This window comes from Myxocyprinus asiaticus, chromosome 12 (genome assembly GCF_019703515.2).
Source record: "Myxocyprinus asiaticus isolate MX2 ecotype Aquarium Trade chromosome 12, UBuf_Myxa_2, whole genome shotgun sequence".
Taxonomy (NCBI): domain Eukaryota; kingdom Metazoa; phylum Chordata; class Actinopteri; order Cypriniformes; family Catostomidae; genus Myxocyprinus; species Myxocyprinus asiaticus.
Window position 1 is genome coordinate 7,471,227 of NC_059355.1, and position 254,161 is coordinate 7,725,387.

At 40.0% G+C, this 254,161-nt stretch overlaps 4 protein-coding genes and 1 pseudogene across 5 annotated transcripts; 2 read left to right on the forward strand and 3 right to left on the reverse strand.

Annotated features, from left to right (window-relative positions):
- Positions 1-1,707: 1,707 nt before the first annotated feature.
- LOC127449076 (ATP-binding cassette sub-family C member 4-like) lies at positions 1,708-113,154 on the reverse strand. The gene is made up of 30 exons (XM_051712224.1): positions 113,067-113,154; positions 97,160-97,267; positions 76,699-76,819; positions 73,984-74,208; positions 70,923-71,012; positions 70,054-70,217; positions 66,056-66,181; positions 64,769-65,018; positions 60,007-60,120; positions 59,776-59,865; positions 59,459-59,650; positions 57,799-57,893; positions 57,532-57,618; positions 57,179-57,275; positions 56,877-57,086; positions 56,019-56,156; positions 55,888-55,925; positions 51,027-51,142; positions 50,793-50,939; positions 42,235-42,314; positions 27,529-27,679; positions 27,115-27,234; positions 26,912-27,022; positions 26,639-26,739; positions 19,721-19,912; positions 19,198-19,443; positions 14,440-14,612; positions 14,203-14,308; positions 6,657-6,791; positions 1,708-4,476 (listed from the first exon to the last, which is right to left on the reverse strand). The coding sequence occupies exons 1-30, from the start codon at positions 113,138-113,140 to the stop codon at positions 4,387-4,389; spliced, it is 3,987 nt and encodes a 1,328-aa protein (XP_051568184.1). The 5' UTR covers positions 113,141-113,154; the 3' UTR covers positions 1,708-4,386.
- Positions 113,155-124,997: 11,843 nt separating this feature from the next.
- LOC127449095 (claudin-10-like) lies at positions 124,998-131,977 on the forward strand. Its single transcript, XM_051712258.1, has 5 exons — positions 124,998-125,473; positions 128,468-128,629; positions 128,721-128,802; positions 128,904-129,017; positions 129,553-131,977. Exons 1-5 carry the CDS (start codon positions 125,242-125,244, stop codon positions 129,896-129,898), a joined length of 936 nt encoding a protein of 311 aa, XP_051568218.1. The 5' UTR covers positions 124,998-125,241; the 3' UTR covers positions 129,899-131,977.
- Positions 131,978-134,090: 2,113 nt separating this feature from the next.
- On the forward strand, positions 134,091-144,294 carry LOC127449538 (claudin-10-like; annotated as a pseudogene).
- Positions 144,295-146,338: 2,044 nt separating this feature from the next.
- LOC127449384 (cilium assembly protein DZIP1-like) lies at positions 146,339-187,047 on the reverse strand. 2 transcript variants are annotated; one of them, XM_051712751.1, is made up of 19 exons: positions 186,870-187,047; positions 184,808-184,927; positions 183,681-184,310; positions 172,311-172,395; positions 172,096-172,226; positions 171,155-171,313; positions 169,884-170,012; positions 168,804-168,866; positions 168,597-168,725; positions 167,765-167,813; positions 167,513-167,560; positions 166,906-166,965; positions 158,366-158,514; positions 158,069-158,255; positions 155,752-155,905; positions 150,370-150,680; positions 149,236-149,372; positions 148,307-148,469; positions 146,339-147,030 (listed from the first exon to the last, which is right to left on the reverse strand). In XM_051712751.1, exons 2-19 carry the CDS (start codon positions 184,808-184,810, stop codon positions 146,957-146,959), a joined length of 2,661 nt encoding a protein of 886 aa, XP_051568711.1. In that variant the 5' UTR covers positions 184,811-184,927; positions 186,870-187,047; the 3' UTR covers positions 146,339-146,956. The 2 variants fall into 2 exon arrangements, with proteins under 2 accessions (XP_051568711.1, XP_051568712.1); XM_051712752.1 differs by lacking the exon at positions 166,906-166,965 and having other exon boundaries at positions 146,342-147,030.
- A 1,291-nt stretch (positions 187,048-188,338) lies between these two features.
- LOC127449198 (claudin-10-like) lies at positions 188,339-205,187 on the reverse strand. Its single transcript, XM_051712459.1, has 5 exons — positions 204,879-205,187; positions 189,611-189,772; positions 189,452-189,533; positions 189,215-189,322; positions 188,339-189,053 (listed from the first exon to the last, which is right to left on the reverse strand). Exons 1-5 carry the CDS (start codon positions 205,108-205,110, stop codon positions 188,825-188,827), a joined length of 813 nt encoding a protein of 270 aa, XP_051568419.1. The 5' UTR covers positions 205,111-205,187; the 3' UTR covers positions 188,339-188,824.
- Positions 205,188-254,161: the final 48,974 nt, after the last annotated feature.

The window sequence follows — 254,161 nt, forward strand, 5'->3', positions numbered from 1 at the left end:
GGTTGGGAGGGTTACTTTTGAAATGTATTCCACTACAGATTACAGAACACATGCTGTAAAATGTAATTAGTAATGTATTCTAAATACTTTGGATTACTTCTTCAGCACTGGTAGATTTTTTTCACTTGTTTTGACTATAAAAACTCTGCCAGTGCAGTAAGACAAAATACACATGTTAAAAATACATTCTCTGAAAAACCTAAATATCTTATGCAGTGTTGTTTCTAAAACAAGATAAATCAAACTGATCTTGTTTTAAGGATTTTTTGATATTTTTACAGGAAAACAATACAAAAATTATCAAGAATAGGATTTTTGCCCTAATATCAAAGGTCTTACTAGAAAAAAAGAAATTATGATCCAATGTGAATTTTCTTGATAAAATATGATCGTGCCTGGTAACGTGCATGTAAAATGGCTAGAAATAGCATTTTATCTTAGCGTAAAGCTGACAATTTACACAAGGTTTATTTCTATTTCTTCTGCTCCAAACTTACTTCAAACTTACTTCTCTGTCTGCTCGTATGAATGTAACACATCATAAGAAAGTGTTTCACCGCTGTTCAAATGCACTTTGGATCACATAATTTATATGTAGAAATGTTTTCCATCTGAAAGGACTAAATATTAAATGAAACAAATGACAATAAAATGCAAAGTAATCTCTTCAGTAATCAAATTACTTTTTGAATGTAACTATTCTAATTACCAATTATTTAAATTGTAACTGTAGTGGAATACAGTTACTTATATTTTGTATTTTAAATACGTAATCCCGTTACATGTATTCCGCTACTCCCCAACACTGGGAGTATGTGAAAGGGAAAGTTGATATACAGTATATAGTAAAAAGGACTTTAATATTGATCTGTTTTTCACCAACACCTATTATATCACTTCTGAAGACATGAATTAAACCACTGGAGACTTATGGATTACTTTTATATAATTGTATGTACTTTATGGAGCTTCAAAGTTCTGGCCACCATTCACTTGCATTGTATGGACCCATAGAGCTGAGATATTCTCATTTGTGTTCTGCAGAAAACAGAAAGACATACACATCTGGGATGGCCTGAGGGTTAGTAAATGATGAGAATTTTCATTTTTGGGTGAACTATTGCTTTAAGGCTTTAGAAAGGGGTTCATTAATGACTAAGAAGTAATTTGAAATCTCATTATAAGTCATAGATATGCAGTTATAACAACATGCATAACTACATGCATAAACAGGGTGACTTTCATGCAATACCTGCACAATAGTGAGCCATTTTACATCACATGTTGTAATGCTTAATAGCACTTATTCAACATTAGTAAACTATGTACATGAAGTTCAGAATGGCTTAATGGTCTTCAATGAGCATGAAGACCTGGACTAGGTAAGTTGGGACAGCACTCAGAAAAGTGCCATTGTTTTGATTAAGGTGACAAGGAAAGTGACACATTTGAGTGATTACAGTAATTAATAAAAATACAAAACAGACTGTGGCAAATTCCCTAATTTTAATCTTAATATAATAATTTTTGCCACATTTTAACATAAATCATTGTACCATATGTTAATTAGGGCCTTTAAAAATAAAAAAAAATTAAAAATAATATATATATATATATATACATACACACACACACACAGTATATATAGTACAAAGTGCATTTATTAAGCTTTTATAACACATGTTAAAATATTCACTATTTGGCAAGTATTATGTGAAAGTTTCCATTTGTATTCCATTGTACATTACATATTAGTGATTAAGGAAACCCTTTATAAACACCTAAAAAAAGATTACATGAATGTAAAGTGTTACCCTTAAATGCTTGAAATTAATTTTGCAGATATATTGTAAATTGTGCCTACTTATTCAGCCATAAGTTTTTAAGTGTGGCTTATGTGTCCAAAAATATTTTGGGGCCACTGTACATAATAAGATATTGTAAATTCTTCTAATGTAAAACAAGGACAGACATAAGAATCATCAGTTTAATACACAAAAGTTAAGTAATTCTGGCCTACTTATCACCAAGTTTGAGTGTTTTGTTTTGGTATGATCATTGCTGCAAGGAAAGCATACCACATATCTCTCATTATAATGGATCTGGCTATCCTTTCATATCTCCTCTCAATTTTATGTGCATTACCAGAGTGTATTGAAAGTGCTTTTTCAATGGAAAAGCAAAGGCAAGCATTCCTTCTTGTGCACACCTTTGAACCGAACACAATGGGATCCTCTACTGGAAAGATCTCATACTTTTGTTTGTCCATCCAGGAGAAGAAAGGCCTACAGTATCACTTACACTCCAGAGATGATGGTTACGATTACAGACAAAGCCACAAATGGCGAGGACAAGAGGCTGCGATTCGATGCCTGCTTGCCTAACACATTGTCTCTTGTTCTCGGTCAATCCAGGATTTTGCCTTCAGGTTAATTCCTTTACGCCCTGACATAATGGTCTCAAAACACCATGGGACACAGATGACAGACTGTAAACAAATACCTGCCATCTCCCCCGGCACCAAACCTTTAAACCATTATGAAAGATGTAAAGTGACAAAGTTCAATGCCGGAGGTTGTTCTTCTCCAGATTATTTGAATACAGGGGGTTTCCCAGCAATACTCAACCTACATGAAAATACAATGGGCACAAGAAGCATTTCAAATGTGTGCCATTAAGTGAATTTAGTTCTGAGAAATGTTCTAGCACATTTGTTTGCAGATGTCACTTGGTTTTATGTTTTGTTTTCTAGTACAATGACATTTCTACATTTTTAAAGGCAATTTAAGTGTCTAAACACTTTGTTGGGGACAAAAACATGGTTAGGATAACATTCTCTAAACTGTGAGATAATCATATAATTATCTTATTAATAATACACATTTTTAAAAACAAACAAAACAAAAACCATACTAAGGACAAATTTTGTTTTTCACTCATTTATGAATATAGTGTACCTAAGAGCCATTAAGACATAAATCGGATTAACAGTAGAAAGAAACTCTACTGCATTCATTAACCATCCCTTTCTTCCCACATTTCCAAATTAGCAAACAAATTATGATAATAAAATCTTTTTTAAAAAAGCATTACATGTAGAGGTTACATTAAACACAAATATAATGCCCAATATTGTTTGTACTGCACAAGAACTGCATGTCAAGACGAGGTATAAGTTTCCACATTCAATATAATGCAGCATTAACACAATGCAGTCAGCAAATGTTTTTCAGCAAATATGCTTCTATACACTCTCTCTAAAGTGATTGTGATTATTTCAATAATTAAGGCAAATGTCAGAGTATAAAAAATAATAAAAATCAGAAAGAGATCTTCCTTATTACCATGATTTGTCTTAAGGCAGTCGTAACGTTTATAAGGCCTTGTGTTGCTGTCAGAATCCAGCTGCGTGTATGTAGAGTGTGAAACCACAAATTATAAAGTAAAGGCACCTGTGTAACTAAATACAAGTGTAGCTAATAGCATAGTGTTTAGTTTGAGCAACTTCTTTGGCCCAAAAAGACTATGTATATCTATCAGTCCTGGTACTACACTTTATATTAAGGCACGTATTAAAAAAAAAAAAGTTATATACAGTATCCAATCAAGTAATTATTTAATAAGTTTTTATTTTATCCCCTTTTCTCCCCAATTTGGCATGCCCAATTCCCACTGCTTACTAGATCCTCGTGGTGGCGCGGTTACTCTCCTCAATCCAGGTGGTGGAGGACAAGTCTCAGTTGCCTACGCTTCTGAGACAGTCAATCCATGCATCTTATCACGTGGCTCGTTGTGCATGACACCGCATAGACTCCCAGCATGTGGAGGCTCATGCTACTCTCCGCGATCCACGCACAACTTACCACGCGCCCCACTGAGAGCAAGAACCACTAATCACGACCACAAGGAGGTTACCCAATGTGACTCTACCCTCCCTAGCAACCGGGCCAATTTGGTTGCTTAGGAGACCTGGCTGGAGTCACTCAGCACACCCTGGATTCGAACTCCCGACTCCAGGGGTGGTAGTCAGCGTCAATACTCGCTGAGCTACCCAAGCCCCCCAATCAAGTAATCTTAATAGTTACCTAGTCTTTCACTATTTTACTGGAGAAATCAGAATGTGGGTGTATTAAGTTTGTGCATAATTGGTGCCTCCTCTTGTGATTGTAGCTATCACCCTTTGCTCTCTGGATTTGTTGGTGTAAATGTTCAGCCTTAGCACATGTCTACGAAGTGTACAAGTCTCCAGATCCACTCAGTTTGACCAAGCAGAGATCTCGCAATTGTGTCTGGGTGGAGGTAGGCAGAACTTCTGTCCTATTGCCCTGCGCAGAAGGAAAGCAACTGTGCCCCATGTAGATCAGGCACTTGGTGGCCACATGGCTGTTATAGAGCCGTCTCAAAGATCACCAGACTGCCATCTTCCGCGGTGGCAAAGCTGTTGGGCAGGTGGGATTGACTGCGGTTCATGTATGCCTGCAAACAAAAGAGAGAAGTTACAGTATGTGTTAAAAGGAGTGCAGTTAGTGTGATGCATTTCAGTGGTTCTCAACTGGTGGGTCACGAAACAAGAATGGGTCACACAAGTCGGTTCTTACAGGTACTTGTATCATGGACAGCAGGGAAAAAACAACGGTGAATGCAAATAATATTTAAACTAACCATATAATGATGCATAATTAGGATTGCAAAATAAACAGGATAATCAACTTTTAAAATAGGGAGAAAAAGCTTCCAATATTATTTATTAAGGATGTCAAAAGTTGTGTCAGATCAAAATGTACGTTCTTCTGACGCACATTCATCTGTCACTTGGTAGATGGCAGTCAAATTAGAAAGATGGGTCTTTGACAAATAAGCTTGTTTGAGGTGATAAATTATAATTATTTTTTAAAATCTAGTTTTACACATGTGTCAAGTTTTTTAGAAATGTCATCTTTGTGTTCATGTTGGTTTGATAAATAAAAAAAATAAAAAAAAAACATTTTCAACCAAAATGAATAATTTGACTAAACAAATGGTGTACCCATCAAGATAAAAGGTATCAAAATAGTCTCCTTGCACCTTAAACTTAATCATTAATTTCAAGCAAGTTTTCAAACATATTTTTCAAGGTAAAGATACTTTTTTACAAATATAAAGATTTTTTTGAGTCACAAAAATAAAGAAGTTTCTCTAGGGTAAAAAAAAAAAAAAAAAAGAAAGCCTAACACTTTAAAATAAGGTTCCAAAAGTTGTATATGTTAACATTAGTTAATGCACTATGAACTAACATGGACAATGGTATTTTTATTAAATAGCATTAACAGAGAATAATACTGTAAAAAATATACTTTATTGTTCATTGTTATTTCATGATCCCTAATGTTTTTACAAATTTTAAGAAATGTAGCCTTATTATAAAGTGCAACCAAAATGACTTTTCACAAAAATGTCAAAATATCTGATAATTTATTTTTAAAAACTTCACACAGTCATGAGTGTGTACTAATATAATGATGATAAAAATATTTGTTTAATATATTAATATTTTTTTAATTGTTTCACTGCTTATTTTTTTTTAAAGAAATAATATCAAGTTTGTTCCGAACTACTTAAACCAACGAATCTTTTTTTATTTTATTTTTTTAAAGAATTTCAGATGTTAATGAGACTTTATTTTTTACTGTCTCCAGACAGTTACACCACTTAGATATTTTTAAGTCCCAGAAAGAAAAAAAACATCAAAAATGACTTGGAACTCAGAAATGTAAAACATGTTCAAAGTAGAGGTGCATTAAATAATTGTTTTGTTTGAATTGCACTTTTTATGTATTTTTTAATAACTTAATAGACCTGGAAAAAAAAAAAGTGTCACTTCGTTTACCCAGATGCCAACAATGACAGATTGCATTTTCATCCTCGAAAACAATAAATAAAACAAATAAAATCTGGATTCTAGAGCAAAACCAGCTGAAAACCACTGATGTACATGTGACCCTTTAATGAGACCTGGAAAGGGATGACAGGCGTAATGGTTTTCCCAAACCTTCCCCAACAATGCTTTTCAAAACACAGGGGATGGAACACAGACGGCTGAATGGAAGTAAAAATCCCCTCTTATTTAATATCATTATAATGCAGTAATCAAAACCTCTTATTGTATTTTAAAGCACCCACGGCAAACAATGAGTGCAAAGACAAAAGAAGAAAAAGCACCTGGTGTTCACCGCTCCCACCCCCCCGCAGATAGATGAAGAAAAGTCCCAACAGCACAAAGCATGGCCAACAAACAGTTGGACACACTATCAGATATACTCTCGATTGAGCCAGTATTCAAAGTGCACAAAGGCAGAGTGGTCTAATATCAGGTAGATGTGTCCTTGAAGGCCCCAGTGGCCATCTCCAGAGGGGCTGGCTCGCAGAATGGGCTCACCGATTGAAGGAGGCGGAGAGGAACATGATCCGATGGCAGAACAACATGCCGCTGAGGAGGGGGAAACTAATACTGACTGACAGCACAAAGGCTTGGGCTCTTTCAAACATTATGTATTGTGGCTATCTGGCACAGGTACATGTGGCATGTATTCAGTGATCAGACTGAATGACATGGATGGGAGATTCACATCAGCATTACGCTAAAGCAGGGGGTCAATACATTCAAGTACTTTGCTCACCAGTTTGGCGGTCTGGACCAACGAGGCTGCTTCTGCTTTTCCGGTCTGCTGGACCATTTTATAAAAGATCCCATTCTGGTTCTGTAGGAGAACATGGGGATTATCGTACTCGTGGATGCGACCTGCATCAAGAACCTGCAGTAAAAAGTGGTAATACACCAATGAGTCCAAAAGATGTGTGAGAGATGTAAAAGAATGGGCAAGGGGTGCTTATTTAACCATATCAAGTATTACCATCATTATAATCACAATTATCACATGTCCTGTAATAAATTAAAGGTGAAGGTGAGGACATCATAATGCAACATGGGTGTGTTTGAGTATGTGTGTTTATTAGTGTGTATCAGTTGAGCAGATGAGCAATAAGACAGTAAGTTAAACATTCAAAAGTACATTCAAATAATCAAATACGATTGCTGCTTAGAACGTGATCATCTTTGTTACCAGCTTGAATATTATGTTATTTTTCCCAAAATGTAAAACCAAAAACATAAAAAAATATAATAAAAAAAAAAAAAAAAAAAAAAAAAAAACATGGTTTTATTATGATACCATGCACAAAAAGTTTGGTGCTTTTTAAGATTGATGGCAGCAGTGTCGTTTTTGTTTAAAAAAGGGCTGTCAATCGATTAACATTTTTAATCGAATTCATTACATGATATTGATTAATAAAATGAATGAATCACAATTAATCGCATATTTCAATAACTGCAGAGCAAGGACACCCAAATATAAATAAATCAATACATAATGATTAAATAATTATAAATAATTATATTTAAATAATTTTAAATACAGTATAAAATAATACATTACATAACTGCGGGAGACGAGTAAAGCATTGACTATGCATTACAAAAAGTGTCTTTACAAGTCAACATATTATTTATTTCCATATAATTAAACATAAGCCTATCATTGGTCTACAGTCCACATCAATTTATTTAGCAATTGAATTAGTAAATCAGTCAGAGATAGACTTATTATAAAGGCTTTTCTAAGGACGCGTGTATGTACACATGCAAGAGATGAACGATTTTGGAGTATCTCACTTTGGTTGCGTCATAATCAATGTTTTTAGGGTGCCGTGTCAAGTCACCAAACGTAGTTAAAAAACAGAGAAAAAACACACATTGAGAACCCTGCATTCGGAGTGGTGCTCCATCCAGCTGTTTGAACACAATAAAAGTTCATCAAGCTTGAACTCTGGTATGCAGCATTGTAAGAAATTTCTTCACATGAGCTTACGTTTCCGCTCTGCTGCATTCAGATGCATTTGAATGGGAGTGAAAGGAGAGCGAAGTGTAGTGTGTTCACTATACTGAACCGTGAACAAGAGGACGCGTGATCAATATAAGACTGAAACGTCACCAAAGAAATTTAATAACTTGCTTCGCCTTTGAAATGACTTTCCTTATCGGATGACATCAGAATTTCCTCTTACTTTTTAACCCTTCCCCTCCAATCACCTAGCTCCATTCTGGAAAGCAATGCCCACTTTTGAATGTCCAATCAATTCTTGATTAATAAATTCAAGCCCCACCCTACATTTAAAATGGGTTGCAGGAGTTGCGTGGCACCATGCAAGGTTCGGATGTGTGAATGGTGAGCTCTGCGCACTTTGCTAGTTTTAATACTTTTTGTGTCATAAACCAGTGAGATTCGATACACCCTGATTCTTAACTGTTCTAGGAAGACAATATGTCAATGAATTCAAAATTCTCGGGCTCTGGAGACATTAAAAGACACTTACGTGCTGAAGCCCCTGAGCAGCAGGCCGAAAGCCCGGAAGTAAATTTGGCCAGTGAGGTGAAGGAAATTCGGCGACAATTGATGAACGTGTCAGCAATGCTGATGAAAGTCGTTGCGGACTTGGAGGAGCTTGCTGTCATACGTCGATCGATCACTGCCATGGAGACAAAATTCACTGAGGTGGTTAGAAGAGTGGCGGGAGAAACTGATCGATTATCTGGCGACCAAGGCAGACTTGGAATGCGTTTAGGAAAAGTTGGAAGATTTGGAGAATCGTAACCAACGGAACAAGGTCTGAATTGTTGGAATTCCTAAATGAGCAGAGGGTCAGAATATGGTGGAATTTCTGGATGGACTCTTTCCGAGTCTGCTTGTCATAACAGGCCATAAGCTGGAAATCGAGTGAGCTCACAGGGTTCTGGCTTGGCGATCCGCTAAGCGAGACAGGCCCCGATCAATTCTGGCCAAATTTCTGAGATCATCCAATAAAGATCTTGTATTACCTGAGGCGAGGAGTAAAGGAAGGCTTTCTTGGAAGAACCATAACATTTTCTTATTCCCAGACTTTGCGAATTCGACAAGAGAGAAACGTGAAAGAAACTCTTACATCAACGGAAGGTCGCTTTTGCACTGTTGTTCCCGGCCAAATTGAGAATAGATGCTAAGGATGGCCGCAAAGTATTTACATGTCCCCAACAAGCATTGTCCTTCATGAAGTCAGTGGAGTGAGTGGGTCATTGTGTGATTCTCACATTGCAGTCGAGTGGGCCTGACTCACTGAACATTCACTTGACCGTCCGAGGAAGCTGGGCACCTTTTTTGTTTCTTTTTGTGCTGGTTCCGCCAAGCGGCTGGAGTTTGTTTTGTATGGTAACACTCCTTCAAGAAACTCTTGCATTGACGGAGGGTCGCTTTTGCGCTGATGTTCCCGGCCATGTTGAGAATAGATGCTAAGGATGGCCACAAAGTATTTACATGTCCCCAACGGGCAATGTCCTTCATGGAGTCAGTGGAGTGAGTGGGTCATTGTGTGGTGCTCGCGTTGCAGCCAAGTGGGCCTGACTCACTGAACATTCACTTGACCGTCTGAGGAAACTGGACACCTTTTTTGTTTCCTTTTGTGCTGGTTCCACCTAGCGGCTGGAGTTTGTTTTGTGTAGTAACACTCCTTTGGGTCAGTGTTGTGGATAAATATGCACCTTCTTTGTGCTTATGCCTCCTATTGGCTGAAGTTTGTTTTGTGGAGTATTTTTTGCAGGACATTGGAGTAATTAGGTAATTTGCTGCACTCATGTAACAGCCGGCTCACTGAACATTCGTTTGACTGCCTGAGGAAACTTTTTTTTTTTTTTGGTGCTGGTACCGCTAGCGGCAGAAGCTTGTTTTGTGGAGGAACACACCTTCGGGACAGTTATGTGGATGAATCTACACATTTGTGTTTATTCTGCCTATTGGCTGGAGTTTGTTTTATAGATTTTCTTCTGTTTCGGTCTCACAAAATTTGTATAGAAACACCGGATTTGAGCAATCCGATAGCAAAGTTGTCACGGGGGCTCTCGTAGGCGTACATGGACTGTTTGAGTTTAGAGGGATGGATGCCAGTTGGTGCTGTCGTGTGCAGGGTTAATGCGCACATTTTTCTTTTTTCTGTTTGTTTGGTTCTGGGGTTTGACTGTTGCACTAGTGTTGGAATGTGGTGTTCATAATTTTGTTTTTGACACAATATCAATTTTTTCTAATATGTCAGAATGTCCAATGTTAATATGAGTTGATTGTCTCTCTCCACGTGGAATATGAATGGGTGGGGCACCCCCTAAAAAGAAGGAAGGTAATTTTTTTTTCCTTAAACGTAAGAAATACGATATAGTGTTTCTTCAAGAAATGCATCTTTCCCTGCAGGAACCTGAAAAATTTGGTAAGTTATGGGGTGGGCATGTTTTCTTTAGTGCTGGCTCATGTAAGAGCTGGGGAGTCATTACATTGATAAGTAAACATCTACAATTCAAAGGTCTCAAACAAAGTAAAGATAAATTAGGAAGAGTCATCATTGTTTTAGCTGAAATTCAGGGGCAAAAGTTGATTTTGGCTAATATTGACGCACCTAGCACTGATGATTAGGGCTTTTTTATAGATCTTGTTGCAAGCCGCTGGCACCCCTCATGATATAATATTGGGAGGAGACATTAATCAGTTGATGGACTCAGTTCTTGATCATAGTGAAGCAAAAGTGTGTAAGTCCCCTAGAGCAACATTGATGCTTCACAGGATCATACAAATCTTGGTCTTACAGATATTTGGAGACTTTTGAACCCATCTGGTAGGGACTATACATTCTTTTCATCCGTCCATAAGATTTATTCTAGAATAGATTTTATTTTTATATCTAAGTCCCTCATTTCATCTGTTGTTGACTGCTCAATTGGAAACATCTTAGTCTCAGATCACGCCCTGGTGAGTTTAGAGATGTTGCCACATACAGAGAAAAATAAATCATATAGTTGGCGCTTTAATGTATCCCTTTTGCAAAATCCTGAATTCCAACAAATGTTAAAGGCTGAAATCAATGTTTATATGGAGACCAACTGGTCCTCAGTATCCTCTTTGGGCGTGGCTTGGGAGGCACTTAAGGCGTTTCTTAGGGGTCGGATCATACAGTATGCCTCATTCATCAAAAAATCCAAAGCACGAGAACTCGTGGAGTTAGAAGAAAATATTAAAAGTGCCAAGGCAGAGCTGAAGCGCCGAATGTCGTCTGTAGCCTCAGAGAACTGACCGATTGAAATACAGATATAATACTATTTTGTTGCAGAAGGTGGTGTTTTGGCTATTCAGGGCAAGACAGTCATACTTTGAGTTGGGGGACAAAGCAAGGAAGCTTTTGGTTAGACATATAAAGCAGAGAGAGTCTTTTTCTACCATTCCCTCAGTGAAATCTGCTGGTGGTGAAATTTTTACCTCAGCCATTGATATTATTAATGCTTTTAAAGAATTCTATCTTGATCTCTACACTTCCACATCTTCGTCTACTGATGAAGATATTAGAAACTTTGTGGAACCATTAGAACTCCCTAAACTGTCGAATGAGCAAAAAAAAATCTCTTGATTCTGAGATAACCTTGGAGGAGTTTGGCGAGGTAATTAAGGCCTTGCCAACAGGCAAGGCTCCAGGGCCAGATAGTTTTTAGTCTTTTAGATCTTATGCTACAGAATTGGCTCCACATTTGCTAGAAGTTTATACGGAATCATTAAAGAATGGAAGGCTTCCGCTAACCATGATGCAAGCCAGAATCAGTCTGATTCTTAAAAAGGACAAAGATCCAAGTGAGTGTAAGAGTTACCGTCCAATTTCCCTGATCCAGCTAGATGTTAAAATATTGTCAAAACTTTTGGCTAACCGATTAAGTTATGACATCTCTTATACATATAGATCAGGTGGGGTTTATTCGGGGCCGCAGCTCTTCTAATAACATTAGGCGTTTCATCGATATCATGTGGTCAGTGGCGAATGAAAAGACTCCGGTTGCTGCCATCTCACTTAATGCCGAAAAGGCATTTGATATGGTAGAATGGGATTATCTTTTAAAGATTTTGGAAATGTACGGGTTTGGGAGTACGTTTATTGGATGGATTAAGTTATTTTATAGACACCTGGTAGTGGCGGTACAAACAAATGGATTAATTTCAGATTACTTCACTCTGGATAGGGGCACACGGCAGGGTTGCCCTCTATCCCCATTATTGTTCTGTCTTGCTCTGGAACCATTAGCAGCCACGATATGAGAGGAGGATGATTTTCCAGGGGTGATGGTGGGAGGTGTGGCACATAATCTTCTGCTTTAAGCAGATGATATTTTATTATTCGTCTCCGACCCTTCTAGATCTATGCCTTGCCTCCACAGAATTATTAATTCCTTTTCTAAGTTCTCGGGATACAGAGTTAATTGGTCTAAATCCAAAGCTTTGGCTCTGACAGTGTACTGCCCGATAACGGCCTTTCAGCTGGGAGCCTTTCAGTGGCCCAAACAGGGCATTAAGTATTTGGGTATTTTATTCCCAGCAAATTTGTGTGATTTAGTTAATTTTGACCCTTTAATAAAAAAGGTTTTCGAGCGATGTGGGCAGGTGGGCTTCATTAGATTTATTACGATTGGGAAGGTTACTGTTATTAAAATGAATTGTATTCCAAAATTCAACTACCTGCTACGTTCTCTCCCTACAGATGTCCCCCTATCTTATTTCAAGCAATTTGATAGCATAGCGAAGTCCTTCATTTGGAATGGTAAATATCCCAGATTACATTTCAGTAAATTGCATAGGCCGATTGACAAAGGTGGGCTAGGCCTACCCAAGATTTTGTTTTATTATTATGCGCTTGGTCAGACATTTGGCTCATTGGTTGCTTCCACCTGAGAGAGCCCCTCCCTGGTTTTGTATTGAACAGGAAGTTCTTGCCCCTATTTCGCCATTGCAAAGCCTTTCTATCAAACTATTTGGAGAAGTTAAATTACACCCCGTTATCTCGAATTTGCACTCGGTATGGACAAAAGTGTCCAGAGTGTTTAATTCGGACATTTATTTAAATGTTGCCCCGAGCTTATGGCTGAACCCAAATGTATTAATTATGTATTAATAAGTCCCCTTTCTGCTGGTCAGAGTGGATTGTGAGGGGGGTTACTACACTTGGTGACCTATATGAGAGCGGAGTGTTGAGATCCTTTGAAAATTTCGTTCAACATTTTGGGATTCCCAGATCTCAGTTCTTTAGGTATTTACAGCTGCGCCACCTGCTCTGTACTATTTTTGGGAGTAGCACACACCCTCCTAGAGCGGCAGACACTCTGGGAGGGGTGATTTCTGCTTTTGGAAAAGGTCAAGAGGCATCAGTGTAATTACTCCCTGCTAATTCAGAGTCTGGGGGATGGAGCTTTAATTTCTGTCAAGAGATTATGGGAGAAAGATTTAAAGTTGGTATTGGAGGAGGGAGAGTGGGCTAGGATTCTATAAAAAATCAAGTCTGCAACTAGAGATGCAAGAGTGCACCTTATGCAATTCAAGATTTTACATCGATTCTATTGGACCCCCTCTAGATTGTATAGGCTTTGTCTTAAAGACACACCCACCTGTTGGCGATGCCAATCAGAGGATGGAGACATAACCCATGTCTTTTGGGGGTGTGGTAAGATCCAGGAGTTTTGGTTGAAGTTTCAGAGTTTTGTGTGTAATGTATTGGGCATTCGGGTTTCATTTTGCACCAGACTCTGTATTTTGGGCAATGGGGTGGTCATCGATGTAGAGAATAGACACATAAATAGTTGGGTCCTAACTAGTGTCATGATCACCAGACAGATATTTTTAATGGGATGGAGGTCGGCTGGAGCGCCCTAATTTCAGGAGTGGTGCTCAGAGATGGGGAGGGTGGCGGCCTTTGAAGAAGGGTCATTTAGAAGTCTGGGGAAATTGAACTTGTTTGTGGGGAAATGGGGCAGATATCTGGCATTTCTGGATATGTGATTATTATTATTATTTTGTGTGTGTGTGTATGTGTGTCTATAATCATGTATGACCACTGAGATGTTGTTGGGGGCCGGGGTTGGGATTGGGAGGGATAATAGTGGGGTTTAATTGTTGATCCTGTGTATATATGTTTTGTTTTTCTGTGTTCAATATGTGAATCAATAAAAATTGTTAATCAGAAAAAAAATGGGTTGCAGATGCAAATGATGTTTAACGTTGACTTTAATGGCTTCCATATTTTATGTTACAGGTGTTCTTCTGTGATGTCACTGGCACTCACCAGGATACGGTCACTGTTTACGATAGTGTTGAGTCGGTGTGCAATGGTGAGGACGGTGCACTCCTTAAACTTCTCACGGATGGTCTTCTGGATCAGCTCGTCTGTCCTGTAAAATTTGTTTAATTTCATAATGATTTTGTTTTGTAGCACTCAGTAGAATTTCAGTTTAATATTAACAAATCTCAGAGGCAGGGCAAAAGTAACTGGTAAAATAATAATAATAAAAAAATGTATCACCGAGGATCCACATTTGCCGTGGCCTCATCAATGATGAGAATGCGGTTCTTTCTCAGAATGGCTCTAGCCAGACAGACGAGTTGCCGTTGACCCACACTGAAGTTAGATCCAGATTCAGCCAGTTCTGTTTCGAGTTTACTTGGCAGCTCCTCCACAACAGTCTTCAGCTGGACCTTTGAGCAAACGGGCATGTGAAACACAATCAATCTATTAGCTGAAGCTTGAGCCCAAATTTTAATGACCTGCATCAATAATCGTAATCCAAGTCAAGTGTGGTTAAGGTTCACATCTCAAAAGGTATCTGTAGCCTAGTTTATACCTGGCATTAACAATCGTTCCAGGTTATCAGATCATAAGTGGATTACACTCAATACAGGTGCAATTGCATTGCAAAATTTTTTTGTGATCAAATTGCTCAAACCACATTCGAAGTTGGTCAGAAACTTATGTGACCACAATACATTGTAGTGTAAATGCAAACCATACACTTAAGAAAATGTGGAAAAATCTGTATGGACCATGGATCAGAATTAGAAATAAGCACTTCACAGATTTTTCACAGATACATCTCAAAAAACAAAGTACAATATACAGTCCTGCTCGTGAATATCTAGTTAACTTGCTACCAAGTGCTTCAAACAAAACTTTGAATATCTAACTTTTGCAGATGAAATAATCACTGGATTTGCCAAAGCACTCGTATCAACCTGGTACCTTGTAAATATAACATTGTTTCTAAGCAGACTGACAAAAAAACCTGTGTATCCTTACTCTGGAGGGGCATAAAATCAGCCAATCACATTAGCACTTGCTAGGTCAAGAAAGTGCTTTTCAGTTTTGTGAGGTGCATCAGGTGGTCCATGGGAATTAGGAATGGGAAACATGAGAAATTTAACGATTCCCATTAGTTCACCCAAAAATGAAAATTTCCTCACCCTCATGATATCCCAGGTGTGTGTGACTTTCTTCAGCAGAACACATTTGAAGAAAACTAAAAAAATCTTGGCTTAGTAGGTCCTTAAAATGTAAGTGGATGGTTATCCAACTTTTGAAGATCCAAAAAGAACAGACAGTCAGCATAAACAGCATTCATATGATTCCAGCAGTTAAATTATTGTCTTCTAAAGCGATACGATCACTTCTGGTGTGAAAAAGATCAATATTTAAGTACTTTTCAACTCTAAATCATTGCTTTCGGTCAGCAGCAGTATGCGCGTGTGATGCAATTATGTTGGCATGTGAGACGCAAAAAGAACTGATGCATGTGAGACACACCTGGAAAAGCAGCGCTGTTCACAACTAAGAAGGATGAATGCTGTACAGAAGTGTAAAGGGGTTCATTGTAGGGTAAAAGTATGAAACGGGAACATGGGGCTTCAACTCAAAAGGTACGTTTTAATCAGGTAACACACAAAAATAGCTCTGGTGGTTGAAGCGTAACTCTCTCTCCTCGCCTCTGGCATGGTTCCTCCATATATTGCTCTCCCCAGTGCTTACTGCAATCAGAAACAGGTGTTAGACATTATAGCGCTCATGTGTATGCACCCTTACCGCGATCTCTCTCCGGACGAATGCTCGACCACGCCCCCGCCGCCACAAGAAGCTTGGTTTTGGTTTAGATCCGTATTTATATTTGTTAGATTATTCAAAATCAGGGTTCCCACTCTTTTCAAGGAACAAATTTCCAGGACATTTTATGCGTCCAACAAGTGTAATATTTAAGCAAAAACAAGTGTCCACTTAAATCTAGCTTTTATTTTGGCGTTTCTGTGTGTTTTTGATAGTAGTTTCTCACCTCCACATAAGCAGTTTGCTTCATGACCCAGTGTGATTATAAATACCAATAAACCTGTGATTTAATTAAATTCATACTGTACACCGATCAACCACAACATTAAAACCACCTGCCTAATATTTTGTAGGTCCTCCTCGTGCCACCAAAACAGTGCCAACCCGCATCTCAGAATAGCATTATGAGATATTCTTATCACCACAACTGTACAGAGCGGTTATCTGAGTTACCGTAGACTTTGTCAGTTCGAACCAGTCTTGCCATTCTCTGTTTACCTCTCTCATCAACAAGGCATTTCCATCCACAGAACTGACCCTCATTGGATGTTTTTTGTTTTTGGCACCATTCTGAGTAAATTCTAGAAACTGTTGTGCGTGAAAATCCCAGGAGATCAGCAGTTACAGAAATACTCAAACCAGCCCATCTGGCTTCAACAATCATGCCACGGTACAAATCACTGAGATCACATTTTTCCCCATTCTGATGGTTGATGTGAACATTAACTGAAGCTCCTGACCCATATCTGCATGATTTTATGCACTGCACTGCTGCCACACAATTGGCTGATTAGATAATCGCATAGATGATTGTTGGTGATAGAGGGTCGAAAAAGTTGAGACAATCGCTGATCCATGGACGAGTTTTCCGGCTATTTTAATGATTCAAGTATAGAAAATTATCTGCACAATTGTGCAGATTAGCTGCAAAAATAAAGGGTATTTTGGTGTGGGCTTGCTTCTGTTTCACAAATTTGTTCAGTTTCATTAATTGACTAGTTTAGTGACCACTTCTTGAGATGCCACTAGGCTGTGACAAACGAGTGTCTTATGTGATATGGGCAAGTCATTGAATCATTTTGAGATGTTCACAATCGAAATCTGCCAAGAGACTTTATAGTATAAGCATTATAACAAAGAAGATCTATAATTTCCGTTCAGTTAGTGAACTGCCGAGCATGACTTTTCATCCAAAAAGACAACAATAATAGTCTAATAATAATAATAATAATGAGTATTAATAACGTCCTTACTTTCTCCTTTATTAAAATTTGCATGTGAAATCTACCAACTTCAGTAGAATATTTATGCTGTACTGTATCATTTTCCTACAGTATTTAAACTACTGAGCATGACTTTTATCAGAAATGACAACAATAATAGCCTAAAAATAATAATTTTGAGTTTTTAAGAATGTCCTTTTGTCCTTGTAAAGTGCATTTCACATGAGTTGAGTCGAGGCGTCAAAGTTTTGCTCAACGCCAGCGTCAAGCGGCGCTTTGCCCTCCACATGACAAGTGTTGAAGAAAGTATCATGGAGGGGTGAATTTACAAGCTTGCCATGCAAGAAAGCAGTAGGTGTGCACATTAAACATTGAAAACATTTATTTGGAAGATAAATTTTTTTTTAAATTGCTTTGATTGCAGAAAGAAAAAAAGAGGACTTGTTTATGTTTAGGCCTTAGCTTTTTATTTTTTATTTTTTTGGTGAAAGTAATTACTGTAGTTCAATAGCTGGGGTCTTTGGATATTCGGAAATGATAAGGTAATAATTCATTCAAATAATTATGAGATTCAATATCTCTTCATAAATTTGGATAGTCTTAAACTATTTCTTGTAGCTTTGTACTCCTAAAGACACCATTTGTGTGAGGCAAAAACGTGTGCGAAAAACACTTTGGTGTGAAGTTAGAGCCGAGGTTGCTCTGACGCGTCAATTCATACACTTCAATGTATTCGGCAGGGCTGGTGCGAGTCATGTGAAAGCCCATCAATGTGTATAAACATCAGTCACTTTTATGCATTAATGGCTCTTCCACCATTTTCTCTCCGTGATGAATAAGCCAGACTCGCATGCCGATGATGAAGTAAACAAACAACATGCCCCTCTCATTCAGTCGGTCGGTCCATGTACCAGGTCTTTCAGTTTGTTTATGAATGAGAAGTTTCACGAATGCTGCTTCTCACTGTGCAGGTGCTGTTGTAGCCAAGCACGCGATTGGCCACTGCTGTAATAAATCTCGAGGGTGTAAGCGCCCTTAACCATTGACATTGTTTCACAATGCACAGCTGGCAGTGACAAAATAATACGAATTTGTAAATTTGACTCCTATTCCGAGTCCCGATCCTTACCATGTTTTTGTACATGTAACGAAAACCTTGCTAGCAACACAAACCATTTTATCATACCTAAATATTTTTCAGGACAAATAATGATTTTCCAGTACATTTAGTTATTTTTCAAATTTTCCATGACTGGAAAATTGCATTGCAAAATTCCAGTTTTCCAGGACGTGTAGAAACCCTGACAATGGTGCTTTTGTGTGTTTATCCTGGATGTCTCAACTGAGAACTTGAGATTACGGCCGTAACATGCCAACACGAATACATCAGACCACGTAAACTCAGCGCTCTCACCAGAAGCGATGGGATATAGTTAGTTAATTAATGATTGATCTTTTTCGCACCAAAAGTGACGGTATTGCTTTAGAAGCCATTAATTTAACCACTAGAGTCGTATGGATGATGTTTATGCTGACTGTCTGTGATTTTTGGAACTTCAAAGGTCTGATCACCATCCACTTTAAGGATCTACTGAGCTAAGATATTTTTCTTTCTTCAAATGTGTTCTGCTGAAGAAAGAACATCATACAATAATTGATTTTTAATCAAATCTAAACAAACAAGAAATTTGATGACACATTTAATTTATTCTTTTATAAAATCCCATTTATTACAAATGACAAAATTTGTGTATCTTTAATTACACATTGTCATATTAAACACCATTCAGTAACTGCACTGCTTGATTGAAGTCTCACAGGTCTCACAAAATCAGAGACATTCCCCTCAGATTTTGAGGCTGACCACATATTGACCACAGATCACCTGAGAAGGATGCTAATATCAGGTGTAAACTGGGCCTATATAAACCTATTTGTATTACAGTGAGTGTGTGCACATGTGTACCTCCTCCAGAGCGCTCCACAGGTCCTGGTCTGAGTGCTGGCTGAAGGGGTCCAGGTTCTTCCTCATGGTTCCAGTGAACAGAACTGGATCCTGCGGGATGATGGACATCTTCTGACGGAGGTCATGAAGGCCAATCTCAGAGGTCAACACACCATCTATGAAGATCTTCCCTTCTGGCTCCGTCAGACGGAACAGCGCTGATATCAGGGAACTTTTCCCTGCACCAGTGCGTCCTACAATTCCGACCTGCTCAATGCAAAAGACAAAATGTCTAATTTAATTTCAATCAAGAAGCACGTGATTGATTTCTATGAATTTTTATGGAAATTTTGAAATTTTGAGATATTGAGGAGCAATTTCTAACCTATGAAATATTTTAGAGCTGAGCATAACTAGAAAAAACAATTTTCACTCTAGGAATGTTCTTTGAATTTTAAGGATTTTATTAATTTCCAGGCCATAAATTCACAAATTTAAAATTGCCTGATACTTTCAGGTTTTCACCATGTTGTGCTGGACTCACTTTCTCTCTGGATCTGAACATTGCTGTGAGGTTCTTGAGGACTACAGGTCCATTGGCACTGTAGGACAAGTTGACCCGATCGAAGGTTATCAGGCCCTGATTTGGCCAGTCGGGAGGAGGTCGTTTTTGGGTTTCCCAAGGTGCTTCACTCTCTAGCTCTGTGTACTCCACCACTCTCTCCACTGAAGTCATCTGGAGAAACACCAAAACAGAAACCAATTACCTGTAAAGGTAAATCACTTAATGAAACAAAATCAAATAGAACCATGAAGAGGCTGTCTCTTTGGGTGAATTTAAAAGTACTAAGGAAGAAGAGTCTAGAAGAATTTCAAATTTAGTAGGAGGGTCTAAATTGTGTCCCTGAAACCACTAAGGTGAAGTGTGTAAATTCTGTGCCATTAGTAGAACCATACATGATATAAAATTATCTAGATTTTAAACGTTTTATGAAGAAAGCGTGAGTAAAGCTTGCCTGTGCAGAAGTTGCCGCCATAGGGTGTTGTGGTTGGTTGCCAGGGAATTGCTATGTGGTTGCTAAGGTGTACTGAATGGTTTTCAACCTATTATTACATTTTTTTTGGTGTTTAAGTGTTGCTAGGTAATTGCTTACTAGGCCAATATCAAGTCTATGGTATTCTGACCTCTAGATATGGCTTGGGTTTCTCCTCCAATGCAAGTCTAAGGAGCCGCTCACATCAAACGTGTTTAACATCCATCTGCACTGTTTTTAGATTGTTTTTCAAAGTAAACATGCCCTAGATGCACATTTTTGTCAGTTCTGCTGCATCTCACAGTGGGTTTTTTTTAGAGTCTTGTGCAGGAATACCACATTTTTTGACACCGTTTCAAGTTAAAAGAACTGCATACTGTTCACCTGTAATCTGTTTCATTTGTTGTGCTGCGTCAAACTTTTTTTAACATAAGAATGCATTCATTCTGAACGGCCCCTTAGGGATTTTTGACCATTTTAGCATACACCAGGTGTATTGAGGTCTGCGAAGGACTGTTTTTTCCATCACGCACCAACCCGCTCCTATTGAATTTGACTCCATTTTCACCCGCTCTCTGCCCACAGTGACTTTTTCCCCAACCGCTCCCGTTACCACAACCCTGCATTCGTTTTCTAAATTGGGCAAAAGCCATACAAATAGACAACAAGTGTACACAAAGCATGTTTTATTTTTCTGTTACTGCCATTATCGGATGTCGCGTGACAATGCCAATCTGATTTGCCTGAGGTTGATATATTAACACTAAATTGACAATTTTCTAGCCCGAGTTTCACATCCTTTGATGACACTTTGCTCTGCCATTCTTCTTCTTCTTCTTCTTTTTTTTTTTTTTTTTTTTTTTTTTAATTTGGAATGCCCAATTCCCAATGTGCTTTTTAAGTCCTCGTGGTCGTGTAGTGATTTGCCTCAGTCAGGGTGGCGGAGGACGAATCCCAGTTGCCGGTCCATGGCGATGGTAGTTCCGGAGAGGGCGGAGCTCGGGCCGGAGGTGAAGTTCAAAGTCGGTCCATTCACCCCGGTCCCTTGTGGAGACCACCTCTCACCATCCCAGCTCACGGAGGTGGCCAGGTTGCAAAAAGAATTTGTGGACGTGTTCTCTCCTCTTCCCGGTCGTACTAACCTCATACAACACCATACTGAGACCCCACCGGGAGTGGTTGTGCGTGGTCGGCCATACCGTGTACCCGAGCACAAGAAAAAGGTGATTCGGGACGAATTAGAGGCAATGCTCGAAATGGGGGTAATAAAAGAATCACACAGCGATTGGGCCAGCCCAGTTGTCCTTGTACCTAAGAGTGATGGGTCAGTCCAGTTCTGTGACTTTCCTGTAATCAACAATGCGGTGTCTTAATTTGACGTGTACCCAATGCCCCGAATCGGTTGGGTGTTGCTCAATTTTATTCAACACTGGATTTAACTAAGGGATATTGGCAGATCCCCTTAACTCCATTATCCCGAGACAAAACTGCCTTTTCCACACCGTTCGGATTACACCAATTCGTCACTCTTCCATTCGGTTTGTTCAGGGCTCACGCCACGTTCCAGTACCTCATGGATAAGATTTTCCGGCCACACGCTGCCGCCTATTTAGACAACATCATTATAAACAGTAATGATTGGCAGAGGCATATGCAGCATCTGAGAGCCATCCTGAGGTCGCTGAGGCGGGTGGGGCTCACAGCAAACCCGAAAAAGTGTGCAATTGGACGGGTGGAAGTACGGTATCTGGGCTTCCACTTGGGTCATTGGCAGGTACAACCCCAAATTGATAAGACCGCAGCGATAGCGGCCTGCCCACGTCCCAAGACCAAAAATGAGGTGAGACTATACAATCTAGAAGGGGTCCAATAGAATACATGTAAAATGTTGAATTGCATAAGGTGCACCCTTGTATCTCTAGATGCGGACTTGACATTTTTTAGAATCCTAGCCCACACTCCCTCCTCCATTACCAAGTTTAAATCTTTCACTCATAATCTCTTGATAGAAGTTAAAGCTCCATCCCCCAGACTCTGAATTAGCAGGGAGTAATACATTGATGCCTCTTGTCCTTTTCCAAAAGCAGTAATCACCGTTCCCAGAGTATCTGCCACTTTAGGGGGGTGTATGCTACTCCCAAATATAGTATAGAGCAGGTTGCGCAGCTGTAAATAACTAAAAAACTGAGAACTGGGAATCCCAAAATTCTGAACCAAATTTTCAAAAGATCAACACTCCACTCTCATATAGGTCACCGAGTGAATTAACTTCCCTCACAATCCACTCTGACCAGCAGAAAGGGGACTTATTAATACATAACTTTGGGTTCAGCCATATGCTCGAGGCAACATTTAAATAAATGTCCATACCAAGTGCAAATGCGAGATAACGGGTTGTAACTTAACTTCTCCGGTTAGTTCAATAGAAAGGCTTTGCAATGCCGAAATGGGGCAATAACTTCCTGTTTAATAGAAAACCAGGGAGGGGCTCTCTCAGGTGGAAGCGACCAATAAGCCAAATGTCTGACACCGAATGCATAATAATAAAACAAAATCTTGGGTAGGCCAAGCCCACACTTTGTCAATCAGCCTATGCAATTTACTGAAATGTAATCTGGGATGTTTCCATTCCAAATGAAGGACTTCGCTATGCTATCAAATTGCTTGAAATAAGAAAGGGGGACATCAATAGGGAGAGACTGTAGCAGGTAGTTGAATTTTGATTAATTTTAATAACATTAACCTTTCCAATTATAGTTAAATGTAAGCCCACCTTCCCACATTGCTTGAAAACCTTTTTATTAAAGGGTCAAAATTAACTAACTAAAATCACACAAATTTGTTGGGAATAAAATACCCAAATACTTAATGCCCTGTCTGGGCCACTGGAAGATGCCCGGCTGAAAAACGTTGCTGGGCGGTACGCTGTTAGAGCCAAAGCTTCGGGTTTAGACCAATTAACTCTGAATCCTGAGAATTTAGAAAAGGAATTAATCATTCTGTGGAGGCAAGGCATAGATCTAGTAGGGTCAGAGACGAATAATAAAATATCATCTGTGCAAAGCAAAAGCTTATGCGCCACACCTCCCGCCACCACCCCTGGAAAATCATCCTCCTTTCTTATCACAGCTGCTAATGGTTCCAGGGCAAGACAAAACAATAATGGGGAAAGAGGGCAACCCTGCCGGGTGCCCCTATCCAGAGTAAAATAATCTGAAATTAATCCATTCATTTGTACCGCCTCTACCGGTTGTCTATAAAGTAACTTAATCCAACCAATAAAAGTATTCCCAAACCCGTACATTTCCAAAATCTTAAAAAGATAATCCCATTCTATCATATCAAATGCCTTTTCGGCATCAAGTGAGATGGCAGCGACCAGAGTCTGATCATTCACCACTGACCACATGATATTGATGAAACGCCTAATGTTATCAGAAGAGCTATGGCCCCAAATAAACCCCACCTGGTCTATATGTATAAGAGATATCATAACCTTACTTAATCGGTTAGCCAATATTTTTGACAATTTTTTAACATCTGGATCAGGGAAATTGGATGGTAACTATTACACTCGCTTGGATCTTTGCCCTTTTTAAGAATCAGACTGATCCAGGCTTGTGTCATGGTTGGCAGAAGCTTTCCATTCTTTAATGATTCCTTATAAACTTCTAGCAAAAGTGGAGCCAATTCTGTAGCATAACATCTAAAAATCTCAGCGGCAATGCCATCTGGCCCCTGAGGCTAGGAAAAGGCTTTAGTTTCCTTCCAAGCCATGCCCACAGAGGATACTGAGGACCAGTTGGTCTCCATATAAACACTGATTTCAGCCTTTAACATTTGTTGGAATTCAGAATTTTGCAAAAGGGATACATTAAAGCATCAACTATATGATTTCCTTTTCTCCATATGTGGCAGCACCTCTAAACTCAACAGGGCGTGATCTAAATGTAAAAAAAAAGTGAGACTAAAATGTTTCCAGTTGAGCAAACACGTGAGCAAACAACAACAGATGAAATGAGGTTCTTCTAGAATAAATATTATGGACTGATGAAAAAAAATTATAGTCCCCACCAGATGGGTTAAAAAGTCTCCAAATATCTGTCAGACCCGGGAATCGAACTTGGGTCTCTGGCACAAGAGTTTTAATTTCTACCACTAAGCCACAGAAGGGAGTTGAACCCAATAGTCAGACGCGCTCTTAAAAGAACTCAGAAGAGTTTATTAACAAAAATAGCAAAAGAGTACAAAAGCAATTTCTTAGTGACAATCACAAAAAACAGAAAAATCTTTAGTCCAGAAAAGGATCCGAAAGGAGGAAAAAATAATCTCCAAAAAACTCAGGAAAAAAACATCAAAAAATAAACACGGGGAAAGAACAAACCAAAAGGCTTACAAAGTTTGGTACTTGGAACTAGAGCAGACTTACGGCAGTAACTGGCTAGGAACATCAATAACCAAGCAAAGAAACAAAGGGAGTGATCAACTTAAATACACAGTCCAGAACGAGGCACAGGTGAAAACAATAGCACATGATAAAATGGCGGGAAACTGAAATGAAACACAATAAGGGCCTCTAGTGGCCAAAATAAAACATTAAACAAAAAACTCTGACAATATCTGTAAGACCATGATATTTACACATCCTGTGAAGCGTCAATGTTGCTCTAGGGGGCTTGCACATTTTTGCTTCACTATGATCAAGGACTGAGTCCATCAAAAGATTAAAGTCTCCTCCCAATATTATATCATGAGGTTTACCAGCGGCTTGCAACATCCCTTCCAGAGCTATAAAAAAGCCCTGATCATCAACGTTAGCCATGTTAAGACTCTGCCCCTGAATTTCTGCTAAAACAATAATGACTCTTCCTAATTTATCTTTCAATAGTTTGAGACATTGGAAATGTAGATGCTTACTTATCAGTGTAATGACTCCCCTGCTCTTACTTGAGCCAGCACTAAAGAAAACATGTCCACCCTATATCTTCCCAAAATTTTCAGCTTCCTGCAGGGAAAGATGCGTTTCCTGAAGAAACACTATATCATATTTCTTACGCTTAAGAGAAATAACCTTACTTCTTTTTATGTGGTGCCCCAACCCATTCACATTCCATGGGGAGAGAGACAATCTGCTCGTATAAACATTTCACATTTTGACATATGAGAAAAAATAGATTGTGTGTCAAAAACAAAATTATAAAGACCACATTCCAACATTAGTGCAACAATCAAACTTCCCCCAGAACCAAACAAACAGAAAAAAGAAAAACGTGCGCATTAACCCTGCGCACAACAGCGGCAACTGGCGTCCATTCCTCTAAACTCAAACAATCCATGTACGCCTACAAGAGCCCCCGCAACAACTTTGCCATCGGACTGCTCAAGTCTGGTGTTTCCTCGGACAGTCAAACGAATGTTCAGTGAGCTGGCTCATTCGGCTGCTACATGGGTACAATAAATGACCTAATCACTCCAATATCTTGCAAGAAATACTCCACAAAACAAACTCCAGCTAATAGGAGGCATAAGCACAAAGAACATGCAGATTCATCCAATCAACAGTCCCAAAGGAGTATTACTACACAAACTCCAGCCGCTAGGTGGAACCAGCACAAAAAGAAACAAAAATGGCGATCATTTCGAGCCTTCCTTTACTCCTCGCCTCACGCAATACGAGATCTTTATTGGATGATCTCAGAAATGGGGCCTGTCTCCCTCAGCGGATCGCCGAACCGGAACCCTGTGAGCTCGCTCGATTTCCAGCTTATGGCCTGTTATGTCAAGCAGATTCTGAAAAAGCCTGTCCAGGAATTTCACCATATCCTGACCCTCTTCAGCTTCAGGAATTCAGACGATTCAGATGTTATTCCAACAGGTTGCGGTTCTCCATGTCACCCAATTTCTCCCAGATGCGCTCCAAATCCACCTTGGTCGCTAGCGGATTAGCAGCTAGTTCCCTCTCCTTTGACTCCAGATAATCGATCCGGTACTTGACATCCCCCACTCTTATGACCACCTCAGTGAATTTTGTCTCCATGGCAGTGATTGATCGATGTATTACAGCAAGATCCTCCAAGTCAGCAATGACCTTCGTCAGCATTGCTGACACGTTCAACAATTCTCACCGAATTTCCCTCACTTCTCCGGCCAAATCACTTGGGCCTCAGGGGCGTCAGCTTGAGCACGTAAGTGTCTTTTAATGTCTCCAGAGTCAGAGGATTTTGAATTCTTTGACAAATTGTCTTCCTAGAACAGTTATGGAACAGGGTGTATCGAATCTCACCGGTTTATGACATAAAAAGTATTAAAACCAGCAAAGTGCACAGAGCTCACCGTTCATACATCCGAACCTCGCATGGCGTCACGTGACTCCACAAATTTGAACCTTTTTAAGCTTTGGGGTTTGTTCAAGATTATGTTATTCTTACCAAGTTCTCCACCTCGGCACTCTGTCTAACGCCCCATTGGAACATTCCCATCAGCGTGACTGCATAGCACAAGGCCAAACCCACAGCACCTGCCTCCATACCTGCAAGAAACAGACACATTCAGAACATTATTCACACACTACTGATCTCAGAAAAAGAGATTCAACAAGTCTAGTTGGGAAATCTACAAAACATTGATTAAAACAGTGATTAGCCCATAATCACTACCAATGTGTTTTCATGTGTAGTATGATGTTTGAGGTGGATTCTTACTGTCTTTTAGTAGAAGACATCCAAAGGCTGTGATGGTCACAAAAATTGAACACATTCCATCCAAACGCACAGCCAACCAGCGTGAAGTGGTCAGGAACAGGAACCAGGCCTCTGTATGAGTACACATAACATTTAAAACTACTGTATGTTTATACAATCAACAGCAAATCTGAGTCCTTTAATTGGATGACTCCTTTGCTGACCTGAGTGCAGATCCTGATGGGCATCAAACATTTGCTGAAACCGCTCCTGTGCTTTAAAGGCACGAATGGTCCACAGTCCTTGCAATGAAGATGACAGATGGGAAAACACAGGACTTCGAGCTATAGGACCACAAATACAGACATTTATCAACACCAGAAAAGCTAAACATATGGGCCACACAAAAGGGAAGGGTCTCATTCACTTATAATTCTGGAGTCTGGGATTTTTTTCATACGTGTGGTATAAGTTGTTTCAAAATGTTTTCCTTAAGAAAAAAATAAGTGCAAACTTGAAGAATCATGATTTCTGCATTGTTCACAGGTTTTGCGCACTAATATATGCATACACACTGTAACTGAATGAGAGACAATATTATATTCAGACTCGAAGTGTGGAAAATTGGAGACACGTGCTGGTGGATTCAAGGCGCTTGATGTCTCGCGAGGTCCGGAGGAAGTAGCGTCGCAGGAAGAGGAAGCCTATCAACAGGGGCAGCACAGGAATCAGAATCCAAGGTATTACTGACACTGCCACAGCGATGACCCCAAAGATCTGCAGAAACACCTATGAAAGACGACGGATGAAAGACATGTGATTATTGGTCATTTCGGAATGGAATGCCAGCTTACTACTTATATTAAAAATATTACAGAAACAGAACGCATTAGGCAACCATGAATATTTAGTTAATAAGCTACTTTGTTGTCACATGACCACATCATGTTGCATGTTTAATTCAATGAGTTGCATCCAATTATCTTAAAAACAGTTATATTCCATGTAAATCCAATTTTGTGTAAAAAATGCCTGAACTCTTGGCACTCCGATCAAATGTTGAAAAGTACGGCTGAACAAAAAGCAAAATCGCATATTGTCAGAGTATGTACTGTATTTGATTAAGGACACACGTCTCAGCCAGTAAAACAGTACGTTCTTTAGGTATGCATGTGAGTAGTATGAATAGATTCCGGACATACAGTACTGACCCGTGACCCGAATATTTGACGTAAGAACAACAACCGTGAAAATAATGTTTTGTTAAACAAGCACCATTTAAGCACAAGGAACATCTTTCTTGGTATATATCAATTCAAGTCAACCTTTATTTATATAGCACATTTAAAAACAACAGAAGTTGACCCAAAGTACTTTACAAATCAATACAAAATATACAATGACAGAATTATATACATACAAAAAAAGAAATAATAAAAAAAAAGAATACGATTAAAAAATGCATAAAGTATTTACTTAATTTAACATATTAAAAAGTCCTATTCAAATGCTTAAGAATATAAATACATTTTTAAGGAGGATTTAAAAATGGCTATTGAAGAAGCTGACCTCACATGGTAAGGGAGACTATTCCAGAGTTTAGGACCTACCACAGAGAAAGCAGGTTCACCCTTAGATGTATAGCGACAACAAAGAACATTCAAAAGAAGTTGATGAGAAGACCTGAGTGCTCTGGTGGGGAAGTAAGGGATGAGAAGATCATTAATGTATTTGGGCACGAGACCAGATAATGCCTTGTAAACAAAAAGCAGAATTTAATGGGAAGCCAGTGTAGAGACGCTAATATAGGGGTAATATGATCCCTCTTTCTTGACCCTGTCAAAAGCCTAGCTGCTGCATTTTGAACCAGCTGCAGGCAGGATAACGCAGTTTGAGGGAGGCCAATGTACAATGCGTTACAATAACCTTGATTATATTAGTGAGTGAATCACAATTTCCAGGTCTTTGCTGTAAAGAAGATGTTTGACTTTAGCGATCGATGTCAGGTGGAAAAAGCTACCTTTGACAATGGCACTAATTTGTTCATTAAAAATTAATTATGAATCTAAAATCTCTCCAAGACTTCTTACATGACCTTGTACATTCGATGACAGAAGACGTAACTGGGCGGCCAGGCCAGGTAAGAAGGACATGGGGGGACCTAAAATCAAAACTTCAGTTTTGCTTTCGTTTAATTGTAAAAAATTGTTTGCCAGCCAATGTTTAATATCTTCGAAGGAATTTTGGATGTTATCATATGAACACTTTTTGTCTAAGCTCACTGGTAAGTAAAATTGGGAATCATCAGCATAATCATGATAGGATATGCTGTACTTCTGGAAAATAGAGCTCAGAGGAAGCATATACAAGGAAAATAATAAGGGTCCTAAAATTGACCCTTGAGGGACACCACATGATAAATGAGCCGATGTAGAAGAGAAATTTCCTATATTTACAGAACACGTCTTATCTTTTAGATAGGAGGCAAACCACTGGAGGGCCATACCCTGGATGCAAACCCCACACTCAAGACGATTGAGAATAATTTTATGGTTGATAGTGCCGAACGCGGCACTAAGATCTAATTAAGACTAACACAACGTGCAAGCCTGAATCCATGGAGAGAAAAATATAATTAGTAACCTTGAGCAATGCAGATTCAGTGCTGTGCAAGGGTCTGATGCCAGACTGAAATGTGCCTAAAATGTCAAATGTATTTAGATAGGAGTAATGCTGCGAATAGACAACTCTCTCCAAGATCTTGGAAATGAAAGGCAATTTAGAGATTGGCCTATAATTATTGTGTATTGCTGGATCCAATGAAGGCTTTTTTAACAAAGGATGTAGAATTGCATGCTTAAAACTGCTTGGAACAACTCCATTAGCTAAGGAGCTGTTAACTATCACTGTCACACTGGAACTAATAGCTGTAAAAATGTTTTTAAAAAGGCACGGAGATAGAATATCCAGCTTGTAACTGGAACACTTCATCTCGGAGACTTCATCTGCTAAATGTTCTGAAGAAACTGGTTCAAAGTGAGTCAGGAAGCTGGACGGGGAAGGTATTAGTGGTTGATCCAATTATGAAGGTACAATATGCTTGATTTTGTGACTAAAAATGCTTAAAAATTCGGTCACAGGTCTCTTGAGTAGCGTCATAGGGTTTAAGACAGAATGGATAGTATTAAACAATACTTTTGGTCGATTTGAATTATCAGAGATTACTTTAGAGAAAAACTTAACCTTTGCTTCTTTCACTGCTCTGTAAAGACACATTTAACATGTCAAAAGAGACCTGAAGCTTATATCTTTTCCACTTATGCTCCGCTTTTCTACACTCTTGTCTGAAAGCATGGGTGACGTCATTTAGCCAAGGCTGTGAAACACTCTTAACTCTCCTTGGCTTGAGTGGAGTGACATTATCAAGAGTGAAAGTACAAGATTTATTGAAAGCTTCAACCAGTGATTCAGTATTGACTTTATCTGAGACATCATCGGTAAAATGCGATAAATACAATTCTGAAAAAAGATTGGCAGAAGATGAGTGAATGGACCGGGAGTGACGTAAAGACAGAGAAGTGGTGAGTAGAGACAGACTCAAACATTATTGAAGTTAGATACAGAGATACCATAAGATAATTCCAGATCTAATGTATGACCCATGTTATGGGTAGAACCAGTGACATGTTGAACAAAAATGTAAAGACTCAGTGAGGGAGAGAAATTCATTTACCAGCAGTTTCGATGGACAGCATACGTTAATATTAAAATCCCCAAGATTTAGGAGTCTATCACCGCGTAACACCAGTCCAGAGAGAAAGTCTCTATTAAATCTGGGAGGTCTGTACACAAGTGGACATAAGGCAGGACCCAGGGCTTCAAACTTTTATAGTTGGACCTCAAAACTGGAATACATGTCCATAGGTAGCATTCTGCATTTAAAAGAGTTTCTAAAAACAGTGGCAACACCACCTCTTCACCCTGAAGTCCATGGGGAATTTAAAAGGTCCCAGCCTGGTGGTGTTAGATCCACCAGGGCCATTTGTTCACCAGGACTGGACATGAATAAACAGTCCAATGTTTGTGATATAAAAAAGTCATTCAGAATAAAAGACTTGTTCGATGTTAATCGTGCATTTATGAGGGCCATCTTAATGGTGGCGACATCTGCATTTTTTGCTGGAGTAAAAGATGTGTGTTTTAGCCTGCTGAAATTATCGAAAATGACCCCCCGCTTCAAATCCCTTGCACCAGTCGGAGGACGACGTCGTGAAAACCAAATGGCCAGTATGTGGTGGTTGTCAGAGGTCATTTATTACCTGAAAAGAGCCGTCCGACTAACGGTTCACCGCTCTTCTTTTAAATCCAGCATTTTGAACATGACGTCTCCTCTGTTCCTGAGGGATTAGGGGACGGTGAAGTGTCCAGCCCATTTGTACTTCAGAATCTCACCAGAAATAGTAGGTAATTCGGTTATTTCTCACTTATTATTTGTGTTGATTAGCATACTGTTTTTGGCATACTATATAGTAGGGAAGTATGGATATTTGGATGCAACGCATGAGATGCACAAAGTGGGTTTTTGACCGGAAGTGAGCCATAGAAGCACTGCGTCGATCGTTGGGTCGTTAAAGCACTTTGTGGTTTTGGTTGCTCGTTCAAACCACAAGCATTTATCAAAGAGCAGAGAAGAAAAACAGTAGGGCTGCATGACAGCATGACTTGCCACTTTCTGAGTGAGATCTCATTCAAATTACCCATGATCCCCTCCTCTTCTCTGTAACCATATTAACATCTGTAGGTTACTGTGGGAATGACCACAGAATTTGGTGGACCACAAATTGACCAAACATTTAAGTTACGATAATCCCTGTTGAAAACCTAAAATAACAGTCACTGCTTTTGCTTCCAACATCAGACAACAGGATGGTTATGATAAGAATGGAATACTACTATAATAGTTACTGTGCAGTATACACTGTATACTTATTCAGTGTTTAATAGGACAATTTCAGATTTTGTTATTTCTTTTTTAATTCACGACAACATTTTTTGCACTGGTGTATAATTGCATTAGGTGTGTAATTGATGGTTTATTTAAACATCTTATCATTTTGGTGCTGTCACAGGCTTGAATGACAAAACTAAATTTCCATCATTCCCTGTCACCTCATAGAACGGCTAAATGAGAAGTATTTTCTGACAAGCTTGATGGTTATTCTTCATCAATACTAGTAATGGACAGATATACCTGACAGGTAATAAAACTGGCCGATATTTTGGCCAATTTGAGATTACCGGCATCAGATGATTACTCTGTCCACTTGTCCAACAGCAGTGTTTTTTTCAGTTATATTGTTTTTTGAGAGGTTGACCGATAGTGGATTTTGGAGATACCGATAAATTAATAGGTAGAAAAGGCTGATTACAATTTAATCGGCTGATATTATTTTAATATTTATGTATAAAACATTTAAATATTTTCTTAATTTTCCTTTCTATGATGAGCGCAGACATAGAAGCTACAAAAGTCTAAAATTAATCAAATTCCCAGATGCAGGTTATTGTGCAACCAAAATCCCAATAAAAACCAAAAGAATTCAGATATGGTGCATAACGGGGGACATGACTATAAACAAGCCAGAAATTCAACGGGGACTCTAATTTTGAAATAATGGTGATTTTCTTCTGTTATAAAGCTCAATATTTAAGTATTTACAAAATTAAGCTTTTTATAGCCTATATATTCACCAGATGAAGGATTTAGTATATACATATTTCACCAGATGAGTTTTTTTTATTATTATACACAAGATATGAAGTTGGAGACATGATGTATGTGCTGATGGGACACGTTTCCATATAATCGTATTTTTCTTTACATGCCCTCACTTCAATTTAGAACACATTATTATCTAATAAAAAAACAAAATATGCATTGAAGTGAAGATAAAAATACGGCTGCATATTGTCAAAAAGATGTAGATACAGAAAATCCTCACGAGGTGTCAGTGATTGTTTTTATTTCACCTCTAAACGCCGCTTTAATACTGTTGAACCAAGCTGTTTTAACTGTAGAATCCTCCAGGGCTGGCCACAGAGAAACACTAAAAATACAAACACACACACACACACACACACACACACACACACACACACACACACACACACACACACACACACACACATATATATATATATACTATATATACACACAGCTGAAGTCAGAAGATTACATACACCTTAGCCAAAAACATTTAAACTCAGTTTTTCACATTTCCTGACATTTAATCGTAGAAAACTTTGCCTGTCTTAGGTCAGTAAGGATCACTACTTTATTTTAAGAATGTGAAATATCAGGATAATTGTAGAGAGAATGAATTATTTCAGCTTTTATTTCTTTCAAACATTCCCAGTGGGTAAGAAGTTTACATACACTTTCTTAGTATTTGGTAGCATTTAACTTGGGTCAAACATTTTGGGTAGACTTCCACAAGCTTCTCACAATAAGTTGCTGGAATTTTGGCCCATTCCTCCAGACAGAACTGGTGTAACTGAATCAGGTTTGTAGGCCTCCTTGCTCGCACACGCTTTTTCAGTTCTGCCCACAATTTTCTATCATATTGAGGTCAGGGCTTTGTGATGGCCACTCCAATAGCTTGACTTTGTTGTCCTTAAGCCATTTTGTCACAACTTTGGAGGTATGCTTGGGGTCATTGTCCATTTGGAAGACCCATTTGCGACCAAGCTTTAACTTCTGGCTGATGTCTTGAGATGTTGCTTCAATATATCCACATAATTTTCCTTCCTCATGATGCCATCTGTTTTGTGAAATGCACCAGTCCCTCCTGCAGCAAAGCACCCCCACAACATGATGCTGCCACCCCCATGCTTCACGGTTGGGATGGTGTCATTCGGCTTGCAAGCCTCACCCTTTTTCCTCCAAACATAACGATGGTCATTATGGCCAAACAGTTACATTTTTGTTTCATTAGACCAGCGGACATTTCTCCAAAAAATAAGATGTTTGTCCCCATGTGCACTTGTAAACTGTAGTCTGGCTTTTTTATGGCTGTTTTGGAGCAGTGTTTTCTTCCTTGCTGAGCAGCCTTTCAGGCCATGTTGATATATGACTGGTTTTACTGAGAATATAGATACTTGCCTAACTGTTTCCTCCAGCATCTTCACAAGGTCCTTTGCTGTTGTTCTGGGATTGGTTTGCACTTTCGCACCAAACAACGTTCATCTCTAGGAGACAGAATGTGTCTCCTTCCTGAGCGGTATGATGGCTGTGTGGTCCCATGGTGTTTATACTTGCATACTATTGTTTGTACAGATGAACGTGCTACCTTCAGGCATTTGGAAATTGCTCCTAAGGATGAACCAAACTTGTGGAGGTCCACAGTTTTTTCTGAGGTCTTGGCTGATTTCTTTTGATTTTTCCATGATGTCAAGCAAAGAGGCACTGAAACTGAAGGTAGACCTTAAATTACATCCACAGGTACACCTCCAATTCAGTACACCTCCTATCAGAAGCTAATTGTCTAAAGGCTTGACATCATTTTCTGAAATTTTCCAAACTGCTTAAAGGCACAGTTAACTTAGTGTATGTAAACTTCTGACCCACTGGAATTGTGATATAGTCAATTAAAAGTGAAACAATCTGTCTGTAAACAATTGTTGGAAAAATTACTTGTGTCATGCACAAAGTAGATGTCCTAAACAACTTGCCAAAACTATAGTTTGCTAATATTAAATCTGTGGAGTGGTTAAAAAATTAGCTTTAATGACTTCAACCTAAGTGTATGTAAACTTCTGACTTCAACTGTATATATGTGTGTGTATATACATTATATATATATATATATATATATATATATATATATATAAAATGTATTTATTTATTAATTTTTTATTTTAGTTACAGAAATACTCAATCCAGCTCATTATATATATATATATATATATATATATATATTGGGAGTTGGCAACTGCCCTTTTGAGGTCCATCTCAAGGCCCAGTAAACCCTTGCGTAGGTCCAAATCAAGGATATTAGGGATGCCCAGAGAATCCTACAGGAGAGAGTCAGCTTCCAATTTTAACAACCAATGCTGAACAAGAACCTATGCTGCAGGTTAAAATTGGGGGAAAAACCACACTCATGCTAGTAGACACAGGAGCGGTTTATACGTGTGTAAATTCAAATTATGTCTCACATCTCCCCTTGTCTGGAAAATTTGCAAAGACAGTAGGATTCTTGGGACAAATGCAGCTAATTCCTATGACCGCTCCAGTGTGTCTACAAACTAAAAACAAAAGTGCAACCATACCTATCCTGGTATCAAATCAGACTCCTATTAATTTGTTAGGGAGAGATGCATTATGTAAACTGGGGCTTCAAATTTGGTGTTCTCTGGAGCGAGTGTATATAGATTTACATGGAATAAGAACTCAAATGATGATTTCTGAGCCAAGAGCAAATGTGTACTGGTTAGGACAGATATAAAATCATGTGAGACAGACAATTAATAAATGGGGAAAGTATATTGAAGCACAGATTCCTGAAGCACAGTTGCCAAAATCAGAATTTCACTGTACGATGATATAAGAAAAATAGAAAAGAAATGGCAGGAATAAACTGAAGGACAAAAAATCTAAATGACCTCGCAATACATCATAATAGGTAAACAAGGAGCAGCTTTGAATGTAACAGAGTGAATTTGTAAAAAAAATTGTTTAATGTAACAGATTCTGCTCCACATGTATCCTTATATTTAGGGAAAAATTGGAAAGCAAAAGATTTAGGGCCAATGATAAAAAAGGCTAAACAGTGCCAATGGGAACCAACAGTAAATCCATTGATTTTTCATTCTGCTGAAAAAATTACATAAAACTTTTGTGTGGGACTATATTGATGGGTACTCAGGAAGTAGTAATTAATAAAAAAAATACAAACGCAGATGATAACAACACACAAATTGGTAGAGACTATTGATGTTGAACTGTTTAAGGAAGTAGAGCGTCAGGTACCTACTGAGTTATGGTCTCAGCATGACACAGATGTAGGACTGGTAAATTCAGCCAGCCCAATAAGAATACTTAAGCAAGGTGCACACCTGCCAAGAAAATCGTAGTACCCTTTGCGACCTGAGGCTGAAACAGGCATAAAAGACACTATTGAAGGCCTAGTGAAAGCAGGAGTATTAATGGAAACAAACAGTTACTGTAATACTCCAATTTTGCCTGTGATCAAAGCAAACAAATCTAAATGGCGCCTCGTTCATGACCTACGAGCAATCAATGATATAGTAGAGGATTGGCCAGCTGATGTTCTAAACCCACACACGCTGCAGACAAATGTCCCTCCTGATGCCAAATACTTTACTGTGATTGATTTATGCTCCGCCTTTTTCAGTGTTCCAGTGGCAGAGGAAAGTAGACACTTGTTTGCATTCACATATGCTGGTAAACAGTATACCTATACCAGAATGCCGCAGGGATTTAAACACTCATATATTCAATCAGGTTCTCAAGGCAGATTTAGAGGACCTAATGACAGACAGCACTCTGCTGCAGTATGTAGATGATTTCATGATTTGTTCCACATCATTGGAACAATGTTATAGAGATTCTATTAAAGTACTTACTAAATTAGCTCAAGGAGATCACAAGGCATCCAAAACAAAACTACAGTATTGCCAGCTGCAGGTTGAATATTTAGGAAGATTGATCTCATATAGCACAAAAGCTATAGCGCCAAATCAATCAGAAGGCATAAGTAAAACACCATTGCCACAAACAGTAGGACAGATGATGACTTTCCTTTGAATGACTGGCTTCAATTCTGATTGGTTAGAGGAATATGCAGTAATAACAGCTCCACTGAGAGAAATCATGAAACAAGCAGGACTGCAAAATTTAAGCATTCCACTAAGATGGAATACAGATGCGTTGCTAGCATTTGAGTCTATAAAGAAAGAACTACAAAGGGCATCTGCCCTCTGTAATCCCGAATACACTATACCGTTTCACCTGTATGTGGCAAACAGAGCTGATGGTTATGCATCAGCTGTATTGATTTAAGAGACCTGCAGTGGTAGGAAAAAACAACCCATAGCTTACTATAGCACTAAGCTGGATAACATAGCGCAAGGTTACCCACCATGTTACCAACAAGGCCTTGCAGCAGTATATTACGCATATGAGAAAGCATCTACATTAACCATGGGATACCCAGTAACCATTTATATGCATCACAAAATTGTGGAGTTACTAGAACAAGGAAAATTTGTTCTGACTCAAGCCCGCATTCTAGTATATTCATCATTACTTACATATCCAGATGTTACCATTAAGCGATGTAATACAGTTAATCCAGCTGAATTGATTCCTTTGTCTTATGAAGGTGAGCCACATGATTATGTATCTAATTCACTGGCATTCACTAGGCTATGGCCAGATCTTGAGTCTACGCCAATCTCTGAGGCAGAAGTCACTTACTTTGTGGATGGTTCTAGTTTTAGAGATTATTTGGGAAATCATAAAGGATATTCAGTAGTAAAGACAGACATGGAGGAATTTGTACCTGTAATATCCCAACATTGTGTACAGCCTTGCTCTGCTCATTTAGCAGAATTAAAAGCTCTCATGACTGCGTGTCAATTAGCAAAGGGACAAACAGGAAATATTTTCACTGATTCAGCTTATGCTCATAATGTATGTCATCTGTTTGGAGCAGCGTGGAAACAGAGAGGCTACAAAAAGAGTGATGGAACTCCCATTCAACATGCTGAACAGATAGGTCAACTAATTTCTGCTATGATGCTACCAAAACAATTAGCAGTCATCAAATGTCAGGCTTATAAAAAAGGAAATGACTATGTCATTAAGGGTAACAACAAAGCAGATTTAGAAGCTAAAAAAGCATCAGGATGTCAGGTAGCAATATTAGCTCCAGTAGTTCTTATAGAACCACAACCTCAGTTGGATGATATTATTCGAATTCAGCAACAAGCAGGTCCTTATGAACATTCCATGTGGCACCAAAGAGGAGCCACGAAAGACACACAAGATATTAGGTGCTCACATGAAGGACAGATCATTGCACCAACCTCACTTTTAAACATTCTCATTCCAGATGCGCATGGTTTTGATTATTGTGCGAGGGGGGAAGTGATAAGCAAAATTAAACAGCAGGGATACTGGTCTCCATACTTACATGCAATGATAGACGATTTTCTGTCCACATATGAAGTTTGTGCCAAAAACAATGTTAGGAAAGGAACAGCGACACCAATAGGCCACATACCAATACCAGAAGGACCATTCAAGCACCCGGTGATGAATTATATGGACATGATAAAGCGAGTACAAGGCAAAAGGTATATGCTTGTGGTAATAGACAGATTTAGCAGATGGGTAGAAGCGATACCATCAGCAGATGAGGGGGCAGGAACAGTAATTCAATTTCTAACAAGAGAAGTAATCCCTAGATTTGGAATACCATCAGAAATAAGTTCAGATAATGGATCAGCATTCATTCAAAAAACTGTAAAACAAGTATTGTAGCAATTGAGAATAAAACAGAGACTAGGGTGTGTTTATCACCCACAATCACAAGGGATGGTAGAAAGGGTAAATGGTACCCTCAAGGCCAAACATAACAAAATATGTGAAAGTACTAAACTTAACTGGATTGATGCTTTACCTCTTGCACTAATGAGCTATCGCATGCAAACTAACAGAAGCACGCACTTAACACCGCATGAGATGCTTACGGGTCGACCCATGCCTGTGCCATATTGCAGAGGTCCCTACAAAGGACCCCCTCTAGAGCAATTGCAAATGGAACTGAGGTTGTATATGAAAAAACTAACTACAATACATAAAGCTATCTATTTACAGGAAAAGAGAAAGGAGCCCAAAGAGGAGACAGAGACATCTTGTCCAGTAGTCCCAGGTGACCAAGTATATTTGAGGGTATTCAGGAGAAAGTGGAATGAGCCCAGGAGAGAGGGACCCTACAAAGTGGTAACAGCTACTCCAACAGCAGTCCAAGTGGAAGAAAGCACCACCTGGTATCATCTAAACCACTGCACAAAAGTTCCCAGAGTAAGGAAGGAAAGAGAAGGAGAGAGACTTGAAACAGACGATATGGAAGAAAGTGAGGAGGGACCAGAGACACAGGATGAAAGAGAGCAGAATGTCAAAAGCTCAGAAAGAGATGCACAAGGAGCCGAGCAAAGCAGAGAGAATCAAGAGAGTGGAAGGAATGAGTCCAATAGCAAATCTGATGATCATCACATACCTACTGCATCTGATACTACAATCAATAGTAATGAGAAAATTAACAAATTAGATGGGAAACAAAATAATGAATGGTACAAATGGGCAACATTTACAGCAAGAGAGACAGGTATGGAAAATTGCCTACTGTGCTCCAAATCACCCTTAAACAAGGTAATAGTAGTTCCAAATCCAAATGACTATCGAAAATGTGCTGAATTTAATAGAAACTTTTGTCATCTGTAAAACCATTTTAGACCCTATTGCTCAGCTGAGTGTTTGGCTTTTTCAGGTAATTCTATCCTTGAAACATCTGTTCCCCAACGAGAGTTCACCAAAACACAAACCCTACGGAGTAACTCCGTTGTCTGGAACAGTAGCATCCAGCCAAATTTCAGTGAAGGCTAAAGCAGTTCCTGATGTCCCGTTGGAACTTAATCTGAGCTTTAAGTTCGTCCATTTTGTTGACCAGCAACTGGACATTTGAGAGTAGAATACTCGGAAGAGGGGGATTGAAGCACCTTTTCCGAGTTCTGCACAGAACATCTTGCGGCGCACCAGTGAGCTGTAAGGAGACATAATTACAATCCAATAATAGATCCTAACTATATTTTAAATAAACAAATCTAAACCAACAAGAAATGTGATGTCATATTTCATTAATTAATTTATTCTTTCATAAAATTCCACTTATTACAACAAAACTTGTGTATCTTAAATTATATATTGTCATATGAACAACCAGTCTGTAACTGCACTGCTTGATTTAATAGTGACACAGGTCATCATTAAATAAACAGCAACAGTTCCAGATACAGTTTAGACTGTGTTTTTTAGCCTTATGTTGTATTTCAGGCTTGTGATAATTCAACAGTTCTTATTTAATTTCGAGTTGGCCATTCATAACTTGCACATCAGTATAAGATTACTTGTATACCAGACTATACTGTTATGCGCTGTATGTTTCACGCTGTTGATTCAAAAGAACAGGCTCATTAGAATGGTTCTTTCGGTAATTGGACTATACCGGAAGTGGCGTATGTTTTACGCTGTAGATTTGAAAGAATCGGCTCCTTTAATTATTTTGGGAATTGAACTTTAGTGGAAGCACATATGTTTCACTCTGTAGATTAAAAAAAGCTGGCTCGAGACTCGTCCTTCACAAAGACGAATCTGCCTGATTCCAGCCTTGCTGAAGCACCCCCATATCATCACCGATCCACCTGGTCATCTAATGGTTAGACGGAGAACTGGAGAGGCCTTCAAGCCACAGTATCTCGCACCCACTGTGAAATTTGTTGGAGGATCGTGATGATCTGGGGGTGCTTTAGCAAGGCTTTGTGAAGGACTCATGAATCAAGCTTACAAGGATGTCCTGGAAGAAAATTCTTCTCTGACAATGTTCCCCAACTATGTAGACTGGTTTTTCCAGCAGGACAATACTCCATGCCACACAGCCAAGTCAATCAAGGTGTGGATGGAGGACCACTGGATCAAGACCCTGTCATGGCCAGCCCAATCTCCAGACCTGAACCCCATTGAAAACCTCTGGAATGTGATCAAGAGGAAGATAGATGGCCACAAGCCATCAAACAAAGCCGAGCTGCTTGTATTTTTGTGCCAGGAGTGGCATAAAGTCACCCAACAGCAATGTGAAAGACCGGTAGAGAGCATGCCAAGATGCATGAAAGCTGTGATTGAAAATCAGGGTTATTCCACCAAATATTGATTTCTGAACTCTTCCTAAGTTAAAACATTAGTATTGTGTTTAAAAATTAATATGAACTTGTTTTCTTTGCATTATTCTAGGTCTGAAAACAATGCATCTTTTTTGTTATTTTGACCAGTTGTCATTTTCTGCAAATAAATGTTGTAAATGACAATATTTTTATTTGGAATTTGGGAGAAATGTTGTCAGTACTTTATAGAATAAAACAAAAATGTTCATTTTATTCAAACACATACCTATTAAATAGTAAAGCCAGAGAAACTAATAATTTTGCAGTGATCTCTTTTTTCAGAGCTGTATACTGTATATATCAGTCTACCTCAAGTATTTTCCAATTATATCTACCAATACACCTATTTCAGCCTTTTGTCAGTGGACAAAATATATATTTACAAATTTTAGACTTTGAATTTTTTTAATTGAACAGAACAATTAGACTGAATAGAGCAATTAGAGTAAAACAAAATCTTTATTTCACTTTTGTGTGCATCTCATGAGTTATCAATAACTTTTGTGTATATTGACATGTTTATTGGCTATCCTGCTCTCTACATGTTAGCAAAATTGGCAATTGTAGAAGTCATATTGGTCAACAACTTTATCATAACAAAAAATACATAGAATCTATGTTGTACAGTCAACATTCACAATTACAACTTATTTATATGACTAACAACAGTTAGCTTCCCCCATGATTCTTTAACTGGCACGCCACCAACTCGGAAAGTCAGGGCTTAAAGAAAATTCCAAGTTTCCCGCTGGTAATTACAACATTGTGGTGGTGATCACATTAGTTTATCTTGTAAATACAATCATTCCAACGTGACTCGAAGGCAACAATACTGCAGAAATAGTACAATTAGCAAAGTGGTATACTATTCTGAACACAGTCTGAATCTTCACGAAACCTTCTAAAATATGTACAGGTCTTTGTCCTCAGAGCAAAAGAAGCCCATTTTGAGAGAAGACTGTGGTAAAAATGAGTAACCACAGATTTAAGTTTTCACATTCTGAGTGAGAGAACAAGGACGATCCTTCAGCCCTACACAATGAAAAGCTCCTTCAATGAAAGACTATTGTACGTCTATTCAGTCTGTCAAGTTTCAAACAATAGCACTTTGAGCACTTAAAGTGATGCCTGTCACCCACGTATTGACCACATTGTAATTTGTCAGAGGAAAAGCCAAAATATGCTGTTGGTCTACAACACTTGGCTGACCAGAGCGAATAATGTCTATTCCCACTAGTGATGGGTATTTTAGTATAACCAAGTCAGCAATGTACTGTACATATTAAATGATGTTTCAGACACTGAACTACAAAACTTACCTGGATGAAATCCACAAACACCCAAGGAAGTAAAGAATCGAGTTGGCCAATGTCTTTGGAGAACCGGTTGAGAATTCTTCCTGAAATCAGAAGGAAAAAAGCCATTAATTAAATAAATCTGTATCCAGAGCTTTCTACTACGCAAATGCAACTGAACTGATATTCGCTCTCTTTAGAGAAAGACTAAAACTCTTTAGATTTAAAGGGAACGTTACAGGTTAAATACTGTATCATAAAATACAGATCTATTGATCAGCATCTGTGACAAACCATCAATTACCACAAAAATAATATAGACTGGTCCTAAAGTTTGTAAAAATTCTAAAAAAACAAAAAACACTGGAAAATACATGTAAAGTACTGATCTAACAATGGAAGCCCATGGGGCTAGGCATTCCAGAAGGTTTAAAAGCAGAAAATGTGCTGTATTTACGAGCTATATTTTGTTAAAGCCAAAAAAAAAAAAAAAAAAAACAATGTCTAAGGTAATCTAAAAGGTCTAAGTTTTAAGTGGGACAACTTTTTATGTGGCTGAACTTCTGGATTTGTATTACCCACATTATTACCAGTTGCTATCGCAAAATAAACCCCTACAGGGTGAGCAGGTCTTGTATCAGCCTGAAGGGATTTATTTTGTGATAACTGGCTGACTGTACAATATCCCATTTATTACATGGCTACTAACCAAATAAATAAATACATGGACATAAAATATTGATTTGAGTTTAAATTATGTAATTTTGTGAGAATAAATAGCTGAAATCAGCCTCTGGTTTGCATCATTCTGTTGGTGTTTATTTTGTAATTAAAGATTGTCTGACTGCTCATTATCCAGCTCATTACAAGACTACTTGCCAAATAAATAAATATATGCAGATGAAACATTTATTTCAACTCAGAATTAATGTATTAACTTACTTGTAGGCAGAGGTGGGTAATAACATTTACTACATTTACTCCGTTACATTTATTTGAGTAACTTTTTTGTAAAAAATGTACTTTTATGATTATGTTTTATGGTGGGTACTCTTCACTCTTATTCAAGTAAATTTCTGATGAAATGTTTTTACTTTTACTTTGTTACAATGGGTAGCATTCCTGTTGTTACCTTACTGGTTTTAATTTATTAAGTGTTAATAAATGCATAATTTGAAATTTTTGAATGGGACTCTTACGACAGCGGAACTTCACAGCTGCACGCTGTCACTCGAGTCGTGTTCAACACAACAGCAGCAAGCGCGCAAAACAAACATTTCTTCACTCCACACAATGCCTTCATTTTACACCAAGACAAGGACATACTTCAAGATTAAAATTGCAGCTCCAACTTAAGAAAACACAGTGAGGTAAGTTTTAGAGATTGTGACAATGTGGGCTTGTCTGTGTCATGGTGATACTCATTCACTTTCAGCGTGAATCTGTAACTGTGGGCTCTTATGACCTCAGTTTCTAAGTTTGCAATTTTATATCAGCGCTGCAACATATCCATGCCTACTGTATAAATCCTTGTAAACATCCGCGTTAAGTGCAAATGTTTTGTCCTGTATATCGCGATTGTGAGCATTTCTGCACATGCAAGGTTGGCGTGTGAACAGTGTTTGACAGATGCGGGCGGCTTTGTCTTATGGAAAACAAGCTTCCAAACACAGAGAAAAGGTGCAATTTACCCTTAGTGTACAGAACTAATCATCTAAATTCTTTTGACACTGGCAATGCTGGACCGTCACTGAACTAAATTCACACAGGACGTAAAAAGCTGTGAAATAACAACAAAAGGCATGAATAAAGCATGATCTTGCTTCAGTGTATAATTAAACATTATATATAACTTGGGACTGTGTGACATTGTTCACGTTTTTAACTGTAATAATTACTAGAAAAAGGTTTCCAAACTTCTCTTCTAATTGACAAATTTGTCCAAATCTGAGAAGCATCCTTAATGTGATAGTTCATCCTTTAATTAATATTATATCATAATTTCCCTGCCCTCATGTTCTTCCAACACCGTGAAACTTTCTGTATTCTATGGAACCCAAAAGATGTTAGACAGAATGTTAGGGACTGACAGTCTCAGTCACCATTCCCTTTCAAAATATGGAGGGGGGGGGGGGGGGGAATGCAGTGAAAGCAAATGATGATTAAGGTTAGCATTCTGTCTAACATCTCCTTATAGGTATAATTTTGAAGATTTTTAGAAGAATATCTCAGCTCTGTTAGTTTACACTAGAATGCAATTGAATGGGTACCAAAACTTTGAAGCTCAGAAAGCACATAAAGGCAGCATTAAAGGAATTCAAATGAGACTGGTTCAATCAATGTCTGGATATGACAAATGTGGGTGAGAAACAGATTAATATTTAAATCCTTTTTTACTAATAAATCTACACTTTCACATCCTTCTTCTTGTGTTTTTGTGATTCAATTATTTATGCTTATCGCCACCTACTGGGCAGAGAGGAGAATTAATAGTAAAAAAAGGACTTTATATATTATAAAGTTATATATATTTATCTGTTTCTCACCCACACCTATCATATTGCTTCTGAAAATCACTGGAGTTGTATGAATTACTTTTATGCTGCCTCTATGTGCTTTTTGGAGCTTCAAAGTTCTGGTCATCATTCACTTGCATCGTATGAACCAACAGAGCTGAGATATTCTTCTAAAAATCTTCATTTGTGTTCTGCAGAAGAAAGTCATACACATCTTGGATGGCATGAGGGTGAGAAAATGAGAGCATTTCAATTTTTTGGTGAACTATCCCTTTAATTTGATGCATGGAAGAAAGAAGTCATATGGGTTTGGACAACATGGTGGTGAAAAATGACAACTGCCATTATTAACAATAATATTAATAGCATTATTATTATTAATTATTCTGTAATGCATGTTAAATGTGTATCATGTACTGGAATATAGGAGAGTAAACATCCATTATGTTATATGTGAAAGTAACTAGTTACTCACTACTTGAGTATTCTTTTTATTGGATACTTTCTTACTCTTACTCAAGTAATTTTTAACATTATTACTTTTACTTCTACTTAAATATTTTTTAAGTAATTGTAGTTTTACTTTAGTAAATTTTTTGGCTACTCTACCCACCTCGGCTTGTAGAGATCGCACAGTGATCTGAGTAGGAAAGATGCCTCAGATCCCTGGAAAAGCAGTTTGAAATTTGGATGTACGGTTGTTACTTAGAAATTTCAGACCGCTAGATGGCGCCATTGACCAATCAGAATAGAGTATTCCAGAGAGCAGAATATTAAGGATAGTTAAAGGATATCATACAAAAAGTTAATGTTCGTTAAGATAATATTTATATTTTCATAGTTTCAAATATTTCATATTTTAGATATTTATTCTGTGCTGTACATTGGCCCCTGAACTTTTTTTTTATTTTTATTTTTTTTAACAAATTATTTAAAATATATATATATTTTTCTGTTGTAAGTACAAAAATTATTTTCTGTGGTATTCTCTTATTATTTTCTCTGGTACTCAACAGTAGGCCTCAAATAGAGCTTTTATTTTAAATGTATTTAAAGCTGTATTTTCTCTGGAATATTCCTTTGCAACTAAAATCTCAATTGCTGATAGTGACACGTCATGCAAAATTTTGTGTTGTATTGTTGTTTCGAGAACAATCGTATATTACCTTTTTATCTAACTGATTATATTAATACTGCCCATAAAGGCATTTTAACCAATTATTTGTAGGACTTGAAGGATAATAAATGACAGATTAAACACAAATAATGTAAACAAAGGAGAGCCCAAATTGAAAATGGATGTCTATTTGTCATTTGTCAGAAATGTTTATGGTTAATCACATTGAGATATAGAAATAAAACAACCTCATGAACAAATCACAAAATTGAAAATTGCCGACAAGCATTTTTTTAAATAAAAAAAACCCAAACAAAAAGCATCATGAGTTTAGATTGTCAGAGAACAAGGTGAACATGGAGCCCAAGGATACATTAGCCTACTTTTTCTGAGGTGCATCATATTGACTTGCAGTCACACAACATAACAACCTTATTCCAACCATAAAAGTGCCCCCTGCTTTTCCACAAAGTATCTGATTTCTGTCAGAGCGCCTCTCATTGTAATTCTGGCTCATGCGAGTGCACTCTTGATAACAGTACCATGGAGAAGGGCCACGACTGACTCTTCAATGGCCATAAAACTATCTATTAGACTGTTGAGACGTGCAAATGCTCTTTTGCACACATTATCAATAGTTACACCCCGATAAGCAGCCCACGGTGGAAAATAACACACAGAACCAAGGTCCGTAGTATGCTCTTTAGAGGACAAGGGTGTCGCCATACCTGGACCAGAAACTAAGGCAGGGTTTCTGGCCTTATCAGCTGATTTTGTCCTGTAATTTCAGGCACAGACCCCTATTTTCTAGGGCAACTGTATGTTTCACCCAGTCAGCTGAAGTAATTCAAATCCAAGGGAAAGAGTAAATGTCAGCAATCCTAAAATCACATTGTGTCACTATCAAAACTCAAGATAGTTTTCTATGGTATTACAGGAATGTTCCAGATTTAAAATATGTTAAGCTGTGTTGACAGCATAGCATGCTTTCTATTATCACAGAAATTATTTCATCTCTCAATTTGTACATGTAAAAAATAAAAGACATTTTTCTACATTAATAAACTTTTAAACATAAAATCAAAAGGCTAGTATTTAAAAAGAATATTTTTAAATATGTCTAGCCATTACTGTATATGCAATTTATGTTTTTATACGTTTTGTACATTTATTTTGTTTGAAAAAGAGGGTTGAGTGCAAGTTATTGAACCCCAAACAGTCATGCACTTAAAAAATATTTGATTCTATTTTTTTAATTTACGCATTTCAATTTAATAACAAAATTCCATCATTTTGAAAGGCATAATCTAACAAAATTTAATTAATAGATTTTTAATAGAATTTAATAGATTTTAGATAGTTTTATATAGATGTATTAATTGTATTTTATTTAAGATTACATCATTCAAATTGATGGAATTTTGTTATTAAATTAAAATGCGTAAATCTAAAAAATTTGGGTCAAAATCTTTTTGTGTGTGTAACCTCACTAACATTAAAAGAGCAGATTCTGCTGGAGCAAGTCCAAAGTTTTCATGTTACATTCTGATGGCATCTAGGTCCAAATAATGACCATTTCATTAATCATACGTAGGTGAAATGTTATCTCAAATAATGTTCAGTAACAAAAACTATGAGATGGTTATGAAGCCTATAAAAGGCTTGAGTCCAGATTGTCCTGACAATGCTGCACAAGCTATTCTATAGCCTCATTTTCCCCAGGTAAGAACAAGAGGCACATGGACAAATGAACTTTTATGGAAGCCAGCTCAAGATTTGCCTCCTTCACACTGAATGTGTTTTTGCATCCATCTTTACTGTTTTTTTGTTTTTTGTTCAACCGTTTATGTAAACATACAATGGATGGATGTCTTTTTGTGCCACATCGTTGTGCCACATCTTGCTGTTCAGCTTTTCACGCAGAAGTGTCGAGTCAAGTTAAATGCCAACTTTTTAAAATGCATCTCGAGACATTTGCATTCTGTTCCATTTGTTGTGCTGTGTCTTCCTTTTTTTTTTTTTTAAAGTACAAGAACGTGATTGGTCTGAACAACCCCTTACACACTTGCATTCACAGCAGTGTCCAAAATTAACTTTCTATCAATGGCCAGTAACTTCCCTTTAGATTTGATTTTCAGGGGCAATTTGTACTTTTACGAGGGCATATTTTGTTCTAAACATGAAAAATATACTGTGTATCAACCACTCATTTGAAATAAAGTACTTCAGTTTAATTCATTCATTTATTTAGTTCTCCATCTGAATAATTAGACTGAGAATATATAACCTGCTACCCATAAATTTAAATCAACCTCAACTCTTATTTTTATAGAGTTGAACAAACTCAACGACAGAATAAAGAACCACATATGTTACAAATAAAAACTTAATTTATAAAAAAAAAAAATGCCCCTGAATTAATTTCAAGGACATTTTTTGCCACCACATTTTGAATCTTGGTCCTCGTTGTGGCGTAGTGACTCGCCTCAATCCAGGTGGTGGAGGACGAATCTCAGTTGCTTCCGCGTCTGAGACGTCAATCCGTGCATCTTATCATGTGGCTTGTTGAGCACGTTACCGGTGAGACATGGCATGTGTGGAGGCTTCACGTTATTCTCCGCGGCATCCACGCACAATTCACCACGTCCCACCGAGAGCAAGAACCACATTATAGCGACCACGAGGAGGTTACCCCATGTGACTCAACCGGGCCAATTTGGTTGCTTGGGAGACCGGGCTGGAGTCACTAAGCACGCCCTGGATTCGAACTTGCGACTCCAGGGGTGGTAGTCGACATCTTTACTCGCTGAGCTACCCAGGCCCCCCGTTATGTGTGATTATTAAACCTCAAAGATTGATTTAATAAGATAAACATACATTTGAAACGTGCAGCACATGCAAACTATGAGTGCTTGTGAATATGTGGAGCCGGTGTTGTGCTGACCTTTAAGAGCTCCTAGGCTTATACACGGAAAACACCATCATGAGATTTGCGCGCTCTGTTTGTAGCAGATGACAGCAAGCAGAGCGCTAATTCACTTTGTAGCACAAGGCACATACAGACTTAATTAATTAAATAGCAGCATTTTGCATTTCAATAATCATACTGGGTCATATAGTGACCTGCTTTTCCAGAAGTGAGAAAATCTTCATCAAAAACACAGAAATGGAAAGGGCACGAGAGTGTCATAGAAGCGACATGAAATGACGTGCTTGCTTTTAGAAAATGTGCTTTTCATTTCTCATTTTGTTTTTGGACACTATCAGTTAGGTTTAGGTGTTCGTTAAGGGTAAAGATGTCTGTTTTGTGTCTACCTCTCATATGATATCGGTTAGGTTTAGGTTCAAATTTAAGGTTAGGGAGGACATTTTACTAATTAAAACATCCCATTATTGTTTACCTTAAAGGGATAGTTCACCCAAAAATGAATATTCTCTCACCATTTACTCACCCTCATGCAATCCCAGATGTGTTTGACATTCTTTCTTCTGCAGAACACAAACAAAGATTTTTTAGAAGAATATTTCAGCTCTGTAGGTCCATACAATGCAAGTCAATGGTGGCCAGGCCTTTGAAAAGAATATGTTCATTTTTGGGTGAACTAACCCTTTAAAAACCTTGTCTAGTTTCAAAGCCATTTCACTGGCTTTTGGCGACCCCCGCTGGACATTTCACTGGGAAACTGCAGAGAAACGCGTAGGCCTAATGAAGCACGTAATTTTGTTTTTGCAAAAGTTGCTACGGTCACGTGAGGCCAGGCTGAAACCCCCCCACAGGTATCAGTTTGGGTGAGTACCAAAGAGGAAGTACTGGTACTCAAACTCATTCTAAAAAAAAAAAATCTTTTTAAATACTATCAGGACAGCTCTTATTTTTGCCATGAGCCCCCCTTAATTTCTGACTGATCCAGTTTTAATCCAAATACGACCAATTCAGCTTACCTCAGGACCGAAGGTCTCAAACGCTGCCGTTTACTCAACACTGTAGAGTAAACAATGATATCTAGACTAAACAATATTGAGAACTCATCATCCTGCTTCCCTTTTCTATCCGCTCATACACTGAGGAGGCCTAGAAATCACTTTCAAACACAAAGCCAAAGCTACCTGACAAAGTGAATGCAGACATTTCACTAAGCACAGTACATTGAGCATTATTTACAGTAGTTGTTTATTCAGCAGCACTAAAATAAGGAAGTATTCAGACAGCACATAATAAAAAGTCATGATTATACATGATAAGATGTTATACGTTTCAATAACAGTAATCCTTGTCCAAAAACAATGGAAGTACTATGATAGGTGTCACAAAACAGAAAATAATGGAAGTATCATGATGCACATTGAACAACAGTATTGACACCAACAAAACAAATTTTCGCAAAAGAAAAAGATAACTTTGTAAATATCAGACACTAATAAAAAGAGCCAAAGAATACCATGATACTATTATGTTTTATTGGACATGGTCCCATGGTAATACTATGTGTTTTTGAACACAAAGTACCATGGTTCTAGTACTACCATATTTTGGGACACAGTTACATAGTATTACCTTTGTGATTAGACATGGTATCAATCCTAACCGAAGAAATCTTCATAAGCAGACAGACACTAACAAAACAAGTAGCAAAAAATACCACGGTACTACCATGTTTTTTTGCACATAATAATACCTTTTTTTTTTTTTTGGTCATGCACAACAGAAATACCATGGAATACATCAAAGTGCCTTGGAGTACCATTCAAAATACTGTAAATACCATGGTATATCAATATGGTAATCATCCAGTACCATAAGACTCTGGATGACGGAGACAGGGCAAAAAGACATTTCACTGGATGTGCTGCCATCTATTGGTCACTTATCATACCTTTCAACACTGGCATTCAAACTAGCTGGATAAACAAATACAAATTATGTTTAGAACCTCTGCTGTTGGACTCACCAATAGGGTTGATATCGAAGAAACGGACTGGGGTTCTCAGGATGCAGTTAAACATGCGGCTGTGTAATGTCTGGGCCGAGCTCACAAACACATTAAACATAATCAGAGCACGCATAAAACCAAAGACAATGGTGGCTCCTGTTAAACCTGATGATAAAGATAACTGAAGTTAGAAAAATGTCCAAAAATATTGCGACACAAGTTGTGCACGTCATGTGAGGTCAGTGAGCATACCTGCGTAGATACCGAGATAGAAGTCCAGGTTTAGTTCTTGAGTAGTGTTAACACTGATGCCATTGGTGAAAGTGATGTTCGATGGAGGGGCCTCCAGCTTCTCCTGTTCTGAAGCCCTGTCAATCAGATCATCATAATGATATTACTGCAGCATGTGACCATAAGAACATTACAGCAGACCAGAACTGATATTTCATATCCTTTCTGTTCCTTTAGTGTCGTATCCCCAGTATTGGATAACTTCACTCTGTGAATTAAAATTGGAGGTTTGTGTATTTTAATCAATATTCTGTTTTCTAATGGACATGGACTAAAAAGTAGGGATGCACCAATTTAGGGATGTAGACGATTAACCAATTAACCAGCATTAACATAATAATTTTATCAATTAATAAATGTACTTTAATTGAATATTTACAACTAATCGGTTAATTGTTGTTTTAGAAGAAATTACTAAAGAGAAGTGATTTGATGGGTTTATCACGTATCATGCTACGAATACACACATTACTTAGACAAAACCTTCAGGAAAAAAAAACATCTGTAAGCCTCAACATCTAAGAGCATATGTTTATGGCCCCACAGGGAGAAGGTGTGATGCATGGTGGGACGTCAGTAGGGTTGGGAACCGAGAACCAGTTCTTGTTCAGATGATCTTCGTGACTTTTGGTTCCATTAACGGTTCTCCTGGGTGCAATTGTCTGCCGATACAGCTGGAACAGCTTCCTGAAATGCTGACAGTGTTTCCAGCAGCGCATATCTGCAGCAGCGCTGCCCTCTACTGACTCTACAGTGTAAAAACACAGTTCTACCAGTGTATTTGATTCCCGATTTCGAGCCAGCTCCTTTGAATCTACAGCGTGAAACATATGTGTTTCTGGTATAGTTCGATTCCCGAAAGAATCATTCTAATGAGCCGGTTCTTTTGAATCTACAGCGCAAAACATACAGCGCTTCCATTTATAGTCCAGTATACAAGTAATTATTATTTATTTTGTTTAATCCCCTTTTCTCCTAATTTGGAATGCCCAATTCCCATTACTTAGAAGGACCTTGTGGTGGCACGGTTACTCACCTCAATCCGGGTGGCGGAGGACAAGTCTCAGTTGCCTCCGCTTCTGAGGCAGTCAATCCGTGCATCTTATCACGTGGCTCGCTGTGCATGACACCGCGGAGACTCACAGCATGTGGAGACTCATGCTACTCTCCGCGATCCACACACAACTTACCACGTGCCCCACTGAGCGTGAGAACCCCTAATTGCAACCACGAGGAGGTTACCCCATGTGACACTATCTTCCCTAGCAACTGGGCCAATTTGGTTGCTTAGGAGACCTGGCTGGAGTCACTCAGCATGCCCTGGTTTCGAACTTGTGACTCCAGGGGTGGTAGTCAGCGTCACTACTCGCTGAGCTACCCAGGCCCCGTATACAAGTAATCTTATACTGATGTGCAAGTTATGAATGTCCAACTCAAATTTAAATAAGAATTGTTGAAGTCTCACAAGCCTGAAGTATGACATTAGGCTACAAAACACAGTCTAAACTGTTTGTGGAACTGTTACTGTTTATTTAATGATCAGCTGTGAGACTTAAATCAAGCAGTGCAGTTACTGACCAGTATGACAATGTATAATTAAAGCTACATGAGAGTTGTTGTAATAAGTGGAATTGTATAAAAGAATAAACGAATTAATGAAATATGCCATCACATTTCTTGCTGGTTTAGATTTGATATAAAATATAGTTAGGATCTATTATTGGATTGTAATAATGTCTCTAAAAAGTCTGCAAACACAACTTTTACATGAATTGTATTACATTTATTTCTGATTTGCTATATCTGCTCTGTAGAAATCTGAAATGACCTCATCAGTTGGTAACAGACTGCAGAGGGTAGTAAATACAAAAAGAATTGCATTTCTCATTTCCAAATAATTATTTTAAAACAAGGTACTTAAAGAATTACTGGAATCGTTACTGGAACCTATAAGGAACTGGAATCGTTAAGAGGAATCGGAACCGGAATCGTTAAATTCATTATGATTCCCATCCCTAGACTTCAGTGACTTCAGAGTGGGTAATTTTTAGCTGCCGGTCTTACCGTCAACCGGCTGTGTACCATACTGACCCCTGCCCATGTGGATGTGTTGATTTTTCTTATCAAAACTGATTAGGATTACCCCATTGGCACAATAAGTGGGTAGGCTAAGACTAATTTTATTCTTCCATTGTTAAACTGCCAAAAGTTAATCGCTAATTGGGCATGAAAACAATCTATTCTAAATTAGTTTGTAACAAAATATAGCCGGGAAATTTACAGTTGTGGATTTAAATGTTAATGTAATAACGTACTAAATATGCACATCTCTCATGTGAGCCTGTATGGACTTGTTTCAGCCAGTATAGACTTGTTTAGCTTGTGTCACGCCTGTTTGGTCGCTTGATTTATGGCTTGTCGGTTAACGGTTAATAACCGGTTAATACGGTTGGTTATTAGGTTCAACGAATTAGCCAAAATTTGCATCCCTAACCGATATGAACATTTTTGGCCTATGCAAAAATGATTTTAACAAAAAAAAAAAAAAAATATATATATATATATATATATATATATATATATATATATATATATATATATATATATATATATATATATAGGTCGATACCGATATTTTGCCATTTTCTCAACTTATGTAGTCATCAGATCACAGTTTTTTCATTTATGCAAATTATGCTTTAATTGTGGTATGTATTTCTTTAACACACACAGAAAAAAAATATTAAAAACTTTATGAATGCAATAAACGTACATAGGCCTAATTATTAATAAATATGTTTGTTTTTTTCACACATTGGTTTTTATATAAATATTGGTGTCTAATACATTGGTGCATCACTAGTACTATAAAGACACAAAAGTCTAGTCCCACCCCAAACTCACGGTTTTGGTTGAGTCAATACTGCAATGTCGAGACACTCAAACAAACTTTGCTGGCAACACTTTGTCTCTACATATTTAACTGGAATTAGAGAGACAAATTTTGGTTGCTATGTTGTCAACATTGTGTAAATGGATGACATATAATTCTATAGTTAACATAAACAAAAGCAACAACAATTATTTCAAGTTGAAGTGTGACATTTTTATGATGTTGAAATATTTTTCCCCATCTCTGCTTAATATGCAGAGACAACAAGCCATTTGTAGGTTGATTCTTGTGTGGTGCTTTAAAAACACTACTCCATTGGTTTGCATGACCTGACCAGCCTGACATGAGCTACACTGACTCAACCAAAGGCATTGGGGCAGGGCTATCTGTTAACCAAACAGTGGGGGACAGGAAGTGTTCGGCAAACCTGTATGGAAACAACTACAGTGCCCTCCATATTTTTTGGACAGTGAGACACTTTCATAATTTTGGCTTTTTACTCCACCACAATAGATTTGAAATTACAATCAATCAATTAATTTGAAGGGATTTACATACAAATTGGGTGAAAGGTTTAGGAAAACAGCATTTTTAAAAATCTACAGACACCCCATTTTCAAGGGCTCAAAAGTAATTGGACAAACTAATATAATCATAAATAAAATGATAATCTTAATACTTGGTCTGAAGTCTGGAACCCACTGACATCACCAAATCCTGGGTTCCCTACCGAGTGATGCTTTACCAAGACTTTGAGAAGTATAGGACTCTGCAGAAAAATAATGGGCGTTTCCCAATCAGTGGGTGTTTCCAAACCAGGATGGGCGTTGAAAACGCCCACTGATTAAGAAACGCCCACTTTTGTTCTACGGAGACATAAGTCTTGCCTTTGCTAAAGCTGTCTTAAGTTGCTGCTTGTTTATGGGTCTTTCTACTTTTAGTTTTGTCTTCAAGAAGTGAAATGCATGTTCAATTGGGTTGAGGTCAGGTGGCTCAGCCATTGAAAAATATTCAACTTCTTTGCCTTGAAAAGTTCTTAGGTTGCTTTCACAGTTTTGGTCACTGCTTTTTTATGTGCTTTCTGGAAGTCAGATGTGGACTTCCTATTCTTGAGGCTCAACCCAGTGGTTTGCACCTTATGGTAAACCCTCTGTATTTACTTTCATGAAGTCTTCGCTTGATAGTAGACTTTGACAGTTCTACGCCTATCTCCTGGAGAGTGTTCTTGACTTGGCTTAATGTTGTGAAGTGGTTTTTCTTAACCAAGGAAATAGTGTTGTGATCCTCCACAACAACTGTCTTCTGTGGTAGTCCAGGCCTTTAGGTGGTACTGAGCTCACCAGTGTGTTCCTTCTTTTTAAGAATGTACCAAACAGTTGATTTGGCCACTCCTAAGGTTTCTGCAATCTCTTTAATGGATTTGTTTTGCTTTTTCAGTTTAATGATGGCCAGCTTTACTTGCATTGGCAGCTCTTTGAACCTCATAATGAGTTTACAGCAACAGCTTCCAAATGCAAATTCTACATTAGGAATCAGCTCCAGACCTTTTAACTGCTTAATTTTTGATGAAATAACCTGGGAACAGCCCACACATGGCCATGAAACAGCTTCTTAGTCGACTGTCCAATTACTTTTGAGCCCTTGAAAAAAGGGGGTCTATGTATAAAAAAAAGCTGCAAATCTCTTCAAATTAAAGCTGACAGTCTACACTTCACTTCAAATCCTCTGTGGTGCCATACAGAGCCAAAATTATGAAAAGTTTCTCACTGTCCAAATACTTATGGAGGGAACTGTATTTTTGCAATCCAATTTGGCAACCCAAGACGCGCAGAAATTGCACAGTTCAGCTTCAATATCAGCAGAGCAAAATTAAGACATTAACGTAATATTTCTACATTATATCGAAAATATCTTCATTAGATCACTCACCAGTATGCAAGCCACCAGTCCTGAAGGACATAAGAAACCTGCAGAGCAGAAAACAGCATTAACGTTACACTCCGATCAAGAGGGTTTAGGAGTAAATCTCTTGAATACAGTATTACTGCCGCTTCTCATACCTGTGCGAGGATGCTGAGGAGCATGAGGAAGACCAGCATTAAGATGCTGGCTCCAGCTCTGAAGTATTTCCAATACATGTGGAGGCCGATGGTCCCCTCCGAGCGAGACTCTTCTGCAACAGTGTGAACAGGCTCTGCCTATTCGTAAGAAAATAAGTCAGCACAGAATTGCGAGTACTGCGCACAATTTTAATAATTCCAGCAAGTTTCATATGGAAAATGCAGGAAATTCTTGTACACAATTATTTGCTTTTAAAATGTACACTACGGAATTACGGGCTCTCTAGCGACATCAGTGTCTGAAATATAAAATTGCAAGCCACTTGTGTAGAATTAGCCATGCCAACAATTACTAGCTGTTTCTATCCACGCTGCAAATTTAATTTATGCGAAAATCCATAATCTGGCACAAACAATGTGTGAATAAAGTCGTGTTTCCATCCCATGTGTTCAAAAGTACCAAATCATCACTTCTGGAGAAATTGTAGTCACTGTGACTCTTTTATTAATAAAATACTTGTGGTTTAGAGTGCACAGACAAACTGTAAATAACTTTGTCTCATGTCATGGAGCAAAAGCGCATCACATAGTTCTGGGAGCACTATGTGTGTGCATTTCTGCTTTCTTCGGTCAATAATTATTATTTCTTTTCCCAAAAGTTTAAAAAAAAACTGCTCTTGGATACTTGTTGAAATTAAAGGTAAAAGCACACGGCATCATGCTAGTATTAGTAGTCAGACTTTAGTTTTTAAATCACATCTGTCAGCTAGATGGAGCCACTGACCCATTTAATTCATGGATGTGCTCATTATGTTGATTATCTTACCATGAGGCTCATGAAGTCAACAGCACACCTACCGTTAGCTGATCTGATTCATCTTTGACAGATAGAACTGATGAAGAGTGTGAGCAGACAGAGTTCTGGGAGAGGGTTCGACTGCGAGGGGAGCGAGGAGCCTCTCCTTTATCACCCACAGCCACTTCTTCCTCATCTTTCTTTAACAGAGAGGTGAAATCCACTCCTGAAAGCAGCAGCTCAGAGTATGTGCCATGCGCCACCATGTGACCCTGAGAGAGAGAGGAAACAGTTTGTTTTAATTTTGTCTAATTGATTCATCGGTCAAATGATGACTCAATTGGTGTGTAATGCTATAGTTCACCTCCTTCAGAACCAGGATCTGATCTGCAGACTTCAGGTACTGCAGCTGGTGAGTAACCAGGATCCTGGGCTTATGTTTCAGAATACCACAGACACACCTGCAAGGACAATCAGACAATAATCCTAGGCCCTGTTTTCTCCTGATATTAAGATCTAACTCGGATGATGCCATCACAAGTGGCAGCGCATAAATAGGGTGTAAATGGCCCAAAATGCTTTGTGATCAGACCACTCAAAACACATTTGGAGGTAGTCAGTAATACATGGGACCACATCACATTTGTAGTGTAAATGTTTATGCTACCTAATGTGCTACATAAAATACAAAAGGTATCTCTGAGAGGACTGACTCACTGTTCAAACAGGTGTCTGCCCACTTCGGCATCTACTGCACTCAATGGATCATCCAGCAGGTAAATATCAGCATCCTGATAGACAGCCCTGAACACACATAAGTAAATACACAAAGGGCTGTTTTTAGATTTTGATAGATTTGTATAACTCCATTAGTGCTCTTATACACATTCTTGTATTCAAAGAAGCAAATAATCCCATTCATATCAGCAGTTTTCTTATTAAATGGTGTATAGTTATATTCAAGGTTTGAATGGAGAGGAATACCTAGCCAGGTTGACTCGAGCTTTCTGGCCTCCACTGAGAGCTGCTCCTCTGTCTCCGATCACAGTCAGATCCCCATCAGGGAGCAGCTCCATGTCCTACAGTACACAGATAGAGAGCTGCAGTGTTAGTATCCTACTATAACAGTGTCGTATGCAATATGTAGGACATACTGTTGCAGACAGAGAGAAAAGTACGTTAAAACAAAAGTTATATAGCTAAATATTAAAATAATATACATGTACACTACAACTGATATGATATACTAAAACTATTGCATTACCTTATTATTACATTAGATATAATGACTTGACAATATTACAATAAATTGCCAAATCTGAAATGTCAAATTTGATAGTCCGATCAACACTGCAAAAGATGATCTAAGAAATGATATTACTAAATATTAACATTACAATACTACACATTTATGTATAGTATAAATGATAATATGGCATAGTACACTTCAACTATTAAATATAATTTTTACATAATACAATTTTTAAATACTATGATCAGAAAGTGAAAACATTACTATAAATTGTCAAATCTGAGAGATGTCAAATTTGACAGTCCAAACAACGTGCGAAAAAAGATGGAAGAAATTATATATTTTATTTATTTATCCCCTTTTCTCCAAATTTAGAATGCCCAATTCCCACTACTTAGTAGGTTCTCGTGGTGGTGTAGTTACTCACCTCAATCCGGGTGGCGGAGGACAAGTCTCAGTTGCCTCCGCTTCTAAGACCGCCAGTCTGCGCATCATATCACATGGCTCGTTGTGCATGACACAGCGGAGACTCCGCATGTGGAGGCTCACGCTACTCTCCGCGATCCACACACAGCTTACCACGCACCCCATTGAGAGCGAGAACCACTAATCGCAACCACGAGGAGGCTACCCCATGTGACTCTACCCTCCCTAGCAACTGGGCCAATTTGGTTGCTTAGGAGACCTGGCTGGAGTCACTCAGCACACCCTGGATTCGAACTCGCGACTCCAGGGTTGGTAGTCAGCGTCAATACACTCTTGAGCTACCCAGGTCCCCCATGAAATTATATTACTAAACATTAATATTGCAATATTATACATTTATGTATTGTTGAATTAATATATAATATAATGCAACTATAATTATATTATACAATTATTTAATACTATGATCACAACAGGATAAACTGAAAATATTACTACACATTTTTAACATATGAAAGAGGTCAAATATGATAGTTTAATCAACAATGCAAAAGATGCAAAACATCAGAAAAGAAAGTGGGGCAAATTCACCAAACAGATGCGGCACATTGCACATAGTATTTCAGTGCAAAAACCTGCATCTTTTTCACCAACTACCCATTATCTAGTTTAAGCACGAGCTAGTTGTGCTAAAATAGTGCTGCACTGAATTTATATTAAGTCATGCCTCCTTTCTATGTAAATTGTGCTCATTACAGGTTGCACTTTTTTCACAAAACTCAGTGTGATGTTTATTGTGCCGGGCAAAGAGCATAATTGCCTCCCAGAAGAAAGCAGGTGTTAAACTGAATTTTTAAATAAAAGAGACTTGTGTGCAAATAAAATTCACTCAACCGATTCTTAATGAATTAAGAATCACTTAACCCCAGTCTGTGTAATGGGTTAATTGAAATATAGGTGTCTCACCCTCTTTAATGCACAGGCTCTGATGACCTTCTCATATAGCTGGGGCTGCAGCTCCTTCCCGAACAGTATGTTGCTCCGAACGGTGCCTGGAAAAACCCAGGGCTGCTGTGGAGCATAGGTGAGCTCACCTTTGATCTTTACCACACCCTTTTCAGCTGGAAGCTCACCGAGAACAGTACTGAGCAGAGAGGACTGGAGAATGGAGAAGAACGTCCCAAACCAATGATACTTTTGGTTGATAAGAAAGCTTTTTTATATTAATTTAATTGGCAAGCTTGGCAACACTGAAAGCAGAGGGAGAAATTATCGTGACTGACCTTGCCAGCCCCCACAGGACCAATAACAGCCAGAAGTTGACCCGACTTTACAGTAAAAGACACGTTTTGTAATGCTGCCGCATCCAGAGTCTGTCAGAGAGAGGGGAATAAATACATTTGAAAAAAATAATAATAATAATAAAAAGGCTAAATTTCCCATTACTTCCCCCCCTCACTGAAGGGAATCTGAGACCCATTCAATTGGAAGCGGGCTTGTCACACTTATCTCACCTTGTCCCAATAGCATATGAGGTCCTGTATCTCCACAGATGCCTCTTTCTTCTCCTCCTCCTCCTGAGAAAGTGGAACGTGGTTTTTCACAAACTCATCCAGTAAGAGGAACTTCTGCACAAAACAGAGTCCACAGACATATATTGTATGATGCATAAACACAATCACTATAAACTGCTGCAATGACACAAAAAAGAAAGTCTATTGCAATTCCCAGAAGTTTTAGTTGACACAAATTAGGATTGTGCAACTAGCAGGGCCAAACTGGTTTTGCTAATAAAGGCTCCGTTTCATAAATGGACAGACAGACACTCCATGATTAGAAAAACTGCAGCTTCATGTCAGCCTTGTGCAACATCAGCTGCATCCGTGGGAACTATAGAGCAGAGCTAAAATTGAAAATGAACTCTGAAAACGACACCGGAAACTCTACTGCACAGCAAGTTCCAGAGATTTATACAAGCACTTAGTCGTGGCAAATCTATACCTCATGAAAAAAACATTACTGGAAGACAGGAAACAGGAGGAGACTACAAGGAAACCTCACAATGAGCCTATCCTGACCATTTCATAATTATTTATATGTAATAAGATTATTCCTTTCCATTTTATGAGCTTTTTGCCTTCACTTCAAAACAGTTGACCTGGGTCCCTACTGGAGCACCATAGTTCCTTATGCGCAAACCTATTCACCAATGAATTTACATGATTTTGTCCATGGCTCTCCTTGTTGTTCGTGAATACTAGAAAGGATTTATTATTATTTTCATTTAATTTCTAACCACTGAAATACTGTTTCGGTTTTATTGTGAATAATTCATTGGTGCACAATATTTCAAAATAAAAAAATGTTCCCCTTCAAACCCTCCCACCAAACTTTTCATGAACCAATCAATTCCCCATCGATTACATTTTTTCTCTCATTTTCTCTCATATTAAAGTAAAATGGATTACAAAATCTGTTTCCATGTCGACTTTAAATGGTGTTCTTTTATCAGGGAGAGTTCAAAAGTTTAAGCAAACTGGCCTGTTACTCTCTTATTTTGTTTTGCACTTTCATCTGCATTCTGTCAGCTTATTCAATGTGGCCACGTCTTGTGTTTATTTCAGTTTTGACATCAAAAATGGAGGGAAAAAAGAACATAAAAATTTTTTATGTAAATAGTCTCCTTGCTTCTCTGGTTTTTATACAAGGCGATTTTAATTTTTAATTTCATTTTTTTTTTTTTTTACATGTAAAAACACTCACCGGCTCACAGCTCAATGACACAGATCACATGCACTAAACACCAGGCCATGGCTCCAAAAAAAATAAATAAAAAATAAATGGATCGGTCTATATATATGTAACAAATACCCATTACACCAGTCCAAACAGAGCTTTAAATGTGAACAGAGATAAAATAACCATTCTTAGAATAACTTGGATGTACTTGGTTTTGAAACAAAGTAGTTTCTCCCCACATTTGACCACTAAAATTAAGATTTTTCTGTGACTTTCTCAGTCATTCATTATTACTGGATAAAGATTTTAATTGTTTTAAAAAGATTAGAACCTTTAAAGAGCACTCTTTTCAAGCAATTTCTAGCCGATTAAATATTTTAAGAGCTGAGTAAAACTACAAAAACTTAAGTCACTATCGCAGCTGGTACTTGGATGCAGTCTTTGTTGGGGCACTTGTACAATTAAGTGGGTGGGGGTGGGGTGGGCAACATTGATCGTTTCACTGTCAGCCGGGGCGTGGAGTGACCCTTAATTTATTTTTTTTGTCAGGGTGGGGGCATCTGAAGTTTCTGGTTTGAGGCAAATCTAGAGGAGCATTTCCCCCGCCATGGTCACTTTATAATTCCCCATGACACATTGGGTGCTTCTCATTTCTTAAATTGTGCGTCCTCGTTTCCTTTCCTTACTTCCTTTCCTCATTTCCTTGATCCACCCTCTTAGGAAATGAGGAAAGGATGGAAGGAAAGGAAACGAGGACAGAGGAATCGAAGCAAGACTGATTTGTGAAATGAAATGTCCTGCTCACTCAAGCGTGCCTTCAGAGCGTGTTTTTGCGCAGCTGCAGAACCTATGCACTTGCTATGTTATTAAAACTTTATTTATTAATATATTCATAATAAATCCAAATATTTCAAGATGCACTGTTGAAGTATGTGACAATTATGGTCTATTTAAACTGTAAAGGTGAAACCTGAATTAAAACTATTGCACCAGATGTAAAAGGGGAGGAAAATTTAAGTGCGTCAGGTGTTTTGACCAAAAAGTCTTCAGCGTGGGATACTCCTGTGCTTCTTCGCTCAAGCGTCCTCGCTAAGTTTCCTCCGTCATCTGTCCTCAACTCCTCACAATGCATCCTTCATGATGGTGGACTTGGATCAGTTTCCACATCACAGGCTCAAGGACGGAGGTGCGAGGAAACGAGGATGCACAACTTAGGAAAAGAAAAGCACCCTGTAAAATTTTATGAAAGGAACGGTTCACCCAAAAATGAAAATCCTGTCATCATTTACTCACCCTAATGTTGCTCCAAACCCGTATGACTCTTTCTTGAGGTTCTCATCAAGAGAGGGAATATAAACGACAGAGGAAGAAGTGTTTGTGTGTGAAGTGTTTTGCTACCAGTGCTGGCTGCTAACCTGTATGTTCTTTCTCTGCATTCTAGGAAGCAGCTGACTGCCAGAACCGGTGCATTAATCTCCTGTACAAACCTCTTCGTATCCACCCAGCACCAGTATGTCACAAAGCAGATTCCCCCTTCATCACAAGCACAGCACAACAAACACTTCACTAATCACCTCTTTGTCTGTAAATATATCACCCTCTGGGGTAATTTCACTATTACCTGGTGTTTGTGTCTCATTACCCCACTACAACTGTGAACATATTTGATTTGTACGCTGTTTATGGGAATTGATCAATGATTTGATTTAATTTGAGTGTGAATAGTGACTTATATTATGTTCTGCTCATCACACAAAGTGATTATACAGTGCATCCAGAAAGTATTCACAGCCTTTGCTCAATACTTTGTTGAAGCACTTTTGGCACCAATTACAGCCTCAAGTCTTTTTGAGTATGATGCTACAAGCTTGGCACACCTATTTTTGGGCAGTTTCTCCCATTCTTCTTTGCAGGACCTCTCAAGCTCCATCAGGTTGGATGGGGAGCATCAGTGCACAGCCATTTTCAGATCTCTCCAGAGATGTTCAATCGGGTTCAAGTCTGGGCACTGGCTGGGCCACTCAAGGATATTCACAGAGTTGTCTCGGAGCCACTCCTTTGTTATCTTTGCTGTGTGCTTAGGGTCGTTGTCCTGTTGGAAGATGAACCTTCGCCCTAGTCTGAGGTCCAGAGCGCTCTGGAGCAGGTTTTCATCAAGGATGTCTCTGTACATTGCTGCATTCATCTTTCCCTCGATCTTGACTAGTCTCCCAGTTCCTGCCACTGAAAAACATCCCCACAGCATGATGCTGCCACCACCATGCTTCACTGTAGGGATGGTATTGGCCAGGTGATGAGCGGTGCCTGGTTTCCTCCAGACATGACGCTTGCCATTCAGGCCAAAGAGTTCAATCTTTGTTTCTCATGGTCTGAGAGTCCTTCAGGTGCCTTTTGGCAAACTCCTGGCGGGCTGTCATGTGCCTTTTACTGAGGAGTGGCTTCCGTCTGGCCACTCTACCATACAGGCCTGATTGGTGGAGTGCTGCAGAGATGGTTGTTCTTCTGGAAGGTTCTCCTCTCTCCACAGAGAAATGCTGGAGCTCTGTCAGAGTGACCATCGGGTTCTTGGTCACCTCCCTGACTAAGGCCCTTCTCCCCCGATTGCTCAGTTTGGCCAGCCGGCCAGCTCTAGGAAGAGTCCTGGTGGTTCCAAACTTCTTCCATTTATGGATGATGGAGGCCACTGTGCTCATTGGGACCTTCAGTGCTGCAGAAATTTTTCTGTACCCTTCCCCAGATCTGTGACTCGATACAATCCTGTCTCGGAGGTCTACAGACAATTCCTTGGACTTCATGGCTTGGTTTGTGCTCTGACATGCACTGTTAACTGTGGGACCTTATATAGACAGGTGTGTGCCTTTCCAAATCTTGTCCAATCAACTGAATTTACCTCAGGTGGACTCCAGTCAAGTTGTAGAAATATCTCAAGGATGATCAGTGGAAACAGGATGCACCTGAGCTCAATTATGAGTGTCATGGCAAAGGCTGTGAATACTTATGTACAAGTGATTTTTTTCATTTTTTATTTTTAATACATTTGCAAAGATTTCAAACAAACTTCTTTCACGTTGTCATTATGGGGTATTGTTTGTAGAATTTTGAGGAAAATAATGAATTTAATCCATTTTGGAATAAGGCTGTAACATAACAAAATGTGGAAAAAGTGAAGCTCTGTGAATACTTTCCGGATGCACTGTATGGCTTCAGAAGACTTTGAATATAATGCACAAGTCGCAATTTTTTTTATGGTGCTTTTTGTCATTGACAGCCCAGAGTCACTATCCATTTTCATTTTATATCAAAAAGACTTTCCTAATTTAATAATAATAAAAAAATATATATTTTGTGTTCCATGGAAGAAAGGAAGTCATATAGGTTTGGAATGACAAGGAATACAATTTTTGGGTGAACTATCCAATTAATTTCAATTACTTTTCCAGACCTCACAATCTCAATTTTAAAGTTTACAGATATTTTCATGTTCTCCATGACTGTGGAAGCCCTGCAACCATCACAAGATAATGACGAAGTTTGTACCTTGATCCTGCAGATGCTGATGGCAGCCACTGATGCTTTTTCAATAGCAGAAGGAAAGAACAGTGTAACGGTGAGGCGGACAGCACTGTACAGTGACACGGCCACAAATGCGTGACTGGCTGAAATGGTATTGCCCACAAGGACGTACATGGTGAACGTCACAAACACAATGATTTTACTAGCGGCAAAGAACGAGGCCATGTTCAATCCACGGAGGTATGAGCTACTCATGATTTTTGAGATCTCCTTCCTGAGAGTAAAAAAAAAAAAAAAAAAAAAAACACACGCACACACACACACACACACATTAATTATAGTTATTTATGAAGTTCTAACCCAAGATTCAAAGTGTATTTCATGTCCTAGAGGTGGATGGCCCTGCACTGTACAAATCAACCTTGGAAAGTTCAGTCTAGGGCAGTTAAAAAGACTTAATGCATACAGAACCACAGATAAGATTCAAAGAGTTTGTTTGTGCTTTATGAAATATTTCCTGCATTGCAAGGTTAAAGTAATTTCTGGCTTAAAAATGGAGCAGCAGCTGTAAAAACAAATTGATTTGTGGGTTACTATTTATGAGTTTTGATAATAGCTATAAAAGAGGAATATCACTTTTATATGCAACTGTTAAATTCTGTATATTACACAGAATATTACATTTATATGTAATATCATATTATACTAACTATATTATATTACATATTAGATTTTATGATGATTTTAAATAGTTCTTAATGGCACGCTTCTCCAATAACAATTTTATCATTCAAATTTTATCAGTAACTGAATTAACAACTGTTGTACCCGATTAGCTGCTGATTACAGTGTCGATTAACAGAAGTGGAAGTATTGTCTAATGTCTGTTCCAAAATCTACTGACATCCTTGTCTCTGGATATTGCATATTTTCTGTTTTCAAATATATATATATTTTGAATGATGAGTAAATATTGTGTGAAATAAGTGTTTATTTAACATCAGCAATCTTGTTTACATCTTCTTAGCTATCATTTAATGATCACACTTAACAGCATTATCAGGCTACCTTTTCTCTAGATATCGGCACTGTTCATTAAAAACCCATTTGATTGTTCATCAATTACACAAGAGCTGAATTGACATTTTTTAGAACTCTAAAACCATCACTTTAAAGCTTCATGTCAATAGAAATACGTAATGCCATTAAAACTTTTGCCAATATATCAAGGTCAATAAAGCATTTTGCTGACTGTGTCAGAGATACGCAAGTGCAATCAGACAGAAAATAAACCTAAATAGTGTTGTTTACCTTCGTACATCATTAACCAGCGCTGCGAATGGCTTCTCCCAAGCATACATCTTAATTACACGTATACCAGATACCACCTCATTCATGGTGCATATCCTATTGTCAGTCAAGGCAGCGGTCTTACCCCTAAATAAAAGAAAAAGAGAATTTTGTAACATTTATCACATGAACTGGAATAAAGATCTGATTATAGCCTTGATCAACCTCAAAGCAGATTTAAATATTATATGTTATGGCAAAGATTTTATAATAAGAAATTTTTATTTAGAAATGTTAAGACGGATATGCCTAACAAGCTGGTTATCAGTCAATTTACTTTGAATGGATTTAATAATAAGAAGTGGTTTGTTTCTGAATTAAAATGGTCAAGTTTGGCATCTGAGATTTTAACACCGTTTACAGTTGAGAATAAGTTAAAAAGTCTTGGTAGGGGACAAGCCTACACCAATTCCAAAATTCTGGCAAATTTAACATTTAAACATTCGAAAAATGTGAAAATTAATTAAAGAGACACAATTTAAAAAAAAAAAAAAAGTTAAAAAAGTTGTGTATGCTTTCACCAAGCTTATTATACATACACAACAATAAGCTTACAATTAGTAGACTGATTTTGCTGAAAAGTATAAACAAAGTGACACTTTAAAAACATTGCTTTTGTTAGAGTATCCTGACCAGCCCGATTTTGCAATATTTATGCTGAACTAATGGTGTGAGTTTGGGACAGGACTAATAATTTTTGCAATTCCATTGGATCACATTGACAACTCAACATGGACAGTATAACTACTGTACTATAATGGAAAAATACACCTTTACATCCCCATACTAAGTACTTTTTTTCTGGAACTGTTCTCAAGAACTACTAATTTCTAAATGATGTAAATCTGTACATGTGTGTTTTTTTTCCCATCACAACTGTCAGTGTTAATCTTGTCAATTAAATTACTGACAAATATTCACTGACAAAGAGCTTTTTGATTTCATCAACACCATCGAAAACAATAAGAAAAAGATTGTGTAGAAGATGTTTAAATTAAGAAATATTTCAGCTTGTTCAAAATGTTGGTTGGGCAGTTATATTTGGCACACGTTTTTGTCATTATGCATATCATCATCAACTAAAATGTTTCATTCGTTGACTGAAATTATTTGCCATTTTACTAAAAGCAAAATTGACTAAAATGAATGAATATGTGGCGACAAAATAATTACCAAATTTCAGTCATGAAACTCTAGGGTATGTGGCGCAAGCTAATAGGTTCCTTGAAATTGTGGACATGTGAAATGTAAAGCCAATCAGCTTGCATGGTGTAAGCTGATTGGTCCTTTGACATTTAATCGGGTAGCCAATCAATTTGCATCTCTCTTTGTCTAATATTTAAATTGCTCAGTTTGCAGAGTTTTTCAGTTTTTCTCAGGTGGTTGCTGGGGCTTTTCTTCTATTTACTTGCACAGTAAGGTCTGCATTTGGCCATTACACATAAAAGCACGTCATTAAAACGTAAGCCTTAGCCAAATCAGGCACTGGCACACATCACTATCTTAGATCATAAGATTAACTAAATCCACACATTGCTAGTCTAAGTCACTAGTTAAATAAACTCTGGGCTTTCCTGGTCCAGGTACACATTAAACCATTCAGCCAAACAGGCCAAGGCACACATAGATACAGTATTTAGTTAATTTGTGTTACGCCATTTGGCCAGTAGCCAAGGCACACATACCAAGCATACACTTGTTGCACATGGCTCTTCGGAGCAGCAGCAGTACACATGTCTTGGCAATAGATCTGCTTGGTTGGGGGTTGTGTTTTTGTTCTGCATTTTGTAAAGCTTCCATGCATTGATGGGAGACTGTTTGTAATGTCTATTTGCACAACAGCATGTCATACATCCTCGATGCAGCACGTCTTGCGTTTAGTCTAAATGTGTAGAAGCATGTCCACATGCTTATCTCAGTATGTCTATGTATGTTCCAGCAGTAGAAAATATCCGTACTTTCTCTACAGCAGCAGCAGCAGCAGCGTAGCAGATCTAGTCCACCAAGACTAATAGCCTATCAATATGTCACCCACATTAACATGCAAAATCTTTCAAAGAGTTTTTATGACTAAACTAAATTTAAAGGACATTTTCGTTAAAAGACTAATACATAAATGTTTTACATTGTCTGTCAAAAGTCTTTGTAATTAATATACTGTATACAGTGCATCCGGAAAGTATTCACAGCGCTTCATTTTTTCCACATTTTATTATGTTACAGCCTTATTCCAAAATGGATTAAATTCATTATTTCCCTCAAAATTCTACAAACAATACCCCATAATGACAACGTGAAAGAAGTTTGTTTGAAATCTTTGCAAATTTATTAAAAATAAAAAACGAAAAAAATCACATGCAGGTAAGTATTCACAGCCTTTGCTCAATACTTTGTTGAAGCACCTTTGTCACCAATTACAGCCTCAAGTCTTTTTGAGTATGATGCTACAAGCTTGGCACACCTATTTTTGGGCAGTTTCTCCCATTCTTCTTTGCGGGACCTCTCAAGCTCCATCAGGTTGGATGGGGAGCGTCGGTGCGCAGCCATTTTCAGATCTCTCCAGAGATGTTCAATCGGGTTCAAGTCTGGGCTCTGGCTGGGCCACTCAAGGACATTCACAGAGTTGTCCCGGAGCCACTCCTTTGTTATCTTGGCTGTGTGCTTAGGGTCGTTGTCCTGTTGGAAGATGAACCTTCGCCCCAGTCTGAGGTCCAGAGCGCTCTGGAGCAGGTTTCCATCAAGGATGTCTCTGTACATTGCTGCATTCATCTTTCCCTCGATCTTGACTAGTCTCCCAGTTCCTGCCACTGAAAAATATCCCCACAGCATGATGCTGCCACCACCATGTGTCACTGTAGGGATGGTACTGGCCAGGTGATGAGCGGTGCCTGGTTTCCTCCAGACATGACGCTTGCTATTCAGGCCAAACAGTTCAATCTTTGTTTCTCATGGTCTGAGAGTCCTTCAGGTGCCTTTTGGCAAACTCCAGGCGGGCTGTCATGTGCCTTTTACTGAGGAGTGGCTTCCATCTGGCCACTCTACCATACAGGCCTGATTGGTGGAGTGCTGCAGAGATGGTTGTTCTTCTGGAAGGTTCTCCTCTCTCCACAGAGAAACATGGAGCTCTGTCAGAGTGACCATCGGGTTCTTGGTCACCTCCCTGACTAAGAACCTTCTCCCCCGATCGCTCAGTTTGGCCGGGCGTCCAGCTCTAGGAAGAGTCCTGGTGGTTCCAAACTTCTTCCATTTACGGATGATGGAGGCCACTGTGCTCATTGGGACCCTCAATGCTGCAGAAATTTTTCTGTACCCTTCCCCAGATCTGTGCCTCAATACAATCCTGTCTCGGAGGTCTACAGACAATTCCTTGGACTTCATGGCTTGGTTTGTGCTCTGACATGCACTGTTAACTGTGGGACCTTATATAGACAGGTGTGTGCCTTTCCAAATCATGTCCAATCAACTGAATTTACCTCAGGTGGACTCCAATCAAGTTGCAGAAACATCTCAAGGACGATCAGTGGAAACAGGATGCACCTGAGCTCAATTATGAGTGTCATGGCAAAGGCTGTGAATACTTATATACATGTGATTTTTTTCGTTTTTTATTTTTAATAAATTTGCAAAGATTTCAAACAAACTTCTATCACGTTGTCATTATGGGGTATTGTTTGTAGGATTTTGAGGGAAATAATGAATTTAATGCATTTTGGAATAAGGCTGTAACATAAAATGTGGAAAAAGTGAAGCTCTGTGAATACTTTCCGGATGCACTGTATAGTCCATCAAAACAAGCTGGGCAAAGTATTTCTCTGAAGTTCTAAATAAATAGAGCTATTTCACCAGCCCACTCTACACTGGCATCTGACAAAGAACATTCTGTATTTTTGGTTTAAAACTATAAATTTCTCACATTAATTTAATATTCCCTGTCATAGCAAATCAGTGGTTAAATGTACCTGAACTTTGAAAACAGTTTTCCAAACATGGTCTGAAGCGGCATAAGAAAAAGCAAAACAGCCATTCCCGCAAGGCAAGATGGTCCGATTTCATACCAAAGTAGACAGACCACAGCTGCAGCTTGCAAAGGTCCCACCCATAGGAAGTGCAGAAAAATGGTCACCTGGAAATAACAAATATATATATATAAAAAGAGTATGTCATGACCCCTTTAACATTGTGTGTATGAACCCATAACGACCAAGAACAAAAATGTGCTGTTCATGGCCTTTCTGCACTCACTTAGAATTACTTTATTTGGACAGTAAAATATGTTTGGAATTTGATATGCACAATAATCGCAGCTATCTGGAATAATCTTGGTTATGCCAAATAATCGTGACAGGCCTATGTGTAAGTGAAGAATTTTGGATTGAAAATATATAAATACTGCATAATAACATGCTTGTATTCAAATCATCATTTAAACAAAAAATCAGGTTAACTCACTGTATGACTCTAGGTTCAATGTTGAAAAACATGATTCGCTTTGATGAATGTGTATTAAGTTTACACTGTAATGTTCAAAACAGACAATAAAATAATTAATCACAATTATTTGTATGAAAATCATCAGCCAAACCAAATTAATCAGAGAAAAAGAATATTGAGACCAGTTAAAACTATATAACTAGTTGCGTTAATTCCCCCATAATCTCAAGTCAGACCATGGATGAACAAGCACCAAATAAGCACCCTCTGGCTCACAACAAGAAAGGTTCTGATTGGAAAGTGGAACTTGAAAGTGAACAACACAAAACTGTGAAATGGACAATCTGTGTCCATAACACTTAACAGGAAGACGAACGAAGTTCTGAACATTTCCTACCTCATCAAACTTGCTGACATCATTAGACAAGAGGTTAACAATCTGCCCTGTGGTGGTCTGGCCCATAGCTGTGGAACTAAGACAAAGCGCCTAAGAGAAAAAAACATTTCAAAAGATTTGTGTAAGATATTGTCAGGAGATAGGGAGAGAGTGATTAAAAATAACTAAATAAATAATAATAATAATAATAATATATATATTTATATACACACACTATATTGCCAAAAGTATTCGCTCATCTGCCTTTAGACGCATATGAACTTAAGTGACATCCCATTCTTAATCCATAGGGTTTAATATGACGTCGACCCACCCTTTGCAGCTATAACAGCTTCAACTCTTCTGGGAAGGCTTTCCACAATTTTTAGGAGTGTGTTTATGGGAATTTTTGACCATTCTTCCAGAAGCGCATTTGTGAGGTCAGACACTGATGTTGGACGAGAAGGCCTGGCTCGCAGTCTTCGCTCTAATTCATCCCAAAGGTGCTCTATCGGGTTGAGGTCAGGACTCTGTGCAGGCCAGTCAAGTTCTTCCACACCATCCATGTCTTTATGGACCTTGCTTTGTGCACTGGTGCGCAGTCATGTTGGAACAGGAAGGGGCCATCCCCAAACTGTTCCCACAAAGTTGGGAGCATGGAATTGTCCAAAATCTCTTGGTATGCTGAAGCATTCAGAGTTCCTTTCACTGGAACTAAGGGGCCAAGCCCAGCTCCTGAAAAACAACCCCACACCATAATCCCCCCTCCACCAAACTTCACAGTTGGCACAATGCAGTCAGACAAGTACCGTTCTCCTGGCAACCGCCAAACCCAGACTCGTCCATCAGATTGCCAGATGGAGAAGCGTGATTTGTCACTCCAGAGAACGTGTCTCCACTGCTCTAGAGTCCAGTGGCGGCGTGCTTTACACCACTGCATCCGACGCTTTGCATTGCACTTGGTGATGTATGGCTTGGATGCAGCTGCTCGGCCATGGAAACCCATTCCATGAAGCTCTCTATGCACTGTTCTTGAGCTAATCTGAAGGCCACATGAACTTTGGAGGTCTGTAGCGATTGACACTGCAGAAAGTTGGCGACCTCTGCGCACTATGCGCCTCAGCATCCACTGACCCCGCTCTGTCATTTTACATGGCCTATCACTTCGTGGCTGAGTTGCTGTCATTCCCAATCGCTTCCACTTTGTTATAATACTACTGACAGTTGACTGTGGAATATTTAGTAGCGAGGAAATTTCACAACTGGACTTGTTGCACAGGTGGCATCCTATCACAGTACCACGCTGGAATTCACTGAGCTCCTGAGAGCGGCCCATTCTTTCACAAATGTTTGTAGAAGCAGTCTGCATGCCTAGGTGCTTCATTTTATACACCTGTGGCCATGGAAGTGATTGAAACACCTGAATTCAATTATTTGGATGGGTGAGCGAATACTTTTGGCAATATAATGTATATATATATATATATATATATATATATACACACACACACACACACACACATTACAGTATATATAAACACAAACAAATGAATCATACTGCTTATATATCTACAGAAACACATAAATCAAATGTGATGAGATGTGGTACACTTAAAAATGTCTTTTTGAACATTACCATGGTAATACTATGGTATTCTTTGAAGAACATTGTATTACAATGTGAATAACATGGTATATGAACACTGCAATCATTCAGTACCATGATGTACACTGGCAGCCAAAAGTCTGGAATAATGTACAGATTTTGCTGTTTCGGAAGGAAATTTGTACTTTAATTCACCAAAGTGGCATTCAACTGATCACAAAGTATAGTCAGGGCATTACTGAAAAAACAGCACCATCACTATTTGAAAAAAGTCATTTTTGATCAAATCTAGACAGGCCCCATTTCCAGCAGCCATCACTCCAACACCTTATCCTTGAGCAATCATGCTAAATTGAAAATTTGGTACTAGAAAATCACTTGCCATTATATCAAACACTGCTGAAAGCTATTTGGTTCGTTAAATGAAGCTTAACGTTGTCTTTGTGTTTGTTTTTGAGTTGCCACAGTATGCAATAGACTGGCATGTCTTAAGGTCAATATTAGGTCCAAAATGGCAAAAAAGAAACAGCTTTCTCTAGAAACCCGTCAGTCAATCATTGTTTTGAGGAATGAAGACTATACAATGCTTGAAATTGCCAAAAAAACTCAAGATTTCATACAAAAGGTGTACACTACAGTTTTCAAAGACAAAGGACAACTGGCTCTAACTAGGACAGAAAGAGATGTGGAAGGCCAGATGTACAACTAAACAAGAGGATAAGTACATCAGAGTCTCTAGTTTGAGAAATAGATGCCTCACATGTCCTCAGCTGACAGCTTCATTGAATTCTACCCGCTCAACACCAGTTTCATGTACAACAGTAAAGAGAAGACTCAGGGGTGCAGGCCTTATGGGAAGAATCACAAAGAAAAAGCCACTTTTGAAACAGGAAAACAAAAAGAAAAGGTTAGAGTGGGCAAAGAAACAGACATTGGACAACAGATAATTGGAAAAGAGTGTTATGGATCTTAACCCCATTGAGCTTTTGTGGGATCAGCTAGACTGTAAGGTGTGTGAGAAGTGCCCGACAAGACAGCCACATCTATGGCAAGTGCTACAGGAAGTGTGGGGTGAAATGTCACCTGAGTATCTGGACAAACTGACAGCTAGAATGCCAAGGATCTGCAAAGCTGTCATTGCTGCACGTGGAGGATTTTTTGATGAGAACACTTTGAAGTCGTTTAAGAAGTTCTGTAAAAATTTTTCAAATTGTAATAGGAAATTATTATGTTATTAATGTCCTGACTATACATCGTGATCTGTTGAATGCTACTTTGGTGAATAAAAGTACCAATTTCTTTACATTAGAGAAAATCTGTACATTATTTCAAACTTTTGGCTGCCAGTGTATATCAAAGTACCATGGCATTACCTTCTGATGCCATCACTCTAACATGGTACCACCAAAGTGCATTTTTGTTAGGGAAGGCTTATTATGAATTATTTTTTATTTTTTTTTATTTTATAAATCTGACCTTCTTGTAGATCATGTGACACATTGCAATGCGGATTTTCATTCCAGCCCTCAGGACGTGGTAAACGTACAGGTGGTGCATTAAAGCCAGAGCCAGGGTGGAGAGAGAGACGCCCACTGCATACCCATAGGCCTCGTATAACGCAGGCATGTTGTCAGGGTCATAGCTCTCGAAATACTGCACGAGTTTTCCCAAAAAAATTGGCTGCACCACCTTAATAGCCACCTATACAGCGGTGAGAGGACATGACAGAGTGAAATGATTGACATGTTGTGCCTGTCAGGACAATATGAGGTTCACTGGATTAGACTTAAAACATTCCTCAAGGCAGTTACATTCTTGTCAACATTTGCAGCACCAGAGGTGGGTAGTAATGCGCTACATTTACTCCGTTACATTTACTTGAGTAACTTTTCGAAAATAAGAAAAAAAACTTTTAGAGTAGGTTTAAAAGTGGGTACTTTTTATTCTCACTCAAGTAAATTTCTAATAATTTTTTTTTACTTTTACATCTTTACAATGGGTGGTTTTCCTGTCATTACATTACTGGGTTTAATTTTAATTAATGTGTAATTTATTGAGAGATTACTGAATGGGACTTTTACGAGAGTGGAAGTTCACACAGCTGTCACAGACTGTCACTCAATCACTGCTGCAGCATCAAGCTCTTCAATGTGAAAAACTTTCTTTGCTCCACACAGTGAAAAAATGAATAGTTTCATCATGCACTGCCTTCATTTAACACCAAGACAAGCTGATATTTCAAGATTAAAATCACAGCGCCAACTAAACGCAGCATGCTGAGGTAAGTTTTGGCTCTAATGCTAACGTGGGCTTTTCTGTGCAATTTTTCAGCATTTTTTAAGGGTGATAATGTAACTGGGCTCTTATGACATCAGTTTTTAAGTGTACATTTTTAAATCAGTGCAGCAATATATCAGTGCACTTTGTCCCACGTCCTGCTTGTCATGAGCAGTGTACATCAAACGTACACTCGAAATTAAAGTGTACTGTGGGTAATAATGAATGAACAAAAGTAAGGAACGAGTGGCTCACTCAGAATTCAGACACTCCTACAAAATGGCAGACACCCGAAATAGTGCACTATATAGTGGATAGGGGGTGGTTTCAGACACAGCGAGTGTTCCACGACCGTGGTTGGTGCCCTACGCACTAGGCTGCGTTTAGAGAGCGGCGGTACTGCTGTACAGAACTAATGATCTAAATACTTATGTCACTGAAAACTGTGACTACACTGAAATAAGAATCCACACAGGACTTTAAAAGCTATGAAATAGCTAAAGTAGGCATTAATAAAACATGATCTTGCTTTGGTTTATATTTTAGCATTATATATAATGTCCTTGTGGGACATTTCATGTTTTCACTGTAATAATTTCTAGAAATGTTTTCAAACCTCTCTTATAGACAAATTCATCCAGATCTGACAAGAGCCCTTAAAGGGATAGTTCACCCAAAAATTACAATTCTCATTATTTACTCACCCTCATGCCACCCCAGATGTGTATGACTTTCATCTGCTGAACTCAAATGAAGATTTTTAGAAGAATTTCTCAGCTCTGTAGGTCCATACAATGCAAGTGAATAGGTGGCAACATTTTAAAGCTAAACAAAATCACATAAGTCAGCATAAAAGTAATCCATAAAACTCCAGCAGTTAAATCAAAATCTTCAGAAGTGATGTGATAGGTGTGGATGAGAAACAGAGAAATCCAAATCTTATGGATTACTTTTATGCTGCCTTTATGTGCCTACAGAGCTAAAATATTCTTCTAAAAATCTTAATTTGTTTTCTGCAGAAGAAAGGAAGTCATGCATATCTGGGATGGCATGAGGGTGTGTAAATGATGAGAGAATTTTCATTTTTGGGTAAACTATCTCTTAAAAATGATAGCTCAGCCATAATTCAATATTCTGTCATCATTTTCCTACCCTCATGTTGTTCCAAACCCGTGTGACACTTTGTATTATGTGGAACACAAAATATGTTAGACAGAATGTTAGGGACTGACAGTCTGGGTCACCATTCACTTTCAAAATATGGAGAAAAAAAAAAAAACATTCACTGAAAATAAATAGTGACTCAGGCAAAGATTCTGTCTAATATCTCCTTATTGTGTTGCATGTAAGAAAGAAAGTCATACGGGTTTGGAACAACATGATGGTGAATGATGACTGAATTTCCATTAATAATAATATTAATTCTGTAATACATGTTCAATGTGTATTATGTAATGGAATACAGGGGAGTAAACGTCTATTATGTCATTTGTGAAAGTAACGAGTTACTCACTACTTGAGTACTCTTTTAATTGGATACTTTCTTACTCTTACTCAAGTAATTATTCATGTTAGTACTTTTACTTCTACTTGAGTAATTATTTTTTTAATGTAATTGTACTTTTACTTGAGTACAGTTTTTGGCTTCTCTACCCACCTCTGTGCAGCACACATCTGATATGGAAAATATTGTGTTGAAGTGAGGTGAAAAACACAGGAGTAGAACTTAGACATTTCTATGTGGATCATTCCTGTGCCCCTAAAAACATTTCTAACCTCTCATTCTTAAAGATGCAGCTGGATGTGCTGAACACACACATAACAGATTTAAATTTGCCAAGATCAGGACGTCACTGCCTTAATTTTGTGTAATGAAACTGAATTACACAACGTTATGTCCAAATCAGAACATACCTCTATAAAAGTAAATACTCCCAGTACTGCATAAGGCCTCCAGTAGCACCTGATAATGGCTTTGCTGAGTTTGGGTGTCCTGAGCTCTTTGGTTGCTTTCTTCACTTCTTGGTCCCAGTATCTGTGAGAAAAAGAATGACAGAAGTAGAAACACCCCTACTCGATTTTTTAATTCTTTTTTACACAGCAATCAAGAGAAGAAATGCTGACATCAAATTAGGTTTAGTTCCGGACCACAAGGGCCACATGGTGAACCGGGCACGAGTGTATTACATAGGCCATCTGGGAAACATATCATGTAAATATTCAGCATACAGAACACATAGAAATCATGTCATATGCAGTATACATCCTTCCAGTTCCTTACACAACATCCTGAAGGTATAAGTAAAAGCAGAATATTTTTTTTTTTAGCCAAATAAGGAAAACTATTAAAGGCTTGGTCACATTTGCTTTGCACAGTGAAATACTGCAAATGAAATACAGTCATCTAAATGGAAATCTGTGCAATCAGGAATTTTAAAATGTATCTGTATGTTTTGCCTCTCTATATGTTATTATGTTATTATAATCAAGTAATGATTTGTAAAAAAGTAATTTAATACATTCAGCATGAAATACAATATTGCAAGGGTGAAGGAAGCAGTAAACTCCCAGCTCGTACGTCTTTCCCGTGGTGGATTGTGGGCAATTAACCATCGTTTTACACAGCAATCAAGAGGAGAAATGCTGACATCAAATTAGGTTTAGTCCCGGACCACAAGGGCCACATCTGGGAAAAATATCATGTAAATATTCAGCATACAGGACATGTAGAAAACATGTCATATGCAGTATACATCCTTCCTGTTCCTTACACAACATCCTGAAGGTATAAGTAAAAGCAGAATATTTTTTGTTAGCCAAATAAGGCTAAATAGAAATCCGTGCAATCAGGAATCTAGCATGATGGTCTTCCAGTGGCAAGGAATTTCTCTACACGAATTTCGTATGGGGTACAAGTTTGGTGAATGTAACACAACTTCACAGAAGAAGGGAAGGAGAACACAGGAAAGCTGGTTTTCCAGGCTCAGGTAAGACTTTTAATCGGCCACTTCAATGCCTCACAACTTTACAAACTCATCAGCTTCACAGGCATGTGGACTTTTAAACACATTAGCTTCACCAAACACAACAGATTAAAAGCAACAGCTTCAGGAGCACCGTGGTCTTCCATTTGCCAGACTCTCTCTCTCTGCTGGTGGTGTGGCTGCTTATATGCCGCTCTCCCCATGCTCACTGGAATCAGAGACAGGTGTTACACATAATCTAGCTCAGGTGCAAGCACCCTTACCACCTTCTGTCTCTCCAGATGGAAGCTTGACCACGCCCCCTCTGCCATATATCCCCACCGCCCGACTCAGGCCAGGGAGACATCCGGCCTGTCTACCACTCCCCCCCTATTTCTGGAAAGGAAGTCGGCGACAGCCATCTGCGCTCCCGGTCTATGGACCACCTTGAACTTAAATGGCTGAAGAGCCAGATACCAACGGGTGATCCGCGTGTTTGTATCCTTCATGTGGTGGAGCCATTGGAGTGGGGCGTGATCCAAGCAGAGGGTGAAGGCCCACCCCAACAGGTAGTACCGGAGAGTGAAGACCTCCCACTTGATGGCGAAACACTCCTTCTCTACAGTGCTGTACTTAGTCTCCCTCAGCGAGAGCTTGCGGCTAATGTACAGCAACGGGTGCTCCTCCCCCTCCACCACCTGCGAGAGTATGGCCCCCAGCCCTCTGTCTGAAGCGTCCGTCTGCAAGACAAAAGGGAGAGAGAAATCGGGTGAATGCAAAAGCGGCCCCCTGCAAAGTGCGGCTTTAACCTGCATGAATGCCTGTTGACACTGCTCCGTCCACTGGACCGGGTCTGGAGCTCCCTTTTTAGTAAGATCAGTCAGCGGGCTGGTGACATCCGAATAATTAGGCATGAATCTCCTATAATAGCCAGCCAGCCCCAGGAACTGTCTCACACCCTTTTTGGTCTTGGGCCTCGTGCAGGTCGCAATCGCCGCAGTCTTGTCAATTTGGGGACGCACTTGCGCGTGGCCCAAGTGGAACCCCAGATACTGTACCTCCACCTGCCCAATCGCGCACTTCTTGGGGTTTGCTGTGAGTCCCACTCATCTCAGAACCGCCCTCAGATGCTGCATGTACCGCTGCCAATCATTGCTGTAAATGATGATGTCATCTAAGTAGGCAGCGGCATAAACTGAATGCGGTCTGAGGATTCGGTCCATGAGACGCTGAAATGTAGCTGGGGCTCCAAACAAACTGATGTAATCCAAACGGCATGGAGAAGGCTGTTTTTTCATGGTAAACTGGTGTCAAGGGGATCTGCCAATAACCCTTTGTTAAATCCGGTGTCAAATAAAATCGAGCAGCTCAACGCGAGGCATTGGGTATGCGTCAAATTTAGACACCACGTTGACTTTTCTATAATCCACACAGAACCGTACAGACTCGTCGCTCTTAGGAACTAGAACAACTGGGCTGGACCAGTCGCTGTGGGATTCCTCTATTACCCCCATATCGAGCATTGCATCCAATTCTTCCTGGACAATTTTCTTTTTGTGCTCGGGCAATTGGTAGGGACGGCTACATATCACCAGCCCCGGCTCAGTCTCGATGTGGTGCTGTATGAGGTTCGTACGACCCAGTAGAGGGAAAAACACGTCTGCAAACTCCTTTTGCAACTTGGCAACCTCTGCAAGTTGATATGGTGAGAGGTGGTCTCCACAAGTGACCGGGGTGAAATGATTGTGTTTTGTATTCACCTCTGGCCCAAGCTCCGCCCTCTCTGGGACTACCATAGCCAACGTCACAGGGACCGCCTCACTCCACAATTTCAGGAGGTTGAGGTGATATATTTGATGTGCGCCCCCTCTATCGGTTCGCTTTACCTCATAATCGAGATCCCCCACTCGTCGTGTGACCTCAAAGGGTCCTTGACACTTGGCGAGTAATTTGGAGCTCGATGTGGGAAGTAATACGAGTACCTTATCTCCCGGTGCAAATTCGTGCAGCCGAGTTTCCGTCATACAGTCGACGCTGTTGTTCTTGATATTTTTAAGGGTTTTATTAAATCGTTCCACCAGGCCATCTGTTTGTGGATGGTAGATGCTGGTGTGAATTGATTTAATGCCCAATAATTCGTAAAGCTTGCATAATGTTCGTGACATAAAGGTTGTGCCTTGATCGGTGAGGATTTCTTTCGGAATCCCCACCCGGGAGATTATTTTGAAGAGTGCCTCCGCAACACTGCGTTCTGAGATGTTGCACAGAGCCACTGCTTCCGGATATCGCGTTGCATAGTCCACTAAGACCAATACAAAGTGATGTCCACGTGCTGACCGCTCTAATGGCTCGACGAGGTCCATTCCATTTCTCTCGAAGGGGACCTCGATCAGCGGTAGAGGGCGCAATGGTGCTTTTGGGGTGGCGAGTGGATTCACCAGCTGGCATTCGCGGCATGCTGCACACCACCTGCGGACATCGCCGACAATGCCCGGCCAATAAAAAGGGCTATTAGGTGGTTCAGTGTTTTTCTTTCCCCTAGATGACCCGCCATGGGATTATAATGAGCCACCTGGAACACCATTTCCAACAACTCTGCGGTATTAAGTGCTGGGTTGTATCTTCCTTTGTTTGAGGGTCCTGCATCACTCTATACAACCGCTCATTTATAATTGTGAAATAGGGATATGAAAGGGCGACACCCGGCCATCGATCACTCTCACTTGGTCAAAGGCGTACTTGAGGGTTTCATCTCGCGACTGCTCCAAAGGGAAATCCCCTTCGGGAATTCCCTTGAGGACTGGAGGGGCTGCAGCCTCTCCCCCCTCACGTCATCCTGACGTGGAGCAGACGAAGATGGCCCTGGCTCCGCCTCCCCTGCCAGAGCATCGCACATCTCACATCTCATTGCTTTAGTGCAGGACCCATCCGCGCATATTCCCTTTAATACATTTCTAAATTCAGGCCAATTAGTCCCCAAAATCAGAGGATGGGTGAGGCGGGAACTAATCGCGGCCTCCACTCTATGTTTTATTCCCTGAAATGTAATCACAAGGGTCACCACAGGGTAGTTGTGAATATCCCCATTTCACCCTCACCATTTTAACTGTGCCCAAAGCCTCGTGTTGAACCAAGCGTTGGTGGATAGTGGTTTGATTACAACCTGTGTCCACCAACGCTTGGTGAGTACCCCCCTTGACTCTTACCGGTATCCGGTATGCTCCGGCCAGATCGGGGGCAGTCTGCGGAGTGTCGGGGATCCCTGCAACTCCAGCAGACCGGCCCAGGTGCAACGCCCACACCTGTGTCAGCGGACACTTCCAACTGAGGGGGAGAGCAGCGGGGCACTGTTGATGCTGTGGGTGACGGAAAACCCTGCGCGTGGAGAACCGGCTTCGGTGGCGGGACTCCTCACCTCCGCGGGGCAGGAACGGGCTCTGGGGAGAGAGCAGAGTGAGAGAGAAGAGGGGAGGGGTAAGAGAACAGGGAAAACATAGAGGGAAGGGAGAGAGAGTGGGAGGGCTCTTACGCCCTCGGGTACGCCGTCATCTGGTCCTCCGCCAATTGGACTGCTTCCTTCAGCGATGCTGTGCGGTGACACTGGACCCATTCCGCCATCCTCTCTGGCAGTCGACGGATCACCTGCTCCAGCACCACCTGGTCAATAATTCCCTCGACGCTGCGGTCCCCCGCCAGCAGCCATTTTCGGCAGGCGTCTCGAAGTCATTGGGAGAAGGCAAACAGGCGGCCGGACTTTTCCGATTCCATGGACCGGAAGAGCTGCCAGTACTGTTCTGGACTTCTGCCAACCTGTTGCAGTATGGTCTTCCTTAGGACACTGTAGTCCAGGAGACTAGCCACCGGCAGTTGTTGGGCTGTGAGTTGGGGCTCCCCGGACAACAAAGGAACGAGCCGGGTCGCCCATTGAGCTCACAGCCAGCCCCAGATCTCAGTAGTCTGCTCAAAGAGGTCCAGGAAGGCTTCTGGGTCATTCTCCACCCCCCATCTTCATGAGCATGGGTGGGGGCATGGGGCTACTGTTGTCCGGGGTCGCAGCCGGGGCTTTCCCCTGATTTAGGAGGCTCCGGATCGCCTGCCGGTCCTCTGTCTGAGATCTGAGGATCTCATGGAACCGACGATCTTGGTCCTGTCGGAGCTCAAGCAGGGCCTGTTGGTGGGAGTGGTGTAGGCCGGCGAGGGACTTGAGGACCTCAGCCAATGGTGAGGACCCCATGAGGCGTACCGTCTTTGATCTTGATTCCTGGGTCTCAGCACCAGTGTAACCCAACTTCACAGAAGAAGGGAAGGAGAACACAGGGAAGTGGGTTTTCCAGGCTCAGGTAAGACTTTTAATCAGCCACTTCAATGCTTCACAACTTTACAAACTCATCAGCTTCACAGGCATGTAGACTTTTAAACACATTAGCTTCACAAAACCCAACAGATTAAACGCAACAGCTTCAGGAGCACCATGGCCTTCCTTGTGCCAGACTCTCTCTCTCTGCTGGTGGCGTGGCTGCTTATATGCCGCTCTCCCCATGCTCACTGGAATCAGAGACAGGTGTTACACATAATCTAGCTCAGGTGCAAGCGCCCTTACTGCTTTCTCTCTCTCCGGACAGATGCTTGACCACGCCCCCGATGCCACAGTGAACTTTGACACAAACATTCACAGCGCTGACCAAAAGGAAGTTGCTTGGCAGTGACCTCTGTGTGGGCAGTGTTTCGTACATACAGTAGCTACACTGAATATTCACAATGGATGAGGAAATTATTTTAGCAATGAGTTTCTTTATAACTTCACTATCCCTGAGTATACTGTGCAGCATAAAAAAAATAGTTTTTGTCAGTTTCACATTTTACTATTCACCCAAGCCTTCTTCGCCTGTGGAATTTCACAATGCAAAGGTTAATGTGAACGAGCCTTAAGGGGCAGAGCAGACTGAATGCTTTCTTGCATTAAAAAAAGAACCTAGAAGCAACTAGTGTCAAGTTACTCAAAAAGTGATCCACTACAAACTTCCAGTTTAGCATCTGCCATGTGAGGCCGCATAAGTCGGGAGCACTGCAAATCGGCTTTTAAATTTTGTTTTAACACTTGATACAGCGTTCTTTTTACTCCTTGTGTATTTGTAGGTCACTTCTAACAATTATAGTAATTTCTGAGTTCCAACGATGTCTTCAAAAGCCCAATGACAAAAGAAGGCAGATTCAGCTGTTGCCGGCGGCTTATCTCTGGAAACGGCTAAGTGTGATGAACTTTCCTCGCCTGAGGGTGTTGCGATTATGGCTGCCATTAGCCGGCTTGAAAGTGGAATCCACGCAAAATTTGACGTGCACGCTGCTGAAATTCGAGAAATATCCCTGGTACGAGAAGAAATCCACAACACATTTTCATCTTTGAAAGAAGATCTCAAAACCCAGAGTGAGCGCTTAACTAGCCTAGAGACCGCTACCTCAGAATGGACGACCAGTCTTCACTCGCTCGAGCCTACGGTTGATTCTCTTCAGAAAGAGATCGCTTCACCGCAAGCTAAGTGCATTGATTTAGAGTGTCATTCTCGCAGATCTAATCTTCGCCTGGTGGGAGTTCCGGAAGGTTTGGAGGGCCAACAAAAAACGAAGTTCATGGCAGATGCTTTGGCAGAAATATCTGATCTGCCTGAACCTCCACTCCTTGCTCGCGCTCATCACACACTTGCACCGAAACCTGCAGAGGGTAGCCGTCCGTGAGCCTTCATTATTTGTTTTCATCGCTACGATGTTAAGGAGGATATCTGGCGAAAAGCGAGCTGGGGTGGGCAGCTTAAGTTCAGAGACAAAACTGTGTTCATCTTCCCAGACTTTCCACCTGAGATTGCCAAGAAGCGGGGCACTTACTATGAGGTGAAACGTCTACTGAGGTCCATGCCAGATGTTAAGTACAGTCTAAAGGGTCTCACCGGCTTTAGAATCACAAAGAACGGCACTGAACACAAATTTTATACTCCGGCCACGGCAATGGCTTTTGTGAAACAACACCTACTACCTGCTTGAATAGGCACAAAGTACTGGAACTTAATGTCTCATTCTCTCTGGTTCAGAGACATTGAAAGCACTTTTCTTAACTGAGTGGTTTAATATGTTTAGATTTTTTATTTTGTTTATTTGTATTAGATTGCATTCGCTGTATTTGTTATTTGTTTGCGGAGATACATCCGAGGTAAGAAACACAATATCTCGCATGCACATTGGGGTTTTTCCTCAGGGTAGCATACACTATAGTTGGGGGAGTGTTAGCTTAGGTCAAGAGCACAGGGTGGGGGTGGCAGTGAGGGCGGGGGGCGGGTTTTCGCGCTAGGGTTCTTGAAGTGTGTTAATATGTTCTTATTTTTTTACATGCTTTTCTGTATTTACTGTTCCTTGTATAACTACTTGGGTTTCACTTTTCTTTTTTCTTTTTCTTCTTTTTCTTTAAATGATGGGTGGTAGGGCTAATGAAGATGGGCTGGTGAGATGGGTTAGCTGGAACTGTAAAAAATCTTAAAAAACTGAAAGGCAATTTTTTTTTTCTTCAAGAAACTCACCTCTGTTCTTCTGACCATTTTAGATTGAAAAAAGACTGGGTGGGGCAAGTTTATCATCCACATTTTCAGTTGAAGTCTAGGGGTTGTGGCATTTTAGTACATAAATCTACTCCGTTTGTGGTATCACAAGTTATTGCAGATCATAAGGGCAGATACATCATTGTAACAGTAACTGTTTTCAACCCCCCTAATTCTTGCTAACTTTTTTATCATGTATACCTGACCTTCATTTTCATTCATTAATCCTGGGTGGAGATTTTGACTGTGTGATATGTCCACGACTTGACAGGTCCTCAGAAGAATCTTTCAGAAGAATTCAATCTTTCCTGCATAACTATGGTATTTGTGATGCGTTTTGTTTTTTAAACCCCTCAACAAGGAAATTTTCCTTTTTATTCTTACGTACATCAGTCCTACTCACGAATTGATTATTTTTTTCTAGATAACAAACTTCTTCCTTATCTTCTGGATTGCTCATATGAAAGCATAGTAGTATCGGATCACGCACCAGCTGTTCTTGAACTTAGCTTTCCAAAAGCACCTCCAGAGCAGCATCAATGGTCATTTAACCCTCTCTTAAGTGATAAAGAATTTGTAAAATGTATCTCCTCAAATATATCTTCTTTTCTTGAACTTAATAGTACTCAAGTTATGGCTTATTCTACCATTTGGGAGACTTTAAAATGTTATCTGCGTGGCTTAATAATTTCATATTTGTCTTATAAAAATAGAGAGTGAAAGAGGCAACTAGATTAATTATCTAGTTCTATAACAGCTATTGATGTTCAGTACTCACTGAATCCCTCTCCCAACCTCAATAAAGAATGTCAGATTTTGCAGACAAAATATGATCTGTTATTGACCGAGAATTTGTTTTTACGTGCTCAACATAGGGTCTATGAGTTTGGTGATAAGACGGGTAAATTGTTAGCTTATATTCGCAAATCGCAGATGTCATGCTTGATACCCCAACTTAGTTTATCTTCAGGAATTACTACCACTGACTATAAAGATATAAACTCTCAATTTAAACAATACTATGCAAATTTGTACACCTCTGAATCCACCCAAGATGCATTTTTAATGAATACTTTTTTAGATAAATTAGATTTCCCCACTGTAAAGACTGTGTGATTTCTTGGATGAGGATATACAAATGGAAGAAATAGCTGATGCGATTGCTTCCTTGAAAACAGGCAAGGCCCCAGGTCCTGACGGTTTCCCATCTGATTTTTATAAAGCATTTTCTAAATTATTATGCCCAGTATTGCTTTTGTTTTTTTTTTAGAGCCTCCAAATTTCTAAATATACCCCCAACCTTCTATCAAGCTACTATCTCATTAATTCTCAAGAAAGATAACCCCCCCACCTCCTTGACTGCAGTTCTTATCATCCCATATCACTTTTAAATTGTGACTACAAGATACTAGCTAAAATATTATCTATTCAGCTTGAAAAAACTTGGCATAGAGTAATTTCACCTGATCAAACTGGTTTTGTTTGAGACAGACACTCTTTTTTTTAATATTAGGCATCTTTTTAATGTTTTGTATTCACCTCATTCCAATAATGCTGAAGTTGTGGTCTCACTAGATGCTGAGAAAGCATTTGACTGCATCGAGTGGGACTATCTTATAGATGTTTTGGAGAGGTTTGGATTTGGTCTCTCTCTCTTCATTTATTTGGAATAACAAGCCAAGGCGAATAAGTCTAAAGCATCTTGTTAAGCCAAAGGAGGTGGGAGGTTTGGCTTTGCCTAACTTTCAAACTTACTACTGGGCAGCCAACTTTAGAAACTTATTGTGCTGGGTACAACATGATTTGCAATCGTGTAAACATCTCTGGGTACAAATAGAGGCTGTATGTTGTTCCCCAGTCATGTTAACATCTTTGATCTGTTCTCCTATCCCTCCTACTCATAGTATTTTGATTAAGAATCCAATTGTTAAACATTCTCTGAGGATTTGGACTCAGTTCCGCAGAGCTCTAGAGCTTAAGTGTCTTTCTTCAGCTGCACCCACTGCCAGTAATGTTTCCTTTCCACCCTCTCTTTTTGATGGGGCTTTCAATATTTGGAAGTCACAAGGTCTAATTACAATTGATCAACTAATCACATTTATTCTGGCATTTTCAAACTCGGAGCTTTGCCCGTAAACATCCCCCAGAGTTCCCCTCTGCCCCTCCTAGTGGTGTCCTAGGGGTGCCATTTCAAAAATGTATAGCATAATTAATAACAAACAAACCCCATCAAATAGGTCATTAAAATCTCTCTGGGAGGAGGACTTAGATATTATGTTAGAAAATGAAACTTGGGATACTGTCTTAAAAAGGATACATTCTTCTTCAGTTAGCTCTAGGCATAGGCTTATTCAATTTAAGGTAGTACATCGTATTCATTGATCCAGGGTGCAACTCCGCAAGATATTTCCTGATTTGGACCCCACCTGTCCACACTGTGTTGTGGAACCAGCCTCTCTGTTCCAATCTTTTTGGTCCTGTCCTAAGTTATTAAGGTTTTGGGGAGAATTTTTTGTTGTTTCTCAGAAATTTTTACCACAGTAATAGACCCCAACCCTTTGACAGCATTATTTGGGGTTCTTCCAGAAAATGTTAAACTGACAACTTTAGAGATTGATAATATTGCACTTTGCACATTGTTGGCTAGACGACTTATACTAATTAATTGGAAGCTGCCATCTCCGCCAACCTATTGTCAGTGGGTTTTTGACCTACTTTTCAAACTTGAGAAGGTTAAATTTGGAGTCAGAATGAAACCCGATCTCTATAAAATCTTGGAGCCCATTTTTAGATTACTTAAGGAGACAGGCTCTGGATAATTTTTTTTTCTTCTTTTTTTTCTTGATTATTTGGATGTTTATATATGTATATGCATATTTGATTGTGATTATGTTCATATGTATGTGGGCATTTATAATGCTTGTTTATTTTTTACTCTTTTTTTTCCACTTTCTTAATTCTGTAACAATTTGATGTATTAAGCCTTGAGATGTTTATTTTCTTAATAAAAAAAATAAAGTGATCCACTACAAATGAATAATTACTTCTCTAATACTGTAATCAGTTTACTTTACTAATCACTATGAATCATATGTATCATATGTAATCCCATTACATATTACTTTAAGAAAGGTTTTTGTTATTCTGCACAACAAATTCAAAATATTGTCTATATTTCCTCTGTTCATTGTCGCATGCAAGTCATACACTCGTTTTTCCCTTAAGGCTAATCTATAATTACTTGGCGAACAGGCTTTGCTTAGTTCACCTATAAATGACGAAATGCAGTGACGTTTTTGATCTGCCAGTGTGTTCGTCTGGTAATATTTCTCCTGTTCGCGCACATCTCTAAAATTCTTGACCAAGGAGAACTTTGCCGGTTGAAGAGCATTGATGATTGGTTAAAAACTAATCGTGGGTGTGGTTTGGACGTGATGTTTGGTGTTTTTACAAGTGGAAGGGGCTCTGTGACAAGTTTAATAAAGCAAAGAAGCATTACAGCGCTAAAAGCTGCGATCCACGTAGAGAAAAACCTGCATTATTGGTATTACATCCATGTCTGTAACAGTATGTTAAACATGTAACATAACCCTAAACAAAATCATTTTAAAACGATATCTCATGTACTATACACTACTTTTTGACTTTTGAGATTACCATAACCATTTATTTTGTAATCACAAAACAACTAACACTGTATGAAGCACAAGAAAAGTAACAGAATGCATGCGTCTCGAGATGCTTTTGACACTGTGCAATGGCAGATGATGTCCGACTAGCACGTGCTTACATTTTTTAATTGACTGTAGGTGGGCACAAAAATGTGTTCAGTGTGAAGAGCTTAAAAGCGTTCCACCAAAAACTGCTGTCAAGCATCTTCAGTGGATGTCTTCAAGAGCAGCATAATGTCCAGCTCCCTCATCAGTAAATTCTGCATCTACAAAAAACCAGGGCATTCCAGGGCAGAACATTTGTGTTTATGCCTTGGCCCTAGCTCCTACCACACTGTGGATTGCAGTAACAGCCTCTCACTAATTAGTGTTATAGCCCAGAGCTCTGTGCTAAATGAACCAGCACTGATCCATTTTAAAGTGCCTGATTAAAAGCTGGAGAGACTCTGTCCACGGAGGTGTTTCATAATAAATTACATGGTTGTGTTTTCATTCATTTTCATGCTGCTTCTACAGTTGGTGATGAAATTTTGTGGGAGGCTGCCAAATATTTGTGGTTTCCTCAACTCCACACAGAGGCCCTGTCCCAATACCCAAACTTGCAGTGCGGTCTTGGCCACTTGAGTTCGCGTGCACACAACAGGAAGTAAGTGTTCAAGACTCTCCCATGTCTAAACCATGCCAAAGCTCAGTGCACTTAACCCACACTAAATCCACACTAGCGTGAATACCGCTTCTGATCGGTCTTTCAGTCTAAGTGTATCCCAGAGTTCATCACGATCAGGAGCCACACCCCACCTACCCGAGTGATTGGTGTATTTTCACCATGATGACGTCAAGGGAAGCTTTTCAACATAAGTTATTCATTATAATCAGATAGTGAAACGTAAGTGAAGCATATATTTATTTTAGTATAAATGAATATATTCAACATTATGTAAAGTGTTTGGGATGACTTACAGCTGAAGTCAGAAGTTTACATGTGTACACTTAAGCTGAAGTCAATAAAACTGATTTTTTTTTCCTCTCCACAGATTTAATTTTAGCAAACTATAGTTTTGGCAAGTTGTTTAGCACACCTACGTTGTGCAAGACACAAGTAATTTTTCCAACAATTGTTTACAGACAGATTGTTTCACTTCTAATTGACTATATCACAATTCTAGTGGGTCAGAAGTTTACATACACTAAGTTAACTGTGCCTTTAAGCAGCTTGGAAAATTCCAGAAAATTATGTCAAGCCTTTAGACAATTAGACAATTACATTTACATTACATTTGTTCATTTCGCAGACGCTTTTATCCAAAGTGAGGAACACATAAGCGAATCATCTTAAGGAGACAGTGGTAAGAAAAAGTGCCATATTACAAAGTTTCACTAGCAGCAGAATAGCAGTATACAAATCAGATTAAAGTGAAACAAGACATTTTTTTTTTTCAAGTGCTCATGGAAAATGTGTGTTTTTAGGCATTTTTTGAAGACAGAAAGTGAGTCAGCTTCACGGATGGAGTTGGGAAGGTCATTCCACCAAGGTGGTACGATGAAGCCGAAAGTCCGGGAAAGTGTTTTGGTGCCTCTTTGTGTTGTACAACAAGGTGACGTTCCTTAGCCGACCGCAGGCTTCTAGTGGGTGCGTAGCTCTGCAGAAATGATTTTAGGTATGCTGGAGCAGACCCAGTGACTGTTCTGTATGCCAGCATCAGAGCCTTGAATTTGATATGTGCATCTACCGGCAGCCAGTGAAGAGAGACAAGGAGTGGTGTAACATGCGCTCTCTTTGGTTCATTGAAGACCAGACGTGCTGCTGCATTCTGGATCATTTGCAGGGGTCTAATTGCACATGCAGGGAGGCCTGCAATGAGAGCATTACAGTAGTCCAGTCTAGTTATGACAAGTGACTGAACAAGTAGTTGTGCGGCATGTTCAGAGAGGAAGGGTCTTATCTTCCTGATATTGTAGAGTGTAAATCTACATGACCTTGTGGTCTTTGAGATGTGGTCTGTGAAATTTAGATTGTTATTGATGGTTACCCCTAGATTTCTGACCATTTTGGAAGGCGTTACTGTAGTTGAACCCAGCTGCATGGTGATGTTGTGTTCAACAGCAGGGTTGGCTGGAAAGACAAGGAGTTCGGTCTTGGCTGGGTGAAGTTGCAGGTGGTGTTCCTTCATCCAGGCCGAGATGTCTGCCAAACAGACAGAGATTCGAGCAGTCACTGTGGTGTCGTTGGGCTGGAAAGACAAGTAGAGCTGCATGTCATCAGCGTAGCAGTGGTAAGAGAAACCATGCACCTGAATGATAGGTCCCAGTGATGTTGTGTATATAGAGAAGAGAAATGGACCAAGCACTGAGCCCTGAGGTACCCCAGTAAGTAGCTGATGTGGCTTGGACACCTCATCTCTCCAGGCTACTTTGAAGGACCTTCCTGAGAGATAGGAATTAAACCAGTCAAGCACATTTCCTGTGATGCCCAGAAAAGAGAGGATGGAGAGTAAGATCTATTGGTTGACTGTGTCAAAGGCTACAGAAAGGTCCATGAATCAGGATGGATGATCTAGATTCAGCTTTCGCCTGTCTCAGCGACTCAGTGACAGACAGCAGGGCAGTCTCGGTGGAGTGTCCACTTTTGAAGCCTGACTGACTGTCATCCAGCAGCTTTTTCTGTAATTAGCTTCTGACAGGAAGTGTACTGAATTGGAGGTGTACCTGTGGATGTATTTTAAGAAATCAGCCAAGACCTCAGAAAAAAAATTGTGGACCTCCACAAGTTTGGTTTATCCTTGGGAACAATTTCCAAACGTGTGAAGGTACCACATTCATCTGTACAAACAATAGTACACAAGTATAAACACCATGGCACCATGCATCCATCATACCGCTGAGGAAGGAGACGCATTCTGTCTCCTAGAGATGAACATAGTTTGCTGCAAAAAGTGCAAATCAATCCCAGAACAACAGCAAAGGACCTTGTGAAAATGCTGGAGGAAACAGGTAGACGAGTATCAATATCCACAGTAAAACAAGTCCTACATCGACATAACCTGAAAGGCTGCTCAGCAAGGAAGAAGCCACTGCTCCAAAAGCACCATAAAAAAAGCCAGACTACAGTTTGCAAGTGCACATGGGGACAAAGATCTTATTTTTTGGAGAAATGTCCTCTGGTCTGATGAAACAAAAATTGAACTGTTTGGCCATAATGACCATCGTTATGCTTGGAGGTAAAAGGGTGAGGCTTGCAAGCTGAAGATCATCATCCCAACCGTGAAGCATGGGTGTGGAAGCATCATGTTGTGGGGGTGCTTTGCTGCAGGAGGGACTGGTGCACTTCACAAAATAGATGGAATTATGAGGAAGGAATATTATGGGGATATATTGAAGCAACATCTCAAGACATCAGCCAGGAAGTTAAAGCTCGATTGCAAATGGGTTTTGCAAATGGACAGTGACCCCAAGCATACCTCCAAAGTTGTGGCAAAATGGCTTAAGGACAACAAAGTCAAGGTATTGGAGTGGCCATCACAAAGCTCTGACCTCAGTCCGATAGCAAATATGCGGGCACAACTGAAAAAGCGTGCGAGCAAGGAGGCCTACAAACCTGACTCAGTTACACCAGTTCTGTCTGGAGGAATGGGCCAAAATTCCAGCAACTTATTGTGAGAAGCTTGTGGAAGGCTCCCAAAATGTTTGACCCAAGTTAAACAATTTAAAGGCAATGCTTCAAAATAATAACAGTGTATGTAAACTTCTGACCCAATGGGAATGTGATGAAAGAAATAAAAGCTTAAATATATCTTTGTCTCTACTATTATTCTGACATCTCACATTCTTAAAATAAATTAGTGATCCTAACTGACCTAAGACAGGGAATGTTTTCTACAATTAATGTCAGGAATTGTGAAAAACCTGAGTTTAAATGTATTTGGCTAAGGTGTATGTAAACTTCTGACTTCAACTGTAATAGCAGCATCATAATTACAAAATATTATTTACAGTATGTGTATATTTATATACCTCTTTGTTATCCTTCTCATCCAATAATCACATTATTTTGTTTGTTCTTGCCTAATACTGCTGGTGATTTTGGTAATTCATCAGCCAGTGTGGCATACAATACACGGGCTAGTAAATGTTTTAAAATTAAAAAATTATTAACTACTACCACAGTTTCTTTCTCATCTTTATGTATTTATAATATATGTTGTAATGCTTTTAATATGTTGTATGAAACCACATACTGATAAGTTGTGCAAAGCAGTCTTTGGTTGTCTTATATAAATGACAAGCCAAAGCATAGAATTTAAATGGTTTGTATCAGTAGCTATTAATGAATCACACAGGTTTATAGAATAATGATTTTATTTTTTTTAATTAATTTTTATACAGTGTATTGAGAAAAAGTGGAAAGAAATTGCTTTTCATATTTTACAGCAATTATGGACAACGCAATTTTACAGTTAAACAGTTTTTAACGTGCAAAATATTGAAAATCAAAATGAGTAAAAATTAACTTCTACAATTATTTTCTCACAATAAAAACCATCTACAGTACAATATACACTTCCAACAACCAGTATGTACCAGAGTATTAATAAATTAAAAGATGGGTAAAATTTCAGTTATTTATTAAGTAGGCTATAACAGTCACTGTTACCAAAAACAATCAGTCTTCAGCTGAGTGAAAATACAAAAACAGCGGTCACAACCAGCATCAACATCGTTAAGCCTACGAGTGTCCCAACGTGCAATCAAAAGTCATCCACACATTCGCAGTCTTCACGTCTACTTGCACACTAGTGGCTAAACACCAGAAAACATTAAGACAACTGGGTAAGTAGGCAAGACCAAAACTGCAAGTGGGGGTATTGGGACAGGGCCAGAGTAAGCGGACCAGTTTATCTGCTTATCTGTTCCGATGTAATAAAACTGAGTAACATCACAGAGTTTCAGCAGTGAACTTTGTTACAGTATGCATTGTTCAGACAGCAAATAAAATAAATTACCAAAGCAAAGATTAAAAGAACAAATTTGACAGGGGTCGGCAAACATTCACATGAAGTGCCATTTTTAATGTTCCTTGTTAATCACTGCGCCAATGCATTATGTCAACACCATTACGTGTGTTTGTTTTCTCTTTAATACACTATAAACACATTTTTCCAAGTAACAATTGCAGGTTACAACTTTTTCAGTGTATGTTTTATTAATTCCCCATATTATGTAGTTTTTAGCCCTTATGAAAATTAACAGTTTTACTACAGTAACTATTGTTTAACCATGGTATTTGTGGTAAAACCATAGTAACTACAAAATTAACCATGGTTACAGCAAACATTGTTACTACAATATTACTATAGTAAAACCAGGGTTACTATATGGATACTACAGTTTTATTGTAGTAAACCCACAGTTAATTCTATCAAAATTAGAGATGTGCTGAACAACTAATTTCACTGACGTTTATATGTACATTTTGAAGCAACAATTATTTGGATAATCTACTAATCTAATGATTACTAGAATGATTATTCGACTATTAGCGAGATTATTGCAACAATTAATCATTAGCTCTTAACTGACTATTCAGTTTTTACCTTGACTTAAAAGGTTGTATTAAACATGCTAACGAACAATAAAGAGGACAAAATCATATTTTAAAAATACTTCAAAATAAGAGTCCTTGAAGATGATGATGGAGACAGACTGTGACAGACATTCACTGAATTAAAGGGGGAATAAAATACTTAAGTTTAATTCAGTAAAAAAAAATCCCTGCAAAAAAAATCTATTATCATCAAGTGTTTTGTCTTGTTTTCCATTTAAAATATCTAAGCATCCTTAAAACAAGATACATTTACTTAAGAAGCAACATATAAGATATTTAGACTTGCTTTCAGAGAATGTATCTTAAATAAGTGTCTTTGTATTAGGGCTGGGCGATATGATGATATATATCGTGGTGACGATATAAAGTGTTAATCGATAGAGATTTTGCTATATCATGTATATCGCGATATGTAAATATCAATGAGTGCAGCATGAGCGTATCTATCAGTGGGCATGCTTCACATGAGACTGAAACCAGGCTTGAGCGGGGAATGAGTTGCGGACGGTAAAATTGCAGGTTATTTGGGCGCACTGGTTTAAAGTCACATTTACTAAAGGAATTATGCAGCTCAGGCAATGGCGCAAACGCTCCCACAAACTTGTTGCTGATTATCTGGAATTCTGACTTTGCGGGTTGATTCTGAGTGCTCTATAGTGGAGGATGCAGCAGTACACCGTGATCTGACACACTCTGCCAGGACAGCGTCAATGTGATCCAGACACCTGGATCATCTCTTTAATATGCAGAGGTGCGCTTGACTACACCACATATCTGTACTTCATCATTTGATGAATTATTTCTGATACGATCAATACAAAATTCAAGAAAACGAAGGGGAGCTTGTTATTTGTGACATTTGTGGTGTGGGTTCACAAAAGCCGACACAGAGCAGAAAACTTTAATCTGCAAATTGTCGCGAGACAATAATTACTTGTGGTAACGTGTGAAGCACGCTAAAGAATATTATGAAAGCCAAAAGATGTGCTCCACATTCATTCCGTAATTGTTTTTTTGTTTTTTGTTTTTTGCAAGAACAGTTATTTTCATTGTGTATTTTTTCATTTATTTATTTTTTAACTAAATAAACTAAAATTACGTTATATTTTCTTGTTACTTTAAAAAGATCTTGAGTTTCTTGATGAAAGTGTTTAATAATATTAGTCAATAACATATCAAACTGAAATGTGGAATAATGTGAAATTGAGTATTATGGTAAGATTTATTTTAAACTGAGTGTTTATTTCATTTTATTTTTAACTTTGACTGGTTGTCAAGTTCTAAATAAAGATAAAGTTTTATAAGAGGAAGTAGTTTTCATTTAAAAAGTTATTTATTTTACTGACTAGATTTTCTAAAAAATAGGCATTACAAAATGGTTATTTATTATGTTAACTGATTTTTATTGGTTTTCCAGAAAAAATTACATACAGTCATGTGAAAAAGATAGTACACCCTCCCTGAATTCTATGGTTTTACATATCAGGACATAATAAAAATCATCTGGTCCTTAACAAGTCTTAAAATTAGTTAAGTACAACCTCAGATGAACAACACATGACATATTACACCGTGTCATGATTTACTGAACAAAAATAAAGCCAAAATGTATGACTTTTCTGTATGACTTTATCAGTCTCTCACATCGTTGTGGAGGAATTTTGGCCCACTCTTCTTTGTGGGCATTTGTTTACACACAGCTCTCTTAAGGTCCTGCCACAGCATTTCAATCGGGTTGAGGTCTGGACTTTGACTGGGCTATTGCAACACCTTGATTCTTTTCTTTTTCAGCCATTCTGTTGTAGATTTGCTGGTGTGCTTGGGATCATTGTCCTGTTGCATGACCCAATTTCGGCCAAGCTTCACATTTGACTCTAGAATACTTTGGTATACAGAGAAGTTCATGCTCGACTCAATGACTGCAAGGTGCCCAGGTCCTGTGGCTGCAAAACGAGCCCAAATCATCACCCCTCCACCACCGTGCTTGACAGTTGGTATGAGGTGTTTGTGTTGATGTGCGGTGTTTGGTTTTCGCCAAACGTGGCGCTGTGCATTATGGCCAAACATCTCCACTTTGGTCTCATCTGTCCAAAGGACATTGTTCCAGAAGTCTTGTGGTTTGTTCAGATGCAACTTTGCAAACCTAAGCCATGTTGCCATGTTCTTTTTAGAGAGAAGAGGCTTTCTCATGGCAACCCTTCCAAACAAACCATACTTGTTCAGTCTTTTTCTAATTGTACTGTCATGAACTTTAACATTTAACATGCTAACTGAGGCCTGTAGAGTCTGAGATGTAACTCTTGGGTTTTTTGCAATTTCTCTGAGCATTGTACGGTCTGACCTTGGGTTGAATTTGCTTGGATGTCAACTCCAATCTTTCTCACTGTAAAATGATGGACTTTATATTGTTTGGAAATGGCCTTATAACTCTTCCCAGATTGATGGGCAGCAACAATTGCTTCTCTAAGATCATTGCTGTTGTCTTTCCTCCTTGGCATTGTGCTAACACACACCTGAATGCTCCAGACCAGGAAACTGCTAAAACTTTGGCTTTTATAGAGGTGGTCACACTTGCTGATGATCAATTAATCAAGGGCATTTGATTAGCAGCATTGTGTTAAATATATCATGACACGGTATAATATGTCATGTGTTATTGTTCATCTGAGGTTGTATTTACCTAATTTTAAGACCTGCTACAGACCAGATGATTTTTATTATGTCCTGATACGTAAAACCATAGAATTCAAGGAGGGTGTACTTTCTTTTTCACACGACTATTGTTATTACTCATATCGCGATATGAGATTTTGGTCATATCGCCCACCCCTACTTTGTATACAAGTGTTTTTCTCTTGTTCAACCTTCTGCCAGTGAAGAAAAGTCCAAATATACTTATATTCAAACTATATTCTCTGAAAGCAAGTCTAAATATCTTATCTATCTTATATGTTGCTTCTTAGGTAAATGTATGTTGTTTTAAGGAATTTTAGATATTTTAAAATATAAAAATATTTAATATTATATTCAACATTTTCAGATAACAAATTCTTCTTCTGCAATATAGCTCCTAAAGTAAATGTACGTTGTTTTAAGTGTTTTAGAAACTTATATTGAAATAATTGTTTTTCCTCTCCTCAATCAGGTGCAAACTGCAGTGCTCCTCTTGCGCATCATCAAAGTTTACTGTGATCTCATGTTACGTTAAATGAAACCAAAGGACTATTTGACAATGAAAATCGGCAACAATTTTTTTTTTCGACATTGTCGATAACGCTGACAAATGGTTTCAGCCCTAAACCCCACCTCCAGTGGTGCTATCAAATCAAGTGCTGGTGCCACCAACTGTAGAACTTGGTGGAATTGGTGCCATAGTTCTCAAAAGTTAGTCTGGGGCCCTGACTCAATGAATGAACTGGTGAGGAAACAAGCACCGTCCCAACACTTAATGGCAAACACACTAGCTTGGCTTTACCTCATATTTCACATGAAGTCTTCTGGGAGTTGTGTAGAACAGCCTGTTAAGTCACAGTTTATTCCCAGTGGCTCACTCACCTCTGCAGTTCCTCCCCAAGTTTCTTGGAGCGATCCTCTGGAAGCACCGTGAACATGTCATCTTCAAGTCTTCTCTTAGATCCAGTATGGAAAAGAGGGTTCAACCACCTGATAACATAGACATGACAAAGGAGAGATGATGAGAGGACTTGATTGATACTTTCAAGATTTAATGTAACAGTTCACCCAAAAAAATAATGTCATTCAAATCCCATATGACTATTTCTTCAATTAAACTTTTTCCCTGCAATTACAATAAATGGGCACTGCACAGAAAAAAGTAATTTTCTTAATGAGTATTTTTGTCTTATTTCCAGCAAAAATATCCTTCCTTAAAGGAAAGGTTCACCCAAAAATGAAAATTCTCTCATTATTTACTCACCCTCATGCCACCGAAGATGTGTAGGCCTATGGCTATGAGAATGTCTCAGCTCTATAGGTTCAAACAATGCAGCTGAATGGGTAACAAAATTTCAAAGCTTCAAAAGCAGCATAAAAGTAATCCATATTAATCCATTTGTAATCTATACTGATAAATACATATCCTTAAAAGAGATATGCAAAGTGTGGGTGAGAAACAGATTTATTTATAGCGCCATGTCAGCGACAAGGCTATCCACATGGCGAGAACAGATTAAATATCCAAAAACATACAAATTAAATAAGGAATTTTAGATTTATTTTTGACAGAAACTCAAATATTTTTAGGTGATATATTTTTAAAAATATCTGTTAAGCTTGTTTCTGAATAAAACCTGTGTCTAATGGTATTAAAAACAGTGCAATCCAATAAAATGTGCTTAATAGTCAGTACAGTCTGACAGGGAAGACGTGACGGAGGTTTTTCACCTTTTAATAAAAACCCATGTGTCAGTCTTGAATGACCTATTCGACACCTAGTATATACAATTTGACCATGTCTATTTTTAAAGTTAAAGAAAAGATTATTGGTTATACTAGAATTTACTTTATAAAGCTTATTGTTTTTACATTCGTCCCATTCTATCTGCCACCTGTTAGAGATATAGGAGTTTAGTAAGTGTTTTAGGTCTGAGAGTGGAATACTACACTCTGTGATTTCTAGAGTAAGGGCTTCTTTAACTGCGATGTCTGCTTTCTCGTTGCCCAACAGTCCAATATGACCTGGGATCCAGCAGAAAAAGATACTTAAGTTTTCTTTCTGTAAGATGTCTACTTTAGATAAAATACTCAAAATAATGGGGTGGTCAGTCTTTATAGATTCCAGAGCTTGAAGGCAAGATTTTGAGTCTGTGAAGATTAAAAAGTTTCATCCTTGTACATTCTTAATATTTTCCAGGGCTAAAAGCAGAGCACAAGCTTCAGCAGTAAAAATGGAACATTGTCCAGGAATACGGATCCCATAATGTTGATCTCCAATAACTGCTGCTGCTGAAACTTTATTATCTGCTTTTGATCCATCAGGTTTATGGAGTGGAAAATCACATCTTACATCTAAAAATTGCTGGTGGTACTCATTAAGGTGCGTCTCTGTCTTTTTGTGTTGGATCATTGTCAAAATGATATTTGGCCTTTTCAGAGCCCATGGAGTTATGGGACAAAAATGAGCTTGGGTTAAGTTGTCCAAATTGATATCCAGGTTCTCTAAATAAGGTTTTATCCTCATTCCAAAAGGTCTGATATATCTGGGTCTGGCTTCATATAAGTAAGATCGTTCGGGGTGAAAAACTGTCAAATAGGCTGGATTGTGTCATGTGTATTTTGTTGATTCGTGTTTTTCATGTCTTTTATTTTGAAAAGTTTCATTCCTGTTTCATGTTATGTGTTCCTGGTCATGTGATGTCCTGTTTTCCCTCCATGTTCATGTGTCTTGTTTTCACTGGTTCATTGTTTGATTATCTTGTTTAGAGTTCTTAGTGTTTATTGGTTATCTTTGTCATGTATTCTCCCATGTCCAAGTATTTAAGCCCTCATGTTTTCCATTGTCAGGTATTGTGTTTGGTAATGTTGTCATTTATGTCAAGCCAAGTCTAGTCAAGTTCATGTTTTATGTTTCATTCACGTTTATAGTTAGGGTTTTTTGGATCTCACTTTTGTTAAATAAATTGCACTTTGCAATTGGTTCCTCACTCCATCATCATTGCCTTTGTCATTGCCAGCGCCAGCAGCAAACGTTACAGAATACCTGACTGCGATATGAACCCAGCAATCCAGCTCCTCCGCCTACGTCAGGGGAATCGTCCCCTGGAGCATTTTGTGGAGGACTTCTGCTATCTGGCCTGCCGGGTGAACTTTAATGAGGTCGCCCTCAAAGACTGTTTCCATTTTGGATTGAGTGAGCCAATCTCCTCGTTGATGTTTGGCAGTCGAAGTTCCCTCAAGCTGGTTCAGTATATCGACCTTGCCCTGCAGATTACTGTTTCTACATTCACTGTGGGGGAGGTTGGATGCCGAGCTGGAGTCCCACGTCATGGCCACCGAGCCGGAGTCCCACGTCATGGCCGCTGAGCTAGCGCCATCTTTTGCCCTGGATCCTGAGCCTGCTCCACGCCATGTCATAGCCACGCCTGAGCCTGCTCCATGCCATGTCATGGCCACATCTGAGCTGTTAGACCTGGAGATGTTTCCCGCCCTTGTACCCACCCTATGGATGCTACATGATCAGGCAAAGGGAACTTTTGACCCTCCGAACCCGCCTAGACCCTCCGAGCCCTGGACTCTGCCTTGGCCTGTCAATCCCACGACAACACCTCGGCTCTACGTTCCCTCGGCTCCAATGCAGTCCTTCAGCCTGTTAGCTTTACTGGGGGTCCCTCGTCCCTCCAGCTCCTCCTTGGTCTGTCAGTCACCTGGCTCTGCCTTGGCTCTCCAATCCTCTGGCTACGCCTCGTCCCTCCGATCCATCAGCTCCACTGAGGACCTCCTTCCCTACGGCTCCATCATGGTCCTCAGTCCCACCGGTTCCACCTCAGTCTTCCGATCCCCCAGCTCCGCCTTGCTCCTCCGAGCCTCCGGCTCCACCCTGGCCCTTCGAGCCTTCGGCTACTCTCCGGGTATCCAGTTCTCCATGGCTCTGCCCCTCGAGCCTCTCACGGCTCCGCCTTTCATTGCTCCACCCCCCATGGGCTCCGCCCTGATCCCATGCTCCACGCCCTGCCAAGCCATGCCTCAAGACCACCACCCAACTCCCTATTGAACTTTGAAAATTATGTCATGTTTTATGTGTTTTGTTCATGTGTTGGGGCGTCAGGAGCCGCCCCTTAGTGGGGGGGATATGTCATGTGTATTTTCTTGATTCATGTTTTTCATGTCTTTTATTTTGAAGAGTTTATTTCCTGTTTCATGTCATGCGATGTCCTGTTTTCCCTCCATGTTCATGTGTCTTGTTTTCATTGGTTCATTGTTTGATTATCTTGTTTAGAGTTCTTAGTATTTATTGGTTATCTTTGTCATGTGTTCTCCCATATCCAAGTATTTAAGCCCTCATGTTTTCCGTTGTCCTTTGTCAGGTATTGTGTTTGGTAACATTGTCAAGTTATGTCAAGCCAAGTTTATGCCAAGTTCATGTTTTAAGTTTCATTCATGTTTATATTTAGGGTTTTTTGAATCTCGCTTTTGTTAAATAAATTGCACTTGGGTTGTTCATTCCATCTTCATTGCCTTTGTCATTTCCAGCGCCAGCAGCAAACGTTACAGATTGCTTTGGTTAGCCTTTAGTTTCACTGCATATTGTAGTGCCAATTTCAAACATCTGTTTTGGAGTGAAGGTTCCCTGGCTTCTGTGAAAAGACTCTGAACAGGAGAGGTCCTGAATGCTCCTAAAGCCAGTCATAGTCCTTGATGATGTATGGTGTCCAGAATCTGAATGTAAGACTTTCTTGCTGAGCCATATACAAAGCATGCATAGTCTAACCGGGATCTGACTAGTACTCTAGTATCGACACTAGACGGTCTTTGACCATTCTCTCCACAGTTTTACAGAGGTAGCTGGTCAGTGCTATTGGGCGATAATTGTTAGCATCAGAATGGACCTTGCCTGGTTTCAGCATGGGTATAATTATTGCTTTTTGCCAGAATGAAGGAAAGCTTCCTGTTCTCCAGATAGTAGTAAAAATCTCCAGGAGGAGCAGTAGTAGTGTATGGGGCAGATGCTTCAAAAACTTGCGCTTTAAAGCTCTCGAAAGCTCCTCCATTCTGAAAGGCTGATTATATGATTCCATATTGTTTGATGAGAAATCAAGGGGTTTCTGTTCTTGTTGTATTCTTATCATTTTGAAATTATGTAACCAGTTTTCTAGTGAAGAGTTCTTTTCAAAAGACTCTTTCAAAAGACTTTGCTAATTTATTTGCTATTTCCTGTTTTGTAGTTAATAGAGTGCCTTGATGTTTAATATGTTGAATTTGTGGGCCACCTCCCCTGTTTTTCATCTTTCGAATCATATCCCAGATCTTTTTGGTTGGTGTATCTGATGTAAGACTACATACAAAACTCCTCCAGCTCTGTCTTTTTCTCATTAATAATTCTGTGTGCTTGTGACCGACACATTTTTAATCTTGCAAGAATCTCTGTTGTTGGATGTTTGTTGAAAAGTCTCTCTGCTTTTTTCCGGGATTTAATAACCTTTTTGCAGTTGTCATTGAACCATGTGTTAGACTTACAATGTGGCTTTGATGATGTCTTAGGAATAGTTTCATTTGCTATTTCAATTAGAGTGTCAGTAAAGCTTTTTGCCGGGTCTTGGTTATTTTTAATCACCATGTTACATTTTTCATTACACATGGTTTGAAAAATGTACCAGTTGGCTTTGAGTTGCCATTTTGGGGTTCTTTGTTGGATGTCTAGTCTTGTACAAGTGAATATCAGAGAGAAGTGGTCACTTCCACATAGGTCATCCCAGGTTTTCCATGAGAAGTCAAGCAACAACTCGGGCTTGCATATTGTGAAGTCAATGGCAGACAATGTTTCATGTCCTGGGTGTAAGTATTTGAACCATCATTGAAGAGGCACAGAGCATTATTACAAATAAAGTCTTCAACTCATTTGCTCTTCACATTAGTGTGGCTTCTTCCCCATAATGGACTATGGCTGTTAAAGTCATCCATAATGATGTAAGGGGATGGCAACTGGTCAGCCAGTTTGTTCAAATCTTGCAAGGTCACGGTAACATCAGGGGGTATATAAATTGAGCACAAAGTAATGGTTTTGTGGAGAATTATACGTAAAGCTATTGCTTGTAGGTGGGTGTCTATTGTGATCTGACTGTGAATTATATCCTGTCTTAATAAGATGGCCATCCCACCAGACGGACGATGTATATTTGTGCCATATGCATTAAAACTTATAATTGTTTCAGTGGTTGGTGTTAAATGTGTCTCTTGGAAACAAACAGCAAGAGGATTAAGCATAGCAGTTAGACGCTGAAGTTCTGCAAAATTTGCCTTAACTCCTCGACAATTCCACTGAATAATGTGACTACCCATCAGGTGGGTAGAACAGGAATATGCCCTCTACACCTACCCTTAGGGGAGGCACTATGACTACGGGGACTAATATCCCCTCCGTATCGATGTCCTTTAAGTGTTCAATCTTCCGAGATCTGCTTTCCTGACTAGCCTTTGGTTGTTATGCTCTTGTGCCATGCGGTGTCTTCCTTCCTTTTGAACAGAGAGAATTCTCCACTGTCAAGCTTAGATCTTCACTGGTTTGAGTCTGACTTGTTGAAGTTTGGGTTTCTTGCACCTTCTTTTTTAAGGATATTGAACTTTTGTTAATTAGTTGTGGTTTGTCTTTATTTAACCAGGTCACATCTGTTTGGCATTCAACAGTATTTGTCAGTTGAGCTACTGAGGCAAAGGATTTTTCAAATTTGAAGTTAGTCAGCATCTCAACCTCTTTGCGTGCTTCCAGGTAGCTAGTCTTTTTAAGGCATTTTACTTTTTGAATTGTTTTTTCTTTGATCCAAATAGGACAATCTTTTGATGAGGCTTGATGGTCACCTTTGCAATTAATACATTTTGATGGCTTTGAACAAGTTACATGTCCTTCTCCACAATTACAGCAAATAGGCTTGTTCTTACATCCAGCAGAGCCATGACCAAACTTTTGGCAATTAAAACATCTCAAAGGATTAGGAAAGAAGATATCAACAGGAACACTCAAATATCCAAATAAGATCCTTTCTGGTGGTTGGAATTTGTTAAAAGTCATTAAATAGTTTTAATTATTTGATCTCCTTTTTTGATTGTGATTCTCTTCACATTTGTTACTCCTTGCTGTGTTAATTCTGAGGCTATTTCGACCTCATCCATAGCCTGAAGTTCTCTTGTATGGATTACTCCTCTGATGTTATTTAGATGTAGGTGATAAGAGACTTTCATAGGAACACCAGCCAATACATTAGGACGCATTAGATTATCAGCATGAGCTTTCTTTGCACATTCCACAAGGATTTGACCAGACCTCAACTTCTTCACATCTTTGACAGTCCCTGCTATACCTGAGATTCCTTTCTGTATTGTGAAAGGTGATAACTTGGTAAGGGGCGTGTCAGATGATAAAGATTCAAGAAGAATAAACCTCTGCCAGTTTACAATTTTTGGGGAAAACACACAACCATTCTCTGAATAGTCATCTGAATTCTGATCCAACATTCGTCTTTTTGGGGTTTGTTTGTTAGCCATGTTTGTATTATTTGGTTTCATCATCTCTTCTCCCCACCCACCTGGGAGCCCAACAGGGGGATGCACAGAGCCGCGGATCTCCTGCAGATATGCACCAGAGATACAGAGATGATATACTTGAGCAAGAAGAACTGAGAGTTCAAATTACTTGATTGACCCTAAGCCATCGCCTTCAGGAGGAGTAAAATATGGCTGATTGAATTGCCAAAAGACTATCCAGGGCACATCATGACTAGCCGCTTGATTGGATTGGGTCCTTCCAACCTCCCGTCTATATGAAGTAAGAGCCAAAGCACTCTGTTGGACCTGGGAAAGCCACAGCTAACCGCATTCCTCAAGTACCAGGACCTCTTCCTCCACAGACATGGGTTGCAACTTATGGCAAAGAAGTTGCCCCATTTGTTGACTTTTATGAACAGCAAGGGGGGTGCTGGGGATCTATTCTACCCCGGGTCCCCATGGGGGATGAGTATCAAAGTAAAACAAAGAGAAGTTTGTAACCCTAGTAAGGGAGGTTAAAGGGTTATTCTTCTCTTACCCAAGGTTAAGACCCTAGCACAACGGAGGGAAGGAGCGTGCTACTGTTCCTTTCACGAGCTACCACCATAAAGATGGGTCCCGTGCTGTACCTGGGTGAGAAACAGATCAATTCAAGTCCTTTTTACTATCTGTGAAAGAAATTATAATAGTTAGGTATATTAGAACATTATTATTTATGTATAAAATACTTTAAGCTAGAAAATGCAGTGTTGGAGCAGCCCTGTGTTATGCTTGTGTTGAAATGGATGACCAGTCTGTTTCAGGCAGAAGACAATATCTCTTTGTTCATACTGCTAAGGGTCCGATCGTGTGACAACTTGTTTGTTCAAGGATATACAGTACATCCCTAACAAACATTTTGATGAGTTCTTATCACATGAGAAATCTGCTGAGGTCAAATACATATAACTTGTTAACAACCTATATAAGCCTGCCATATATGAATGCTCGAGAGAAGCCACAGGAGCTTCGCCCCCCGGCCGGGTGGTATAAATAAAGTGTTGAGGAAAAGACTGCACTGTCCCCTGTAATGTGTTTGAAACACTCTCAATTGTGTGAATTCTAGGTGGAGAATTTTCATGACAATGTGGCGACGAGGATGGGATCCTAACTCAGGTTCGCCCTGATCTATAACGACAGGTAAAGCTGCGCAGCCGGGGACTGGGTCCCTAAGTCCGAGTCACACCCCGACTTAGTCGAAGGGGTTTGTGGAGACAGACACCTGTAACGTGTAGATCATGGAGTTCCTGATACGACATCCAGAGGACAAAAGAATTCTGACATGGGTGAGGACACAGTCCAGCAATAGGGAAAACTCACGTGAGCTGACAAGCTACCAACGATGGTCCCGGACACATTGGTCGAGTGACTTTCTGGGACAGTATAAGGTAAAAGTAGACTGGCTGTTTGGAACAGCAAAACTTGAGTTGCGGTCTGGGACCATATAGATTGAAATTATAATTATATATAACAGGTTGTGTGCATAATTACAATTATAGGAAGAAAATAGGTTTCTGGAAAATGGTAGTTTTAGCCTGAATCAAACAGAAAATGTGCTGTGCTGAAGGATAAAGCTGTGATTACAGTCGGGGTTAGAGTCCCAGAGTCACCTGAACCTCCCCTATAAAAGAAGGTGAGAAGCGGGAACTTGAAACCTGAGGACGGAGTCGCCTCAGCAAAGGTGACCATTCTGTAAGAAAATTCCACTGTGATTCTCAATAGATGATAATATTTATAATTGTTATTTAGTTGAGGAAAGACCAGGGATGGAATAGCCGGTCTGAGTCTGCAACAAAAATTCCACTGTTATTCTTAATTAGGGAAATTTTAAATCTTTAATTAAATGAAGACCAACGTTGAAATAAAGGAATTCTAAATAACTGATAAAATTATTTTAACCGGCAGGTTACTAGGGCAGGTTTGTAACCGCTAGAGAATCACCTAACTGCAGTAAAAAGGGAAAATGGGATTGAATTCGAGCAAAAATAATGACATTAATAGAGGTCCAGATCTCTGTCCAAATATGGATGCTCCAAATTGTAAATACATGTTAACTAATTACGGACCAAGCAGCTGCGCTCAATTAGAGATCTGGGTAGCTTAATGTGGTTTTCCAAATATTGGAAGTTTTAGCACAAGACAGATGAGTCAGTTAAAAGAAAAACTGATATAGAGGGAAAAACAAGTCAAGAGAAACATGAGACAATGACTAAGAAAGAACAGAAAAAGCATGAGTTATTTAAGGGCATGAGTTAGTTAAGGGTAATTGGAAAGCATTTTCTGATTGGCTAACTGAAACAAACCTGAGGGACAGAAAAACGCACCAGGACAGGGCCTTCTAACAAAATCTCTCAGTGCCTGAAATATGTCGGAGACCCAGACCTGGACTCGACCCCCTTTGGACAACATCGGGACCAGGATGAGGACCAACATGATGGTCAATAGGCTGAGGGCAGAGAACAAGCGCAAAACCCATTTCAACCGACCGCACCCCAAGCGCCAACCAGAATTTTAGTGGTCGATACATTAGAATGATTGGGGTGACTGGTGATTCGGTAAAAGAGTTGATCTGAAAGGCACCATAACACGTTCGTTCCTACTGTCAAAGTGCTGCCCAATAAATTTGTTGGGACGAGATTTAATGTGTACTCTAGGCATTATGTTGAAGGCTAAAGAATCAGGGGTAGTACTGACTCTGAAAAGCACTCACACCATACTAACAAACCCTGTCCCCACCCCCATTCTCTAGGCTTATGCACCTCACAGAAGCCTCACAAGAGAGAGTGGGCAGAGTTACTGCAACACGCAAGGGAACACTAGGTCTCCTACAAGAGGACGATTGTTTGTACTGCTTATGTGTCAGAAGGAAATGAAGACTTTGAGAAAAAAATGGTTTGGTGTTCAGCTACTAGAGCCTCTAAGAGCCAAATTTTACAATGTTCCAGGGGCTAGCCCACATATTTCATTATCTAAATCAGCTGACGTCAAATGGGAAGATTTAGGATCGTTGGTGCATAACTGTGTATTTAAAACAGATTAGCAAGACAACTCTTAAAAAAGAGGGTTCAATACAATGTTAAGCATGCTACTCACAGATTATAGATGCCCTTAGGCATAACTGTAGACAGAAAAGTTCAGATTGTTGAGGAGACATGTTTAATGGTCAACCATACGCCTGGTGAAGACCCTCCTGAGCTCTCTGAAATACCAAGTTCTCTTTGGGCCCAAAGTAAATATGTTGTGGGATTAATGAAAGGCGCTGAACCAGTTGTGATCACTCCAAAAACCACTTTTTGGCCATTAAAACTGACAGCACATGACAGTAGTTTGGACTGAATTCGGACATGAAGCCTTCTCTTCTCTGAAGGTGGCTTTACAATCAATACCCACATTGGGACTGCCTGACATGACTAAACCTTTTGTGCAGACTGTGGACGAAAAAGGAGGTTCCATGACTTCTGTTCTGTCACAAGACCATCAGGGAAATTAAAAACCAGTAGCTTATTTCTCATCTAAATTAGACACAGTGGCAACTGGGCTGCCCCAAATGCCTTAGAGCTGTTGCTGCTGCAGAAAAAGCAGTGCTCGCTTCAGAGATTTGTTGGGTTATCAACATTTGATGCTATTGGTCCCACATGCAGTATCTTTCATACTGTTAGAACAAAAAACAGCTCACCTGTCTGCAGCACAAGATTTAAGATACAATGCTATATTATTGTAAATGCCAAACATTGTTGTTAAGATATGTACAATTAACCATGCCACTTTTCTACCCACAGCAGATGATGGTGAACCACAAGGCTGATTGCTTCAATAACAGCCATTTGCTCCCCCAGGCCAGACCTCAAGGATACCACACGGTATAGACCATAGGTACTGGTTCACAAATAAATAGGTACTGGTTCACAAAGGTGTTTTCTATTTATGCCCAAAAGTGTTGTCAAAAATTTGTAATATGTGCTAACGCTAGAAATAATACCCAGATGAGGCATTCCAGGGAAAATTAGCAGTGACAATGGAACCCACTTTGTAAATCAAGCCCTACATCACACCGGTCAGTATTTGAGAATTTATATGACAACACACTGCGCCTACCACCCTAAGAATGGGGGAGCAGTGGAAAGAGAAAATGGCACACTAAAAAAAACAAATTGGTCAAATGTTCGGTTGTAACTAGACTAAACTGGGTTCAAGCATTTCCATTGGTGTTAATGCAGATGCAGGCAAGGCTCAGGAAACAAAATGGTTTGAGCCCATTTGAAATTTTGATTGGCAAGCCTCTTAACACGGGAATTGGACCACAAAAAAAAGGCAGTTACCTGATACTGACCAGTGTGAGGATGAAATGTTGCGTTATTGTGTAAACCTCTCTGCTGTGCTTTGTGATATTCATAGACAGGTAAAAGACTGGGTGGTAGTGAAGGACTGCAAAAGGAGACATTGGAGGAAGCCTAGGTGGACCTGGCCCTACCAGGTGCTGTTAATGACCAACTCTGCAGTAAAAATTGTGGAGAGGGCTACCTGGATCCACGTCAGCCACTACAGGAAGGCCCCGTCAAGCCTGGAGGAGTGGGAAGGATCGGCGAGCACCTCAGTGCTTATCAGCGGGCCAAGGAAACGCAGCTCACAGAAGGTGTGCCTCTAACTTTGGCAGAGGCAGAAGAGTCCCTTAAGGGGATCAACGAGGGTCAGGAAAATTGAGGGGGCCCTTGGATTGGGAGTAGGGCGAAGACCAGACAAGAACACAATACAACCACAACAGAGAAGGGAAAACACCAAGGACGTGGTGGTATAAACGGACACACATGGAACTGTCCAAATTGTGACCCAGACTTGTATACGGTTCCCCTTCTTATCTGAATGATCATGAGGTGTCAAGAATGAACAAGTAATCAAATATGTTTTAAGAAATAGAGTAAAAGAGATCTTTATGTAAATTCAACAAATGGATTTGAGGGACTAGCTTTTTATCTGAAAACATATGATAATTGAATTTACTTAATAGCTCAAGTAAATCTACTGACTGAAATCATAGAATGGCAGGGGGAAGCTAGGTCGAGGAGGAAGTGGAACTAAGTAGTGGGGATGTGTCTTAATAATATTAATCACCCTGCCTGTGCTTATTGTATAATACATCAGAATTTGAAAACAACAAAGTGGCAAAATGGCACGCACAAAAGCACAGTGTTATGGCAGGCACAGAATGGAAGCCGTGACCACATAGACAATATCACCTACACTATGTCAGATTTCGCTAATGAAACCATAAAAGGGTTCCGCCTTCTGAAAGACAATGGTAAGTCCCATCGACTCACACTACTCAAGCATGAAATGCCATTAGATTACCTTATGGCCAAAACTGGAGGATTCGCAGAGGAAAAGAGCGAAAATAGTGTATGACTTATTGAACTAGTGCTATGCTAAATGTTCCTTGCGGGGAGCTAGTCCAGAGGCGAGGGGTTGGAATATCAATAGGAGTCCAGTGTCTCTACCCTGGTGAAGAATATTAGAGCGAACCACTTGTTAAACATGAGGCATGCATAAAGGAGGGTAAGATTTTATTTACTCATGATGGTATAAATTAAACCCTCAATGCTTGCTCAAATATGTCAGCAAAAAACAGCAAATGCAATTTAATTGTGATTAAAAATAATTTAATCAAAGGGGGGGTAGTGTGAAATAAATTATAATAGTTGGGTATATTAGAACATTATTATTTATGTATAAATACTTTAAGCTAGAAAATGCAGTGTTGGAGCAACCCTGTGTTATGCTTATGAGTTGAAATGGGTGACCATTCTGTTTGGCAGAAGACAACATCTCTGTTCATACTGCTAAGGGTCCGATCGTGTGACAACCTGTTTGTTCAAGGATATACAATACATTCCTAACAAAGATTTTGCGGAGTTCTTATCACGAGAAATCTGCTGAGGTGAAATCACACATAACTTGTTAACAACCCGTATAAGCCTGCCATGTATGTGTGTACGAGAGAAGCCAGAGGAGCTTCTCCCCCGGCCGGGTGGTATGAATAAAGCGCTGAGGAAAAGACTAAACTGTGTCCTGTAATGTGTTTGGAACACTCTCACTCGTGTGAATTCTAGGTGGAGAATTTCCATGACACTATCAATCTCCACTTTCATTTTCTTCTTTTGTTTTTGTCGATTTGCATTCTTAGTGCATATCTCCATCTACTGGGCAGGGAGGCGAATTGATATTTTTTTAAAAAAAGCCTTAAATTTTGATCTGTTTCTCACCCACATCTATCATATCGCTTCTCAAGATCTTGATTTAATCACTGGAGTCATATGGATTACTTTTATACTACCTTATGTGAAGCTTCAAAATTTCAGTACCCAATCACTTGCATTGTGAGTACCAAGACAGCTGACATATTCTTCTAAAAATCTTAATTTGTGTTCTGCAGAAAAAGAAAGTCATGCACATCTGGGATAGCATGAGGGTGAGTAAATGATGAGAATTTTTATTTTCGGGTGAACTATCCCTTTTATCCCTTCCTTAGAACAAGATCAATTTACTTGAGAAAAAGAATGACAAAGATATTAAGTCTTGTTTTCAGAAAAAAATAATTTAGTGGGGTTAATGTGTTAATCCTTAAAAAAAAAAACTATTCTAAAAACTATTGTTTGGCTTCAGAAGACTTGGAATAAAGCACACAAGTCATAAGGACCACTCTTACAATCCTTTTATGGTGATTTTGCATCATTTCTGAAGTTTAAAAACTTCAGTCACTAAAACCACAAAAAGCATATCAAGATGTTTTCTTTAATGTTCCATGGAAGAAAAAATAAAATAAACCAGAAAATTAGGACTTTAGAGTGAGTAAATTATGACCAAATGTTGGTTTTGGGGTGAACTATTCCTTTAAATTTACATGCCAAAGGATGATGAATTATTGATGAGTATTGACAGTAAATGATCTGTTTTACAACAGTGAAAGCAGTAATTAAATCAAACAAATATACATGTTTTGCAGACAGGCAATCTCTTTACAAAACAGATGCTCTCCATGATCAGTTTTTTACAGGGTTTTCTTGAGTCACGGTTTTGGAAACAAAGCTAAAAACGCACTTTTGACTTTGGGCTTACAAATGCCATTGTTCGGACAGGAAAGCTATCGGTAACTACGTTTCCATCAAAGGATTTTTTCGAAAAAAAGTTTGAGCGCATCAAAATTAAGCTGATGGAAACGCTAATTATCGCTAAAATTTCACAAGTGTCGACACAATATTTTTCCGTTTAACTCTAGCGCATAAACTATGGCGATACTTCAAATGGCGCGAAAAACTGTTTTGGAAACACTGTTTGTCGAGAAAATTGGCATTAACGCAAAAATGTAGTGTCACATGACAGAATTTGCCCCTGATCGTGAGCCTGTGTTAATCATGACGAGGTAATACATCCTTGAAAGCCAATTTATTGTACGTGATCATGGATTGATCTTAACGGCATATCACAGATCCGATACTGCAAACATGACACTTCCAGGAGTACCAACGCAAATATCTCGTATCATGTACATGGACAAGTGCACGGAGAACAAATTAATGGTCACTGTTTGTGATTAATTTAATCCATCCGTTTATTTATTAAATTGCTTTTCCACACCATTCCAAATAATAGACGGAAGTCACGGAATTAGCCCATAATACAAAAAACATATCATTTCTGTGCACAAAAAAATAAATACACAATACTAGGAGAAAAGCATCAGTGTGCTTTTCTGGAACACTAACATATAACCCAATTCTATAAAATTATTGTTTAGTTTACTTTTGAAAAAATGCAGGCACAATTCCCTGTATTAAATTAAATAAATTACCAAACGAAAAAAAAAAAAGCATTAAATTAAAAAAATTACCAAACGAAATTTTTTTTTAATATTTTTAGACCTATATATGCCTTTTCTTTACACAAACTCAAATTAGCCTTACCCTGTTCTGTAGATGAAAAAATGACATTCTCAGAACGTCTCAAAACTACACTTTTTTCAAGACTATAAACTATCAGAACTATTTGTCCAACGCTGAGTTAACTTTCAGAAAATGAGCTTTTGAACATTTTAAAACGTTTAAATATTTTAAATCTAACCCTCTTTACCTCGGATGGCATTTGCTGAGCTTCTTCATAAAATGTAAATTGCATTATAACGCTAAAATTAATTTTATATGACAAGCAAGTTCAGTTGGTCGTTAAAAGTTGCTGGACAAATATCTGGGGCATAATGCAGTTGTGATGGCGATGCTTTAGATTAGATGATTGTTCAAAATAGCCTTTTGAATATCAGGAATGTATCATATGTAAACCCTGATATTACACCGCATCAGTTTTTCTTTAATAATTGTGCACACAGCATATCGATGGATGGTCCTTATACTAAGACCGAAAGTTTCCCCACTACTTGGTGCAGGTTTCCAGCTTGAACAGGGCCGTGACGATTCGCTTTCGGGTGGGAACCGGTGGCAACCTGCGATAGGCCTAACATCAGGACCAATATTACAGTCCTATCAGAAGGGCAACTGCTCCCTTTTGACTGAAATTCCTCCTCTTCTGATTGCATTTATTTACATCTGGGAGTCGAATTAGCGATAAACACACATTTCTGTGTGGAAACGGCTTAAGGGCACATTTCTTTTGCGATAAACCAAAACTTATACAACAAGGTGTTTTTTTTAGGCATGACGTCATCACGCACACCATTTTTATCGATAAATTAATAAATAATAACCAGATTATTTTTTTTATTTTTATTTTTTATACAATTTTCACTTTATCGATAACAAAATAGCGCGAAAAGTGGATGGGAACTAGGCAAATAAAGGCAATTACTAGAAAACTCCAGACTGATGTAGAAGCTGTGAGGAAGGAAGAGCAGGATGCTGAGCTGGACCAGATTTCCCAACATAACAAAGCCCTGGAGCAGTCACAAGACACTTCAGACACTCTAAATTGATCATATCTCTAGTTTTACTAAATGTACAATTAAGGAAATAAAATCGCTTGTCTTGAATTCGTTGGTGAAGGATTTTAGTTTCAGATATCATAAGGTTTTCAAAGAAGAAAAAGATTCAGTTAGATTAATCTACGTTGCTAAATCAATGGGAAACACAAATCAGGCTATATGCTAAGCATCTATCAGCCCCAGCTCCTTCTCCCACCCAAAAGCTTATGACAAATAAATCCTCACCAGAAAAATATACGTGAAAGTAAATTAGCCGTTGCGGCCGGGTTGGTTTTGGCATCTTTGTTTATTGGCTCCATGTCGATCTCCAGCCTCCCCGCAGTTCAGACAATGGTACCCCACGCATAACCTGCGAACAGCGTGACACACCTTATAAACTGTTGTGTAAATTTCTAACATGCACGCACATGTCGGCAACTATCTGTCCATCATTTCCTCCAGCGCTGGAAAGTAGTTAGTCCCGCCCCTGATACCCCCGACTGAGCAGCCATTGGCTCGGAAAATCTTAAGGTCACTTTGATTGGCTCTCCAGAGGCTAATGAGCAGGGCGTGGAAGTACTTAATATACACCTTACGTCAAGAATACGAATCCTACTACGACGAAGGTTTATCTTATTAATATTAATGTAAACATACGTATCTTGGTAATCCTCTTTGAGTGTCCAATAAATATCCTAATTCATATTCAGGCGTCAGTCCCTCATAAGAGTAGTGGGACGTTCAAACCGAATGCGTTTTTGCGCTAATAAAAAGCTAGACGCAGTGCAACGCAAATTACAGAACGTAGGTTGTTAAATTGTGCGCAAAAGTTTGCAGTTTGTGGTACAGACCTCAAATCCTGCGACCTGTTGAGGTCAGGTGTGCAGTGACGTTTCTTAGAAATCATACTTTTTATGTTTACCTGGTGGATGATAAAACTGGCAAAAATATCAGACTCAGATTAAAGGAGGGACTCAAGCCAAATTTAGAGACTGTCACTTTACGGATTGGCTCTTTTGACTTTGGCAAGTAAACAATCACCCAGAGCACCCTAGCAACCACCTAGCAATGTCCTAGCAACTACCCAGAGCACCTTAGTAACCACATAGCAATGCACTGGCATCGACCCTGATTATCAACAACAACTGCATTGCTACACCACCACAACACTTTTAAAATTCTAGTTTTGTTAGTTTTGTTGCCCACTTATTTATTTATTTATTTATTTTGCATTTCTGAGAAGTTACTCTAAGGTTATTCGGTAGGCATAAAGTTAATTAAAAGTCATTCAATGAGTTGTCCCCTGTAAGGTGTACTACCTTCTAACGTAACTGTAATTTATTTGGTCTTGGCTGCTGTTCAGCTGTTGACTGAAGAAGCCTCAATGTTTTGGTCAGGTCGCATTATGTTTCGTAATTCCCTCTGGGTGGAACAAGGAAACCATTAACAGGGTCTGAGGCTGATAGCATGCACAAAGACCTATTTGACCTCTGTTAACTAGTCCCTCCTGATAACACAAACATACACTTTAACTTACATTCAAACATATTTAAATTAAACTTTTTTATTCTTTGCCTTTTTAACTGACAGCAGTGAAGAGGAACACCAGGCAGTGACCTTTTAATGAAGTGAAGATCTGTTATTTTAAGCTCTTGGTGTACATGGAAGCTTTTCTGAAACTCTAGACAGAGCACTCTTTGCAAACCAAATTATTAAAGTGTCTTTATTTTATTGTAATTATTAATGAGTTTTTCTGGCACTTTTGGCCCTAAAACACACTCTATTCACTCTCTTGATAGTTTATTATGGAGTTATATATGTGCCAAAATTCTGCGTGCACAAAATTGTATGTTGAGCGTGCAAAATGATATTTTGAGCGCACAAAAATGTTCTGTGCACACAAGATATTTTGAGTGCGCAAGTTGATATTTTGAGTGCAAAAAAAGAATTTTGTACGTGTGAGATGACATTTTGAGTGCACAAAAGTTCTGCGCACGCAAGATGATATTTTCAGTACAAAAAAAGTTATTTTGCATGCGCTTCAACTCAGTTTTGTAAGCAATGTATCTTCTTGCAAAAATGAATAAATGTTTTGCATGTACAAGAACTCACTTAATCTTTCTCCTCATGTGTACTCTGCGTGCGCTCAGAAATTTAGACTGCTCGCTTGCTTTTACACCCCAACAACTCCCACCTCCTACATCAGGACTGGCTATTAGGAGCTGCTTACAAGTGCTCTGTGATTGAACAGTTGAGGTAGCTACAGCAACCATGAGCATCTGGGCCTGAACAAGGCTCCAAGTTCAGTACACACTTTATATTATGTATACAGTTACCATTACAAAATATATTTACCCTGTGGATTATAGCCATACAAGGAATACTGTAAGGCTTAATTTACTGTAATGTAGGGGGGCCTGGGTAGCTCAGCCCTACCACCCCTGTAGTCGCAAGTTCGAATCCAGGGTGTTCTGAGTGACTCTAGCCAGGTCTCCTAAGCAACCATATTGGCCTAGTTGCTAGGGAGGGTGGGGTGCGTGGTGAGTTGTGCGTGGATGCCACGGAGAATAGCATGAGCCTCCACACGCGCTACGTCTCCGCGGTAATGCGCTCAAAAAGCTATGTGATAAGATGTGCGGATTGACGGTCTCAGACGCGGAGGCAACTGAGACCATGAGGACTTAGAGCGCATTGGGAATTGGGCATTCCAAATTGGGGAGAAAATGGGAGAAAAATAATAATAATAATACATTTACTGTAATGTACATTTTTCAAAATATAGTAGCCTGGGATCATGCAATGCTAAGGAGTTCTTTCTATTTTTTTTTTTATTTTATTTTATTTATTTTTTTGCACTCTCAAACAATTGATGTTCAATATACTTTACATTTATTTTACCCCAAACTATGACAGGATACATAATTAATCTCTTTTCCTTTTCTTCCATTTCTTCTCATTAATCATTTTTGCCATAAGAGTCATGGTAGAATGCATAAACTTCATAAAACAGATAATGGAACATTTAAAGATACCCCACTTTTAATTTTTTAATGCAAACATAAACAGCTTTTCTAATTTATTAGCAAGAAAAGAATGTTAATTTAGGCAATATTTGTAATATTCAAAATATTTATACTACACAAGGCTGATGAAAAAATAGGAGAGGACACACTAAAGAAGATGGACTAAATAACATGTTTAGTAAAGAAAATAATATGTCGTAATAATAACAAAAAGAAGAAGATTCAGTTGTTGCAGATCCATGGTAGACTGTAATCTGGTCACATTTATTTTAATAAACTGATCTCTCAGAATATCCTTTGGGATAGATAGAAGTCAAATTAAGTTCCCCCAAAACTGCACTATTACGTTTTACAATGTAGTTTTACACACGGGAGAGATTATATTAATATAATTTCAGATAAATGTGGTAGCTAACATGGCCATGCTAATAGCTATGTAAGTGTAACTTGGTAACCTAGATAACCAAATACTAGCCAAGAGAACCAAATACTAATATAGACCAAACTAAGAGAGCTAGGACAGATAGTTAGCTAGCTAGTAAGCCTGTTGGCAGTGTACAGACTAAAAAATATATTTCATTAAGGTTAAATAAAAACAGATAGGTCAACAAAAGAACTGCCTTTGTGTGGTCATAGTGTGTTACACATTTCCTTTCTAGAAAACAAACTATCCCCTTCTCCTCTTCCTCCTGTTTTGATTAGCAGTTTGATCTGTGATCTAGCCAGCCAATCAAAATGTACCACCTCATCTCTGATTGGCTGAAATTCTGGCACATTATAATGCTGTAAACTTGATGAGCAAGCAAGCGGTCAAAGCTATGAGCACACTATGAGCTATGAGAGAGCGAGTGAGGTCTTGCACAGTGGAGTTACATACATTTCAGAAATCTGTGCAAATTTACATTCAAAGAAAATCTATTCAAGCTCAAAACAGATTTTTGTTTGCTCAAAATGAATTAATCTTTGCAAGAAGTTACACTGGTTTACAAAACTGAGTTCACACGCATACAAAATAACTTTTAATGCCCTCAAAATATCATTGTGCGTGCAAAGAAGATTTTTGTGTGCTCAAAATAAAATCTTGCAGAATTGTGGCACATATATAACTCCATAGTCTATTGAATTTTTCTTAGAGTGAACACATGCATCACAGGAAAATTCTGTAATTTTTTTCTTTTCTTTTTTTTCTTTTTTTTTTTTTTCGTTAAGTCATAAACATTTCCAGCACATGTTAAAGTCATGTATTATTAATTGATTATATTCTGGCATGGAAATTACATTTAAACACATTGGGACTGCTTTGTCTTTTTAAGACAAATATTTTATTTATCATAAATACACATAATTAAATAATTTTCACATTTTATGCATACAGTGACAAAATTACAGCTTGATTGGAAATTCCACAGAATAAAAATTTAATTTTTACAAGTGATCTTTACCTTAATTTTTCTTTGCTTGCTTCTCACATCACGTTTCATATTTCATTTCAAACACACACTTTACCAGCACTCTTTTGTCTCCTGTGTAACCAAGTACACAAACTTCTAAAAATAAATAAATAAATAAATAAATAAATAAATAAATAAACTTGGAAATGAAGCCACAACTGTCAGAATTTGTGTAAAAAACAAAACAATAATAATAATTATAATAATAATACATTTATATTAATCATTTTCACTCATTAAAGAGGCCCTATTATGCTTTTTGGGATTTTACCTTTCCTTTAGTGTGTAATATAGCTGTTTGTGCATGTAAAAGGTCAGCGAAGTTACAAAGCACAAAGTCCACGCCAAAGGGAATTCTCTCTCCCACAGAAAACACTTCTCCTGAACTGCTTGAAACACCTGGTTTGCAGTCCAGCCACTACTTCCGTGACTTAGCTATGTCACTATGTAACACATTTGCATAATGCCTGCCTAAGGGCTACTTCGGTTATGGTAAAACCCCCCTAAAAAACAAGGGGGATTATCCGACTGGGCCGCCAGGTCTAGTCGGGGGGTGTCCCTCCCAAGGGGAGGACACCACAGAGACCACACCTCGCCCAAAGAGAGGGGGGGATATTTAAGTGGAAAATATGTCACATGGACTTGCCGACCATGTGGAGAAGTCTCATGGTAGATCCTACCCAACAGGGGAGGAGTTACTACAAACATGGAGACTGTGGCAGAGGGGGCTCTGCCCAAGAAAGAAGCAGTTTGCCAACAGGGAAACGAATTAGCGGAAGATATACATCACATGGGGTTACCTTACAGGGAACCGCCACACGCGGAGCGCCTACCCCAGAACAGGGCTCTTAGTTAGCACGTGTACTGGGCCAGCAGCGAGTCTCTCCGAACACTCGACTGCCACAGGGCCCGGAGGAAGTCAACCAGGGAACATAGTTTGTGAACACTACTGGGAATTAATGGCGCACGTCTTCAGCTCAGAGGAGGTGAAATGCGCTATGTGCAAGCGATACACCTGGCCGGCTATCCCGGGCTTATCCGCTTGTATTGCGTGCCAATACCTGGGACTAAACTGGTTCCACCCGGAGGTTGTAGAACCTTTCAAAGGTGTTGGGTGTTGCCCAGCCCACTGCTCTGCAAATGTCTGTTAGAGAGGCACCCCTGGCTAGGGCCCAGGAGGCCGCTACACCCTTGGTAGAATGGGCTCGTAGCCCTACCGGGGACAGCACATCATGGGCGTGATATGCCATAGCTATGGCGTCAATGAGCCAGTGGGTGATCCTCTGCTTGGAGACAGTGATTCCTTTCCGCTGTGTGCCAAAGCAGACAAAGAGCTACTCAGAGATCCTAAATCTCTGTGTGCAATCCAAATAGATGCATAAAGCACGCACCGGACACAGCAACGACAGGGCTGGGTCTGCCTCCTCCTGGGGCAGCGCTCGCAGGTTCACCACCTCGTCCCTAAAAGGGGTCATGGGAACCTTGGGCACATAGCCCGGTTGGGGTCTCAAGATCACTTGAGAGTAGCCCGGACCGAACTCCAGGCATGTTTCGCTGACAGAGAACGCTTGCAGGTCTCCTACCCTCTTGATGGAAGTGAGTGCAGTCAGGAGGGCAGTCTTCAAGGAGAGTGCCTTAAGCTCAGCTGACTGCAAAGGCTCAAAGGGGGCTCTCTGTAGACCCTGAAGAACTACAGAGAGGTCCCATGAGGGAACGAGGCTCGGTCTGGAGGGGTTCAGCCTCCTGGCGCCTTTCAGGAACCTGATGATCAGGTTGTGCTTCCCTAAGGACTTACCGTCCCCTGTGTCGTGGTGTGATGCTATAGCAGCAACATACACCTTCAAGGTGGAAGGGGACAGCCGCCCTTCCAACCTCTCCTGCTGGAAGGAAAGCACCGATCTGACTGCACATCTCTGGAAGTCTTCCCGTCGGGAAGAACACCACTTAGCGAACAGACGCCACTTAAAGGCATACATGCGCCTCGTAGAGAGGGCCCTAGCCTGAGTGATCGTGTCTACCACCACGGGTGGTAGACCGCTTGGGTCTTCCGCTTCCCATCCAGGGGCCAGACATGGAGATTCTAGAGGTCTGGTCATGGGTGCCAGAAGGTGCCCCGTCCATGAGAAAGAAGGTCCTTCCTCAGGGGAATTCGCCGGGGTTGGGGGGGGGGTTGTTCCGAGGAGTGTGAGGTCTGAGAACCATGTCTGTGTGGGCCAGTAGGGTGCTACCAGGATGACCTGCTCCTCATCCTCCCTGACCTTGCACAGAGTCTGTGCAAGTAGGCTCACTGGTGGAAGCGCATATTTGCGTAGGCCAGGAGGCCAGCTGTGTGCCAGCGCGTCTATGCCGAGAGGTGCCTCGGTCAGGGCGTACCAGAGCGGGCAGTGGGAAGATTCTTGGGAGGTGAACAGGTCTACCTGTGCCTGTCCAAATCGACTCCAAATCAGCTGGACCACCTGAGGGTGGAGTCTCCACTCTCCCCTGAGGGTAACCTGCCATGACAGCGCGTCCACTGCAGTGTTGAGGTCGCCCGGGATATGAGTGGCTCGCAGCGACTTGAAGTGCTGCTGACTCCAGAGGAGGAGACGGCGGGCGAGTAGTGACATACAGTGAGAACGCAGACCGCCTTGGAGGTTGACATATGCTACCGTTGCCATGTTGTCTGTCCGAACTAACACATGCTTGCCCTGTATCAATGGCCGGAACCTCCACAGGGCAAGCAGAATTGCCAACAACTCGAGGCAGTTGACTGGCCCGTGGCTTATGGACTAGCCGCGGGCCAGTCCATAAGCCGGTGGCTGCATGCCCATTGCAAACAGCACCCCAGCCCGTTTTGGAGGCATCTGTCATGACCACGACGTGCCTGGAGACCTGCTCTAGGGGAACACCTGCCCGTAGAAACAAGAGGTCAACCCAAGGGCTGAAGAGACAGTGACAGACCGGCGTGATGGCCATGCAATGTGTCCCGCGGCGCCATGCCCATCTCGGGACTCGAGTCTGAAGCCAGTGCTGAAGCGATCTCATATGCATCAACCCAAGCGGGGTGGCCACTGCTGAGGATGCCATATGCCCCAGGAGCCTCTGAAAGAGTTTCAGTGGAACCGCTGTTTTCTGTTTGAATGCCTTCAAACAGGTCAGCACCGACTGTGCACGCTCATTCGTGAGGCGCGCTGTCAATGAGACTGAGTCCAACTCCAAACCAAGAAAAGAGATGCTCTGAACCGGGAGGAGCTTGCTCTTTTCCCAGTTGACATGAAGCCCTAATCGGCTGAGATGTGAGATCACCAAGTCCCTGTGTGCACACAACATGTCCCAAGAGTGAGCTATGATTAGCCAATCATCGAGGGGGCGGGCTGCGGGGGAGCCGGTGCAGTCACCACAGGGGGACGCCCTTGGCGACGAGCAGATGGGGTGCGGGATCTTGAGTCGCTCCGGGGCAGGATATGCCGGATAGCCTCCGTCTGCTGCTTCACTGTCGAGAACTGCTGGAAAAATCCTCGACGGTGTCACCGAATAGGCCAGCATGGGAGATGGGGGCAGCTCCGTGTCTTGTCGGCCTCACCCATCTCGACCAGGTTGAGCCAAAGGTGGCGCTCCTGGACCAGTAATGTGGACATCGTCCGCCCGAGAGACCGTGCCGTGACCTTCGTTGCTCGGAGAGCTAGGTCGGTCACCGAGCGCAGTTCCTGCATCAGATCTGGGGCCGAACTACCCTTGCAGTTCTTTTAGCGCCTTGGCTTGTGGACCTGCAGGAGAGCCATGGTGTGCAGGGCAGAGGCGGCTTGTCCAGCAATGCTGTAGGCTTTGGCTGTCAGGGATGACGTGAACCTACAGGGCTTGGATGGGAGCTTTGGGCGTCCGTGCCAGGTATCCACCGGGGGAATCGCCGTATAGCCCCTGGCCGCCCCGCCATCGAAGGTAGTGAGAGCGGGGGAACTGAGAAATCGGGGCCGGGCAGTAAAAGGTGCCTCCCACGATTTTGTCAGCTCCTTGTGCACTTCCGGGAAGAAAGGCACTGGAGCGGGGTGCGGCTGCTTTGAGCGGCGCCGCGAGCCCAGGAACCAATCATCGAGTCGCGAGGGTTCAGGTGAGAGCGGAGGGTTCCACTCTAGCCCGACGCTTGCGGCCGCCCAGGAAAGCATGTCCGTCATCTCTGCATCAGCCTGTGACTGGGCAATCGTCCCCAAAGGGGGGAGCCCAGCTGAGGCTTCTGCGTCCGACTGGACAAGTCCGCTCTCCGATGCTGTGCTCGAGAGCTCATCAGCTTCGCAGGCTCCGAACAAGAGGTCGAACTCGCCATGAGACAAGCCGGCGGACTCATCCTGATGTCCGATCGGAGCAGACGAGCATGCTGGGGAATGGGAGGTCCGCGGGGGGATACCCAGTGGAGGCGGTCCCATTGAGGTCCCCAAATCGCCCCCAGTGCTAGCCGCGCTGGCCTCAAACCCGTAGGTAGAAGGATCGAGGCGGGGAGCCACTGGTCACGTTGCCATGGTCATGTTCTTGCAGTGAGAACATGAACCATCCACGAACGCTGCCTCCTTGTGGGTCGCGCCCAGACATGAAAGACAGCGATCGTGAACGTCTGAATTTGAGAGGTAACGACCACAACCAGGAATAACACACAATTGGAAAGTCATCTTTAAAAAGACATGTCTTTAAAAAGACGTTCTGTGTGTGCCGCTCTTTTAGAGAAATATACTCTTTCAGGAAAATATACTCTCTTTTTTCTGCCGAAGCGCCCAGGGGCGTTCTCTGCAGTGCACCAGTGCAGAGGAGGGAGAAGCTGCTGAAATGCGCCATCAGATCCAGCAGAGGTGAATGAACAGTCGTGAGAATTCAGCTCAGTGAGCATGACCGTTGGGCTCCGAAGAGAAAATCTGAATGAGTGGTTGCATACCAACTCCTTTTATACCCGTATGTCTGGGGAGTGGCATGCAAATACCACTTGCCAATTTTCATTGGCCTTTTATTAAAGACCAGAGGTGTCTCGGGCTCCCAAGATTGACCCCTAGTGTCACTACATCAACACAACGTCGAGTGAGTGACAGATAGGGAACCTCCCTTCAGTGAGGCCCTGAATTGAAAATAAATAAATAAATAAATTATTAATAAATTAATAAATAATGCAAATACTGTTTATTTATTATTCTGAAGTATTGTAAGTGTCTTTTAGGGGTAGGTTTAGGATTTTTTTTAGGGGCAGCTATATATAAATATATAATTCTTGTGTGTATATATATATATATATATATATATATATATATATATATATATATATATATATATATTTGTATACACACAGTATATACAAAGCTAACTGATATATACTGTATTGTATATATATTTACTGTACTACTATATTTACTGTATAAAAATTGAAATTCTGTAGAATTAGCATTATATATATATATATATATATATATATATATATATATATATATATATATATATGCTGTACAAGTATATACTGTATATATGTGTGTGTATGTATATAAATACAGTATATTGGGTAGTAAAACCTGAAATCACCTAGAAAGGGGATTATACATTGGCTGGTCCCCATGAGGAATAAACATAATACAAAATGTCTTAATGAATATGTACAAATTTAGAAAGGTGTGGGTTTAAGGGTAGGGTATAGTAAGGGGATAGAAAATATAATTACATTAGTAAATGAACAATAGAAGTAATAAGTCCTCAAAAGGATGGAAAAACAATGTGTGTGTGAATGTGAGTGAGTTAGCAAGTAAATGATATTGCCGTGCATTTATTGATTCTTTCCCTCCAGGAAGTGCAGATGTCTAATTGTTCGGAAAAAGAGTGGCATGGTAATGGATTGTCTAATCTATCTAATGCTGTTTTGGCAGGAACTACCACAACACAAACAAGCGGAAGCCAAACAGCTCACTTGACCATTTAAATAGGGAGCTTAGTGTGCCAAAATGTTGCATAATGCCTCTTACATGACACTGACACAGATTTAAGAATGCAGCTTAGAATTTCAATCAAGAGATTCTCAGTGACTTGCCAATGATTTGATTTAATGACCACAACACATTACCTGTTACAACCTGCAAATGATTATTATCCTAATGGCAAGTAGGTAAATAGTGGGTTTAACAACCCTAGCATGCATTGACTCAATTACGTCTGGATGGCACATCTAAAAGCTCGAGGGAACACACAGACACATTCATTGCCTGAGGTCAGGCATCAGGTCATACCGTAATGCTTCCAGGCATTTAACAACAATTCCTGTTCTTTTCATTGATAATTCAGATTTCCATAACACTGGAGAAAAAAGATGTTGTTGTACAATGATTTTTAAAATTAAAATCAACAAAAATGTAAGACAGTACCAAGAGAGATCTAATATGATTTAAAAATACTTTACAACTTAAATCACACATCCTTTTTACTTTGTGGTAATCAGAATTGGTGGGTAAAATGTGTGAAACTGTCATGAAAATAATGTCACAATGTAAAAAAAAAAAAAACTAAAAGAAAAAAAAAAAAATATATATATATATATATATATATATATATATATATATATATATATATATATATATGTATGTATGTATGTATGTATTTTAAATCAAATTTGATTTTGAAGTAAAATAGGAGCAGGATTTTATTTTATTTATTTATTTATTGACAGATTTCTTAAGAATCACCATATTGCCAACCAACTGCCTTTAAAAGCACCGCAAAAAACAACAACATGTATCCTATCCTTCCAGCCAGTAGTTTCCAATATTGGCCACAAGAGGGCCTCCATTATCTTGTTTCAGACTACAAAGAGACAACATCCTTAGATTTCACTGCTGATGCCTCTAAATATACTTAAAGTATCTTTGGTACTATTTGTAAAGAGTCGTTCAGATAATGGCTGAGCTTCTTCCAGCAAACAAAGGCGTAATTCAACATCCCTGTCTTGGCTTTATAGTTAGTACCAGGAAGAAGCACTCATATGGAACAAGCAAGCCTTCTAAACCTGATCAAAGATCTCACACACACACACACACACACACACACACACACACTTTTGTGAAATGAATAATGTTATCAACACTTAGGCTACTTTCTGGGAAAATAAAGGCTCTTTTGACATGTACCTTTAAATAGATCATCTAAACCTACACCCCCCTGCTGTGTTACTTTAAATCCTGATGATCAAGGAGTTTAAAACTAGAAGGGCTGCAGTTACATGCGGTAACACACCTTTTTCACTGATACTATATATACTATTATATATATATATATATATATATATATATATATATATATATATATATATAATATATATATATATATTATGGTGTACTGTATGTGTGTGCCAGGAAGAATTTTCCTGATTTTAACATTTAATTAAAAAAAAAATTTTAGGGACACGCCCTTCTGGCAAATTTCACCTTTCTACACTCTTAAAATAGGGAAAAAATGTATTTAAAGACAAAACACAAAATGTAAATCTATTATAATCTTTCCTTTAAAACTAGAATGAAAAGCAGTTTTTCTCTAAAATTATCCCAGAGACAGAAAAGTTCCACTAATGAAAGAATCACCCTTATATGACATTTGAGCTGGAAAAATTGAGATAAGCATTTTCACCCTCCTCCACAAACTTAAAAACAAGTCTATGGGAACATGAAGAGCCATACATTCACATCAGCAAAAAGAAGAGGAAATGTGTTTGGTGGCCGGTCCCATGTGTGGCTTGTAGAACAGTTTAAGAAATTCTTAGAGGAAACAGTTTAATGGATCAAGAACTGCAAAGGCAGGAAAGCCAGAGAAAGAGAAATGCTTGGAGTCTAAGTTTAGAGAAAAACAAAAGACAAACAGAAAAAGACAACAGAAAGTGAGAGGAACATCAACCACATATACTGGTAAATAGACAGCTGGGCAGATTTGGTGCAGACAAAGATCTGATCCAGAGAAAGGATGAAGATTCGTGTTATGCAGATCTGGGGCTTCCTGATGACTGTGTTGGGCTGGATCTTTGTTGCTTGCTCTATGGCCATGGAGGGCTGGAAGGTCACCTCCATCGGAGGGCAAGGGGGAAACGCCATCATCAGAGCGGCCTGGTACTGGTCCAGTCTGTGGAGAGCCTGCTTCACAGACTCTACTAACACTTCCAACTGCTACGACTTCCCAGTGCTCTGGTCTGTGGAAGGTATGGACATTATGTGATATTTACATTACTCTTTTAAACATGTAGTAACACTTATTACTTATATTTTAATACATTTGCTTGCAAGACAGCAGCAATAATCAACAGAGTTTACAAAAAAATCAAAACAAAACTATATGCAGTATTCACATATTCACAATATACACATATTATACACTTTACAGTCAAGCACAAATATGAAAAGTTATATACAATCATATACACTTAAATACATTCATTTTATGTAATAAATTCCATCAAACTGAACTGAGTAATCTTAAATAATATATATATATATATATATATATATATATATATATATATATATATATATATATATATATATATATATATATATTTTTTAAAGATTATTCAGTTCAATTTGTATATATTCCTATCGAAAATTGGTCATCATATTATATATATTTATATCGTTTATTATTTATATAATATATTAGTAACATTTCAAAACTAAAATGTATTTAATAGCAAAACATGTATCGCAAAAGTTTATCTGTAGCTAGCTACACATTGTCATATGAATCAGAATTTCTGATTCTGATTCTGATCAGACTGTGCACTTTTTGACGAGGTCCACTTTTACCTCATTACTTTTTGGAAGCCAGTCAACTTCAGTATTATATCATTGTAATATAATACTGAATCATAATAATAATCAGGGGCTAAAATTCATTTCTGAAAATGAGTCTTGTTCTTGGTAGATTCCTTTAACAAATACTTTAACTGGAAGTTAAAGAGCAGTTCACCCAAAAATGAAATTTCTGTCATTATTCACCCTCAGGTCTAAGTGAATTTGCCTCTTTTGTGGAACACCAAAGGAGATGTTAGGCAGTAAGTCTCAGTCACCTTTCACTGTCACTGCATCTTACTTTGCATCCAATGAAAGTGAATGGTGACTGAAACTAACATTCTCCCTAACGTCTCCATGGATAAGTTCCATGGAAGAAAGAAACTACACGAAGGTGAGTAAGTGATGACAGAATTTTCATTTTTGAGTGAACTATCACTTTAAGAATACAAGTCAATACTCACCAGTTACATAAATATGTCCGTTTAATGTTCACAAAATGCATAAAAAAATTTAACAAATGAAATCCTGAGATAGCCTAATACTGTGTGTATATTAATGATAGATTTTTAATTATATTTTCAAATTATGTATATTATTACAGTTTTTCTCAATCGCTTTGGCTCAAAGCTTAAATCTCTGAACAATTAGTTTCTTGTTCACACCAGATTTGAATTTCTTATTAATCTGAGAAAATCACGTGTTTTGGCACATGTGTGCAAAAGAGTAAGTACAATTGTCTACAATTTGCACAATAACTAAATGCACATGTCATGTTGATCAAAACTGATCAGTTGATTCTCAGTGAAATTGTCATTCTCTTCACAACTTCTAAACACTCTTTCATCATGTGAGCCATCACATGCAAAATGATCCATTCAATTATCAAAATCTGTCAGACATACTGTACATGTATATTCCATAAATATCTATGACATGGAATGTTTGTGATGTCTGCTAAATCTCTGGCCAGACCAACAAAAGTGGCAGGACGTCCACCAAGAAGATGGGAACTTGTAGTCAAGGGCCTAACAGCCGCACTCTTTAAAAAGATGATTTTGTACCTGCACTTTTTCAAGCTAAACCCATATCGAGTCCAAATGGTGCATTTGTATTATTTGCGTTTTGTTACTTTGGGCTGATTGAGCGACCATCCAGCCAATCACAGGTGAGTTTCATGAGCTGAAACAACCCTTACGTAATAGGCCATCAGTCAGACAGTCTAACCAGCGCGGCTCCGTTCATTTCTACAAAGTTGCTTTCAACAATGCTGATTTATCTGTTTTTTTATCACCATTGATGTGTGATCTAAATTAATAATCTAGAGATGAGGAACACAAATGAGAGTTATTTATCGGCATATCGTTCTTGACTGACAGCATTACGTGGCCAATCCTTCTTTTAAGCACACATTGTAAGTGGAGTTTATATCAGCGCACGAGTCTTCATTAAGTTTTTACATTATGTTTGTGAGGTAATAGTTTGATCAGGTGTTTTTGCCAATTCAAGCAGATTACTGTGTTAAATATGTAAAGCTATTTTTAATATCAGCTCCTGTTTTTTACCTCTATGTTGGAGTGCAGTCGACAAACTGTAGGAAAAAAAGATAGATCTGCTGTGTTCTTAGAACACATGCATTTTACATTTTTTATACATGAAAACATACAGATGTTATTATACTATTATTGCTGTCTTCTGATAAAAGTTGTGCTCAGCAGCTCACAAACTGTAGGGAAATGATAGATTTGCTTTGTTCTTATAATGCTTAAAACCTCTGCTAAAGTCTCTTTGTAGGTCTGCAGACACAGATTTTAAAGGATTACAATTTTCTTTTGATTGTTGATTCAGTGACTAACTCATTTCACACAAGACACTCATTCGTCACCACCTTCTGGCATCACCAGAAATGATCACTGAATCATTAAATGGATCTGAACGAATTTTGGTGAATGTAGTCAAAACACTCGAGCCTCTTGGATACATTTAAATCCCACAATGCACAAGCACAGAGTAAAAAATAAGTACTTTGTTTTGGTACTTTGGCAAAAGGTACTTTGTGAAAGTGTATGTTTTTATACTCAGTTTTTCAGCATTTTAAACACATCTGATCTTTTTTTTTTTTAAATGTAGTTTATGTTGCCTATTGTATTCATATCATGTCATATTGCAAGTATAGTAATGATACGACCCGTCAGTGCTTTAAATTTCATATCAGCTGCATATTTTGGGCTTTTTGGCTCAAGAAACTCACCTTTTGCATTCTACAAAAGGAAGAAAGCCGTATGGGTTTTGAACTAAGTGGGCTGAGCAAACGACTACAGAGTTCTTAATTCATTAATGAAAATTAAGTTAATGCTGTTTTGATAGATTACAATTTATAACAGGTTCTTTGAATGTTAAATATTCAGGTCACCTCCAGATTGTGCGGGCTTTGCTGATGTCTGGGATGGCTATCGGAGTGCTGGGGTTCATCCTGAGTCTTGTGGGAATGGAATGCACTTATATTGGAGGCAAAGACAAAGAAAAGAACCGATCTGTGTTCATAGGAGGCTTCTGTCATGTGATCAGTGGTAGATTTAATCAAAACTCGTATCATATCTTTCAGAACCATCATAAATGAGATTTACACATATGTCTGTTGAATTGTATCTGCACTTAAAGGTATTTTGGCTGCCTCTGGTTATGCGGTATATGCTCATTACGTCTCTGCAGAGTTCTTCAACCCCAGATTTGATGGATTGAAGTAAGAACATTAAGAATGGACCTCAACTGCATGTTTTATGCAATCACAGGATCATTTAATTATCAGTTACAAATAACTGTGGGAATATAATAATGTTTCAGATTTGACTTGGGAACGCCACTGTTCCTTGGATGGACAGGATGTGCTTTTCAGATCACTGGTGGGGTTTTTTTCCTTGTTTCAGTTTGCAAGATCTGGTCTCAGGTATACAACAGGTAAGAATTCAGTCTAAGAAAAATGGAAACCTACTGGTGCAAAAATTTTATGTTCCTGGGATCCAAAAGTCAGTGATCACATTGTAAATCAGAGATTTTTTAAACAGAAAGAAGAGTTTTAGGATGTTGGAAGGCCAATAAATAAGTGAAAGCAAATTTGTGACCATATTAACTCCTTTGTACAAAAGGTCAGATTTCCTTGCTTCCGTTGTAACACACAAGACACTCTTTGGATTGTTTTCAAATCATGCTGAGATAACACGATTATCAGGTTTTGCACCAACTTGTGTAGCCCATGCCAACTCAAGTGTATGCTGTAGCAAAAAGGGCTTTAGCTAATATGAAATCCTGAAATTCATGCAATATTTGTCAGTTCAACTTTTCACTCAAATTGTTATAAATAATATTTGGAATGAAAAATGTTGTGTTAAATTAGAAAATAATCCAAAATAGAATATTTTCACTAGTGGTCTCAGACTTTTGGACCTCAGCTGCTGATTGTTTGATTTGCTAAATAAAATGTTTTTGTCTTCAGTGCACCGACTCTCATCATTCCAGGCGAGGAGGGCAAAGTCTTACATTCCTCCCACACAAATCTTTCAATGGTCTCTGAGCTCTTCTCAAAATCCAAAGTATCAGCAATATCTGAGCTTTCTTCAAAATCTGAATCATCAGATGTGCCAAATGTTCCATCCAAGAACAGACGTATCTCTAGAACTGGACGTTCCTCAAGATCCAAACGCACTGGCAAATCAAGAAGCTCTGAGAAATCGATGCACTCTTCATGGTCTTCAAGTTTGAGCAGATCAGATTTAAACAGCAGGAAAGTGTCTTCTCCTGGAGCCACTACACATCCCTTTATCAAGAACTCCTACCTATGAAACATAGTATTGACCTCTGAATCTGGAAACACACACAGTGATTCCATTAAATGAATTGTAATTCAACAAAAGCAGTGATGTTAGGATTAACAGATCACCCCCTTGTGGACAAAAACCGTATGCTGGATTCATGCTTTAAAATTAGCTTGCTAACTTGATGTTTAAAATAATAAATAATTTGCAGTTATGACATTGCTTCAGAGCCTTTGCAAATGGGCACAATGGTTATAACAGTGGTTCTCTACTGGTGGGATCTGATAGATTCATGAACAGCTGAGGAAAACGATGCTAAATGCTAACAATAAAATGCAACTAACCATATAATCATGCAGCAGAATAAACAGGCTTGTCAACTTTTAAAAAGGAGAGGAAAATCTTTACATTTCTTTTGATGTTGACGTCAAAGACTAAACATCAAATCAAGTTCAAATCAAAAATATTTTAATGTAAATTCATCTTTAGCTGGGTAATATGGCTAATCATAATACATTTTGATTGTTTTTTATGTTAGGTTGGTAAATCTCACTTCTGGTGTTGTTTATGATAGTCAGTTTTCCTATTTAGCTTATGTCATTTTAATAATGTTGCATATAGTTGTGCCTTATTGCCATGCATGGCAATATTAATAAATTCCAATGTATGATTTTAAGGATATTATGTTAACTTTTGTACAATAAGTAAATCTGGTATTGTGTTGGATTACCACTGGTGTTAAATTAAAAATTCCCTTTGGTTAACTTGAACTTACTTCAGGGTATATGGAAAATGTCAAATGGTTTGTCTAGGAATTCCCAGGGACTGATCAGATGCACAGCTTGAATGCACTATAAGTCGCTTTGAATAAATCCATCTACCCAAATGCATAAATCTAAATGTACCAGTGATTATTATGGGATATCAAAAACTTATGGATTTTGAGAGTCTGGCTTTGACATTGACCCTGATAGCACACGTACATTCCCCAGAAATCTGTGTGTGCATTTACATCTGGAAGACATATTTTTTTAGGTTGTTTGCTTATCTGCAATACATCTATAAGACGTTTCCTTTTGGATGTAATTAAGACCTTCAGCAGACGTCTTTGAGACATGTATAATTTAGAATGTTTTCAGAATGCATATGTGGTGAGCAGGGCGGAGCCGAGCAGCGTCTGGGCAGAGCAAGGCCGGCGAATGACTTTCACCTGCGTGCCACACTGGTCTCGCGTTCCAGCGAGGGGTGGCGGGAGTACTTAAGGAAAAGAGATAGCAGCAGATGGGAGATAGAGATGCGTGAAGCTGTTTGTGTGTAGTGTGTTGAGCTGAAAAGCCAACAGAGTTTATGTGTAGTGAAGCTGAAAAGGAAACCTTTTGTGTACTGCTGAAAAGCGGCCTTTTTGTGTGCGACTGAAAAGTGCAACAATAAATGTCTATGTGATTTGTCAAGCCAGCCCCAGCATCCTCCATTCAAGGAACTGTTACAGCGATGCTTTCCAGATTAAATACTCTTAAACAGACATCTTGAAGATGTACGTGTCCTCTCTGTGGAAGAATATATTATGCATGATTTTATTCTATGTTTTTTGTGATTGAGGTAAAAAAGTAACAAAAGATAACCATAAAGGCATTGCTGACATCAGAAAGTTTAATCACAGAACGTAACCAAAAAACGGGAACAAAGTCCATTTCAATTGTTCCACTGTGAAAATGTTATTTTTAAATGCTGGTAACCGGTTAATTTTGTTCAGATATTTTTTTTTTTTTCATGAAACCAAAGACCAAAGGGTTTATCACAGTTTGCCACTTCCTGTTGCCTGAAAAAAATTAAAGCTTCTCTCTTTTAAGTAGAACATGAGAATGTGCTTTGATTCTGAAGGAAACTGCAGCGTCACACACTTCTTTGCTTTAACTGAACGATGTGGATGAAGATAGATGTATGATGCATTAATACCAATTTAATGCTGATAGGTTTTGACTGAGAAGCAGATCTTATTTCGTTCCAACAGAATAATTAAAAACATTTTGTTTTTAGTCCCTGATTATGATACTGTATACAGTAGGATGTGCATCATATTTCACACTTTGATTTTGTGTTTCTTTAGATTCTGTTGGCTCTTGTATTGTGAAAATCTAAATAAAATAGTTATTTAAAAAAAATCCCATCCCTATACAGTATATAATTATAGAGTGTCCATTTTCTAGGTTCCTGCTTTTTGAGCTGTTGCCTATATAGGAGTGGCACCTTTTATCTGACCAACATCTGGATTGTCTGTGCAGTTGACTAATCTTTTATTTTTATAAAGTACTAGTTCACTTACTTTGTCTCCTTTTCTGAATCACTGATATTGCTGATCATTGTTTATACACAAACAGTATCACTTTCACTGTTTGTGACCCTGAACAAAAATCATAGTGTAACCACACCTTGTGTTATAAGATCCTTTATATAGCGGATCAACGTAATTATGAGGACAATATTACTTCATATCAAATTAGCACTGAAACTGACCACAAACTGCCGAATTACTGACAAGCGACATCCTCCATCAGACATTTTAGCATAATTTCCAATTTGTTCACCTTTCCCTGTGTTGCTACTGATAGCGTGTTGTGTAAGCAAACTCTGAGATACGGGTTCTGGTCCCGTAGAAACCAAGAAGTAATGGTGATAATGTACATAATGGTGAGTGCAATCTATTCTAAAATTGCATTTTTACTCCACTGATTGTAAGGTTTAGGGTTGGTGTTTGGTTTAGGGAGTAGGGTTGGTAAAATATGCATTCCTGTTGACTGTAGTACCTAATTTTCAACTAAAAACACATCTTGCTTTTGGCGCCACTCTGTGGATATTTCACCTCAACACTACTTCCAGCTTCGGCCACTGGGAGGCAGTGGTTCAAATTTTGGTATACACAGACCGATTTCAGCTGAAGAACTTTCGACGTACTGTGGCTGAATTCACAATGTGATCAGTCTGGTTCTTAAAAAAAAAAAAAAAAAAAAAAAAAATCACATTTCTTATTTCAAAAATAGCATAACAACTCACATAGGAAATAATGAGTGTAATAGTAGCAATTACAAGGCCAAACATTAAAGGAATACAAATTGGTGAAAATAGACAAATAGGATATTGTTGGACTCTACATCACTCAAGGAGTTTGAAGAAAGCAAAGACATTTAATACCAAGTATTTTCTAAAGTAATTAGGAATCTTGGAATCCTATATATATACAGTACATATATATATATATATATATATATATTATTCCATCACTAGGTTCCCATAGGCATGGTGCCAGTGATGGCAAGTTTCGTTTGAATATGCCTATGCATATGTATGGTTTATGATAAAATGTTAAAATGGCAGAGAGATGATATGGCTGATCTTGAATGATAATATGTCTTCCCTATGAAATTATATAATTGAATTGGCAGGTTTTTACACAGGCAAGCACCATTCACTTTCTGCTAGTTCCCTTATCAAAAATGAAGCCCTGGGAAAGGGTGACTAAATATGTCAGGGTCAGTCAGAGATTGCATGGACCTCTGGAAATGAGAAACTGCTTATGAGGTAAAAATTATGTTTTAAGCTGTTTTATGCAAAAGAAAGCATTCTAAGTGCAGTGGGTTCACAGTGGACACATGCCAACATGTACACTACCGGTCAAAAGTTTTGAAACACTCATTCTTTATTATAATTATTATTATTTTTTTTTTCTTCACATTTTAGAATAATAGTAAAGTCATCAAAACTATGGAATAACATAAATGGAACTATGGGAATTATGTTGTGACTAAACAAAATCCAAGATAAATCAAAACTGTGTTATATTTTAGCATCTTCAAAGTAGTCACCCTTTGCCTAGATTTTGCAGACATGTACTCTTGGCATTTTCTCAACCAACTTCTTGAGGGATCACCCTGGGATGCTTTTTAAACAGTATTGAAGGAGTTCCCATCTATGTTGGGCACTTATTGGTTAATATGGTGGCACAATTATATTTTTGTCTACAAAACTAATTTAAAACATTTAAGCATTCGTCTTCAGATCAAAAGATTTTTAAGATCATGAGAAACATTTCAGTCAAGTGTTTCAAAACTTTTGACCGGTAGTATAATTTTATTCCATGTTGACTTGAAACTTCTCAGCAGTTCATGCACTCTTTCCATAGATCTTTTAACATTTCTCTGTTCATCAGTCTTAAGCTGGCAGCATGACGCAGTGAACAGTGGTGATGTATATAGAGATTGGTTGTTTTGTGTCCTGTGTATGTAGCGTGATTTTGATCTGTTCCACTCTGGCAACCGAGTACAGGACCTTCTCAGAGACTGGTTCCGTTGTTCTCACCACCAGTATCTACTATTCCAATCTCTGGATGGACTGTGCGTAAGACATTACAGGAGTATCTGACTGTAAATGCTACCCCTCTATGATGGACCTGTCTGGTAAGGAAACAATCTGTTAAATCAGACACAATTGTGTCTTGATTTGGGCATTAAAAATAGGCCACTTTTTGGAAACAAAAAGAGCACTTTTTGTACCATTTATATGGTGTGCCCCCATGCATGAAATTAGAGACATAATTTGAAAGATTTGTTCAGTGTGTAAGGAAACAACAACAACAACAACAAAAAAAAAAAAAAAAAAAAAAAGAAAAAGAAAACATACATTTTATTTTTTAATGATCATCCCATTGGAATATCAATCAATTTGAATTCAGTACATTTTAATGGTTTATACAGAATTAAAAAATAAATCAGCATGTACCCATACTGTTTTTATTAAAATGAAAAATGCTTTCACTGTCTTTGTTGTTCTTTCTAAATACATATTCTACATTATCTGAGAAAATGCAGAATGTGTCTTTGTCCCTGCACTTTCTTTTCAACTGTTTTGCTGTGACATTTCCCATGTTTTAAAAATAATGGTTCCCTTACGACTCAGTACATTTGGCACTGCGTTTATTAACGCATATGGGGAGTGCCTTCTTACACGACCTAGTTGAAACCTCTCTACAATAACGCCAATATTCTAATATTAGCTACGGTGTTTGAGCCCCGCCTTTTTTGGCGCGAAACTGTCCGCTATAAAAACAGGTGCACAAACACCATTTCCTCAGAATTTCTTCCTTCAAGACAGTGATCATCTCTTGTCTAGAAGCCCTCTACCTTCGCCGTCGATATACACGAGCCAGCGGGTGCAATCTTCATGGGAAGACTTTCCACTCCCCTGCAGTGCTCCAGCGAACATCACAACGCCTCGCCGCTTGACAATTCGCTGGTGAACAGGCCTCAGCTTCCTGATTCCCCGCAGCGCTTTGGCAGGGTTTGTGTATCCTTACAAAGTAATTGTATATTGTGTAATGTATTTTGTGTGATATAAATATAAATATACACTATATTGCCAAAAGTATTCGCTCACCCATCCAAATAATTGAATTCAGGTGTTCCAATCACTTCCATGGCCACAGGTGTATAAAATGAAGCACCTAGGCATGCAGACTGCTTCTACAAACATTTGTGAAAGAATGGGCCGCTCTCAGGAGCTCAGTGAATTCCAGCGTGGTACTGTAATAGGATGCCACCTGTGCAACAAGTCCAGTCGTGAAATTTCCTCACTACTAAATATTCCACAGTCAACTGTCAGTGGTATTATAACAAAGTGGAAGCGATTGGGAATGACAGCAACTCAGCCACGAAGTGGTAGGCCACATAAAATGACAGAGCGGGGTCTGCGGATGCTGAGGTGCATAGTGCGCAGAGGTCGCCAACTTTCTGCAGAGTCAATCGCTACAGACCTCCAAAGTTCATGTGGCCTTCAGATTAGCTCAAGAACAGTGCGTAGAGAGCTTCATGGAATGGGTTTCCATGGCCAAGCAGCTGCATCCAAGCCATACATCACCAAGTGCAATGCAAAGCGTCGGATGCAGTGGTGTAAAGCACGCCGCCACTGGACTCTAGAGCAGTGGAGACGTGTTCTCTGGAGTGATGAATCACGCTTCTCCATCTAGCAATCTGATGGACGAGTCTGGGTTTGGCGGTTGCCAGGAGAACGGTACTTGTCTGACTGCATTGTGCCAACTGTGAAGTTTGGTGGAGGGGGGATTATGGTGTGGGGTTGTTTTTCAGGAGCTGGGCTTGGCCCCTTAGTTCCAGTGAAAGGAACTCTGAATGCTTCAGCATACCAAGAGATTTTGGACAATTCCATGCTCCCAACTTTGTGGGAACAGTTTGGGGATGGCCCCTTCCTGTTCCAACATGACTGCGCACCAGTGCACAAAGTAAGGTCCATAAAGACATGGATGAGCGAGTTTGGTGTGGAAGAACTTGACTGGCCTGCACAGAGTCCTGACCTCAACCCGATAGAGCATCTTTGGGATGAATTAGTGCGAAGACTGCGAGCCAGGCCTTCTCGTCCAACATCAGTGTCTGACCTCACAAATGTGCTTCTGGAAGAATGGTCAAAAATTCCCATAAACACACTCCTAAACCTTGTGGAAAGCCTTCCCAGAAGAGTTGAAGCTGTTATAGCTGCAAAGGGTGGGCCGATGTCATATTAAACCCTATGGATTAAGAATGGGATGTCACTTAAGTTCATATACATCTAAAGGCAGATGAGCGAATACTTTTGGCAATATAGTGTATATTTATTTATATATTTATATACAGTATCTAAAAGAGTCACTTACGTGTTTGCATCTTTTTTAAAGATGTCGTTCAATAAGTGTTCTTTGTGTGAGAGACACATCCCACTGTCAGATCAGCATGAGAGCTGTGTTTAATGTCTGGGCCACGCCCACACAGAGACAGCTCTCATGGAGACAGACTGAACACCGCTGCCTCTCTACCGGATGAGCTAAATACTTTTTATGCTCGTTTCGAGGGAAATAACACCGCCCTCACGGAGAGAGCTCTCGCGGCTGAAGCTACAGAGGTTAGTTCACCCTCTGTCTCTGTAGCGGATGTAACCCGATCCTTCCGACAGGTGAATATCCGCAAAGCCGCTGGCCCAGACGGCATTCCGGGCTGTGTCATCAGAGTGTGCACGAACCAGCTGGCTGGTGTTTTTACGGACATTTTCAACCTTTCCCTCTCTTTGTCTGTAGTCCCCACATGCTTTAAAACATCCACCATTGTGCCTGTTCCAAAACAATCAAAAATAACTTGTTTAAATGACTGGCGTCCTGTTGCTCTGACCCCCATCATCAGCAAATGTTTTGAGAGACTAATCAGAGATTACATCTGCTCTGTATTGCCACTCTCTCTAGACCCGCTGCAGTTTGCTTACCGCAACAACCACTCCACTGATGATGCCATTGCATCTACAATACACACTGCTCTCTCCCACCTGGAAAAAAGGAACACTTATGTGAGAATGCTGTTTGTAGACTACAGCTCAGCATTCAACACCATAGTGCCCTCCAAGCTAGATGAGAAACTCTGGGCTCTGGGCTTAAACAGCTCGCTGTGCAGCTGGATCCTGGACTTCCTGTCAAGTAGACGCCGGGTGGTTAGAATAGGCAGCAACATCTCCTCATCACTGACCCTCAACACTGGAGCCCCGCAGGGCTGTGTTCTCAGCCCACTACTGTATTCCTTGTACACACATAACTGTGTGGCAACACATAGCTCCAATGCCATCATTAAGTTTGCTGATGACACGACGGTGGTAGGTCTGATCACTGACAATGATGAAACAGCCTACAGAGAGGAGGTACACACTCTGACACACTGGTGTCAGGAGCACAACCTCTCCCTCAACGTCAGTAAGACAAAGGAGCTTGTGGTGGACTTCAGAAGAAAAGACAGAGAACACAGTCCCATCACCCTCAATGGAGCACCAGTGGAGCGAGTCAGCAGCTTCAAGTTCCTGGGTGTCCACATCACTGAGGAACTCACATGGTCCATCCACACTGAAGTCGTTGTGAAGAAGGCTCATCAGCGCCTCTTCTTCCTGAGACGTCTGAGGAAGTTTGGAATGAACCGCCACATCCTCACACGGTTCTACACCTGCACTGTGGAGAGCATCCTGACTGGCTGTATCTCCGCCTGGTACGGCAATAGCACCGCCCACAACCGCAAAGCACTGCAAAGGGTGGTGCGAACTGCCAGACACATCATCGGAGGTGAGCTTCCCTCCCTCCAGGAAATATATACAAGGCGGTGTGTGAAAAAAGCTCGGAGGATCATCAGAGACTCCAGTCACCCGAGCCATGGGCTGTTCTCACTGCTACCATCAGGTAGGCGGTATCGCAGCATCAGGACCCGCACCAGCCGACTCCATGATAGCTTCTTCCCCCAAGCAATCAGACTTTTGAATTCTTGATCTCCCACGATCAAAATACATCAGCACTGCACTTTATTACCCTTACTCTTATATCTCACACCGGACTGTCATAAATTATATTATTATTATTATATTATGTTCTCTCTTAACAACTGACTATCAACCGACAGCCTGAATGTCAATACAGTACAATACTGTACATTCTATGTATATACACTTTTTTATATATTTTTATTTTTTATTTTTATTGAATAATGTGTATCTATATAGTGCGTATTGTATACTGTACAGTGTATGTTATTATTTGTATACTGTTGAGTGTAATTATGTGTATAACAGATGTTTAAATTGTGTTGTGTTAATTTGATGTTATTGTAAATTGGTATATGTCTCATCACTGTCATGACTGCTATGTTGATCGGAACTGCACCCAAGAATTTCACACACCATTGCACTTGTGTATATGGCTGTGTGACAGTAAAGTGATTTGATTTGATTTTGATTTGATTTGACATGAGTCTCAAGACGCTTCGCTCGTGAATCACTCTCATTCTGAGGGACGATTCAGCCTCACACGGCCTCCCACCCGCCTCTTCTGAGATACTCGAGGATTCACACAAGGAGGCACGGCAGGGCCGCGAGGTCGAGCAGGATGCCTTTGAGGTGGTCCTCGTCGCCTTCCCATGAGACTGCAACGTTATGTTTCCTTTCTGGGAGGTTATGTCGTGTAGTGTGGCATGATGGGATTCTGTTCCCCATATGTGTTAATCAAATGTACTGAGTCGTAAGGGAACAAGACATTGCGAATGCTAGCCGCACTACAATACTCAGAGTTCTTGAGGTATGTGCGATGCGCTCCTTGTTCTCAGTCAGAAATTCTGAGGAAATGGTGTTTGTGCAGCTGCTTTTATAGCGGACAGCTTCGTGCCAAAACAGGCAGGGCTCAAACACCATTGCCAATATTAGAATATTGCCGTTATGGTAGAGAGGTTTCAAATAGGTCGTGTAAGAAGGCACTCCCCATATGCGTTAATCAACACAATGTCTAGTTCCCTTCGTCTCAGGGAACCGAGGTTACCTATGTAACCGAGACGTTTTATCTTTCTGATGTCATATTTAAGGGAGTGTCATCAAATTATTTTCCAAATAGAGTTTTTTTTTTTTACGATCTCTATCATTATTTCATTCTTTACATTTATAAGGTTTTGTCAGCCTCAATAATTCAACTCTGTTATGGGAAAATTTACAATTATAAATATTTTTACAAAAAATATTATTCCTGGCTCAAAGCATGATAATATTGACTGTAAAATGATGTGTGATGACTGATATTTGCTAGCTAAGGCCATTATTACACATTTTTTTAAATGATTTTCAACGCTGAAACTCTTTGAATGTAACAGGGTTGGCACAAAATATATTTTAAAGTGAAATGTCATGGGATTCTCATATACAGTATATAACAAGTGATTTATTACAAAGCACCTGAAATCTGTACAGAATATACTCAATTCTATGCAAATTATAAGTATATGAATTCCAAAAGTATTTTGACAGTGGTCCTGGTACTTTATGCTCAAAGTGGTAAAATAGAATTTCTAGAGGTTCAGCAGTAACACTTCCAAATAAAAACAAAAAAAGAAATCTAGCACAAATAGCACCGTTCCCTGAAAATTAGAGTAATATTTACCCCAAAATATGCACTGTATTTTATTATACAGTAAATGCATACATTGTCCTAATAATAGCATTTCTCTTTCTTTCTGGTTCTTCTAGTCTTCCTCCATGTGAGCAGGGCTCTGGCTGTCATCTCTGTGTGTGCTTCTGGGGGTCTGTGCTTGCCCTCATTGGGATGAAGTGTATCACAATTGGAGGCTCTGAGCTTGATAACGCTAGAGTGACATTAGCAGCAATACTGACATTCATGGCATCTGGTAGAAACCTTTCTCCACAAGCATTTTCAAAGCATAAAGTGAGTCAGAAAAACTGAGGTAACACTTTACGATAAGGTTGCATTTGTTAACATTAGTTAATGCATTAGTTAACATGAACTAACAATGAACAACACTTATATACAGCATTTATTAATCTTGGTTAATGTTAATTAATAAATAAACTAACACTTTTCTTAACTCTGAACTTAGAAATCTTAACATGTGAGGATCAGACGTATGAACAGCGATCTCTGCGCACTTTGCTAGTTTTAACACTTTTAATGACATAAACCGGTGAGATTCGATACACTCTGTTCCATAACTGTTCTAGGAGGACAATATGTCAAAGAATTCAAAATCCTCTGGCTCTGGAGACATTAAAACACACTTACGTGCTCAAGTTGATGCCCCCAAGCAGGCCGCGAGCCTGGGAGCCGATTTAGTCGGAGAAGTGTGGGAAATGCGATGAGAGATGCTGAACATGTCGGCAATGCTGACGAAGGTCGTTGCTGACTTGGAGGATCTTGCTGTGATGCATTGATCAATCACTGCCATGGAGGCAAAGTTCACTGAGGTGGATACAAGAGTGGGGAATGTCGAGAAACGGATCGATTATCTGGAGTCATCGGAGAGGGAATTATCTGCTAATCCACTAGCGACCAAAGTGGATTTGGAGCGTGTCTGGGAGAAATTGGAGGACATGGAGAATAATAGCTGCCGTTTTGTCAGAATTCCTGAGGGCAACGATGGACAAGATATGGTGAAATTCCTAGATGGGCTCTTCCGAATCTGCTCAACATAGCAGGCCATAGGCTGGAAATCGAGCGAGCTCACAGGGTTCCTGCTTGGCGAGCTGTGGAGGGAGGCAGGCCCCGATCAATTATGCCCAAATTTCTGAGATCATCAGATACAGATCTTGTGTTACGTAAGGCGAGGAGTAAAGGCTTATTGGAAAAATCACAGCATTTTCATGTTCCCAGACTTTGTGAATTCGACAAGAGAGAAACGTGATCGATTCAAGGAATACATGAAACTTTTACATCAACGGAAGGTCGCTTTTGCACTGATATTCCTGCCCAAATTGAGAATAGATGCTAAGGAGGGCTGTAAAACATTCACATGCCCACAGCAAGCGATGCCCTTCATAAAGTCAATGGAGTAAGTCAACTTGTGGTACTCACTCTGCAGCTGAGTGGACCAGCTCACTGAACATTCACTCAACTCTTTGAGGAAACTGAGTGCTTTTTTTTGTGCTGGTTCCACCTAGCGGCTGGAGTTGATTTTGTAGAGTAACACACCTTCAGGATAGTTTTATAGATGAACCTACACGCTCTTTGTACTTATTCCTCCTATTGGCTGGAGTTTGTTTTGCGGAGTATTTCTTGCAATTGGAGTGATTAAGTCATTTGCCTGCACTCATGTTGCAGCCGAGTGGACCGGCTCACTGAACATTTGCTTGACTGTTTAAAGAATCTATGCACTTTTTTTGTGCTAGTTCTGCCTGGCGGCTGGAGCTTGTTTTGTGGAGTGGCACACCACAGATTTGTGCATGAATCTGCACGCTCTTTGTGTTTGTTCTGCCTATGGGCTGGAGTTTGTTTTGTGGATTGTCTTTTGCTGTGTGGTTCTGTCTCACAAAGTTTGGGATCTCGTAGTCTGCATGGACTGTTTGAGTTTGGAGGGATGGACGCTCGTGCGCGGGGTTAATGCGCATGTTTTTCTTTTTTCTGTTTGTTTTGTTCTGGGGGAAGTTAGGGTTTTGATGGTCGAACCAATGTTGGAAATTGGTCTTTATAATCTTGTTTTTGACACACAATCTATTTTTTCTTATATGTCAAAATGTCAAATGTTAATATGAGTGGATTGTGTCTCTACACATGGAATGTCAATGGGTTGGGGTACCCCATAAAAAGAAGGAAGGTTATTTTTCTTCTTAAGCCTAAGGAATATGAAATAGTGTTTCTTCAAGAAATGCACCTTTCTCTGCAGGAAGCTGAAAAATTTGGAAAGATATGGGGTGGGCATTTTTTTTATAGTGCTGGCTTGAGTAAGAGCAGGGGAGTCATTACGCTGATAAGTAATCATCTACAATTCAAATGTCTCAAACAGAGCAAAAAAATAAATTAGGAAGAGTCATTATTGTTTTTGCTGAAATTCAGGGACAAATTCTTATTCTGGCTAATAATTATGCACCTAACGTTGATGATCAGGGCTTTTTTATAGATCTTGAAGGGATGTTGCAAGCTGCTGGCACCCCTCATGATATAATACTGGGAGGAGACTTTAATATTTTGATGGACTCAGTCCTTGATCATAATGAAGCAAAAGTGTGAAAGCCCCCTAGAGCAACATTGATGCTTCACAGTATGTGTAAAATCTTGGTCTTACAGATATTTGGAGACTTTTGAACCCATCTAGTAGGGACTATACATTTTTTTCATCAGTCCATAAGATTTACTCTAGAATAGATTTATATATATATATATATATATATATATATATATATATATATATATATATATATATATATATATATATATATAAGTCCCTCATTTCATCTGTTGTTGATTGCTCAATTCGAAATATTTTAGTCTCAGATCACGCCCTGGTGTGTTTAGAGGTGTTTCCACATACGGAGAAAAAGAAATCATTTAGTTGCCGCTTTAATGTATCCCTTTAGCAAAATCCTGAATTCCAACAAATGAAAGACCAACTTGTCCTCAGTATCCTCTGTGGGCGTGGCTTGGGAGGCACTTAAGGCGGTTCATAGGGGTTGGATCATACAGTATGCCTCATTCACCAAAAAATCCAAAGCACAAGAACTTGTGGAATTGGAAGGGAATATTAAAAGTGCAGAGGCAGAGCTGAAGCGCCAAATGTCGTCTAGTGATCTAATGGAAATACAGATATAATTCTATTTTGTCGCGGAAGGTGGAGTTTTGGCTATTCAGGGCAAGACAGTCATACTTTGAGTAGGGGGACAAAGCATTTCATTTTGCCCCAGACTTGGCAGATGGATTATTCTTAGGGGATGAAGTCGGCTTGAGCACCCTCATTTCAGGAATGGTGCACAGAGATGGGCAGGATGGCGGCATTCAAGGAGATGACATGTAGAAGGCTGGGAAACTTAGATTTGTTTAATAGGAAATGGGGTAGATATTTGGCCTTTTTGGAGAGTTTTCGGGGAGGGGCAGTGGAGAGGGATTTGTAGTTTTAAATGTGTGTGTGCATTGTTATTGTTTTTTGAAAGTATACTTTTTATGTTTTTTTTTTTGTTTCTAAATAATTATGACCACTGGGGTGTGTGTTTTTGTTGGGTGGAGGTGGGGGCGTCATTAATTAATTTGTTGAAGGTAATCAATAAAAATTGTTAATAAAAAAAACAAAAGTAAGAGTCAACACACATTAGTAATACATTTATTGATAATAATCAAAGGTTTTTCACTATATATTTATATTTCACTATCTCTCTCTCTCTCTCTCTCTATATATAAAGTAGTTAAGTAAAATGTCACACAGGAACATAGGTGAGTGACAATTCTTTCGATATCCCTCCAACTTTTCCCCTTCACAATTAATGTTATCATATACACCTTTCAATGTTGAGAAATGTGTTAGTAGTATATACACAATATATTATTATAGGCCTTTGTATAAATTAACATTAATATATTAATTAATAAACATTAATAAACACTGTAAAGAGGTGTTGTTCCTTTTTAGTTCACAACCATATATCTATAAATTAACATAAACCAAGATTAACAAATGCTGTGAAAGGGTGTTGTTCATTGTTAGTTAACATTAGCTAATGCATTAACTAATGTTAACTATGACATTAACTAATGTTAACAAATGCAACCTTATTGTGAAATGTTACCAAAACAGAAGTATTGTTTTGTCTGTTTTGCAGGGTTCTGTGGTATGATAGTGTACTCATGTGGGGAGATAAAGTGCGCACAGACTTTTTGGATCCATATTACTTAGAACAGAAGTATGTAACTATGATGTCTTCCATTTAATTTCTATAGACTGCAGATTGGTGATTGACATAAGACATTGTGTTTATCAAAGTGCTTAAAAAATGACTTGCTTCTCAGGTTTGAGCTCGGTGCAGTTGTGTTCATCGGTTGGGGAGGTTCGTGTCTGGTCACATGTGGGAGTGCAGTCATGTGCTATTTCTCTGGGAAAAAGTAATTTCCCCAAAGGTCTGGCCAGTCTCAATGTATAAATTAAAGACAAACCCAAACAATTACAACTGCACTGGTAAATCAGTTTACCAGTTCTAAATCAGTATCCATAAAATGTATTTATTTTAAGCATGTTCAGATATTGTTAATAAAAATTAGGGGTGTAACGATCCATCGATCTGTATCAATGCAGTGATTAAATCACTATGTAATGTCATCGATTCAATGCGTAACCATCGATGTATATATTTTTAAAGATGCATCTTTATTTTAACACTCTAATGCCAGCCACAACCGTACGCATTTCCGTTGCAGCAACCTTATGATATTCATAGCTTTATAAGCAGTAAATATGCTTCTCATCTGGGAAACAGATGTGCACGGAGTGACTGAAGCCTGAAGTTGCGCTCTGGTCTATCCGTGTGCGCTTGTCAAAAGGGGTGAGAGCTCCAGTGACAGGATAGCGCAGAGCGGATTAAACAATTAAATCGGGCTTCCCTCTATATCGTGGCGCATAAGACATACCATTTTAATTCTATATGAGAATTTTCTATTTTAATGTGCATTGGAGCAATTCAGCCATGTCAAACGGCTAAACAGCCCAGACATTCCGAACAGCACTGACGAGGGAAAGAGAAAACACTTGCCCTGCACCAGCATCAGTTACAAGACATCTCACATCTAAACATCAACACACACTAACATTTATCACAGTAAACTGTAACAGAATTTTTAAATACAACTGTGGAAGAAAACACGTATAGCACCTACTCTCCTGTCAAACTTTGGATTGAAAGACTTGCTTGACTGTCCACTGTATTTATAAATATATTCCATAAGGCAATGAGATGTCATCAAATGATTGATCACAATTGTGTGACTTTATTTTTTTAATTATTTATTTTTTCTGTATTATATTTTGTTGTGCATGTCCCAATGTGGATACTGGATTTGCACTTTTCAGAAAGAAAATTACTTGAAAAAATATCTCATCATTTTTCTTGCCCCACTGGCAAATTGTGTCTCGTTTAAAGCATGAATCTAACAAAATTTAGTGAGGTTTATGCTCAAAACAAGAAAAAAATATATCAAATAAATTTGCCAATGGGGTATAAAAAATAAACTTTATTTAAGATATATTCCCTTAAAACAAGTATTGTGTTTCTTAAGTAAAAGTATCTTGTTTTTAGACACTTTTATTTAGAAAAGGGATGAAGATACTGATTAAAGGGATAGTTCCCCCAAAAAAGAAAATTCTGTCATCATTTACTCATCATTACAATATTGTAATAACCCTAATATTGTTCCAAACCAATATGACTTTTCCTCTTAAGCGGAACACAAAAATATATTTTTTTTTAATGAATAATTCTGTCCATCTTGTCAATACAATGGCAGATGAAACCATGAGTGCTGCGAGAGAAGCTCGTTTACTGTCATTTGTGTATTTACGAGAAAACCTTTGTTGTTTCTGCTAAAAATAACTCACATTTCAGTTATCGTATAACAACAGAAGACTTGGAATATGACGCAGGAGTCACTTGGACTACTTGTATAATACTTTAGGGTCCTTTTTCAGCTTTAAAGTGAGGCACTATACACTGCCATTGTATTAAAAAGACAGATAGTAAGAAGTATAAGACAGAAGGTCAAATGGGTTTGAAACAACATGAGAATGGGTAAATTATGACAGAATTTTAATTTTTGAGTAACCTACTTCTTTAGGATTTGTATTTTTATTTATTTATTTGCTGTATATAAGAATCTTTGTTTTCTCTGAATCTTTATTCCATTTTTTTGAAAAAAGGCGCTTGTTGACATGACTCTGCCACAAAAAAGGCTTTAATTTAATTAATTATATATATATATATATATATATATATATATATATATATATATATATATATATATATATATATATATTTTTTTTTTTTTTTTATTAATTTAATTTATTTATCACACATTTGCACATATACAGTGAAATTCTTTTTTTTTCACATATCCCAGCTAAGCTGGGGTCAGAGTGCAGGGTCAGCAATGATACAGTGCCCCTGGAGCAGATAGGGTCAAGGGCCTTGCTCAAGGGCCCAACAGTCTCAAGGGCCTCATCTTAACTGCTGAGCCACCACTGCCCCTTTAAAGAGAGCTTCTCCAATCCAAGACGCTAACAGTTTTCTCAGTGTAAAATTAATAACATGGGGTGCTTGGACTGCAAAGACAAAGACAAATAAAAATTTGAAAGCGTGAATTTAATAAATCAATATTTTACATATGACAAAAATCTTGTCAATTTGAGGCTTTACTGTATATTTTAATTGCAGAGAGACATTTAATAAATAAACTACTGTATATATATATATATATATATATATATATATATATATATATATATATATATATGTATAAAAAACAACATGAGGCAATTATTTTAAAGTGCAATATCTACTGAATGTTAAGAAAACCTGTACCTTCGTTTTTTCATATAAAGTACCTTTAACACTGTCAATATCAAAGCTGTTTTTGTACTGCTGTCCCTGAATAATGACTTAGCCTGAGATATAAGATATATTACAATTATTTCAATTATATTCTATTACAATTATAAGGTGTATTAGCTTGTGGATGTTTTGATATTGCTTTGCTAGATTGTTCCCTTATTTGCCACATAATTAGATCTCATCTGAATCATCCCAGTCACTGACAGTCACCAAACTGCTCTTGACAGTGCTGCCGGTGCCTGCATCTGTGAGAATTGAAAACAGAAAACCAAGATATGTGATCAGAATCACTGCTTAAATATGATATAAAAAATGCACTCTTCACTGTACACTATTTCTGTTTCTTGGGTCATATCTCAGGGGAAACAAACCTAAAAAATGAAAAATAGCATTTGGATTGTATAAAAAAAACAAAACATACAAAACCATTGAAGAAAAAAGTCTCTGTTTGTTGATTTGTATGACCACTGGTTTCAGGCATAGTTTCATGCATTAGATAATATTATGGTGGATTTTCAGATTAAATGGATTGATTGACAAAAGCAGAGTAGTATGTTTGTATGCAAACAATCATCTTGGTTACATACGTAACCTCGGTTCCCTGAGACTCAGTTCACTTGACATTGCGTTGATTAACGAATATGGGGAGTGCCTTCTTACATGACCTATTTGAAACCTCTCTACAATAACGGCAATATTCTAATATTGGCTATGGTGTTTGAGCCCCGTCTGTTTTGGCGTGAAGCTGTCTGCTATAAAAGCAGCTGCAAAAACACCATTTCCTCAGAATTTCTGACTGAGAACAAGGAGCACTTCGCTTGTACCTCAAGAACTCTGAGTCTTGTAGTGAGGCTAGAGTTTGCAACGTTTCGTTCTCTTCATCTCAGGGAACCGAGGTTACGTAACCAAGACGTTCCTTTACGACTCAGTACACTTGACATGCGTTGATTAACGCATATGGGAACAGAATCCTTTCATGCCGCACTACATGACATTTTGTGCACCTGCTTTTATAGCGGACAGCTTTGCGCCAAAACAGGCGGGGCTCAAACACCATAGCCAATATTAGAATATTGCCGTTATTGTAGAGAGGTTTCAACTTGATCGTATAAGAAGGCACTCCCCATATGCGTTAATCAACGCAATGTCAAGTGAACTGAGTCGTAAGGGAACTAAGTTTACGCATTAAATAGTTCATAACTGATTAATATTATTAAAGCAATAAGCCACTCGAAGCTGTGTGCTACAGGAATTTTACTATAGGTAAGGGGTTTTCTTAGGCACGACGTGAAACGAAGTACATGCTAAAAACAGAAAAATGATAAAAGATACCAATGTTCAATAAATATTTAGGTGTATTAATAATAATCTGAATATACAATTCTTCCGCCAAGTAATGCAAGCAATATACCAAGCAATGTAGCAACTTGACCCATTAATATAGAATTCAACTGATGGGCCATCACAGGTGTGAGAATTTTATGACTTTGAATGCAGTTAATTCGACAAAGAATTGTGTACCAGGTTTCTCCCCTTTGCCCGTCGATGAGCCCCACACACTGGTGCTGGTGTCCAGACTCTTGTCCAGGCTCTTCCTGATTGGGGCGGGGCTTCGGCTGTGTTTGGGTACAGCGGGCACATCCTCCAGAGAGGAGATATCCCAGTCATCATCATCATCTGTGTACTGCAAGATAGATGTTTGCTCAAAGTAAGTGAATGCGTCTTTAGTAAAGTGAAATCTGCATATTTTTACAATCTAAGCTCAAAAACATCTGCTGTTCTGAGAATGCTGACATCGCTGCTGTGTGACTGAATGAGGGATGTTAATGATTAAGCGATAATTGATTCACTTTTGCTAATAATTTATTTGATTAATCTTGATTGTCGAGTTCAGTAATCATCTAGTAATCAAGCTAAAGTGCACAATGCGGCTTGCACCTTGGATGTCATGTCGCATCCGTTCTGTACTGAGACTACCTGTTAATATTTGACATTTACAGCAACATGAAACATGTTTTTAGATTAACATTTTTTTCTGTGTATATTTTCTACAAACATAATTATTATTGCAATAAAAGAAATATAATAAATTAATGGTAATTAAACATTACATTATATTTATTTAAATGTATTTAAAACGTTAATCTGGATGACAATTAACTATGAAAAGTCAAGGAAAATACAATACTCACCTTTATTAACTATACTTATTTGAATGTATTTAAACAGATAACTTTAATGTCAATCTATAAAAATATGAAACATCCTGAAAACTGACATCTATAGACTATGATGACATCACTGCTGAGAAACAGTTTGTTCACATCACCATCTTTCATACCTGAGTCTGTGTTATCATTGAGATTAGCTCTCTTTAGGGAATTACAGTCTGCTCATTCAAACTGCTGTGCCTTTAAAAGATCTTGCTGTTTTCAACCCATACTCTTTACCTCTTTCTTTACATCTTGCTTTGTATTCTTGACAACTGTTGGTTTTTCAAGAAATGTATTAACGCCCCCTGCTGGTTTCTTTGGGCCTCGCATCGCCAGCTGTTTTTCCAGACTTTTGCCAAGAGCTTTAACATCACCTACAAAAAATACACATACAATGGCGGATTTGCTATTTATAGCAATTTGGCATGCTCTCATGATAGACATATAATGAAGCAAAATAACTACATTTACTGAGTCAATAAGTTTGTATTTTCACAAATATTTTTTTTTAGAAGTGATGCATGTAATTTTTTGTCCTGAGAAATACTTTCTCCTAGGGGGCCTGGGTAGCTCAGCATGTAAAGACGCTGACTACCACACCTGGAGTCGCAAGTTCGAACCCAGGGTATGCTGAGTGACTCCAGTCAGGCTTCCTAAGCAACCAATTGGCCTGGTTGCTAGGGTGGGTAGAGTCACATTGGGTTAACCTCCTCGTGATCACTATGATGTGGTTCTAGTTCTCCGTGGGACACATGGTGAGTTGTGCGTGGATGCTGTAGAGAATAGCATGAGCCTCCACACGCGCTAGGTCTCCTCAGTAACGCGCTTAACAAGCCACATGATAAGATGTGCGGATTGACAGTCTCAAATGTGGAGGCAACTGAGATTCTTCCTCCACCACCCGGATTGAGGCGAGTCACTATGCCACCACGAGGACCTCGAGCACATTGGGAATTGGGCATGCCAAATTGGGGAGAAAAGGAGAGAAAATTCTCCTATTCCAGTTTAATGTGCACAGTCAACTATAAGGGGCTATTTGTCACCGGATGAACACATTCTTGTGTTAAAAAAAGCTAGACACAGCGCAACGAAGGGAATGTTTTTTTTTTTTACTTTACACAGCGTTTTAAAAACACGGTGCTCTTAAGTGAGATGCTGAAAAAAAAAAAAAATCATCAAAGCAAGTTTGGGGAGGGATTATCTGTCTGACCACTGGCAGAAAGGGGGAGTATTTGGGAAACCTGTTTGAAAACAGTCTAATATTTGTAATTCCGTTTGCTGCTGCTAGTGGCACAGAATTACACATTTAACCTTTAAATTCCAAAAGCAGGTTTCAGCAACACAATGATGCTAGTCAGATCAGAGACTTACTGTGCGTTATCTTCACATTTCCATTCTGGTCTGTGTGTTTGTGCAGCTGTGAGAGGTTGATCTCTTCCATCTCGCTGCCATCGGTCCACTCACTGTCACTCTCGCTCAAAGCAGTCACGTTCGTTCTGTCCGAGCTGATCACAGGAGCTGCAGAGCGCACAGCAGAAGCGAGAGGGGCCGAGTGCTGATGTGGTTTAGGGGCTTTGACTGGGGTGCTGTTGACCAGGGCAGGTTTCTTCTGCATTTGAAGGACCTCTTCCTCAGACTCCTCCTCCTCAGATGATTCTTCATCAGAGCTGAATGGAGGGGTTCTGGAACGGGGGCACAACATTAAAGGAATATTCCAGGTACAATACAAAATAAGCTCCATTGACAGCATTTGGTAATAACTTTGACCTGTTCCTCCTTTTCTTTAAAAAAGCAAAAATCTGGGTTACAGTGAGGCACTTACAATAGAAGTGAATGGGGCCAATCCGAAAACATTAAAATACTCTGTTTCAAAAGTATAGCCTCAAGACATAAACAACATGCGTGTTAACATGATTTAAGTGATAAAATAGCGTAATACCCTTTTCGGTGCAAATGTACAACTTTGTTCCTATGAAGACATACTGGCGTAAACACTTATAGCCTAAAACGATTGGAAAAACTATGATTTAAACAACTTTGACAGCTTCTTTAAGGCAAGAACATGTACAGTGGGGTTCAAAAAGTCATTCATATTAACCTGGATATAAACTTGAAGTTTTAGGGCTTCAATAAAAGTTAATTAATTTTTCTATCTATAATTAACTATCTGTCACTCACTCGACGTTGTGTCGATGTAGTGACACTAGGGGTCACTCTTGGGAGCCCTAGACACCTCTGGTCTTTGATAAAAAGCCAATGAAAATTGGCGAGTGGTGTTTGCATGCCACTCCCCCGGACATACGGGTATAAAAGGAGCTGGCTTGCAACCACTCATTCAGATTTTCTCTTCTTCTGTTTACTGAGCTGACTGTTCATTCACCTCTGCTGGATCTGACGGCGCATTTCAGCGGCTTCTCCCTCCTCTGCACTGGTGCACTGCAGAGAATGCCCTTGGGTGCTTCGGCAGAAAAAAGAGAGTATATTTTTCTAAAAGAGTATATGTCTCTAAAAGAGCGACACACACGGAACGTCTTTTTAAAGACGCATCTTTTTAAAGATGCCTTTCCGTTTGTGTGTTATTCCTGGTTGCGGACTTCAGAAGATCACGATCACTGTCTTTTGTGTCTGGGCGCGACCCACACGGAGACAGCGTTCGTGGATGGATCATGTACTCACTGCGAGAACATAACCATGGCAACGTTGCGGTCGCGGCCACCCCAGCAGCTCCCCGCCTCGGTCCTTCTACCTACGGGTATGAGGCCAGCGCGGCTAGCACTGGGGGCGATTTGGGGACCCCAATGGGACCACCTCTGCCGGGTATTTCCCCACAGACCTCCCATTCCCCAGCACGTTCGTCTGCCCCGACTGGGCTTCCGGACGAGTCCGCTGGCTCGTCTCACGGCGAGTTCGACCTCTCGTTCGGAGCCCGCGAAGCTGATGAGCTCTCAAGCGCAGCATCGGAGAGCGGGCTCGTCCAGTTGGACGCAGAAACCTCAGCTGAGCTCCCCCCCTCGGGGGCGGTTGCCCAGTCACAGGCTGATGCGGAAATGATGGACATGCTTTCCCGGGCAGCCGCGAGCGTCGGGCTAGAGTGGAACCCTCCGCTCCTCCCTGACCCCTCACGGCTCGATGATTGGTTACTGGGCTCGCGGCGCCGCTCAAAGCAGCCAAGCCCTGCTCCAGTACCTTTCTTCCTGGAAGTGCACGAGGAGCTGACAAAATCATGGGAGGCACCTTTTACTGCCCGGTCCCGATCTTTCAGCTCCCCCGCCCTCACTACCCTCTATGGAGGGGCGGCCAGGGGCTATTCGGCGATTCCCCCGGTGGATAAGGCGCTCGCGGTGCACCTATGCCCGCAGAGCGCCGCCACCTGGCGCGGACCCCTAAGCTCCCGTCCAAGGCCTGTAGGTTCACGTTGTCCCTGACGGCCAAAGCCTACAGTGCTGCTGGACAAGCCGCCTCTGCCCTGCACGCCATGGCTCTCCTGCAGGTCCACCAAGCCAAGGCGCTAAAAGAACTGCACGAGGGTAGTTCTGCCCCAGATTTGATGCAGGAACTGCGCTCGGCGACCAACCTCGCTCTCTGGGTGACGAAGGTCACGGCGCAGTCTCTTGGGCAGGCGATGTCCACCTTAGTGGTCCAGGAGCGCCACCTTTGGCTCAACCTGGTCGAGATAGGTGAGGCCGACAAGGCACGGTTCCTTGCTGCCCTTATCTCTCAGGTTGGCCTATTCGGCGACACCGTCGAGGACTTTGCCCAGCAGTTCTAGATGGTGAAGCAGCAGACGGAGGCTATCCGGCATATCCTGCCCCGGCGCGGCTCAAGATCCCACACCCCGCCTGCTCATCGCCAAGGGCGTCCCCCTGCAGTGACTGCACTGGCTCCGCCACAGCCCGCCCCTTCAGCCCAGCCCCGGAGTGGAGCCCACCGCAGGAAGCAGACGCCACCTGTCTCTCGGCCGGCCGCCAAGAACCCAAGGAAGGCTTCAAAGTGCCCCTGAGACAGGCAACCCAGTGACGACGAAACCCATCTTGGAGCTGGTAAACAGACCACTCCATCCTCCAGTGGAGGGCCAGGAGGAGAATCTTTTGTTGCTTTTTCATTTAATTTCGCCACATGCCCAAGTGGCTGGACCCAACAGTTCAGCAAAAGAGCAGTTTCCTCGTTCCCTGGGTCACATAACCGGTGTGCACGGCCGTCGTCACGACCACCATCTACCTTTTTATCCTTGCAGGATTGCCGCTCCAGCGGCGGTCTCCCCGCCCCTGCGTGCCCAGCTGTGGCACAGACCCGCCCCCTATGTGTCAGTCTCCACTGGTTGCGAGGACAGGCCTCTTCCTCCCCCGTCCCAGGCTGTTCTGGGGGTGGTCACAAGGAGCCAGGTAAGTGCTTCGATGTCACTAGACTCAGCATGGCCACGACATGGTGTGGCACCTCGAGCTCCACCCCGCCACGAGGCCCCACCTGCCAGTACGTCCGATTAGATTGTCCCTTTGGTTCCCCTCGTGCGGAGCTTGGATACGTGGTTTGCGTTTCCAATCCATCACGATGGCTGATCCGGACCGTCCGACTCGGCTATGTGATTCAGTTCACCAGGTGTCCGCCCAGGTTCAGCAGTATCCACTTCACCTTTGTGAAGGACGAAAACACTGCTACCTTGCGCACGGAGATTGCCACCCTCCTACAGAAGGGTGCGATAGAACCTGTCCCTCCGGCCGAGATGAAGAAGGGGTTTTACAGCCCCTACTTCATCGTACCGAAAAAAGGCGGTGGGTTGCGGCCAATCTTGGACCTGCGAGTACTGAACCGGACTTTAAAAACGCATTCTGGCTTCCGGCAACAAGATTGGTTCGCGGCGGTAGACCTGAAGGACGCGTACTTCCACGTCTCGATTCTAACTCGACACAGACCCTTCCTGCGGTTTGCATTCGAGGGTAGGGCGTATCAGTACAAGGTCCTCCCTTTCGGTCTGTCCTTGTCCTCTCGCGTCTTCACGAAGGTCGCAGAGGCAGCTCTTGCCCCGTTAAGGGAGGTGGGCATTCGCATTCTCAACTATCTCGTTGATTGGCTAATCCTAGCTCACTCTCGGGACATGTTGTGTGCACACAGGGACCTGGTGCTCTTGCACCACAGCCGATTAGGGCTTCGGGTCAACTGGGAAAAGAGCAATCTCCTCCCGGTTCAGAGCATCTCTTTTCTCAGACTGGAGTTGGACTCAGTCTCGTTGACAGCGCGCCTCACGAACGAAGGCTTTTGAAGGCGAACAAACAGAAAACAGCGGTTCCACTGAAACTCTTTCAGAGGCTCCTGGGGCATATGGCATCCTCAGCGGTGGCCACTTCGCTCAGGTTGATGCATATGAGACCGCTTCAGCACTTGCTTCAGACTCGAGTCTAACATTTGCTAACTAAAGCCCTGTACTGGGGTAGGTGCTCCACATGTGGTGGTTCCCTGTAGGTAACCCCATACGATGTATATCTTCCACTAATTCGTTTCCCTGTTGGCAAACTGCATCTTCCTTGGGCAGAGGCCCCTCTGCCCCAGTCTCCATGTTTGTAGTAACTCCTCCCCCATTGGGTAGGACCTACCATGAGACTTCTCCACATGACACTTCCGACATAGCTCGGCAAGACCATGTGACAATTTTCCACTTAAATCCCCCCCCTTCTCTGGGCGAGGTGTGGTCTCTGCGGTGTCCACCTCCCGACTAGACCTGGTCGGCCCAGTCAGATAATCCCCCTTTTTTTAGGGAGTGGAAAAAAAGAAGGGGAAAAGAGGCCATGACTGGGCTAGCATCTTTTGGGTAGTTGACTTGTCCCAAAGGGCCGTTCGACACTCATAACAGTGTTGGGGGAGGTTAAGTGTCGGCCTGGTGCGCTGGCTACAAGGCACACAATGGTCTGCCCGTCACACACCGCCAGTTCACGTAACACAGTTCAGCCAGTTGCGGCGTTTTGTATAGGGACCCCTAGTGTCACTACATTAACACAACTTCGAGTGAGTGACAGATAGAGAACGTCCTGGTTACTTGCGTAACCTCTGTTCCCTGATGGAGGGAACGAGACATTGTGTCCCTCCTGCCAAAACGCTGAACTACCCGCTGAAATGGCCGGACCTTGTCTCGGCTCCTCAGCATAAAACCTGAATGAGTGGTTGCACGCCAGCTCCTTTTATACTAGTATGTCTGGGGGAGTGGCATGCAAATACCACTCACCAATTTTCATTGGCCTTTTATCAAAGACTAGAGGTGTCTCGGGCTCTCAAGAGTGACCCCTAGTGTCACTACATCGACACAGCGTCTCGTTCCCTCCATCAGGGAACGGAGGTTACGCAAGTAACCATGACGTTTTGTTTTCTTTAGAAAAATATGTACTGACACATGCTCAATAAGACTAGGAACGTTTAATAAAAAGTAAACATGGTTCATTTGATTTACATTAATTTAATCCAAGAGTGAAAGTGTCCAATAACAGGGCAGTTACTGAGATTAAGCGAGTAGTATTCAGCTGGTCATGTGATTCTAAAATGGCAGCCCCCAGTAGAATAAAACAGCTTTTATAAGGTTACTGATTTGACTAGAGTCCTCATCTCATGTGAGTGCTCATGATTTTATACATATGTTTCAAAATTGCAATAAATTTTTTAAGGACTAAAAAACTTTTTTAATGGGGGAAAAAATACTGAGTGCACCTTTAAGTAATTTATCTGAATTAAAAAACAACCCTTTCTAACATAGTACAGTTTTGTCCATACTTGTTATGTTGTAGTGGTGTGGAGGTCTTGAGCAGGGTGCTGGTTCTGTTGCGTGGAGCTGGCTGTGGTGTGTACTGCTGTTTGGGAGCAGGTACTGATGCCACACGAGTAGCTGTAGAAGGAAAACTGCTGGATCTGGGTCTGGACTGAACCACTGCAAGACAATGAGAAAAAAAGAGACACTTTAGCTTTGTTCCAAACCCTTGTGAGCTGCCTTGATTTCTGCTGTCTACATAGGCAGATACCTTCTTAGGCAGCATCCTAAATTGACCTGAATTAGCACCCTCTAGATGGGCTGTGACTCCATTAAACAAATATTTCACCCAAAATTCTCACATCATTTACTCGCCCTCATGCCATCCCAGATGTGTGACTTTCTTTCTTCTCCAGAACACAAACAATGATTTTTAGAAGAATATCTCAGCTGTGCTGGTCCATTCAGTGCAAGTGAATGGTGGCCAGAACTGTGAAGCTCCAAAAATGACATAAAGGCAGCATAAAAATAATCCATACAACTCCAGTGGCTTAATCCATGTCTTCAGAAGCAATATGATAGGTGTTGGTGAAAAACAGATCACTATTTAAGTAATTTTTTACTAAAAATTCTCCTTCCTGCCCAGTAGGTGGCAATATGCACGAAGAACGCGAGTCACAAAAAATAAAAGAAGAATGTGAAAGTGGAGATTTATAGTAAAAAATGACTTACATATTGATCACTTTCTCACCCACACCAATCATTTTGCTTCTGAAGACATGGATTAAACCACCAGAGTTGTATGCTGCCTCTATGTCCTTTTTGGGACACTTGCATTGAATGGACCAACAGAGCCGAGATATTCTTCTAAAAATCTTTGTTTGTGTTCTTCAGAAGAAAGAAAGTCATACACATCTTGGATGGCATGAGGGTGAGTAAATGATGAGAGAATTTTCATTTTTGGGTGAACTATCCCTTTAAAACTCCATAAAAACAACACCCCTCCCGTGAAGTGCACAAGAGACTCAACTAACACACACAGTTGAATCAACATTTCAACATGTTAACATGTTGCTAAGCTAAAAACTTTAAACTCTAATAAACACAAAAAAATTAAAGAGCCACACAGAAATATTGGGTGAAACATTTAAAGGGATATTTCACCAAAAAATTTAAATTGTCTCATCATTTACTCACCCTCATGCCATTCCAGATATGTATGGCTGTAAATAAAGATTTTTTGAAACAATATCTCAATTCTGTAGGTCCATACAATCCAAGTGAATGGTGATCAGACCTTTGTAGCTCCAAAAATCACATAAAGGCAACAAAGTAATCCATATAACTCCAGTGTTTAAATTCATATATTCAGAAACAATATAATAGTTGTGGGTGAGAAACAGAACAATTTTTAAATCCTTTTTTACTCTAAATCTACATTTGAACTTTCAATTTCAGATGTGAAAGTGATACTAAACAGGTACCACATGTGACTTTCAGGTGTAAAATTGAAAGTGGAGATTTAGAGTAAAAAAATAAATAAATTTTGAACTGTTTCTCACCCACACCTATTATATTGCTTCTGAAGATATGGATTTAACCATTGGAGTTTTATGGATTACGTCTGTGTTTCCTTTATTTGCTTTTTGGAGTTTCACTTGCATTGTATGGTCCTACAGAGCTGAAATATTCTTCTAAAAATCTTAATTTGTGTTCAGCAGAAGAAAGAAAGTCATACATATCTGGGATGGTATGAAGGTGAGTAAATGATGAGAGAATTTATATTTTTGGGTGAACTATCCCTTTAACATTAATTAAATAGAACTAGTGCAACCAAACATGTTCTTTTGCTAAAAAGCTAAAAGCACCGCAACAAATAGAAAAGAACGCAATTGTCTCACAAGACATTTTTAGAAGTTAAAGATCTTTTAAATTGACACACTGTCCAAAGACACGGCACTCCAGCGTGAGACAATATGCTATTAAACATAAAAAAGTGAAACGCGGTGCAATGGTCAAAAATTTCCATTTATCGCATGTTCACATAGAAAAACAAATAAAAAAAAAACAGCACAAACAGATGCAATAACGCGTTCAGTGTTAACAGACCCTTAAGCAGCATAATTTTGTTGCCAACTGTTCAGAACAGCCTTCACGTCTAAAGCACCTATGATGCCTAAAATGTGGAGAGCTTTCTTAGTTTTGGAACAGAGCTATAGTGTCATTTGCAAGCAGTGCGCTGACATTTATTAGTATGTCATATCTGTTTGGGAATGGATATAATTTATTTATGATATTTAATGACATCTTCTCAACCTTGAAACTGTACAGATAAACCCTGACCTTGATGATGTTGTTTGGGTTTGGCTGGTTGCTCTGTGTTTCTCTCCTTCACTCTCTGTTCCAGTTTACAGTTAATGTCTTTCTGAGCCCTCCGATACACTGGATCCTCTTTCTGTCTTTTCTGACGGTCAGTGGTTATCTGAGCCATGGCGTTCTTATACACTCCATTAGAGAGACCACTGACTCCCTGAACACCACAGAAACATGGAGGTTAAGCAGTGTCATGCATACACTGCAGTGCAACTGTAAAATGAGCGTATGTTTACTGAGCAGAGCCTGTGGTTTGACATGCTCTACCTTGATGCCCAAGCTCAGTAGTCTATCATCAAGGTTCTGCTGAGCTGCCTGACGCATGTCTCTTTTCAAACCCGGGTTCTTCAACAGCTCCTCCACCTCATGTTGCCATGAATGGCTCTCTGAATGACTTTCAGAGAAGCTAGAAGAATCTGAAAACATAAGACGAATGTCAGACACATCATGATAACTGGCAATTATCCTTCTTGTTGCTTGGGAACACCAAGAATGATGGAATACAGTATTATACTACAGTTGCAGCATTTTCAGAGGGCAAAAAAAAAAAAAACTTCAATGTATACAATTCTTATCAAAAGACATTTACTTTCAACTGTAACAACTGTATTACAGTATACTAATAAAACAGACTAATAACAGACTATAATATTCATTAATATGAATTATTTTACAATAATACATCTCTTATAATGTGAAAACTGCAATGTAGAGACAAAAAGTTAAATACAAATTATAACTTATTTAAATAAATAACAGAGCAATTCAGTGTGTTACCGAAATATACAGTGGCCCCCAAAAGGATTTGGACACTTTTAAAAGAAACGACTGTCATTGCATTAGATAACAACATTTCAAACCAAGTGGCATTTATTGTAGAGAAAGATCACACAAGCAAATTTTTCAAGCAAAATATTTCACAAAAAGAAAACTTTTATGTTTTATTTAGTAAAACAATGGATTCAGGCTACTATCCAAAATTAAGACAAAAAGTATTTGGACACTTTCTGGTTGCCAAATTTTAGTGGAGCATGTCCATAGTTAATAAAGAACATCATGGTTACTTGTGTAACCTCCGTTCCCTGATGGAGGGAACGAGACGTTGTGTCGATGTAGTGACACTAGGGGTCACTCTTGGGAGCCCGAGACACCTCTGGTCTTTGATAAAAGGCCAATGAAAATTGGCGAGTGGTATTTGCATGCCACTCCCCCAGACATACGGGTATAAAAGGAGCTGGTATGCAACCACTCATTCAGGTTTTATGCTGAGGAGCCGATATGAGGTCCGGCCATTTCAGCGGGTAGTTCAGCGTTGTGGCAGGAGGGACACAATGTCTCGTTCCCTCCATAAGGGAATGGAGGTTTCACAAGTAACCATGATGTTCCCTATCTGTCACTCACTCGAAGTTGTGTCGATGTAGTGACACTAGGGGTCCTTATACGAAACGCCACAATTGGCTGAACTGTGTTACGTGAACTGGCGGTGTGTGGTGGGCAGACTACTGTGTGCCTCACAGCCAGCACACCAGGTCGACACGTAACCTCCCCCAACATAGTGATAAGTGTCGAATGGCCCTTTGGGGACAAGTCGACAACCCAAAAGATAGAGACAGGCTAACCCAGTCGTGGCCTCTTTTCCCCTTCTTTTTTTCCACTCCCTAAAAAAGAAGGGGGATTATCCGACTGAGCCGCCAGGCCTAGTCAGGGGGTGTCCCTACCAAGGGGAAGACACTGCGGATACCACAGCTTGCCCAAAGAAAGGGGGGGATATTTAAGTGGAAAAAACTTCACATGGTCTTTCCAACCATGTGAAGAGTCTTCAAGGTAGATCCTACCCAACGGGGGAGAAGTTACTACAAACAAGTAGACTGGGGCAGAGGGGCTCTGCCCAAGGAAGACGCAGTTTGCCAAATGGGAAACGAACTAGCAGAAAATATATATCGCATGGGGTTAGCCTTACAGGGAACCGCCACATGCGCAGCACCTACCCCAGAACAGGACTCTTAGTTAGCACGTGTACTGGGCCGGCAGCGAGTCTCTCCGAAAACTCGACTGCCACAGGGCTCAGAGGAAGTCAACCAGGGAACAAAGTTTGTGAACACTACTGGGAATTAATGGCACACGTCTTCAGCTCAGAAGGAGGTGGAAGGCGCTATGTGCAAGCGATACACCCAGCCGGCTATCCCGGGCTTATCCGCTTGTGTTACGTGCCACTACCTGGGACGAAACCGGTTCCACCCGGAGGTTGTAGAACCTTGCAAAGTTGTTGGGTGTTGCCCAGCCTGCTGCTCTGCAAATGTCTGTTGGAGAGGCACCCCTGGCCAGGGCCCAGGAGGCCGCTACACCCCTGGTAGAATGGGCTCGTAGCCCTACCGGGGGCGGCATGTTCTGGGCGTGATATGCCATAGCTATGGCATCAATGAGCCAGTGGGCGATCCTCTGCTTGGAGACAGCGCTTCTTTTCCGCTGTGCACCAGAGCAGACAAAGAGCTGCTCAGAGATACTAAAGCTCTGCGTGCGATCCAAATAGATGCATAAAGTGCACACTGGACACAGCAATGACAGGGCTGGGTCTGCCTCCTCCTGGGGCAGCGCTTGCAGGATCACCACCTGGTCCCTAAAAGGGGTCGTGGGAACCTTGGGCACATAGCCCGGTTGGGGTCTCAGGATCACGTGAGAGTAGCCCGGACTGAACTCCAGGCACGTTTCGCTGACAGAAAACACTTGCAGGTCTCCTACCCTCTTGATGGAAGTGAGCGCAGTCAGGAGGGCAGTCTTCAAGGAGAGTGCCTTAAGCTCAGCTGACTGCAAAGGCTCAAAGGGGGCTTTCTGTAGACCCTGAAGAACAACAGAGAGGTCCGATGAGGGAACGAGGCACAGTCTGGGGAGATTCAGCCTCCTGGCGCCTCTCAGGAACCTGATGATCAGGTCGTGTTTCCCTAAGGACTTACCGTCGACTGCTTTGTGGTCTGCTGCTATGGTGGCAACGTACACCTTCAAGGTGGAAGGGGACAGCCTCCCTTCCAACCTCTCCTGCAGGAAGGAAAGCATTGATCCGACTGTGCATCTCTGGGGGTCTTCCCATCGGGAAGAACACCACTTAGCGAACAGATGCCACTTAAAGGCATACAGGCGCCTCATAGAAGGGACCCTAGCCTGGTCTTCCGCATCCCGTCCAGGGGCCAGACATGGAGATTCCAGAAGTCTGGTCGCGGGTGCCAGATGGTGCCCCATGCCTGAGAAAGAAGGTCCTTCCTCAGGGGAATTTGCGAGGAGCGTGAGGTCTGAGAACCACGTCTGGGCCAGTAGGGTGCTACCAGGATGACCTGCTCCTCGTCCTCCCTGACCCTGCACAGGGTCTGTGCAAGTAGGCTCACTGGGGGAAACGCATTTGCACAGGCCAAGGGGCCAGCTGTGTGCCAGTGCGTTTACGCTGAGGGGGGACTCGGTCAGGGAGTACCAGAGCGGGCAGTGTGGAGGATTCTTGGGAGGCGAACAGGTGCCTGTCTGAATCGACTCCAAATCAGCTGGACCACCTGAGAGTGGAGTCTCCACTCTCCTCTGAGGGTAACCTGTCGTAACAGCACGTCCGCTGTAGTGTTGAGGTTGCCCGGGATGTGAGTGGCTCGCAGCGACTTGAAGTGCTGCTGACTCCAGAGGAGGAGAGTGCAGACTGCCTTGGCGGTTGACATATGCTACCGTTGCCGTGTTGTCTGTCTGAACTAACACGTGCTTGCCCTGGATCAACGGCCGAAACCTCCGCAGTGCGAGCAGAACTGCCAACATCTCAAGGCAGTTGATGAGCCAATGCAGTCGCGGGCCCATCCACAAGCCGGCAGCAGCGTACCCGTTGCAAACAGCGCCCCAGCCCGTTTTGGAGGCGTCTGTCGTGACCAGTTCTAGGGGAACACCTGCCCGTAGAAACGAGAGGTCGGTCCAAGGGCTGAAAAGGCGGTGACAGACCGGTGTGATGACCATGCGATGTGTCCCGTGGCGCCATGCCCAACTCGGGACTCGAGTCTGGAGCCAGTGCTGAAGTGGTCTCATATCCATCAACCAGAGTGGGGTGGCCACCGCTGAGGATGCCATATGGCCCAGTAGCCTCTGAAAAAGTTTCAGTGGAACTGCTGTTTTCTGTTTGTTCGCCTTCAAACAGACCAACACCGACTGGGCGCGCTCATTCGTGAGGTGTGATGTCAAAGAGACTGAGTCCAACTCCAAACCGAGAAAAGAGATGCTCTGAACTGGGAGGATCTTGCTCTTTTCCCAGTTGACCCGAAGCCCTAGTCGATTGAGGTGTGAGAGCACCAAGTCCCTGTATGCGCACAACATGTCCCAAGAGTGAGCTAAGATTAGCCAGTTGTCGAGATAGTTGAGAATGCGAATGCCCACCTCGCTTAGCGAGGCAAGGGCTGCCTCTGCGACCTTCGTGAAGCTGCGAGGAGACAGGGACAGGCTAAAAGGGAGGACCATGTACTGATATGCCTGACCCTCGAATGCAAACCGCAGGAAGGGTCTGTGTCAAGGAAGGATCGAGACATGGAAGTACGCGTCCTTCAGGTCTACCGCCGCGAACAAATCTTGATGCCGGATGCTCGCCAGAATGCGTTTTTGCATCCGCATCTTGAACGGGAGTCTGTGTAAAGCCCGGATCAGTACCGCAACCCACCGCCTTTTTTCGGTACGATGAAGTAGGGGCTGTAAAACCCCTTCTTCATCTCGGCCAGAGGGATAGGTTCTATCGCGCCCTTCCGTAGGAGGGTAGCGATCTCCGTGCAAGGTAGCAGCGTTTTCGTCCTTCACCAAGGTGAAATGGACACCGCTGAACCTGGGCGGACGCCTGGCGAACTGAATCGCGTAGCCAAGTCGGACGGTCCGGACCAGCCATCGTGACGGATTGGAAAGCGCAAGCCATGCATCCAAGTTCCGCGCAAGGGGGACCAAAGGGACAACGTCGTCGGACATACCGGCAGGTGGGGCTTCGCGGCGGAGCTCGAGGTGCCACACCATGTTGTGGCCGTGCTGACTCTAAGGACATCGAAGCACTTACCTGGCTCCTTGTGACCAACCCCGGAACAGCCTGGGATGGGGAGGAAGAGACCTGTCCTCGTGACCCGTGGAGACTGTCACATCGGGGGTGGATTTGTGCCACAGCTGGGCGCTCAGGGGCGGGAGACTGTGACCCAGGGAACAAGGAAACTGCTCTTGCTGAACTCTTGAGTACTGCAGCCACTTGGGCATGCAGCGCAATTAAATGCAAAGGTAACAAAAAGATGGAGAGTTCTGCTTACCAGCTCCAGAGCAGTGGATTTCGTCGTCCCTGGGTCGCCCGTCTCAAGGACACTTTGAAGCCTTTCACGGGTTCTGGGCGGCTGCGAGATGGGTGGCGTCTACTTCCTACGGTGGGCTCCACGCCGGGGCCGGGCAGAAGGGGCGGGCTGCGGTGGAGCCGGTGCAGTCACCGCAGGAGGACGCCCTTGGCGAGGAGTAGACGGGGTGTGGGATCTTGAGCCGTGCTGGGGCAGGATATGCCGGATAGCCTCCCTCTACTGCTCCACCGTCGAGAACTGCTGGGAAAAGTCCTTGATGGTGTCGTCGATTAGGCCAGCCTGGGAGATGGGAGCAGCAAGGAATCGTGTCCTGTTGGCCTCACCCATCTCGACCAGGTTGAGACAAAGGTGGCGCTCCTGGACCACTAATGTACCTTCATGCAGTTCCTTTAGCGCCTTGGCGGACTTGCAGGAGAGCCATGGCATGCAGGGTGGAGGCGGCTTCTCCAGCGACACCGTAGGCCTTGGACGTCAGAGACAACATAAACCTACAGGCCTTGGATGGGGGCTTTGGGCACCCACGCCAGGTGGCAGTGCTCTGTGGGCATAGGTGCACCGCGAGCGCCTTTATCCACCGGGGGATTGCCGAATAGCCCTTGGCCGCCCCACCATTGAGGGTAGTGAGGGCGGGGAAGCCGAAAAGATCGGGACTGGGCAGTAAAAAGTGCCTCCCATGACCTTGTCAGCTCTTCATGCACTTCCGGGAAGAAAGGAACGGGGGCAGGGCGTGGCTTTGAGCGGCGCCGCGAGCCTAGGAATCAATCATCGAGCCGTGACGGTTCAGGGAAGGATTCCACTCTAGCTGACGCTCGCGGCTGCCCGGGAAAGCATGTCATCATCTCCGCGTCAGCCTGTGACTGGGCAATTGTCCCCGAAGGGAGGAGCCCAGCTGAGGCTTCCTCGTCCGACTGGACGAGCCCGCTCTCCGGTGCTGTGCTTGAGAGCTCATCACTTTCGCGGGCTCCGAATAAGAGGTCGAACTGTGAGACGAGCCAGCGGACTCATCCGGAAGCCCGATCAGGGCAGACGAGTGTGCTGGGGAATGGGAGATCCGCGGGGGATACCTGGTGGAGGCGGTCCCATTGGGGTCCCCAAATCGCCCCCTGTGCTAGCCACGCTGGCCTCATACCCGTGGGTAAAAGGACCGAGGCGGGGAGCCTCTGGGGTGGCTTGCTTTCTTATGAAGGCGAGCTGCAACCGCATCGTTGCCATGGACATGTCCTCGCAATTAGAACATGACCATCCACGAATGCTGTCTCCGCGTGAGCAGTGCCCAGACATGAAAGACAGTAATCGTGACCGTTAGAAGGCAAGAGATAACGAGTGCAACCAGGAATAACACAAACGGAAAGCCATCTTTAAAGAGATGCGTCTTTAAAAAGACGTTCCGTGTGTGCCGCTCTTTTAGAGAAATATACTCTTTTAGAGAGATATACTCTTTTAGAGAAATATACTCTTATTTCTGCCGAAGCACCCAGGGGCATTCTCTGCATTGCACCAGTGCAGAGGGGGGAGAAGCTGCTGAAATGCGCCGTCAGATCCAGCAGAGGTGAATGAACAGTCGTAGGAATTCAGCTCAGTGAGCATGACCGTTCGGCTCCAAAGAGAAAATCTGAATGAGTAGTTGCATACCAGCTCCTTTTTTACCCGTATGTCCGGGGGAGTGGCATGCAAATACCACTCGCCAATTTTCATTGGCCTTATATCAAAGACCAGAGGTGTCTCGGGCTCCCAAGTGTGACCCCTACTGTCACTACATCGACACAACGTCGAGTGAGTGACAGATAGGGAACTACATCTGTGGTTACTCTGCTAGGAAACACTGGCACGACTCGAGTTGGTTAAAAGTAATGGAATGCAACAGTATGGTTCTAGAAGTAAAAATCCCATTTATTCCTCCCATAGGGGAACTGATTTTTAACAATAACTTATAAAGGTTTAAAGTCAGACCTACCACAAGCTCAGAGGTTCTTCATTGATGATATATGCTTCTGTTGAAACCATCAGTCCGTGGTATTTCAATGTAATTTCTTTTTAAAAATCACGCTTAATTGATGATTTTGTGGTGATTTACTGCACTATTCATGATCCTGCAGAGAAGGCTCCACCAATCAGAGAAATGCGGCAACTAAAGTGCACCTAAAAAACCAGCAGCGATCGCCCACCCCCACTGCGAATGACACAATCGAGTCTGACAAATGCATAAATGTAAATCCCAATGGAAAAATGAATGGGAAAAAACTTCCGGAACCAAGATGGCTGAAAACGTGGGTGGGCACTGTTGCGTTCCATTGCAAAAATGGCTCAGAAAAGTGCAGTCAGTTCTGAGAAAACAGTCTAGCATCATTTGTTTGCAGTAGATGCTTGCTTTGATATTTTGTTTCCTAATATAATTACGTTCAGGCATTTTCCAAGTGTGACTTACATGCACACATCCATGCACTTCTTTAAAAATTAAAAAATGTCTTTACTTTGTATAACCTTATATTAAGTCCATTAATATAGTACAGTAGTTGGATAAACTCTTGATCTCTTTTGATCTCCCACGATCAAAATACATCAGCACTGCACTTTATTACCCTTTCTCTTATATCTCACACCGGACTGTCATAAATTATATTATTATTATTATATTATGTTCTCTCTTAACAACTGACTATCAACCGACAGCCTGAATGTCAATACAGTACAATACTGTACATTCTATATATATATATATATATATATATATATATATATATATATATATATATACACACTTTTTTTTATATATTTTTATTTTTAATTTTTATTGAATAATGTGTATCTATATAGTAAAAAAAAAAAAAAACCAAAAAAACAAAAACAGCGTATTGTATACTGTACAGTGTATGTTATTATTTGTATATTGTTGAGTGTAATTATGTGTATAACAGATGTTTAAATTGTGTTGTGTTAATTTGATGTTATTGTAAATTGGTATATGTCTCATCACTGTCATGACTGCTATGTTGATCGGAACTGCACCCAAGAATTTCACACACCATTGCACTTGTATATATGGCTGTGTGACAATAAAGTGATTTGATTTGATTTGATTTGATTTGATAGTTTAAATGTAGGATTGATGATTTTCATTTAAAAAAAAAATATTTCAGATGGAAATAACACTGCAGTTGTAGAAGTTTTTATGTTTTTCAAAAACCCAGAAGCAGCAGAGAAGGACAAACATTCAAAACATTTATTTTTATTTCCTGTGACACCATATTTAGATTCCATTCCTCTTACTCTGAGCTGTATAATGATGAAATGCATGCGCAAACATTGGCGTATTGAGCAGACAAAGGCTGCGGTGCTTTGATATAATGAATCTCAAAAATGAACATCTTTCAGCCCATGCCCTTAGCTTGCTGACTCATGGACACATGCTTACAGACTGAACAGGTAGGATGCGAGCATGTCACAGACCACTAAACTCCATCACTTTTACCGCTTTACCTTTATCTTCCTCAGACAGCTCCACTATAGGATCCAGTTTATGGACTGAGTTGGACTGCTCTAATAAACAACGCAAAAAGGTCAAAGAAGAGAGAATGGGGTTACAGATGGCTGTGCTGTAAAAAGAGGTACCCTGAAATTGTTACCTCAAGGAGCTATTTCTACCTGATCTAACCTTTAAAATGAGTTTTGTTGGTGTAACCTGATGTATTCAGTTTGATTTAGTGATGTTAAATAATATTTTTGACTCGAGTATCAAGTAATTCTTGTCCTTACAGTGAGTAAAATGCTACACAAAGTGAATTATTATTTATTTTTTTAACCAATGACATTTCACAGTGAGTGGGGCAACCAAGCGAGCACAACAATGCAAAGCATGAAACAATGCATGTTAATGGTGGTGGCTAGTTGTGATATATGGTTTGACACTAGGTAGGAGATGTTATGACAGAACTGATGGGAATTAACTGGGCCGATGTTTTTTTAACAACATGTTATGCAGGAACCGTGATAAAAACTCTTGGTAGCTAGCTAAATAGAAATCGTAATGGTAAAATTGTAAAGGTGATGGACTTCACAGGATCTAGGTAATGTGGAAATTACTTACCACTGATCGCCACTTTAGCTTTAATCTCAGGAGTCTGGGCAGCAACAACTAAAACAAACAATTAATTAATGAAAATACATTTAGAAATATATATTATAATAAATTATGAAAACTATAAATGTTCTTTCTAATATACTCAGTTATTATATTTCAGTTAGGATGCTGCCTATAAGACTGATGCCTGTGTATGGACTAGGTAGTAGATAGCAAGGCAGCTCACTAGGTTGTGGAACAGAGCTTTTCTCTACATACCTTCCCCTTGTACTGTTATTGTTGGTGGCTTTGATGAAAGCTGCTTCATCTGTGAGATCACCAAACCCACATGTTATTTGTTATAACAACAAGTTCTGGTCAGCAACAAATTAAAACGATAGTGCACCCAAAAAATGAATATTCTTGCATAATTTGCTCATCCTCATGACATCCCAGATGTGTATGCCTTTCTTACTTCTGCAGAATACAAATGTGGATTTGTAAAGGAATATCTCAGCTCTGTAGGACCATACAATGCAAGTTAATGTTGGCCAAAACTTTGAATCTCCAAAAAACCCATAAAAGTCAGCATAAAAGTAATCCAGTGGTTTAATCCATGTCTTCAGAAGCAATATGATAGGTGTGAGTGAGAAACAGATCAATATTTAAGTCCTTTTTAACTAAAAAAACTCCACTTTCACTTCCACATTCTTCTTCTTTTGTTTTTTGGTGACTCACATTCTTAGTGCATATCGCCATCTATTGTCCGAGGCTGGTCAAAAGTGGAGATTTATAGTAAAAAATGTCAGAGAAAGTCATGCACATCTGGGGTGGCATGAGGGTGAGTAAATGATGAGAGAATTTTAATTTTGGGGTGAACTATCCCTTTAGGCCCAATTTAAATCTGAAAACTTATTTCATTTGCTTTTAAATTTGTTCATTTAAAAGATAACCCGTGTAATGACAGAATAAACAGTTCGATGATAATTGCTCAAATTTCCTGATCGTACACTCCTTCAGCCCAAACTCCAGATTACACTGTGAATGGCTGCACTTGTACAGGATTTCCTGAACAATGGAGCTTCTTCCTGAACAGGGCTACTGTACTGACCTGCTTGTTTTGGGTGGCAATAATTTGCTGCTGCTCCTGCAGACTGTGACTCAGCTCCTGCACCTGCCTCCGTGATTCCACCCTCCCTTCTGACACAGCAGAGCGCAGTTTGGACAGTTCCTCCTTAAGCTGGTAGACCAGACAGAGTTTAAAACTGACATGAGCTATTCCCATATTTAAAAGCTTCATGGTGATTATGATACCTACCAGACTTTTTTCACTGTCATGATCTTCCTTCATTTTTTGCATTTTCCCCACCCACTTCACTTCCTGTACAATAACAAACCCTCATTAGTGCATCAGCTTTGAAACTACCTCAGTTGTAAGGGTGTGGTGTTTCAACTTTATCTCATTAATATTCAAAGAATATCCACATTCGTTGTTCTACACTGAAAAAATAAAAACAATTAACCTAAATATGTGCTTCCTGTGGTAACATCTAAATTGACTGGTTAATTTATGGAAATTTAACATCTCTCAATCAACCTAAATTCATTAGGTTACACAAACATAACTAATATTAAGGTTTAGATCAAGTAGAAATACAATCGAATAATAAACGGGTTTGACATCTACTGAAATACTCTTAAGTTCCCATTCACTCTATTGTTTTATCCGCTGCTTCACTCATGTGCTGTCTGCAACCGAAAGTGAGATATGCCTCTCTTATCATCATTATTTTGTCTGTATTCTACTCATTAACACTCTGTTATACACTCATCTTTGCAGTAATATCAGTGTCATCATAAATTACAATAACAGAGTGTAATCAGCGCATATTATGACCACGTATAGCATGTTAGCGCATTAGCGCCATGAATGCAGAAGGTAAATATGACAAATTACACATTATCTACTGCATGTATATTACTTTAAATCATCATCGAGAAGTTAAAACAGCTTCTTTAACTGATCTCGTGTGAATTCTACTCATAGAATAAGGCATGAAGTCATTGATAAAACACTTTAATGTCATATTAGTTGATATTTGACATGAAGTCTTGTCCTCATATTTAAATGTACCTCTAAATGCCTCCCACAGCGGTGTGGCCAGTGTCTAAATGTTCACAAACAGTATGTTGTTGTTCAGCTGTTTCGAACTTCTTTTTGGTTTTGGTTCGTGTTAACGTTTTAGATGCTGTCAATACCATAATATTGTACGTTTCTGTGTCTATCGATCTGTACAAAAATATATATGTGTAAATGTTATGTACGAATATCTATGTATACTACTGAGATCACCCCAGGTGTATGTATTGGTCTGTCTTTAGCAATTGTATGTCTTACTTGTTTGTGGAGTTTTTGTTGAAGTTTAACAACTTCCTGCCAGTGTTCACTGCTTGCTGGTGCACTGGGTTGTGTCTGTACCAGCTGTGTAATCTCCTGCATATTTATCTGCTTCAATTTCAGCAGCTCCTGAAGCAAAAACGTATCATACAAAAGCCATTTCCGTATCATCTCACATCTAATTTTTTGCATAAAAATTACATTTTTAAAATTTATATAGGAAAAGTTATCCCCAAAATTGATTTCTTTATTTACTAATCCTCTTGTCATTCCGATGCTAATGTACTTTTATCTGTAAAACACATTAAAAAGTGCACCATTTTTGAATGTATGCAAGCACAAATGAGATTTGAGAGCAAAGGTTTTTAGAAGAATATTTCAGCTCTGTAGGTCCATACAATGCAAGTGGATGGTGAGTAGCACTTTAAAGCTCCAAAAAGCACAGACAATCATAGTAAAAGCAATCCATATGCCTCCAGTGGTTAAAATTAATGTCTTCTAATGTGATACGATCGCTTTGGGTGAGAAACAGATAAATATTTAAGTCCTTTTCACTATAATTGTTTACTTCCAGTCACTCTCCGATGCCTGTCCACAGCAGGACTTGGTTTCCTCCGCATCTAGCGTGACGCAAGCACGCTGGCATGTTCAAATGAAAGCAAAACCAATGAAGCTTGTGAACAGCGTTCTCTTTTAAACAAATCGAGCTGCACTTCCGGTTGTATCATGTCAGTTCTCGTGTGAACATGCCAACATGCTTACGTCACGTGAGAGGCAAAGGAAACTGAGTCCCGTTGTGGACGGGCATCAGAGAGCGACCGAAAGTAAACAATTATAGTGAAAAGGACTTAAATATTGATCTGTGTCTCATCCAAAGTGATCATATCGCTTTAGAATACATTAATTTAACCACTGGAGTATGGATTGCTTTTACTACGATTATCTGTGCTTTTTGGAGCTTTAAAGTTCCAATCAACATTCACTTGCATTGTATGGACCTAGAGAGCTTCAATATTCTTCTAAAAATCTTTGTTTGTGTTCAGCAGAAGAAAGAAAGTCATACACATCTGGGATGGCATGAGGGTGAGTAAATGATGAGAGAATTTAAATTTTTGGGTAAACTAAACTTTTAAGTTGTATTAGGCTAAATATATCAGCTATTGGTTCCACAGATAAATAAAATCATACAGGTTTTGAAAGTGAGTGAACACTGACATTTTGGGTGAACTCTCCATTTAAACCAATGAGGTTTGTATGAAATAAAAGCATACGTTTTCTAGATTTCTATTCCTTTGGTGAATAGAATCCATGTCCCGCTGACACGCTTGCTTCACTTCATCTATTTTGCTGTTCATCCGTATTTTTTCATCTTCCTTCCAGATTTCCAACTGTCTCTTAAACTCTTCCTGCCTTTGAATGAGCTCTTTTTCCTAGAGGAAACAGTGTTTGAAACAATAAATTATATATATATATATATATATATATATATATATATATATATATATATATATATATATATATACACACACACACACACACACACACACACACACACACACATATATATATATATATATATATACACTATATGGCCAAAAGTTTGTGGACACCATATGTGCTTGATGAACATTTGATTTCAAAACCTTAGGCATCAATTTCACCCTTTGCTGTAATAACAGCTTCCACTCTTTTGGGAAGGCTTTCCACTATACTGTATGTAGTAACATGGCTGCAGGGATTTGCTCTCATTCAGACACAAGGCTAACAGTGAGGTCAGGAACTGATGTTGGTCGATGGGGCCTGACTTACAGTTGCTGTTCCAGTTCACCCCAAAAGTGATCAGTGGGGTTCAGGTCTGGGCTTTGTGCAGGCCAGTCAATTTCTTCCACGCCAGACACAGTAAACCATTTCTTTATGGACCTCACTTTTGTTCACAGGGTCATTGTCATGCTGGAACAGAAAAGGGCAATCCCCAAACAGTTGCCACAAATGTGGAAGCACACAAAGCCCAAGCCATTACATAAAGAAACATTCAGATTTTTCTTTACTGGATTTAATAGAGTAACCAAATTCGTTAATTAGGAGGTGTCCACAAACTTTTGGCCATATAGTGTATATATATATATATATATATACACATAAACACATGTTTGCTCTTGGTCTGAGTATATTTAACATGTTTTTGGTGAGAACATGTTGAGCGCTCTCTAACCTGTTTGGCAGTGTAGTCTTTTTGCTGCGTCTCCATTTGGGACGTGACCAGTGTCAGCTGCTCCTGTAGTTTGTAGATCTCATCTTGTAACTTAATGGTCTGAATTTTTTTCTGATTATCTGTCATCAGCTCTGGAATGTGTGAAATGCTCGAATCAAGTAAAATACAGACAGACATTATGTTTTGAACTGATTCAGCACATGGAGTGAACTCACTGATGTCGAACTCCTTTGGATGTCTGCGCTGCATGTGACTTTGGAGGAACGAGGCATTCATGAAGGCTTTCTCACAGTGTTGGCACTGTTAACAAACAAAATCAGGGTCTTTATTCATTTATGTGTCATCTGTCATAATTTACACACCCTCATGGAGTTACAAACCCGTATGATTTTCTTTTTTCTTTTATTAGATTGTCCCAGGTGCTGTTTTCCCCATACATTGAAAGTGAATGGGGATCGCCATGTTAAATGAATAGTTCTACCAAAAATGAAACTTCTCTCATTTACTTACCCTCATGCCATCCCAGATGTGAATGGCTTTCTTTCTTCTGCAGAACACAAACCAAGATTTTTAGAAGAATATCTCAGTTCTGTAGATCCATGCAATGGAAGTGAATGGTGAATAAAACTTTGAAGCATAAAAGTGTTCCATAAGACATCAGTGGCTTAATAAATCTGGTTTAGTTCTGAATCAGTTTTGGGTGGGAACAAAAAATGTAAAATGTAACTCCCTTTTTACTGTGCATTTTGTCAGTGCAGTCTCAAGGCATGATCATGTTTTCAAGCTAGATTAGACTTCCTAGTGCTTGACACATGCGCAGTGAAATGTGCTTGAAATCATGATCGCCAAGGAGACTGATGATGTCAACATTTACAGTGAAAAAGGAAGTATATTTTGGTCCGTTCTCACCCAAAACCCCATTGGATCGATTCAGAAGACGTGGATTAAACACTGGAGTCGTATGGATTACTTTTATGCTGCCTTTATGTGCTTTTTTGAGATTCAAAGTTTTGGTCACTATTCACTTGCATTTTATGGACCCACAGAGCTGATTTTTTTTTTTTAAATCTTCATTTGTGTTCTGCAAAAAAAAGTCATACACATTTTGGATAGCATGGGGTTGAGTAAATGATGAGAGAATTTAAATTTTTGGGTGAACTATTCCTTTAATCTCCAAAAACGACAAAAAGCACCATAAAAGTAGTCCATACGACTCTATTCAAAGTCTTCTGAAGCCATCCAATAGCTTTGCGTGAGGAACATAGAAAGTCATACGGGTTTTTAACCACATGAGGGTGAGAATTTAACATTTTCATCATTGTCATTGTTAAGTGATCCAACCTTTTAATAGCACTCAAGCCAAGTGGGTGTAAATAAGGCAAATGTGCCCAGCAGAATGATTGCTGAAGGTCAGAGTGAACACAAGGCCTGCTCAGGTGACAAACAGTTCCAGGCAGCACTCAGCACAGCTGTCACTCACACTCCACTCAGAAATAATACCAAGAGACACTGTGGGCATGTTGCCATGGAAACACCGGGTGATGCAGGGATGGTGTTACATCTTTTTCCCCATCTACCTCTTGCTGCACGCTCCAGTTCACGGAGATGCAGACGGAGGAGAGAAAATCCACAGCACTGCACATAACACACCACATTTAGCAGCAAAATCACCCGTCTGGTTTGCTCATTCAAATTTAACCACACTGTCACTGATACCCGTACAAACACACGCTCTGCTTTTTTGTTTTTCTTGTGACGAGACTGCAACAAGAGCCAGACTGCCTGCGTAAGGCACTCGCAGTGTGACATAATTGCATTGCTGCATTAACACAACTTCCCAAATCAACTGTGAAATGCAATTATGTGTTAAAAGTATCCAAGCAAACAGGGATTCATTGGTGTCAATCTGCAGCCTCAGCAGGTGTTGTAAGAAGACCAAGACATATTGCAGAACTGGATGAATCTTGTGAAAGCTGTCAAGAAATGTCTGGATTCTATTTCACCACAAAATCAATCTACAGTATACATAAATATTGAAAAAAAAAAAAAAAAAAAAAAATATATATATATATATATATATATATATAAATATTGCAACAAATATTGCAACAAAAATGAAGGCTGCTTATAAAAACATTTAAAAGATTTGCTTGCATTGTGATTTCTGACATTATTTTCATGAAAATTAAGCACATTTTAACCCTCTCTCCCAATTCTCAATAGCCAACTGTTCTGCAAAAATGTAATCATTACTTAAGTATAAAAAGTGATATAATATTTAAATTAAATTTGATTTTTACATTTATTTTTTAAATAAATTATATATAAATACATTTAATTTTAAAATTAAATATTATTTGAAGTGTAAATATTCATTGTCTTAAAGGAATGCTCCGGGATCAAGACAAGTTATGCTCAATCGACAGTATTTGTGACATATTGTTGATTACCACAAAAATGTATTTCAACTGAAGTGAATGGGGGCCAATTTTTGAACGTTAAAATACGTAAAATAAAGAATATGCATTTAAAAATGATTACAGTGTGATAAAATCACTTACAAACCTTTTCTGTGTAAAGTTATAGCCAATTTTACAACGTTGTTGCCATGATGATGCAATGTCAACAAACACTAAAAAGACTGTAAATGAAAATTTAAACATTTAATAGACACTTTTATACAAAGCAACTTACAGTGCCCTTATTACAGGGACAATACCCCTGGAGCAACCTGGAGTTAAGTGCCTTGCTCAAGGACACAATGGTGGTGGCTGTGGGGATTGAACCAACAATCTTCTGCTTATCAGTTCAGTGCTTTAGTCCACTACACTACCACCACTAAACAACTTTACAGCTCAAATAATAAACTAGTAACAGAAGAATTACTGTAAGTGCTTTTATAAAAGTATAAGCTTCACATTTCTGTGTTTAATCCCTCCACAAATTGGCCAAATTCACTTTCATTGTAAGTGCTTCACTGTAACCTTGATGTTTGCTTTTTTTTTTTTTTGAGGAATGAGTCGAAATACATTTTTGTGGTAATCAATATTATGCCACAAATGCTGTTGATTAATCTTAACTGACTTTAAATTACACTTTTCTTTACTGTTGAACAGTCATAAGAATTAAGACTTTCTGATTAACATTTTTTTATTGATTCATATAGTTGACAATGAAAAACGAAACATATATACATTGAATCAACATTTAACTCCCACTACTACCCCTCCCCCTCCCCAGTCACCAACCCCACCCTGACCTCCAACGAATGTCCCCGTGGTCACACATAAATACACACACACACAAAAAATTAAGAAATAAAATAAATATTATAATCATACACATCTAAAAACTACACCTCTCTCCCCACAGCCCCTCCCCGAGAATACCCAAAAACGCCAAATAACTACCCCATTTCCCATCAAATGAATCCCAGCCTGTCATAACACTGGTCAGAACACAATTTTTTATGCGTTTATCCCCTATATTGATGACCGTCCCATCTAAAATACAGAGTCTGGGGCAAAACGAAACCCGAGTGCCCAACACGTCACACACAAAACTCTGAACCTTCAACCAAAATTCTTGTATCTTAACACACCACCAAAAAACATGGGTTGTGTCTCCATCTTCTGATTGGCATCACCAGCAGGTGGGTGTGTCTTTAAGACCAAGCCTATACAATCTAGAGGAGGTCCAATAGAATCGATGTAAAATCTTAAGGTGCATAAGGTGCACCCTTGCATCTCTAGATACAGACTTGACGTTTTTTAGAATCCTAGCCCACACTCCTTCCTCCAGTACCAAGTTTAAATCTTTCTCCCATAATCTCTTGATAGAAGTTAAAGCTCCATGCCCCAAACTCTGAATTAGCAGGGAGTAATACACTGATGCCTCATGACCTTTTCCAAAAGCAATAATCACCTCTCCCAGAGAATCTGCCGCTTTAGTGGGGTGTATGCTACTCCCAAAAATAGTACAGAGCAGATGGCGCAGCTGTAAATACCTAAAGAACTGAGATCTGGGAATCCCAAAATGTTGAACCAAATTTTCAAAGGATCTCAACACTCCACTCTCATATAGGTCATCGAGTGTATTAACCTCCCTCACAATCCACTCTGACCAGCAGAAAGGGGACTTATTAATACATAATTTTGGGTTCAGCCATATGCTCGAAGCAACATTTAAATAAATGTCCGAATTAAACACTTTTTTGTCCATACTGAGTGCAAATGCGAGATAATGGGGTGTAACTTAAATTCTCCGATTAGTTTGATAGAAAGGCTTTGCAATGGCGATATAGGGGCAAGAACTTCCTGTTCAATACAAAATCAGGGAGGAGCTCTCTCAGGTGGAAGTGACCAATGAGCAAAATATCTGAGACCGAATGCATAATAATAATTTAAAAAAAAATCTCAGGTAGGCCTAGAAATGAAATCTGGGACGCTTACCATTTCAAATGAAGGACTTTGCTATGCTATCAAATTGCTTGAAATAAGAGAGGTAGATATCTATAAGGAAAGACTGTAGCAGATAGTTGAATTTTGGAAGACAATTCATTTTAATAACATTAACCTTCCCAATCATAGATAAATGTAATGAAGCCCATCTGCCCACATCGCTTGAAAACCTTTTTATTAAGGGGTCAAAATTAACTCTAAATCGAAATCACACAAATTTGCTGGGAATAAAATACCCAAATACTTAATGCCCTGTTTGGACCACTGGAAGACACTCAGCTGAAAAGCCGTCGCTAGGCCGTATGCTGTCAGAGCCAAAAGCTTCGAATTTAGACCAATTGAATCTGTATCCTGAGAACTTAGAAAAGGAATTAATAATTCTGTGGAGGCAAGGCACAGATCTAGTGGGGTCGGAGATGAATAATAAAATATTCATTGAGTCAGGCTCACTTGGCTGCAACGTGAGTATCACAAAATAACTTACTCAGTCCATTGACTTTTTGAAGGACATTGCTTGCTGGGACATGTAAATATTTTGCGGCCATCCTAAGCATCTATTCTCAATTTGGCCGGGAACATCAGTGCAAAAGCGAACTTCTGTTGATGTAAGAGTTTCTTGCATTCCTTGAATCCATCACATTCTCTCTTGTCGAATTTGCAAAGTCCGGGAACAAGAAAATACTGTGGTTCTTCCAAGAAAGCCTTCCTTTACTACTCGCCTCACGTAACACAAGATCTTTAACAGATGATCTCAGAAATTTTGCCATAATTGATCGGGGCCAGTCTCCCTCAGCGGATCGCCGAGCCGGAACCCTGTGAGCTCGCTCGATTTCTAGCTTATGGCCTGTTATGTCGAGCAGACTCGAGAAGAGCCCATCCAGGAATTTCCCCATATCCTGACCCTCTTTGTCCTCAGGAATTCCAACAATTCGGACATTATTCCACCGACTATGGTTCTCCAAATCCTCCAGCTTCTCCCAGACACGCTCCAAATTCACCTTGGTTGCTAGCGGATTAGCAGCTAGTTCCCTCTCCGATGACTCCAGATAATCGATCCGTTTCTCGACATCCCCACTCTGGTAACCACCTCAGTGAATTTCGTCTGCATGGCAGTGATCGATCAACGTATTACAGCGAGATCCTCCAAGTCAGCAACGACCTTCGTACACTTTCAACAATTCACGCCAAATTTCCTTCACTTCACCGGCCAAATCGGCTCCTGGGCTTATGGCCTGCTGCTCAGGGGCATCAGCTTGAGCACGTAAGTGTGTTTTAATGTCTCCAGAGCCTGAGGATTTTGAATTCTTTGACATATTGTCTCCCGAGAAGAGTTAAGAATCAGGGTGTATCGAATCTCACCGGTTTATGACATAAAAAGTATTCAAACTAGCAAAGTGCACAGAGCTCGCTGTTCACACGTCCGAACCTCACATGGCGCCATACGACTCCCCAGATTTTACTACTTTCAAATTACAGACAGACAATAAAATTTTGCCTTTCGGAGATAACAATGCCTAATTAACAGAAACTGTCATTTCACCTAATGTCAGTTCCAATTTCTACCAACAGCCTTATCAATGTATAGTGCACATTGTCTGTTTTTCAAATATTTATAGTGAAATTTATATAAATATTGTGTTCATTTAAATGCAACAATCCTAAAAGTTAATTGCTTAATTTTATTTGCTTTACTGTATCACACTGAAATATATTTTCACCATTGACCACCCTTCTTTATCAGTATAAACATTGGCTGTTAAAAATCCCATATTGGTCGAACACTATTTACAGTAATGAAAGTGGATTATTTTTATTTTTTTTTTGCATTACAGTAATGAGAATTTAGGGGAGAATGATGTCACAGGACAAAAAATTGTAATGGTCCAATAAATAGCCTTGATTTTTCTTTTGATTTTGGGGTGAAATGTGATGCTTTGGTAATATGATGTTTCTTACATTTTGGTAATCTTTCAGTATTTCATATGGCTTTACTGCTCTCTATCACATTACAACACTCCACACTCATGAATTACATAGTAAACCATGTACACCACTTTCATTTAGATGCTGCTGTTAGGTGCCTGTCCTTCTCCTAGCAACCACATTAAACACCAAGTGTTGCCCTGGCAACAGCTGGCCACAATCAAGTGCAACACCAACATGATTGAAAACAGCTGATCATACAGCTTTATCATCATTACAGTGGGACAAAGACTGAAACATTCTCCAGAGAGAGAATTTTCCTACGTAAATGCAGTAAAGGATCAGGGGGATGGGGGTGGGGGATGGGTGCTTAGATTTGTTTCCTCCACTAAAGGCTCTTTTATAAGTGGAGTAGAACTCATTGTCACCAGCTGACACCATCTGCTCCATTTGCCAAATAATGAATGCCGAGTCCAAAAAACAAAGCGTCTGGAGATTAGATAATCCTGGCCCATCCTGCAGACCTGATTATGGACTTAAAAGTGTTAGACACCACTTAATTTGGACTGCATACTAATTCGCCTATTCTTCAGGGTGCAAAATGCACATACTATGCTGGAAATGGGAAAGTACATACTTCGAAATTGGATTTGGTTTGTTCACATTGAAGGCATCTATTTCCTAGTATATGCCTAAAAGTTGACAAAATTAACTTTTAACCAATTTAAATTTATAGTCTTTCTCTTGAATGAGAATGTCCCTACCCCTGCAACCGTCCAGCAAGTTGCAAATCATGGTTTGTGACAAAACTAAATTGGCAATTTATAAAAAGGATGGACCCTTCAATTTATCTGTCTCCAGCTTCCTGTTTCAATAGGAAATATGTCACAGGAAAGACAACTGCACTCATAAAGCCATTTTATGTGGTGTTTAAGTATGAGTGAGTACGCTTTATTTCATCTTCTGAAAACACTAGTGGTCGACCGATATGGGTTTTTTAATGGCTGATAACGATATCCAGAGAGCAGGGTGGCCGATAGGCCGATACAATGCCGATATTTCACACAATTTAATACAGTAAATAACAAACATAAAATTGCTAAAAAAAATAAATGTATTTGGCACTATATTTACTCAATTTCACACAAAACTAATAAAATATATTGTATTTTAAATGGTAGATAGGAGTTTCTTCAGATTTCTGTTTAGTCATCAAATTTTAGTAATTTATTTGCACATGAAGAAATTTTTAATATATTAGAAAGAAGGAAATAACAGTACACACTGTAGTCCAGCAACCATGGATGGCATGTCCACATTAGCAATCGCATTTACTCAAAAAATACCAAATCAAACCAACTGTACATACAGTGCATAGTGAATAAGACATTTACTTTTGGCACACGTGAAGCGCTTTTACTTTGGGCTGTATCCGAAAACGTAGGCAGCTGACTTGCTACCTTGCTGCCTAATCAGTTAATGGCTTAACAAACAGATTTTGAATGAATGGAACTCTTATGTGAAACTGGTCTCTGAACAGAATAAAAAGCACCTTATTTTCATCCTACCTCAATATACAGCCTCTGGAGGCTGCATTTTACAGTTTTTGGATGCAGCGCTTGTGCAGATCCAGAGCGAGCCTCAATCTCCTGACAGTTTTAATGGCCTGGATCACCTGTTTGGATTGTCACAGGTCAGACCGTCATGATTTGTGAATGGAAGGAACTTTTGATCCTGATCCTGAAGTTTTGATTTTGGCTGATAGAATACGCGCTTCAGAGGAAGATATTAGACGAGCGCTCGACGGGAAAAAAACGCTGGATCTTCGTGAGATTCGTGAATTACATCTCTTTAAATGAGATATGCGCATATTTGCAGATGGTATATAATAGAAGTTTTATTGATATTGCCTTTTATCATTATAAAAGACAGTTAAAAGATACAGAGAACTGTTGAGGAGAGAGGGGGAGAATGAAACAGGTGAGTACTTAAAAATTATGAGCTCAAACGCATCTACCGCGTGATATGCAGACCGTGTAAATGAGACTGTGTTGCACACCGGTCTATTATTGTAGTAACACGATGGCACGTAACAAGAGAACGAACCGTGACTGGTCCTTTACATGTCTCAGTCGCTTCAGACGCAAGTAGGTGATTTTCGGTGCCCTCAAGAAAAAAGAAAAAAAATGGCTAAACAGGAAAATGTATCGAATGATACGATAATTAAAAATTCAGAATATAGGCCGATTTATTGGCCTCGAGAAAACACGTTTAATAGTGTAAATTCTGGTGAATGACTACACAACCCAAGATCCTGAAGAGAATGGATTCACAAATCAGAGAATCGCGGCCAACAAACAATGCCAAATGAGTCGTACAGCAACTGCCCACTCCCATCCCATGACACACTTTGAATGACACAATCGAGTCAGTTTTTCTACACTCTCAAACTACTTATATATTTGTGTATATCAGAATATTTTGCAATAAACTTGTTTCTATACTTATAATTCACAATTTTCTTCCTTCCTTGATTTTGCAGGTCATTTTAACCCATTTTTAAAAAGGTTCTAAATGGGTCAAGACCAAGGAAGGGTTAAATCAATAGTTTTATATTTTGTCATTGTTTAGAATTCAGTTACATCATTCACAATGCTTCATGGGGTTTAAGTTTATGTCCTCATGAAAGACATTAAAGGTATAGTTCACTCAAAAATGAAAATTTTCTCATCATTCACTCACCCTTATGCCATACCAGACGTGTATGACTTTCTTTTTTCTGCACAAATGAAGATTTTTAGAAAAATATCTCAGCTCTGTTAGTCCATTCAGTGCAAGTGAAAGGTGGCCAGATCTCTGAAGGTCCAAAAAAACCATATAAAGGCAGCCTAAAAATTCATCCATTCAACCAAAATCATCCATTCATCCATACGACTCCAGTGGTTAAATCCATGTCTTCGGAAATGATATGATAGATGTAGGTGAGAAGCAGATCAATATTTAAGTCCTTTTTTTACTATAAATCTCCACCTTTGACCAGCCCAAACCAGTAGGTGGCGATGTGCACTAAGAATGTGAATTGCCAAAAAGCAAAAGAAGAAGAATATGGAAGTGAAAACAGAGATTTATCATAAAAAAGGACTTACAGTCAGAAGTTTACATACACCTTAGCCAAAATACATTTAAACTCAGTTTTTCACAATTCCTGACATTTAATCATAGAAAACATTCCCTGTCTTAGGTCAGTTAGGACCACTACTTTATTTTAAGAATGTGAAATGTCAGAATAATAGTAGAGAGAATGATTTATTTCAGCTTGTATTTCTTTCATCACATTCCCAGTGGGTCAGAAGTTTACATACACTTTGTTAGTATTTAGTAGCATTGCCTTTAAATTGTTTAACTTGGGTCAAATGTTTTGGGTAGACTTCCACATGCTTTTCATAATAAGTTGCTGGAATTTTGGCCCATTCCTCCAGACAGAACTGGTGTAACTGAGTCAGGTTTGTAGGCCTCCTTACTCGCATACGCTTTTTCAGGTCTGCCCACAAATTTTCTATTGGACTGAGGTCAGGGCTTTGTGATGGCCACTCCAATACCTTGACTTTGTTGTCTTTAAGCCATTTTGCCACAACTTTGGAGGTATGCTTGGGGTCATTGTCCATTTGGAAGACCCATTTGCGACCAAGCTTTAACTTCTGGCTGATGTCTTGAGATGTTGCTTCAATATATCCACATAATTTTCCTTCCACCTGATGCCATCTATTTTGTGAAGTGCACCAGTTCCTCCTGCAGCAAAGCACCCCCACAACATGATGCTGCCACCCCCATGCTTCACGGTTGGGATGGTGTTCCTCGGCTTGCAAGCCTCACCCTTTTTTCCTCCAAACATAACAATGGTCATTATGGCCAAACAGTTCAATTTTTGTTTCATTAGACCAGATGACATTTTTCAAACGACCAAAAAGTAAGATATTTGTCCCCATGTGCACTTGCAAACTGTAGTCTGGCTTTTTTATGGCAGTTTTGGAGCAGTGGCTTCTTCCTTGCTGAGCAGCCTTTCAGGTTATGTCAATATAGGACTCGTTTTACTGTGATTATAGACACTTGTCTACCAGTTTCCTCCAGCATCTTCACAAGGTCCTTTGCTGTTGTTCTGGGATAGATTTGCACTTTTTGCACCAAACAACGTTTATCTCTAGGAGACAGAACTTAGTGCATGTAAACTTCTGACCCACTGGAATTGTGATATTGTCAATTAAAAGTGAAACAATCTGTCTGTAAACAATTGTTAGAAAAATTACTTGTGTCATGCACAAAGTAGATGTCCTAAACGACTTGCCAAAAATATAGTTTGCTAATATTAAATCTGTGGAGTGGTTAAAAATTGGTTTTAATGACTTCAACTTAAGTGTATACAGACTTCTGACTACAACTGTAAATATTGATCTGTTTCTCATTCACACCTATCATATGGCCACCATTCACTTGCAATGGATGGACCAACAGAGCTGGGATATTTTTCTAAAAAAATTTCTTGATTTGTGTTCTGCAGAAGAAAGAAAGTCGTACATATATGGGATGGCATGGGGGTGAGTAAATGATGAGAGAATTTTCATTTTTGGGTGAACTATTCCTTTAAATACGCAGTCTTTTAGCTTTGTCTGTTTGTCCAATTTTCAAATACTTGTTTTATTTTCAAAGTTTGTAATGTTGTGATTCATCTCAGAGCTGGATGGTTTGGTTAATGGATTAGAACACTTTTATGAATGATTTTATGATATCCTTGTGGAGGAATGAATTGTAAAATTACTTCCAGAACCAAGATGTCTGGGGAAAGTGGGTGGGCACAAAGCATTTCTCTTGTGTAGCGCAAGGATTTATGTGCAACATTAGCTCAAATGCATGCACAGATGCAAAAAATCCACCAAAAATAGTATGCAATCCAGGCACTGCTGACATATTATGAATGTACTATGATTTGGGATGCACCAATTCTCTTGCATACTTGTTTGCGAATTGTGATTCAGCCTTATTGTTGGTCCTTCACACCAACAAAAGTTGACAAACACCATTTCCCTTCCATATACTGGGATCAATGAACTGTGAGACTGGTGGAACAGAGCTTTGCCTTGGGGGAGGTGACAGCAACAATGAAAATGCTAATACACACATTCACACTCCAGCATGGGCTGCACAGACCTTGTGGTAATTGGCACTGATCCCCGCACTAAACATGGCTTGCTGAGAGGTGATGATCTTCTTCCTTTGCTTCAGTTCCTCCTTTAAGGCTTTGGCATCCTGGGTTTTTTTCTGCAGCTGGACGCAGAGCTGCTCCCTCTCCTGCCTCTCCGCCAGCAGCCTCTCCTCGGCAGCCTGCAGGCTCATGCTGAGGCAGTCCTGGGAGTGGAGCAGGTATTCCACTGTGAGCTGGGCCAGCCGGAAGAGCTTAATCAGGGCCAGATCCACGGGACTCTGACAGCGGTGGCAGCGTTCGCCCTCCACGTTGCAGAATGTCACCGCCGTGATGTGCTCCTGTAAAGCGTGGAAGTCCAGTTCGCAAGCCACCCGGTCCACGTCCACGGCATTGATCCGACGCCAGTCAACGCTTTCACGGCGGGCTCGGAATTTGAAGGGTGGGGGGATGCTGGTGGACGTGGCAACTCCAGAGGAGGTTTGGTGTCCAGACATTGCAGATGTGGCTGCTGGTCTGTTCTGGCTGCCTGATGAGGGCTGACTCTGCGGAGAGCTCAGGAGAGACGGGATCCCTGCTGAGGAATGAGTTCCCAGAGGATCTGACGGGTATGGGTAGTAAACGTTGTCATAAAATGGCTGCAGAGGAAACAAAGAGCTAGGTGAATTCTACAAAGAAGGAAACCTAAATTCCAATGACATGTCATTTAAAGGGATAGTTCACCCAAAAATAATAATTCTACAATCAATTACTGTCAACCTCAGTCACCATTCACTTTCATTAAATGGGAAAAAAGATGCAATGAAAGTGAATGGTGACTGAGGCTAACATTCTGCCAAACATCTCCTTCTGTGTTTTACAGAGGACAGAAAGTAATACGAGTTTGGAACAACATAAGGGTAAGTAAATGATGACAACATTTTAATTTTTCGGTGACATCCGCAAGAACACCCCAATTTTTTCCCAATGATTACACTGCTGCCGCTAAAAGGTTACTAGCTAACATCAACAACATGTCCACATGAATATAATCATTCAGAAAACAGGTAATATCCGACAACAACTTGATTTCATCGACGAAATATGGTAAATTCCACCTTATTTTGCTGATTCGAGGTGTCTGCTGTCTCCTTACCATCTTGCGGTTTTTGTCAAGTCTTGCTGAATGATCAGAGCGGCGCGCTGCACAGCAGTATCAGCGCGTCCTGTCCGTTTCTATGGAAACAAGAGCGCGTGTCCCAGTTCACACAGCACACTGCAAGACAACAGAAAGCAGGAAAGTGCACGTGAATTATACAGTTCTTTTTATGAACCAAACCACACACCTATTAAACACACTCTGACACATACGACAAAAAGAAAAATGTTTTTCATTTGTTATAATTGAACTGGTTTCTCCTAAACTAACAGGCTACATTTTAAAACGAATTAACCGCATTTTGTATCAAATATCGTTTGTAAAATTACGTTTGAAACCTATTAAAAAGATGGGAACATGAAGGCTGCTATATTAAAAGAAAATGAAGGTTATTTCAAGTACAATAAAGAATTGTTTTCTTATTGAGACACACTTTTCCTCAAATATGCGTCCGAATTTTACTTTTGATTATTATTATTTTGTTGTTGTTGTAATTCTTCTTATTCTCAATTGTTATTCTATAGTACTTTTTACCCGAATTACAGCAAAACACTTTAAATTGTATTTAAATCAGCGTAAAATAAAGACAGTACAACAGACACTACCACATCATTTTCGCAGTGTTACACTGCAACTAATGTTTATGGCTTTAAAAATATGGTTAATTTATCTCTTATCCTATGGTTCACACACACACACACGCGCGCGCACGTTGGTTTTTCATGTTTTATGAGGAACCTAGGATTGCCACCCGTCCCGTAAAATACGGGATCGTCCCGTATTTAAAGATACAATTATGCGTCCCGTATCGAATCAGTACGGGACGCGATTTGTCCCGTATTTAAGCTGGTCAGATGGCGTCATGGTGAAATCGTTCCAGATCGCCAATTTAACATTGATATAAGTTGGAAAATGTGCCTATGGTGGGTAAAGGACCGTCCAAAAAGTCCACAAATGGTGCTAAAACTGTGATTTTTTTTTCTATATAAATGTTCAATAATATCAAACAATGTATGAATACAATCACTGAGTCATAAAGACAAGTACAGGTGAAGGAAAAACAAAACAAAACAAAACAAAACGTATAAGCCAACCAAAATGTATACATAAATAAGATAAAGGAGACAAATAATCGAAAAGATAAAAATAAATATATTTTTAACATATAAGAGATGTATTTTATTTTTTTTATTAATCTTTTTATAAGTCAGGGGTCAGGAAAGTTCTTATTTCAGCATATAAGAAAGGGTATACAATTGTTATTAATAACGCATATTAACGCTTAACGCATTTATTGCAAAAACTCCCCCTCATTTAAGTGTCCCTTATTTTAAAACTTCAAAAGTAACAACCCTACTCTCCATAAACATAATGGTTTTTATACTGTACAAACTTTATATTCTATCCCCTAACCCTAACCCTACCCCTAAACCTAACCCTCACAGAAAACTTTCTGCATTTTTACATTTTCAAAAAACATCATTTAGTATGATTTATAAGCTGTTTTCCTCATGGGGACCGGCTGATTGTCCAAACAACGTCAAAAATGTCAGGTTTTACAATCCTTGTGGGGACATTTGGTCCCCACAACGTAGGGAATACCTGGACACACACACACACACACACATACACACACACACACACACACACACACACAAATTATTTGCACATATATATTGGTGGAATGTAAACTGGACAGTTTTTGAGAGTTTTCTTGAGATTAACACATAATAAACATTAGAGCAATTTTCTGCTACACATGCTGCACTGGACGTCTCTTTCTCTTGAGCATTTCAACAGCCTGTTTCTCAGATTACTGCCCCTTCAAAACACCTCAAGCTCCTTTTACGAACAAAGGGGGGACGCAAGCAATCCAAAGTTTAGGACATGAGCGTTAAAAGAGAAGAAAAGTCCTGCATTGCAACCCTATAATACTACGTGATCCATAAATGTATTATGAAGTTCCTTAACAGCCATTTTTTGAAGCAAACCAAAAAACTTTCGGTGACTCGCTCATCGGCCGCTAAGTAACGTTAAGGATAAATGCAATGGCTCTTACCTCACGGCCAAATGTTTTGCAAAAATCCATGCAGAACTGCTTCAAAACCTCTCATTTCGAAATTTTGATTTAGCCTCTGCGATGTTAATCGAACCAACACTATAAACTTATCGTAGTGTTTTCTTAATGGACAGGACAGCAAGCGCAACAAAACAATTCCCCCCCAAAAAGTGTGAGATCCAGGCCGATGTGACGTCACGGCACATTCCTGGCGCGAGCCTCTTCTCATCTCTGGGGCTCGAGGAGGGGGATGGGCGCGCGCTGATTTAAGAACATCAACAGGTCTTGGACTTCTTTAATTATAACCTTCATTCACAACTATAAGAACATATTGATGTGTTTGTAAATGTTTTTCCTTTCCCGTTTGAATCTTTGCAATCTATGACTAGTAATATACAAGTAAAACTACTTCTAATTTTGCTCAGATACACATATGAAGACTGTAACATCCACTTTTTTTTTTTTAAAGCGAATTCGCGTTTAAACAGTCAGGAAAACCTTTAAAAAAACGCTACATATTGAAAGAACGGCAGTGTCAAAATAAGTGACTGTTTCTTGTTGAGTAGCGCCATCCAGTGGTATCTATTGGACATTGGTGGCTTAATTTTTAACTCTTCAAAGCTTTTGATGCATCTTTTTTTTTTTTTTTTTTAGCTATTAAAATATTATATGCCAATTAAATGTAGCTTTCAGAACAAATGGTTCAATCGTCCTTATGGAAAAGAAAAACATGTGTTTCTGTTTGTGCAAATGAAGCTATCACATCATTTCTATTTATTTGCACCACTCAGTTTCATAACAAAATTCCATAAAATTGAATTGTGTAAAGATTAAAGAATATATATTAATAAAAAAGATTAAATATTTAGTTTAAAAATATATATTAAAGAATACTCAATTTGATGGAATTACATTATAAAATTGTAATGTGTAAATTTAAATTTTTTTTTTTGAGTGTACATATGACGAAGGATTTGATGGAATTTTGTTATGAAATTGAAATGCATAAATTAAAAAAATAAATACGTGTATATACAGTATGATGAGGGGTTTGATGGAATGTTGTTATGAAATTGAAAAACCTTTTTTTTTTTTGTGTACATACATACATACAGACAGGGGGTTTGATGGGTTAAGAGGTTTTAAGGGTAAATGTGTCATTTTTAAAAATAAATAAAAGCAACCTTTTTGTCCTTTTAACACCCTAAAGGGGTTTATTTTATACCAGCTAATTATTATCCCTGCTATTACACAACTACTTACCAATTTCATACATAATAAATGGACATAACTGGAAATCTTAATTTTAGTTAAAATTATTTTATGTAAGGAGAAACCACAAAGTGATACAAGAGACATGAAACTAAACTGAATACATGTAAAACTGCAATAAAATAAAATTGCAGCTTACTTTAACTATCCACTAAAGATAATTGAAATTACAATCAAAATAATAAAGTCAAGTCATTTTTATTTGTATAGCGCTTTTCACAACACACATTAAAGCAGCTTTACAGAAAATCATGGTTTAATAGAAAGTGAAGCTGTAATATTTATAAAGTCTTAGCCATCACTGTGCATTTTTATAGAAATATGAGTGTAAATTCTGTTCAAAAATAATTAAATAAGTAAATAATAATCACCATAACAAAAAGTGGTTCAGATGGCCACACAATGACTTCAAGGTCAATACAACAGCAAATCAAAAACATAAACTATACAAGCATACAAAAACAGCTTTTCATTCCTTGTCTAGATAAGTCTGATACTGACAGTGTTAGTTTTTATAAGAAAAAGACTTTATAAGAAAAGATGTAGATATAAGATTCATGTACACTTAGTAGTAAGGTACAAGGAAAAGGCATGTTGCATTTTGAATTGATTGCCTTTTTTAATTTGTGTCTCCCCCCATTTTTATTCATGTTTTTTAAAATTATTTGTTTCTTTTAACTTTGTTACACAGCTGAGTCAATGGGGGGCTGAGAGGGTCTGACAGTTCTTGAAGATTGACTTCCTTGTATTCCTGTCCAACCATAACTGTATCTACTTCCCCTACTCTCTCTGTTTGTTTGATATAAAGGAGGCATGATGACTGTTGTAGGTCTGGACGAGCCCGGCAGCATGTATGTCTGTCTGGTACGTGCTGTCATGTAGGTTGGTGGTCTTCTGGGTTTCTTAGTGAGCCTGATGGAAAGACAAAAAAAAATAAATAAATAAACAACAACAAAATATATATATATATATATATATATATATATATATATATATATATATATATATATATATATATATATATAAAAGAACCGCATGTTTCTGTTTAATCTATCCAGTGAAACAGGCCACACCTTTGGCGGAATGACTCTCGTCCAGAGAAATAGCACATGACTGCACTCCCACTTATAACCAGACATGAACCTCCCCAACCAATGAACAGAGCTGCGCCGAGCTCAAACCTGAGAAACAGAAGTCATTTATTTCAAAGTGGTCATATCACACATTAGATTACACTTAAAAAGGACAATCACTAATCCTCTGTAAGTTAGATATGTGTGACCATAATGAAAGACATCATAGTTACATACTTGTATTCTAAATAATATGGATCCAAAAAGTCTGTGCGCACTTTATCTCCCCATATGGAGTACACTATAATACCACAGAACCCTGCAAAACAGACAATACATCAGTTTTTTGATCACTCAATTTATGCTTTGAAAATGCTTATGAAGAAAGGTTTCTACCAGATGCCATGTACGTCAGTGCTGCCGCGAATGTCACTCTGGCGTTAGCAAGCTCAGAGCCTCCGATTTTGGTACACTTCATCCCAATGAGGGAAAGCACAGCCCCCCAGAAGCCAAAAATCACAGCGATGACAGCCAGAGCCCTGCTCACATGGAGGAAGACTAGAAGAACCAGAAAGAAAGAGAAAAATGCTATTAATAATCTTGCGATATCCTCATGAGACCCAGCAGAAATGTTTTATCATTTTTTTCATCAACATCAATAAAGTGTTGCATAAGAAACAAATGGCACTTTATTTTCAATATTTTATTCATATTTTATTTGATGTCCACAGTAAAGGACTTTAGGACCAAGTTGTTTGGAAAATCAAGAAAAGACCTTCAGCTAATAATTATGGTTTTTCAAGTTGTAGGTTTCAACCTGTTTTCTTTAACACATACTCTGCAATACTGCTCTACTGAAATATGTTTATAAAAGATGTTCATATCATGTATTTGTGCATGCACACTAATATACATATGGATTAGCAGTGTTTACATTTAAAGTAAGGTGTTAAATCAAAAAAGTATCTGTAAGCACTTTGGCACAGGAATATGAACTTATATGACAAATATTAACAACATCTATAACTTCATACAATAATTTATATCTTAACATGTTTTCGGGGGCAACTTACAGTGCATTCATAAAGTATTCAGACTCTTTAATTTTTTTCACATTTTGTTGTTGCAGCCTAATGCTGATAAAAAATTCACAGAAATCTACACACCATACCCCATAATGACAAAGCAAAAACCAGACTTTTGATAAATTTGCAAATTTATTTAAAATAAAAACTGAAATATCACATTGACATAAGTATTCATTCCCTTTGCTATGACACTTGAAATTTAGCTCAGGTGCATCCCATTTCTCTGGATCATCTATGAAATGTTTCTACGCTTTGATTGGAGTCCACCTGTGGCAAATTCAATTGATTGGACATGATTTGGAAAGGCATGCACCTGTCTATATAAGGTCTCACAGCTGTAAATGCATATCAGAGCAAAAACCAAGCCATAAGGTCAAAGGAACTGCCTGCAGAGCTCAGAGACAGGATTGTGTCGAGGCACAGATCTGGGGAAGGCTACAAAAAATGTCAGCTGCATTGAAGGATCCCAAGAGCACAGTGGCCTCCATAGTTCTTAAATGGAAGAAGTTTGGAACAACCAGGACTTTTGCTATAGCTGGCCGCCCGGCCAAACTGAGCAATGGGGGGAGAAGGGCCTCGGTTAGAGAGGTGACCAAGAACCCGATGGTCACTCTGATTGAACTGCAGAGATCATGTGTGGAGATGGGAGAAGCTTGCAGATGGACAACCATCACTGCAACACTCCACCGATCTGGGCTTTATGGCACCCAGGGTTTTTCCTGGCTCAAAATGAGGCAGAGGTGCTACCATCCTGATCATGTACTTGTACCATGCCTTCCACTGGCTGAAGCAAACACTTACAAGCAACATATTTTAGGTGTTCTAATAATTAGATGATTGAAGAAAATGACAGTTATCAACCTATAGCATATTTAATTAAAAAAGCTAACCTGTTCAACATTAAATTAATTAAATACAACATAACAGCTAATGTGTTAATTTATAATTAACAAACAGCAAACTTGATTAACCTTTTAAACCGATAATAAGATCATCTCTGATCTCAGGTATGTGGGTGGGTATGATGGGAAGGGACAATGTGTAGAGACCAATCAGCCACTGCTTTACAGCTGGGATTGGACTGATCACTTAGATTGACAGGTCTTGATTTACCATGCGCACAACTGAAACAGTGCTGGATCTTATTACTTGTTACTTATTCTATGTAATTATGTTTCTGGTTTATTGTGGCATTTACAAATGTAAGTAGTTCTTAGGTTCAGTAAAACCCTCAGATCTCTTGTTTGGAGAGTTTTTTGGACTTTTGATAAAAAAGGCTACCTTGGTTCCAAATGCCATAACTTGCTTTGAGATAACAATACAAAATTTTGCCCAGATACAGTTGACATGATTGTAGTCATCATGTCAAGCATGAATAATTAACAAAATTAATAAACTGCATCACTTTCTCAGCAGTGTTGTAACATAAGAGCCTCCAAACATGAACAAAATCTGTTTTCTTCAAATTTGGAAAGGTATTCTGTCAAATAATACCATGCAACTGATCCTACCTTGCTTTTTGTAGAGTTATAAGCCCTTACTTTTATGTTTGCCACTTGGACGCAAACTCGCTTGTACAAGCCATACCTGCAAAGATGAAAGCATTACACTAATGGGATGTAACATTAATTCAGGGAAACTTTTTAAGAAATTGAACATATTTGAATGCAAAAGAAACAATATTCACCTGAATACCTGAATATTCACCAATTCATAAAGAGACAATGATCTTTATTCACTATTCAACTGATCTATGCATTCACTATTTCTACATATACTGTCTCTGCTATCAGTAACTTTAATGTGATCACTGATTAAATTATACTATAAATATCAATTAAAACCACGTAGGTTATTGAATCATTCATTAAACCGATTCGTTCAAACCGGGTGATTCATTCATGAATGAAGCAAGTGACAGTCTTTATGAATGGGTCATTGGAGGATTGACACACTCGATTCATTCAAAAACACTGAATCATTCAGGAACGAAACACCACTGTTCTTCTTTGTTTGGAACTATTTGTGCTTATACTTCTATCATAATGACTAAAGTCTGATTACACTATTCAGCACAAACTGTGCAACAATAATATGCGAGCGAGATGTACACGTTTGCATTTTTGAGAAAATCAAGATTATGCGTGGTCAGTAATTTGTAAGCCACTGAAATAAGGCCATGAAACACATAATAGATTCTGTAGACTCCAGCTGAGTTTTCGCTCACAAAATTATCTTTTGTGAGACACTTTTTGAATTAGAAATGCCGTATCGGATCATGCTCTTCTTCTGAGGTAAATTCACAGTGTGACTTCTTCCAAAAATGATAATGAGCTCAAACGGGAAAGACTGTACCTCTCATTGGTTTCATGCGGATTACACAATCATAGAACATTTGTTTCATTTAAAAGTAGACAATTCAAGCTTTCTATAGACATATTTCTCATGTCTGCGAGGCAAGTATACGCTGAGTTTCGGTTCATTTTCGTGACGCGCTCCAGACAGAAGTTCACAGAGACCGAGACGGCAGAAAGCGCATTGTGTATGATTTCTTTATTTTACAAAACCACAATGTTTTGCTGTTATTGTGAGTGTACACAAATAAAAGTAAACCCTTTATATGTTTAGAATGATGTCTTACTCTTATGTCTTACTCTTATCTGTATGACCAAAAATTATGGAGTATTTCTTTCTGCTGTTATCAGGGAAAAAGTCAGGTGATCACACTGGCACCTCCGGTGACCACAGAGGATTGACTGTTATGGTATCAATATAAAAAAAACAACTCAAACAGGAGCAATTCAAATATTGAATTTTGGGGGCATTTCCGACCCTGCACGACGCTATTTTGAGCCAACGCCTGATTGTCGGCACACGTTTAATTGAAAATTGATGCCAAGGGCCAAATTTAAATAAATAAGAAATGACTTGCAAAAAGGGCACTTATCTAGTGAAAGAGGGCGGGTGCTTGAGCACCACTTGGGGTCTTTCTGCTGCCTGCCTGAGTTTCGTGGACATTTGGAGGTGGCCGCCTCATAATTCTCTCTGCAGGAAAAACCCTGGCACCTAAAGGACTCTCAGACTGTGAGACAAAAGATTCTCTGGTTTGATGAAACTAAGATTGAACTGTTTGGCCTCAATTCCAAGCGTCATGTCTGGAGGAAACCAGGCACCGGTCATCACCTGCGCAATACCATCCCAACAGTGAAGCATGGTGGTGGTAGCTTCATGCTGTGGGGGTGTTTTTCAATGGTAGGGACTGGGGGACTGGTTGACTGGTCAGGGTTGAAGGAAAGCTGAACAGAGAAAAATACAGAGATATCCTTTATGAAAACCTGGTCCAGACCTCAGACTGGGCCGAAGGTTCACCTTCCAACAGGACAATGAACCTAAGCACACAGCCAAAACAACGCAAGGGTGGCTTAGGGACAACTCTGTGAATGTCCTTGAGTGGCCCAGCCAGAGCCCAGACTTGAACCCAATCGAACATCTCTGGAAAGACCTGAAAATGGCTGTCCACTGACGGTCCCCATCCAACCTGACAGAGCTTGAGGGAATCTGCAGAGAAGAATGGCAGAAAATCCTCAAATCCAGATGTGCAAAGCTTGTCGCATCATACCCAAAAAGAATTGAGGCTGTAATTGCTGCCAAAGGTGCTTCAACTAAGTACTGAGTTCCCTATCTGTCACTCATTCGACGTTGTGTCGATGTAGTGACACTAGGGGTCACTCTTGGGAGCCCGAGACACCTCTGGTCTTTGATAAAAGGCCAATGAAAATTGGCGAGTGGTATTTGCATGCCACTCCCCCGGACATACGGGTAGAAAAGGAGCTGGCGTGCAACCACTCATTCAGATTTTCTCTTCGGAGCCGAACGGTCGATGTTTACTGAGCTGACTGTTCATTCACCTCTGCTGGATCTGACGGCGCATTTCAGTGGCTTCTCCCTCCTCTGCACTGGTGCACTGCAGAGAATGCCCCTGGGCGCTTCGGCAGAAAAAGAGAGTATATTTTCCTAAAAGAGTATATTTCTCTAAAAGAGCAGCACACACGGAACGTCTTTTTAAAGATGCATCTTTTTAAAGATGCCTTTCCATTTGTGTGTTATTCCTGGTTGTGGTCGTTACCTCTCAACTTCAGACAGTCACAATCGCTGTCTTTCGTGTCTGGGCGTGACCCACACGGAGACAGCATTTGTGGATGGTTCATGTACTCACTGTGAGAACATGACCATGGCAACATTGCGGTTGCGGCTTGCTTTCGTAAGAAAACCCCAGCAGCTCCCCGCCTCGGTCCTTCTACCTACGGGTATGAGGCCAGCGCGACTAGCACTGGGGGCGATTTGGGGACCCAAATCCCGGGGTCCTGCCTCCGCCGGGTAACCCCCCGTGGACCTCCCATTCCCCAGCACACTCGTCTGCCCTGATCAGGCTTCTGGATAAGTCCGCCGGCTCGTCTCACGGCGAGTTCGACCTCTTGTTCGGAGCCCGCAAAGCTGATGAGCTCTCAAGCGCAGCATTGGAGAGCGGGCTTGTCCAGTCGGACGCAGAAGCCTCAGCTGGGCTCCCCCCCTTCAGGGATGATTGCCCAGTCACAGGCTGATGCGGAAATGACGGAACACTCCGCTCCCCCCGAACCCTCGCGGCTTGATGATTGGTTCCTGGGCTCGCGGCGCCACTCAAAGCAGCCACGCCCCTCTCCAGTGCCTTTCTTCCCAGAAGTGCATGAGGAGCTGACAAAATCATGGGAGGCACCTTTTACTGCCCGGTCATGATTTCTTAGTTACCCTGCCCTCACTACATGACGGGGCGGCCATGGGCTATACGGCGATTCCCTCGGTGGATAAGGCGCTTGTGATGCACCTATGCCCACAGAGCGCCACCACCTGGCGCGGACACCCAAAGCTCCCATCCAAGCTCTGTAGGTTCACATCATCCCTGACGGCCTCCTGCAGGTTCACCAAGCCAAGGCACTAAAAGAACTGCACGAGGGTATTTCCGCTCGAGATCTGATGCAGGAGCTGTGCTCGGCGACCGACCTCGCTCTCCGGGTGACGAAGGTCACGGCGCGGCCTCTCGGGTGGGTGATGTCCACATTAGTGGTCCAGGAGCACCACCTTTGGCTCAACATGGTCGAGATGGGTGAGGCCGATAAGACACAGTTCCTTGCTGCCCCCATCTCCCAGGCTGGCCTATTCGGTGATACCGTCGAGGACTTTGCCCAGCAGTTCTCGATGGTGAAGCAGCAGATGGAGGCTATCCGGCATATCCTGCCCCGGCTTGGCTCAAGATCACGCACCCCACCTGCTCGTCGCCAAGGGCGTCCCCCTGCGGAGACTGCACCGGCTCCGCCGAAGCCCACCCCTTCGGCCCGGCCCCGGTGTGGAGACCACCACAGGAAGCAGACGCCACCCGTCTCACAGCCGGCCGCCAAGAACCCACGAAAAGCTTCAAAGTACCCCTGAGACAGGCAACCCAGGGTTGATGAAACCCACTGCTTTGGAGCTGGTAGGAAGACAACTCCATCCCCCGGTGGAGGGCCGGGTGGAGAATTTTTCTTTTGTTGCATTTTCATTTGATTTCGTGGCATGCCCAAGTGGCTGCGGTACCCAACAGTTCATCAAAAGAGTGGTTTCCTCCTCCCTGGGTCACATACCCAGTGTGCACAGCCGTCATCACAACCTCTGTCCACCTTTTTACCCTTGCAGGATTGGCGCTCCAGCAGCGGTCTCCCCGCCCCTGCGCACCCAGATGTGGCACAGATCTGCCCCCGATGTGACAGTCTCCACAGGATGAGAGGACAGGCCTCTTCCTCCCCCATCCCAGGCTGTTCCGGGGATGGTCACAAGGTGCCAGGTAAGTGCTTCGATGTCCCTAGACTCAGCACGGTCATGACATGGTGTGGCACCTCGAGCTCCACCCTGCGGCGAGGCCCCACATGCCGGTACGTCCGATGAGGTTGTCCCTTTGGTCCCCCTTGCACGGGGCTTGGATGCATGGCTTGTGCTTTCCAATCCATTGCGATGGCTGATCTGGACCGTCCGACCCGGCTACGTGATTCAGTTTGCCAGGCATCCGCCCAGGTTCAGCGGTATCCACTTCACCTTGGTGCAGGACGAAAACACTGCTACCTTGCGCGCGGAGATCCTCCTATGGAAGGGTGCGATAGAACCTGTCCCTCCGGCCGAGATGAGGAAGGGGTTTTACAGCCCCTACTTCATCGTACTGAAAAAAATCGGTGGGTTGCGGCCAATCTTGGACTTGTGAGTACTGAACCGGGCTTTACACAGACTCCCGTTCAAGATGCTGACGCAAAAACACATTCTAGCGAGTGTCCGGCATCAAGATTGGTTCACGGCGGTAGACCTGAAGGATGCGTACTTTCACGTCTCGATTCTACCTCAACACAGACCCTTCCTCCGGTTTGCATTCAAGGGTCGAGTGAATCAGTACAAGGTCCTCCCTTTTGGTCTGTCCTTGTCCCCTTGCATCTTCACAAAGGTAGCAGAGGCAGCTCTTACCCAGTTAAGGGAGGTGGGCATTTGCATTCTGAACTATCTCGATGACTGTCTAATCCTAGCTCTCTCTCGGGACATGTTGTGTGCACTCAGGGACTTGGTGCTCTCGCACCTCAGCCGATTAGGGCTACGGGCCAACTGGGAAAAGAGCAAGCTCCTCCCGGTTCAGAGCATCTCTTTTCTCGGTTTGGATTTGGACTCAGTCTCATTGACGGCGCGCCTCATGAACGAGCGCGCACAGTCGGTGCTGGCCTGTTTGAAGGCGTTCAAACAGAAAACAGCGATTCCACTGAAACTCTTTCAGAGGCTCCTGGGGCATATGGCATCCTCAGCACACCCCACTTGGGTTGATGCATATGAGACTGCTTCAGCACTGGCTTCAGACTCGGGCATGGCGCCGCGGGACACATCGTGTGGTCATCATGCCAGTCTGTCACCGCCTCTTCGGCCTTTGGACCGACCTCACGTTTCTACGGGCAGGCATTCCCCTAGAGCAGGTCTCCAGGCACGTTGTGGTCACAACAGACGCCTCCAAAACGGGCCGGGGTGCTGTTTGCAATGGGCACGCAGCCGCTGGCTTATGGACGGGCCCACGGCTTCATTGGGACATCAACTGCCTTGAGTTGCTGTCAATTCTGCTCACCCTGTGGAGGTTCCGGCCATTGATCCAGGGCAAGCACGTGTTAGTTCAGACAGACAACACGGCAACTGTAGCATATGTCAACCACCAACGTGGTCTGCGCTCTCGCAGTATGTTACAACTCGCCCGCCGTCTCCTCCTCTGGAGTCAGCAGCACTTCAAGTCGCTGTGAGCCACTCACATCCCGGGCGACCTCAACACTGCAGTGGACGTGCTGTCATGGCAGATTACCCTCAGGGGAGACTCCACCCTCAGGTGGTCCAGCTGATTTGGGCAGGCACAGGTAGACCTGTTCACCTCCCAAGAATCCTCCCACTGCCTGCTCTGGTACGCCCTGACCGAGGCACCTCTCGGCATAGACACGCTGGCACACAGCTGGCCCCCTGGCCTGCGCAAATATGCGTTTCCCCAAGTGAGCCTACTTGCACAGGCCAGGGGGGACAAGGAGCAGGTCGTCCTGGTAGCACCCTACTGGCCCACCTAGACATGGTTCTCAGACCTCATGATCCTCATGACAGCCCCCCCCCGGCGAATTCCCCTGAGGAAGAACCTTCTTTCTCAGGGACGGGGCACCATCTGGCACCCGTGGCCAGACCTCTGGAATCTCCATGTCTGGCCCCTGGATGGGGCATGGAAGACCTAAGCGGTCTACCACCCGTGGTGGTAGACACGATCACTCAGGCTAGGGCCCCCTCTACAAGGCGCCTGTATGCCTTTAAGTGGCATCTGTTTGCTAAGTGGTGTTCTTCCCGACAGGAAGACCCCCAGAGATGCGCAGTCGGATCGGTGCTTTCCTTCCAGCAGGAGAGGTTGGAAGGGCGGCTGTCCCCTTCCACCTTGAAGGTAAACGTTGCTGCTATAGCAGCACACCACGACACAGTGGACAGTAAGTCCTTAGGGAAGCATGACCTGATCATCAGGTTCCTGAGAGGCACCAGGAGGTTGAACCCCTCCAGACCGTGCCTCGTTCCCTCATGGGACCTCTCCGTAGTTCTTCAGGGTCTACAGAGAGCCCCCTTTGAGCCTTTGCAGTCAGCTGAGCTTAAGGCACTCTCCTTTAAGACTGCCCTCCTGACTGTGCTCACCTCCATCAAGAGGACAGGAGACCTGCAAGCATTCTCTGTCAGCGAAATGTGTGTGGAGTTTGGTCCGGGCTACTCTCACGTGATCCCGAGACCCTGACTGGGCTATGTGCCCAAGGTTCCCACAACCCCTTTTAGGGACCAGGTGGTGAACCTGCAAACACTGCCTCAGAAGGAGGCAGACCCAGCCCTGTTGTTGCTGTGTCCAGTGCGCGCTTTACACATCTATTTGGATCGCACGCAGAGCTTTAGGATCTCTGAGCAGCTTTTTGTCTGCTTTGGTGCACAGCGGAAAGGAAGCGCTGTCTCCAAGCAGAGGATCACCCACTGGCTCATTGATGCCACAGCTATGGTATATCTCGCCCAGGACGTGCTGCCCCCGGTAGGGCTACGAGCCCATTCTACCAGGGGTGTAGCGGCCTCCTGGTCCCTGGCCAGGGGTGCCTCTCTAACAGACATTTGCAGAGCAGCGGGCTGGGCAACACCCAACACCTTTGCAAGGTTCTACAACCTCCGGGTGGAACTGGTTTCGTCCCTGGTAGTGGCACGCAATACAAGCGGATAAGCCCGGGATAGCCGGCCGGGTGTATCGCTTGCACATAGCGCCTTTCACCTCCTCTGAGCTGAAGACATGTGCCATTAATTCCCAGTAGTGTTCACAAACTATGTTCCCCAGTTGACTTCCTCCAAGCCCTGTGGCAGTCGAGTTTTCGGAGAGACTCGTTTCTGGCCCAGTACACGTGCTAACTAAACGCCCTGTTCTGGGGTAGGTGCTCCGCATGTGGTGGTTCCCTGCAAGGTAACCCCATGCGATGTATATCTTCCGCTAATTCATTTCCCTATTGGCAAACTGCGTCTTGCTTGGGCAGAGGCCCCTCTGCCACAGTCTTCATGTTTGTAGTAACTCCTCCCTTGTTGAGTAGGATCTACCATGAGACTTCCCCACATGACATAATCCTGACACAGCTCGGCAAGACCATGTGACGTATTTCCACTTAAATATCCTCCTCTCTCTGGGCGAGGTGTGGTCTCCGCGGTGCCCTCCCCTTGGGAGGATATTCCCCCCTTTTTTTTTTTTAGGGAGTGGGAAAAAAAGCAGAAAAGAGGCCACAACTGGGCTAGCCTGTCTCTATCTTTTGGGTAGTCGACTTGTCCCCAAAGGGCTGTTTGACACTCATAACTATGTTGGGGGAGGTTATGTGTCGGCCTGGTGTGCTAGCTATGAGGCACACAGTGGTCTGCCCGTCACACACCGCCAGTTCACGTAACACAGTTCAGCCAGTTGCGGCGTTTTGTATAGGGACCCCTAGTGTCACTACATCGACACAACGTCGAGTGAGTGACAGATAGGGAACATCATGGTTACTTGTGTAACCTCTGTTCCCTGATAGAGGGAATGAGACATTGTGTCCTTCCTGCCACAAAGCTGAACTACCTGCTGAAATGGCCGGACCTTGTCTTGGCTCCTCAGCATAAAACCTGAATGAGTGGTTGCACACCAGCTCCTTTTATACCCGTATGTCCGGGGGAGAGGCATGCGAATACCACGGATATGGAGCATAGACTGATGTGAAAAAAATTAAAATAATTTAATGCATTTTAGCATACACTATAAAAAAATAATGTGCTGAATTTGCTTAAAAATATAATGCATAATTTTTGCGACCCACTTTTTAAGCAAATTCCACCACAAATTTTAAGCAACGTTACCTTAAAACCTTAGTTGGCTATGCCCAAATTAATGCGCTTCCCTGCAAACATTTTTACTTAAAATACTGTGCCAGGGCAGCTAATACAGGTTTTTTAAACTTTTGAAAACTATGCATTTTAAGCTCATTTGGCTCAATTTTAAGTGCTATTAGCACTCTTCAAATTCTAGGTTCTGTACATTTACTTTTAATTAACTTTAAAGCAAAATGACCTGAAGAAATAACAGACAACTGATGAATATCAAAGGTTTCTATTGTCAACCTTCAACATCGACACAGACCAGCTGAATAACATTGTAAAACCTGCCTTTTCATTACAAATTTACAATCACACTTAGATATTCCTGCTATCCCAGAATCAGAATATGTTCTCAAATACAAAAATAGTAACAAAATCATGACAATAAACATAAAACATAAAAATAAGTGGGATTTGCAATGATTTGAAGAATTTCAGTAAATCAAAATCAAAATAATTTAAAAAGCATTTTAACAGACTGCAGACTTATACACAGGTATGGGACAACTGTCTGAACTTATACTGTAACAGTTTGTATTTATAAAAGAAACTATTCATTCAAAATATCTTAAATTTGACCTGGCCTTGCCATGATCAAGATTCAACAATACTTACTGTATAAAAAAAAAAAAAATGGCGTCAGCTTCTTTGGGTAGCCAATGTGAAGAGCATAAAGTAACCAAAAAAGTTAGTACACTGACCCACGTTTTGACAGATCCCCAACTCATTTTCGAGGACAATTAATACATCCAGTGTGTTGAAAGGCAAATTTAGCTCTTCCTGCTCCACAGCTACGATGGCATCTGCTCCCATCTATGCTTTGTCAAGCTGGTCTTCCTAAATGCATAGAAATAATCTTTGTTAATGTATATTAACAATTTCCATTGTATTTATTTGCATAATTGAATATCTTTAATGTCAATAATTACAGAGTACAAAAAAGTTATGCTTAAAGAGATAGTTCACACAAAAATTTAAATTCTCTAATTATTTATTCACCCTCATGCCATCCCAGACTTTCTTCAGCAGAACACAAATGAAGATTTTAGAAGATTATTTCAGCTCTGCAGGTCCATACAATACAAGTGAACGGTGGCCATAACTAAAGCTGCAAAAAGCACATAAAGGCAGTATAAAAGTAACCTATCATCTCAATTCTGAAGACATGGATTTAACCAGAGACTATTTAGCAAAGACGGACCACTTCTATTAAAATGAATGGGAGAAACTGGAATGCCCAACGGTCAACGAATGTTTAAAGGAAGTCCCGCCTTACAGGTAAAAGAGCCAATCACCTTTTATTTAACTCGAACGTGCATGTGCATTAGCTATATAATCCAGGAAAATTTTGTTTTTTAGCATAATCTAAGGTAAAGAAGCACAGTTTAGGATTTGTTGTCAGACTTTACTGTTGATTTGAAATATGTTCTTTGATTGTCGTCTTGACAAACCGTTTTGGAGATTTCGGTCTTTCCCCATTCAAGCAGATAGGAGCTGAACTGTCATGACTGGAAATAGTCTCCCGAGAGCGTTCCAAAGATGGCCAACAGTGGATTGACTTGCTAAAAAGACTTTGATTTAACCACTGGAGTCATATGGATTACTTTTATGTTGCCCTTTAAGTGCTTTTTGGAGCTTCAAATTTCTGGTCACCATTCACTAGCATTGTATGGACCAACAGAGCCGAGATATTCTTCTAAAAATCTTCCCTTGTGTGGATTTCTGCAGGAGAAAGAAATCTGGGATGGCATGAGTAAATGACAAGATAATTTTAATTTCAAACAAACAGCTATTCACCACTTTACCAAAGGCATACATTTATATAAATGTCAGCTGGTATGTTAAAATGGTGCTATATAAATATGTACAATGTTATCCAAGTGTTTCCTACCTTTTTTATTTTTACCTTGAAAACCTTGACTAGGAGTCACCTGTTGCCTGCTGAGTTTCTGCTGCGTGAGTGACATCTGAGCAGCAGTTGAAGATTAACTGTCCCTCCGGTGAAAAATTCACGGGACTTTGCCACTGTCCGACAATGAGAAAGCATAGTATTTTCCCATGAGAAAAGTATGATGTAAGCACCACATGCAGAATATTAATTATTGTCACTGACAACATCAGTGTTGTTTAAGGCAAGCAGCAACCACAACAAACTCATTACAGACCGAAATTAATGCTTCACATGATATTGGTGTTTGCATTTATTCATGTCGTCTCAAACACTAACTGAGGCGCAATTAACCCTTGCGTGTCCTTCGGGACATTTTTGTCTTTTTCGATCATTTTGGCTGTGTTAATGCCAATGGCATAAATTTAGCCAAAGGTGTGTATTTTTTGGGGAATTTTGATATTTCAACCTCAGTTCCAAAAATGCATCTATAATACACTGTGTACACAAAATAGTTACACTCAGGAACTTCAGGACAAAAATGTCCCCATTGAAACCCATTAAAACTGCAATATTTGATCCCAGTGCCATTAAAGCATAAAATCATGAATTCTATGATATTATGCTTTCATTCCGGAGCCCTGACTTCAAAATTTAAAACATATTTTCCACCAGATGGCGCCATGTTTCTCATGTTTAATATATGGAGCAAATACATGCTTTTTTCTTATTTTCTGTTTGCTGTATTATAGAGCACTGCAGGCCAATTAAATAAATGATGCAGCTAAAATTGTTTGAGCGTGTTGGTACGGATGTCATAGTGTATTTTGTATGTGTGTATTGAGAAATGTGTGTGTGTGAAAAACAACAGTGGCATTATGTAAACAAACTGGCATGTAAAGGGTTAAAATCAAGAAAATGAATTAATATTTGGTAGTTATGATCAGGACTTATGTTGGTTAAAAAAATTAACCCACTGAAAGTGGAAAATAATATTAATATATAATATTAATATGGCAGTTTTTTGACGCGGACATTTTTGTCCTCTAAAGACCTCTGAGTAACTTTTTTTTATTATTGACGCACAAGGTTTAAAAGCATTACCTGAATGCTCAGACAAAAAATAACATTTAGCATTAAAACTGTAGATGCAATTGATGAAGCAAAATATAAATCAACACTCAGAAAATGTTAGCTGGTTTCAAGATGTACACTTTGAAGTTTGCATTAAACATTACATTAAATTGGTGTAGAAAAGTGATTAACGTGCTGGAATTACCTGTTGTTTGCTGAGTTTCTGCAATGCGAGAGAGTTGTTGCAGCTGCTGTGTGAGTGAAGGCCCTAAGCAGCAGTTGAAGATGAGAAGTATCTGCCTGGTGAAAAAATGCGCGGGCTCCTTTAAGTTTGTTCGACTGTGAAGATGTACCCATCTTATTAGCCTTATGCAGACAAACGTTTAATATACTGTAGATTTGCAAACTAAACGTAAGTTAATGCAACTTCTTTAAGCGAACAGAAACTTGAATACACAGAAAATTGATAGCAAAAAAAAAAAAAAAAAAAGTACTTTACCTTTGAACTTTTTGGCAAAAACTTCATGTTGTCCACCACATGCTCTCCTCATCCAAAATGGCAGCCAGCCCCAAATATGCTTGCTTGAAAATCAATGACATTCTACATCACGTGGTTTCCCATGGACTCTTAAAAAATTAGGCTGGGTTTACTAAATTTCAGATTACTGTCGCTTCACTCAAAATAAATATTAATGTTTCTTTATTATTATGAGGACAGCATAATCTCAATATCTTGTGTCATAAATGTAGTATTTAATTAATGAAAGTTGACAACATTATGTTTTCACAAAAAATCTGTTTATTTTAATGAGCAATATTTGCTGAAGCAAGGAATCATTTTTTTTTCAGTGTAAGGCTGCATCATAAAATGTAAAAACTTTTTCTAAACATAAAAAAAAAAAATGTATATCATATGCATCCTTTCATTTCCAATCCTCTATCTACATAAATTAACATACATATTTCCCCAAATTTGATCATTAGAGAATATTTTACCTCTTACCCATAAAATTAAATCCACATCGGCTCATGTTTTATTCCATAATCTGTATAACTAGTCCTAGAATAGAATATTAAGAACTACATCAGATATTACAAATAAAAAACTTTTCACTTTTGATTTAATTTTGAATTTTTAGCTGGCACCCATTTAATTTCTGTCCCTGATAATAAAAAGTAATACATTGTAATGTTTAATTTCTTGAGATGTTAATTTAGAAGAAATCAGATACTGATGACAATTTAAAAATACACACCCACTGACCTTCTTTCCATAAAATGTGCCGAATTGTGATGCAAGACATTTTTAAAATCCAAAGAGAGCAATCTTTCATGGCTAAACTCTCTTGAAAAAAAAAAACAAGTTAGGATGGTTTGCTGGTTTTAGCTGGTCTCCCAGCCTGGCCATGTGGGTCTCCCAATGCTGACCCAACTAGATTAGGCTGTTTTTAGCTGCTAATTCCTTTTCTTCTTTTTTCCCCAGAAGGGAACTCCCTAACATTTGGTATCTTTGAAAAGCCTAGGATGTCCTAGCTGTGTGGTCTCAAAGAAAAATGTGTTCTGTACATACAAAAATAAATCACTGGGTCACCTCTAAATGCCCAAAACTATGACACAATGTCTCTATGTCAACATATTTTCTCCTTACCAGACAGGTCCATCATAGAGGGGTAGTATTTACAATCAGATACTCCTGTATTGTCTGTGACACAGTCCTTCCAGATGTTTGAATAGTATTCACCGGATTCAAGAACGGCGGTGTTGCTTCCTGACACAATCCAAAACTCAGTGGCCAGAGTGGAACAAATCAAAATCCAGCCACACAAACAGGACACAAAACAACCAATCTCTACATACATCCCCACTGTTCGATGCCTCATGCTGCCAACTTAAGACTGAAGAACAGAAAAAAAGGGAAAAGTTCAGTTGAAAATCTCTATTGAGAGAGGTACATGAACTGCTGAGAAGTTTCAGGTCAATAGTAAAATGTAAATTTATTGGTGGTGGGGGTTGGGGCGGGGTCCTTTTTATTTGCATATTACTTCTTAAAACTGGTAAAACTACATGGTTTTACCTCATCAGCAGTTTCTCATTCCCAGAGCGTATTCCCAGTGTATACATTTACTGAATCTGACATCTTTTTCACCAGGGCTGTAATTTCTGGAATTGCGGAAAGAGTTAAATGAGAATAAAAATGTACCTATCTGAAACTGTTTTTCTAAAGCATATATTACTAATTTGTACCTGTGCGAGTTGTCATGATCTTGTTTGGACAGGTTGTCTTGTTTTAAAAATGTGATACTATGCTCCTGGGAATATTGTCCTGGCACCGAATTCTTCATAATTAAGATAACTATCTACAATATAATGGTTTGTTTAACATGGACGGTGTGGTTATTGTTTATGTATAAACAATATTCAGCATAATCCGTGAAACCTGCGTAAATGGAGAAAGATAAGATAAATAAAAGCTAGACTCAAATAAAAAAGAAAAGATGAGTTAGCTGAACAGACAGTTCAGATCTTGTTAAGATAAGAGCCACCTGAAGAGTGTAAATATTGTGGCATTGAGTGCATTTACATGCACTTTAAAAATCTGATTTCAGTTCGACTAAAGCAATAATTTGTCTTTTCTAAATGTTATTTACATGTGTCCGACTAAATCTTACCTGTCCGTTTTTTGCATAATTGAACTAACAGACCCCCATTTTTGGCCATCCAGTCTTTGATTTCAATTATACACTCTGCTAATTTGAAGAATTGTGAAATTTCGTCAGGTTTCGAAGAAATATAAAGTTGGGTATTGTCGGCATAACAGTGGAAACTTATTCCACGATTCCTGATAATATCTCCCAGGGGAAGCATATATAAGGAGAAAAGCAGAGGCCCTAAAACTGATCCCTGTGGCACTCCATACTTAACTTTTGTTTGATTTGTCAATTCCTCGTTTACACAGACAAAGTGGTAGTGGTCTGCTAAATAGGACCTAAACCATGCTAATTCAAGTCCACAAATGTCAACATAATTCTCTAGCCTATTCAAGAGAATGTTGTGATCTATCATGTCGAATGCAGCACTAAGACCTAAAAGCACTAGAAGAGAAATGCAGCCACGATCAGATGATAAGAGCAAGTCATTTGTAACTCTGATAAGTGCAGTCTCTGTACTGTGATGGGGCCTAAATCCTGACTGAAATTGTTCATATATACTATTTCTCTTTAGAAATGAACATAGTTGGGAGGACACTACCTTTTCTAGTATTTTCAACATAAATGGGAGATTTGAAATCGGTCTATAATTAGCCAATTCTCCAGGATCAAGCTGTGGCGGTTATTTTAAAGATTTTAAAGATTTTAAAGATTCTTTGGATATGTCCTAAGGATATCGAGGAGTTAATAATATTAAGAAGAGGTTCTGAGATTACAGGGAATACCTTTTTTAAGAGCTTAGTTGATATTGGATCTAACATACATGTTGTGGCTTTTGATGTTTCGATAAGTTTTGTTAGCTCTTCATCACCTATGACAGCGAAGGATTGAAGTTGCTTGTGAGGAAAATTATGAGACACTGTTATCTATGGTACTGTGACAGACGATTGAATAATTCCAATTTTATTTCTGATTATTTCAATCAGTAAAGAAATTCATGAAGTCATTACTATTGTGCTGCGATTCAGCTGAGGCTTTATTCCTAACCAATTTAGCCACAGTACTGAATAAACACCTAGGATTGTTGTGGTTATTTTTTATAAGTTTGCTAAAATATGCTGACCTGGCAGCTTTTAGTGCCTGTCTGTATCTACAGACACTATCCTTTCATGCACCACAAAATACCTCTCATTTTGTATTCTTCCACTTGCACTCCATTTGTGTGATTATTGTACCATGGTGTGGTGCTTTTTTCTTTAATCAAAGAGGGGCAACACTATCATGAGTGCTAGAGAAGACTGTATTTATATTTTCTGATATATAAAATAAATCTGGAAGATTATCTTTTCTTAGAGATCTTTAGTGGCCAAAAGAATAGTTCTACCTAATTGATAGCATGGTGTAGACTGAGTAACATTAGATGATCACAGCATACAAGAGACGAGGTAAAGGTCTGAGATGTCATCACTCTGCGGCAGAGTTTCTATAGTATCAATATCAACTCCATATGACAGAATTAAGTCTGGAGTATGATTATGGCAATCAGTTGGTCCTGTCACATTTTGTCTGACTCCAAGGGAGTTTAGAATATTGCTAAATGCTAATCCCAGTGTGTCATTTTCATTATCTATATGAATGTTGAAGTCACTGTGGGTATGGGGGCGTGGTCGGGCGTCTGTTTGAGGGAGAGAGGGAGTAGTGTGGCTCGTCAAGCTAGTTGGCATAATTTCTAACAGCTGTTTCTCATTACAGTGATGGCGAAGAGTGCCCTTAAAAGCAGCCATACACACCAGAGAAGACAGAACGAGTTGAGTGTGCAGTGTTGGTGGCGGTTTATAATGAGTGTTTGATCTATTGAGTATTATTAAGAAGTTTATGTTTATTTAGAGAGTGTTAATTATTGAACTGAGTGAAAGCATCCAAAAGAGTGCATACACTGTACCCAGAGGCAAAGAAAATAAAAGCCTTACCTGAAGAGTGTCACTGCTCCCCGTCTCCTTCTTTCCACACCCGAACCCTGACATTATGTCACAGTGTACTTTTGGTATGCCTCCAGAAATAGGGTTGGGAGACTGTAAAATAGACTTAGCTTTGTTCTTAACATTTGGATCATGAATATCCAAAACAGTTGGTCAAGATTACAATCAAAGACCATATTTAAAGGTGCACTCAGTAATTCTAATCCAATACACTTTTTGTCAAATTCTGCAAATATCTCCTCACAGTCTGCTAACTGTCTGTTCTGTGGGTGGGCTGAAATAAAATCTTGTATTTGTACACAGCCCTGGCTCTGTAAATGGGACAAAAACAAAATGGATCAGACCGATCCACACAACACTACTCCAGCCAATCAGCAATGGGGGTGATTCTTGCGCATGCCCAGGATGGGGGGTGGGGGCAGAGCAAGAGGGAAATTCATTAGAAGAGCGATGGCAAATCTGGCTGGTGTGAACTTTCTAAACTCCAAGGAGGACAAATGGCTGAGAAACAGACCAAGAGATAAAGGTCAGATGAATATAAACTAAAAAGAAGTATTATGATAAGTCGAGGGCTAGGAGCCGCATCAACATCGGCAAGGCTTTTCAGCGGTGGAGAGACCTCAGAGAGGTAAAAGGCTTGAAGACGGATGCAAAAGTTGTTGTTTTTCTTCTCGATAGGTGGGTAACATAAATTTGGCTGTGTTTAACAGAACCCATATATGCTGTTGTTGTGATGTTAGATTTAGTATCAGGAGAGTTGTGAGTGTCTGGAGCTGGTGTGCATAAAACTGTATTGCGTCCATGAATTTGGGGGGTGGCGCTTCCAAAGGAGCACTAAAGGGAGGGGTGTGTTTGTTTTGGCAGTTGAGTTAGAATATCAACAGTGTTTCTCAGGAATTGCTGAGTGCACCTTTAAAATCAGGAGTAAAATCTGACAAAAATGGTATAGTAAATTGTGCTTCTTAAGCTCAGATCACGCTAAAAAAAGTTTTTGTCCCAGCTTGTCTAGCTAATGCGCATGCGCGTTCTCGAGTTGACTGACAGGCGATGTATGTATCTAAAAGCTGATTGCCTCTCTTGCCTGTATGGCGAGACTTCATTTTCTACATCTGTTGGTCATTCCGATTTCTCCCATTCATTTTAATAGAAGTGGGCCGTCTCTGTTAAATAGACTCTGGTGAAAAACGCACAGGGTTGAGATAGTCTTCATCAGTCACTAAATTTGACTTTTTATATATATGTATTAATACAATTGTATCCCCTGCCAATACCTGTCCCAAAGAGTCATGCAATATTCAGTCCCTATGGAATCCTGTCCCTCTTGGCCCTGTTGGTTGTAATGCCTAATTAGAAGTGTCTGTCACTTATTGTCTGTCTGTCTTGATCATGTAAATGAGTGTTTTTTTTTTCAACTTTAAGAACTTTCAAGCTTGTGCATTTCTAAAAAGTAAAATCCTGCTAAAATGTTTCACAGTCTCATTAGTTTATTTAATATGTCTACATTGTACAACAGTGTATGTACACGCAGCACAGTAGATTTATGTCATTTTAATTTTAATTCATGATAATTCCCACCACAATGTAATTTCTGCCACATCTCAAATATGTATTGTGTTTCATATCATTTTCTGGTGGAAATTAAATTTTTTAACGTTTTTGAACTAAAATGTCCGCCTGCATTTTACCATGGAGGTGAAAGCTAAGGAGTGTGGCCTCTGCCTGGGCATGGGCAAAGGACGCGTCACTAGACAGTCAATGACCACTTTATTAGGTACACCTGTACATCTACTTATTCATGCAATTATCTAATCAGCCAATCGTGTGGCAGCAGTGCAATTCATAAAATCATTCAGATAAGGGTCAGGAGCTTCAGTTATGTTCACATCAACCATCAGAATGGGGAAAAAAGTGATATCAGTGATTTCGACAGTGGCATGATTGTTGGTGCCAGACAGGCTGGTTTGAGTATTTCTGTAACTGCTGATCTCCTGGGATTTTCAAGCACAACAGTCACTAGAGTTTACTCAGAATGATGCCAAAATTTAAAAACATCCAGTGAGCGGCAGTTCTGCATACGGAAACACCTTGTTGATGAGAGAGGTCAACGGAGAATGGCCAGACTGGTTCGAGCTGACAGAAAGGCTATGGTAACTCAGATAACTCCTCAGTACAATTGTAGTGTGCAGAATAGCATCTCAGAATGCAAAATCCAAAAGTCCCATTATAAAACCCCAGAGGAAAATCCAGAGGGAACCCATAGTGAATTCTCTTCTGGGTTTGTGGACTACAACCTGACTGCCGTGTCTCTACATTAGGGGCACGTGGGACTAAGCTCCGCCAGAGGTGGCACTTTTGTGCAAATTCCATGGCATCATCTTAAATTTATTTTAAGAAATAATATATTTTCCACAACTTAAACGTGTTTTATGTCCATTATACTAGAAAAAAGTATATATTCTTTTGAGAAATTCTATTAATATTAAGGTATGTTGCATAAAAGCCATTTAATCATTCTCATTTGCTATGCGTGGGGTTAGCCCTTCATCCTCAATGTCATGAGATCTGCCAACGGAGATCTGGAGAACGTCATGTACATGTGCAACAAGCATTCAACGATGGCCTGATGGGCTAGTTTGCCTTCGCCCCTGAGCCAGTCAAAAGCTTTGATCATATTTATGTCAAGTTTTTGACATGAGCATCGGAAGTTACCGGGTGCAGGGCAGACCTGTGTAGTGAACTTCATTGGTAAGTTTTAAAAGCTATTTTTTTCTAATGTGCTGCTGGTTGGATTAGTTAAAGTGCAACCTTCATCATTTCAATGAATTGTATGCCATTGAGTTGAGCAAGGATGGATTAAGAATTGAGAAGGCCCATGGGCCGGTACACCATGGAGGCCACCCATGAAGTGTCACGTGACTACGCTCACCTTTATGCACTACAAGACACTTGCTAGATTTGGTTGGATTTTTCAAATTGACGGAAGAAAATTTGGAGCAATGTCTTACATGGCCAATTATATGTACTTTTTAGAACCGATCCAAAACCATGCATGTGCATGGTATTCAAATACCAAAATCACTATTTTAGTTATTCTGCATGTGTTTAGAGGTCTTCAACTCGATCTGAGTTCATCGGTACCCGACAAACCTACAGGTTTTGGGCCAGGTTCGGGTCAGTTTTTCAATAAAGCTATAGGGTGAGTTACGGGCTGTTCACACGTGCCTTGAGGCCACTTAAACATGCACTGGATGGACGTTTTTGATCGTTGTGCCACAACTCACTTTTTTCAGTGTACCACACATGACCGTTGCCTTTTTTTAAAGACTGTTAAATTAAATATAATTTCAATATTTATTAACGCATCTTGAGACACCTGTGTTCTGTTTCACCATTTGTTGTGCTGCATCAAACTTTTTCAGCTCAGGTGTCACATATCGACATTCTGGTGAAGTTCAGGTTGCAAAGAGGACTTAATGTGTCTGTTAAACATGATTCCAGATTGTTTTTCACCTGGCAAAGTTTCAGCGTTTGATAAACAGTGAGTGTCTTTCACCCTTTTGCTCTGGTGTGCAGACAATAATTACACAAGTTAAATGCTGAATCATTTCAAATCAAAGCATCCCGAAGAGGTTTATAAACCGTAGCGTTCGCTGCCTCATGGAAAGTGAAACTGCCCGGGCAGAATTACGCATTTTCCATTGATTAAGAATAGGCCTACTATGTTGCAGGCAATGACAGAGATGAATTTTGTTCGCCTTTAATGTGATTTTATCATTTGAAGATCTACGTATTGTGCTATTTAGGCTCATAGCTCACTCTGCAATTTATTCCCCGCTATCTGAGATTGTGTTTGACGCATTCATGGCAGTAAACTTTCTTTATTCCAGAGTCCCGACAAATAACAGAATAACCGTTCATGAACTCTTGCGGTTAACCAAATATTACAAAAGGTTACCGTGCACATATTTAGTGTATTAAGGCACCTTTCTCTTTATCATTAAACATTAAATGCAACTTAAACATTTTAAAGTCATCTATACTGTTGCACGAATTCTGTCACTTACAATTAAACCATCAGCTTTGTACACAGCCAGGGTAAACTGCACCTTATCTTTGTGTTTGGAAGCATCAGACACTGTTCTCTGCAGCCCTTCAAATAAACACGCAGCACCTGTGAGACGTAGATTCCATGAGCGCGCACTCGAGTGTCTGTGCTCGCGCTGCTGTCGTCCAGCACGCATTCGGCCGAACAAATGGTATTTCACATAAGGCTGACATTTACGTGTATTTATAATAAATATCTCAAAATAAATAAGTAATTGATTTAGAGCTCGGGGCCCTTTGGGTTTAGAGGCCCCTGGGCAACAGCCCAATCGGTCTGGTGGTTAATCCGTCCCTGACATTGAGGTGTTGTTTTGTTGGTGCATTGGTTTGTATTAGATTACAATGACTGATAAATATTGGAAGTCTGTCGTCGTTCTGATTAGTTTTGTTATGCTGTTCATTCGAGTTAGTGAGATAATGCACACCCTTTGATGATTTGCCTATTTGTAATTTACTTTCACGTATTCTCGAGCTTTTTGTCTTGGATGTGCACGTCTTAGTGGTGTTTCGTGCTGAGATTAAATCATTAGGAATGTTTGTGTGGCATCATGTTCAGAGGTTGTGTTAGAAAAAAGTCTTTATTCGTCACTCTCTGTAAAATTTCTGCCATGATCTATTTTTATCAGTCATACTTATTTTCATTTTATAAGTACTAGGGCATTGAGGGATGTAGCATCCATTATAATGGCACATATATTAGTATTGGGTTCGAGTCCACCTTAGTCAAGTCCGAGTCAAATCAGAGACTTTAAACAATCAAGTCCAAGTTGAGTCAGGGTCCAAAAGGGGCCGAGTCGGACTCAAGACCGAGTCCATAACAGTCCGAGTCAAGTCTGAACCTGAATAAATCTGAATTAAAATTGTAACCGTAAACTCAACATCAATATTTTAAGCTTATTTTAACTTTCACAACTAAGAAAACACACTTGTCAATATAAATGTAATAAAAACACCTCTGTTGCCTTTCATATATATATATATATATATATATATATATATATATATATATATATATATATATATATATATATATATAAAAAAAATTTTTATTTTTTTTTATTTATTTTTTTTTTTTTATGATTAGTATCCTGCTGAACAAACTTCAAAGTGGTTTCAGAATGAAAGTATATGCTTTAGGTGTATGAAGACAAAACTGTCCTTCAACACAATTCTTATTGTGTTCTGATGACATTTAAGTTATTTATTGCTTTTTCCCCTCCACTCAAACATAGATTAAAGAGGGGGCCTGGGTAGCTCAGTGGTAAGTGGTAAGATGCTGGCTACCACCCCTGGAGTTTGCCAGTTCACTAGTTCAAATCCCAGGGTGTGCTGAGTGACTCCAGTCAGGTCTCCTAAGCAACCAAATTGGCCCGGTTGCTAGGGAGGGTAGAGTCACATGGGGTAACCTCCTCATGGTCGCCATAATGTGGTTAGCTCTCGGTGGGGCACGTGGTGAGTTGAGCATGGATGCCATGGTGGGTGGCATGAAGCCTCCACACATGCTATGTCTCCGTGGCAATGCACTCAACAAGCCACGTAATAAGATGCGCAAGTTGACAGTCTCAGACGCAGAGGCAGCTGGGATTCATCCTCCGCCACCTGGATTGAGGTGAATCACTACACAAGCACGAGGACTTAAAAGCACATTGGGAATTCCAAATTGGGTGAAAAAAATAACAGTACAGTAGTAATTAGCACTCGCTGAGAAGTTACGTCTCACAATTTGACTGCAAATGCTAGTCAAAGTCCACTGCTAATATTAGGGCCATGTCATCACGGAAATTATTTTCTAGTTAATTTGTGGGAAACCTGCTGCCTGTGTACCTAAATCCCTGATGCGTCCGTGTGCATCTCGCAGCAGCTGCAGCAGAAGATAAAAAAAAATAATAATAATTGATATTTGCTTGAGCAGCAGCCACGTTGGTCTGCAATCAGTCTGAAATCTTTAAATACCAACCAAAGAAAATGTCATTGAGCTCCTCTTTAACCACAAAAACATGGAGACTAATAATTTTGAGTAATAAATTTAACAGAATTGTCCTTCAAAAGTGTCAGATGTAGGCTAAAAAAGACTTGCAAAGTTACCCCGTGGTTTACAATAAAAATAAAATAAAATAAAAATTTAAAATAAAAATTAATCTCGAAACATGAAGTTTAGCTTCATACACAAACTCTGTCATTGAATAATACATTTATTTTATACTCTATAATTAAATTATAAACAAAACCTTTCACTGCCCAAAATATCCAAATATTTTATTGTGCATGGTGGAATGTTGTGAATGGTGGACAAATGCTGTAAAAGAATGTATTTTAAGCAGCTCGTCAATGCTTTGAAAATAGTCAGTCAATAATAAATATGTTCTGTTTATCTGTTTAGAGTTGCTGTCTGCTTTAGCAATAACTAAATTTTTTCATTGCATCACAAATGTCATGGACGGACTCTGAAAAAAATCCAGAGTCCCAAAGGCTCGAGTCCGAGTCAAGTCTGAGTAAAAATGCATCCAGTCTGTGACAAGTCCAAGTCCATTAAAATTGGACTCGTGATTCAGACTAGAGTCCGAGTCCAAACTTGAGTACCCCATCTCTAACATATATGACAGTAGATAGGCTTTTATGATAGATTTTTTGACTCCCCTTGTTTGAGTCCATTGAAACTAATGAGTTCTAGTGTGAAACTTCTACCTGTCAATCAACCACTGCGCTAAAATGAGGCTTTTAAACTTTGCCTGTTAAAGTGCATACACACATGCACAAGTTCACAGAAGTTCATAGTCCCTGATGTGAACATAAATTGTAACATGAGAAGCACATCTGTAACAGAATTTGGAATTATATGTCAATGTTTCAAAGATCAGTAAAATAATTGATTAAGTGATTGTTTGTGCCCCACACTAAATAATGACCCTGAGATGCTACTGCAACCTGAACAGCTCTATGACTTGAATCTTCTATGAAAGCATAGTTCAGTTTTTGAGTTTGAAATCATATTTATATTTTTTTTGGAGCTTAATGTAAAAAGTGTCATTTGAGACAGTAAAAGAAAGTATTGAAATTACATATTTTCTTTTCATATATGAAAAAGACAAAAAAAAATGATGGGTTATGTGTGTAACCCCAGGTTCTTTGATAACAGAGTGAGGTGTTTCACTATGGGAATCGCTTTGGGCGTGACCAACTATGGAAACTCCAATGACACTCACTGACAGACAGGTTGACCTGCAATCAGGCTCCGCCCTACCTAATATCACTGCCATCGACCGCTTCAGATGTCATTCTAAAGAGGTTTCTTCCCATACCTGTGCAAGCGGGGGAGTGTTGGTGAAACCCCTCACTCTGTTATCATAGAACCTGGGGTAACACACATAACCCATCGTTCTTTTTCTAGCTTCGCTCGGTGTTTCACTATGGGAGATATAGACCACTCCCATATTGCACTGTGTAGTTCCCTAGCTACAGGACATCCCATTAGACTGGTTCTGACCCACTAGCCTCTAGCATGTGCTACCGATGGCTCAGATACATCCAACCTGTAAAACCGCACAAATGTGTGTGGGGTAGACCAGTTTGCTGTAGCACAGATTTCCTGAAGAGACACACCTTAAAGCAGAGCCCAAGATGTAGCCATACCTCTAGTAGATTGAGCCCTCAAACCAGCTGGCATTTGAGAACCCTTACATCTGTATGCTAAAGATATAGCATCTATGATCCAGTGGGACTGCCGCTGACAGGACAACGGTTTCCCTTTATGGGGAGTGGCCCATAACACAAACAACTGGTCATGTTTCCTGAAGCCCGCCGTTCTGTCCACATATATATGAAAAGCCTGAACCGGGCATAAGGAATTCAACCTCTGTGAAAAGCTACCAACTCCACAGTTGAGCACATATAAGCCGCATCCACCACCTTCGGCACTAAAGCAGGGTTAGGGCATAAACAAACCTGGGTAAAGCCTGGAAAAAACTGCAAACATGACAGACAGAGCTTGCAATTCACTCACTCGTTTAGCTGTCACCAAAGCTAAAAGCAGCACTGTCTTAAGAGACAGAAACTTCAACCCAACCCCCTCCAACGGCTCAAAAGGGTGGTGAGAAAGGGCCTCTAATACTATAGACAGATCCCAAATAGGGACCAAAGGTCTATGAATTGGTCATTTGCGACATGCCCCCTTTTATAAAGTGTCTGATTAACGGGTGCTGCCCTGCAGGCTTGTCACCAAACCCAACATGACAGGCTGAGATAGCAGCCAAGTATACTTTTATTGTGGAAAAAGCTTTCCCTTTGTCCAACAAATCTTGCAGAAAACAGAGTATGTCCCGCATTGAACACTGAAAATGGACGATTTGGTTCAAACCACACCAGTCCTCAATAGGGCTTCAACTAATGATTATTTTGATAATCGACTAATCTAATGATTATTAGAACTATTATTCGACTATTCGCCAATTATTGCAACGATTAATCATTAGCTCTTAACCGACTATTCAGCTTGTACCCCGACTTAAAAGGTTGTATTAAACGTGCTTGTTAACAGTAAAGCGGACAAAATCGTCTTTTAAAAACACCTCTAAATAACATTCACTGAATTAAAGGAAATAAATATTATTAAAAATTCACTAAAATCCTATTGTTATCAAGTGTTTTTGTCTTTTTCCATTTAAAATTGTCTAAAAATACATTTGCTTGAGAAGCAACATATAACAAGGGTCTTCAAAAGGGGGTTCGCAATGGTACCGCAGGGGGTCTGCAAATTATTGTTTGATCCACCATTGGTGGCATTTGTAATAATCACTCACTCGCATGCAAGAGACAGGAGAATTAATTATCGACATGTTGAAATCCTTCGCAGCTGCATGCCAAATCTTAAAGTGTGACTAAACAGCGCTAGTCAGCAGAAGCGCGTAGCCCAGACAAACCCTTCACACGACCACTGCTCATCACGAGCCGCTCAAAGCGTGACACACATCAGTCTTCTTTGGTGACTTCCAGGTTTCATTTGATTACTTCGTTCAACAAATCCACGAAGTCTTCGACTATCCAGCGGGTGGCCAAGATGTCTCTGTTCAGCTGCTTCATCTATGCCAGGGTCATCGATCAGCAGCGGATTATGCAGTTCTGTTCAGGACATTAGCGGCTCAGAGTGGATGGAATGATGTCGCTCTGAAGTCTGTTTTCAGTGAGGGGTTTAACCTAAAACTCAGGACAGAGCTGACCTGTAAGGGTGAAGGTACTACTCTTTCTGAATATATAACCATGGCCATCATAATGGATAACCTGCTTCAAAATGCTTCACGGACTCAGTTTCACTTCGCCTCAAATTCTACAGTCTCAGTACAGGCCCAGGCATCCACTGTATCACCCGAACCCATGCAAGTTGCTTACACTCGCATTTCCATGGAGGAATGCTGACGTCGACGCAACGAAAACCTTTTTTTTTATTGTGGCTCATCTCAATGCTGCATGCCCATACAAGAAATCAAGTACTCCTGAGTCAAGGCAAAATGTGAGTTCAATGAACACTGTATCACACGTTTCACATAATTTTCTGTTACCTGTAGAGGTCTCCATTGGTGATCATGTAAAGTGTTTTACAGCTTTAGTGGATTCTGGTGCTGCTGTAAATCTCATTAATCAGGAGATTGTACAAGAACTCAACATACCCACCATTCAGTGCTCCCCAACGATTAACATCACCACTGTTGACAACACTCCTATTGGTACTGGTATAACCCAACAGACTGTTCAATAACCATCAAGACTGGACTTTTTCACGTAGAAAAAAATCTCACTATATGTCATCAACTCACCCAAGCATGCTCTTATCCTGGGTCATCCCTGGCTGGCCATCCATGACCCCATCGATATCTTGGAACCAAGGTGAGCTCATGCAATGGTCAAGTTTTTGTCACAAACATTGTCTCCATGTTTCTGTTTCCATGCCTTATCACCAGTATTGAGAGCTCCAAAATCACAGAAGGAGCCCACGATCCCCAAGGAGTATGCAGAGTTCAGTGAGGTGTTTAGCAAAATCAAAGCTACACAACTTCCTCCTCATCGTCCGTGGGACTGCGCCATTGAACTTCTGTCCAATACAGCCCCACCGAGAAGCAAGGCATATGCATTGTCACACCCCGAGACACTCGCCATGGAGAATTACATTGAGGAAGCCCTTGCCTCTGGTTACATCCATCCCTCTACCTCCCCAGCTGCTGCAAGGTTCTTTTTCATAGAGAAGGATGGAGGTCTACGTCCCTGTATCGACTATCGAGGCCTGAACTCTGTCACCATAAAGTACCGTTACCCATTACCGCTTATCCCCTTAGCCCTTGAACAACTCCATGAGGCAAAGATCTATACCAAACTTGATCTGAGAAGTGCTTATAACCTTGTCAGGATCCGAGAAGGGGATGAGTGGAAAACTGCTTTCATCACCACCAGGGGGCACTATGAATATTTGGTCATGCCGTATGGACTTGCTAACGCCCCCTTGGTTTTCCAGTCTTTTATCAACGAGATATTCAGAGACTTACTGAATCATTGTGTGGTGGCTTACATTGATGACATTCTCATCTACTTACAAGACATGGAACAACATATCCAGCAGGTCAAGACAGTTCTATCACGTCTCCAGGAACCCCACTATTTGTCAAGGCAGAAAAATGTGAGTTCCATACCTCCCATACCACTTTCCTAGGCTACAATATCAGCCATCAAGATGTAGAAATGGATGTCTCTAAGATAACAGCAGTCACCGAATGGCCTCGACCTTCAAAAATAAAGGAACTACAGCGGTTTCTGGGCTTCGCCAAATGCTATCGCTGTTTCATCAAGAATTACAGCATCATTGCAGCCCCACTCACGTCATTGCTCAAGGGAAAGCCCAACAAATTGCCTTGGAATGATGCCGCATACCAGGCCTTCATCTCCCTCAAGTCAAGCTTCACGACCGCTCCGATACTGAAACATCCTGACCCCAATCGTCGTTGAGATAGATGCTTCAGATTGCGGGATTGGAGCGGTCCTGTCACAACGTCACGGAACACCAAGCAAGCTTTACCCTTGTGCCTTTTTCTCCAGAATATTTTACTCTGCAGAACGTAACTATGATGTGGGAAATAAGGAATTACTTTCCATGAAAACAGCCCCCGAAGAATGGCGTCACTGGTTAGAGGGGGCAGTCCACCCTTTCCAGGTTATCACCGATCACAAAAACCTTGAATATATCAAGGCAGCCAAGAGATTGAACCCACGTCAAGCCCGATGGTCATTGTTTTTCACCAAATTCAACTTTACATTCCAATTCATTATTCCTTCTGGTGGCCAACTTTGATTCATGATGTAACTAACTATGTAAAGTCTTGTCAGGTGTGTGCCCAATCCAAGACCCCCAGAGAACTGCCCACAGGGTTGCTTCAACCACTGCCAATACCACAAAACCATGGACCCACTTGTCTATCGACTTCGTCACAGACCTGCCAAACCCCCATGGTAACACTACCATTCTGGTAATAATAGATAGATTTTCTAAATCATGTAGACTTGTCCCTCTCAAGGGTTTACCCACTGCCATGGAAACCGCTAATGTTTTGTTCCACCAAGTCTTTAGGGTCTTTGGAATACCAGAGGACATCGTGTCTGACAGAGGTCCACAGTTCACGTCCCGAGTTTGGGAGGCTTTCTGCAAACAACTGGATATCAATGTGAGTCTCACCTCTGGTTACCACCCTCAGGCCAACGGACAGGAGGAACATCTAAACCAAGAGATAGGCAGATATCTTCTGAGTTATTGTAGCCATGAACAGGAGAAGTGGTCAGAGCACAACGCTTCCAGGCTGACTGACGGAGGCACCCCCATCCCAACTATCAGCCAGGACAGAGGGTCTGGTTGTCCACAAGGGACCTCAAGTTGCGGCTACCCTGCAGGAAGCTCAGTCCAAGGTATGTGGGTCCTTTCAGAATTAACTGTCAAATAAACCAAGTTACCTTCCGTTTTGAGTTTTCTGCTAATTACCGCATCTCTCCTTCCATGTGTCCTTGCTGAAACCCGTCCACCCGGCGTCTGGCTCTGGAACCATGGATTCTGAGCTTCCACCTCCATTAGAGGTAGATGGAGCCCCAGCATATATGGTCAGAGAGATCATGGACTCAAGACGACGAGGGAGCCAGATGCAATACTTGATGGACTGGGAGGGCTACGGACCAAAGGAGAGATCATGGGTAGTCGCCAAGGACATATTGGACCCGTTCCTGATCCAAGAATTTCATCATGCCCACCCTAATCATCCAGCACCACGACCAAGGGGACGTCCCAGCAGAAGAACACCAGGAGTTGTTCGTAGAGGGGTGGGGGTGGGGGGATGGGGGTTTTGTAACATCTGAGGTTGTTACCCCTCCTACCAACCACCAGAGGGAGCCCTCTCCCGAATACTAACTCTGTACCGTTTCTTATTTGGTGACTTCCTGTTTTGAACTATATAAACACTTATATAGTTTATATCCAGATAAAAATTAGTTTATATCCAGCTGGTCATGTTTATGCATTCGTTAGTCAGCTAAGTTGCATATTTAAAGCTAGTGAGGTGAGAAAGCAAATTAATATCTTCATGCAGCCAAGAGAAACATATAAACAAATCAGAAACAAATCTGATTTCAACAACATTTTTCTCACTGTAATACGATGACTTCAGATCGATCACATTCTTGCGTTAAAAAAGGTGAGATGGTGCAAAAATACAGTTTAACAGAAAGCAGGTGTCTCAATATGCTTTTAAAGTTCTCTTTAATTAGATACATCATTTAAAAAATAGTGCTCCTGCACGAGACGCTGAATAAACAAAAACAAAGGGAAACAAAGACATTCGTCTAGCATGCATTTACATAGAAAAACAAATGGATGGTTGCAAAAGTGTTCTGTGTGAACAGCCCCTTACAGTTGGTGGAGGTCTTTGGCCATTGCGTCTTGCTCTCTTATAAGCGTTTCACAGATTAAGCAATGAGTTGTTTAAATGCTTTGTCAGGAAATTCTGTTCCATTCTGTTGTGTTCCGTCTGTTTGAACAGCCCCCGGTCTGGGCTCATAGTTCAGCCAAATACCACTGCTATCTTTGAATATTGCTACTCTACATACAACTGTACTGAATAAAAAACAATGTGATATTTCACTGTTATTATGAAGCTTGAGTCTGGAGTAGTAGGAATAAGTGCGAGTGTAACACCATGTGAACTCTCTATTGAAGCATTTACCCCCCCATTTGACTTTTGACTTAACATGAGAATATGGACCAACTAAAACTTTTTATTTATTTATTTTATGCACATTAGTTGAAAATGAAATGCTCTTTTTTTAACAGCCAGGATAAAAATGTTCAATGCATTATTATAACGCTGCTGAATGGTTTATATATTTATTGCACCCTCTTGTGGACTAAGGAAACAACATCAATTTAAAAATCAGCTGACTTTAAAATTCTAATATTAGGTCATATATTAATATTTATTTCATTTAAAAAAAGTACAATACATTTTCATGGTTCAGTCAATACTGCTTATTTTTGTAATAAAGTTCAGCACTATTTTACTTTGAGTGTTATTTTTTCATTCAGTATCAAGTTCAAATACTATCGGTTGATTAATCTGTTATCGGCAGGTACTGCCCAACTTAGTTATCGGCAAAATCCACTATCGGTCGACCTCTAATAAAAAGTTCCAAGTATTAAAGACAGAGTTGTGAGAAATTATTTATCTGCAATTAAAAAAAATAAACTCAGCAAAAAAAGAAATGTCCGTTTTTCAGGACACTGTATTTTAAAGATAATTTTGTAAAAATCCAAATAACTTTACAGATCTTTATTGTAAAGGGTTTAAACAAAGTTTTCCATGCTTGTTCAATGAATCATAAACAATTAATGATCATGCACCTGTGGAACGGTTAAGACACTAACAGCTTACAGACGGTAGGCAATTAAGGTCACAGTTATAAAAACTTAGGACACTAAAGAGACCTTTCTACTGACTCTGAAAAACACCAAAAAAAAAAAAGATGCCCAGGGTCCCTGCTCATCTGCGTGAACGTGATTTAGGCATGCTGCATGGAGGCATGAGGACTGCAGATGTGGTCAGGGCAGTAAATTGCAATGTCCGCACTGTGAGATGCCTAAGACAGCGCTACAGGGAGAGAGAAAGGACAGCTGATCGTCCTTGCAGTGGCAGACCACGTGTAACAACACCTGCACAGGATCGGTACATCCGAATATCACACCTGCGGGACAGGTACAGCATGGCAACAACAACTGCCCGAGTTACACCAGGAACGCACAATCCCTCCATCAGTGCTCAGATTGTCTGCAATAGGCTGAGAGAGGCTGGACTGAGGGCTTGTAGGGCTGTTGTAAGGCAGGTCCTTACCAGACATCACCGGCAACAATATCACCTATGGGCACAAACCCACCTTCGCTGGACCAGACAGGACTGGCAAAAAGTGCTCTTCACTGACAAGTCACGGTTTTGTCTCACCAGGGGTGATGGTCGGACTTGTGTTTATCGTCGAAGGACTGAGCGTTACACCGAGGCCTGTACTCTGGAGTGTGATCAATTTGGAGGTGGAAGGTCCGTCATGGTCTGGGGCTGTGTGTCACAGAATCATCGGACTGAGCTTGTTGTCATTGCAGGCAAACTCAATGCTGTGTGTTACAGGGAAGACATCCTCCTCTCTCATGTGGTACCCTTCCTGCCGGCTCATCCTGACATGACAATGCCACCAGCCATACTGCTTGTTCTGTGCATGATTTCCTGCAAGACAGGAATATCAGTGTTCTGCCATTGCCAGTGAAGAGCCCGGCTCTCAATCCCATTGAACACATCTGGGACCTGTTGGATCAGAGGGTGAGGGCTAGGGAAGAGTGGTGGAAGAGTGGGGTAACATCTCACAGCAAGAACTGACAAATCTGGAGTAGTCCATGAGGAGGAGATGCACTGCAGTACTTAATGCAGCTGGTGGCCACACCAGATACTGACTGTTACTTTTGATTTTGACCACCCCCTTTGTTCAGGGACACATTATTCAATTTCTGTTAGTCACATGTCTGTAAAACTTGTTCAGTTTATGTCTTAGTTGTTGAATCCTTTTATGTTCATACAAATATTTACACATGTTAAGTTTGCTGAAAATCAGTTGAAAGTGACAGGACGTTTCCTTTTTTTCTTTTTTTTTTTTGCTGAGTTTACATGGTTGGACAGACAAATACATGGAACGTTTAAATGTGGACATTGTAACCATTGTGAGAATGTTACTCAAAGACTTTTGTGGTTGTCTTTACTAACAAAATTTTTCCATTAGATCCTTGATCAATTGTAAGAGTACATACGTTGTTTACTTGCTTGAATGCCCCTGCCATTGTTTTTATGTGGGCCAAAATAAGCAAGATAGACTGTGGGATCTTAAGAATGCAATCCGTATTGGAAACAAAGATTACCCTATGGCAGTGCATTATGCATCTGTACACAACTCTAACCCCTCCACATTAAAAATCATTGGTTTGGAAACAGTAAGGCAATCTATCAATAAGAGAGGCCTTTTGGATTTTTCATTTAAAAGCCACTACTTTCCTTGGCTTGAATGAGAATCTAGATTTGACTCCATTCCTGTAAGAATATTCCTCTCCCCTTAATTAGTATCCAAATCTTTACAGAGCATTTTGCGTGTGGGATAACGATGTATTAGGTCTATGATATACTGTTGGTTCTCTATACACTGTTTGTATGTGTTGGCCTATATATGGGGATATATACAGGTGCATCTCAATAAATTAGAATGTCGTGGAAAAGTTCATTTATTTCAGTAATTCAACTCAAATTGTGAAACTTATGTATTAAATAAATTCAATGCACACAGACTGAAGTAGTTTAAGTCTTTGGTTCTTTTAATTGTGATGATTTTGGCTCACATTTAACAAAAACCCACCAATTCACTATCTCAAAAAATTAGAATATTTTGACATGCCAATCAGCTAATCAACTCAAAACACCTGCAAAGGTTTCCTGAGCCTTCAAAATGGTCTCTCAGTTTGGTTCACTAGGCTACACAATCATGGGGAAGACTGCTGATCTGACAGTTGTCCAGGAGACAATCATTGACACCCTTCACAAGGAGGGTAAGCCACAAACATTCATTGCCAAAGAAGCTGGCTGTTCACAGAGTGCTGTATCCAAGCATGTTAACAGAAAGTTGAGTGGAAGGAAAAAGTGTTGAAGAAAAAGATGCACAACCAACCGAGAGAACCGCAGCCTTATGATTGTCCAGCAAAATTGATTCAAGAATTTGGGTGAACTTCACAAGGAATGGACTGAGGCTGGGGTCAAGGCATCAAGAGCCACCACACACAGACATGTCAAGGAATTTGGCTATAGTTGTCGTATTCCTCTTGTCAAGCCACTCCTGAACCACAGACAACGTCAGAGGCGTCTTACCTGGGCTAAGGAGAAGAACTGGACTGTTGCCCAGTGTTCCAAAGTCCTGTTTTCAGATGAGAGCAAGTTTTGTATTTCATTTGGAAACCAAGGTCCTAGAGTCTGGAGGAAGGGTGGAGAAGCTCATAGCCCAAGTTGCTTGAAGTCCAGTGTTAAGTGTCCACAGTCTGTGATGATTTGGGGTGCAATGTCATCTGCTGGTGTTGGTCCATTGTGTTTTTTTAAAAGCAAAGTCACTGCACCCGTTTACCAAGAAATTTTGGAGCACTTCATGCTTCCTTCTGATGACCAGCTTTTTAAAGATGCTGATTTCATTTTCCAGCAGGATTTGGCACCTGCCCACACTGCCAAAAGCACCAAAAGTTGGTTAAATGACCATGGTGTTGGTGTGCTTGACTGGCCAGCAAACTCGCCAGACCTGAACCCCATAGAGAATCTATGGGGTATTGTCAAGAGGAAAATGAGAAACAAGAGACCAAAAAATGCAGATGAGCTGAAGGCCACTGTCAAAGAAACCTGGGCTTCCATACCACCACAGCAGTGCCACAAACTGATCACCTCCATGCCACGCCGAATTGAGGCAGTAATTAAAGCAAAAGGAGCCCCTACCAAGTATTGAGTACATATACAGTAAATGAACATACTTCCCAGAAGGCCAACAATTCACTAAAAATGTTTTTTATTTGTCTTATGATGTATTCTAATTTTTTGAGAGAGTGAATTGGTGGGTTTTTGTTAAATGTGAGCCAAAATCATCACAATTAAAAGAACCAAAGACTTAAACTACTTCAGTCTGCGTGCATTGAATTTATTTAATACACGAGTTTCACAATTTGAGTTGAATTACTGAAATAAATGAACTTTTCCACGACATTCTAATTTATTGAGATGCACCTGTACATGAGTACAGGTGTTGATATGTGTTATTTTTTTATATATAAACTTGCATGCATCAGTATACAAATGTAATTCATTGTCTTGTATTCTTAGTATTTTATTGGTAAGGCTGTGATATTTAATAAGGCATTTCCCCTTTAATATTTTGGATTTCCTTAGCCCCATTGACTGGTTGATTGTATTTACACCTGTGTCCTATTTGTTCCTGACACTCTGAAGAAGGCTGTTTGCCGAAATACATCAGTGTGCAGTCACTGTTTTTTAACAATTTTTAATGTCCTGATGTGCCTAGCCAAATGACAAAAAATGCTTTTTAAATTTTCATCCAGAAGAAGTGCCTTGGACTATCCCTGAATTCAACAACTTTGATTGAAACCCAACCAAAGAACACTTTCTGGGACCTTACCCAACGAGGTCCTTTCAGCAAGCAGCACTCCAAACTCTATTTCTTCTGATTGCTCTAATATACCATTTTATCTTTGGTAAAGGGCTGAATGCTGATGTGTATGTGTATACAGTGCAACCAGGGTTGTGTAGTTACAGACTACATTTAATCTGGATTACAAAAATAATTTTACTGAATAGAAACTATTGTAAGGCAGTTTGTGTAGATGATAAATGTGTAGTTTAAGGAATATGTTAGTCTTCTCAATTTTTTTTGCATGTGACAACAAATAAATAAGTAAAAAAATAATCCAAAAATATTCCCATTAGATACCCTAAAAAGCGTTATCTGAAAGATTAAATTAACAATTACAGTTTTAACCATGTAATAATTTGTGAATCAGAAGATATTTACCCAACATAACAGATTCAAAGGGGAACTTACAATTTCTAGCTCCTCTTCTGCTTTGTCTTTGGAGAGGTACTTGATTGCTACCTGCAGACAGATAAACAACACTAACATTAACATTGCTAATTATGACAGATAACCTCATGCTCTGCAAAAATAGTATTTGTGGGATGCCTTAGAGTTAAGGTGTGATTATACAGTACTTGGTTCAATATAACAGCTGCTTTGTAAAGCATAATTGAATAGAAAAAGAGATTCCACTAATAATTGCTGCAATTAAATAACTTGTGACACTACGCTATCTTGAAACAGTTTTAAATAAAGGGAAAGTAGAAATTAAGTAGAAAAAAAAGGTTTTTATTTTTTTTTTTTAAATAAAAACCTGAACGCTCCAGTTTATCACCTAAGACCTAGACAATATTGAGATGGACTTGAGAATGTCTTACTTTTAGTCCATCACACCTGCGAGTCCCAGCAAACACGGAGCCAAACCCTCCTTCACCCAGCAATGGTCCTTTTATATATGGCTTTCTTGAACGTACTGCAAGATATCACATTAAAAGTCTTCAGTTTGGCAGAGCTTTCAAGAGAATAATCTAAATTAAAGTAATTCAATTGTATAAGAATAGCAATTGAGCAGCAATAAAGTCATGTTTATATCAATCAGTGGATGGACACCACCCCTGGAGTCACGATTTCGAATCCAGGGTGTGCTGAGTGATTCCAGCCAGCTCTTGTAAGCAACCAAATTGGCCCAGTTGCTAGGGAGGGTAGAGCCACATAGGGTAACCTCCTCGAGGTCACGATTAAGTGGTTCTCGCTCTCAATGGGGTGCGTGATATGTTATGTGTGGATCGCGGAGAGTAGCATGAGCCTCCACATGCTGTGAGTCTCCGCGGTGTCATGCACAGTGAGCCACGTGATAAGATGTGTGGATTGATGGTCTCAGAAGCGGAGGCAACTGAGACTTGTCCTCTGCCACCTGGATTGAGGTGAGTAACTGTGCCACCACAAGGACCTAGTAAGTAGTAGGAATTGGGCATTCCAAAATTGGGGAGAAAAGGAGAAAAAAAATAAAAAACAAAGTGGATGGACATTTTCAATGGCAAATTATACAACAGAAAATCATTTAAAAGGGATAGTTCACCTAAAAATGAAAATTCTCTCACAATTAATCATAACAACCATCCTCAAATATAACATTGAAGCGCCTGTTTACACACTAAATTCTCTATTGAAAAGCAGCTTCATATGACTCATTAAAATACATAGGCTACTTGTACTTGGCTTTATTGTTATATTTTTGTTCATTGTTATAACAGCAACTTTCTAATTTGCTACTTGTACTGTTCATACTGAAGCCATATGACAAATTGAAATACACTTCGTATCAAGAGGGGCAGTTTGAAGCACATTTAAATGTTCACACGTGCAGCTCACCAGGAGATAAGAGAGCGCATAAAGCACGCGCAGACAAGCATAGGTTGTGCATGTAACCGCAGCTATAGTCAAACAAACAGCACACGGGTATGGAATTGAGTCAGTTAGAATTTTTTGAGACACTAAATAATTTAAAACTCTGTTAATCCCGTAATTAAAATATATTCATTTGCTTTGCCCAGGCACCCAAGATATGGAAGCTGCCATACCCTGCCACACGCAATTGACGCCTATATATACTGATGAGCCAAAACATTATGACCACACAGGTGAAGCGAATAACGTTGGTCATCTCCTAACAAGTCCACATGTCAAGGTCTGGGTAGATTAGATGGTAAGCGAACAATCAGTTCTTGTAGTCAATGTGTTGGATGCAGTAGAAATGGGCAGGAGTACAGACATGAATTTGCAATATAACTGCATTTCCACTAGGGATGAGCACGAGTACTCGGGTACTCGGACGTGGCAGCGATTATCGATTATGAAAACAATGATCGATGGTGATCATGCATGATGTGACTTTTCACTTAATTCAAAATTCATTTACAATTACCTGACAACTAAACACAAACGTGTCAAAGAGGGGGCTTATTTTTAATTTTGAGATTGATTACACTGTGGTTTTGAGGGGTACATTGATTGTCAAAGACGTCTCATAGCAACCAAACTGATATGCGACGCTGCAATGCTATCATTATGATAATCAAAAGAGAGTGTAATTAACCGTGTTTTGAACACCTGTCTCTGCAAATCGTTTGCTAAACACATTTTATCATTTAATGTAAGAATTTTGACTCGTTATTGGATATTCTTTAATAAAATTTAATGTTTGTCACTGACTGTAAACCTCTCTGCCCTGAATGCTGAAATGTTTGTGATGTAACACCTGCATCTCGACGAAATGGGAGTTGAAGATTTCCACATGAGTTTCCAAGTTAGAAGTCTGACATAATGTGTCATTCCGTTGCACTTTCCCCAGTTGAAAGGTGGAAATTCCGACTCTCAGAGTTGAATGGAACGCTTCATGAATCATCACAGCAACAACAATACAGAGCATCGTGGCTTTCCCCACAGGAGCGAACACTTGTGGAGACACACACACACACCAGCATGTGGCACTGGACTCAATGGGCTGAAGCAGTGCATATACAGCAGGCAAGTGTTTCAAACAGCTAGACAGAATACAGTATTTGTGTTTGTCTAATTGTAACAGAATGCAGTGTCTTCAAAACTGAACTTCAACTTAACACACATATTAAAAATGCGATGGTTATGGCGTCTCCTGTTAAGCCAACCGCGATTTGAAAATAGACAGTTCAGACAGTCACTAAAAAAAACTGGTGCTCTCGTCACTGGACACGCTGACAGCATGCTGCATGAGTGTTTGTAGCCTGCTTAGCATTGCTTATTCTTATTCTCATCGTTTTATCCTTTGTAATTTTACTGCGTGTTTCGGGTTTTTCCGCTTTTCTACTGTTTCATCTGTGTGTATTTTACCTGTTGCTGCTGGCATCTAGCTCGAGTCTGTGTTTGTAGCCTGCTAGCTTTTTTAGCATCACTTATCTATCTGTTTTCAGCTTTTAATCCTTAACATTTGCCATTTTCAGCACGCATCGGGTTTTCCCCAACATTATTCTCTTATCGTGATTCAACTGCATGCATTTTCCGTGTGCATCCGCTTTCTATTTTTATTGCGATTAAACTGCATGCATTTTACAGAGCGCAACCATTTTTCTCCTCTGTGTTACACGGATTATTGCATCTATCTCAAAGCACCACTTATCAAGAACAACCATAACAACAAACAGTTGCATGAGGGATTCACATCGATCTCAAATCCTCACCACTCAGGAACAAACAACAACAACAATCAATTGCGGTAAGTCATGGCATCCGTTCATGTTATTTTTTTCTGCATTGCATGTCACAGGTTTACAATAGCTTCCTCCGTCAGCAGTGAGGGATTCACATGTGATAAATGTAAGGAATTAGTCAGGCTGACGGAGAAGGTTAATGAGTTAGAGACACGTATCCGAACGCTAGTGGAGGTCAGTGAGAAAGAGAAGCCGGTAGATATTGTTTCGGATGCGGGTAGAACAGCGAGCAACACACACACTTTGGTTCTGGATTGAGAGCCCCTGCAGCAGGGCGTTTGGGTGATGTCTCAGTGGCATACTCGCTCAGCAAAGTGGCACCACTCTCCCTTTTCTGTTAGGGTTTCCAATCGATTCTCCCCACTCAGTGATGCACCCACTGAGAATCATGTTGAAAGAGCCCTAATAATTGGTGATTCTATTGTAAGGAACGTGGAAATAAAGACTCCAGCCACTATTGTTAAATGCATTTCAGGTACCAGAGCGTCTGACATCAGATCAAATTTACAAGTGCTGGCTAAAGCTAAACGTAGATTTTCTAAAATTGTTATTCATGTCAGCACTAATGATATCTGGCTTTGCCAGTCAGAGATCACTAGAGATAATGTTAGAGGTGTGTGAACTTGCAAAAATGGTCAGATACTATAATATGCTCTGGCCTCCTCCCTGCTTGCCGTGGTGACAAGGTTTATAGTAGATTAGTGTCACTGAATGGCTGGATGTTTGAGTGGTGTCTAAAGAATAGCATAGTTTTTGGGGTAGACCTGACCTGCTAAAGAGAGATGGACTCCATAACTCCAGGGAAAGTGCCACTCTCCTCTCTATTAATTTGGCTCATAGTCTTAATAATGATAATATATGACTAACTGGGGCCCAGGTCAGGAGGCAGACAAACTGGTTAATCTGAACGTCTGCTAGCTGCCTTAAGATGTCACACAGGTCACATGAACTACAACACATAGAGACTGTATCACCTAGATATCACATAGAGACTGTGTCTGTTCCCTGAACTACCAAACACAAAACTCTCACTAAATTTTCTCATTTAGAAAAAATTTGATTAAGGTCAAACTTGAAAAAAAAAAATATATATATTTTTTAAGATAAACATCATATGAAGGTAGGGCTACAAAACATTAGATCTTTTTCTACCAAAGCACTAATTGTAAATTAAATTATTACAGATCATAGTTTGGATGCGCTCTGTTTGACTGAAACATGGCTTAAACTGGATGAATACATTAGTTTAAATTAATCTACTCCCCCAGGTTACTGTTATAAACATGAGCCTGGTCTGAAGGGTCAAGGAGGGTGTTGCTACAATTTACAGTGAAGTTTTTGGTGTTACTCAGAGGGCAGGATATAAGTTTATGTCTTTTGAACTAATAATGCTTAATGTGACACCGTCAGATATAAATAAAAAAAAAAACTTTTTTATCAGATCTTGTAGTTACTGTAGATAGAGCTTTAATTGTTGGTGACTTCAACATTCCCATAGATAATGAAAATGACACATTGGGATTAGCATTTATCGATATTCTCAACTCTCTTGGAGTCAGACAAAATGTGACTGGACCAACTCATCGCTATAATCATACACTAGATTTAATTCTGTCATATGGATTTGATGTTGATACTATAGAAATTCTACCACAGAGCGATGACATCTCAGATCATTACCTCATCTCTTGTGTGCTGTGATCAGCTAATGTTACTCAATCTACACCACGCTATCATTCAGGTAGAACTATTCTTTCGACCACTAAAGATAGCTTCACTAATAATCTTCCAGATCTATCTCATACAATCAGTAAGCCCCAAAGCCTAGAATGAAATAATGAAATAACAGAAAATATAAATACAGTCTTCTCTTGCACTCTTGATAGTGTCGCCGCCCTTCGATTAAAGAAAATTAAAGAAAAAAGCCCCACACCATGGTACAATGATCACACTCATGCTCTCAAGAGAGCAGCTCAGAAAATGGAGCGCAAGTGGAAGAATACAAAATTAGAGGTATTTCGGGGTGCATGGAAGGATAGTGTCTGTAGCTACAGACAGGCACTAAAAGCTGCCAGGTCAGCATATTTTAGCAAACTCATAGAAAATAACCATAACAATCCTAGGTGTTTATTCAGTACTGTTGCTAAATTGGTTAGGAATAAAGCATCGACTGAACCAGATATTCCGTCGCAGCACAAGAGTAATGACTTCATGAATTTCTTTACTGCTAAAATTGAAATACTCAGAAATAAAATTGGAATTATGTAATCATCTGTCACAGTACCTTAGATAACAGTGTCTCGTAATTTCCTTCGCTGTCATAGGTCATAAAGCGCTAACAAAACTTATCGAAACATCAAAAGCCACAACATGTATGTTAGATCCAATACCAACTAAGCTCTTAAAAGAGGTATTCCCTGTAATCTCAGAACCTCTTCTTAATATTATTAACTCCTCGCTATCCTTAGGACATGTCCCAAGAAACTTTAAAATCGCAGTTATCAAACCTCTTATTAAGAAGCCACAACTTGATCCTGGAGAACTGGCTAATTATAGACCGATTTTCAAATCTCCCATTTATGTCAAAAACAGGTAGTGTCCTCCCAACTATGTTCATTTCTACAGAGAAATAGTTTATATGAACAATTTCAGTCAGGATTTAGGCCCCATCACAGTACAGAGACTGCACTTATCAGAGTTACAAATGTCTTGCTCTTATCATCTGATCACTGCTGCATTTCACTTCTAGTGCTTTTAGATCTTAGTGCTGCATTCGACACGATAGATCACGACATTCTCTTGAATAGGCTAGAGAATTATGTTGGTATTTGTGGACTTGCATTAGCATGGTTTAGGTCCTATTTAAGAGACCGCTACCACTTTGTCTATGTAAATGAGGAATTGTCAAACCAAAAAAAAAAAAAAAAGTGAAGTATGGAGTGCCACAGGGATCAATTTTAGGGCCTCTGCTTTTCTCCTTGTATATGCTTCCCCTGGGAGATATTATCAGTAATCGTGGAATAATTTTCCACTGTTATGCCAATGATACCCAACTTTATATTTCTTCAAAACCAGATGAAATTTCACAATTCTCCAAATTAGCAGAGTGTATCAATAAAATAAAAGACTGGATGGCCAGAAATTTCCTTCTACTCAATTCCGACAAAACAGAGGTACTAATTATTGGACCAAAAACCTCTAAAAACAAGCCTCTCGATGAATGTACTGTTACATCATCTTCAACAGTGAAGAACTTCGGTGTTATATTTGATACCAATCTGTCCTTTGAAAATCAAATTACCAATGTTGGTAGAACAGCATTCTTCCACCTAAGAAATATTGCTAAATTGCGACACATGCTCTCTGTTGCTGCTGCCGAAAAACTAATCAATGCGTTCATGACCTCAAGACTAGATTATTGTAATGCATTACTGGGAGGATGTCCAGCAAGATCAGTAAATAAACTTCAATTGGTTCAAAATGCATCAGCCAGAGTGCTGAATAGAACCAAGAAATATGATCATATTAGTCCCATTTTATCATCGTTACTTTGGCTACCTGTTAAATTTCGTATTTTACAATTCTGTTAACTACATACAAAGCTTTGAATGGTCTAGCTCTGCAGTACTTAAGTGACCTTCTACCACGCTATATTCCATCACGTTCATTACGATACAAAATTCTGGCCTGTTAATAGTTCCTAGAATATCAAAATCCACAAAAGGAGGTAGATAATTTTCATATTTGGCTCCTAAACTATGGAATAGTCTCCCTAACACTGTTCAAGATGCAGACACACTCACTCAGTTTAAGTCTAGACTAAAGACTCATCTATTTAGCCAGGCATACACCTAATTTATCCTTCAACTCACAATTAGGCTGCTTTAGTTAGGTCTGCCAGAACCAGAAACCAGAATCATTGATCATGATCTATAACTCGGCAATAAATTGAATGGCATCTATGCTAATATTATTCTATTTGTTTCCCTGTCTCAACCTCGGGACTCCTATCCTGAGGTCACGAGAACTGGCTGGATCCAGCTCCATTCCTGCTTCGTGTTGACTCCACTGCTATGTGTCTCTGAGTGATGATGACTAATAGCAGCCAATGCCAGCCAAATGTCACTTCAGTCTATTACGATGGACTTCAGAGGATGAACTGATGCCAGCTCCAACCATAAGACATGGGATACATCATATGCCACTGCCTGAACCTTGGACTTAGGATAGACCTCACTGAAATTACCGGCCGGTTGAACTGCAATGCACTTAACTGATCTCTACCTGCATCACCTCGGTCTAATGATGGACTACACTCTTGAAATGGAATACATAGACTATGAATTAATTGCCAACAAAACCTTTCATCAGCCAACTAACAAGGACAATGCATCTATGTGAACCTCTGCAGTTAATCCAGGATGGACTTCAAAGACATTTGTCATTAATGTTACAGTTCATACAAAATATTTGTTTAAAAACTGACCCTTAACACTTACTTAGTTTAATAATTTTAAACCATGACTTGCACTATACATAAGGAATATTGGCATTATATTCATGATGTTAGCCAGAGGGGAACTGGCCCCCACAGTGAGCCTGGTTTCTCCCAAGGTTATTTTTCTCCATTAACCAAAATCTTATGGAGTTTTGTATTCCTTGCCACAGTCGCCTTTGGCTTGCTCACAGGGGTTCTAAATACAACTATTATTTAATTACTTATTTTTAAACATAATCCACAGTCGTATTTTATCAGACTGCACAATGACATTATAGATATTACAGTTTCATTTTCTGTTAATGCATGATTTTCTGTAAAGCTGCTTTGAAATGATGTGTGTTGTGAAAGGCGCTATACAAATAAAAATGACTTGACTTGGTGCGGTTACTAAGATTACTATGGAACCTAAAGGAAGAACTGATGGACGCGCGTTGCACACATTCTTTCATTGGGTTGGGCAGCGAATCTTCACATAATGACAAAATATGATGCATTATCAAGTTTCATAATGACAAAATTTGATGCATGATCAAGTTTTGAAAAGTAGTGCTGCGTTCCATTCAACTCGGAAAGTTGGATTTTACAACTTCCTACTAGGAAAATATACGCTCTGAAAGGCACATAAAATTTTAAATGATCCAGACCATCCACTTTATCAGTATTTCATTCTCCTTCCTTCTGGCCGCAGGTATAGACTACCCATGTGCAGAAAGGCCAGCTATGGTAGGAGTTTTGTTCCTATGGCTATACGAGCTTTACGAGGCTTTAAACCCAAAGGTAATCAGCCATTGTGATGCCATCTTATGCTCTGGTACTCGTTGTATGATCTTGTTCTATTTATTTATTTTATTTTTTTCCTCTTATGTTTGTGATTGTTTTGATGGTTAATATGTATGGTATTGTTGTGTTTATGCTTTCTATGCACCCACGGTGGAAACAAATTTCCTCTTTGAGGACAAATAAATTATCTATCTATCTACTATACTGCAGAAATCCTCAACTCCGATTTTGCCGAGATGCAGTGCATGATGTCACAGAAACATGTCGACACTCAAGGAGATATACAAGGTAAGTGATAAACATACACTTTATTAAGTAATACTGATAAAAGAGTTTGTTTCCACATTACATGATATTAAAGCTTGTTTAACAAACGCTTGCAGAAACAGGTGTATAAAACATTATAATCTCTTTTGATAATCGTACACCTGAAGCACAAATGCTAGCACTGCAGCATTGTTTATCAGTTGGGTTGCTAGGAGACATCTCTAATGAGAGTCAAACCCCTGCCAAGCTAACATGAGCGTTGCAGTTCCGAATATCGGGGAATGAAATGCATTTATGGTCGGAGATATCAAGTTGGAATATCCCACATCCAACCTGCATGGAACGCAGCATAACCGTGTACCCTGATGAAATGAAATTTATTGCAAGCAACATTTAAATCACAAATATTATTAGATCGATTTTTCCAGGTATTATAGACCCCCTTGGTAGATTCATATGAAAAATTATGATTTTTGAATGTCTGTTCGGGAGACGTTCATTTCACGAAACAGTCATGCTGCAGTTAAAATAAGGCTTGCTTGAGCATTAAGTGTCGTTTCAAGTTCTGGCTTTCGTGCGTGGACATGTTTTAAAAATGTCAATTGGTATTATTAGTTAGCTGCGACATAATGTATGATGCCCAAAGGCATAGGGTGTCTTATTCATTGTGAAACTGTGTTTTCTTAATGGCATGAATCACACTGAAGGCCTAGACTTTTAATGCACGGCCCGCCACTGATCGTTGACCAAGATGGCACAGCTCACGAACACCTGTTTCCCATCGCACAACCCAGCCATGAAACACTCAGTTTATATAGGAAGGAAACACACTGTGTGCCGGTGCTCCCCATTAACAATCAGCTCACCTGGTTACCCCACACCTTAGAGCGATTAAGAGAGAGGGAGATAAAGACAAAAAACATGCTCTACATACACACAAACAATACGGCCGAGAAGGCCATCACAATGGGGGACATATTTTGCTTTTCTATTTCCCGGAAAAGAGTGTGAGCTGCAGAAAAAAACTGCTGACACTAAGCAACACTGATAACAGCCACAATGAACATTTATCATAAAATTCTAAATAATACATTCCAGCGCCGGATCGCCAATCAAAACATACACACATTTCAGAAAGTGCTGAGGACATGTCTTAACTGACAGCAATATATCGAATAATCATTCAGCGAAGACTTGAATAAAAACTGAGAAATGAATCTCTTGCCTCTTTTTTTGTCCATGTATTTGTCCATATTGTTGTTGTGGTTGAGGAAATAAGGTCAAAACACCTAAACCTGTGAGTACCCAAACACTGCACATGCGCTGCAGCAGCAAGTACACGATTGGCTGCTGCTGTAACCTATCACGCCATTGGCCGCTTCTTTAACATATCACACAATTGACCACTGATATACTTTCACGTGATTGGCTGCCACTGTAATCAATCACACGATCAGTCTGTGTAGTCATTTGTGTGTCCGGTGAGAGTTGAGGCAGTTTGACTTAAATAAACACCTACACAATGTCAACATCTTACATTTATATTTTATACATTTGTATATTTATACTGGGGTGGCAGAAGGGTTGGCAATGCCTTTTCTTGGGGTGGCATTTGCCTCTGTTTGCTACCCCGGTAGATCCACCTGTGGGCCAGACAAATGGGTCAGAGCATCTCTGAAACAGCAAGGCTTGTGGGGTGCTCCCGGTCAGCAGTGGTGAGTACCTACCGACAGTGGTCCGAGGAGGGACAAATCACAAACCAAAGGCTCATCGATGCGCAACGTCAAAGAAGGCTATCCCATCTGATCCAAACCGACAGAAGATCTACTGTTGCACAAGTCACAGAAAATGGGAGGAATGTGTCACAACACACAGTGCATCGCATCCTGCTGCGTATGAGGCTGTGTAGCCGCAGACCGGTCAGAGTGCCAATGATGACCCCTGTCCACCATCGAAAGTGCCTACAATGGGCACGCGAGCGTTGGAACTGGACCTTGGAGCAGTGGAAGAAGGTTGCCTGGTCATCCGGCCATTCATGTGGACATCAATTTGACATGTGCCACCTACCTAAACATCACTGCAGACCAGGTACACCCCTTAATGGCAATGGTATTCCCTGATGGCAGTGGCCTCTTTCAGCTGGATAATGCGCCCCACTACCACATTGCACACATTATTCGGGAATGGTTTGAGGAACATGATGAAGATTTCAAAGTGTTGAGCATCTGTGAAATGTGCTGGACCAACAAGTCCAATCCACGGCATCTCCAACTCACATTTAAGCAGTTTTTAAAAATATCATGAATATTTATAAAAACTTTTGTCTGCAATATCAAAGTCAGTTTGGCATAACCAACATGTAGGAAGCCTTTTTTGTTGTCATGTCAATAGAAAACCATAAATCAGGAAATTATACACTGTTATCCCTGATGTTGCTTTAACCCAAATAAATTAAGTACAATAAACATAAATCCTAACAAATAACCTCCATTACGTAAGTGTTTTGATTTCTCTCATTCTACTTTTTCAGTTCAATCAGCTTGTTTTAGTCCATTCTCATTTAATCAATTTGTATACTTAAGTTGAATCAAAAAGTGTATTTGCCAAATCAACTCAAAAACATTTGTTGAGTCAACTAAAATGATTCAACATAAATGATTTTTCAGTTAACTGCATCATTTATCGCAAAATCTCTGATACTGACAAATGTTAATTACTTTGAACCTAAACATGTTAGACAAACAATATCACCCTAAATGTTGTCCCAACTAGCTTAACAAATTTGTCTAAACAAACTATTTAATATTTACCACTGTTGCTGATTTGCCAGATCCCTGCATGCATTGCGGTATTAATATATTTTATGGTTTTTGTTAGTGTTACAGGCTTATTTTTTGCTGTTTGCAGACTTTATCTGTGCTGTTTTTGTTGTTTTTGTCATCATTGTTGTTAGTTAATAGTTGTGTGATGATGTTCAGAGCTTATCTTTTTACTTAATGATGTTTGATGATTGTCACCATTACTGAGGTGTATGTGTCAAGTGTTGAGGTCTATGTGCCTTTTAGTAATGTAGACTCTGGATTATTTTATTGACTTGGATCTTCGAGCCTTGTTCAGCAAAATGAACAAATCTTTATTAAAGTCATTTTGCTTATTTGAGCAGAATTATATTAAAATAGCCTAATCCCCCCAAACACATCTATTTACGCAAACTTTGATTATAGTCCTAATAAGGAAAAAATGATAATGCAGCCAAGGACAAATTATGAGAAACAGAAAGTTTAGATCACCTCTTGTCTGAGTTGTTCCTTCTTTTGTCATGTGACAGCTGTATACTCTATGCAGTGCATATACAGCTGTCACGTGACAAAAGAACGAACGACTTGGACCAGATGACTCAAGAGGTGAACTAATCATTCTGTTTTTGTACAGCGCCTATGCGATTTTCACGGAGGTTGCGCAATGCGTGGGCAACACAAAATGAACGAATCACTCTCAATATTCCGTGGTTGATGGGGTTTGCTAGGACGTTGCTGTGTGAATGTTAGGCAGTTGGTCGGGAGTTCTGGGTGGTTGCTAGGGTATTAGGGTAGCCCAGCAAGGGCTAACAGGGACCTGCTAATCAGCTAACTTCTACCCTGCACATTCAACAGGAAGTGGGGACACAGCTTCCTTTTCCAGTGAAATAAGCTCTCATCTAGTGTTGTCAAAAGTACCAGTACTTCGGTGCCAAGTTGGTACTAAAAAAAGATGTAACGATACCAGTGTTTCTGCAGTACCGGTAGTACCAAGCACCGACTCTCTCCGGTACAAGCGCTCAATATGACTGACACACAACTGCTTTAAAATGCTCCCAGGCTTATTTTGAATGCATGTTCTGTTACTTCTTGTACACTGAAATGTCCAATTAATCAAATTAAAATCGTGACATGTCCTAGTGTGATTTATTAAACCGCTGAAGGCTGCAATCTTACTGTGGATGAGCTGCGTACTTTAAATAAATCCGACTGCTCATACTCTGGAAACTCCACAGACATTAAGAATCATTCACGTTGTATCAGATGACGGAGCAGAGCACTAATCCACTGTGAACCACACAGCACATGTAAACTATATATAATAAAATCACAGCATTTGCTCTTTAATCTCAACTTTATTTATATAGAATTTAAAATAACAGGGTTGACCAAAGTGCTTCACAGTAATAACATTTAAAACATAACATTTCAAAATCACCACATACACAAACATCAGTAAAACACAAAATACAAACACTTCAAAACTGTGTCCTACATTTCATTTGTCAGACTCAAAGGACAGTGTAAAGAGATGAGATTTCAGACGTGACTTTAAAGTCTTCAGTGATCACACTGGACCATGACAACTGTTTATCCAGAAAAGTTAAGTTTCCAGTAAAAAAAAACACGTCATAATAAAAGCACGATTCAAAATAAAAGCTAGAAACCTGAAATTGAAGAAACTGAAGAAAAATATCTTACAACTGATTGAGAGACAATTTCATAAGTGTATATGAGAAGAATTGAAGTAATAATTGTAAGAAACTTTCAGCTACAAATGTGTAAGTTTAGTTTAGGTAATGTAAGTCCACAGAATCCGTTTTGAATATGAATATCTTAATTTCACTAAGCTTTTCAATAATGCATATGAATGCATTTCACTAACATTTGTATCAATGTATTAATTTCATTAGTGTTCGTTAGAGGCTTTTCAACAATTATGGCCTACACGGCTCCACATAGACGTGTGCTGAGTGTTATCACTTCGCAAAGCGACTCTATTGTAGCACAAGAAATATCTTATTAACCTATGTTCATCCAACTTTCAATGTTCTACCATTTGACTCATTACTCACAGAAAATCGCCTAAGCTTCCCACATGGTGCAATGGAAAGCAGAAAGGGATCAAATTAGGAGGCTATTTCAGTCTTCTGTGGTCTGGAAAGGTGATATCTTCTACATCCACCTATCTAAGCAGGTAAAAAATAAATAAGGGATACGTGGCTTGTGTTGCTGGAAGCAAATGGAACAATTTATAAGTCATTAGTATAGACTGCTGCCTGTCACTTGCACAAAAACTCAGTGAGAAGCTCATTAATAGCATTTATAGATTTGCCAGGAGAAAATGCCAAAGTGTGTGAGGATGACAGTCTGGACATGCTGCTCCCACACACTGTCTAAAACTGTATCTTGTTTTTCTTTAACTCAGCTTAGATTGCATTAAAACTGCACTTCATCCACCTCTTCTTCCAATAAAAAGAGATATATATATAGTACATCAGGGTTACCACATCATTTAAGCACAAATAACTATGCTACATATTAATTTACAGTGTGTTGCATAAAGTATAGCTAGCATTTTATGTATGCTAAATGCACACAATTGATACATTTTCATACTTGCCAAAATTACAACTTTATTGGAAATTATACTTTATATAAATATGTGTAAATTCAGTTTGCGTTACCTTGATTTTATGTTTCCTTCATGCACCATATGTCGTAATTTATTTCAAGCATGCTCTTCACAAGTATACTAACTTTTGAAAGAACTTTATTAGCAAAATAATTGGTTTTGGTGGAAATAAAAAGTAAAAATTGATAGGAAAATATAATAGCACATTTTTAAGATGTAATTTCATGTTTTAAAATGGAAAATCTGGATCAGGGACAAAGGTAAAACAATAAAATATTTACTTTTAATGCATTTAGCAAGTAGCAAAAATGAACATTGAAAGCATGGTAAAAAAAATGTTTTAAAAAATTTCAATGTCAAGTTTGAATGTGAATAAAAATAAAATAAAAAAGTCAACAAAACAAATGAAGTCTCGGACAAAAGTGACTATAGTTTAAAGGGATAGTTCACCCAAAAAGGAAAATTCTCTCATCATTTACTCACCCTCATGTCATCCCAGATGTGTATGACTTTCTTTCTTATGCAGAACAAAAATGAAGATTTTTAGAAGAATATCTCAGCTCTGTTTGTCCATACAATGCAAGTGAATGGTGGCCAGAACTTTGAAGCTCCAGAAAGCACATAAAGGCAGCATAACAGTAATCCATACAACTCCAGTGGTAAATCCATTTCTTTAGAAGCGATATGATAGGTGTGGGTGAGAAACAATTATATTTATGTATTTTTTACTATAAATCTCCACCTTTGACCAGGCCCAACCAGTAGGTGGTGATACATGGAAAATGTGAATCAGCAAAAAGCAAAAGAAGAATGTATAAGTGGAGCTTTATAGTAAAAAAGGACTTAAATATTGATCTGTTTCTCACCTACACCTTTCATATCGCTTCTGAAGACATAGATTAAACCATTAGAGTCTTATGGATTACTTTTATGCTGCCTTTCTGTGCTTTTTTAAAGCTTCAAAGTTTTGCTCTCCATTCACTAGCATTGTATGGACCTACAGAGCTGAGATATACTTTTAAAAATCTTCATTTGCATTCTGCAGAAGAAAGACATCTGGGATGGCATGAGGGTAAGTAAATGATTAGAGAATTTACATTTTTGTCCTAAACTATCCCTTTAAGAAACACCCACATACATAAATCTTTATGAGGACCTTTTGATGTTTAATATATAATGTTTTAGGAAATAAATAAACAGGAACTGTTGCACTAGTCAGGTAGGTGATTGGTGAAAAGGTAGCTAATTTTGGAAAGGAAAAAAACAAAATAAGGGCAGTTTGGGAAGTGGGCTAGATGTGCTAAGTGTGCTTTTTTGTGAGAGCCCTATATAAATGTTTCTTAACACAAATCAAATGTTCCTGGATAGGAACAGGTGACTGAAGCATTTCCCAAAACCCCCAGAGTGCATGGACCTCTCGCTCTCCTCAGAGAACAGGAGAATGAGCAATGGCTGTAGTGGGCTGCAGTAGCCACAGAAGATGGCTACCTCCTATCGTCCATACTCATGAGAAGATCCTCTTTTACACTGCAAATTTTTCCATGCAAAGATTTTTGCAAGCCATTTAACATTCCCCTTCAGCTGGAAACGGATCGACCATGTTTGAAAGCTGTTGAAAAGAAAGATTTTGTTCACTTTTGAAAAATTTGCCCTCCGCTGTGGCTCTCAAATCTGGGTGCACTAAGGGGCCGTTTACACGACAATGTTTTCAACTAAAAACGGAAAACTTTTTAAGTGTTTTGGCTGTTCGTTTACACGACAACGGCGTTTTGGGGCCTGAAAACGCAAACTTTTGAAAACGAGTTTCAAAGTGCAAGTCTTTGGAAAACTATGCCGTTATCGTCTCCGTGTAAACATACAAAATGCGAATTTGTGAAAACGATGACGTCATGCGCACACGTATTACGTGTTCAGTCTATAGGCATGCGCGCGAGTACTTCAAAACAAAGCGCGAGACATTCAAAACTACAATGGCGGACTACAGGACTGTGTTTGTGCTGTTCAAGAGTTTGTCCAGACAAAATTGCTCAATGCTTTCTCCATCTTCATTGTTTGTATTCACCGCTCTGTGGAAGAATGCTTATGTGCACAGGTGCATAGTGTTTCTTTGCAAAGTGACATCGCCAACTACTGGCCTGGCATAATACAGCGTTTTTAGTCGTTTTCGTGGATCCGTGTGAACGGGGATCGTTTTTGACAATGTGGTCGTCTGTACGCAAAACTTTTCAAAAACGCAAAGGAAAAACATTTCTGTTTTTAGTACATCACTGTCGTGTAAACGTAAACTAAGTTTGACATCAGTGACACCCAAGGGCGTAGCCAGGAAATTACTTTTGGGTGGGCCTCAACAGCAATGGATAGGCCAAGTTTTCGCACCAATGTTTTTTTTTTAACCAAATTTTCCTTAACAACATAGAAGTGTCGCATTCAAACAGTTCATTCACACTTATAGAAATCAGATTTTATGCTTTTTTTTTTTTTTTTTTTTTTTTTACTATTTTATAAATATATATTTGAAGTCAAAGAATCATCCCAAATATTCTGGTGGGCCCAGGCCCACCCCGGCCCACCCCGGCCCACCTTTGGCTACACCACTGGTGACACCAAATGTCATTGGTTCTTATGCGTCTTGAAACCATATACATTTCTCTCTGTTCCTCACACAAAGCTATTATTTGGCTTCAGAACACTTGGAATATAGTGCACAAGTTGTGTGGACTAATTTTATGGTGCTTTTAGTACTTTTTGATGATTGACAGCCCCTGGTGAATATATGCCTTTGTTTTTTTTTAAAAGAGACAGGGGCCATTCACACAGGATCTTTTCTAGTGTTAAAAACGGATTGCAATGGAATAGAACAGAAGACATGTTCATAGGCATATTAACTTCCATATACACCATTATATAATAACAATAAACACTCAATACACATGTTAATATGTTCATCACGCCCCCAGATTCATCTGATTGGTCCATTCGTTAAACCTAACATTGATGCACTACACTGTGAGTCAAAAGGTTCATGCTAAAACTATTTTGTGTTTTTTGTATTTTGTAGTTGTAATGGCCAGTGACATCAGTGTAGAGCATGTTTACACAGACTAACAATAAAAACAATAGCACAGACGGAATGCAAGAATGTGTCCTTTGTGAACAGCCCCTAAATGATTGATTTATAAATTTGTTTTTGATTGGTTGATTATTACTTTAAGAGTGCAAGGAACTTTCTAACACAAGTATAATGTAAGTTAAATTTTTAGGGGTGCAGTAACCAAACATAGAGGTGAGATATCTTTTGAATGGACAGAATTGTTGGATTGCCTCATTCAAATGTAATTTTCCTTTCATCTGTCTGTAAGTGTGAGTACTTAATTTAGTTTTCAGCTCGCATCTGCAGTCTATTTTGGGAGCACATTTCTCTAGGCTTTAGGAGATTAGAGCTGTGAGGCTGGCAGCTCACACTACAGCTCAACGGCTCATCTCTGCATGACCACGTACAGCCCACCAGAGACCACACATCTCTGCCCAAACCCTCTGCCTACATCCAGACACACACGCATGCTTTTTGATATGACAGGTTTCCTGGAATGTTTATAGGGAAGTCCCACACCTTCAAAGATCTTCAAGGAATAGTTCACCTTAAAATTAAAATTCTGTCATTATTTACTCACGCTTATGTTGTTCCAAACCTGACTTTCATTCATCTGTGGAAAATAAAAGAATGTATTTTAAAGAATGTCGTTGTTGCTGATTACCACACAATAGCAGTCAATAGTGATTCACTTTATAGGCTAAAAGAGCACCTAAAAGTGGTTCATAAAAGTGGTTCATAGACTAATGAATGTCATATTCCAAGTCTTCTGAGGCCATAAAATCACTTTGTATAAGAAACAGACACTCCCTTTGGGTGGTAATTTAAAAGTTAAAGGAATGTTCTGGGTTCAATACAAGTTAAGCTCAATCGACAGCATTTGTGGCACAATATTGATTACCATAAACATTATTTTGACTCGTCCCTCGTTTATTTAAAGGTGCATTCTTTTTTATATGTTGTCTTGGACTTACACTGACACCTAGGGACATAGATGCAGCATTTTTTTTTTACCCCATTGTAGACAATCACTATTCACAGTCAGCCATGACAATAACAGGGCAGTTACTGAGATTAAACAAGTTGTATTCGACTGGTCATGTGATCCTGACATGGCTGCATAATGGGACCCTCTCCATGTAGAATAAAACAGCTTTTATAAAGTTACTGAAATTACTGGAGCCTTCATCTCATGTGAGTGGTCATGATTTTATACAAATGTTTCAAAATGGTAATTTATTTATTTAGGATTTAGGGGGTATTGCAATCAGATGAGGTGAATATTAGATGAAGGTTTTAAAGAGTAAAACGTATCTCCCTAACCTAAGACTTTAACCTAAACCTAACCAATTGTGATCTAAAAGCAAATGTGAGGTAGACACAAAACAGACATCCTTACCCTTAACCAACACCTAAACCTAACCGTTATTGTCCAAAAACAAAATGAGCGGAAGCTAATCACACTGGAATAAGTGTGTAAATGTGGGTCTGTAATACAAGTCTGTAATACAAGCATTCAAATGTATTGTTTTTTAAACGATGCGTTAAAGTAAAAGTATTTAGATATCAAAACATAGCAGTATGTGAGTAAAAGTGCGAAACATAAGTGTTTATAATTTTATAATCAGCTGTTGTAATCGTGATTTGTGTGAAATTTAATATAACGCAGAGTTGTTGTAGCATAGGGTGGCCAGACCTCCCGTTTTTCCCGGGATAGACCCATATTCAAGCACTTTTTCTAGTGTACTGACCTATTCTGAAACAAATACAAGTGTTTTGTCCTGTATTACCCCTCTCCTAAAATGTCTTTATCGTCTATGCGGCTTTCTCAGTCACATGAGTATTTTAGCCTAGGATACGGCTTGTAAAACCAATAAAATCACACTGTGTTATGTGAAGTACATGATTGGATTAAACTATCCAATCACAATCCCATATCAGTAGACGTCCAGTTAGTGAACTCATTGAAGAGTCAGTTTGAATGAGTACACAGATGAAATTGCTGCTGGAAAAATGTCAAGAAAGCGTGCATGTACATTTAATAAGGATTGTAACAGTATGGGCAGGATGGGCAAGCAGGAGGCGGGAACCGGCTGAACAGTCAACATAAAGATTTAATGATAAAAATGAACTTAAAACAACATAAAACATAAACACAGACACACATGCAGCGAGGCCATGTGCATCTCTCTCTCTCTCTTGAACCGGCGCCTCCAGCTCCCCTTTATCTCGCTCTCCCGCTGATCAGCTGATTCAGTGCCGGCCATGCACCATCCTCCTCGTCATAAGGATCTTCTAAAAGAGTTTACATTTCTAAAAAAAAGGAGTCACAGACAGAGCCTAGTAAAGTGAGGTGTGAGATTTGCTCGATTTTCCATCACTCATGGAGGCCGCACCGACATCGCGCAGCATGTTAATACAAAAAAGTATGTGGATGCTGCTAAAAGTAAGTGTGCCACACCAAGTGTTAGAGATTTTTTTGTGAAGCAAAGTTCTGAGTCTAACAAGGTGCAAGCAAGTGAAGGACTATTTGCTTATCATTCTGTTGTGCATGGCCATAATTTTGCACATTCATGACCTGAGAACATGACCTGGTCTTGCAGGCCAGTCTGGAGGAATCATTCATACCCTCTGACATTAAAAAGCAGTTGGATGCCCATGCGAGCTGATGATTTCTTTTTTTGCAGTGAGAAACTTTTATTCAGCATCGGTGGATTATCTCCAAAATTGGAGCTGCTCATTGGAGAACACAGAAAAACTTGAGTGGGCCCTACTGAGAGACATCCAAGAGTGGAAAGACATTCAGAGCAGCCTTGAACACTTCTACTCCAGAATCCCCAATCTCAGTTTGATTGACGAAACCACAATCTTTGATGAGTGAGCTTGTACGAAAAACATTGTCACTCTTCGCATCACTGAGTGGAACATGAAAAAGAGTACCGTGTCTGAGAGATGGACAGATGTTTATCATGAGCTGGAGAGCAAGACCATCAACTTCAGAGTGTTAGCCAATGTTGTGGAGTTTGTTTTATGCCTGCCTGGGATATCTGCATCTGTGGAGCGTGTGTTCTCATTAATGAACGCAGCATGGACACCGGATAAACCTCGACTCAGTGTAACAGTCATGAAGGCATGCTTTTCGTACATCTTAATTTTGGACTGAACTGCTCTGCATTTTACAATAAACTCTTGAAAGACAAGTGCACCCTGGGAAAAATTGCTGCCAGCGAAAAGTACAAGGTTACAACAGTTACAGATGCAGATGCACCCTCTTCTTCGCATTGATCTACGCCTAGGTAAGGATACATAATTTTCATTTTTGCTGAGAGGGGGCTGTCCCGTTTTCAACAAGCAGGAATCTGGTCACCCTATTGTAGTGCCTCTAGTGTCAATTTGAATGGGAAACTGCAGCGAAATGTAGAATTTGGCATGCAAAAGTCTGTTTGCAAAAATGCAGTTATATTCATTCAATGAGGTTGGTTTTGAACCCCACCAATCCATGTGATCTATGAAAATGTAACTGTAATCTAATTATGCACATTCAAATATACAATGTTATCTAATTACAAGAAGTACTTGATTTTTGCAATATGATTACATAATCTAGATTACATGTAGTCCGTTATTACCCAACACTGGCAGTAAACTAGATTAGGTTATTTCACTCTGAATCCTCCCCTTACCATTCACTCAAAAAACTTTTGATACATAAGTAACAAAACATCTTTTGTTACACCAAGTTTGTTACTTTAACTGTTATCTTTCCATGTAGTGTAGACCACACACAGCTCTCAGACTTGCACCTTACTGCTCTGTCACTCGACTTCAGTCCATTCTCCAGTCCAGTGTAATCACTAAATAAAAATCGTCCAAATGGGCCCCATTACTCGTATACATCCACAGGCAAACAGTTAATGACATTTAATGAGATTTAAACTTGCGACCTCTTGCACTTAAGGCAAGACATGTTCCTCTGAGAATCTCATGACATGTTCAGGTAGGGCCCCTTTTAAGTTGAAATCCTAGAGTTGCCCCTGGCAAGTTATAGTATAGATGTGATCCATCCACACAGTTGGAGTGGGTGCTGTAGAGGTCTAAGTTTTTTGCAGCAGGTGTCAGATCTTTCACCTTGTTAAATGCATCTCCTTCTGTGCATATGACTCATCGTGCCATGTTCTGCTGTATCAGCCTGTCACCATTACAATCTACCAGACAGTCTGTGTGAGTCATAAAAGTAACTCTTCCTCATTTCAAGCATTCCTGAGCCATGAAAGTGCAACTTCAGTGCAAAAGTGTGGGAAGGACACATAGACAGATAAACCACTTGATGTTGTAAATATGCCTAAAGGTGTCTTCCAAAAATCTAATTCCACTTGCTCCCTGTTCTGATAATAGGCAAACAAATGATGCTAGAGCTAACTTCACTTTTCTTAGTCATTTAGACTTTAAACCAGCTTGTGTCAAGGTGATTTTACGTGGATGTATGAAGTCAGTTCTCCATTCCTACAGGTTCGTCACACTGGACGGTCTATGGACATGTTCCACTAACATTTCTTAACCACAAAGTGTCACAATACTTTTTGTTTTCATAAAAATAAATGTTTGTTTTATAATCTAAAACCTAACCAACTTCTTTTTGGGAAATGTTTTGCTTGATAAGTGTGTTGGTGCTTTATTTCTTTAAAATAAATGGCACTTTGTTGCAATTGCTACCTTATTTCTACTTGATCTAGTTCTCTCATCATTTACTCACCCTCATGCCATCCCAGATGTGTATGACTTTCTTTCTTCTGCAGAACACAAATGAAGATTTTTAGAAGATCTCGGCTCCGTAGGTCCACACAATGCAAGTGAATGATGACCAGAACTTTTAAACGGACATGAAGTCAACATAAAAGTAATCCATTTGACTCCATATTTTATTTAATTTTTTTACTGTAAATCTACACTTTCACTTCCACATTCAGCCACATACTGGTTGGGGCTGGTCAAAGGTGGAGATTTATAGTAAAAAATTACTTTAAAATATTGATCTGTTTCTCACCCTCACATATCATAATGCTTCAGAAGACAAGAGCTGTGCCCCAAACAACACACTATACACTATGCACTTACAAAATGTACTATGCACTCAGCCATGTAGTGTATGAATTTTCAAAGTGTAGTATCATCCCAAATGGAACACTTAATGTTTTTTTACTACACGGAAGCGTTCGCCATTTAACAGCTGACGGAAGTGAGTTTTCAAACCCAAGCGTTGTGTTGCTACTAGCTTTAGCACGCTATCCGCCATCAGTTCAACACTCATATTTCAATAATATACATAATCCAACAGCATGATATGATGGTAAAGTATTTAACTCACTTTTGTAAGGTGCTGTCTTCACAGAAGTTTCGCTAGTTGTCATATACTCCATTATTTACAGTTGTTCTGCCAGATCACCATCGCTGCCGGTAACTCCGCCTCTTCTGCTATGTACTGGAAGCCGTGTGCACTGAGTGCACAAAGTGTCCAACATTCCACAATGTTTTGACGGTTGAAAAAATGCATCATACTTGTAGTACACTTCTTTTTGTTGCATTTTCAGTGTAAACATGCTACTCGCACTACTTACACTTCAAAATGACGTAAAATAGTGCAGGAGTGTGAGGATATGGATTTAACCAATGGAGTTGTATGGATTACTTTCATGCTGTCTTTATGTCCTTTTTGGGCTTTCTGAGTTCTGGTCACCATTTACTTGCATTGTATGGACCTACAGAGATTAGATACTATTTTGAAAATCTTCATTTGTTTTCTTCTGAAGAAAAAAGTCATACACATCTGGGATGACATGAGGATGAGTAAATGATGAGAGAGTTTTCATTTTTCAAGTTTTGACGTGAAAATACAGATACTAATTAATTTCAGATATATTCTATTTCTTTATTTGACTCAGTAAGTACACTTGGAAAACAAATAAATTTACACCTGTAGTTGTAACCATGCAAACCTCATTCTCATTCTATTAAATTAAAATATCTCATGATCTTGCCTCCATTACAAACTGAAGAAAACAAGCAAACATAAACATTTTCAAGTAGACAAATTGGTCTAGTCACACCTTTTGTATGTGTGTCCACCGTGCATTCACATGTCCTCTTACACACACCATTATTTTCCAAAACATAAAAATAAAAATAAAGAATGACACAGTATTGCAAAAATATGATGAACCACAAGGTTTGCATTACAATAACATTCATCTGTTCCTCCTCTTAGATCATTTCATCTACCATTATATTCATATTAAATCATATTAAATATAATCTGTTATAACTATTGATCATTTTCTCATGGCCAAGTCTCACAAGTGGAAAAAAAAACTTATACAGACACATTTATTGAGATGTGTGGAATAGAAATTTGATTACAATTTCATTTGAAAGGAATAAAATTACAATTAACCCTTTGCTAAGCTCTGCTCTCCTTGGCTGCTATTGCTTGCACAAAAAGAGAATTACCTTTTCGAATGATTTTGAGATTTCTATAAACAGCGGGATTTTCAGTCAAATATGTTTAAAGTGGTAAAGATTTTTTGGATATTATTCATATGCACAACCCCAATTCCCAAAAAATTGGGACAGTATGGAAAATGCTAAAAATATCAAAAGTAGTGACTGTAAATTCTATTCACCCTGTGCTATATTGAAAGCACAACAACAACACATTATTCAATGTTTTACCTTGTGAATTTAATAGATTGTTTTAAAATTTACACTCATTTCAAATCAGAGGACTGCAACACGCTACAAAAATGTTGGGATAGTCGAGTGTTGACCACTGTGTAACATCACCATTTCTTCTTATAACACTTATTAAGCATTTGGATACAGAAGACACAAGTTTGTTAAGTTTAGCAAGCAGAATTACCCCCCATTAATACATTATACAGATCAGCTGCACAATTGTATGGGGCCTTTGTTGCTGTATTGTGCGCTTCATAATGCACTACACATTCTCAATTGGAGACAGGTCAGGACTGCAGGCAGGGCAATCTAGCACCTACTGCACTCTCTGTTTACACAACCATACACTTGTAATTCAGGCAGTATGTGGTTTGGCAACCTCAAGAAGTGTTTTGCTAAGTTTCAAACTCCTTTTAAATTGACACAGCAAACTCAAATGCTGTGTTCATGATGTGATGCAACCATAGAGACGCTCTGAAAGTGTCTGTCTGAAGCATTTTGCTTCCTAAAATAAGCTCTTATAATAAATCTATCTAGGACAGATTAACGAATTAAATTGCAAAATTGATTGTTGTGGACTGTAGGCCAATGATTGACTTCTGTTCAATAATATGGAAATAAACAATATATTGCCTTCTAATGCCACTTTTTTTTATTGTCTTCTTAATGATTTATTCATGTGCCAGAATAATGTAATGCATTTTAATTATCTGAATTGTTATATTTATAATATATTTTATATTTATAATTATTTAATCATTATTTAATAAAATATTTTTGTTTCTCAGCAAATATTTATACTGTATATGCGATTAATTGCGATAAATTCCATTAATTTATCAATATATCGTGTAATTAATTCAGTTAAAAATGTTAACTGATTGACAGCCCTAATTTTAATACATTAATGTCAGAGTGAGACAGGGACCCAATTGCAGAAGAAAACTTCAAAGGGTTTATTAACAACAAATGTCAACATAAACTGTGCTGGCGAAGTATTAGAATCCCAGCAGTGGCTGCAGTATCACGAGGCAAGGAACAAGTCTGTGTGCGCATAGTGGGCGCGCAGAGGGCAAAGGAGGAGTGTGTTCGTAGACAGGTGTATCCGTTGTGGAAGTCAGGAGCAGATCCGTAAGAAAAGTCCGTTGAAGCGTGGTGTGGTGCAGAGAACAAAGCCCGGACGAAGGAGCGCAGTCGTATTCTTGCAAATTGGAATGAAAATTCCAATTTGGTTTTAATTTTGACGTAGAAAACGGGGTGAATACGTTTGAGGTAAGGTGGTAATTTGAGGCGGACCGCCACCAGACTAATGACCTTAGCGATGGGAAATGGCCCGATAAATTTGGGACCCAGCTTATGCGAGGGCAGATAAGGTTGTAATTTGAGGCGGACCACCACTGGACAGCCACCGCTCCAAGAAGATGGGTTACGGGAGGCCATACAATGCAGGGTCTTTTCCAGTTCCTGATTAGTCCGCTCCGCTTGTCCATTTTTCTGGGGGTGGAACCCAGAGGACAAACTCACTGTAGCCCCCAGCTCTCGACAGATCTCTGCCCAAAAACGTGACACAAACTGGGGGCCTCTGTCAGAAACCACATCGACTGGGATGCCATGAATGCAGAAGACGTGGTTTATGACTGCTACCACTGTCTCCCTCACTGAGGGGAATTTGGAGAGGGGAATGAAATGAGCCACCTTTGAGAACCGGTCCACTACAGTCAAAACGACAGTGTTGCCATGGGGGAAGGGAAAGGCCATTTACAAAATGTGTGACCATGGCTATGTGTGACCAGGGTCTTGAAGGGACAGATAGCGGTTGGAGGAGCCCGGCCGGGGGGTTACAGGAGGCAATGAACTGGCGTACATCCCGCGCAAGCAATGGCCACCAGAAACACTGTCTAATGAGCGCCTGGGTGCGGGTCGCCCCGTGGCAAGCAATGTTGGACAAGTGACCCAACTGTAGGACGTGCATCCGAACTGACCGAGGAACAAATAACCTGCCTGCTGGGCATGTGGCAGGGGGAGCGGTGTTTCGTAGTGCAGCACAGACTTTAACCTTCACCACCCAGGATACTATGCCCACCACTCTAGAGGCAGATAGGATGGTATCCGGTGGGATGGTGGAGGTCTCCATTTCGAAACATCGACACAGGGAGTCGGGCTTGACGTTCTTAGAGCCGGGTGATACGAAAGGGTGAAATTAAACCTAGTGAAATATAATGCTCAGCGAGCCTGTCTAGAGTTGATGTGTTTAGCGCTACGGATGTACTCTAGGTTCTTATGGTCAGTCCAGACCACGAAAGGTATCCCCAAACCCTCTAACCAATGACGCCACTCGCTCAAGGCCAACCGGACAGCCAGCAGTTCTCGGTTACCGACATCGTAGTTCTGTTCAGCCAGTGTAAAGTGGTGCGAAAAGAACGCACATAGATGCATCTTTCCATCCAAGGGAGAGAGCTGCGAAAGGACCGCTCCAACACCAACCTTGGATGCATCCACCTCCACCACGAACTGACTAGCAGGTTCGGGAGTTATCAAAATAGGTGTGGTAGAGAACCGCTCCTTTAGCTTGGAGAACCAGCTTCAGCCGACGGGGACCAGCAAAAGTAGGTGCGGCGATTTGGCTGTAACCTCCGATAAAATTGAGCAAACCCCAGAAACCTCTGCAATGCCTTACGAGAATCTGGGGTTGGCCAATCGGAGACGGCTTTGACTTTAGCAGGGTCCATATGCAGTCCCTCGGAAGAAAGGATGAACATCAGGAACGAAACCGACTGTGCATGAAAAGTGCACTTCTCCTCCTTGATAAACAGCAGATCCTCTAGCAGTCGCTGGCTGCCTGACGTGCTGTACATGATCCTGGATATTCGGGGAGAAGATCAGAATATTGTCAAGATAAACAAACACAAAACTATCAACCATGTCTCTAAGCACGGCAAAGGAAAACGATTCTTCACCTGGCAGTACCCCATTCACCAGCTCTTCCGGAGAGGAGCGTGATAACACACGTGACCTTCATCATGTCAGAGGCAAACGTAGAGGGCTGTAGGGAACAATGAACATTGAGACAGAAAGGTGCTAATGGAACCAGCCTCAAATGAGAACGGAGCTGGAGGGAGGATGCGAGCCTCTGGATGGCAAGGGGCATGATGAACCATCGAGGCTGATGGTGGTGTTTCAGGAGAGGGACCAGGATCGGGAGAAGGGCGGAGTTGTTGGACCACCATGGTGAGTTCAGCGAGTTGTGAAGCCATCATCTCCATATGCCTGATTAGAAGTGGAGATTTGGTCTTATTGACGCCCTAGCAAAGCTCCTTGCTGCGAGAGGGCAGAGTGAAGAATAGATTCCTCCGCTGGGTCCATGTTTGGCTAGATTATTCTGTCAGAGCAAGAGTGAGACAGAGACCCAATTGCAGAAGAACATTTCGAAGGATTTATTAACAACTATGCTGGCGAAGTATTAGAATCCCAGCAGTGGCTGCAGTAGTAGGAGGCGAGGAACAAGTCTGTGTGCACGTAGTGGGCTCACGGAGGGCAAAGAAGGAGTGTGTTCATAGACAGGTGTATGCTTTGTGGAAGTCAGGAGCAGATACATAGGAAGAGTCCGTTGAAGCATGGTGTGGTGCAGAGAACAAAGCCCAGACGAAGGAGGGCAGTCTTATTCCTGACACACGGACAGAGATGAGGAATCCTCCACTGGCGATTCATGGAGGGCAAGGACAGGAGTACAGCAAACTGGAAGGTAACCACACTTCACGACACGCGGGCAGAGACAGGCAACCAACAAATACACGAAAAAGCACCAACTAGACAAAGAGAGCAAGGTTAGCCGCTTGACAGCACAAGCAATAATCTAGCGAAGACAGTGATGGCACACAAGGATTAAGTAAGGAGTTAATCAGCAGCATGATCAGCAGGAACAATCAATGTT

What these genes read in the sequence shown, in the direction of transcription:
- LOC127449076 (XM_051712224.1), bottom strand. Translation starts at nt 113,140, where the DNA reads ATGGAGCCAATAAACAAAGATGCCAAAACCAACCCGGCCGCAACGGCT. An exon ending in GTCACATGATCTACAAGAAG is followed by an intron (nt 71,013 to 73,983) that starts GTCAGATTTATA and finishes TTTTTCTCTTAG; the next exon opens with GCGCTTTGTCTTAGTTCCAC. An exon ending in GCTCGAGTCAACCTGGCTAG is followed by an intron (nt 57,619 to 57,798) that starts GTATTCCTCTCC and finishes ATGTGTGTTCAG; the next exon opens with GGCTGTCTATCAGGATGCTG.
- LOC127449198 (XM_051712459.1), bottom strand. Translation starts at nt 205,110, where the DNA reads ATGAGGCATCGAACAGTGGGGATGTATGTAGAGATTGGTTGTTTTGTG. An exon ending in CCATATTATTTAGAATACAA is followed by an intron (nt 189,323 to 189,451) that starts GTATGTAACTAT and finishes TCTGTTTCTCAG; the next exon opens with GTTTGAGCTCGGCGCAGCTC. An exon ending in CGAGAGTCATTCCGCCAAAG is followed by an intron (nt 189,054 to 189,214) that starts GTGTGGCCTGTT and finishes TCTTTCCATCAG; the next exon opens with GCTCACTAAGAAACCCAGAA.
- LOC127449095 (XM_051712258.1), top strand. Translation starts at nt 125,242, where the DNA reads ATGAAGATTCGTGTTATGCAGATCTGGGGCTTCCTGATGACTGTGTTG. An exon ending in AGTGCTCTGGTCTGTGGAAG is followed by an intron (nt 125,474 to 128,467) that starts GTATGGACATTA and finishes TTAAATATTCAG; the next exon opens with GTCACCTCCAGATTGTGCGG. An exon ending in CCCAGATTTGATGGATTGAA is followed by an intron (nt 128,803 to 128,903) that starts GTAAGAACATTA and finishes ATAATGTTTCAG; the next exon opens with ATTTGACTTGGGAACGCCAC.
- LOC127449384 (XM_051712751.1), bottom strand. An exon ending in ACACCACTACAACATAACAA is followed by an intron (nt 150,681 to 155,751) that starts GTATGGACAAAA and finishes CCCCCGTTCCAG; the next exon opens with AACCCCTCCATTCAGCTCTG. An exon ending in GGGCAAAGGGGAGAAACCTG is followed by an intron (nt 147,031 to 148,306) that starts GTACACAATTCT and finishes CAATTCTCACAG; the next exon opens with ATGCAGGCACCGGCAGCACT.